At 42.4% G+C, this 288358-nt stretch overlaps 1 protein-coding gene across 1 annotated transcript; it reads left to right on the top strand.

Moving 5' to 3' along the window:
• Positions 1 to 58470: 58470 nt before the first annotated feature.
• Positions 58471 to 222501, top strand: LOC124805681 (lipase 3-like). The gene is made up of 9 exons (XM_047266249.1): positions 58471 to 58572; positions 82161 to 82252; positions 82337 to 82437; positions 103333 to 103453; positions 122230 to 122476; positions 142408 to 142566; positions 176046 to 176130; positions 195511 to 195650; positions 222352 to 222501. Exons 1-9 carry the CDS (start codon positions 58471 to 58473, stop codon positions 222499 to 222501), a joined length of 1197 nt encoding a protein of 398 aa, XP_047122205.1.
• The last annotated feature ends 65857 nt before the right edge of the window (positions 222502 to 288358 follow it).

Genomic DNA, 288358 nt, shown 5'->3' with positions numbered 1-288358 from the left:
CACTCAAAATGGTTCAAATGGCTCTGAGCACTATGGAACTTAACATCTGAGGTCATCAGACCCCTAGAACTTAGAACTACTTAAACCTAACTAAGCTGAGGACATCACACACATCCATGCCCGAGGCAGGATTCGAACCTGCGACCGTAGCGGTTGCGCGGTTCCAGACTGAAGCTCCTAGAACCGCTCGGTCACAAGGACGGCTAACTAGCACTCCTCGAAGAAAGGATATTGCGGAGATATGGCTTAACCACAGCCTTGGGGATGTTTCCAGAATTAGATTTACACTCTGCAATATCTCCGCAACATCCTTTCTTGCAGGGGTGCTAGTTGTGCAAGGTTCGCAGAAGAGCTTCTGTGAAGTTTGGAAGGTAGGAGACGAGGTACTGGCAGAATTGAAGCTGTGAGGACGAGTCGTAAGTCGTGGTTGGGTAGCTCAGTTGGTAGAGCACTTGGCCGCGAAAGGCAAAGATCCCGAGTTCGAGTCTCGGTCCGGCATACAGTTTTAATCTGCCAGGAAGTTTCATGTGTATGAATGTCTTGGAGGAATGGCAGCTTATTCTTCCTCAAGGACGAAACCAGAGAAGGCAGTGATGTTCGACTCTAGGGTCTGAAACGAAGTCGGCATTCTTAATCATTCCATTGGCTTCCCTTTGATTTCAGGCCGGGACTCTGGACAGCTCAGACCATTTCAGGACTGTTATTATCTACAAACCATGACCTCACATTTTCTGGTTTATGACAGGGTGGATTGTCATGCTGATAGAAGCAAGCATCATATCCTAACTATTTATTTAAGTTACGCTGTACAGAATTCTGTAAAGACTTGCACAGTACTTCCCGCCTCCGTTTATATTGGCGGCTCCTCTCCTCGTGACATCTAGTGGTCGATTCCGCATTACATAGGCGAGTCCGAATACTTTTGATCATAGAGCGTGTACTGAATTGCGTGCTTTTTCTACTACACCCAGCTTAAGAGTTACACTGATCACTGTGCGACGATTATTGTGAGTGTGTTGTGGTGATAGTGCTCGCACTACGCAGTAGTGGTGGTAGTTAAGCGTAATTATTACTACTGTATTGTACTATCTTCATCGAATCATTAACAGCTATATGACGAATTGGACTTCAGGGTTCTGATACAAGTGCAACGCTATTTAGGAAGATGAAAGTTATTTTATTTGCTCGCCATATGGCGTCCCGTAAAGATTCTCAATAAAGCAAACCATTCTGTATGCCATGAGGTATCACGTAATCTTTTAATACTGAAATTGTGGATCGGGTGTCTGGTCTCGAAGTTGGCTCATGCTTTGTTCAGAATATAATTAAATACATTATTCTACTGCTACACAATTAAATACTAGAAACGCAGACAGCTGTAACATTAGTTGACTGTAACCCATTACTGGCGGCAGGGGTTTTACTTTTCTTGTTCCTTTCTGAAGGTTTTTGACTGGCGTGTAGCCTTACATGCAAGTGTTACGTGGACAATAAAGAGCTCAGAGAAGTGAATAGAAGCTTTTGAAATGCGACACATCCTGAGTATGCTGAAGATCCGTTATGTTGATCGAACAAGTTTTAATGATGTATTGAACCAGATTACGGATCTTTGTGGCACAACGGTGTGACAGGGATCAGTTGACAGGATATATCTTGAAACATCAAGTAACCGTGAATTTGGTAATGGTGGGAAGCGTGTGGGTGGTGAGAAGGGGGGGGGGGGGAGGGGGGTAACAGTTGTGGAGGAAGGCAAAGGATAGAATGCAATAGAATGCAATAAAAATGTCGAAATCGATGTAGGTTGCAACAGGTATGCAAAGATGAACTGATATGCTCAGGATGAACTAGCATTAAGAAGCATCAACCTATTCCTCGAAACGAAATCACAACAGCAGCAACAACAACAACATTCTTTCAACAGCTGGATATTATCTGAATTGCTGTCGTGCACATACCATCGACTGCCACCGAATCTTCATATAAAAGAATAAGAAATCTAAAATAAATAAATAGGAATATTACTTGTAACGGTACGAACTTCTTACAATAAATCTAAATAATTATTATAAATTCGCTGTTAAGTATCAGAGAATAATATCTATAATATAACTAAATGCTCTTCTTCACCAACACTCCGTAAGCCATCTTACAGTGTGTGGCGTAGGGTATTTCTAGTTGCACCATTACATCTCTTGAATTTGAGAAGAGTGTCGGGCAGCCTCACATTATACCACCGTGGTCGTTTAGCGAGATGTGCGTGGGAGGAAATAAAACGTTGCCTTACTCTTCTCGCAGCGTACGCTCTCGTAATTTTAACAGTAATCCTGTCCGTGGTGATGCCTTTTCTTATTTAACGTTGATACTTGTCATTCTGTTAACAGGCATATTTAAACTTTGATTTTAGATAATTTGTTGAATGAGTGACTAATAAGATACACGATTTAAATAATGAAACACTGCACCAGTTACGTATTTTTCTATGCTTAGCACGATGCGTTTCGAGAATTTATTCTCATTGTCAGGTGCAAATATTTACGGAAGTATTTTGTGCGATTTTTGCATGTGTATTTCTATCTCTCTTGCACTTCTGAGGTCATAATGCAGTCGAAAAATAGGATACAATAATCTTGTGACGTTTTTTATATGAAAATGTTAGAAGGAATATTTGTGTCTGTCTACTTACGGGTACGATATTGCAGTGCCTGTGTTATTCCGAATTACGATGCAATGTTCCTTTGGACATGCATCCACGCTTGCATGTTATAATGCACGCATTTGCAAATAAACATTGCACTCTGATTCGGAATAACACAGCCACTGCAATATCGTATTTATCTGTCGACAACGGGCAAGCGACTTTCAAGAAAATATCTCGCCTTTACGGGAATATACATAGGTTGTAGACACATGGTTAACAACATATGGCAGCTTGGGTCTGGGCGTGAGTCGTGCTCGAATAGCTTAATGGTAAGGCGACTGCTCAGATAAGCGGGAAATCTGGGCTCGAGACCCGGTCCGGCAATAAGTTGCATTGTTGTCGTTCCATTATACAGCTGATGGCTGCCCATATTCGCAATTGTGAATACATCTCATGGCTTACAGGTGCTGTGCGTCCTCCACTACGCAGAATACCACACAAACGCAAGCCCTCACTCACACTGCTTTTAAATTATCGATTATGCTCTATTCTGTCAATAATAGTCGTTAGAAGTAAAATAATATTTGAAAGTTGCATGTTTACGTCAATACTGTTATCTACAGAAAATGTAACACCTCGGACAGTATCCAAACGCTTTGTGAAATCATTCTGTCATAATATCTTCATAACATACTTTGACTGCAAAGCCAAACATTGTGACTGACGGTTTGCTTATGTGTGGTATTCTGCGTTATGGAAGAGGTACAATACCTATAAGTAAACAGACAAAAATAATACTTCTAACAATAGCATGTAACAAACATCCTAAGACTTATTTTGTCCGTTTTTCTCATACCTATATAACCTCAAAAAGACTATTATATTGCAAGAGAGGCAGAAACATACACATGCAAACGTCACACAAAGTACTTATGTTCATAGATGCATTTGGTAATCGAGAATAAATTCTCGAAACGCATCCTGAGAAGCATAAACAAATACATAACTGGTACAGTGTTTCATCATTTAAATCATGAATAATACGACTGCAGGCTTTCCACAAACATCGACTATGAAAAAAGGAATTACTTAATAAGATACAATACAATTCTAATTTTCTTTCGACTTTGGAGAAGTTTATATTTACTTCCTTTATGTTTATCAAGAACCTTCCACTAGGGTAGTGCCCTACTCCGGGCTCCAGGCAAAGAGTCATGGTACACGTGTAAATCATTGTACATTGTTCTTAGAAATCACTTTTCATCAGAAATACATTTTTGATATCTCTAATTAATATCATTAATGACTTTTACTGGCACTGTATATTGTGTGCATATATACTTTACATCACATTCTTGTTACGTTTTTTTTTTATGAATATGTGCATTTTTCCTTTACTGGTTATTGTTCCGCAAGATAATTCCCTAAGGTTGGCGTAAATTCGCTGAAGTTCTTTCTCTCCTGGTTTAACCAGTATACTGTTCGTTACTCACATGTGCAGTAAGAGCGAGTTTTATTACGTGGCCGGCCGGTGTGGCCGTGCGGTTCTAGGCGCTTCGGTCTGGAACCGCGTGACCGCTACGGTCGCAGGTTCGAATCCTGCCTCGGGCATGGATGTGTGTGATGTCCTTAGGTTAGTTAGGTTTAAGTAGTTCTAAGTTCTAGGGGACTGATGACCTCAGATGTTAAGTCCTATAGTGCTCAGAGCCACTTGAACCTTTTTTTTTTTTTTATTTCGTGTCTGTTTAAAAGTTTCTGCCATAATAATGGTGTAAGTGACTAAGGCTGACACGAGCGCTAGAGGCTCATGTCTTTTTCATTCCTTTTACTGATGACTCCTGCTGTGCTTACAGCACCTTTTGCCCACTTGAAAATGATAAAAAACTTGAAATGTTAACATTGCAACTCTAATAAACGTAAGTCAATGATGAAGTCTTTCAAAGAATTTTTTTTCGACTGTGAACCCACAGCAAATGCAGTTTTGTATTAAAACACAGTTTCTTGATTAAGTACACAGGACAAACGATTTGCCCTCCTGCTCCCTCTCCTCAAGAGACATAACACTACTGTGTATACTGCTCTGTATACATTTAGTATTCGTATGTTTGATTTTAAAGTCCTGTGTCATATATTTTTACTCATGGCATGCATTACACATTTTAAGTAATGACTAATGCAATATGGTGGCTTAAAACATTTTAAGCCTTGTAAGTATTCATGTTATTTTGCACTTCTTTGTAAAGAACAGTTAACGCAATCTGTATGTTACATATAATTATTTGTGTCTTTGGATAGCATCCGTGAAGATGGTCCAAGATCTAAACCGATAGATATGCGAGTATAAAATAAAGATAGCTGATGGTTCAAACACGCATTTTTTACGTAACACTAATGCCGTGTAGCACCGACTCCGGTCCTGAAAAAACCGTGATCCGACCGGTTAGAGCGTCCACTAATTTTTTGAGATGTGCCACATACAGCTAAATCATTGACGATAACAGAGGAACCAAACCGTGGCGTTATTGGCTGCTATGTTTCACCCCTACTCCAAACTCTCTGAGACTTTTTATATGGTCAGGTGATTAAGTGGGTCAGTTCGCTGCGAGATGCCACCAGACTTCTTACATCATTTCAAGAGAGGGATAGTCTCGAAGCGTCGGATCACATTGTACGCTTCCAGTCAGTTACCGCCCAATTTCTGTGTTATTTGGACAGTTGAAGACGTGCTGCTTTATGTATTGCTGTCAACAATGACGTTTTGCAAAGTGAATGACTCGAAATGTCCACTGTGCGCAGTCCCCTTGCGAATGCTCCTCCCGAAAATACACTCCTGGAAATTGAAATAAGAACACCGTGAATTCATAGTCCCAGGAAGGGGAAACTTTATTGACACATTCCTGGGGTCAGATACATCACATGATCACACTGACAGAACCACAGGCACATAGACACAGGCAACAGAGCATGCACAATGTCGGCACTAGTACAGTGTATATCCACCTTTCGCAGCAATGCAGGCTGCTATTCTCCCATGGAGACGATCGTAGAGATGCTGGATGTAGTCCTGTGGAACGGCTTGCCATGCCATTTCCACCTGGCGCCTCAGTTGGACCAGCGTTCGTGCTGGACGTGCAGACCGCGTGAGACGACGCTTCATCCAGTCCCAAACATGCTCAATGGGGGACAGATCCGGAGATCTTGCTGGCCAGGGTAGTTGACTTACACCTTCTAGAGCACGTTGGGTCGCACAGGATACATGCGGACGTGCATTGTCCTGTTGGAACAGCAAGTTCCCTTGCCGGTCTAGGAATGGTAGAACGATGGGTTCGATGACGGTTTGGATGTACCGTGCACTATTCAGTGTCCCCTCGACGATCACCAGTGGTGTACGGCCAGTGTAGGAGATCGCTCCCCACACCATGATGCTGGGTGTTGGCCCTATGTGCCTCGGTCGTATGCAGTCCTGATTGTGGCGCTCACCTGCACGGCGCCAAACACGCATACGACCATCATTGGCACCAAGGCAGAAGCGACTCTCATCGCTGAAGACGACACGTCTCCATTCGTCCCTCCATTAACGCCTGTCGCGACACCACTGGAGGCGGGCTGTACGATGTTGGGGCGTGAGCAGAAGACGGCCTAACGGTGTGCAGGACCGTAGCCCAGCTTCATGGAAACGGTTGCGAATGGTCCTCGCCGGTACCCCAGGAGCAACAGTGTCCCTAATTTGCTGGGAAGTGGCGGTGCGGTCCCCTACGGCACTGCGTAGGATCCTACGGTCTTGGCGTGCATCCGTGCGTCGCTGCGGTCCGGTCCCAGGTCGACGGGCACGTGCACCTTCCGCCGACCACTGGCGACAACATCGATGTACTGTGGAGACCTCACGCCCCACGTGTTGAGCAATTCGGCGGTACGTCTACCCGGCCTCCCGCATGCCCACTATACGCCCTCGCTCAAAGTCCGTCAACTGCACATACGGTTCACGTCCACGCTGTCGCGGCATGCTACCAGAGTTAAAGACTGCGATGGAGCTCCGTATGCCACGGCAAACTGGCTGACACTGACGGCGGCGGTGCACAAATGCTGCGCAGCTAGCGCCATTCGACGGCCAACACCGCGGTTCCTGGTGTGTCCGCTGTGCCGTGCGTGTGATCATTGCTTGTACAGCCCTCTCGCAGTGTCCGGAGCAAGTATGGTGGGTCTGACACACCGGTGTCAATGTGTTCTTTTTTCCATTTCCAGGAGTGTAGTTGAGATGTTACATGGCTGCGCGTGGCGCACTGCTGCCTTGTAGACAGGATGCTTAGTCCACTTTGATGCAACAATAAATTTAGGAACCTCTTTCACGTTGTGGCCGTGGGCGACAACACGTATTTGCCATGCTGTCACGTCTGTACTTCGATCCGTCTTACTGCACTGTTTCCGTACCACCGACAGGAACACACGTACCACTTCCTCTGGTGATGAATGAAAACCACCTCAGATGCATAATTACACATTCTTGTGCTACGACCGGTAGTTCTCAAAACATCTACAGATTGCCTGCAGTTCAACAAAACAGGAAATTAGGGTAAAGATACGGTATCTTAACAAATAACATAGCCACTCGCACTGACAGACCTGTACCAGGTCCTCACCGAGTCGTGTTTAAGTCACGATCTAAATGGTCTTGTTGCCGAATGTAATGTTAAAGACCAAATCCAGAAACAATTACCACAAACGTATTGCCAACAATCCGGCGAAAGTATGGCGAGTAGATACAGCATGCTGCGTACAGTAACATGCCAAGACGGGGCTGCTCCACGAGAGAGGTAAACACGTAGGCATAGCACCTGGTCTGTGTCGAGTGCGATAGTCGGCTGTGCGATCATAATTGTTACAATCAGTGACAAAACCACAAGCACAGAATTGATATTAGAGAATAAAAAACCACTACACAGTTAATCAAATCAATTGAAAAAGATCTTGGGTATTAATAAACCGCTACAGCGGTATTTAGTCCAATATTACTGAATGACTACCGGTTACGTGGCACTGAAAACCACATCTTCAAATGAACATCTGTGTAACAATAAATCCAAAATGAATAACAATCCTGAGATACACAGTGGTATGGTAAATTATTTAAGATCTTAAATTTTTTTAAAAAATATTAAAAAGTTTTACACGTATCAAAATGTTAATGCTCATGTGACTAAAACATTAGAGCGGAAAAGCTCGGAACCTTTTTACCCAACATTCGTTGTCCGTCAGGACAAAACACCGCTAAAAGGTGGTATGTCATTGAATAAAACAGCCGGATTCTAATATAGTGGATGGGTCACAAACAAATCATACAACGAATGTTGAGCAAAAAGGTTCCGAGCTTTCCCGCTCTAATGTTTTAGTTATCTGAGTACTAACATTTTGATAATCTCTGTAAAAGTTTTCAACATTTTTAAAAATTTCTAAAATCTTAAAATAATTTACCATCCATTGTATAGCTCAGGGTTGTCATTCCTTCTGGATTTACCGTTATATTGATTTTCACCTGAAACAGTGGCTTTTAGTGCCACGAAACCGATACCGATCTCATAATAAAGGACTAAATACAGCTTATAACGGTGTATGAATAACCAAGTTGACTATCCACAGCTGTGGTTGCCCTACGCACAAGGTTGTCTGCAATTAAAAAGAAATGCCACCATAGCTTAAAAACACAGTTATGCACAACAGCAAGGAAACAGTTACCAATCTTACACCAAACTGCGTTGTCATTTGACACGGACGACAGCAGGTAAGCCAATAATTATAAAATACAGTTGCAAAGTAATTGTATGAAATCTGCCAGGAACGGTAATTATGATCTCGTAAGTCATGAATAACGTAATTACAGGAGACGCACTGTCATCGAACATGTAAAAGAGCTAAAGTAACCAATCTGGTGTTTTACGTCATATGTTATTAATAAAATTAGAGGCGAGTTGTGTTATAATTGTTATAATAATTGACAATGGAAGAGCGCACTTGGCAGTGGTTACAAGCCAGTAGGTTGTTATGGGTATACAATTTTTTATACAGTCGATTTTATAGTCATGAAACATTACGAAACGACTAATTATGATCATACAAAATGGTCATGACTACAGAATAAAAGTTGCTACAACAAAGAACGTGTTTTCATTAAGCCGATAAAAGAATTAAAAGACTAAACTGGGTACTCCTCGTGTGTTGCTAACAAATTAAAAGCTAGATGTGGTGAATTTCTTACAGATGTGTTGAATTTCCTTTGAAATAAAAGAAGGGATGCCAAAGGATGTGCAGATGTTAGACAGACGAGAAAGTGAGTGCCTGGTTAAACGAATGATTATAAAGTAACTGCGTACAACATAGAAAAAAAAATGTCTTCACACATTGATCGTGGGCAATGAATAAAAGTGATAATTAAAAATCGTGTTGACACAGAACATGTGGAAGGCTAAAATAACTAAAAAAGTTATTTCAATCGTGTATTGACAACTGAAACCCAGCTGTGTTAAACGCGCTGCTATTACACTCCTGGAAATGGAAAAAAGAACACATTGACACCGGTGTGTCAGACCCACCATACTTGCTCCGGACACTACGAGAGTGCTGTACAAGCAATGATCACACGCACGGCACAGCGGACACACCAGGAACCGCGGTGTTGGCCGTTGAATGGCGCTAGCTGCGCAGCATTTGTGCACCGCCGCCGTCAGTGTCAGCCGGTTTACCGTGGCATACGGAGCTCCATCGTAGTCTTTAACACTGGTAGCATGCCGCGACAGCGTGGACGTGAACCGTATGTGCAGTTGACGGACTTTGAGCGAGGGCGTATAGTGGGCATGCGGGAGGCCGGCTGGACGTACCGCCGAATTGCTCAACACGTGGGGCGTGAGGTCTCCACAGTACATCGATGTTGTCGCCAGTGGTCGGCGGAAGGTGCACGTGCCCGTCGACCTGGGACCGGACCGCAGCGACGCACGGATGCACGCCAAGACCGTAGGATCCTACGCAGTGCCGTAGGGGACCGCACCGCCACTTCCCAGCAAATTAGGGACACTGTTGCTCCTGGGGTATCGGCGAGGACCATTCGCAACCGTCTCCATGAAGCTGGGCTTACGGTCCCGCACACCGTTAGGCCGTCTTCCGCTCACGCCCCAACATCGTGCAGCCCGCCTCCAGTGGTGTCGCGACAGGCGTGAATGGAGGGACGAATGGAGACGTGTCGTCTTCAGCGATGAGAGTCGCTTCTGCCTTGGTGCCAATGATGGTCGTATGCGTGTTTGGCGCCGTGCAGGTGAGCGCCACAATCTGGATTGCATACGACCGAGGCACACAGGGCCAACACCCGGCATCATGGTGTGGGGAGCGATCTCTTACACTGGCCGTACACCACTGGTGATCGTCGAGGGGACACTGAATAGTGCACGGTACATCCAAACCGTCATCGAACCCATCGTTCTACCATTCCTAGACCGGAAAGGGAACTTGCTGTTCCAACAGGACAATGCACGTCCGCATGTATCCCGTGCCACCCAACGTGCTTTAGAAGGTGTAAGTCAACTACCCTGGCCAGCAAGATCTCCGGATCTGTCCCCCATTGAGCATGTTTGGGACTGGATGAAGCGTCGTCTCACGCGGTCTGCACGTCCAGCACGAACGCTGGTCCAACTGAGGCGCCAGGTGGAAATGGCATGGCAAGCCGTTCCACAGGACTACATCCAGCATCTCTACGATCGTCTCCATGGGAGAATAGCAGCCTGCATTGCTGCGAAAGGTGGATATACACTGTACTAGTGCCGACATTGTGCATGCTCTGTTGCCTGTGTCTATGTGCCTGTGGTTCTGTCAGTGTGATCATGTGATGTACCTGACCCCAGGAATGTGTCAATAAAGTTTCCCCTTCCTGGGACAATGAATTCACGGTGTTCTTATTTCAATTTCCAGGAGTGTATGTACAAGTACAGAAATGATAGTAAAGAATAAAAAATCACCACAAAATTAATGAAAGCAATTGAAAAATAGATGCGAACAAATGTTAACAACACTTATGCACAATAACGAGGGAACAGGTAACAATGCTTTCACCAAACTGTATGGACGTTTGATAAATCTGACAGTAAATGAATAATTATAAAATGCACTTACAAATTTAACTATATAAAGTACATCAGGAAAGTTAAACAAGATCTTATAAAACGATCATAAGTAATAAATAACGTAGGTGAAATGTCACTTAAAATGTAAACGAGCTAAAGCAACAAGACTGTGGTTCTCGTCGTATGTTGCTAGTGAGCTAGTGAGCTTTCTTAAACTAGCTACAATTATTTGCAGTCGAAGGGAACAAAGGCCATTGGGTACACAAAGATGCATCGTCATAGGGTGGATAAAGCCATACGAATTATTATACGATCGACTGTGAAATAATTACATACCATGCACTGACCAGCCAGGACATTATGACCATCTGCCTAACAGTTGGTATCACCACTTTTGGCACGGATAACAGCGGCATGGAAGCAATCATGCCTTGGTAGGTCGCTAGAGAGAGTTGGCACCTGGGGAGGAAGGCGATGAGCTCTAACACCACGTTCAATCACGTCCAAGATGTGCTGGACTAGGTTCACAGCTGGCGACTTGAGGGGCCAGCATGTCAATTGGAACTCGCAGCTATGTTCTTAGAACCACTTTATCACACCACTGGCCTTGTGACACGGTGCATTATCTTGTTGAAAAATGCCACTGCCGTCGGGAAACACGATCGCCATCATGGGGCGTGCGTGGTCTGCGAGCAGTGTATGACACTCTTTGGTAGTCAAGGTGCGTATAACGAGCTCCACTGGACCCGTCGATGCCTATGTGAATGTTCCCCAGAGCATAATGTAGCCGTCGCCAGCTTGTCTCCATGCCGCAGCAGAGGTGTCAAGGAGCTGCTCTCCGAGAAGACGACAATTCGCTTCCTCCCTTCGGCGTGGTGAAGAAGGTATCGGGATTCCTCAGATCAAGCAACGCTCTGCCGCTGTGCCAACGTCCAGTACCGATGGTCACGTACCCATTTAAGTCGTACTTGCATGTGTTGGTGTTAACATTGGCACATGCATGGATCGTCGGCTGCGGAGGCCACCGCTGAGGGTGTTCAGTGCACTCTGTGATACAGACACACTTGCACTCTACCCAGCATTACAGTCTGATGTTAGTTCCACCACATTTCGCCGCCTGTCCTGTTTTGCCAGCCTACCCAGCCTATGACGTCCGATATCTGTAATGAGGGGTGGCCACCTACGACGTCTGGAAATGGTTTCACCTTGGTTCACAAAGAGTTGAAATACTCACCACAGCACTCCTTGAACACCCGACAAGCCGTCCAGTTTCCGAAATGCTCGTGCTGAGCCTTCGGGCCATCACAATCCGTCCTCGGTCAAACTCAGACAGATCGCGCGTCTTCCCCATTCTATACATATGCAGCACGCTCACTGATACTAAATGCACCGTCTGTGTGTCTGATTACCAACCATTGCTCGCTAGGCGACGCTGCTATCGCTTGGACGGGTTTATATCGATAGCAGGTCGGTGGTCATAATGTTCTGGCTGATCAGTGTATAACAGAAACAGTAATAGTCATTATACGAAATGATCACGACTACAGAACAAAAGTAATTACAACGGGCAACGTATTGTCACTGAACATACAAAAGAAGAATTAAAAAAACTGAACTTGGCAACTGTTGTCGTGTGTTGCTAAGAAACTAAATGCGAGCCTACTGTAAGTAGGCTGTTTAGGTTTTTACGTTGGTAACGCCACGTAGCGCTCTGTATGAAAATCACTGACTGTGCCGTGTGCAGAGGAGAAGCAGTTGGAGGTGAGCTGCCAGCAGATGTGGATGTGGAGAGAGAGATGCCAGGGTTTTGAGAAGTTACTATAAGCGAACGATCTGGACGAGTGTCCGCCAGAAAAAGGAAATGTGTAAAGATGGATGTCATGAATTGATATATGATGTCTTTTGAACACTATTAAGGTGAATACATTGTTTGTTCTCTATCAAAATCTTTAATTTGCTAACTATGCCTATGAGTAGTTAATGTCTTCAGCAGTTAGAATCTTTTATTTAGCTGGCAGTATTGGCGCTCGCTGTATTTCAGTAGTTCGAGTAACGAAGATTTTTGTGAGGTAAGTGATTCATGAAAGGTATAGGTTATTGTTAGTCAGGGCCATTCCTTTGTAGGGATTATTGAAAGTCAGATTGTGTTGCGCTAAAAATATTGTGTGTCAGTTTAGTGATGATCAGAATATGTAAAGGAAAACTGTTTTAGTATGTTGAATTTTGCTCATCTGTATGAAAATCAAATAACGTAGAAGTTTACCAGCACAGTCATTCTTAATTTTTCTAAGGGGACGTTTCAGTACATATCTGTACATTAAAAGAAAGGATGCGCAATTTTTACAGCTTAATTTGTCAGCTGTGATGACGAACATGATCAAAGTGGTTTACATATCATTTTACTGGCACAACTAATATCACCAGTGAGGGTCATGTGATCGCCTGATACCAGTTCCACATCATCTACAGCGATCTAAAGCGACCGATATCTTTTTTTGAGCATATGACTAATTTCTTTTCCGATGAGCTTAGTTTATCAGTAGAGGGTAAACGATAACTGTTTACACCCTTCGACAGTGGTGTAGAGGGAGCCGATACGAACAATGCGATGTGTCGATACGAGCAATGCGATGTAGAACACTTGTGCTCATCTAAGCCACAGAAATATCACAGGTTCACCTACAGAAGTACCTAAGGTATAGCGAATGCCATCTTCACGCAATGTTTAGTACTCTCGAACGTTGCGTGCAAACTGTTGGCCTTACAGAAAAAATGAATGGGACATATGTGTAGAAAATTTAATGTAGTGTAAGAGAATGAGGACGTTGGCAAGTGTCGTTCACCCTCCAGAACGGAAAGCATATTTCCTTTCCCACTAGGTCTGCACTGCCGGGTCGTCGCCCGCGCGCGTCAGCTATCCACGCGGAATAAAAGTGTGTCTTTTACCGGCCGGGCCGTACCTATTGTTATCGTCAGCTTCCGGGTTTCCGCGTCAGGCTTCCGGGTGGCGTACCAGTCAGTAGACTGCAAGGACACTGACCTCTTATGAGCACGTATGAGACATGATTTGAATAAAGTTGAGTAAATCAAGCTGCTGTGTTCGAATGTTATCACCTGCTCGCCCTACGAACCTGACACGCACAGCTTCATCAATTCTGACCAATAAAATACGTTATAAAATATTGTCAGTATTGAGATCCTCTGGAATTCCTTTGCTAGGAAGAGAAGAAAACGCTCAGTCTTCCAAGACGGTGTAGCGGTTGTGGCGTGTGTGTGTATGTGTGTGTGTGTGTGTGTGTGTGTGTGTGTGTGTGTGTGCATGTGTGTGTGTGTGTGTGTGTGTGTGTGTCGGCTCGATGGGGATGGTGGTTCAAGTCTGGTGGACACAGGTCGGCGTCCGTCGATCGCGACGACTCCGATCTGTAACTGCTGAAACAAACTCCTCGCTTGGTTTGATTAGTTTCAGATTCTGTCTCCTAACAGATATCCGCGTATCGATGGAGCAGCACGCCGGAATGTATAAGCGGCCCTTCGCTTATAATTGAAGCAATGGTGTTCGAAGGATGTCAGTCTTCTTTACTGCCACACACAGCGACTGCACCACTCGGTACCGCAACAACTCTCTTTATCTGAAACAATAAACCAAATATCCTTCGCGTGTCAGCGACGGGCTTATAAGCTTACGCGAAACTTGATAACTGTAGTTCTTTATGCCTGGTTTGCAAATGAATGTTCGAACGTAGATAATATCATATCTCGAATTGTAAGTTCCATCGTTCAAGCCGATGCAACATTATAGTCTTGCGAGGACGCTGATTTGTGAAGTATTATAGCGTCGTTAAGGCGTCGCTACGGTGCTAATTCAACAACTCCTACGTCGTAAATCCAGAGATAAGGTATTCTCTAACAACGTACAGAAGGCGTCATATTTCGATGTAAACTTACTGTTTCCTGTTAATAATGTCACTAAATCACCTTTAATTATTGCACAGCTATACAGTAAAGTTCTATTAAATGACGTAGCCGACACGGAGCATTAAAGTTATGTCTGAGTTTATTGAACTTCTGAATTATCTAACCACTGCACTGGAAAGCACACCTATCTGTCATTCAGGAAATTGAAGCTATTTGCAACAGCAGTTCTAACATTGAATACAGCTTCCGACACGGCGTACCTGTGAATTCTTCATCATCGTGTGTAGATGTTTCCTACTCAAGGCTATTTGTAGAGTTTATGTCGGCGGTTGGTATGTTGCTGTATACATCAATGTTTGTGACTATCACAGACCACGACGATTAAGTCCCAGAATCGATTAAGTATCACAACACTTATTTTTCCTTCACGTGTAATAACTGTTCCGCTGTCTGGCTAAACGGTAACTGTTATCCTACATCTGTTCATAATTCTGACTATTACGGCAAGACGATACTGGAAAAGCTTTAAAACTCTAGATCGGTCTGAACTAATCTAGTAGCTGTCAATAGGCGTACTGTTATCGCAACTTCTACAAGAGAGCGAATTAACATCTCCACTGAAGTTTTACATTGTAGTCGCAGCGAACTTACAGCTCGATGCGGCTACAACTCTCTTCTTGGATAAATGTTATCTCTGATCACTTTATCTTGTCTTGGTGTTAATCTTCGTAAGGCATATATTTTGAATTCTTTATTTAGAGTTTCATGCTTCGTATCATCTGATAGTCTTTCATTTAGTTCTTTACTCGTAATAAACGTTGTTAGTTACGTAGTATTTTTGTTAGTCAGACTTTTAATAGCGTTGCCAGTAGCTCCCGTCAAGGTCAGAATAACTAATTTTTTTAAATCATTTGCTACTAAAGGGATGTCATTAGGGGCTCTAGATATTTGGGGTGTTATACGGTGACTGGCATTATTCGAGAATGTTCGTATTTCGTTTCCGCACTTGGAACCAGCACAAGCCAGACATAATTCTTCCTTCGGAGAACAGGCAAGATAAATACACCATTCTTCCGGCGCAGTGCATCTCTTCGGGCGATGCAGCGGAACGAGACACAGCGCTGAAGGTAGGACTGCAGCAGATACTTTTTGTATGCCCATCATTTTGACTGGAGGTCTTGGGGACCACGGACGTTCACTAGTGAAAAAAAAAAATAAATAAACGCCTGCAGCCGTCCTTATGATGTTATTTATTGTGTAGCTACCAGTTTCGGCGCTTCAATGTGCCATCTTCAGGTCTTACTTGATGCTGAAGGGGTTATCACGATTCTTATATGTTGCATCAGTGGCCAGCATAGCTGATTTACTGTGATGTCAGCACTCCAACCATCAATGGCACTGACATTACAGATAGTTTGCGTAAACCACTTATGTGGTACACTGATGCAGCGAATATATGGATCGTAATGACTCCTTCAGCATCAACTAAGACCTGAAGATGGCGCACTGAAGCGCCGAAATCCTTAGCTACACAATAAACAAGTTCATAAGGAGCTGTAGGTTTTTCATTTTCTTACGGCAGCAAATACTGGCTTTGCTTGGAGTGCATACGCACGGGAATGATGGCTATTTTTAATATATTATTTAATACATAATTATATATTTTATATTTTTATATAAATAGCGCCATCAGGTTGATCAGTTATGGCTGATGTGCAATAAGTTACGGGTTTGCAGACTGTTATAGCACAATTACGCTCAGAAATACATTAGTTAAAAACATATGCAGAAGGTACGTAGACAACAGTATTCCATTTGAGTCCACAGACGTACCACGGCACTGCGCGGAACAGATATATGAATGTTACGCGCAGGCAGTTTAATTTAGTGAAACTAAACTTCTAATTGTTGTTGTTTATAGGTCCGCTAACTCTGACTTCAGAGCATGTCTGCTAGTGAGGGTTCTTGGTTCACTTTGTAGGAAGTACCAGAAAGTAGTTATAAGTGGTGACTTTAATATTAATTTTGTATATGATTGTGCAAGAAAACGGATGTTGTTAGATCTCCTAAAGTCATACGATCTGATGGAGAATGCGTTTTCTCCAACTAGGGTGCAAGGGAACAGTAGCACAGCCATAGACAATATTTTTATTCCTCCTTCATTACTAGATGGGCATTCTGTTAGTAAAAGGGTGAATGGCCTTTCAGACCATGATGCAAAAATTCTAACACTGAAAGGTTTTTGTACTCAAATAAATGTCACATATAATTACAAACTATGTGGGAGAGCTAATCCAACGGCAACAGAGAGTTTTTTTAAACCTTGTTAAGGAACAAGAGTGGTAACATGTTTATGGTGCCAAGAACATAGGTGACAAATATAATGCTTTCGTTAACACATTTCACGTGCTGTTTGAGTCGCTTTTTAGAACGTTCTAAACGAGGTTCTAGCAGTAAAAGGGAGCCTGGGTGTCTGACTAGTGGGATAAAGATATCATGTAGAACAAAGAGGGAATTATATCAAGATGTTGGAAGTAGTCACAATCAAGCTACAGTAGTCTATTACAAACAGTATTACAATGTGCTTAAAAATGTTACTAGGAAGGCAAAAAGTTTGTGGTACACAAATAGACAAGCTAATTCACAGGATAAACTGAAAACCATATAGTCAGTTGTGAAGGAAGTGTCTGGTCAGCAGCACAGAGTCGACGATAAAATTTCTGTTACTGATAAGTCAGCTATATGTACAGTATTTAACAATCATTTTCTGAGCGTTGCTGGTGAATTAAATAAAAACTTTCTACAGGGAATTATATACCGCTCTTGGAAAATGGCTTGCCGAGATTGATGTCTGAAATACTCCTCTGTGATAGTGACAAGGGTGAGAGTGAGTCAATAATTAAATCACTGATGACTAAGGACTCTCATGGACATGATGGAGAGCCTAACAGAATATTAAGTACTGTGCTGCACATTTAGCCCTGTACTTAACCATATTTATAATTTTTCCTTTAAGAATGGCCTGTTTCCTGAACGATTAAAGTACTCAGTAGTAAACCGCTTTATAAAAAGTGAGAAAGGGATAATGTAGACAATTTTAGACCTATTTCTATGCCATCAGTGTTTCCTAAAGTTATTGAAAAGGCTGTGTATATAAGGATAACTGATCATTTTATATCACATAGTTTGCTATAAAATGTACAGTTCGGCTTTAGAAGTCGTTTAACAACGAAAAATGCTATATTCTCTTTTCTCTGTGAGGTACTGGATGGATTAAACAAAAGATTTCGAAAGCTAGGCATATTTCTTGATTTAACTAAGGGGTTTGATTGCGTTGATCACAAAATATTTCTTCAGAAGTTGGACCATTACGGGATACGAGGGCTAGCTCACAATTGGTTCACTTCTTACTTTAACAACAGACAGCAAAAGCTGCTAAGAATGGCTGCGATGTGAGGTCTGAGTGGGATACAGTCAAACGAGGGGTGCCCCAGGGATCAGTGTTGGTTCCACTCCTGTTCCTTATTTATATAAATGATATGCCATCTAGTGTTATGGGTAATTCTAAAATATTTCTGTTTGCTCATGACATTACTAGCTTGGTAGTAAAGGATGTTGTGTGCAACATTGGCTCTGTTTCAAATAGTGTAGTTCATAAGTTCATAGCTTGTAGAAAATAAACTAACGCTAAATCACAGTAACACTCTGTTTTTACAGTTTCTAACACACAATTCAACAAAACCGTCATTTTAATTTCACAGAATGAGAATATGATTAGTGAAACTGGACAGTTCAAATTTCTAGGTGTTCATATAGACAGTAAACTGTCCTGAAAAAGCCACGTTCAGAATATTGTTCAAGGACTTATTGTTGCCATTTTCTCTGTTCGAACGGTATCTGAAGTAAATGATCGTTAGACACGAAAAGTAGTCTATTTCGCTTAAAAGGATATTTTTGGCTCAGAAACGGGCAGTTCGGGCAATAAGTGGTGTAAGTTCGCGAACCTCTTGTTGACTTCTGCTTACTGGTTTGGATATTTTGACATTGGCCTCTCAATGCATATATGCTTTACTTTCGTTTCCTGTTAACAATATCAGCTTATTCCGAAGAATTAGCAGCTTTCACTCAGTTAACACTTGGCAGAAATCCAATCTACATTTGGATCACACTTCCTTAACTCTTGTGCAGAAAGCTGTGTAGTATACTGCTACATCTATGTTCAATAAGCTGTCACAAAAATGCCTAAATCTTAGCAGTAATCCACGCGCTTTCAAATCGAAACTGAAGAGTATCCTCGTGGGTCACTACTTCTATTCTGTTGAGGATTTCCTTGAAAAATTAAGTAGATTCTTATGTTATATTGCTGATTGCGTTTACTTAATCTTATAGCATGACGTTTTTGGGTTCATAAACATTTTATTTTGTCTGTTATTACGTTTATGTTGTAATTTTATGTGCTACTGACACATTCCATGACCTTTGAGACTTGCTTCTCAATTTGGTCCTACGGAACTAGACGTGTAAATAAATAAATAAATAAATAAGTTGCAAAACGTGTAGCAAATACAGTCAGTGAAAGCACAACGGATTCAGGGGCACTTAAGAATTTTTATTTGATCCCTACAGTTCCAGTCTTTCGTGAGAAATCTGGTGAGGATGTTCAAGTGTTTATTAGTAAACTCGAAAATGCAGCAACTTTAGAACCCTGGCGTGATTCGGATAAAGTAACCATGGGAAAATTGCGAATCCAAGATGAAGTACTCGATTTTGTTATGTATGATACCACGTACAGTCAAGCTGCTACCTGCGACGATTTTAAGCAGACGTTGGTGCAACGGTACCAGAGGAAGAACACGCAAGTATACATTGGGCGGAGAATCTATTGACCACTTGCTGACAGCATTATGAACGTTAATTCTAACACGTATGAGCTCTGTGAAAACGATTCGCACAACGAAGTAAAATTATTTGAACGAGGACAAAGGACATTAAACTCTGTTTTGAACGAGCTTCAGGGTGAAGTCAGATTTTCACGTTGTGAGACATTGGAAGAAGTCATAAGAACTGCAGTTCGATTTGTGGAAGTGCTACGGAGACCTCAAATGGATCGCAAACCAGATCGTCGTGTGTTCGAAGATTGCTTAGGAACCAGTTATCATAGGAACGTGCAACAGGCTACAAGCACTCGCAGGAAGGACATACGATCTTTGTTTGTGGAAGGAAAGCCCAAGTAGAGCGGAATTGTAGAGAATTATGTCAAGCGACAGAGGAGGCGCAAGGGCCACCACCACTTCCGCTCCTAAGAAACAGTAGTTACTTCGAGCTCCACGAAGGGCTGCTTGTTAACGCAGTTTAACGTGATCAAACTGTCCGTTTTCTAGTTGGTACAGGGGCTCAAATTTCTCTAATGTGGTGCCATGTAGTTAAGGAAATAAACTGGAATCGAGTAAGGTGGCGCAGTGGTTAGCACACAGGAATCGCATTCGAGAGGACGACGGTTCAATCCCGCATCCGGCCATCCTGATTTAGGTTTTCCGTGGTTTCCCTAAATGGCTTCAGGCAAATGCCGGGATGGTTCCTTTGAACGGGCAAGGCCGACTTCCTTCCCTGTCCTTCCATAATACGATGAGACCGATGACCTCACTGTTTGGTCTCTTCCCCCAAACAACCCAACATAATAATCTGGAAGCATCCGAGCTGTACCATTAAAAGGTTAAATGGCATCCGGGTGCACAGTTACGGAGTAGTTGTGATTAACTTCGTGATACGCCAAGATGAATATGAGGTCGAAATGCAACTGATAAGGAGCAGAAAGGAACGCTACGAAAGTATACTAGAACTGCATTTCTTGTCAGCTAAGAACGCTCGCATGGGTGTGTGTGTTTGTCCTTAGGATAATTTAGGTTAAGTAGTGTGTAAGCTTAGGGACTGATGACCTTAGCAGTCAAGTACCATAAGATTTCACACACATTTGAACATTTTTTTGAAGAACGCTCAGACCGATGTAACAAAAAGAGAAATCCGATTCCGTCACAATGATTATGACTGTAATGGGAAATCTAAGGGTAAGACTCAGAAGAATGTCAGCGCCGCTGTGGTAATGCAAAAACCGGTTAGCGACGCAAGTATACGATTCCGAGTTGATATACATTGACTGAAAGAGAGCACATACCCTGGGGACAGTAAAAAGCCTGTATATCGACGTGAAGGTACGGTACCGCCAGGGAAGTTATCTGTTGTTAACAGAAGCATCAGTAAACGACGACTTGCTAGACCAGAGGCATTGGTATGTAGCAAGAACTGTCAGAGTCATTAAGGACAAACCAAGTAGAAAATTACGTATTCCAGTAAACATTGCTAACATGTGTAACATAGATGCAGAATTAACATGCGGAACTATTGTGGTAACAGTATGGAACACAGATCTACAAAATGTGATAAAACTCCCTACCAAGGAGAGAGACGTACAGATTTTTAAGTTATTGTCCCCCGAATGTCAGTATGAAAGAAGCAACTGACGAAGCATGCTGATCAATCAAACGAGAACTGGTTAGTAAATTAAAACACTTATCTCCGAAGGATTCGGAAATAATTTCACCGGTGCTGCCTAGCTACTCTGATCTTCTCGGTGAGCTGCATAATCTTCCAGCAACTTCATTTGCTCAACCCATGATACATGCAGGAGGAGCAGTACCCATCGCTCTATGACCACACAGAATTTCGCATAGCCAACAAGCATTTTTCGTCGAGATGATTAAAGAACAACTGGAATCTGGGTTGAACCTAGAGAACCGTCAGATCCACCCGGGTCGTCGCCCATCGTGCAAAGAAATCGCCTGTGGGAGAACAGGAGTACCGATTTTGTGTTGATTACCGAAAACCGAATGCTGCAACGTTGTCACATATTTATCCATTACCGGACCTTGTAAACTCACTGGATTATCTTGGTTAGTGCAGAATCTTCTCTGTTTGTGACCTAACCAGGAGGTACGGATCCATACGATCGGGCTAAAACATCACATATTATGCCTACGTGTGTGTACAAGTATAGCTGTTTTTCTTTCGGTCTTCGGAATGCACCAGTAACGTTCCAGTGTCTGATGGATACCATCTTCAAAGGACTGAACTCCACTCAGTATCTAAGTTACCTCGACGATGTTATCATTTTCAGCCGAGACATGGAAAAACGTGACAAAGTATTACAAGCTGTATTTGAGAGACTGTGGAGAGTAAATCTTTCCTTCTCCACGTTAAAATGTTATTTTGCTGTACCTGAAGTAAAGTACTTGGACACAGTGTGTCCGCAGAACAAGTTAGACTTAACTCAAAATTGATGGAAGCCGTGAAGAACTATCCGGGACCAACAAATGTGAAAGAACTATTTCCTAGGCACTGCGAATTTCTACCGGCGATGCATTCAGGGGTATGCCCACATATCATCACCGATGACTCAATAATTCAAAAAAAGAGCAGTTTTTTACTGTAGTTCCGGAAGTTTACAAGCGATGGAAGCAATGGCACGAAATTTGACATTAGCTCCCGTGTTTTATCCAGATTTCTCAAAACGCTTCATCTTAGCAACTAACGTTAGCAGTTTCGCTGTTGGGGCTGTTCTTTCACTGGAAATTAACGGGGAACAGCATCCAATTTCATTCGCTTCTGGTCTTTTGAACCGGGCAGATTGCAATTATTCGCCAACAAAAAAGAAGTCACGTGCACTTGTCTCTGACATAAATTACAATCGATGCTTTTTAGTGGGCCGAGAATTCACTGCAGCGAAAGATCATACTGCACTGAAATGGCTACTAAACCCAAAAGACGCCGGTATTAGATTAACTAGATGGGATTTGCCGTTAAGTGAGTATCAGTTCAAGGTAGTCCCCAGAGCCGGGCAGTTGCACAGCAGTGCGATCGGACTAAATGGGAAGATCAGAACTTGTTTCACAGTCGACCTGAAAGAGGCATTAATAAATGCACAAGAGGCCGAAATGCAGAGTCAGTCTTGGAAACACGATCCTAAATTCAAATTCGTTGATTTGATTCTGTGTAAGATTACTGTTAAAGGATATCACATTGTCTACCTGAAGTACTACGGGAACAAGTGTTGAAAGAATGTCATGACATAGTGGCAAAAAGACAACTAATCTACGAATAGCAAAGCTCTATTAGTGACCGAACCGGTAAGCTGACAACTGCAGTTGCGTTTCATATTATGACTCAAGCAATAAACGAAATGATGTGGGCAAAACCAAAGCACCTCCGCAAGAACTCGCAGAAACTGGTATCCTTTTTGAACAAATAGGACTTGATATTGTGGGATGGAAATTTGTGTACTTGATTTTGAATCATTCTTAGAGATATTTATTAATAGGCACTAATCCTTGACCAAAGTGCTAATATTGTGGTACGAGTATTTGTTAAGAAGTGGATTTTGGAATATGGTTCACCTTCTTCTATAATCAAAAATCAAGGTACCAATTTCACTTCCAATTTACTATAGGAAATGTGCAAGTTGCTGAACAGTGATAAGCTAAGGACAACGCCAGTTCATCCAGAGGGGAGTGGTCGAGTGGAATGAGTTCACCGAACTCCTGTGGAAATGGTAAGTCACTACGTGGGCAGCAAGCACGATTAGTGGGAGACCTACATTCTATACGTACTCAGCACTTACAACATAATGTTGCACACCAGCATGCAGCGCAGCCCTTACAAAATCGATGTGGCAAGTGAATGACCACTATTTCGACTTCGCAACTTCACCAAGAGGCAGCAGCAATGAACACGTCAGGAACTTAGCCAGCAAACTGGAAACATGTAAAAGCTCGGAACCATCAGTCCTTTCTCCAGCAGGCCGCTCAATTCGACAGCAGAGTTGTCATACGTAAGTATGGCGTTGGAGACTTAGTCCATTACAGTAACCCTGTGCTGAAGAAGGAACACGTTCAAAAGTTCAAATTGCATTGGAAATCACCGTACAAAGTCCTTGAAATCATCTCCCCTGTCACATTAAAAGTCCAATTGCCTTTTCGCTCTATTATAGTGCGCGTAGACTGTGTAAAGCCGTATCTGAGCGGCCCAGTCCCGGAACCAGCCGATGAAACGGAGGTGGATGAGACACCCGTAGAACACCTCAGATCGTAACCAGCAGGTAGTGCTATCGATGACGAGAACGACAGTTCGACACTCACAAACCAAGTCGTCGCCGATTGATCACCGGTGTGACCCCGAGCTCCACGTCATCATGGTATCTACTATGGCGGAGGCAACGCAAAGCGTCTGCTAAGTGGGCATACACCGCTTACAACGGTTCGGGAGTGTCTAAGTGGGCACGTGTAGAAGTGAAATTGTGTTATTCCTTGGACAACCAACTGAGTCAACGTTAACATTGTCCTTATTGCAGAAAGCTAGCTTCTGGACTTCAGTATGTTACGTGTAAGGAACCTATTCTTGTTTTTGCTTTAATCATTTGTTTTTGTTTTAAGTTTTGCTCGTTTCTTAGAAACGTTCCACATTAATCTGGCGTTCTTTTTGAGCCAGAAACAAGTATGGTAGTAGCTAGTAGTAATTTTAAGCTTATTTTGAAGTATAATTTAAGTGAGGTAGAAGAGTAATTTCAGAATATATATGAATTCATGAATTATGTTGAGACAATTCAAGTCACCATACGATATGGAATCCAGGAATGTCATGTTACCATCATTCGGTTATGACTAAAACACACGTTCGATTATTATCAACTGTTGCAGTTTATACCACTAACTCACATGGAAACGGTAAACAGATAAACAGGTAAAAAGAGTAAATGGAAAATATTAAACAGTGAAATGTGAGCGGTAAACGGTAAACAGTGAATGGTAAACGGCGAACGGTAAACGTTGAATGGTAAATGGCGAACGTTAAACGTTGAATGGTAAACGGTAATCGGCAGACGATGAGCGGTACTTAGTGAACGATAAACGGTAAACAGCGCATGGTAAACAGTAACTGGTACGTGGTATAAGGTTAAACGATTGTCATTTACGATCTAGTAAAATCATAAAATGGAATTACAAAATGGAATAATAGCGTTATCTCGTATTTCACATCACTTACCACTGACCACATAAGCCGATAATATCGGGCATACTATTGCACGTCAAATCCAAATCCTTTTGCGACAATACAGGATAACGCACATGGAAAACTGGTTCTGTGGTGTTTCCTCCATAATTTTTGAACTGTAATGTGCACCGGTAAATAAAATTAGATAATGAAGTGAGCCAGATACTGAATGCAGTAAGTAGGTATAAAAAGATATGTACTGGATAGACTAGCGTGAAAAGCAGCGACTAACCGAAGAAGAAATACTTGAACTGTTCTAATACATTGTGCTTGTGTGTGTGTGTGTTTTTGTGTGTGAATGTGAGAGAGAGATAGAGATAGAGAGAGAGAGAGAAAGAGAGATATGATGATGATGATGATGATGATGATGTGGCAGATGTGGAAATATTATGTGCACGAAATTTAATGACGAAGGTGTGCAGTATTTGTGCTGATTTAATATATCGAGTTACATAATTATCTTTCAGTTTCAAGTAATGAAGTTTGGCGCCATTTTTACGCATAATTTTATTGTCATACCAGAGATGTGTGTGTGTGTGAGTGTTTGTGTATGAACATAAATTTATGTAAATATTACATAAATAATGAATATCTTTAACCTTGGCCCCGTTTGTACTCATCATTGTAATGTTACACTAGAATTACGTTAATATCTTTAATTTTCACGGAAATAATGCAACTTAACACCATTTTATGCATAATATTAATACTTCGCTGTGACTGGCTGGAGAGGTCAGGGGCCGGTTTAGAGTACAAAGCACAACAGAGCTAGTTCTGTTTTCTTAGATTTTGTTTGGCTGTTTCATGTTTAATTCGAGGCTATTATTGGCTGGAAAGAGGGAGGGGGAGGGGGAGGAGGAGGGGGGGAGGTGAGGAGGTACAAGCATAATTTTTTTTTTTTTTTATATTCTCACCAGCAAATTCTGCTGGTTCTACCATCCTGGATTTTGATTAACTGATGGCAGGTGAGGGGAAGAGGAAGTGAAGGATGGGGTGGTTGTGGCTTGCCGGCCGGGGTGGCCGAGCGGTTCTAGGCGCTACAGTCTGGAACCGCGGGACCGCTATGGTCGCAGGTTCGAATCCTGCCTCGGGCATGGATGTGTGTGATGTCCTTAGGTTAGTAGTTCTAAGTTCTAGGGGACTGATGACCTCAGAAGTTAAGTCCCATAGTGCTCAGAGCCATTTGAACCATTTTTGGTTGTGGCTTGAGGCATCCTTGCTAAGGTATTTCGGAGCTTGTCACCATCATGGACTTTGACATCAGAGGGGCGTGACCTTCACTTGACCAAGTCTGACAAACAGCTGGCGCGTCGTCCTACTTATTTGCGAGACTGATCAGCTAAATAAACCATCACTAAGTTAAAATAAAAACGTTCGTTGCAGCCTACCATCATTTATCCGAAAGGATACAACCTTTCATCATACTTAATTAATTGATTATCCAGGTTTTATTTTCATTTTATTCGCACACCTGCTGAACTTAGCCGGCCGCGGTGGCCGAGCGGTTCTAGGCACTTCAGTCCGGAACCGCACGACTGCTACGGTCGCAGGTTCGAATCCTGCCTCGGGCGTGGATGTGTGTGATGTCCTTAGGTTACTTAGGTTTAAGTAGTTCTACGTTCTAGGGGACTGATGATCTCAGATGTTAAGTCCCATAGTGCTCAGAGCCATTTGACCCATTTGCTGAACTTACTTAGTTTACACTAGAGGAACATGTAGGCAACAAATATTCTGCAGTGCGTTTAGCTGTGGGAGTAAAGCAGACGATGTGCGACTCCACCCTACGACAACAACGAGCAATAATAATTAAAAAACAGAGTCGTATATGTGCCCAATGACGAGTTATAATTGTGAGAATAAGACCATTCCGTTACAGTTTATGACCGGATTGAAAGCCTTCTTTCAAATAGAACTGAACCGCATCGTTCTTAACGAAACAAAATTCGACAAAAATTATTTCGGGAGAAACCCAGGAGAGTATTATGGGACTGCTACTATTTACAATATATTTTAATGATCTAGTGTTGTAGTTCCCAGCCTTTCTTAGACCATTACTAATGAGTGGAATTAGACGTTGGCTAGTACTTTCGGTCACTCCATCTCCCCCTCCTGCCGTCTGATGTTCCCTCCCCCTCATTAACACCAACTTCAACACGTAACTGAACTGTAGTTTGAAAGAATTTTCTTAGAGCACTTCTATTTTTAAAATTGTGAAATAAGAATGTTTTATAGTTTGTGTGTGTGTGTGTGTGTGTGTGTGTGTGTGTGTGTGTGTGTGTGTGCACGTGCGCGGACGCCCGTGCATGTGTGTTGAAACGAATGACGAAGAGTGGAGGACAGACACTTGTTATAAAACATACTCCGCTGCTTCACTATTCTCCGTAGCGGCACTTGCTTGACCTGTATACTGCAACCCTACCTAAAATCAACCAAGTTAAATTGTGTGCACTATACTTGCTGTTCGTAAATCACTTTATTGATGCACGCTTTACTGCTGAACTGGCAGAAATTGGAAGACTTCAGCTGCTAATGCTTTGTGTCTGACCACAGCCACTAACAGTATTAGTAATAATAATAGTAATAATAATGTGTATAACATTATAGTAGACCTTATGTAGTTACTGCTGCGTCGTGCTGTGAATTAATTCATTTATGCATTTCGAAGTAAGTAATTAAGCAAGTCTGGACTACTGTAGGTACTATCTACAACATGGAGAAGATGTTTTCTTGAGATATTTAGCATTTGTTATGTATATGTCAAACTTTTAACATCAGCGACGTACGGGATAAAGCACAACATGTGTGTAGTGGATGGACTATGTGAAGAACCTGGAACCTCCTACGTATAAGGCTACTAATTGAGAAAAAATAATTATTGATAACTTATATAGTTATTATTAGAAGCTTACAAGATTGTGATAATAGTAATAACCTTTTGAAAATGATTGTTTTGTGACTAAAACAGAACTGAATCGTTTAGATTTTACCCCTCAGAAAATTTCATTTTACCTCTCATGGTGTAATTACCCCTTGGTTGGGAACCACTGATTTAGTGGATAACGTTGACGGTTCATTAAGAATATTCGCGGACGATGCTGTTGTCTACAGTAAGGTTGAAACGTCGAAGACTATAGAGAAAAGCAGAAAGATCTGCAGAGGATAGACGATTGGTGCTGGTACTGGCAGTTGATCCTGAAAGTAAACACGTGCAGGGGGTTGCGCATAAGTAGCTGAAGAAATCAATCACTGTTCCATTACACTATAAGCGGAAAATCACTGGGAAGAATAACTACGGTCAAATAACAAGAAGCGGCCATACGGAGCAACCTGAAGTGAAACAACCGCATAAATCAAATAATAGGAGAAGCAGATGCCAGACTGACATTCGGTTGGGGAATCTTGAGGAACTCTACTTCGTGCACGAAAAACCTCGTTCGATTGATTCTTGAGTACTGCTCATTAGTCTGGGACCGTTAGCAAGTAGGACTAATAGAAGGGAGAGGGAGTATCCAAAGAAGAACGGCGCGTTTCCGCAATGGACAGTTTCCTCGGCGCTAGAGCGTTACGGAGATGCTGAACAAACTCCAGAGGTAGACGTTGCAAGAGAGGCATTGTGCATCCCGGAGATGTTTAGTATTAAATTTCAAGACAGTACTTTCTGGGAAGGGTCGGGCAGTATATTACTTCCTCCCATATTCGTTTCGCGAAATGATCACGAAGAGCTAATCAGAAAAATTAAAGCTGCTACGGAGCTGTACCGACAGCCGTTCCATCCACGCACCACTCTTGAACGGGACGGGGAAGAGACGCTGGTGCCACAAATAACTACACAGGAGGATAAATTACAGAATATACAGTATTGGAAATCGATATAAAGGCAGAGCTGCTACTCAGGAAATAGCACAATGTCTGAAGCAGACATCTATTGAATTTTCTAGAAAAACTGTAGGTATATCCAAGACATGACCGATCATGCTGGAATTACATATATTTAAGTATGACATGGACAATCTTTCATAACACAAGTAACAAAATAAGGCATTTGTATTTTCTGGACGGAAATTGGTATAAATGCACTCACTGTCCAGTTGGTAACACTACTGCATTATTCGTACCTTGTCCAACCTCCGATCCTCCTAGATACCTCAAAAATTCTCTTCGGGGTTTTGGAAGTGTTTGTAATATTTGCAATGTAATTATCATCCACGCTTCTTGTATCGCTGTTTTCAGCACACATAGGCGTCAAATTGCCTTCCATTGCGATAAACACGCCTTGCAGGTATTCCCAAAAGGGGTTCAAGAGGGTGAAATATGGACATCGTGCAGGCCAGGGCAAGACATCGATATTTTTATCTTCAAACGACTTTTTGATTGTTGCAGAAACATACATAGATCCACTACCGTGTTGAAACATTAGACTTACGTCAGCTAGGTCCTCATACCCTCTAATCAATTCTGTCTCTAGCATTTCAGTGTACATATTTAGAGTTCATTCTAGTATTGAGCAAAGCAATGCCTGATTTTGCGCAGAAGATTGCTAAATCATAACACTTCCAACACGAAAAGTTTTGCTTATTCGTACCTGCTGCTCTATTCTCAGATCGTGGCAGTGATACTAAAACCCATCTGGTGCATCCAAATTAAACTTCTTTTCATTAGTGAAAATCACTTTAACACATTCTCAAGACCATGACACCTGTTTCCCAACAAACTCGAATCTATCTTGTTTATCTTTGGGTATTTGAGCATTTTACTGCATTCCTTTCTTGAATGTAAGGCCTTCGTCATGTAACAAAATAGTGTATTTTATAGACGTATGTCAGTTATTGGTAACTTGAAGAATAACGGTTTGTGGCCCTTGCTTTGTGCAAAAGTAAGGCTTTATATGCCTACTTTGCACATATTTTCCGTTCTGTCCATGTCGTTCTCCCAGTCTAACGAAATTATGAAACACTGTACTTGAACGATTCAACATCTAGGTGCTTTGACGATTAGAGAGTCCCTTTCGTCGTGGGCACCAATTTTTGCTTTTTCATCATGTGATAATTGTTTTCTGTGTGGCATTGTCACAATCGTGGATTATGTACACAATATTCACTCTCACTAAAGGTGTCTGTTTTCTATCTGCAATAAACGCTTTACGCACGCACTAATGCCGCACACAGCCCAGTGTCTTAATATCGAGTTCCACCCTCTATCATCTGAATCGTTGATGTCTTGTTATACAGGTGTCTTGTTATATACGTACCGTTGACATCAAAGACGATACCAGTTGACTGCATTTGTCGATACATTGCATATACACTGAGCACAGCTATAACAGCCGACAATGTTAATTTTCCTATACATATACATGCCTTTCTACTGGTTTCCTCTAGTGTAGTTGTACACATATGAGATCAATAAATAATGGTGAATTGAAGAATAGAATGCGACGTCCCGGCATCGATTTCCGGTTTGGTATAAGATTTTCTTTCACCAGGGTCTGGTTACTTGTGTTGTGCTAATCATCACAATTTAGCTCCATCAAAAAGAAGCGCAAGCCGCTGAGTTGAAGTCAGATAGAGATATTTAAACCAGACGGCCGAACCACCACAGACTGTGTTTCCAGGCCAATAATTTGATAAGACCATATCTCTCCGTACTGATTGAATAAGGAAACATGAAGAATGCGAGGCAGATGTGTTTCTGCCAGAAAATGATTTCATAGATAGTAAATGGTTGAGGTATTATCATACGTTATTCCAACTGCATGACTAGGCATAGGAGGACCGTTGCGATCAATTTTACCGCAGTCTGACACACAGTTTTGTTATACACTGCGACACTAGTGTGCCGCCCGGGGTGGCCGAGCGGTTGTAGGCGCTACAGTTTGAAACCGCGAGACCGCTACGATCGCAGGTTCGAATTCTGCCTCGGGCATGGGTGTGTGTGATGTCTTTAGGTTAGTTAGGTTTAAGTAGTCCTAAGTTCTAGTCCCTTAGTGCTCAGAGCCATTTGAATGATTTTGACACTAGTGCTTCAAGCAGACAGAAAGCTACGCTTGTCAGTACGATATCGGATGACTAAGAGTAGTATTTTTTACATCGATTTGTAACTGCTTGTGCAACACGGAGCGTATATAATGCCATAAAAATTGGCACTAACAAACGACGAAACATGTATCTTTCTTTAGTTTCCTAAGGACAGTGGACGATAATGAAACCTTTCATTACAGGACAGTTTATTTACGATTCTCTTGTAAACTACTTTTCTTTAAAGAATAAAAAATGGCTAATAAACAGCAGACGACCTGTCGTTTTGCAGAAAGACATCGTATATCTATTAAAGAAGGTGAGGTATTCTTCACAACACATCCAGTCAGATCAGTGAATGTGGACATTAGGAAACCTCTGTGGAATGCAATACTTACATTATTTAAGGTACCAAGTAAGCCACCGTAACTGTAGCTGAAGCAGTGTGACAAGAAAACGTCAAAAGCAATAACACTATTTACCAACACAGGAGAAACCAATTCCACAATTGCTGCTACATCTGAGGCACAAACGGGCAAGAATCTTCTACCCACCAACTTTTGAAGCAAAAGTAATTACACTTTCAAAAATATTCGTGTATTAGATAGCTGAGTGAAATGTAAGAATGTCTGGATCATTAAGACTCCCTATTTGTTTCAAGATATGAAATGTGTGTTTATATTATGTCTCTAAATCAGCGACATTAGGTTGTATTTACATTTATTTCATTATCATTCAGGTCTCTTGATATTTTAATAACGTTTTTAACGCAAAAATATAATAATCATTTCATTAATAGAGTAGAAAAATAATTAAAAACAATTATTATCGTTACAACTGGTTTTCTCGCCGCTAGGGGCGCTAGCGTAGTTCCTGCTGTCAGGGGGTAACCATTTTCACACCACTGATTTTATCATGCAAACCAAAGATATTATTAATCACGGATGTCATTGCAGAGAGTTCTTGGAGGTGATTCAATTGTTTGCTTAAATTCCACAATACTGTATCATTATGTTGGTGCCAAATTGCAAATACGTTTCAGCTATATGTAATGTTAATTAACAGCTATACAGTAGGGAAATTAACTTCCGGACACAGAATTATGAAGAAATGATCGGCAACGAATGGAACGAAAGAAACATTCGTTTTAAGCGCGGTAAGTGAAGTAATGCGAACATCACACTACCACAGTAATTAATTTTATATCTAAAAGTCGTCGCTTTCGGGAAGGAATGTGAAACATACCTTTGCCATTTGAATTTTCTTTGCATGGCTTGAACATATTGCACAACTGTTTATAATGTATTAAGACTACCGCTGTTTTGAGTCTCTCAAATGTGTTCGTTACATGTTCTGCCGTTATCTTGAATGCGTACTTTTAAATATTATACCGTTACTATTTGACAATATTTTAATTTTTCTGTACTTAATCATTAGTTACAACTAAGTCATTCTTATAGTGCACTTACACAATCGTAGAGCAAAATCGAACCCCCACAAATATAAAGTGTTGCTACTGCCGCTTGCTTCGCTAACAGTTCGCCACCTCGCTGCAGTAGCACAGAACAGTGCGTGCGTAGTTCATGTCTCGCACTCTGTGTGCTAGAAACACATCGTCTGCTTTCAAGCGTCAATGGTTAGCGAAAACTAGCCATTCATTTGAGATCCAAAACTGGCGATCATTACTTTGCTAACACACGCGAACTCGCAGAAATGTAGGGAGCGTTAAAAAACTGTAACCCTTGTGTTGCTTCCTTTCCAGTTGAGTAAAGTGGAAGGTAGCGGACAAGAAATTGTACTGAGACACGAAAATTTGCCTGGTATGACAGTGAGTAGAAATCTGTCTTCTATCCAGAAAAATGTATCGATAGGCTATAGGTATCATCTGAGGTGGCAATTTCCAAGAATGTTTGGTTTTCAAAGCCGCGGGCTCCAGACGATAGATATCTCACGTGTGATTGTTAATCGATCACGCGACTGTGGCGGCGGGCGTTGTGAGTATGATTATAGTTTTCACTACACCAACTACAAAGGAAGAGCGTTACTAAAATACGTGTAATTACAAAGGAAACGACTCACCTCGCTAGCCGTCGACGTTGTCGTTGTGAGAAAGTCCATTTGATGTTTATGCTACGAGAAGCAGTCCCTTTTTGCCGTAACCTGGGTAGACTCTGCCAATGTCACACAAAAATATGTGTACAGTGTCACATGCGTCAAGTTTTCCGCAAATGATGAATGTACAGCCACTGAAACAAGTAGCGCTCGTCTCTTTCTCCTGGACGTCCTTCTCTTTTAATGGAAGATTTGACTGATCCCCACAGCCGCTCGATGTTCTACGTGTGCACTCTGGCTTCTTCGGAAGACACGAACTCTACAGAGTGGTTGACGAACCCGTGGTTGAATCCATCTGCTTTCAATGATTTGTAGGATTGCAAGCCGTCTGTAATCACTTTTTTACCGGGCAGTGCTTTATCAAACTACTAAAGTTACCTTGTCTCTGGACAACAGTCTTACCATAAAGCACTTCCGGGACTCTCGTTCTATACCACCGAATACCCAAATATGTTTGCTTTTATTCTTTAAAGGTCGTGCTCTCTGGTTTTTCTTCCTTGCTATGTGCAATTCGCCGACTTCAAAGCTTTATTTGGTCCATCGATCGGTACACTGTCGTTCGTCTCTATTACATAAAACACTTCTCTGCAAAACACGAAATGGTCGCACACAGTATTAGTAGATAAGTGAGTTTCCGATGCTGTTGCTTGTAGGATGTAGTCCCTAATCCAGCAAGATACAAGAATTATGCTGGTCTGGATCGATAATTTAGAATAGTCGAACCATGGGGTCAATTCTAGTGTCTGATTCCACCGTCGGCTTGACCAGTGACGTAAAGTGTGATGTTTTATTGTTTGTGCCGCAGATTGGTGTCAATGAACGTTCAAAGATTTCTCTGGATTTCCTCGTTACGCGCGTATATTAAAAATTCGATGTACATTGTTTTGTTTTCATATCCTAATTTGTTTTCGGCATCTTTTGTTAATGGAAGAAGTCGTGATTTATAAGATCTTAATTTCTCGCGCAATTTCTTTTCGTTACGGATGAGTCAGTTGTGTTAACAGCGAAAATTCTCCTCCAGAAAATGACTGACAGTGAATCAACTATAAGATTTTTGCGAGCATTGGGCGTTATTGCAGAATTTTGCAGGTGCAGTGTTTGTGGAAATTATATGGTAATGACAAAGGTTCCATTATCACGAACTTCCGACGAATACATGTGGAGGTGCAGAAAAAATAATATATGGAGATCCATACACAGGGGGACGTGGTTCGAAAGATCGAGGCTGAATTTAGATGCAACAGTCATGTTAACCTATTATTTTTCCTATCAATATTCCTGCAAATCTGTCATGCACGAACATGGGTTTCGTGTGGCACTGTAATTTACTGATTTTCATTTTGTTGTAGAGACGCCTGCGGTGAATTTATAAAGTAGAGGGGATCAATGGGGGGGGGGGGGAGGGGATAAGGGGTAACAGTTGAAGTAGATGAGTCACATTTTGGAAAGAGAAAGTAAGAAAGGGGGCATGAGGTTGTTGGGCATGGGTTTTAGGAGTAGTAGTTTCTGGAGGGGATTGTGCTGATGTTGTATTTAGGGCCGTAACAAATGGTACAAAGGAAGTGTTGACATCTTTAATAGAAGAATATGTGGAAGAAGATTCTGTAGTCATGTCGGCTGGCTTTGCTTCGCACAAGGGGTTGGGTGAAAGGGGTTATCATCATTTGGTTGTGAATCACAATATTCAGTTTAAAGATTACAAGACAGAGGCATGTACCACTATCGAGGGGTGTAGGGGGAAAGGGGGGGGGGCTGTAAAATGTGTTGTCGGGCGGGGAAAGAGAAGGATGCTATTACTACTTTTTTGGTTTCTCTGGGGGAAGGTTTTTCTGTAGTTTTAATGTTTTATGGTTACAGTGGTGGGCCGGGGAGGGTTGTTGTGTCTTTGCCGGGGGTGTTTATGTAATTGACTCGTGGTCTCATTTTTTTATTATTTTAAAATTTTGCGTCTGGTTGAGGGCGGGTGGTAGGGAAGAACTGATTTGGGTAGTACCTCTTTCGTGCCTGGCAGTTTGTGTTTCTTATTAATTTTTTCATTAGTTGTTCTGGATTTTGCGTATGTCGTTACAGTTTGACCTCCGAACATTATGATTTCTTGTTGTGTCCTTATTTTGCTCTTCTTGCCAACCTCGATCTTTCACTCCTTTGGAAGTTCATATGTATCCACTGTTATGTTTACCTTTTCGATGTTTCTGCTATACATCTCTCAATTTTATAGTTATCGGTTCCATAGTTTGGTCATTTTTGCGTTTTTTTTTTTGAGTGTGCAGTGATGTGTGCAAAGATTTTTATTTTTTGAAAGTCTAGTCGCATTCTGTAGTTCACCGTCATTTTTAAGCACGTTTCTTATATGTTGTAAGATTTTTGAACTTCTAGTTGCTCTTTGTACTACCGCGAAACAGTAATACTGGAATCGATAACTGGAAATGACCTCCTAAGTAGGTTACTTCTAGTTGCCAATTCCAAATATTCGATGGTTCATCACTTAGATCGTTTTTGCAGTCAGTGTGGAAAATATAATACAATATCTGCACTTGTAATTCCTCTCTGAAGTTTAGCGAAAAAGTTAGTAATTTTGGAATCGGTAACTAGAATTGACCTAGGCCTATATGTGAGGTCAATTCTATTTACCGATTCCATCTACTCGAAAATTCATTACATGGATCTTTATTTTTCCATTAGTTGTCTCAAATGTAATAACATTTTTCCGCTCGTAATTTCTCTCTGAATTTCCGCGAAACAGCTCCAAGCATAGAGGCCATTCTAGTTACCGATTCCAATATTTGTTAATTTTTAATGGATTTCCTTTACCTGAGTTCCTGCTTTGTTTAGGTTTCACGGTGCTCGTTTCTCCATATTTTATGTTAGTAACTCTTATTTCTTATAATTCGCTTTATTTTTCCGTTGTTCTGTTCTAATTTAATTTCTCCCCGCCCAAAACCCCAACTATCCTGCGCTTCTTCCGTTTGAATCAATAATCAATAATAGAATTAACGTAATTTTGCAATAGGACGACTTCATCATGCGTTATACTGTAATACAGTTGGTTCTCTGTTCCCCTCCACTCGCGTAAGTTACGATAATAATTCTAATTAGAGAAAAAATTTTTACTCTCCTGTTCTTATTTATTTGGGTTATCTTCAACTCGTTTACATGTAGTTCGTGCGTAAATAATAATCGCGTTAAATATATTATTTTATCGCATGCTATATTCGTTTGTTTACAAGTATAATCCGTTCCCTTCATAGATTGCCGATATGGAGCATCTTTGGCTTACGTGTGGCGTCATTGGTCAAAGCCGACGGGTGGAATCGGACACTAGAAATTATCCAAACTATGTTCTCTTCCTGACAGTCGTTCGTTTGCCTCAGTTTCCGCAATGAAATTGTAAAGGTGTTTCACTATCACAACTCTTCTTACGAACTTTTATAGACTTCGCCCCACAGCAGTCTACACAGTCCCTCCTTTCGTCGTCTGGTATTAGTCCATATTTCGACAAAAATTCAAATAACTTCTACATTGCATAAGCATGGAATTATTTTCTTTCACGTGAGGCAATAGGCCGAAGAAACGTCTACTATACCACCCATCCCACTCACTACCGACATAAATCGTCTGGGTTTCCCTAGCAACTCACAAATAATTTATCATAACGCCCGCCACCACAGTCGCGTGATACATTCAGAATCGCACGTTCGATCGTTTGGAGTCCGAGTAAAATAGCAAGTAAACAGCGGTTCTGATAGCGCCTGCCGGCCGCGGTGGTCTAGCGGTTCTAGGCGCACAGTCCGGAACCGCGCGACTGCTACGGTCGCGGTTTCGACTCCTGCCTCGGGCAGGATGTCCTTAGGTTAGTTAGGTTTAAGTAGTTCTAAGTTCTATGGGACTGATGACCACAGATGTTAAGTCCCATAGTGCTCAGAGCCATTTGAACGATTTTTTTGATAGCGCCTCTTCCGGACAATTTATGAACTGTTTTCTAATCGTCTCAAATGTGGCGAATCTTGCGGAAAATGTATGAACTAAATGGTATTTGAGACATAGAGTAAAAAATACAATAACTCTGAACTAAAATGAGACGTTTTTACGTACTGTAAGGCCTACCATTCTTTTCAAAAACTGTTGCGACTACCGAGGTGGTAGTTAGGTTGGAACCTAACAACTTCGATTCCTGCGAATGAACGGTCAGCTATGACTTTGCAGCTATCATTGTCCCACAATTTTATTGCTGCTGATTTGCGAGTTGGTGGTCGGGCTGCCACCTAAGAGCACAGCTTGAATTTATTTGCACATGCCGCTCTGCATCATGACGGAATATTTATATTTCATTGTGCCGTCGTTTGTCTTCCTACACGAAACATCACGATGATGTTTATGGAATGCAAGACTGTCACTGCTGCTGTCATTTTATGCAATCAGCCAATACCTCTCGTTGCCAACTACTAATCTGGTAAAATTCCATATCAGAGCCAGTGGCATAAATACGTGTTTCATATAGCAAATGTCAGACCTCGGCGTGAAATACAGGGTGTTACAAAAAGGTACGGCCAAACTTTCAGGAAACGTTCCTCACACACAAATAAAGAAAAGATGTTATGTGGACATGTGTGCGGAAACGCTTAATTTCCATGTTAGAGCTCATTTTCCATGTTCTTCCACCTACGCTCAATGGAGCACGTTATCATGATTTCAGACGGGATACTCTACCTGTGCTGCTAGAACATGTGCCTTTACAAGTACGACACAACATGTGGTTCATGCACTGTGGAGCTCAAAGTGTTCGTACGCTTCTCAACAACAGATTCGGTGACCGATGGATTGGTAGAGGCGGACCAATTCCATGGCCTCCACTCTCTCCTGACCTCAACCCTCTTGACTTTCATTTATGGGGGCATTTGAAAGCTCTTGTCTACGCAACCCTGGTACCAAATGTAGAGACTCTTCGTGCTCGTATTGTGGACGGCTGCGATACAATACGCCATTCTCCAGGGCTGCATCAAGGGCTGCATCAGCGCATCAGGGATTCCATGTGACGGAGGGTGGATGCATGTATCCTCGCTAACGGACGACATTTTGAACATTTCCTGTAACAAAGTGTTTGAAGTCACGCTGGTACGTTCTGTTGCTGTGTGTTTCTATTGCATGATTAATGTGATTTGAAGAGAAGTAATAAAATGAGCTGTAACATGGAAAGTAAGCGTTTCCGGACACATGTCCACATAACATATTTTCTTTCTTTGTGTGTGAGGAACGTTCCTGAAAGTTTGGCCGTACCTTTTTGTAACACCCTGTATAATGGGAACGAAAGGGGACGTATCAGCATATGGTTTTGCGCAGTCCGTGAGAGACCAGACGGCAGACGGCGTGTTTCGGAGTAAAAGACGAAGGAATATTGTTACGTTCTCACTTCAGTCAACAAAAGCCTCTGAACGAAACGCATTCGTAAGAAACATGCAAATATTTTGACAACCAAGCTTATTAATTTATACTGTGTTATTAAGTACCAACCTAAGAACTTGATTCTGAGAAGAAATTATTTTAATTTTATTGTTACTGTTTTACAGACAGCAACATCTGCTATTTATTAGGGCCCAACCTAGTCACAGCCTCGTAATTGGTGACATATTCGGAAAAATACTAAAATATTTGCTCTAATTTGCATAAAAGCACTGTGAAATAAAGCAGCTATTCGATGCACTTAAATACTTTGAGCTGCCTTGACCACAGTTTTATTGTTCCAATATGTCTTACACTTTTCTACATTATGTTATTAATAAAAAATGCAAAGACAAAACTGGTGTCAGTGGAAATATGAGACATGCTACATTTCATCAATTGTGTGGTGTGATGATACAGAAAGTACAAATATGGTTTAAAGGTTACCAAACGCTAAAAGTCATTACTATGAGTCAGTGGAAACTTGTCCAAATGGATGCATAGTATCTAGTCAACACTCTTTCGCAACAAACAAGTACAAATTGACTTCAAGGTTAATACAAACTGGAATAAACCGCTAGGTGGAGGTAAGGCCGTGGCGTAACGAGACAGATGTTAACAAGCAGTCTTGTTTTCATAATACAAATAAACAATTTTGTAGTCAAAGGACGGCAGACAGTTATTTTAAATGTAGGGCAATTTTAATCCTGTCCATATACTTTGCCTTACGTTTCTTCTCCTCTGCCTTCCCCTCTCCCTCCATCCCTCCTCTTTTCATTATGCCACTTAATAATTCATCATACGATAGCTGTAATTCCAACATGTTTTATTATACGTTTAATTTAGTCTTTAACTGCTAGGGTTCCATGAATTTGAAAATTGTAACACGGACATTGTCAACGAATTATCATTCCATTACTGTTGTTTGTTAATTTCACATTAGTTTCATATCAGGTAATCTGGATGGTTACTTGTTAAACGATGTACGCAATTTTTAAAGTCTGGCTCTTCGGGAACAGTTTTAGTTTGAGCCTTCCCTCCCCTGTATGAACTTTTACTCTTAGTAGGAAACATATCAATCGTGAGCGCCATCTGTTCTTTTAATATGATTGCTGGTTGTATTTTAAAAATGCTTTTTGTTAACTGTATTGGAAATTTCATGTATTCTTTTCTCATGTAATTATTCGTATGTTTCTTCTGGTTAAACACTTAGTCTTGTTAACAAACAATTGATTCAGTACAGAACGGCATTAGTGCCACCTAGTGGTTTCTTCCACTTTGAGTCTTGAATTCAGTTTGCACTTGCTTATTGTTAAGGAATGTTGGCTAGATACTATGTACCCATTTGGACAAGTTTCTACCGAGTCTTAATAGTGACATTAAGCATTTAGTAAGCTTTAAATTGTATTGCACTTTGTATATTATGGTTTCAGTAAATTGGTGAACATGTAACGTGCCTCATATTTTCCCTGATACCTGATTTTTCTTAGTATTTTTTATAGCCTTTGACAATGATGTAATGTCAAAATGCGTAAGTCAAATTGGAATATTAAAAATGTGGCCAAGACACCTTAAAGCGTTTGCGTGAAGTGTTTGTGACAACAAAGATTTTCATAGTAATATTCACGAGTAGAATTGTCACATGTCAACCTAACCTAAACCTCTCAGGTCAGTCTGTCACTACAACTACAGGGTTTAACTTTCAGATTCGTTGGCTTCACCAATTCAAAACCAAAGTGTCACATTCCAACCTGCACAGCCTTATAATTAGTTATGTAATCCGAGACAACAGTTAAATATTTGTAGTGACCAATTTTACTAATTTAATTGCTACTCGTGGTAGGCATAAGAACTGCGAATGAAACAAAACAAACAAAAATGAAGTGGAAGAAATTTTACTGATGTGAATTATAAACCAAGGCAGCAGCCCTCAAGGAACAAAATAAACTGGTTTAGTTTTAGTTTTGCTTTCTCCACGAACAAATAACTATGAAAAAATGCTTTCAAACTGCCATGTGCCATGCAGCGATCGTTTGACAACAATCCATGTGCCCTCTGTCTTATTGGGACTGACCTCTGTTATAGCATCCTTAAAGTATGTTTATGGTTCACTGTGAAATGTTGAAACCCTCGCCTTTCAGCCAATTATAGGTATAAAAAAAGTGAAAAACAACTGTTATTTCCAGAAACGTGTTCTCCTTAATAATTTCCAACAGACAGCTTTCGTTTTCCGAGGTAAAAGTCAAAAAAATCTTTTTATAAACCAATTTGTAAGACTCCGAACACCGGTCTAGCTTTTTTCTGTTCCCCATGCCAACTACTACTTCCCAACCTGAGACTCGCCCATTACTACAACGACTCCTTCACCGAGTCTCTCCTTCTTCCTGAGACACACTTCAAAGGAAATTTCACTACAAAATTGCCACCAACCCACAACAGTTTGTTTAGCAATGCCCAGTTCGCGGGATATGAAACCAGACAGTCACTTTTATATGCACAAATACGTGAACTGCAGAATTGTGCGAATTTTTAAAATTTCTTGCAGCAAACCACAAATCCTTATGGATGGAGCACTTTGGAAAGTTGCGGCTTTTTCTGCACTTCCATATATTCCTATCGATTGTAACCTTAGATTCTTTGAGAATCATTTCACCATCACACCGACTACATTTATGTTTTTTCGCTGTTAATCCATGCGACATACCCCATGCACTATCTCGCCCCGGAGAATCAAATCACTCAGAGCGATCCGCGTAAAGGAATTGGCAGTCCATGATCAAAAGAAATATCCGACCCAGGCCACAGATGAACAGCGACCAAGATAATTGTTTCTATTTCTGTGCTAGAAATACATTACCTCTTCTCCCGCCCTTTACGTGGAACTGTCATCCCACTGGTTGCGCGAAACTGATGCTTTACCAACTTAATGAACAGTAGAGAAACACAGCCTTGATTGCTGTTGGCCTTGATCTAGACTAATCTCCATACCGAATATTTCTTCCTAAAATATAGTTTTCAGCGCACCATATATGGCAAGCTTTACGATTTGTAATAGTAGATATATGACTTGTCTGCATTTCATTTTCGTAGATACATACACTGCGTGATAAAAAGTATCCGGACACACCCAAAATCATACGGTTTTCATATTGAGTGCATTGTGCTGTCAACTACTGCCAGGTATCAGCGACCTCAGTAGTCATTAGACATCGTGAGAGAGCAGAATGGGGCGCTTCGCGGAACTCACGGACTTCGAACGTGGTCAGGTGATTGGGTGTCACTTACGTCGTACGTCTGTACGCGAAACTTTCACACTCCGAAACATCCCTAGTTCCACTGTTTCCGATGTGATAGTAAAGTGGACCCATGAAGAGACACGTACAGCACAAAAGCGTAAAGGTCGATCTCGTCTGTTGACTAACAAAGACCGCCGACAGTTGAAGAGGGTCGTAATGTGTAATAGGCAGACATCGAACATCACACAGTAATACCGAAGTGCATCAGGATCCACTGCAAGTACTATGACAGTTAGGCAGGAGGTGAGAAAACTTTGGTTTCATGGACGAGCGGCTGCTCATAAGCCACACATCACGCCGGAAAATACCAAACGATGCCTCGCTTGGTGTAAGGAGCGTCAACATTGGACGATCGAACAGTTGCAAAACGTTATGTGTAGTGACGAATAACGGTACACAATGTGGCCGTCCGATGGCAGGGTGTGGGTATGGTGAATGCCCGGTGAACGCCATCTACCAACGTGTGTAGGGCCAACAGTAAAATTCGGAGGTGGTGGTGTTATCATGTGGTTTTGTTTTTCATGGAGGGGGCTTGCACCCCTTGTTGTTTTGCGGGACCTATCACAGCACAAGCCTACATTGATGTTTTAAGCACCTTGCTTCCAACTGTAGAAAGCCGGCCGAGGTGGCCGAGCGGTTCTAGGCGCTACAGTCTGGAACCGCGCGACCGCTACGGTCGCAGGTTCGAATCCTGCCTCGGCCATGCATGTGTGTGATGTCCTTAGATTAGTTAGGTTTAAGTAGTTCTAAGCTCTATGGGACTGATGACTTCAGAAGTTAAGTTCCATAGTGCTCAGAGCCGTTTGAACCACTGTTGAAGATCAATTCGGGGATGGCGACTGCATCTTTCAACACGATCTTGCATCTGTTTATAACGCACGGCCTGTGGCAGAGTGGTTACATGACAATAACATTCCTGTAATGGACTGGAGCCGGCCGTGGTGGCCGTGCGGTTCTAGGCGCTCCAGTCCGGAACCGCGGGACTGCTACGGTCGCAGGTTCGAATCCTGCCTCGGGCATGGATGTGTGTGATTTCCTTAGGTTAGTTAGGTTTAAGCAGTTCTAAGTTCTAGGGGACTGATGACCTCAGATGTTAAGTCCCATAGTGCTCAGAGCCGTTTGAACCATTTTTTGTAATGGACTAGAACCATTTTTTGTAATGGACTGGCCTGCACGGAGTCCTGACCCGAACCCTATGGAACACCTTTGGCGTGTTTCGGAACGACTTCATGCCAGGCCTCACCGAGTGACATCGATGTCTCTCCTCAGTGCAGCACTCCGTGAAGAATGGGCTGCCATCCCCCAGAAACCTTCCAACACCTGATTGAACATGTGCCTGCGAGAGTGAAAGCTATCATCAAGACCAAGTGTGGGCAACTCCATATTGAATTTCAGCATTAGTGATGGAGGGCGCCACGAACTTGTAAGCCGTTTTCAGCCAGGTGTCCGGATACTTTTGATCACATAGTGTAGCTAATATAAGACTATCGACTCCGAATGTCTGCTAAAGCTTTACTAAATACCATATTGAGGAATGATACCATATTCCTCAATCTGTTGATCACGGGAAAAGGAGAAAAGTCCGATAAATATGAAATTAATTAGGGACGAATGATGATTGCCATTCGATAGTGTATCTCTGACGTGATTAGCAAACAATCCTTAAAAGATTTAAAAGATTCAATTACTACTATTCCATTTCCAATCCATAAACCTTTCATTGGATAAAGCGTACGAAATTTCCTTGTACGATGCTCTCTGGCGACAGTCCCCTCATCGCGGGTAGCACTTACTCCCACCCCTTATGATCGAGAATTACGCCAAGAAAGCAATGTTAATGTGGCGCTATGTTAAGTTGCTTGTTTCTTATTATTTTTAACTTGTTTCTGTTTTGATGGTCTGCGTACCTTCTTTAATACGGTGGCTAAATACGAAATCGTATCACACTTAGACAAGGATAAATAGATACTGGTCATAGTGAAGAAACCATTCTGGCGTTCAGTGAAGCACTGAAGAACTTGTGGTGCTTCTTTATGTAATGGTTTTTGTAATTGAAGTTAATCTAATTGTGCCTGCTTCACAACTGGAAAATTATTTACGTCAGTGACTCAGTTGTGGTACTTCTCGCAGCTAATTTGCCCGGCACGATATTTTTATACCAAAAGACGCCAACACCACCATGCTAGAATGTACGTAACTTGTAGTCCAATGTTTATACATTATTCTAGATAAATTATGGTAATTGTTGAAACTGAGTTGTTATTGATTGCTATTACTTGTGAGAGAATGTAAGGCTAAGGAGAATCAAATTTGTTGAACACAGTTTTCTCAAAATTGATTCAATGTTGGAAGAGTTGATTATTATTATTGTTTCAAAGGAAGTACCGCCAATAAAGAGAAATCTCCTATATTGATATTTATTTTTACTTCCCAAAATTAGCGAATACTGAGATATTTATTACGACTCTGGGTCGTTACCATTTAGAACAATGGTACTGACCTCTGCACCAATGTTCCCCTATAAAATTTTCATAAAGAAATTAATTTTACCACTTTATGAATATACGAACTGGCGCAGCTAAACATTATCAACAATTTTAAGTAATATTTCATTATATTTAGGCTAAATATTACATGAAACTTACAGGTTTTCGTGCCTCGTCTCAAAATGGTATCTTACACAACTAAAAAACAAAAGGGAAGAGAGAGATGTTTTTGCAAAAAAACAGATTGCAGTTATATTCGCAGTCTTTGATTTTTTTCTGAGATAATATTTATATTTCGTTACGACGTTAGTTTTGGTAAATTTGCAAAGTTATTTAATATCGTTTTTATCACGTCATGTGGCGTACCGCCACAAATTTTTTAAAGCAAATTCTGAAGCGACATTTGAAGACGTATCTTAAAAATCACTTGTCAGTACAATTGCTCTCTTGTCCCAGAACTGGTAATTTGCTTACTGTGTATTCCATGGGAAGCTTGGAGGCACCAGTACCTTATAAGATATTCTCAATTTGCAAGCTGAGTGTTGACCATAAATATTAGCATTGAAAAGTTAAATGACGCTGTTTGGGCTGTACTGATCTTATATTTCATTACAAGTTTTTGAATTTTATATTTACATTGTGCCTATGCTGATATAAGAACATCATTTGTTTACGCTCGATTGGCTGTTTTCAGGTGAAGTTTTTTTCAAGTGGACGGAATGATTTACTTTCTGCTCGGATCTGGCTTACTCGTACACTTGAAATCGTCAGCTTGTTGATACATATATTTCCATACAGATGAGGTCTTCCTTCGTTAAGACCGTCAGTGCTGGCACTGATGTGATAATTTTTTTGCGTAATTTGATTACGTGTTTCTACGTGTAGATGTTATTTCTTCTCATTCAGATTTCGTTTGGAAAGAGTATTCTTACAGGATTTTTTCATAGATAAGTTTCATGTTCATCATAGGCATTTTAGCTTTTATTTGCAGTTTGTTACGTATAATTCGGAGTCAGCTTTCTAGAAACTGACTCCTCTCTCGTCAATTAATACATGATTTGCACACACGTACACATGTACACCGCCCGAATATCTAATTACAATGCTAAGCTATTTTTATTTATTGCATATCTAACTTGCCCGTGTGTTCTTTAGTTCAGATACGAAAAATACCTACTCACTCATAATAAATGCTTTATTTTTCTCTCTTTTCGAATTTTTCTATATTTATTCCTACGTTCCCGAGAATCTGTATTTCTGCTGTGGAACATGTCTACATATTTGGTTACTGCTTAGATACTTGTAAATCTATAAACTAAAATCAGTATAAAATAATATTTTCATAGGAAATGAATGATTTTTTTTTATTTCATAAAACCATACCGGTATCCTTTACTTTTGTTTTACTACAGACCGAAGATAACCTGTGTGGGTTACGTATTACCATTTTGACACTTAGGTGCAAATAACCGCCACGTGCAGCTAAAGGTTTTTTGTTTATTATTTTGCAAATAGTTTAAAACTATGGTCATCATCTGGTATGGAAATGGTGGTACACATTACAACAACCAACGACTACATTTCACATTCAGTCATGATGCACCTCACATACAGCATGACATCGTTGAGTATGGCACTGGCTCAGCGCTCTACACTCAGTCTATTTATGAGTCACACAGAGTATCTCAGACTGTCAGTGCATACGGTAAGCAGGACCCTAATCCATATATTCGGTATATTTACTACAAATTATATTGCAGTTTTAATGTACATTCTCTCAAAACAGAAAATAAATGATTATAACGTTGTTAATTAATCATAAAATCTATGTCACAGATACTAAATAGCTTTTCCGGTTGTAAAAATTACTAACTACATGTCTTATAACAACTAATCAAAACATGTACAATGATTATATTGTATAATAGACGTTAATGAAGTGTGCTATAAACATTAGAATGTATTACTGGTTCAAATGGCTCTGAGCACTATGGGACTTAACATCTGAGGTCATCAGTCCCCTAGACTTAAAACTACTTAAACCTAAATAACCTAAGGACAGCACAAACATCCATGCCCCAGGCAGGATTCGAACCTGCGACCGTAGCGGCAGCGCTGTTCCGTACTGAAGCGCCTAGAATCGCTCGGCCACAACGGCCTGCTAATGTATTACTATAAAAGACATAGAATCTAGCACATGGCCAGTGCTTCAGTGTTAACATCTAAATAACCAGACAATAGTGTGTAGTCAAATATGATCGTTATTTAACAATAAAGAATTAACGCCAAAAATATGCTTTATTTTGTATCCCTTATTATGAAGGTTTGCAAGCAATTAGGTGATTATCGAGTGATAATTCCCAGGTTGCATTTAAGTACACTGTTATTACAACATTACAGACAAAGACAAGTTCAACATAAAACAGAGTTTGAGTAACAACTGAAATGATCTCTCTTGGCCAGATAATAGGTAACAGAATCAAAGTCTGTAGTAATGTCGGTAGAATGACCATGCTAGCACAAGTATGCGTTCAACGTTTCAAAATAGCATTACCGGTACCATGGCACTGAGTCTTGGGAAGACCAGGGAAGGAGAGGAAGCGGAGGACTCTGACCAGGATTGCTGGCAGCTCAGTGTGAACTGTCATCCCTACTGATCACGATGTGGTGTAGACTCGGAGGCAACCTGGCTGAAGAGGTGCTTGTTGAAGGTTGAGCCGCTACTATTATACACACCAGATGATGCAAAGTTCACAGCAACTTGACAGACACGTGAACCCCAGATGTAAGCTAGCTTCCTTGATTGCAGCACCGCTTTTGCTTCTGCGCATACTGCCTATGAGCGATGATGATGCCCCTGGTGGTGACTGTTAGCGATCAGTGTGTAAACAGATTGTTTATCGACTATACAGGTTCCTAACAAGCGATGTAGCAGTGAGGCACGTGAACAGCCTCCAAGGCAGGAATGCATGCGGCACTGGAGCAGACTACTTGCTGTTCGTGGTCGCTGTGCTTGAAACAGAAGTAGCCAGAGAATCGCCAGATACTATACCTCCCTTCCCCTTACGGAAAAGATTATCGTGCCAGCTTTACATCAGCGAAAAGGTCCTGTGGCAGGGGCAACCGAACGAGACTGCAATGCCAGCAGATGTCCGCCAGAAGGGGTGTCTCCCCCAGATCAGTGCAGAGAATATTAGGGGGCGAGAGGAGCTCTTGGTGGCTGCGATCCTGCCCCTCAAACCCAGGACTTATAAAGCGACATGTACGGGTTAGGAAGCGACAAGTACAGAAGTGATGCACAGCCTATGCTCGGCTGTGAAGAAAGAGGTGTGTAACAAGCCTAAAACTGAAAAATGAACTGTGGGGCCAGAGGTGCAGACTGATATTGACAGCGGGTGGAACAGTCCTGGAAGGAGCGACGACAGAACCGGAGATGACCAGCGAAGGCCCTCAGAAGCAATCACAGTATGTCGAGCCAGTCGGGGAGGTGTACCTACACTACTGGCCATTAAAATTTCTACACCGAGAATAAATGCAGATGATAAACGGGTATTCATTGGACAAATATATTATACTAGAACTGACATGTAATTACATTTTCACGCAATTTGGGTGCGTAGATCCTGAGAAATTAGTACCCAGAACAACCACCTCTGGCCGTAATAACGGCCTTGATACGCCTAGGCATTGAGTCAAACAGAGCTTGGATGGCGTGTACAGGTACAGCTGCCCATTCTGCTTCAACACGATACCATAGTTCATCAAGAGTAGTGACTGGCGTATTGTGACGAGCCAGTTGCTCGGCCACAATTGCCGGCCGAAGTGGCCGTGCGGTTAAAGGCGCTGCAGTCTGGAACCGCAAGACCGCTACGGTCGCAGGTTCGAATCCTGCCTTGGGCATGGATGTTTGTGATGTCCTTAGGTTAGTTAGGTTTAACTAGTTCTAAGTTCTAGGGGACTAATGACCTCAGCAGTTGAGTCCCATAGTGCTCAGAGCCATAGTGCTCAGAGCCATTTCGGCCACAATTGACCAGGCGTTTTCAATTAGTGAGAGATCTGGAGAATGTGCTGCCCAAGGCAGCAATCGTACATTTTCTGTATCCAGAAAGGCCCTTACAGGACCTGTAACATGCGGTCGTACACTATCTTGCTGAAATGTAGGGTTTCGCAGGGATCGAATGAAGGGTAGAGACACAGGTCGTAACACATCTGAAATGTAACGTCCACTGTTCAAAGTGCCGTCAATGCGAACAAAAGGTGACCGAGATGTGTAACCAACGGCACCCCATACCATGACGCCGGGTGATACGCCAGTATGGCGATGACGAATACACGCTGCCAAAGAGCGTTCACCGCGATGTCGCCAAACACGGATGCGACTATCATGATGCTGTAAACAGAACCGGGATTCATCCGAAAAAATGATGTTTTGCCATTCGTGCACCCAGGTTCGTCGTTGAGTACACCATCGCAGGCGCTCCTGTGTGTGATGCAGCGGCAAGGGTAACAGCAGCCATGGTGTCCCAGCTGCTGCAAACGTCGTCGAACCGTTCGTGCAGATGGTTGTTGTCTTGCAAACGTCCCCATATGCTGACTCAGGGATCGAGACGTGGCTGCACGATCTGTTACAGCCATGCGGATAAGATGCCTGTCATCTCGACTGCTAGTGATACGAGGCCGTTGTGATCCAGCACGGCCTTCCGTATTACCCTCCTGAACCCACCGATTCCATATTCTACTAACTGTCATTGGATCTCGACCAAAGCGAGCAGCAATGTCGCGATACGATAAACCACAGTGCGATAGGCTACAATCCGACCTTTATCAAAGTCGGAAACGTGATGGTACGCATTTCTCCTCGTTACAAGATGCATCACAACAACGTTTCACCAGGCAACGCCGGTCAACTGCTGTTTGTGTATGAGAAATCGGTTGGAAACTTTCCTCATGTCAGCACGTTGTAGGTGTCGCCACCGGCGCCAACCTTGTGTGAGTTCTCTGAAAAGCTAATCGTTTCCATATGACAGCATCTTCTTCCTGTCGGATAAATTTCGCGTCTGTGGCACGTCATCTTCGTGGTGTAGCAATTTTAATGGCCAGTAGTGTACATTGCTGGAAACAGATATGGGAAACCACAGGAGCAACCAAGAGAGCGAAGTAGTCGGTGGGCCAGTGGGTCACAGGTGGGTGCCGACGGCACTGAGACACAGGGCTTGAACAAAGCAGCCGATGGTGCGACTTTGCGACAGCTGAGAAGGTGGCGGCGGCACTACACCGACTTGCTTGGTGTCGTGGACTTAGGGTCTGGTTATCGGTATTTTAGTTGACAACTTCTGGGTAATTAACATGCAACAGTCGATTAGAGGTGTACTATAGTATATTAGAAGACGAGACGTGCAGTTTCGAAATCGATTATGGAATAAAACTTGTAACTCCGTAACTGCAGTCTATTTTATTTATGCCAGACTACATTCCCAGCATATGCTAAGATCGATACTACAAAGAGTAATGAAAATAATAATAATAAACGATGTTTCATTTCACACAACCCTTTCGCACTACTGTTTTTGTGTCAAAAACCTACCAGACCTATGCAATGGAGAATACTAATACTTTACCATATTTTTGAACTCAAAATCTCACTTACTATAGAAGGATGTTTTTGAAGCAAGCGAATGGGAAGTGGTGGTACACAGTATGGAACCATACATCGCCGCTATGGTCCTGAGATCAGCCTATAATGTGGGCAGTTTTACAAGATTAGTGTTTAGTGTGTGAAGTGGCTGGGAGTGAGGAATAACTTCTGTGGAAAACACTATAGTACACTAGAGATAAACTGAATGAGGTAGCATTGTTTTAAACAAACTGACCTCGTATTAGGGAGGATGGAGGTTCCGGTTTTCATCCAGTCTTAGTGATTTAGATTACCCATGATTTCCCTAAACGATTTCAGGCAAATAGTAGGTTTCCCACTATAAGACCATGGCTGAATATCTGCAACATACTTGTCACAATAGACCTATAAGTCTGTAGTTGCTTGTACATATGAATTAAGTAATTTTTGTTGTTTCGAAATCTTAGTATCATGACATGTCCAACAATCGTAAAAGTGAACTGTGGTTGATTAAAACTATTACTACTACTACTACTTGTCATTTCAGAATATAATTATCTCAAAGTAGCTTGATTTAATTCGGTTACAATCCATTACTAATGTTTTACTTTTGTTGATGTTTATCTTAAAACTTCTTTCCAGACAGTATACACTGTGTTCTACTTTGTTGACTCTGCAGAATAACAATATTATCGGCAAAAGTTAAAGTTTCCATTTCTTCCTTACGAGATTTTAATACATTTATAAATTTATTCTTTGTTATCGTACTGCTTCTTCGATGTACAAACTGAATAATACTGAGGATAGATTGCAATCCTGTCTCACATCCATCTGAAATACTGCTTTTCTTTAAAGTCGGTAGACAACTACAGACTGGTTTCTGTACAAGTGATATATAACCTCTCGCTCCCTGTGGTTTATGCCTGATAACGATTTTGTTCCAAAGAGTATATTCCAGTGAACATTGCAAAAAAAATTTAGGGTTTTGAATTGGAATACGAAATTTATCGACTTGACCAGGGTTAAGTACAAATTACGTATACGGAAAACAAAACGAGAATAACAAAAGGTGTTAGGGAGTACCCAATATTTACTTCGTTTGTCGACTCTCGATACACATCTCTCCTTAAAAAATACATACAAATTGTATGAAGCATGATATAAATTAGGCTATATTATTATATTAGGACTGACGAGGAGGTCTTATGGGGTGATCCCCCATCTATTATATTCGCACTTATGGGGTGCTAAAACGATTGTCCGGGCATTAATTTCCTAAAGCAAGACGATGTACTTTCCCAGACCGCCTGGAAAAATCGATTTTAAAAGCTTGCTAAAGTGCGCGTCATATATCTTGGCGGCCGAGTTTAGGTTCGTTCTGCGCATCTGACGTCACAAAACACAGTCAGCCAATGAACAGAGAACGACACTGCCAGATCTCGACAGCAGTGCAGAGCACGGACGATTGTCTTCAGTTTTAGAAACGTTCAGTCATAAATAAAGTAATAGAACAAAAGCAATATCTTGATAGCAGACTTTCTTTTACAGAAAGTTTGGAAAAAGCATTCTTTTCCGCTTCATATTCTATTAATTAATTAAACCAAACAAGCAATAAGACTCCTAATTCAGGCGATAGCAAGGAAAGGTGTTTGTTTCAATCTCACGAACTGCTTTTTCGCAATAAAGAACAGCGGTAATTGTTTATTTCCTATTGTACTTCGACGAAGCGTGAGTATTTCATAGTCATACCAACAGTGTTTATAAGTAGTTGCGTGAGGTGTTAGAATCCTTATGGAGTAACACCGCTCGTTGAGCTGAGGTAGCGGAATGGTTAAGGTGTTGGGCTGGCAAGTGAAAGGTTATGAGTTCAAACCCAACCTTGTGTGGTGCTTAATATTTTCTTTATTAAAAAACAATATTGGAGTGCCTTACTTCACGAATTTTATTCGTTTGAATGAAATTTCTAGTGCTTTGCCTCTTCATTAACTTTTTCGCTGCTGCAGACACGTGCTCCCCGCATTCCGCTCTGTGCGCGATTTTGTCATCACTGCACTTCTCGCCTGTGCAGACACATGGTGTTCCCACTGCTTTGACACACTTATCATTCGATTTCACAAAAACTATTTGGCCAAAAAATTTGATTTTTACACGTCTTCTTGCCTGATACCTTCCCCCCATAAATGACTTAATTTTGTTTTGATGTGCAGCATTAAATGTAGTAAACCATTGCACGAAATTTTGAAGAGTTTGCAGAGGTAAAAGTCCATAGAGTATACTTTCCGTATGGTCGATTTTAGTTGCCACAATGTTGAGAATGAAATGTGGACAAGATATCCAAATTTCATATAATATTTACTGTATAACAATATCTCATTTAATTTAAGTACCACATAGGTGTCGTATGTAATATTGATAAATATTCCGTCTTTCGCGACTGTAATAAAAGTTTTATATACACACGGCGCGTTTGGCTTTATTTTAAAGCACTTCCATTGGTGAAAGGTATGGCACATACACAATGGTATTCATGTTCTATTTCTTGTTTTTGTTCCACAGTCGCAGTTTTACCAATGGTATTGAAATATATCCCTCTTCTGCAACTGTAATAAGCGACTTATTTAGACCATACGCATTTCTCTCTTTTGAAGCATCATAAGAGGACTGTATTTTGCGTCCTCCATTGCCAAGTCACCTTTCGTAGTTTTGTACTGCGGTAGCACAATATTCAACGTTTGTGTTGGCTCATCCGTGTTTTAGCAAATAAATGCTGTTTGTGTGTGCCACACACAAAATTATATTTGACATAGCTCTGAGCACTTCGCTGACAGACGGTATATTCAAGTCCTAACGTTTTTGTAAGTCCACAGTTTTGTTTAATGTATTTTGTCTACTTCCTTTTGATTGATTGAAGTGCTTTAAAATAAAGCCAAACGTGCCCAGTGTAAGTAAAACTTTTGTTACAGTCGCGAAAGGTGGAATATTTCTCAATATTACATACGACACTTATGTGGTACTTAAATTAAATGAAATATATAGGTATCTTGTCCACATCTCATTCTCAACATTGTGGCAACTAAAATCGACCATACGGAAAGTATACTCTATGGACTTTTACCTCTGCAAACTCTTCAAAATTTCGTGCAAAGGTTTACTATATTTAATGCTGCATAATAACTGCGTTGAACATCGAAACAAAATTAAGTCATGTGGGGGGGGGGGGGGGGAAGGTATCAGTCAAGAAGATAGGTAAAAATCTAATTTTTGAACCAAATAGTTTTTGTGGAATCGAATGATAAAGAGTGTCAAAGCAGTCGGAACACAATGTGTCTGCACAGGCGAGCAGTGCAGTGACAAAATCGCCCACAGCGCGGAATGCAGGGAGCACGTCTTTGTAGCAGCGAAAGGATTAATGTGGCCGTGGTGGCTTTACTTCATGAACTGCGCGCTCCCCCCTACACGTAAGCTTGCGAACTATGCTATACTATGGCGCTGCTTCTATTGGCGCGTGCGTCGTGTGCAACTGGCAACGCAGCAATCTCCAGCGTCTGGGCGGGCATGCGCGAGCCGCCAAGATAAAAGAATTGAACTATAGTAGTGTTAAAGATGAAAGATTTCGAGGTCTTTATTAATGAGATACCTGTAACTAAACGTGTAGAGTTTTGGTCTTTCATTCTGAGATTGTTGGTTTCATTTCGCTACACACAAATTTTTTATTGTTATTTGAACTCTATATTTATTATGCAGTTAACAGTATTAATTAACAAATATTACATCATAATCTTCATATTTATAAAAGTTATTGAATGTATGTATGTACGTTTAAGATCTCCTCCTAAACCACTGGATCGGTTTTAGCCAAACGTGATCCACACATCCCTTACTACCTGAAAAAATCAGCGGTGGGGACTGGGGCTTAGAAGCACCTAACTTCCATAGGATTGAGGGTGAAGGTCAAAAGGTGGTGACAAAGTGGATTACAGAAACGTCTGGGGCAATTTGGACCAAATTTTTAATTTTCATTAATTTTGTAACTATTTGTATAAAAGTACTGTGTGGGTAATGTACCTATACCACACACAGGAGAAGGGGTGAGGGTGAGAAGCCACGACATGTAAAAATATTCGATAATGATCGACATTAGTTTCGAACCTCAGTTTCTGCTATCCATAGGTGCATTGATGGCAGTCGTGATGATGTTTCATTTCTAGGGCTGGAGAATGAGGCAAAGACAGAAACACATCAGCATCTCCTTGTAACGAATCAAGTAATTTCTATTATACTTGGCACAACTGTCACTTACTATCTGGAAAAAAAAATTACTGTGACAGTAAAACACGCCCAGAACCTCCAAGGATGAGGATGGGCTGAAAAGGGGTGACATAAAAGCAGAACTCAGAACACCTGCAGCAATTTCGACCGAATATAGTAAGCACCGGCAGATGAACCATTAGTCGTACAAAAATACTGTAGGAGTAAAATACCTCTACTAGCCCTAGGGATGAGTGTGAGGATGAGAAGGGGTGCCGTAAAAAATGTTCGAAAACGACATGTTTGTATTTATTTTCTGTATGTAACTGGCATCGAATTCTTAAAATGAAGCTCCATCTATCTCTTATTTGTGATACTCAGTTCGTCAATCAAGTCAAACATCGAAGTATGAGCACTACAGTGAGCCAATAATTTTGTCAGCGCGTTTAGGGGTCTAAGTCATGCCACAAGAATGGGTACTACAAACGCATTTAAGGTCCCCTCTTAAGTCGCATGGTGTACAACAGCCAAGGCACAGACAGGTGGTAGTGACAGTCATTTTTCTCGAAACGACAATGATTTACTGATGTTTGTGTCTCTCAAAAGACACAGGTGTCTATCTAATACGTGTGACATATGCGTATGTGGACAAAATCACGGGCAAAAAGTTTTCGTTTTAATAAAGGTAAAGTAGTTCTATTTTTAACAAGTAATCACTTCAGAAAGAGAGAATACATAATAAATTAACATTTGGTAAAAAATTGTGAAACTTCTTATTGTTATATGACTGTGTGTTGTCTGTTCTTTCGGACGTTTAAGAAAGAACAGACACAGCGAGGAATACGCAGCTGTGGCGCATATTGAATGTGGTGGAGTGAGAAAGAAAAGGTAAGGGGAAGGAACATTAAGAGCATCGAAACTTTATGCGGAATCAGTGGCAGCGAGTGAAAATGTGTGCCGGACTGGGACTCGAAGTCGGGATCTCCTGCTTACTAAGCGTTAACCACTGGCCAACCGGACAAAGTGTTTATCGCAAATGCACGAACTATCTCGGCACGATTTCCGGCTGACCCACACTCACAACTAATGCTACCTACTCATAGTCGGCGTGCATATCCTCCCTGCTAGCTAGTCTTAGATTCCCACTAGAAGTAGCACGTAAATGTGCATCCGCAGTCATATAATTCATTCGCCTCAATGGGCAATGAATCCACAACTTTCAGTGCCTGGGTGAGCAGTGGTTAACGCAACTCCTCGGTAAACAGGAGATACCGGTTTCGAGTCCTATCCAGCACAAATTTTTACTCGTCGCCGCTGACACTGCATGAAGTCCTGACGCAGCAGATATTACAAGTTTCTTCACTTTTCCTTCCTTTCTCCCCACTCCAGCTTCAATTTACACTATTCTTATCGTGAAATGTAAACACTGTGTACAAGGTTTTTCGAAAACTTTGCATCAAACGTCCAGAGTTGTTAGTTTACGTTAGGGGTATAACTTCTTTTAGACTCCAAATGTTCGTTGGTGGTTTGTGGCGATGATAGGGGTCCTTCAGTATTCGCCTTTCCTGAGATGAAGAGATTTCACTGAACTGGAAGGGTCTGCTAACCAGGAGTCAAAGTAATCTGACAGTGTTTTTCATCAAGAAAAGCTTAAGAATGAGGATCTCAAAGCGGAGAAAGATATTTTAGAAACTTATAGAGAGTACACAAGGATGACATGCTTCACAAAGTGTCTACGGCCTACCATCTCTCAGGGACATAAACCATACAAAAGAATCTCTAGCATCACCAGGGAGCATCAGCAAACAATTTGGCTCTTACAGATGTTGTTCTCCATGTAATCTGTGACCCCTTTATGTTTGATACAAAGACGTTGACACATCCCACAGATATCAATAATATTTGCCAGTTATTCTGTCACATTTTACCCTATATTTTAACCTATTACATAGCTTTTATAAATCACATATGTTGAATGCTGATTCTGGTTCCACACTCTTACACGTTAACAATTATTGAACTACATGAAACCAAATCGTCATAACTTGTGAACGGTTTGCGTTAGGACGTTCAAGGTGCACGGTTAGCCGTGGGGTATGACGGGAATTAGTATGTCCATGCGCACGCGGCTTGTTGTTGTCGGCCATTTGCAAGTGGAAATGTCACGGTACAGCGTGCCTGAGCGTATAGCACTTGTGAAGACCTACTACGCGAGCAATAACAGCCTAAATGACGCTCAAAGGAAATTTGCGACCGAGTTCAAGCTGAAGACAACTGGTCGAAGTGTGCTAACAATCAAGAATTTGATTCGCTAGTTTGAGAGAACGGGTGAAACGTCCCCATTTTGAACAATTATACAAGACTGTGCTTAAACTGACACACAATATTTTTAGCGCAACGCAACCTGACTTTCAAAAATCCCTGCAAAAGAATGGCCCTGACTAACATTAACCTATGCGTTTCACAAATCGCTTACCTAACAAAAATCTTCGTTACTCGAACTACTGCAATACAGCGAGCGCCACTACTGCCAGCTAAATAAAAGATTCCAACTACGGAAGGCACTAACTACTGATAGGCATGGTTAGCAAATGAAAGATTTTAATAGAGAACAAACAATGTATTTACCTCAATAGTCATAACTGACATCCAGTCTTACAAATTTCAAAACTCCGCCATCTCTCTCCCCACATCCACCACTGCTGGCGGCTCACCTCCAACTGCACAGCGCTACGCGCTGTTAACATCCAACTGCCCAACGCTACAATGCCAGACAACAATGCAAACTAGCCACAGACTGCACACAGCACAGCCAGTGATTTTCATACAGAGCGCTACGTGGCGTTACCAACATAAAAACCTAAACAGCCTACTTACACGGGTAGTGTTCGTGATGACAGTGTTGGCAACGTCGGTGTTACAAAAAGGCTGAAAACGCCTGAAAACATCGAGAAGACATGCTCTCTGTTTCAAACCAGCCACAGGAAATCGATCAGACGAGCTGCACAACAGGTGCGAAGCAACCAGGAGACACTGCGACAAATTGTTGTTGAAGACCTGCATCTCTTTCCATACAAAATTCAAACCATCACCCATTAAGCCCCAGGGCCATGGAACAGCGGTTGTATTTCGCCAATACTATTGTCCACAGAATTGATGAACAGGACTTTGATGTGAATATCGTTTTTATTTGGATGGGTTCGGCAATAAGAAAGATGATTTCATCTTCATTATTCAAAGTGACCCTGATTTGGACAAGATGTGGTTCATTCAAGACGGAGCTCAGCCACATCGAAGCAGGAGAGTGTTCTGGAGGAGTACTTTGTGGACCACATTCTGGCTCTGGGTTACCAAGAGGCCACTGGCATGGGCTTCGATTGGCTGCCATAGTCTCCGCATCTGAACACATGCGACGCCATCTGTGGGGCTATGTTACAGACAAGACGTACGGCAATAAACCTAAAACCTTTGCTGAGCAGAAAACAACCATTCCAGAGGTCAACGACAGCATCAATGTTCTGACACTTCAGTGGGCCATGCAGAATTTCGCTATTCGTCTGCGTCACATCATCGCCAATGATGACAGGCATATCGAACATGTCGTAACATAAATACGAATATCTGTAGTGACGTTTACATATTGAATAATGTGTGTGCACGCCGTAGCTTGTAACTAAATTAGGTTTTTTTTGGTACGGTTCAATAACTATGTTAACTGTGGATGAAAGAAAACTGTGAATTAATATATGTCAGTTAACATTTCAATTTTGTAATAAATGTGGAATTAAAAAGCAGAAAATAATTAAAATAGCTGTGTCTATCGGGAATCGAACCAGCGGCCTCGCAATTACAAGGGTACACATTCAAATACAAGGGCCTCTGTGAAAAAACTCGAAATGTTCTTGTTTAACAGCGCTGGGTGATCTTCAAAGTCGATTTTTTAGAGTGTTCCTGAGAAGTTCATCTTATTGCCTTAGAAAACTGATATCTGGACAATGGCCATCAAATCTCATAATTATGATGAATATTGAAGAGAACTTAACGTTCTCTAGTGAGATATTGTCTAAACAATGGTTTACTGTAGCTCGGGATTTCCTATGTAGAGCTTGCACAAGATAACATGGTCCTTGCACAGAAATTCATTTTCAGTCTCAGCACTGATAGAGTTTACCCCTCTGTGCTGAGGGGGCTGCAGTGTCGCCTGCTGAGGTGAGCTCTTCGTTCATTAGCTATGGCCATATGTTTCTTTCACGTGCTGATTTTCTTGTTTGGTTCACCAGTTAGAAATTATTGACTTGTCGAATTATTGGTTGCACTTGCATACAGTCGTTTGCAGACTCGCTAGCTGTTCTGCTTGTGAGCAGCCTTCAGCTGTTGAACTGCATCTCCTCTGCTGTGCAGTGGCCATTAGCAGTGCCTCCCTCCCACCACTAGTGTTATCCCCCCTCTTATTACGCCGTCTGCACAGCCACGAGCCAAGTTATTTAGTGAGTTTTGTGCCGCACAGGATGCCGTCGCTGGCCGCGCGCCTGGCTGCGGCCGTGATGCTGCTGATGGGACAGGTGCGCCGCGTCAACCGCACCCCAGAACCCAGCCCGTGGATCCCCACGGTAAGACACTCCTATGTATCCGTCTCTTATCTGCGTCCTGTCGAACTTCTAAGGTGAATGCGGGGCACTGTATCGAGTCAGCCTTTACTGACCGGTTGCAGGTAGAATGCATATGGCCAGGTACCATGTTAAATTACTTGCTGAGCGTACACAACTAATTTTTACTCTAAGGCGAGTCGTGTACTGCTATTATGAAATTTTCCTCGCCGATAAAGCCTGTATGCTGGTCCTCTACCAGACACATATGTTTAATCTGACAGGAACATTCATATGCCGGGCTCCACTGGATTGCCACCCAGACATTGTATGCTGTTAAAACAGAGCGTTTCAGGAAGGGTATTTCCTTCATAACTTACAAAATAATGATTAAGAAAGGTATACTTGTATAGGTAAATACGAGGGCGGTTCAGAAAGTAACCTCCGATTGGTCACAGTGCGGGTTGTGGGGGGAGTAGCGACGCCACCTGTGCGTTCACGCACTCAACAGGTCAGTCGGCATCAAGCCGTGGTCGAGTGAACGTCGTACCTGCGCTAGTTTAGTTTTTGTGGCAGTTTGAAATGTGTGCTGCAATAGAAAACCCCGCCAAATGTGAAGTGCGTGCTGTCATAAGGTTTTTTTACAGCCAAAGGATATTCTGCAGCAGCTATTCATCGTGAGCTTTGTGCCGTGTACGTACCAAGAGTTATGAGTGAAGGAGTTGTCCGTGAATGGGTACGGTTATTTAAAAGTGGACGAGAAAACGTTCATGATGAAGAGAGTAGTGGTAGACCATCATTGGTGACTGACGAACTCGTTCAGACAGTTGATGCAAAAGTTCGTGAAAATCGACGTTTCTCAATGTCGGAGTTGTCTGCTGGATTTCCACTGATTTCTAAGACTCTCTTGTACGTGATAGTGACAGCAAGATTGGGTTTCCGTAAGTTCTGTGCACGATGGGTGCCCAAAATTCTTACCGACCACCACAAAACTCAAAGAATGGCCTCTGCATTAGACTTTCTGTCACGTTATGAGGACGAAGGAGAACCATTGTTAAACAGAATCGTGACCGGTGACGAAACCTGGATTAAGTGCCTGAACCCTGAGACAAAAGAACAATCAAAGATGTGGGCACATCCAAATTCGCCTACCAAACCAAGAAAAGCCTCGCAAGATTTTTCTGCCAGAAAACTGATGGCAACGGTGTTTTGGGATGCCAAAGGGGTGTTGTTGGTTGAATTCATGGAACGTGGTACGACCATTAATCAAGACGTGTACTGTGAAACAATAAAAAAGTTACGACGGGCTATACAGAACAAACGCCGTGGTATGCTGACTTCCGGTATCGTTTTTTTGCACGATAACGCCCGTCCTCATTCTGCTCGCAGAACAACGGCCCTTCTTGAGTCCTTCAAGTGGGACGTTATCAACCATCCACCTTACAGCCCAGACCTGGCGCCAAGTGATTATCACCTCTTCATGCATTTGAAGAAATGGCTCGGGTCACAGCGGTTTGATGACGACGAAGAGCTCAAAGATGCGGTCACAGGCTGGCTCCAGGCACAAGCGGGTGATTTTTATGCAGAAGGAATTTCAAAGCTTGTGAAGAGATACGATAAGTGCCTCAATCGCTATGGAGACTATGTAGAAAAATAGTGCAAAGATGTAGTTGTAAGATGTATATATTAAAATATTTTTATTTAACTTGGTGTATTTTTTAAATCAACCGGAGGTTACTTTCTGAACGGCCCTCGTATAAAAAACATTAGTCCCTCTATGGAGTTTTGAACAACACAAAAAAATATGGAAACGATCATATGGCGTCAGTGGCCGGGAGTTCCCAGGCGGGAAGTTCGGCCACAAAGTGCAAGTCTTATTGAGTGCGACGCCACATTGGGCCACTTGCGCGTAGACAATTGGGATGAAATGATGATGAGGACAGCACAACACTCTGTCCCTGAGAGGAAAAAATCTCCCATCCCAGCCGGGAATCGAACCCGGGCTGCCGTGCGTGGCGTTCGAACATGCTTATTGTTCAGCTAATGGGGCGGACACAACACCAAAAAATAGTTACTTTAGAATAATGAGGTTTCGGGAATACATTTGTCTAGGTAAAATATGTCAGTTATTAACATTGCAAGACCACAGGTTAACGTAAGCACTACAAAAGCCATTGCAAATGTGAAATGCTGGTATGAAGTTCACTCCAAAAGAAATGCACACTATTTTTGTAAAAATACAGTTTTTATTCTGCATGTGTGAAAGTTTTAGAGTGTGTAGATACATCCTTCCCGCTTGTTTTCAAACTTAGTTCAACCTGTTCCCGTGAGTTGCGCCATCACATCATGTCTTCAAGATGGCTGCTACACTTGACGTTCGTCAGAAGCAATGTGCTGTCATAGAATTCCTGCGCTGTGAAAACGAGACAGTGTGAAACATCCACAAGAGGTTGAAAAATGTGAATGGAGATGCTGCTGCCGATCGCAGTACAGTTAGTCGGTGGGCAAGCACGTTACGTGATGAAAGCGGGCACGGCAATATTGAGGATTGTCCTCGCAGCGGCAGGCCTCGCACTGCACACGCTCCAGACAATATGCAGAGAGTTAACGAACTGGTGACTGCCGACAGACGCATCACAGTGAACGAATTGTCACGCTACGCTGGGATAGGGGAAGGAAGTGTTTGCAGAATACTGAAAGTGTTGGCGTTAAAAACGGTTTGTGTCAGGTGGGTTCCCAGGATGTTGACAGTGGCTCACAAAGAAACAAGAAAAACGGTATGCAGCGAACTTTTGAAACAATACGAGAATGGTGGAGATGAATTTCTTGGAAGAATTGTTACAGGTGATGAAACATGGCTCCATCATTTTTCACCAGAGACGAAAAGGCAATTAATAGAGTGGAATCATGCAAATTCACTCAAGAAAAAAAATTCAAAGCCACACCTTCTGCTGGAAAAGTTATGGCTATGGTGTTTTTCGATTCCGAAGGACTCTTGCTTGTGGACATCATGTCAAGTGGAACCACCATAAATTCTGGTGTATATGTGACGACACCGAAGAAACTTCAAGCTCGACTGAGTCGTGTTCGACCACATGGGCAAAAGCAGGATGTTTTGCTGTTTCATGACAGTGCACGGCCACATGTCAGTCAAAAAACCATGGGAGCGATCACAAAACTCAGATGGACAACACTGAAAAACCTGCCTTACAGTCCTCACCTGGCTCCACATGACTATCATCTCTTTGGGAAACTGAAAAACTCTCTTCGTGGAACATGGTTTGAAGATGCTGTCTCCCTTGTGCACGCTGCCAAACAGTAGCTCCAACAGGTTGGTCCAGAATTTTACCGTGCGGGTATACAGACGCTTGTTCCAAGATGGCGTAAGGCAGTTGAGAGGGAGGGAAATTATGTGGAGAAGTGAAAATATTGTTCCTAAAGGATGTATCTACACACTGTAAAACTTTCTAACACGTAGAATAAAAGATGGATTTAAAAAAAATAGTGTGCATTTCTTTTGGAGAGACCCTCGTACATTAAAAATCCGTGTAACCGCCAGTGTGTTGAGTGCAAATGTGCATGCATTGTGTTGTACAGGTGCCAGATATCAGTTTGAGGGACTGTTACTGGTGTTTGTGGATGACGCTGGAGCTGTCGTCTGATTATGTCCCAGATGTGCTCTGTTGTAGACACAGCTGGTGATTGAGCAGGCCAAGGCACCATGTCGGTACACTCTAGAGCACGTTGGGTTACAAAATCGGTATGGTTATCCTCTTGGAGAACACACCCTGGAATGCTGTTCACGAATGGCAGCACAACAGGTCGAATCACCAGACTGACGCACAATTTTGCATTCGGGGTGTGTGGGATAACCATGATAGTGCTCCTGCTGTCATACGAAATCACACCCCAGACCATAACTGCAGGCGTGGTCCAGTGTGTCTAAAATGCAGATCGGTTGGATGCAGGACCTCAGCTAGCCTCCTTGTTACCAACACAAGGTCATCACTTGCACGGAGACAGAACCAGCTTTCATCAAAAAACGCCCAAGTCCTCCTCTCTTCCCTCTAATGAGCTCTAGCTTGACATCAGTGACGTGGCAGATAGCGGTGGTTTGGTCAGTGGAATGCACGCCTTAGGGCGTCTGGGTGGGAGGTGTCCTTGAAGTAATCGATTTGTAACAGTTCGTTGTGTCACTGTGGTGCCAACTGCTGCTCACATTGCTGCTGCAGATGCAGTACAATGCGCCAGAGCCACACTCCGAACACGACGACTTCTCTTGTGGTAGTGCCACGTGGCCGTCTGGAGTCTGGTCTTCTTGTGACCCTACATGCTCGTGACCACGGCTGCCAGCAATTATATACAGAGGCTGCAGTCCTGCCAAGTGCTTCTGCAATATCGCAGCGGGAACTTCCAGTTTGTCGTAACCCTGTTGCACGACCCCATTCAGACTCACAAGGAGAGGCCACGTCGTTGGGATCACGGATTTACTTCGAACTTTGTACACCTATAGTAGGCTATTAAAACAACATGATGCGAAAGTAGTAAGGTTCACTAGTCTGGCAATTCGGAGAAAATAGCAAGAGAAGTTTTACACGACCGTTATGTAAGTTACATACTTGCGAGAAAGGAGATGCAACAAGAATTCGTTGTGCTCGTGCGGTCAGCGTGCGCGCCTGGCAAGAGGGTCGTGGTCGAGGCGACAGTTGAATCCACCTCCATTTATTTGTTAATCATTTTTCCATAACTGGTCTCATTATTTTATTTATATGACATTTAAGAGGCACTATTATGTAAAACACCCACATATACTCTCATGAAGTTGTAGTGAATTTCATATGTTTTTTGACTGTTTACAAACTCTAATTAAATTTTCAAGGACGAGAGACAGGCTTGGATAGCCCAAATCAAACATCGATAAATAATGATGCGAATGACGTTATTCAAAATCAGTAATATAGTAAGTCGCAGTGTGCCAGACCAAAAGGGCAATAGAATTACTTGTCGGATGTGCTCTCGACATGAAACGTCGCAGGATGTTATTTGTCATACACACATGTAAAACATAAATTGAAACTCCATGCAAGTACTTCATGCAAATACAGGTATTTTTCATTATATTACCACTCAAATGTCATGTAAATTAAATAATAAGGCCAGTGATGAAAAAATTGTAGATTAAAAAGTAAGTTTTCGTGGGATCCGAACAGTCGTCTCGAACTCGACCCTCTTGCGAAGCGCGAACGATAATCACATTACCACACTAAATCCTCCATTACTTTTCCTTTGCACAGGAATATGATTTACGTAATAGACGCATAAAACGTCTCTTGCGATTTTCTCGGAATTGCCAAAGTAGTGCACCTTACTACTTTCAAATTACATTGTTTTGTTGGCCTACTAAAAGTGTACAAAGTTTGAAGTAAATTCATGATCCCAACGTCGGGGCCTCTCCTTGTCATTAGGATGTTGATAATGGCGTCTTTGTCGCCATAGAGGTATTCTTGTCTAACATCAGCTCACCAAGGTAGCTCTCAAAGGTAATTAACGCTTACGACTGTTACAACATGTATTAAAAGCAAACCTGATTTGCATTCTCATAGTGGCTTTGTTAGCGCCACTCTTATGCGACTGGCACGAAATCATATTAGACATGATCTTTCAGGTGTAGAAAGACGTCTACCAACTTTCGTTTATGTAGCACAGCTCATTCTTGGTGTTGCGATTTTTTCCGTCCTTAAAGTTTACTTAGTTATTTTCCAGAGAGAGACAGTAACGAGTTATAGTTTTTTAAATAGAACAATACGTTTCTTCACGTAGCTGATGTTTTCAAACCAACTGTGCATAAAAAAATTAAATTTCTGACAATTTCAGATAGGGGACCAGAAACGTTCAATGTGTTAGAGGAAGATGCAACATGCTGAAGATAACTGTATTCAGATGGACGTTCTGGTGGCGGAGTGTGCATTTAAGTGGGGTTCTCAAAGACGTGCCAATTTTTCTGCGCACACAACTCAGTGCGCCTTCTAAACGACACGCAGACGGAGTGTTCGTGCCACGAAGTGAGAACCTTCCTCGATGCGCTCTTTAAATTCATCTGGGTGTTGTAACATAAATACTATTCTTTAGATATCCCCACAAAATGAAATCTACTGGCCTTAAATTGGGCAAACGTATGTGCCACTCCTGAGGACCACAGGGTCCAAAACAGCTTGTAGGAAATCCAGTTCTTGCACAAGATCACATGCAGACTGGACCGGACAAGCATCGTGCTCCATTCAACAAGGCCTATAATATGTAGACTGATATTTTCAAGGAGAGAACGTAAATTTCAGATGAAAAAAGCTCGATACACCTCACTTGCCAGAGTACTGGACACGCAGCTTGGTCCGACGATTTCATCTCCATGGATTTCACACTGTTACATGCAGCAGGGCCCTTAGGATTAGAGGGCGGAATTGATTCAGTTCGGGTTAAGAAGCACACCATTTATATATTTACTGACCACTGGAAGAGAAAATAGATTTATTTGAACAATCAACCTTTCCAAATAACTGAATTCATAATTTAGCACATCAATGTACTATTAATTAAACCCAAATCCAAAAAACTTCAATGAAGTTAATACAACAGTACACTACTGGCCATTAAAATTGCTACACCAAGAAGAAATGCAGATGATAAACGGGTATTCATTGGACCAATATACTAGAACTGGCATGTGATTACATTTTCACGTAATTTAGGCGTATAGACCTTGAGAAATCAGTACCCAGAACAATCACCTCTGGTCGTAATAACGGCCTTCATACGCCTGGGCATTGAGTCAAACAGAGCTTGGATGACGTGTACAGGTACAGCTGCCCATGCAGCTCCAGCACGATACCACAGTTCATCAAGAGTAGTGACTGGCGTATTGTGACGAGCCAGTTGTTAGGCCACCATTGACCATGCGTTTGCAATTGGTGAGAGATCTGGAGAATGTGCTGGCCAGGGCAGCAGTCGAACATTTTCTGTATCCAGAAAGGCCCGTACAGGACCTGCAACATGCGGTCGTGCATTATCCTGCTGAAATGTAGGGTTTCACAGGAATCGAATGAAGGGTAGAGCCACGGGTCGTAACACATCTGAAATGTAACGTCCACTGGTAAAAATGGCCATCAATGCGAACAAGAGGTGACCGAGACGTGTAATCAATGGCACCCCATACCATTACGCCGGGTGATATGCCAGTATGGCGATGACGAATACACGCTTCCAATGTGCGTTCACCGCGATGTCGCCAAACACGGATGCGACCATCGTAATGCTGTAAACAGAACCTGGATTCATCCGAAAAAATGACGTTTTGCCATTCGTGCACCCAGGTTCGTCGTTGAGTACATCATCGCAGGCGTTCCTGTCTGTGATGCAGCGTCAAGGGTAACCGCAGCCATGGTCTCCGAGCTGATTGTCCATGCTGCTGCATTCGGCATCGAACTGTTCGTGCAGATGATTGTTGTCTTGCAAACGCCCCCATCTGTTGACTCAGGGATCGAGACGTGGCTGCACGATCCGTTACAGACATGCGGATAAGATGCCTGTCATCTCGACTGCTAGTGATACGAGGCCGTTGGGATCCAGCACGGCGTTCCGTATTACCATCCTGAACCCACCGATCCCATATTCTGCAAATAGTCATTGGATCTCGACCAACGCGAGCAGCAATGTCGCGATACGATAAACCGCAATCGCGATAGGCTACAATCCGACCTTTATCAAAGTCGGAAACGTGATGGTACGCATTACTCCTCCTTACACGAGGCATCACAACAATGTTTCACCAGGCAACGCTGGTCAACTGCTGTTTTTTTATGAGAAATCGTTTGGAAACTTTCCTCATGTCAGCACGTTGTAGGTGTCGCCACCGGCGCCAGCCTTGTGTGAATGCTTTGAAAAGCTAATCATTTGCATATCACAGCATCTTCTTCCTGTCGGTTAAATTTCGCGTCTGTAGCACGTCATCTTCGTCGTGTAGAAATTTTAATGGTCAGTAGTGTAGTATAACCACAATCGAGTTAAACCAGGACAGTTTAAATTATTAGTGACTTAAAAAATAAAACATTAAAAGGTACTGTAACCGAATCAATTGAAATAGCAATCCGTTATTTACCGAAGACTCAAGTTAATTACGAGGGGCATTCAGTAACTAATGTAACATATCTTTTGGTTTTATTCGGAACTTAAATACAGCATATTGTTTCCCACTCTTGTAGCTACAAAACGGCTATTGTTCAACATAATTTCCATGCCGTGCGACGGTCTTACACCACTTTACTGGGAGGACCTGTATGACCGCATGGTACCAATCTGCTGGTAGATGTCGGAGCCAACGTCCTGCTGCATCAATAACATCCCCATCATCTACCTACTGCTTCCCGCGGAATGTATCTTTAACTGGGACAGTGTGATGGAAGTCAGAGGGTGTGAGGTCCGAGGTCTACGGTGAATGAGGAAGAAGAGTCCAATGAAGTTTTGTGAGCTCCTCTCGTGTGAGGCCTTGCGTTGTCATAGAGAAGAAGAAGTTGGTTTGTATTTTTGTGACGACGAACACTCTCAACTCATTTCTTCAAATTCCTGAGGGTAACACTATACATTTCTGAGTTAATCGTTGCACCACGAGGGAGGACATCAAGCAGAATATTTTCAAAAGATCGTTGCCATGACGTTACCGGCTGAGGGTGTAGCTTTGAACTTTTAATTCGGAGGAGAGGTGGTGTGGCGTCACTTCATGGATTGCCGTTTTGTTTTCGGTTCGAAGTGACGAACCCATGTTTCATCGCCTGTGACGAAGTTCGACAAAAATTGTCACGACCAACCTCCTGACGTGCGACCAGTTCCGCACAGATGATTCCTCGTTGCTTTTTATGGTGTTGTGTTATGTGGCGAGAACTCAACAGGCACGCGCCTTTGACTACACCAGCTGGTGAGCGAGTGTGCCAGCACTACCAGCAGAGACATCCAGTTACGCAGCGAAGTGTTTGATTGTGATCCGTCGATCACCTCAAATGAGCGTGTCCGCACGTATCAACATTGTAGGTGTCACTACCAATCGTGCAGCCGGTCGACACGTGGGTGATCGATGGGGTTTGCATGACCTTGTGGGGATGATGACAGACATCTCGCAAAAAGACTGACCGTACTTCTGTTCACTGCCAGGTCTCCGTAGACATTCTGCAAGCCCCTATGAATATCTACGACGCTCTGGTTCTCCGTAAAAAGAAACTCAGTGACAGGTCTGTCTTGGAACGCACCTACGTTACCGACACCATTTTGAAGGCTATATATAGCGTTTTCACCTATCGGAACTTTATGATACCGTAAGGCGTGAAACGGGAATATTCCACGACATACCACAACAAATTCCGCAATTTTTTCAACCGAAACTGATCGAGAAAAAAATGTGTCCCGTTACTTATTGAATGCCCCTCATATAATTTAAATAAAAATAAATGAACATAGTTAAGAAACACCGTAAAGAAACGAGTCGTTCAAAGCAACTTCAGCAACAATTGAATTCAGATAAAGTAGAACGACCGAGAAACTGTAACTTCACTGGTGCATTCCGTAGCCCACAAGCACTGCAAATCGTATGGTGGCATTAATCACAATGTAGAAAAACGTCTAGGCAACCGATTATTCACTTGATCACACACCAAAGCAACTAAATCTGCATTGTATACAGCAACATAATACACTACGGACAGCCAACTTAATATGCTCAGTTCAGAAACAGTTTGGCAATGCAGAGTTTACGGATGTCAGTCGGAAAAAAAATTGGAAATTTGTGGTAAGTTCCCATGGGACCAAACTGCTGAGGTCATCGGTCCCTAGGTTTACACACTAGTTAATCTAACTTAAACTAGCTTACGCTAAGGACAAAACATACACCCACGCCCGAGGAAAGACTCGAACCTCCGACGAGGAGAGCCGCACGAACCGTATCAGTCGGAGTTTGACGATTTAGCAAGAATCACATTTCAGTAGCTCTTCAGGAGAGAATACTCACTAGCACAACGTATGTCCTGACAAAACTCTACCATCTGGAGAGCAAGATGTATGAGACAGGCGAAATACCCTCAGACTTCGAGAAAAATATGATAATTCCAATCCCAAAGAAAGCAGGTGTTGACAGATGTGAAAATTACCGAACTATCAGTTTAACAAGTCACAGCTGCAAAATACTAACGCGAATTCTTTACAGACGAGTGGAAAAACTGGTAGAAGCCGACCTCGGGGAAGATCAGTTGGGATTCCTTAGGAACGTTGGAACACGTGAGGCAATACTGACCTTACGACTTATCTTAGAAGAAAGGCTAAGGAAAGGCAAACCGACGATTCTAGCATTTGTGGACTTAGAGAAAGATTTTGACAATGTTGACTGGAATACTCTCTTTCAAATTCTGAAGGTGGCAGAGGTAAAATACAGGGAGCGAACGGCTATTTACAATTTGTACAAAAACCAGATGACAGTTATGCGAGTCGAGTGGGATGAAAGGGAAGCAGTGGTTGGGAAGGGAGTGAGACAGGGTTGTAGCCTCTCCCCGATGTCATTCATTCTGTATATTGAGCAAGCAGTGAAAGAAACAAAAGAAAAACTCGGAGAAGTTATTAAAATTCATGGAAAAGAAATAAAAACTTTCGAGGTTCGCCGATGACATTGTAGTTCTGTCAGACACAGCAAAGAATTTGGAAGAGCAGTTGAACGGAATGGACAGTGTCTTGAAAGGAGGATATAAGATGATCATCAACAAAAGCAAAACGAGGATAATGGAATGTAGTCGAATTAAGTCAGGTGATGCTGAGGGAATCAGATTAGGAAATGAGACACTTAAAGTAGTAAAGGAGTTTTGCTATTTGGAGAGCTAAACAACTGATGATGGTCGAAGTAGAGAGGATATAAAATGTAGACTGGCAATGGCAAGGAAAGCGTTTCTGAAGAAGAGAAATTTGTTAACATCGAGTATAGATTTAAGTGTCAGGAATTCGTTTCTGAAAGTATTTATAGGGAGCATAGCCATGTATGGAAGTGAAACATGGACGTTAAATAGTTTAGACAAGAAGAGAATAGAAGCTTTCGAAATGTGGTGCTACAGAAGAATGCTGAAGATTAGATGGGTAGATCACATAACTAATGAGGAGGTATTGAATCGAATTGGGGAGAAGAGGAGTTTGTGGCAAAACTTGACAAGAAGAAGGAACCAGTTAGTAGGAGAATGTTCTGAGGCATCACGGGATCACAAATTTAGCATTGGACGGCAGCGTGGAGGGTAAAAATCGTAGAGGGAGACCAAGAGATGAATACACTAAGCAGATTCAGAAGGATGTAGGTTGTAGTAAATACTGGGAGATGAAGAAGCTTGCACAGGATAGAGTAGCATGGAGAGCTGCATCAAACCAGTCTCAGGACTGAAGACCACAACAACAACAACATGTCCCATATCCTCAGTTTGTTTGACAGAGGAGCGTCGACACACTAAAACAGGTCCCTACCGCCCATTTCTGTTTAGGCGAACCAGCACGCAATCACTTCTGTATGCAGGACGCCCACAGGCAAATAGCCCCACCTCTCGGCTTGCGGCCACGCTTCATCTTCGATCAGTAGCACGCCATCTGCTCGCTCCACTAACCGATTTTGCACTTTGTTGCGCATCTGCCCCGCCAGATGTACACTGTCCCAAGCAGATAGGCAACCGTGCCAATGAGATGCTGTCGTACTTCCTACAGTCAACTGAGCGTGTTTGAAAGGGGACAAATTGTGGTCTTCCGAGGGCTGGGATGGTCCTTTCAGAGAATTGACAGGTAAGTTGTACAAGCTGCGTTTGTTGTGCAACGATACTGGTGTCAGTGTTGAGGCCGACGTTCTCACACATTTAATCAAGTTTCTGCACGCCCACGCAGCACATACACCCACCAGGATTGTCGTATTATTAGAACATCAATAGCAGATCGTACAGGTACCACAGCACAGGTAAGAGGGCTTGTGAGACCAAACGTGTCAACACGAACTGTTGCCAACAGGTTATTAGCAATGGGACTACGGGCACGCACATATCTAGCCCAGCATCCACTCAGGCCAGAACATCTGGGCCGCCAGAGGGTCTCTTGGAAGATAGAATGACGCGTCGTGGCCTTCAGCCATGAAAGGTGATTCTGCCAGCACGTAAGAGTTGGTCGTTTGCCCTTACGACATAGACCTGGTAAGGGCTATCTCTTAAAATACATTCGTCCGAAAAACACTGGCCCCACTCGAGGCCTTATGGTCTCGGGTGAGACAAACTACAACTCTCATTTACCTTTGGCGTGTCTGTGGAGGGTTCTAACCAGCTCTCGGTACGTGTAGAGTTCTGTTAGATCAGTTTTTTTGCCGTTCTTGCAGCAGGAAGGTGATGTGTTGTTCCAGCAGGATAATGCTCGGCCACATACTCTCCGTGAAACTCAAAGTGTTCTGGAAGGCGTGCAGCAACTTCCCTGGCTACCGCGATCTGCGGACTTGTCTCCAAGGCCGGCCGCTGTGGCCGAGCTGTTCTAGGTGCTTCAGTCCGGAACTGCGCTGCTGCTACGGTCGCAGGTTCGAATCCTGCTTCGGACATGGATGTTTGTGATGTCCTTAGGTTAGTTAGGCTTAAGTAGTTCTAAGTCTAGGGGACTGATGACCTCAGATGTTAAGTCCCATAGTGCATAAAGCCATTTGCACTTGTCTCCAGCTGCCACTGCTCTCCGCCAATTCTCTACGCTCGTCTACAGCTCATTGTCTGTGCCATAATATCTCGCACCTGTGGCATAAGATATGACTGCTGCTACCTGTCAACGAACAACTCATCCAGAACTACGTAAACAGATCGACCAGGTATGGTATAACGTGTCCCATGACAATATTCGCTATCTGTACCATCAACTGGATTCCAAAGTCAGCACCTGCATTGGTGTCCTTTGAGGCTACACTGCATATTAATATGGATGTTTGAACAGAGGTCAATAGCTGGTACGGGAGAACTGCTTGTGATATCAATCTGTAAATATAATCATTTCATGTCCTCCATATAGACTGTTGCAACAATAAATCTTGAGTGGATTTGGAAACCTCTAAAAGGGTGTACTAATCCGGGAGTGTATTTAAGGCATCTAGAACGAAATTAATTATGACCCATTCGCAGGAAGAAACTCTCCGATTGTAATTGTACTCATGCTACTCCTGAGTCAGTGATAGGTGGGGTTAAACTTGTGACCGTATACTGTTCGCCACATAGATGCAACACTTACGGTAGTGACTGCAACAAGTTCCGCAAGTGAAGATCGTGGTGTACTGAAGCTAAAACAAACAATTCTACCTTTACTTCTTGGTGGTCTTCGTCTATTGCAGCCATGCCTTTTCTAACTACTTATTTGTCGGAGACATTCTTTAACACACAAGAAATTTGTAGTTGATGGAGAACTTCGACCGGGATATTTCACAGCCTAAGCAACGGCCGCTCTACACACGTCTTGTCGTCATTCAACGAGCATCAGAAACATATCAACGTTCTCGTTTGACGTGCATGCCATGTTTATTCCAAGTCAACATCAATGGCCGATCGATCCTCATTTGTGTGAGTGTTCTAACCAACGTTGTATACGGCACCGTAAGTGTGAAATCTAACAGAACATGACTTCAAAACAGCGCAAGGTGGAACCCTCTTCGCTCCATCTTCTTCTTCCTGACTTTATTCCCTGCCTCCATGAGGTAGGCGTGTTATTTCGGCTTTGGACATGTTGATGGTAATGGGTTGGCCGATGCCCGTTCTGACGGCACTAGTTCTCCTCGAGACGGAATTTGTGTACCTCAGTTGTCCAGTGTTACCTCATATTAAGAATGAGGATGTTTTTCCAAGTGTTTATGTGCGTTTATTTGAGGCGGGACGTGGGTACCACATCGATATTTATCTAGATGGATGTGGGAAACCTCATAAAAAGCCCATCCGGCTATCGTCACTAAGCTGCCGGTTGTATTTGCACCGGGGCCTGCGCGTCTCCCAGTGTGCTAGAAGGTGGCGCTTTAGCCAGACAAACGTGTGGTTCCTGAAGAGGGGCAGCAGCCTTTTCAGTAGTTGCAGGGGCAACAGTCTGGATGAGTGACTGATCGGGCCTTGTAACACTAACCAAAACGGCCTTGCTGTGCTGGTACTGCGAACGTCTGAAAGCAAGGGGAAACTACAGCCGTAATTTTTCCCGAGGGCATGCAGCTTTACTGTATGGTTAAACGATGATGGCGTCCTCTTGGGTAAAATATTTCCGAGGTAAACAGTCCCCCATTCCGATCTCCGGAAGGAGACTACTGAAGAGGACGTCGTTATTAGGAGAAAGAAAACTGGCGTTCTACGGATCGGAGCGTGGAATGTCAGATCCCTTAATCGGGCAGGTAGGTTAGAAAATTTAAAAAGGGAAATGGATAGATTAAAGTTAGATATAGTGGGAATTAGTGAAGTTCGGTGGCAGGAGGAACATAACTTTTGGTCAGGTGAATACAAGGTTATAAATACAAAATCAAATAGGGGTAATGCAGGAGTAGGTTTAATAATGAATAAAAAAATAGGAGCGCGGGTAAGCTACTACAAACAGCATAGTGAACGCATTATTGTGGCCAAGATAGACACGTAGCGCATGGCTACTACAGTAGTACTAGTTTATATGCCAACTAGCTCTGCAGATGATGAAGAAATTGATGAAATGTATTCAGGTAGTGAAGGGAGACAAAAATTTAATAGTCATGGGTGACTGGAATTCGAGAGTAGGAAAAGGGAGAGAAGTAAACATAGTACGTGAATTTGGATCGGGGGTAAGAAATGAAAGAGGAAGCCGTCTGGTAGAAATTTGCACAGAGCATAACTTAATCATAGCTAACACTTGGTTCAAGAATCATAAAAGATGGTTGTATACATGGAAGAATACTGGAGATACTAGAAGGTAGGGGACTGATGACCTTCGCTGTTTAGTCCCCCTTAAACATCCCAACAACCACCACCACCACTAGAAGGTATCAGATAGATTATATAATGGTAAGACAGAAGTTTAGGAACCAGGTTTTAAATTGTAAGACATTTCCAGGGGCAGATGTGGACTCTGACCACAATCTATTGGTTATGAACTGCAGATTAAAACTGAAGAAACTACAAAAAGGTGGGAATTTAAGGAGATGGGACCCGGAAAAACTGACTAAACCAGAGGTTGTACAGAGTTTCAGGGAGAGCATAAGGGAACAATTGACAGGAATGGGGGAAAGAAATACAGTAGAAGGAGAATTGATAGCTTTGAGGGATGAAGTAGTGAAGGCAGCAGAGCACCAAGTACGTAAAAAGATGTAGCTATGTAAAAATCGTAGAGGGAGACCAAGAGATGAATTCACTAAGCAGATTCAGAAGGATGTAGGTTGCAGTAAGTACTGGGAGATGATGAAGCTTGCACAGGATAGAGTAGCATATAGAGCTGCATTAAACGAGTCTCAGGACTGAAGACCACAACAACAGCAACAACATAGACAGGTGGAGCGATACCATAGTGACTGCCATTCGCACAAGACATACAGTGACAAGTCAAGGCTTTTGGTGTGGGATGCTATTGGGCACATTCACAAATTAGAGTTGGTGCATGTCCAGGGCACTGTGACCAGTGTGACCTACGTGAATGACACCCTGTGATCCGCAGCCATACCATCTCTGCCACAACACCCGTGAAGCCATTTTTCAGCAAGATAATGCACGACCACATGTTTTTGCACAGACAGATGCCTTTGTCACAGGACGTCAGACTTTTGCCCTGGCCCGCGAGATCACCATACATGTCGCCAACCGAAAATTTGTGGCATGTGGTGAAATGACAGTTGCGGTGCTGTGATCCAGTGCCATCAATCACAATGAACTTTGAAACCAGGTGAAAGCAGCGTGGATGGCTATAGCATAGGATTCCATAAGCACCTTAGACGTGTAGATGCAATCACGCTTTGGACAAGTTATCACGGCCCAAGGCGGATTCTGTGTTTGTTAGGCAACAGGACACATGATGAACCGAGTTGACTGAAATGCTAATCATTTCTGCAAATCATACTAATGTACCTGTCCTATGAATATGAACGTCCTTTCTGTAATCGTTCAAGGTGTTCTGTTTTTCCTGAACATGAGTGTGCACAGCGTGTCTGACAAAAAAAAAGTAAAGCACCCAGAAGCGGAGGATGAAATGAAACTGCACGTTTTTAGTAGGTATGTCATGTCAGCGATTACAATGTCGAGTCAAATCTACTAAGAACTTGACAGTGTGAACCCAGTTCGTATGACGGTGCACACAGACTGGCCTGATCTATGTGATGATTCGTTCGGAAGCCATTGTAGCCCCTCCTGAGGCTAGGCAGCACGTTGCTGATGTAACTGATCCCTGCTTTCTTGGGTACTGGCACTGGGACAGAATTGACACCAAAACATTGGATGAATGGAACCTCTCCACACGTCACCACCACACTTGCCAACGATAGTCATCAGTGCAGAACCGCGATTCATCGCTGAACACAGTGCGACGTTATTCAACGGGAGTCCATGCTTCCTGGCCCAGTTCCTAATGCAGCCGTTTGTGTGTTAATGTTAACTACTGCTTATGCATGTTATGCTAATTACTTAGGACGGCTGATGCTAGTTTCCAGTCAATGGTACCGGATGACACAGAATGTTGCATGCGTCCATTACTATTTTTTTGGTTGGCATCCGCAGACGTTAATGCATTACGATGCGTTTGGTGGACAATACGGCAGTCCTCCCTTGTGGTGATCGGAAGTTGTCCACCGGAACCTTGTGGACGATTATGCCTGCCATCAGATATCCGTTCTGTCCTACATCGAGCTTTGAAACTTCGCCTCAGACGAGTAGGCCGCGTCTCCATGTCTTTCACGTTGATCACTCAACAACTGACGCTGCTCACGTCCTTTATATTCCCTACTAGACCTGCTGACAACACTAACCGCGAAAAACACTAATGTGTCCTGATGGCCGTTCTATCAGTGACAGAGAATTGCAGCTCTAATCACTTACATACCTGCCAACAGTATATCCGCGTACGTGGTTGAGGCGCCCTGCTTGATCCGCAGGACAGGACAGATAGTTAGATTGTGGAAAGGGGCCAATATAAGGGGCTGTCAATTACACTCGAACATACAACTTTATTATTTGATTAAACATTACAAGATCCCAAAAAAATTTTTTTAAACACACAGCTTTAATCTTTGGGACTTCATTACCGGCTGAAAGCGACTTTAATCTAAAAACGGATGAAGGCCAATAACTTAAAACGCAAGCATAATCAGAAATTTAAAAGTCAAGCCTTCTCTTAAAACAGTTCTTTAGTTAGGATGAAGTAAACAAGTTAAACTGAAATTGGCTGAAGGCCTAACACTTAAAACTTCATAACATTAATTTTTTTAAATACCAAAGGCCTTGCGTGAAACAGTTCTTTAATTTAGGCTGAAGACCTTAAGAGCAAACGATCTCAAAATCGGCTGAAGGCCCATGACTTAAAAATTCAACAACATTAAAATTTTTAAAATGCCAAAGGGCTTACGTGAAACAGTACTTTAAACTAGGCTGAAGGCATTAAGAGCAAAACAACTCTAATTTAAAAAAATCGGCTAGAAGCCATACAAGTACAAACAACAAGAACAAATTTAAAAAAAATAGGGCAGTACGCCCAAGAGCGCTCAGATGTTCGAGGGTCGGCCTGGAATTCAAACACTAACGCTCGCTTAGTTGAGACAGGCAGTCGGGCCAACCATTGACGATCCGACGAGAACCTAACCGACAGACAGTCTACGGACCAAGCCATAGGATAACTTATCTTTCGTGTCCGGTGAGCCACGGACCTCGTAGCAATGGGAACAGCCCCTCACACTCCGACCGCGCGTGGACGCCCCAGGCTCCGGCCAGACACGCGCCACGGGGACTTCCTCGCTGCTCCACGCTAACCGACCAACTACCCAGGCCCGGAAACGCTGAAGGACCAAATATACGTCGGCCAATGAGACGACCAACCAACGGTCGTCCCGCTCCAATCTCCCTCCGTCGGACAGTTCATGTGTGTCGCCAGCGGTCGGCGAGCACTGGCTGTCGGCGCCTCACCGGCGCACCGTCCCTCGACTTCACTGCTGCTGCGTCTCAACTGATCAGCTGGTCCGTCTCCAACTGACTGCCAGACACACGACGACCCGGAAATACTATCTGTCACCCCAGATATGGTACGACAGTGCACTTATCGATACGCGCTGCTGCTGTCGCTCACGTGCAAGTAAGGCAGGAAGTTAGTGACGCCAGCAAATGGAATAAGAAATGAGGCGGCAGTACCTTAATAGAAGATGACAAACAATAAAAGGGATAAACGCGAGGCGTGCACGCCTCAGTAGTTACAGTCATCTGGAGCTTCTCATTTATATTCAATGTATAGCGTAATGCTCCTAAATAGACAGTATGCGAGGTATCAGTTAGCTTTGCGATCTATAATCGGGCACATAGGCCTACACATCTTTACTTCTGGTAGTACTTTATTCCAATTTTCCGAACTCCACAGAAGTTTAACTGCATTGAAGGACTGGCATTGTTGGAAGAAAGGATATTGTGACAAATTTGCCTAGGCACAGGTTAAGGTATGCAACAAGGCGTGCGCCGTTTTCAAATGTCCGGCCGGATTGAAACTGTATCCACAAGATATGCAAGAGAACATCTGTGAAGTTTGCAAAGTTGGAGAATGGTTTTGTCTGAAGTGATGCTGTGAAGACAGGTCTTGAGTTATGCCTAGATAACTCCAGGTTAAATTTCTGCTCTGGTGCACGGTTTCAATCTTCCAGAAACTTTCGATACCAAGGAAGTTAATTCCAACCAAAATTTACAGGGTGATTCCCTTGGGTGCAAGACAAATTTCACAATTGCAAATTCTTCCCCGGATATTCACCATTGGGAATGAAATATTCCTTTCACCCGTGGCTCGCAGTTTCCATCGGGATGCCTGAAACTCCAGTCTCAATTGCTCTCAGTATGCACACACTCTACGCAATGTGCAGCACGCAAGAAAAATTAGCGATGCACTGCTCCACAGATTTAATGGGAAACGCTTATTAGATCGATTCTCTGCACCTCTACACATGTAAAAACAGTTTAAATAACGATCTCCAGCCTCGCTTTGATCTGCGATACAGCGTTCAAATTCTCATTCCTCCAAAGTCAATAATTAAGGGCATGTAGAAATCCAATAAATTTTAGAAAGGTACCGAGATGTGAACATGGGACTGGAAAATGTACACAGTTCATAAACCGCTTCCAGCTGGCTTCTGACAATTCTCGGTCTTAAATTTCAAAACAAAAAAGAGACTGGAGCTAGATGGTATAGATTTTGGTTTTTGCTGTTTCTATTTTTTTGCACGACACTTAGAGAGATTCTGGTATATGCAGCTAATAGCTTAACTTTTTAATTACAAAATCATGTTGTATCCATTATTTAAATACATGTTTAGATAATCCCGAAAACACTTTCCCTCAAACGCCATAACTTACTTTTCAAAGAATAAAGTCTCCAAAAAATAAATTTCGCATGAAGAAATAATAGTTGAACAAAGATAAATTCTCCTAGAATGTATAAACAACAGTATGAGCTCAAATGTATGAACAAACAATGAATTCTTCGTGAAAAATAAATTCTGCTTCTTATTAAAGCTACCTATATTCAAATAGAATCAGTCCATTGTTTTAAATCAGTCACGAATGTAGGAATTGAGCACTCGTTTATTTGAACAGATGGATTCAATTCCGCACACTTTTACTTTGGTCGTATGAAACTGAGTCATCCATGTTTGTCGGTCTACATTTTTCGTTCTTTTTTATCATAATGGATTCTCGAACCTCGTTTTTATTCGTTTTGACAGTCTTTCAAGGTCAATGATTGACAGGATACTTCACAATAATTGTCAATTACATGGTATTAAGGTTGATCAGGAGACCCTAGATATTGTGGGGTCTTGTTTGACGTGACGTATTGGCAACTTTTTGAGGTTCTCCAAGGTTAGCGGGAACTGTCGAATTAGAACTCTTACCATCGTCTTGGCAGAAAGATGAGGGTGAAGTGCACCTTTACACACATTCTCCAAGAGTAAGATGACAGTGTGTTAGCTCTACGGTGGCAGGAAATAGAAGTTGTTTGCCATCTAGCTCCTTATGTCAACTATTCCTCAGAATATTTTCGTTCCGTCGTTACAACTACAAGAAAACGCGTGTTCTTCAACAGATGCGTTTCGCTTTATCAAGATAAAGCATTAGCAGTGGTCTGCAATTAAAGATATTTACAATATGATTTGTTTTTAAGTTCGAAAAACAGTTCATTTGTTGGTTTTTATTTGTGGTGAGTACTGCTTGGTTTCTCTCATACATCAGGAATGCCGCCTGCTAGCACGTCTTTGTTGTCTTCCTTCATTAGAAGCTGATACTTGTAGTCTAATTTTTCGTTGCTCTGCAGAACTACGCGATTTTTGTGTTTTACATAGCGCACTTTTTCTTACACCATTATTTACTGTATATTTTTAGACTACTAATTGTGTATTGTAGTGTTGCCAACATAACAAGGCAACTAGTTTGTCTACGACCTACTCTTTTTTAAAAACAAATTGAATTGTAAATATCTTTAATTACAGACCACTGATGATGCTTTACCTCAATAAAGCGAAACGCATCTGGTGCAAAAGAAACAACGCAATTTCTTGTAGTTGTAACGACGAAACGAAAATACCCTCAGTAATTGTAAAGAAACTACGGACAATGTGGCTACGCAAATGAATTTATGTCAACTAACTACCTCCTTCCCTAAAATTTGGCGTCAGTGAGAAAAAATCACACATAAATACCACACTCAGCTTGCCTAGGAATCGAAGGTAAATGACTCAGCCCGAAATACACTCCCGATTTCGGGAACAGACTTTCGGAATCCCCCAACTTTTCATACTACAAGAAATAATGCGATTAAATAGGGAGGATCACCTTTCCCCGATTTATGAAGTACGCTAAGGTAATACCAAATTCATCTCATAAGCTACACGACACCCACGAAATTATTTAACTTTTTGGATGCCAGGAAATCAGGATAAGGACCAGACTGTAGGTATTTTAGTAGGACATTTCGTCCTCCTACCAAGATGGCTTATGTAAGGTGCAGCTTATGGGCAGGACTTTTATAAGATTCTCTGCAACAGGTGTCAGAAAATACCCGCTATCATGGAGAAATCACTCAACCCTGAACTGGCCACATATGCTCAGACAACTACCGTTTTAGGGAGATTAAGGTAAGACCAGCCCATTACCTCTTTCACTGGCGTGCATAATCTACTTTACAAAGGCACTATCCCGGAAACGGAAACTCAGTTATGCAGGTTGCTACCTAACAGCCTCGAGAGTCAACAAAAATTTGATGTTCAATATTTCGCTAAATACTTGACCGAATTAAGAAAATTAAGAGGCTATCATATTCTACTCATTAAGTGCTATAATTCCATGTTGTAAGGTTAACACAATAAGGCAAGTATTACAGATAGCAATTGTCTGTATGTCTTGACGTTAGCGTAACTGATGGCATGCCAATACCCTGACTTTACTCATCCAGTATCTGAGTTACATATATTTTCAAACCTTTACGAAACTTTTTCTCGCTGACACCCCGAGAGTGCTCACCGCCTTCTACCAAACTTTATATATATTTCCAAACCTTTACGAAGCTTTTCTTGCTGGCAGCCCGTCCCCACACAGAATGATGAAAGGAGGAAAGTTTATCGCTTACTACATTTTCACTGTTCATGCCGTAAAACTTAAGCATCAGGCAAGACGTTTTAGTTATTATTAGTCGCAAAGCTCCTAGGGTGGAAGACGCTAAGTAAAGATGGTTCATTTTCCGGTCTTCTTGTTTTTCTAGTTTTTTTCATTTGCCCACCAGTTTTTCATTGTTTGCGAGAATTTAGCTCTTCTTTCTTCGCTCCATTTTGTTCCGGTTCTTCGGCCTTTTGTTTCTGGTTTTACTTCCCATTTTTCTATTTTTATTCTAAAATTGTTTCTTACGTCTATTTCTTCTTTGGTGATTTTGGCTAACTCCAAGTCTTTCTTAACATTTTGGATCCATTCTCCTCCATTAGCAAGGGCTCCTCCATTAGCAAGGGAATCTACGTATTTTACTATTCTTTTTGCTAGTCTGTGTTCGGAAAGCCTAATTATGTGGCCATAGAATTTGAGGCGTCTTTTCCTCATGCCTGTCTCTGTGGTAGAATATTCTTCTATTTTGGACGTTTTCTGTAGTCTACATCCATTCTCGGTCCATCTTCGTCCCAAAATTCTCCTAATTATTTTTCTTTCTTCTTTCTTTAGATTTTCTATATCAGTTTTCCTGTTTAGTGCCAAGGTTTCGTTGGCATATAACGTAGATGGTTTAATTACCGTTTCGTAATGTCTAATTTTGGCATTTAAAGATAAGCATTTTTTATTATTGACGTTTTGCACTAATCCTAAACCTTTACGAGCTTTTTGTATCCTTTCTTGTTGTGCATATTTTTCAGAGATAATTTGTCCTAGATATTTAAAGTGTGATACTCTGTTAGTCTCTCCATATTTGGTTTGTAATTTGAAAATTTCTAAATTTGTTGTCGTAAACAGTCTTTTCAAATGTTACCTGCAGGCCAATTTTCTTTGCGTACTTTTTTAGAGTTTCTATCTGTTCTATAGCCGTCTCACAAGAATCTGCCATTACTGTGAGATCGTTCACGAAGGATAAGTAGGGGATTCGTAGGTTATTTTATTTGGTTTCTCTTTTAATTTATTATTTCTTTACCACCGATTCTATTCGAAACACAGTTTGCAGACAGCATCCACATATACCACTGAATGTACTTGAAAAATTATATTATTTACGACTCATAGTTCAGGAGATATGACGTCATGGACACGTAGATGCATAAAAAACTAACTTCTGCTTAAAATGGCACCCTGTAAAACTTCAACATCAGGTATGATATTCAATTTATTGCTTCTTTACTACTGACTCTATTTGCTACACACGTTGCAGATAGTGCCGTCATTTATCATTGAATATACCTGTAAAATTATATCATTGTATGACACGTTGTTCAGAAGACATGACATCGTAAAAACTGATATGCACGAAAAACTTGCTTTTTCTTAGAATCAACAGCAGACTATTTTCATAAAGTGTTTCATAATGAAACCACTTACCAACTTCCAAAAAAACTTGAAGCATGATTTGAAACCTTTATGTATCTTCTTCTCGCTTGGATGTTTGACTTCAAATATTTAACACCTTAACATTTGTAAAGTAATCAGACGTCTGAAGCTGTTTTATGCACAGGTGTCCTATCCTTTAAAGAATCTGGGATTGACTAGTAGACACAGAAACGAGCAAATAACCACGATGTTGGCTTGGATCTTGAACACATGGCTCTGTCCTACAGGGCAGAAAATGAGAAGAGTTAAAAGCAACAGTGATGTGTTGGTGATGGCGCTGTGCGTGGCGATTGTTGGTTCCAGCCGCAGCTGGTGGACCAGTATGGCTATGTAGTGGAGGAGTATCACGTGACGACGGAGGACGGGTACGTGCTGACTTTGCATCGTATGCCGCCGCGAGCCCTCTCCCAACAAAAGGAGGAGGAGGAGTCACCGATGTCCTTCTGGCGGCTGTTGGTGCCCTGGGACGACGCCCAAAGCAAGGGCTCCGCCAACGTCAGCCACCCGCCCGTCATGGTGCAACACGGCCTCATGGGTAGCTCCGCCGACTGGACGCTGCCGGGGCCGATGAGGGGTCTGCGTGAGTTACCTCTGCCTAACTACACACACAACCAGCACATTCTGTCTTGTAAAAATACACTGGACTTAACCACGAAATCTACTCTGTGTGTCACTCCAAAGAACGCCCTCTGTGTTACATAAGGTTATTTAAACAGGGAATAGACAAAAAATAAGGATCAGCAAAACCACAACAAAATAGCATTCCTAATACCATGTCGGAAACCCTGACCATTCAAAACAGGTTCAAGTCATCTCGGAATCAATAAATACAGGCCCTTGTGGCTGTCAGGGGAATCTTATTCCATTACTCCTGCAAAATAGTGTTAACTTCAGATATCGATGGAAGTGGACAGTGAACATGCACCCTCTCTCCAAAGTAGACCATAAAGGGTAAATACTGTTGAGATCTGGTGATTGGTGACCAGGTGAGAAGCGCCAATTAATCCTCATGCTCATAAAATCAGTCCTAGATGATGCGAGCTGTCTGAATAGAGGCCCTGTCCTCTTGGAACGTTTTGGAACAAATCATGCGCTTGACCTGATCATCCGAAATAGTCGCATAATCCTTGGCACTAATGTGACCTGCAGATTGTAAAGTGTCAGGCAAATCCAACACCTTCCATGAAAACCCTGACATGATAGCAAATCTGGCAATATGTCACATAGCTCCGAATAAATCCTGACATTAAATTAACCAAAGTAATACGATCAACGAGTGAGCAAATGGAATACCACAGACTAACACAAGAACGTCTAAATGCATGTCATACCTTCCCACTGTGAAACAGACGCAGTTCCGAGGGCACGCATCTCGTGGTCGTGTGGTAGCGTTCTCGCTTCCCTCGCCCGGGTTCCCGGGTTCGATTCCCGGCGGGGTCAGGGATTTTCTCTGCCTCGTGATGGCTGGGTGTTGTGTGATGACCTTAGGTTAGTTAGGTTTAAGTAGTTCTAAGTTCTAGGGGACTGATGACCTAAGATGTTAAGTCCCATAGTGCTCAGAGCCATTTGAACCATTTGAAGCAGTTCCGAGGGGAGAAATGAGAACAGAATCCGAGAGCAGAGCCGTGTAGGCTAGAAGGCCCTACGATAAGAGCGGGACAATGGGACACCCGCATTGCCAACTGACCGCCAAGAGATCCATCCCCCAGTCCATGTTAAGAGGTAGAGCCCTCCAGAAGAACAGTATAGATCTTACGATAACACTAAAAGCGCCACACCAGCTGCAAGTTTTAGCGTGAGACTATACACGTCTCTGTTACGTAGCAAACATTAAAAACATTGCCCCACCACGGAATGTATAACGTTTCTCATTGGGTAGACAGAAATTTTGTAGGCAGAGCTGAAGGTTAACGTTGAGACGCTGACTGGTCAGTTGAAAACACAGCCAGTTTCTTAAACCAACTTCGGTAAACAGTAGTAAGGATAAGTTCGAGAGAGTTGCTACTGAGACGGCGAGGAGTGTGCAGTTGCGCCGTCAGCCGCCCCTGACACTGCCTAACCATCGGCAAGGTAATGAACGCAAACGATGCCGCATAAGAGCGCATAAGGCTTCACTCAGAACTGCAGAAGTCTCACCTGTTACATCCCCTTTTTACGTAATACTGGTGTTGATCGTCAATTAAACTTCGTGGTGTTCACATTTGCTACTTAAAGTTAAAATCTGAAACGCGATGATTTTTCTGTTTTATAATTACTGAGAAGCCACATCAGCCACTGTAATTTACGACAAGTTAAATAAGTAATTAAAGATAATTGAGGGTCAGTGTAGACCATTTTTGATAGTTTTCGCTTTTATGAAACTTAATTTAAACCTAGATTATAGATGTGATATGGCATAGGTCATCCTTCGATCCATTATAGAACTTAGAAACCCATTCAGGGAATATTCGTTCACATTTTTGTTGAACGCAGTTGGTTCTTATCATCCTGTATTAAAATATTTCCTTTTATCAATAGTAAAATTTATAAACAATGTTTTGTGAGTAGAATAAAAATTCCAATGGTAAACTTAACTGCTTTTTCGGCGTTATCTTACCAGCTAACTAAAAATAGGAAAGCCTTGAACCCCTTCCACTAAATTTAGTTAGTACTAAGATTCTTTTACAGGGAGTGCAGTGGAGCTGACGCTGAAATCATTAAGTATTTGATTATATCATCGCTAGTCTCACTGAACTCTTCTGAACTCTACGTGTCATGTGTGATCTGGCGTCTCCTTACCAGCAACAGGTCCCAGGTTCAAACTATTCAATTCCCTAAAAAAACTCGCTCAGAACGTCGTTGAGCGAAAGTGGTAGGGAGACACGACTTAGAACAAACAGACACCACGCAGAATGTTAGAAGATTAACTATGGAGCCCATGGAATTCCACCATATGGCCACCCAAACCATCACTGAATCCCCGCCACGTTTCCTTCTGGGGGCGTAAACTCGGCCAGAAGTTGGAAACGGTGTGGAACAAGACTCATACAACTGAATGACTTTCTTCCATTGCTTCATAGTCCATGTTTTAAGAATTCGGCACCGCGTTTCCCGTTACGGGACTCTGCGTCACTGAGGAGTGGTTTTGGAATTCTTGCTCTCCCTGAAATTCGCGGCTTCTGGCGCTCCCTTTGTGTTGTTTTGGCGCGGACAGAGTTCACAAGTACAACATTCAGTTCCACGGTTACTTATGCAACTTTCGTCCCCTTAATTTTAGTCACAATCATTTTCAATGAGCGTCTGTCATGATCACTCAGCACACATTTTCGTCTACGTTGTGACTTAGCGGATGACGGTTTCCCGCTTTAAATGTATGCAGTATAAATCTTGGATATGGTGCCTCTTGAAACACAAAACATTTCGGCTATCTTGGTTAAGGAAATATCCATCATATGATCACCAACAGTTTGCTCACATTCGATTTCACTCAGCTCCGACATAATGCAACCACAACTACATAGGCAATTGTTGACAATTACTGACACGAGAAATGTATTGAGGTCATTGTGTGCAGATACGGTACATGGCAAAATACGACATCGTAACCTGCAGGATTGGCTGGCAACTGCATTTATGTTCAGGCATGAATAATTCGCAATGTTTCCATTTCTTTGCAACACTTGTGTCTGAGGGCTGTATGGCTACATCAATAGCGTTGCACCGCAGCTACACTGAGGTGACAAAAGTCACGGGATACCTCCTAATATTGTGTCGGACCTACTTTCGCTCGGCGTAGTGCAGCAAGTCGACGTGGCACGGATTCAACAATTCGTTGGAAATCCGCTGCGGAAATATTGAGCCATGCTGCCTCTATAACCGTCCATAACTGCGGAAGTGTTGCCGGTTCCGGATTTTGTGAACAAACTGACCTCTCCATTGTGTCCCATAAAATTCGACGGGATTCATGTTGGGCGATCTGGGTGGCCAAATCATTCGTTCGAATTCCCCAGAATGTTCTTCAAGCCAAGCGCGAACAATTATGGCCTGGTGACGTGGCGCATTGTAATCAGGAAAAGTTCCATCGTTGAATGGCTGCATATGGCCTCCAAGGAGGGGAACATAATTTTTGCAGTAAATGATCGGTTGAGTTGGACCAGAGGATCAAGTCATTCCATATAAACACAACCCACGTCATTATGGAGCGAACACTAGCTGGCACAGGCCGGCCAGTGTGGCCGAGTGGTTCTAGGCGCTTCAGTCTGGAACCACGCGACCGCTACCGTCGCAGGTTCGAATCCTGCCTCGGGCATGGATGTGTGTGATGTCCTTAGGTTAGTTAGGTTTAAGTAGTTCTAAGTTCTAGGGGACTGGTGACCTCAGATGTTAAGTCCGATAGTGCTCAGAGCCATTTTTGAACTAACTGCCACAATGCCTTGTTGACAACCTGGCACCATGCCTTCATGGGCCTGCGATAAACTACAACCCTACCATTAGCTGTTACCAACTGAGATCGGTACTCACCTGACCAGGCCACGCCGGCCGGGTTGGCCGAGCGGTTATAGGCGCTACAGTCTGGAACCGCGCGACCGCTACGGTCGCAGGTTCGAATCCTGCCTCGGGCATGAATGTGTGTGATGTCCTTAGGTTAGTTAGGTTTAAGTAGTTCTAAGTTGTAGGGGACTGATGTCCTCAGAAGTTAAGTCCCATAGTGCTCAGAGCCATTTGAACCGTTTTTTGACCAAGCCACGATTTTCCAGGCGTCTAGGTTCCAATGTATACAGTCGCGAGCGCAGGTGAGGCGCTGCAGGTAATGTCGTGCTGTTGACAAATGCCCTCGTGTCAGACATCTGCTGCCATAGCCTATTAACACCAAATTTCGCCTCACTATCCTAACAGATATGTTCGTCATACGTCCCACATTCATTTCTGAGGTTATTTCACGCAGTGTTGCTTGTTTACAAGCACTGATAACTCTACGCAAATGCCGCTCCTCTCGGTCGTTACGTGAATGCCGTCAGCCACTTCGTTGTCCATGGTGAGAGGTAATGCCTGAAATGTGGTTTTCTTGGCGCACTATTAACACTGTGTATCTCTGAATATTGAATTTCCTAACGATTTCGTAAACGTGATGTCTCATGTGTCTAGCTCCAGCTGCCATTCCGCGTTCACAGTCAATTAATTTTCGCTAATGCACTTCCCTTTTATACCATGTGTACGCGATACCACCGTCATCCGAATGTGTGTACATCGCTATCCCTTGACTTTTGTCATCTCTGCGTATTGATGCTGCTAATTGTGGGTGGAGGAGGTCAGCTGTACATGCAGTCGATGAATGGCCTGGAGACTATGCCGCACGAATGAATGACGCAGAAGGAATGCTGGTACCAACTGAGCTGAGAGGATTTACATTCTCTCCAGCTGGGTGTATCATGATAGGAGATAGGCTCCCTTCACGTAGTCGGCTCAGGAAACTCCGTTTTCTCCTACACCATGTAGCAATCCAGTAAACCATTGATTGCAGAGCGTCGCATTTCAGGGTACTGCGCCACCGATTTTGCAGCAGACAGCCGAAGAAATACGCCAGTGGCTTGTCGAAATATCACTTAGTTGGTTGCGAAGGCGTGAAGCTCACGCCGCGACAATTCCATAGTTATGACTGTTGTTATAATGGCTCCATGGAATGAACTGAATGACTTCAAAGAGAACATGGCTACAATAGCCCAGAAGACAGAGCTGCATTGAAGAGATGTATCACTACTTATGCTAGGGAGACTGGAAAGTTTCTGGCAATTTATAGAAAGAATAGAGTCAAGGGGATAGTTGATAGGACCCATTTATTTAACGTACCGATCTCCATAGTATGCTGCAGTCGTTACAATGTTGGTGAATCCTTTCTTGCCCATTCGAAAGGAAATTATGTCATAGATGGTAAACCCAGGCCTCAGTGCATATTTGACATCTTAAGTGTATATTTGACATTGTAAGTGTCGTCAGAATGACGACCCTTTACGTGTTTCTTCAGGTTAAGAAACAAATCATAGTTCGAAGGGGCCATGTCAACTGGACTGGGGGATGGTCGACCAATCGGAAACCCAGGGCCTTCAATTTAACTGCCACAGCATGGAACGTGAGCAAGGTACATTTTCTGCTACTAGCAAACATCTGCACAGTTGTTCAGTTCCCATTGTTACTGTTGATACGTCCTGTAACATACTCTTTTAAAAAATCGAGTTCCATGTTCATAACAAATAAGTCGTGCATATCATAACATGTGCAGAATCCAGGAGGGGGGAGATATACTGCATATATACAGGGTGTCTCAGCTATGTTGTCCACCCAAAATATCTCTGGAACAATAACAGCTATTGGAAAACGACTTTCACCGGTATCAATGTAGGGCTGGGGCCCATGAATGTACATATTTGGAAACATTCTAAAACGAAAGCATATGTGTTTTTTAACACAAACTTATGTTTCTTTAAATGGACCTCCTATATTTTTTCTTCAGCAATCCATAGCATGACAAAGCACATGCACAATGGCGTTGATTGCATCGCAATATTCCCATTACATCCCGAGATATTGAGCCGCGAAGTTGACGCTTGAAACACCCGACATGCGCTCTAGTGCACGTCCTGAGGCTCAGGCGTGAACCCCATGCTGCCCATAATCGCGATGTGATTGACATGCGTAATCACACTTCCATACTTATCAAGAGGTCCGAAACGAATAATACGGTCTGCTGCCATCCTGCATTAACGTCGTACATTCCAGCAGGTATTTATCCCATAGGCTAGGGGTGATGCGGTTCTGTAACATATCTGTGTACCGCAACGTTAGTCACAAAGTTAACTTCGCTTATCGTTAATCCGTTACTAAAAAACGTAATGCCGTTCAACGTTAAAACTTTACTTTACTGTAGATCTAGGGCAAGTGACAGTTAATCATTCACTCGTAATAGTAAAATTCATGTTGATGGTTTTAGTGAAACGAGCAAGTGGACTAAAAGTTTTACCGTTGTTTAGGTAAAAATGTTTTGATTTGGGAAGTTCAGGTAGGACATAGAAGATGAATGTAAACATGTTTAACCAAATAGTTTTATTATCACATAATTATCAATGTTATGTTTATCTAATGCGTTAAATGACAAATTGTTGCAAACAAATGTTTCTTAACATCACTGGGTAAAACGGCCCTTTGTAGAAACTTCCACTGTGATACCAGCACTACATACTAAACATAGCGTTCACATCTCATGCTCAAAGTGATGCCCATTGGCTTGCATACATAGGGTCACTCTGCGGATGAAGGATGGCCTACTTCGTGCTACTGTTTCCTCTTTGATGGCTGTACAAGCATCAATAATGCGTTGCTTCATGTCCTCTGGTGTTGTTGGTTCATGTTGGTAAACAGTATCCTTCACTGCTCCCCAAAGAAAATAACCCAGCGGTGTAAGGTCCGGAGATCGGGCAGGCCACCTAATTGGGCCACCTCGTCCCATCCACCTACCAGGGAACTTACGCTTCAGAAGTCGTCGTGCTCGTAAGGCGTTATGTGCAGGGCATCCGTCATGCTGATACCACATGACCATTCTCCGGTTCAGAGGTACGGTGTCCAAGAGAACAGGAAGATTGTGTCGTATAAATCTGGAGTACTGTCTGCCATTTTGGATGCCATTTATGAAGAAAGGTCCGATAATGGTATCTCCAAAAATCCCACATCAATCATTAACTTTCCACGGACGTTGATGCTCTACCTGACGGAGCCATTTTGGATTGTCTGCGGACCAATAATGCATATTCCTCATATTGACAATTCCTTTGTTGGAGAATGATGCCTCGTCGGTAAAGAGAACATCTGCAAAAAAATTTGGATTAGTCAGAAGTTTTTGCTGAGCCCACCGACAAAATGTTACCCTATTGCGGAAGTCATTTCCATGAAGATCCTGGTGTAAATGAACATGGTAAGGATGAAATTTATAACGTTTAAGAATACGCTGTGTACTTGATTTCGACACACCAACTTCACGTTCAATTTGACGTATGCTGATTTGAGGATTTACAGATATGGTAGCGAGCACAGCAACTTCAGCACGTTCATCTGTGCGTGTTCTAGGACGATGTCGAGGTCTTGGATTTAAGCTTGCCGTTTCACGTAGACGAGATGTGAGACGACCAAACATCCGGCGCGAAGCGATGGCTTGTTAGGGAATCGTCTTCTGTACAGTCGTTCTGCCTGAACAGCATTTCGTCCACCTACAACAGAGTACAGTACAGGTATGTAGAGTAGGGTAGAAAACAGACATATTAACTTAATAATCATAATGTTCGCTAACAGTACTATCAACAAACAAGCAACCTCATAACGTATTTCCCGTCCACGTACATTCTCCATAGATCAGCAGCATTTCTACCATATCTTCATGTGTGCACATTATACTGTACAATATAAGTTCCACAACACAACGTTTATTCACAATGTGTACTACCTCCGTGCCGTCACTAGATTACTCTGATGCACGACTACACTGGCAAGCGGTGTACTGCACGCCAAAGCAACAACAAATGGGATGCTCGGAGGGTGGTGGAGTTCAGGAGTTTGCATGGGTCGCAAATCATAAACAAGGCGAAGTGGTAAATGTGGCAGTACTGGGAACTACGTTGGACACTTGACTAGGTAGAGCCAGGCCCTGCGCGACAGGCACAATGGGTCATATAACGCATTAGATAAACCTTATTTTGGGTGTGCATGATAAATAAGACCATCTGACGGGTGTACACCGATCGGTACTGGTTCATATTGTGTACGTAGATACGTAAAACGTGCAAGAGGGAAACCATTATGTGCTTATGAAAGTTGATGGCAGCAGACCGTATTATTCGTTGCGGACCTCTTGATAAGTATGGAGGTGTGATTACACGTGTCAATCACATCGCGATTACGGGCAGCATGGGGTTCACGCCTGAGCCTCAGGACGTGCGCTAGCAGCGCATGTCGGGTGTTTCAAGCTTCAATTTCGCGTGTCAATATCTCGGGATGTAATGGGAATATTGCGATGCAATCAACGCCATTGTGTATGTGCTTTGTCATGCTATGGATTGCTGAAGGAAAAATATAGGAGGTCTATTTAAAAAAAACATAAGTCTGTATTAAAAAACACATTTGCTTTCGTTTTAGAATGTTCCCAAATATGTACATTCATGGGCCCCAGCCCTACATTGATACCGGTGAAAGTCGTTTTCCAATAGCTGTTATTGTTCCAGAGATATTTTGGGTGGACAAGATAGCTGGGACACCCTGTATATGAAAAGTGTATCTGCATCTGTTCACTGTTAACAATTAACACAGTGATTACATTTAACACAATAACAATGAACTCACAGTATGTGAAACGTTTCTGGATATGACAAATAAAAAACGTTTCTGGTTAGGCTCTTGTATGATTTCTTCTAGTTCTTGCACAGCTTTTGTGCATGCCTTTTAAACTTGCCTGTCATCATCTTCAAATAATTAAGGAATAAGTATGACGGTCTCTGTCAGCAATGACAATAAATTTTAAGTCATCTTGCTTGCAACCTCACATAATATTTCAAATACTGTGAACCGGATTTGAGTATTATTGAGCCTGGTTTTCAGAAAAAAAATTAAGTGTGAGCTCCCTATTAAATAAAACTCTTTTTATAATATCTGTGTCGTTACATGAACATAATGTAAAACAAGATTATACATAAAGAGAACCTGATGACCCTAATCTTGTCAGGATAAATAGATATATAAAAAGGAAAGAAATAACTGGTCTCTTTGGTCAACTTTAAATGTAATTTTAAGTACTCTGGCCTATTTCTGGACGCGGAACTACTTCTGTCGCGGGGACCCAAAGTGGCTCGATTCCTTTACGTGTTCGTTGGTCTCGTGATCCTAAATGTGGGGCCAAGCTCTATTCTTCGTCACTAAAGTTGACTACACACGTTATTACATGTCTGGCGAGCATGGATGCGCCAGCATCAGGACCGTACATGCTGCTTGATGCTTGGTCGAATTTCTGTTATACAGGGTTTTACAAAAAGATACGGTCAAACTTTCAGGAAACATTCCTCACACACAAATAAAGAAAAGATGTTATGTGGACATGTGTCCGGAAACGCTTAATTTTCATGTTAGAGCTCATTTTAGTTTCGTCAATATGCACGCTCAATGGAGCACGAGCTCATTTTAGTTTCGTCAATATGCACGCTCAATGGAGCACGTTATCATGATTTCATACGGGATACTCTACCTGTACTGCTAGAACATGTGCCTTTAGAAGTACCGCACAACATGTGGTTCATGCACGATGGAGCTCCTGCACATTTCAGTCGATGTGTTCGTACGCTTCTCAACAACAGATTCGGTGACCGATGGATTGGTAGAGGCGGACCAATTCCATGGCCTCCACGCTCTCCTGACCTCAACCCTCTTGACTTTCATTTATGGGGGCATTTGAAAGCTCTTGTCTACGCAACCCCGGTACCAAATGTAGAGACTCTTCGTGCTCGTATTGTGGATGGCTGTGATACAATACGCCATTCTCCAGGGCTACATCAGCGCATCAGGGATTCCATGCGACGGAGGGTAGATGCATGTATCCTCGCTAACGGAGGACATTTTGAACATTTCCTGTAACAAAGTGTTTGACGTCACGCTGGTACTCTCTGTTGCTGTGTGTTTCCATTCCATGATTAATGTGGTTTGAAGAGAAGTAATAAAATGAGCTCTAACATGGAAAGTAAGCGTTTCCGGACACATGTCCACATAACATATTTTCTTTCTTTGTGTGTGAGGAATGTTTCCTGAAAGTTTGGCCATACCTTTTTGTAACACCCTGTATAAACTTCTACAAGCATGCAAGCGTGTGCATACTTGAGCGTGTGTACTAACAGCAGGGAGTCTTGTGCAACCACTCCTCGGTTTGCGCTGCCATCATGTCGGGCGATCTGTAAAAGATCAAGCGCGAATTGTTGAAAGACATCAGACGCACTTACGAAAGTAGGCTTTATATCTGGAACGTGAAAACGAAAGGGGTTAATGACAAAGGAAAGAAGAACGCTACAAAGGATCTGCTTCTCGCGGAAAATAAATTACTAGATCCTACAACGAACACAGAAATCAAAAAGATAAATTCGTTACGCACTAACTACCGAAAGTAAACAAAAATGGAAAGTATTTATGTATCATGGCTCGTACAGATCAAATATAGAAACCGGTGTTACGGTACATCCATTTCTTTAGTTTTTGAATAAGCAGGAGACATAATATAGTTTTATTGGTTTTTCATAACACAAGCAAACGGCCTGCCAAAGCCAGTGCATCGTCGGCTGGGTTTGAAAATCTGATGCTTGTACAAGCATGCTTGAGCCGTGCGGAGGCTTAATGAATTTTTGCATGCTTGCGCAGAAAGCTTGCACTTACGTGCTTGTTAAGCATGTAGTTACGTTTGTGGCTACCTTAAGCTAGCCAAAAAGTTCTTTGAAGTATGAAAATATGAAACAAACATCTCTGGGTGTTGACATCTATCAAAGTTTCCCTGTTGTGGCATAAAAGACGAGCCCCCATTAAAATCCATAATGTCCGTGGATATATTTATAATTATCTCGATATGTTTTGCTCGTGAGCGAAGCTGTAAGGTTTCGAAAGTCGGAGGTGAACGGCCTAAACCCAAATAAAAACATGTTTAATGTTGGTTTATTACAATTCAACAAAGAACAACATCATCTTGCTCAAAATCAATCAGTTTTGTCGCTACACTATTTGTTAAATCCAAATCATCTGAAACTGTTGCTCCCATCAGGCTTCTGGTAGTTGGCATAATTCACTGAAAACTCTCTGGAACTACACGCCACTGTTTGTCTTCTTATAGCGGCAACCAAGCAAGATTTCTGTATTATAAAGTCTCTTATGAGACAAATTATTATTCGTAGAATTAAAATGAGACTATAAAACATTTTTAATTATGGTCCAGTGGATCAAAATAGAATTCGGTGACCCTCTAAGATTGCCAGGTCTGTTTGCATTTCAAATCAGACTGCCTAAAATAAAATACGAAGCACCCACAAGAAGAGGAGAATACGAAATGAAACTTTACTAGTTGAGAGGGTAAGTAAAGTTGTTTCAATGATTACAAAATCGAGTCAAATTCAAAAAGAACTTGGCAGTAAGAGTCCACTTATGAATAAGCGGTTGCATACACTCTTGTCTAGATTGTAACTGGTTCTTGATATCCTGGATACAGCCACTGAGACGCAACCCCCTTTCAGACTTGAGGATCTTGCTGACCACATTAACTTCACGCAGACATTTCATAGAGAGGCAACCATGTGTGAAGGACCATTGAGATACTGAAAAATAGCGCCATGGTTTTATCACAAGTGAGGTAACACGTGAGAACGCAGGAAGTCCGTGAAGTACTGTTGGGCCGACAGTGTTCCCTCAATCACTACTAGCCGCAATCTGAAATCATACCCTATGCCCCCCCCCCCCCCCCCCCACACACACACACCATGACGCCAGCAAGTAAATCCACTGTGCCTCTGCCGGCCGCGGTGGTCTAGCGGTTCAGGCGCTCAGTCCGGAACCGCGCGACTACTACGGTCGCAGGTTCGATTCCTGCCTCGGGCATGGATGTGTGTGATGTCCTTAGGTTAGTTAGGTTTAAGTAGTTCAAAGTTCTAGGGGACTGATGACCACAGATGTTACGTCCAATAGTGCTCAGAGCCATTTGAACCACTGTGCCTCTCGGAAACATTGGCAAAATGGACCCTGACTCCTGATCGCCGTTCGCTGTTATAATCGCCGACTATGGTCATCCAGTGTAGTGCTCTACGCATTTCATCGATGAACACACTGGGACGCCATTCATCAGCAGTCCTGGTCACGGCATCACTGAAAATGCAGTATTTTTTTATGTTAAACTCAGCCTGCTGGTTGTCCCCTACCAATGGTGCGGGATAACACAGAATGTTGCAAGAAGTCGACTTCTTGTTCTCGTATGGAAGGTGGAGATGTGAAGTAGTTTCTACGTGCTTAGGCACAGTATGGCGATCTCCCCATCTGACGGCCAGACTTGTTTGACTGGAACCATGACGACGAGTACACCTGCCCTCACGTTCCAAAGCAGTCCACAATCGGCCTGTCACATACGAATACCCAACAGATCCGGATGCTGCACGATTATATCGATCAGCTGGACAAATGGAGACCCACAATGATTCCCTATGAAACACTGTCAGGTGCTGGCGACTGTGTCTCTCATGTGCACATGACATTTCGGTGCCCTTCTCCGTGATTACGCAACATCTGACACTGTTCATGCCCCTTATATACACTACCATATTAGTAACAAAACTGAGCACTCACAACACTAATGCATTGTAATGGCCATTCTACCTATCATGTAGAATTGCAATTCCAGTCATTTATATATCCACCAATGGTGTGTACGCTCATGAAATTACTGTGACAGCCAAAAAAGTCTTCTGGGTGCTTCAGGTCTTTGTCAGGCAATGCATATTGACTAACCAGAGTTGACGTGGGGATGGGAGGACTGAAAACAAACCTGGGTCCGCATTTTTCCAGGGCATAGTATTTCGTAAGTTGTTGTTGTTGTTCTGGTCTTCAGTCTAGAGACTGGTTTGATGCAGCTCTCCATTCTACTCTATCCTGTGCAAGCTGCTTCATGTCCCAGTACCTACTGCAACCTTTATCCTTCTCAATCTGCTTAGTGTTTTCATCTCATGGTCTCACTCTACGATTTTTACTCTCCACGCTGTCCTCCAATTCTAAATTGGTGATCCCTTGATGCCTCAGAACATGTCCTACCAACCGATCCCTTCCTGTAGTCAAGATGTGCCACAAATTCCTCTTCTCAACAGTTCCATTCAATACCACCTCATTAGTTATGTGGTCTACCCATCTAATCTTCAGTATTCTTCTGTAGCACCACATTTCGAAAGCTACTATTCTCTTCTTGTCTAAACTATTTATCCTCCATGTTCCATTTCCATACATGGCTACACACCATACAAATACTTTCAGAAACGACTTCCTGACATTTAAATCTACACTCGATGTTAACAAATTTCTCTTCTTCGGATACGCTTTCCTTGTCATTGCCAGTCTACATTTTATATCCTCTCTACTTCGATCATCATCAGTTATTTTGCTCCCCAAATAGCAAAACTCATCTACTTCTTTCAGCGTCTCTTTTCCTAATCTAATTCCCTCAGCATCACCCGATTTAATTCGACTACATTCCATAATCCTCGTATTGCTTTTGTTGATATTCATCTTACATCCTCCTTTGAAGACACTGTCCACTCCATTCAACTGCTCTTACAGGTACGTTGCTGTCTCTGACAGAGTTACAATGTCATCGGCGAACCTCAAAGTTTTTATTTCTTCTCCATGAATTTTAATTCCTACTCAGAATTTTTCTTTTGTTTCCTTAACTGCTTGCTCAGTATACAGATTGAATAACATCGGGGATAGGCTACAACCCTGTCCCACTCCCTTCCCAACCGCTGCTTCCTTTTCATGTCCCTCGACTGTTATAACTGCCATCTGGTTTCTGCACAAATTGTAAATAGCCTTTCGCTCCCTGTATTTTACCCCTGCCACCTTCAGAATTTGAAAGAGAGTATTCCAGTCAATATCGTCAAAAGCTTTCTCTAAGTCTACAAATGCTAGAAACGTAGGTTTGCCTTTCCTTGATATATCTTCTAAGATAAGTCGTACGGTCAGTATTGCCTCACATGTTCCAAAAATTCTCCGGAATCCATACTGATCTTCCCCGAGGTCGGCTTCTACCAATTTTTCCATTCGTCTGTAAAGATTTCGCGTTAGTATTTTGCATCCGTGACTTATTAAGCTGATTGTTCGGCAAATTTCGCACCTGTCAATACTTTCTTTCTTTGGGATTTTAATTGTTATATTCCTCTTGAAGTCTGAGGGTATTTCGCCTGTCTCATACATCTTGCTCACCAGATGGTAGAGTTTTGTTAGGGCTGGCTCTCCCAAGACTATCAGTAGCTCTAAGGGAATGTTGTCCACACCCGGGGCTTTGTTTCGACTTAGATTTTTTAATGCTCTATCAAACATTTGACGCAGTATCAAATCTCCGATTTCATCTTCATCTACATGCTCTTCCATTTCCATAATATTGTACTCAATTACATCGCTCTTGCATAGACCCTCTTTATACTCCTTCCACCTTTCTGCTTTCCCTTCTTTGCTTAGAACTGGGTTTCCATCTGAGTTCTTGATATTCATACAAGTGGTTTTCTTTTCTCCAAAGGTCTCTTTTATTTTACTGTAGGCAGTATCTATCTTACCCCTAGATATATCTGTCTCTACATCCTTACATTTGTCCTCTAGCCATCCCTGCTTAGCCATTTTGAACTTCCTGTCGACCTCATTTTTGGGCCTTTTGTTTTCATTTTTGCCTGCTTCCTTTAATGAATTTTTATATTTCTCCATTCATCAATTAAATTCAATATTTCTTCTGTTACCCAGGGATTTCTACTAGCCCTCGTCTTTTTACCTACTTGATCCTCTGCTGCCTTCACTATTTCATCCCTCAAAGCTACCCATTCTTCATCTACTGTATTTCTTTCCCCCATTCTTGTCAATAGTTGCCTAACGCTCTCCCGAAACTCTCTACAACCGCTGGTTCTGTCACTTTATCCAGGTCCCATCTGCATAAATTCCCACATTTTTGCAGTTTCTTCGGTTTTAATCTACAGTTAATAACCAATAGATTGTGGCCAGAGTCCACATCTGCCCCTGGAAATGTGTTACAATTTAAAACCTGGTTCCTAAATCTCTGTCTTACCATTATGTAATCTATCTGAAGCCTGTCAGTATCTCCAGGCCTCTTCCATGTATACAACCTTCTTTTATGATACTTGAACCGAGTGTTAGCTATGATTAAGGTATGCTGGGTGCAAAATTCCACCAGGCCGTTTCCTCTTACATTCCTTGCCCCTACTCGATATTCACCTACTACATTTCCTTCTCTTCCTTTTCCTGCTGTCGAATTCCAGTCACCCATGACTATTAAACTTTCGTCTCCCTTCACTATCTGAATAATTTCTTTTATCTCATTATACATTTCATCAATCTCTTCGTCATAGGCGGAGCTAGTTGGCATATTAACTTGTACTGCTGCTGTAGGCGTGAGGTTCGTGCCTATCTTGGTCACAATAATGCGTTCACTATGCTGTTAGTAGTAGCTTATCCGCACTCCTATTTTTTTATTCATTATTAAAGCTATTCCTGCATTGCCCCAATTTGATTTTGTATTTATTACCCTGTAGTCACCAGACCGGAAATCTTGTTGCTCCTGACACCGTACTTCACGAATTCCCACTATATCTTAACTGTAACCTACCCATTTCCGTTTTTAAATTTTCTAACCTACGTGCCTGATTAAGGGTCTGACATTCTACGTTCCGATCTGTAGAATGCCAGTTTTATTTCTCCTGATAACGATATCCTCCTGAGTGGTCCGTGCCCGGATATCTGAATGAGGGACTGTTTAACCTCCGAAATATTTTACCCAAAAGGACGCCATCATAATTTAACCCTACAGTAAAGCTGCATGCCCCTGGGAAAAATTACGGCTGTAGTTTCTCCTTGCTTTCAGCCGTTCGGAGTACCAGCACAGCTATGCCGCTGTTGTTAGTGTTACAAGGCCAGATTAGTCGATCATCCAGACTGTTGCCCCTGCAACTACTGAAAAGGCTGCTGCCCCTCTTCAGGAACCACAAGTTTGTCTGGCCTCTCCACGGATACCCCTCCGTTGTGGTCGCACCTACAGTAAGGCTACCTGTATCGCTGAGGCACGCAAGCATCCCCACCAACGGCAATGGTTATGGTTTATGGTTTCGTAAGTTATGATTTCATATGGTATTAATGCATTTATATCGATGTGTCACTTACACTGAGATGACGAAATCGTGTCGGACCTTCTTTTGCCCGGCGTAGTGCAGCAACTCGACGTGGCATCGACTCAACAAGTCGTTGAAAGTCCCTTCCGGAAATATTGAGCCATGCTGGCTCCACAGCTTTCCATAACTGCAGAAGTGTGGCCGGTTAGGACTTTGTGCACGAACTGACGTCTCGATAATGTCTCATAAATGTACGGTAAGATTCATGTCGAGAGATCTGGGTGATCAGATCCTTCGCTCGAACAGTCCAGAGTCTTCTGCAAACCAGTCACAAGCAGTTGTGCTCCAGTAACATGGAACATTGTCATTCATAAAAGTTTCATCATTGTTTGGGAACATGAATTTCATGACTGGCTGCAAATGGTCTCCAAGTAGTTCAAAAAATGGTTCAAATGGCTCTGAGCACTATGGGAATTAACTTCTGAGGTCATCAGTCCCCTATAACTTAGAACTACTTAAACCTAACTAACCTAAGGACATCACACACATCTATACCCGAGGCGCTTTTCCAGACTGTAGCACCTAGAACCGCTCGGCCACTGCGGCCGGCCCCAAGTAGTCACTGTTCAGTTTTGGACCGGAAGTCGCAGTTCATTTCATGTAAAAACAGCCCACACAATTAGGGAGAACTACCAGCTTGCACAGGGCTTTGTTGACAACTTGATTTCATGGGTTCTTAGTGCCTGTGCCACGCTAAAACCCTACCAGCAGCTCTTACCAACTGAAATCAGAATTCATCTGATCCGGCCACGATTTTCCAGTCTGGGTTCCAACAGGTATAGTCACGAGCCCAGGAAAGGCAGTGCAGCCGATGCCGTGCTGTTAGCAAAAATACCGCGTCGGTCATCTGCTGGCATAGCCCATTAACGTCAGATTTCGCCACCCTGTCCTAACGGATAAGTTCGTCGTACGTTCTGCATTGATTTCTGCTTTTGTTTCACGAGTGTTGCTTGTGTGTTTGCACTGACAACTCTACGCAAACGCGGCTGCTCTCGGTCGTAAAGTGAAAGCTGTCGGCCACTGTGTTGGCCATGGTGAGAGATAATACCTGAAGTGTGGTATTCTTGGCACTCGTGACACTGTGGATCTTGGAATAGTGAATTCCCTAACAATTTCCGGAATGGAAACACCACCTATCAGTCCGCGTTCGAAGTCTGTTAATTCCCATCGTGCTTCAATAATCACGCTGGAAATCATTTAACATGAATCAGTTGAGTGTAAATGACAGCTCTGACTGTGCACTGCCCTTTTACACTTTGCGACCACAACTGCTGAGGTGTGTGCTGATGCATTGGACTTTTTTGCGGTCCAATCGCCGGGGTTTTCTTGCAGCTCGGTTTTCAAACGGTCCAATAACGATGAGTAATATGCACCTGTAATAGTTTTACCCTTTTCCAGATAGTCGATGAGGATTATCCCTTGCGAATCCCAAAAGACAGTCGCCATAACCTTTCCCACCGAAGGACGGATATTCGCCTTTTTTGGTGCAGATTTTCCCTTTGTAACCCATTGTTTAGATTATTGTTTGGTCTCAGTAGTATAGAAATGTATCCATGTTTCATTCACACTGACGAAACGAAGCTTAAAGTCCTGCAGATTCTTCCTGAACAGCTGCAAACATCTTTGCAACACTTCACACGATTCCGTTTTTGGTCAAGCGTGAGCAATCGTGGAACCCATCTTACGGATAGCTTTCTCATGTCCAAATGTTTATGCAAAAATATTATGTACCCGTTCATTCGAGATGCCCACAGCACTAGCAATCACACGCACCTTAACTGTTCTGTCATCCATCACCATATCATAGATTTTATCAATGATTTCTGGAGTTGCAAACTCTACAGGGCGTCCAGAACGATGAACATCACTTGTACCCATTTGCCCACCCCGAAAATTTTGAAACCATTTATAAACTGCTTTAATCAAAGGTGCACATTCACCGTAATGTTCATCAAGCTTCTGTTTAGTCTCCTGAGGCGTCTTCCCTTTCATGAAGTAATGTTTAGTCACCACATGGAATTCTTCTTCGTCCATTTTTTGACAATCACTCGACTTCCTTGATTCATACGAACCACAAACACAAAGAAATAGACCAATATGGCTGAAACTTCGTGTGCGTTTTTTCCAAAGATGCTACTAACTAAAGATGATCTCGATATGCGCAGGTGGTGCCATCTCTCGGACTCTGCACGGACTTTTCAAATGCCCCTCGTACGTGCTACAATACGTCTTCTCAACGTGTATCAAACGTGTTCTATGGGATTTAAGTAGGAGGAACGGACAGGCCAGCCCATTCGCCGATTATATTCTTATTCCAAGAGTTCCACCACTTGCGTGGCTCAATGCGGTCACTCATTGTGATCCTTAAAATTAAGTCAGGAACGAATGAACCCCTGAAAATACGCACATGGTGAACGAGTACAGTGTCACAATACCGTTAAGCGGTGAGTATGAACCATGGACCTTGCCGTTGGTGGGGAGGCTTGCGTGCCTCAGCGATACAGGTAGCCGTACCGTAGGTGCAACCACAACGGAGGGGTATCTGTTGAGAGGCCAGACAAACTTGTGGTTCCTGAAGAGGGGCAACAGCCTTTTCAGTAGTTGCAAGGGCAATAGTCTGGATGATTGACTGATCTAGCCTTGTAACACTAACCAAAACGGCCTTGTTGTGCTGGTACTGCGAACGGCTGAAAGCAAGGGGAAACTACAGCCGTAATTTTTCCCGAGGGCATGCAGCTCTACTGTATGATTAGTAGCATGGAGAGCTGCATCAAACCAGTCTCAGGACTGAAGACCACAACAACAACAACAACAACAACAACAACATGACGTACTGAAAGATTTTCGAGGTAAGTATGCAGATGTAGGATTATGCCACCCCACACCATAACATCGGGACCACCAAAACAATCCTGTTCGATAATGTTCCTGAGTGCATTACTTGTACCCATCTCACGCCACATCAGGGTACGTCCATCGTTGCCCAATACGATTTTTTACTGGAGAAACAAAAACATGATTATGCGAAACTTGCTTGCCCTCTTATCTCTTACACCTTACCTGAAATTAAAAATAGTTATAAAAATGAGGAGAATGTGATATTTGCACGTAACATGATGAGGTATCAGGCTATCATACGTGCGGTACCCAATTCCAGTGTGAGGGGCCACAGTAAAAACAGTTTCAGCCCTCCTCCCTACCATTCGATTGTAACAAGTAATGGGCTCCCTGAAGCACTCTGTCATACCATGTCATTGATTGGAGACTAGAAGCAGCCGGTTCTGGAAGTTACGGTCTCATGCGTAAGCTGCCGTTAACACCACAACAAAAATTTGGAGTGGTGATGTAATCGGGAAGCATAGACCGCTAATGAATGACGTCGCATTGTGTTCAGCGAAGAATCACGGTTCGGCACTACGCTGATGACCTTGATCGGCGGGTATGTCGTTGATCTGGGAAGAGTGCCATTCTTACAATATTTTGGAGAGTCTCAGCGGTGTTATTTCTGACGTCATAGTGCGGAGAGGCATCGGATATGACTTCATGTCACGGCTGGTGCTGACTGAGAAAACTCTGACGGCACAACTCTACCACATGGATATCCAGTGTCGTCACGCGCTACTTCTCATTAAACAGTATCATGGTGCCATAGCACGTGTCTCCACAAACTATGTTCGTGATGTTGAGGTACTCCTGCGACCAGCAAGATTCCCATATCTGTCTCCGATTGAACATGTGTGGGTTCAGCTCGGGCGTCAACTCTGCCCCAGTACTAGTGTACAGGATGTCAAGGGTCAGCTTCAACAGTTGAGGGCCAACTTGCTCACAAGCGAATACAACAGATTTATGACACCCTTCCTAACATTATCAGTTCATGTATACAGACCAGCAGGATGTAAAATCATGCTGACAAGTGAATTTATACCGCCAAGTTCTTTGTAAATTTGACTAGATTCTACAATCTCTGAAATAACATCACATACCCTCCGTGTCCGTAAAGTTTCATTTTGTTTCTTCCTCCCTTTTGGGTGCTTCACTTTTTTTGCCAGGCATTGTAGATAAAGGAAGAAGTATGATAGTTGTACAAGTAAAAGGAATTATATGTCATCTTTTAGCGTATTAGAATGATCGTAGGACTACTATGTAAATGGTTTGTACTTACTCGTACTTAAGTAAACAACCTTTGAGGAAACAAGTAGTCTACTGCTTTAATACAATAACAACCCTGGCACTAGAGTCTCAGTTGGCGGCGTTTACACCAACATAGTCAATTGTGGCTGCTTCGCCTTTTAGTTTTAGTACATATCTTGGAAATGTTTGCGGAACGTTTCATTTTCTTACAACATCGACTCGATCTCTTGAACCACCCACGAAATGAAAGTAGTGTTTTACATATAAATTGAGTCTACCGAAAGATTCAAGTAATTATGAATGCTAAAGGGGTTTTACAGTGCATTACGGCTGTGTTCATTATAGCTTTTTCCAGTCGTCAGGTTATTCTCTGTTTGCGGCAGCTTATATTCTGGTGGATGAGGGCTACGACGTGTGGCTAGGCAACACGCGGGGCAACATCTACTCCAGGAACCACACCACGCTGCACCCGGTGCGTGACAAGCAGAAGTTCTGGAATTTCAGGTGCGGAACAGTAAGGACCTGTCCCATTAGTGACTAAATATTGAGAAACAACTGGTATAAATTTACATATTAAAAGGAAAGCTTAGCACCAAGGTTTATTGCTTCATTGTTAATTTGTACAGTCTTCTTTACGTAACTTTAGTGTTGTTCTACTTTCACACATTCTTTCTAAGTCTGTATATATCTTGACAACTTGAGCTAAGGATTAACGAAACATGTGTTGACTCTTCCTTTTAGATACTTCATTCTTGTGGAGATATTGCTTCAATGTGAATGTGCTCCTTTTTCCGTATTCAATTTGTATATAACCCAAACATTATCAAAGTAGCAACTTGAAATCTGGATCAACTCCTCTATGAAATTCTGATTCCAATTGTCGCACGTCTGTAATGTAACTGAGACTCTACGAATTACAACTAGGTGAAAAATGTTAGGATAACAACCAATAAGAGAAGGATTAGACCAGTGGCTTTCTTTGTGGTATGCGGGGTACTATAAAAGCACTGAAAACAATAAATATAGCAAAACAGCCATTATAGAAACAAACACGAAAGTTAAAGAAACGAAATTAGTCAATTAGTGTATAATAAATTATAAATATATTACACTACGGGCAAAAGCTGTCGTGGCAGCCACGTTCTTGCAAAAAAGCCAGTATCAAGCATTGAAAACTTAATTTTTATTGGTTGGGACAGAGAGTACATAGATGTTACGTCGCTGTAGTGGAAGTATGCATTTCTGAGAGGAAAATAAGGAAGCAAATAAAAACTTCTGTCAACAACTGCAACGTCACACTCGTAAGATTAATAAAAGGAATTACCACCTATCATGCTACGGTTTTTTACTTTCAAATGTACAAGGTAATACTTACAAAAATACCTTTACGAGGTAAAGTCCAGTCAGCAAGCCACAATAAAGCATTTTCTAATAAAGAATAACCTAAGAACTTAGTTCATAAGTGTAAAAGCCTTCAGGGGAAATGAAATTTATTCAGATCACTTTATTGTACCTACTAAGTAAGACATGTGGAAAAAGTGAAGGTGTCCAGCAGGAAACACACTGATAGAGTTTTTCTTAGGAGTACTTACAAGAAACTATTTGGTGACGGTGTGGCAGAAAGTTCATCGCTACATACAACAGAGAGCTATAGAAGCCCTTCATCTACATCTACATCTACATCTACATCTACATGGATACTCTAAAAATCACATTTAAGTGCCTGCCAGAAGGATCATCGAATTACCTTCACAATTCTCTATTATTCCAATCTCATATAGCGCGAAGAAAGAACGAACATTTATATCTTTCTGTGCGAGCTCTGATTTCCCTTATTTTATCCTGGTGATCGTTTCTCCCTATGTAGGTCGGCGTCAACAAAGTATTTTCTCATTCGGAGGAGAAAGTTGCTGATCTGAATTTAGTGAGGAGATTCCTCCGCAAAGAAAAACGCTTTTGTTTTAATGATGTCTATCTAAAATCCTGTATTATTTCAGCGACACTCTCTACCCTATTTCGCAACAACACAAAACGTGCTGCCCTTCTTTGAACTTTTTCGATGTACTTCGTTATTCCTGTCTGGCAAGGATCCCACACCACGCAGCAGTATTCTAAAAGAGGACGGAAAAGCGTAGTGTAGACAGTCTCTTTAGTAGAAATGTTACATTTTCTAAGTGTCCTGCCAATAAAGTACAGTCTTTGGTTAGCCTTCCCCACAACGTTTTCTGTGTGTTCCTTCCAATTTAAATTGTTCGTAATTGTAATTTCTAGGTATTTAGTTGAATTTACGGCCTTTAGATTTGACTGATTTATTGTGTAACCGAATTTTAACGGATTTCTTTTAGCACTCACGTGGTTGACCTCATACTTTTCGTTATTTAGGGTCAATTACCAATTTTCGCATCATGTAGATATCTTTTCTAAATCGTTTTGCAATTCGTTTTGATCTTCTGATGACTTTACTAGTCGTTGAACGACAGCGTCATCTGCAAACAACCTAAGACAGCTGCTCAGATTGTCTCCCAAATTGATTATATTGATAAGGAACAGCAAAGGGTCTATAGTGCTACTTTGGGGAAAGCCAGAAATCACTTCTGTTTTGCTAGATGACTTTCCGTCAATTACTGTGTACTGTAATCTCTTTGACAGGAAATCACGAATCCAGTCACACAACTGAGACGGTATTCCATAAGCACGCAATTTAACTACAAGTCGCTTGTGTGGTACAGTATCAAAAGCCTTCCGGAAATCCAGAAACACGTAATCCATTTGAAATCCCTTATCAATAGCACTCAACCCTTCGTGGGAGTAAAGAGCTGGTTGTGTTTCACAAGGGCGATGTTTTCTAAATCCGTGTTGACTGTGTGTCAATAAACCGTTTTCTTCGAGGTAATTCATAATGTTCGAACACAATATATGTTCCAAAATCCTGCTGCATATCGACGTTAATGATATGGGAATATAATTTAGTGTATTACTCCTACTACCTTTCTTGAATATTGGTGCGACTTGTTCAACAGTCTATGGGTACGAATATTTCTTCGATGGAACGGTCGTATGTGATGTTAAGTATGTAGGTATTGCATCAGCATACTCTAAAAGGAACATAATTGGTAGACAGTCTGGACCAGAAGACTTGCTTTTATTAAGTGATTTAAGTTTCTTCACTATTCCGACAATATCTACTTTTACGTTACTCATGTTAGCAACTGTTCTTGATTCGATTTCTGGAATATTTACTTCGTCTTCTTTGGTGAAGGAATTTCGGAAGGCTGTATTTAGTCGCTCTGTTTTGCAGCACTGTCTTCGATAGTATCTCCACTACTACCGCTCAGAGAAGGCATTGATTGTGTCTTGCTGCTAGCATACTTCACATACGACCAGAATTTCTTTGGATTTTCGGTCAGGTTTCGAGACAAAGTTTCATTGTGGAAACTATTTTAAGCATCACGCATTGAATCCCTCGATAAAAAGAAGAAAATGAGAAGCAGATGCAGAAGTCTGCAGATGCCGAATAAGGCAACAAGAGAGAGTGTAAAGAAATCTGCTTACATATATCTACAACAAAAGTTAATAGATAACAAAGAAACAGTGAAAAAAAATTGTGGAAAGGATACCATAACGAGTACCTTGAAACGAATTTCTAATTCAAATGGAACATGGTATTCATGCTGACAGGCTTACGGCTACAAAATTTTAAAAGAATAAACAGGGGAGAGAGAGAGAGAGAGAGAGAGAGAGAGAGAGAGAGAGAGAGAGAATAATATAACAGGTGTGGAAAGTAGAGATCAAAGGATGTAGCACTACAAAGACTACCGTGCCAGTAGAAAATTCTGTCAAAAGTAAGAACACAATCAACTTGAGGAAGTTGACCTCAGTACAATTGAACTGTTTCAAAAATCCTTCATACGAATTGTAAGAAAGCTAATGCAACAAATAAAATAAAATTAGAATTATTAAACTATAGAGCGTGATGCTACACAGTAAGTCTTAACACATAATCAATCTATTTTTCAGAATTATTAAACTATAGAACGTGATGCTACACAGTAAATTTTAACACATAATCAATCTATGTTGTAAAATTTATGAAGCATGAAAAAAACGCAGAATTTGTATACCTCGTTTCAGTAAAGGTAAAAGTAAAAGTTATGCAGCTGTATCTCCTCAACACAGTATTTTCTTTATAGACAAGAACATTAAATAGCAGTCTTAATACAATTTCAGAAATTCTCACTGATGAGGAGGAAAATGGATTTAGACACGGAAGTGAGCTACTATTATCATTTAACAGACGACACTATTCCTTAAATACGTGTTAACTAAGTTCAGTAAGCCGTCTCCATTATCTGTTGGTTAGTGTTGCTGTGTCTCTCGCGGAGAGTCCTTTAACCAAAGGACGTCCTGGAAGTTGCATGACGTTCATTTACTGAATAAACAGTTGACGATTTTCATACAAGCCTGATGTTTCCTCACATATCAGTGCAAGTGAATGAAAATGTTTTTACTGTGTCAGAGAATATTTTACATTTACAAAGTGCCTGTGGGCTTCTGTCTCGGATTCCTAGTTCAACGTTTGTTTGACATTTTTATGACGTTTTGTCAGCCCGAGTGGCTGGAAATGTCAAAGCTTCATCCTCTACTGCTCGTGGTGGATTGAGCTTGCTGCCGCAGACTGTATGTACGCGTCGCGCACACTTCCAAGGGCTTTTCCGTGCTCATTACCACTGCGGTTCTGCTCTTGCTACCTGCAACAGTCGTTCTCAGCAGCACCGCGATCCAGGATCCGTTCACCTACAGGTGTTCTTCTGCCTTTTTCAAGCAGCTGTCATATTTGTGTATTTTTAAGGCTTCCCTGAACAAACAGGTGTGATAGGTCTTCCCTACGACAATAACTTCCGTGTCGACGAGTTTCACTATGTGATCGGTCTCATACAGCCATGGCCAATTTCTCTACCTGCCCCAAGCTGCAATGCCGCTTATGTTTGGTGATCCTGGTGTTGGCTGATCGTCCAGTCATTCCAAAGTAGACTTTTCCACGTGTACTGTATTTTACGGACTATAAGACTCACTTTTCTTTCTTCGAAAAATTGCCTCTATAATTCAGATGGTTCTTATACTCGAAATTAATATAAAAATGTCAAGTGTTTGATTTAAAATTCCCGCCGTCTTAATGGCCATGTATTTGATGCTGCGAGAAACCTCTGATAACGTTGGATTCAACTGGCAGCAGCAGTACACGATGCGACGAACATGAGTTACGGGGAATCCCCTCCAGCCACGCCATCAGAAAACTAAACACTGTCTAGCCTATGATTGGCCACCATTGGGCAAGTTGACTACCCGTGGCGAATAGTAAAATTCACTGACACGGAAGTTCTTGCTGCAGAGAAAAGCTATCACACCCGGTTGTTCAAGGAAGCTATGGAAATACGAAAACATGACAACAACTTGAACAGGAAAGAAGAAAGCCTCAAGCAGAACGGATCGTGGATTCCCGTGCTGCAGAGAACGACTGATGCAGGTTCCAAGGGGAGAACCGCAGCAGTAATGACCACGGAAAACCCCTTGGATGTTGGCGCGCCATGTACGTAGATCCTGCAGCTCCGAGACAGATTCCAGTCCACCACCAGCATGGAAGTGTGAAGCTTTGACAGTGGCAGCCGGTCGTGCTGGTGAAACGCCAGAAAAATTATAAAACAAATGTTGGCCGAAGAAGCCGAGAGAGAAGCCAACAATTTGTCAGCACGTAAGCCTTAATAATTTTGTGTTTTACATTTACCAGAGAGAGAGAGAGAGAGAGAGAGAGAGAGAGAGATAGAGGGAGGGAGTCAGAGACACAGGGGGTAAATAATTAACACAACTGTATTCGTTTCGTGGCGCAGCAGTTACCAACTTCCACAAGAGTACATTCTTCCATCATTATGAATAGCACACCACTCCTAGATTAGGCCTTGAGCCTATGTTAACTGGCCGACGGCCGCCTCAAGATCTATTATCGTGAGACACGTGATCAGCATGCCGCCAATGACTACAGCCGTTATAGCCGCTGCTTCTGTATTCGAGCAGCTCCTAATTTTCATTTCCTCTTATAAATCTCTACAGTATTTATACCCGTATGCCTACCTATAAGTTAGAGGTTAGCACTGTTGCTGGAGTACAGTTATAACATTTTTGTCCATTAATGAAAGTATCCAAATGTATTAAATAATTTTGATTTTATCTCTGTAGTAAAGTGTTTATATTTTATCAGAATGCATTAGCATTTTATACACCCAGTACATACCTCGCCAGTTCGTTTTCATTCATTTTTCCTTGTTCTCTTCTGGCTACAGCTGGTGTCATGCCATAATTGTCTAAATTTAAGATTTTTGGCTGTGTACAGTTGTAATATGACGTAGTTGTGAGTTTCAGCCCGAAGAATGGCTTCATGAAACTCTCCAAGTTAGTCATTCTGTGCAAACGTCTTAATATCTGCATTAACTACTGCAACTCACATCCATTTGAATCTGATTACTGTAATCTACTCTATAATTTTTAATCCCCCTCCTCTTTTTTATTATCATATTTACAATTTCTTCTCGCTTCAGCATATGCCCTGTCAACCAATACCTTCTTTTAGTCAAGTTGTGCCATAATTTCCTCTCGTCAACAATTCCTCTGAATATTTCTTGATTAGTTATACGATTTACCAATCGACCTTCCAGCATTCGTATGTAGCACCACTTTTAGAAAGCTTTTATTCTCTTTTTGTCTGAGGTGTTTCTCGTCCATTTTAAACTCGAAACAAATACCTTCAGCAAGGACTTTCAGACACTTCAGTTTGTTTTCGAAATTAACATATCAGATATGATTTTCATGCTATTGCCACTCTGCTTTTTATATACTGACGGAAAAAGATCACAACACAAAAAAATAAATTATGTAAAGTAATGAATTTTCGGGAAATACATTTGAATCTTGGTATCATATTCAAGTGATTAACATTTCAAGAGTCAACTGTAACATAAGCACGAGAAAAACCATTGGAAATGTGAAATGCTGGTACATTAATAATCGATGTAGCCGCCAGATTATTGAATGCAGGCATGCAAATTTTTATGCATTGTGTTGTACAGAGGCCGAATGTCAGTTTGTAGTATGGAGTTCCATGCCTATTGCACTGGTCGGGCAGTAAAGGGAATGGTTAATACTGCTTCTATATCTACATCTACATTTATACTCCGCAATCCACCCGACGGTGTGTGGTCACTGTCATTACCTCCCGTTCCTGTTCCAGTCGCGTACGGTTTGCGGGAAGAACGACTGCCGGAAAGCCTCCGTGCGCTCTCGAATCTTTCTAATTTTACATTCGTGATCTCCTCGGGGGGTATAAGTAGGGGGAAGCAATATATTCGATACCTCATCCAGAAACGCACCCTCTCGAAACCTGGACAACAAGCTACACCGCGATGCAGAGCGCCTCTCTTGCAGAGTCTGCCACTTGAGTTTGCTAAACATCTCCGTAACACTATCACGCTTACCAAATAACCCTGTGACGAAACGCGCCGCTCTTCTTTGGATCTTCTCTATCTCCTCCGTCAACCCAACCTGGTACGGATCCCACACTGATGAGCAATACTCAAGTATAGGTCGAACGAGTGTTTTGTAAGCCACCTCCTTTGTTGATGGACTACATTTTCTAAGGACTCTCCCAATAAATCTCGCTGCAATGTTTTGATGCTGCAACTTCTCTGTATACTACAGCATCATCCGCGAAAAGTCGCATGGAACTTCCGACACTATCTACTAGGTCATTTATATGTATTGTGAAAAGCAATGGTCCCATAACACTCCCCTGTGGCACGCCAGAGGTTACTTTAACGTCTGTAGACGTCTCTCCATTGATAGTGTTCTGTTTGCTAAAAACTCTTCAATCCAGCCACACAGCTGGTCTGATATTCCGTAGGCTCTTACTTTGTTTATCAGGCGACAGTGCGGAACTGTATCGAACGCCTTCCGGAAGTCAAGGAAAATAGCATCTACCTGGGAGCCTGTATCTAATATTTTCTGGGTCTTATGAACAAATAAAGCGAGTTGGGTCTCACACGATCGCTGTTTCCAGAATCCATGTTGATTCCTACAGAGTAGATTCTGGGTTTCCAAAAACGACATGATACACGAGCAAAAAACATGTTCTAAAATTCTACAACAGATCGATGTCAGAGATATAGGTCTATAGTTTTGCGCATCTGCTCGACGACCCTTCTTGAAGACTGGGACTACCTGTGCTCTTTTCCAATCATTTGGAACCTTCCGTTCCTCTAGAGACTTGCGGTACACGGCTGTTGGAAGGGAGGCAAGTTCTTTCGCGTACTCTGTGTGGAATCGAATTGGTATCCCGTCAGGTCCAGTGGACTTTCCTCTGTTGAGTGACTTCAGTTGCTTTTCTATTCCTTGGACACTTATTTCGATGTCAGCCATCTTTTCGTTTGTGCGAGGATTTAGAGAAGGAACTGCAGTGCGGTCTTCCTCTGTGAAACAGCTTTGGAAAAATGTGTTTAGTATTCCAGCTTTACGGGTGTCATCCTCTGTTTCAATGCCATCATCATCCCGGAGTGTCTGGATATACTGTTTCGATCCACTTACTGATTTAACGTAAGACCAGAACTTCCTAGGATTTTCTGCCAAGCCGGTACATAGAATTTTACTTTCGAATTCACTGAACGCTTCACACATAGCCCTCCTTATGCTAACTTTGACATCGTTTAGCTTCTGTTTGTCTGAGAGGTTTTGGCTACGTTTAAATTTGCAGTGAAGCTCTCTTTGCTTTCGCAGTAGTTTCCTAACTTGGTTGTTGAACCACGGTTGGTTTCTCCAGTCCCTCACAGTTTTACTCGGCACGTACCTGTCTAAAACGCATTTTACGATGGCCTTGCACTTTTTCCATAAACACTCAACATTGTCAGTGTCGGAACAGAAATTTTCGTTTTGATCTGTTAGGTAGTCTGAAATTAGCCTTCTATTACTCTTGCTAAACAGATAAACCTTTCTCCCTTTTTTTATATTCCTATTTACTTCCATATTCAGGAATGCTGCATCGGCCTTATGATCACTGATTCCCTGTTCTGCGCTTACAGAGTCGAAAAGTTCGGGTCTATTTGTTATCAGTAGGTCCAAGATGTTATCTGCACGAGTCGGTTCTCTGTTTAATTGCTCGAGGTAATTTTCGGATAGTGCACTCAGTATAATGCCACTGGATTCTCTGTCCCTACCACCCGTCCTAAACATCTGAGTGTCCTAGTCTATGTATGGTAAATTGAAATCTCCACCTAAGACTATAACATGCTGAAAACATTTATGTCAAATGTATTCCAGATTTTCTCTCAGTTGTTCTGCCACTAATGTTGCTGAGTCGGGAGGTCGGTAAAAGGAGCCAACTATTAACCTAGCTCGGTTGTTGAGTGTAACCTCCACCCATAATAATCCACAGGAACTGTCCACTTCTACTTCACTACAGGAGAAACTATAACTAACAGCGACAAACACGCCACCATCGGTTGCATGCAATCTATTCTTTCTAAACACCGTCTGTGCCTTTGTAATAATTTCGGCAAAATTTATCTCTGGCTTCAGCCGGCTTTCCGTACCTATAGCGATTTCAGCTTCGATGCTTTCTATCAGCGCTTGAAATTCCGGTACTTTACCAATGCAGCTTCGACAGTTTACTATTACAATACCGGTTGCTGCTTGGTCCCCGCATGTCCTGACTTTGCCCCGCATCCTTTGAGGCTGTTGCCCTTTCTGTACATGCCCGAGGCCATCTAACTTAAAAAAACCGCCAGTCCACGCCACACAATCCCTGCTACCCGTGTAGCCGCCTGCTGTGTGAAGTGGGCTCCTGACCTATCCAGCGGAACCCGAAACCCCACCACTCTGTGGCGCAAGTCGAGGAATCTGCAACCAACACGGTGGCAGAACCGTCTCAGCCTCTGATTCAGACCCTGCACTCGGCTCTGTACCAAAGGTCCGCAGTCAGTCCTGTCGACGATACTGCAGATGGTGAGCTCTGCTTTCATCCCGCTAGCGATGTGAATGACGCTGGAGTTGTCGTCCCATGACGTCACATATATGCTCGATTGGAGACAGATCTGATGATCGAGCAGGACAAGGCAACATGTCGAGGCTTTTTAGAGCATGTTGGGTTACAACAGCGGTATGTGGGCGAGCTTTACCCTGTAGGAAAACACACTCTGGAATGCTGTTCATGAATGGCAATACAACAGGTCCAATCAAAAGACTGACGTACAAATTTGCACTCATTGTTCTTGGGATAAGCACGAGAGTGCACCTGCCGTCACGTGAAATCACACCCCAGACCATAACTCCAGGTGTGGGTCCAATGCGTGTAGCAGGCAGACAGGTTGGTTGCAGGCCCTCAACTGGCCTCCTAAGCAACACAAGCCCATCACTTTCATTGAGGCAGAGCCAGCTATTGTTCAGAAAACACAACAGACCTCCACCCTGCTCTCAGATGAGCTGTCGCTTGACACTACTGAAGTCGCAAATGGCGGTTTTTTAGGGTCAGTAGAATGCGCGCTACAGGGCTCGGAGCTATCTTTGAAATAACTGATTTACAACAGATGGTTGCGTTACTGTGGTGACAACTACTGCTCAGTTTGCTGTTGCAGATGCAGTACGATCCGCCAGAGTCACACGCCGAACACTATGTTCTTCGCTCTTGATAGTGCCATATGGCCATCCGGAGCGCGGTGTTCTTGCGACTGTACACTCCCGTGATCACCGCTGCCAGCAGTCATCTACAGTGGTTACATTCGTGAGACGTCTTTCTACAGTACTGCAAAAGGAGCATTTAGTTTCTCGTTACCATGTTACACGACTTCGTTCAAGCTCAGTGGGTGTTGATAATGACGTTTTTGTTGCAATAAAGGCATTCTTGACTGACATCAATTCACCAGGTTCAATTTCGTACAACACACCAGTTACAGTGTGTATTTAAAACAAAGCTGGTTTGCATCCTGATAGTGTTGCTGCTAGAGTCACTATTAAGCGACTGACGCGAAATTTGAATAAACGTCATCTTTCAGATGAAGAAACACGCCTATAAACTCTCTTTTATGACACACAACTCCTTCTTGGTGTTTCGATTTTTTTCCGTCAGTGTGTACTTCTACGTCAGTAATTTTGGTGACGATATGGAAAAAGTTGGGTGCTACTTAGGCGTCTCAGTTTCTAAGTATCTCCTGACTACATTCCATTAATCATGTTTTATTAACACCGAATTTATAAATCTTCATAAAACACTACCATTCCTTTGAATTACTCTTCCACGCCCTTCGACGTTTCTGACAGAATTACAGCGTCATCAGCATTCCTCGAAGTTTTTATTTCTGCTCTCTGAAATTTCCAAATTTCCAATCTTCTGCTTAGTTTTCTCCCTATGCAGAGATAGCGTAGTAACCCTATCTCATTTCATTCTAATTACTGTTCGAGTTGCATGTCCGTCGATCCTTATGACTGCAGTCTGCCTTCCTTACAAGTTGTGGCTACTATCCATTCGCCCCTATATTTTACTGCTGCTGCCCTTAAAATCACTACATAATGTTAAATTACAGCGCAGAATCCATTTATTGTCATATTTATGCGTAGATGTATTTATGATTACACTAACGAGGATAACGCGGCAAGTGCCATAACATGATGTTCCAGCAGAAACTTCACTCATTGGAAGAGAGATCGAATAAGCGAACAGGTGTCTCGGATTATCAGCAGATTCTCGACCGTTTCTAAGAAAATGGTGATCAAAGTTCTCCACGTACATCAGATGCCTTTTAGCGCGCAGTCAGTTTAACCGACGTTCTGTCACAGCGGTTAGCATCACGCTTTGACACTTTCTCGCGCTGTGTTCAAAACCCAATTATTGTTTCTACTTTATTTTTATTTTATTCATTTTTCTACGTACATCCGTAGGTTATTACATGAATGTTTCTTATAATGTCAGAGGATACAAGGGCGTTATGTTAATTGTAAAATTATAACTAAGTTTCACAATAAGTGTCATAAGTTTCACAATAAGTGTCACGCATTTGCTGTATAGTAGTGTAGGTATGACATTAACAAAGGTAATCTTCTTCAATTCTCATACCTTGTATTTCATTGTATATCAAATCTTATATTAATTCCTACATTTTATTCTTATGTTTATTCTCAGGATGATTTGGAGCATTCCCTTGAACGATAACGATCGTAGAAATATTCTGAACACAGAAATTCCCCCCCCCCCCCCCCCCATGAACCATGGACCTTGCCACTGGTGGGAAGGCTTGCGTGCCTCAGCGATACAGATAGCCGTACCGTAGGTGCAACCACAATGGAGGGGTATCTGTTGAGAGGCCAGACAAACGTGTGGTTCCTGAAGAGGGGCAGCAGCCTTTTCAGTAGTTGCAAGGGCAACAGTCTGGATGGATGGCCTTGTAACACTAGCCAAAACGGCCTTGCTGTTCTGGTACTGCGAACGGCTGAAAGCAAGGGGAAAGTACAGCCGTAATTTTTCCCGAGGGTATGCAGCTTTACTGTATGATTAAATGATGATGGTGTCCTCTTGGGTAAAATATTCCAGAGGTAAAATAGTCCCTCATTCGGGCCTCCGGGCGGAGACTACTCAAGAGGACGTCGTTATCAAGAGAAAGAAAACTGGCGTTCTTTGGATCGGAGCGTGGAATGTCAGATCCCTTAATCGGGCAGGTAGGTTAGAAAACTTAAAAATGGAAATGGATAGGTTAAAGTTAGATGTAGTGGGAATTACTGAAGTTCGTTGGCAGGAGGAACAAGACTTTTGGTCAGGCGAATACAGGGCTATAAATACAAAAAGGGGTAATGCAGGAGTAGGTTTAATAATAAATAAAAAATAGGAGTGCGGGTAAGCTATTACAAACAGCATAGTGATCGCATTATTGTGGCCACGATAGACACGAAGCCCATGCCTAACACTGTAGTACTAGTTTATATGCCAACTAGCTCTGCAGATGACGAAGAAATTGAAGAAACGTATGATGAAATTATTCAGATAGTGAAGGGAGACGAAAATTTAATAGTCATGAGTGACTGGAATTCGGTAGTAGGAAAAGGGAGAGAAGGAAACGTAGTAGGTGAATACGGATTTGGGATAAGGAATCAAAGAGGAAGCCGCCTGGTAGAATTTTGCACAGAGCACAACTTAATCATAGCTACCACTTGGTTCAAGAATCATGAAAGAAGGTTGTATACATGGAAGAAGCCTGGAGATACTGACAGGTTTCAGATAGATTATCTAATGGTAAGACAGAGATTTAGGAACCAGGTTTTAAATTGTAAGACATTTCCAGGGGCAGATGTGGACTCTGACCACAATCTATTGGTTATGAACTGTAGAGTAAAACCGAAGAAACTGCAAAAAGGTGGGAATTTAAGGAGATGGGACCTGGATAAACTGAAAGAACCAGAGGTTGTAGAGAGTTTCAGGGAGAGCATAAGGGAACAATTGACAGGAATGGGAGAAAGAAGAATGGGTAGTTTTGAGCGATGAAATAGTAAAGGCAGCAGAGGATCAAGTAGGTAAAAAGACAAGGGCTAGTAGAAATCCTTGGGTAACAGAAGAAATATTGAATTTAATTGATGAAAGAAGAAAATACAAAAATGCAGTAAATGATGCAGGGAAAAAGAACTACAAACGTCTCAAAAATGAGATCGACAGGAAGTGCAAAATGGCTAAGCAGGGATAGCTAGCGGACAAATGTAAGGATGTAGAGGCTTATCTCACTAGGGGTAAGATAGATACTGCCTACAGGAAAATTAAAGAGACCTTTGGAGAAAAGAGAACCACTTGTATGAATATCAAGAGCTCAGATGGAAACCCAGTTCTAAGCAAAAAAGGGAAAGCAGAAAGATGGAAGAAGTATATAGAGGGTCTATACAAGGGCGATGTTCTTGAGGACAATATTATGGAAATGGAAGAGAATGTAGATGAAGATGAAATGGGAGATACGATAGTGCGTGAAGAGTTGGACAGAGCACTGAAATACCTAAGTCGAAACAAGGCCCCAGGAGTAGACAACATTCCATTAAAACTGCTGATAGCCTTGGTAGAGCCAGCCCTGACAAAACTCTACCATCTGGTGAGCAAGATGTATGAGACAGGCGAAATACCCTCAGACTTCAAGAAGAATATAATAATTCCAATCCCAAAGAAAGCAGGTGTTGACAGATGTGAAAATTACCGAACTATCAGTTAAATAAGCCACGGCTACAAAATACTAACACAGGGAAGGGAGCTAGACAGGGTTGTAGCCTCTACTCGATGTTATTCAATCTGTATATTGAGCAAGCAGTGAAAGAAACAAAAGAAAAATTCGGAGTAGGTATTAAAATCCATGGAGAAGAAATAAAAACTTTGAGGTTCGCCGATGACATAATTTTGTCAGAGACAGCAAAGGACTTGCAAGAGCAGTTAAACGGAATGGAGAGTGTCTTGAAAGGAGGATATAAGATGAACATCAACAGAAGCAAAACGAGGATAATGGAATGTAGTCGAATTAAGTCAGGTGATGCTGAGGGAATTAGATTAGGAAATGAGACACTTAAAGCAGTAAAGGAGTTTTGCTATTTGGGGAGCAAAATACCTGATGATGGTCGAAGTAGAGAGGATATAAAATGCAGACTGTCAATGGCAAGGAAAGCGTTTCTGAAGAAGAGCAATTTTTTAACATCTAGTATAGATTGAGTGTCAGGAAGTCGTTTCTGAAAGTATTTTTATGGAGTGTAGCTATGTATGGAAGTGAAACATGGACGATAAATAGTTTAGACAAGTAGAGAATAGAAGCTTTCGAAATGTGGTGCTACAGAAGAATGCTGAAGATTAGATGGGTAGATCAGATAACTAATGAGGAGGTATTGAATAGGATTGGGGAGAAGAGAAGTTCGTGGCACAGCTTGACTGGAAGAAGGGATCGGTTGGTAGGACATGTTCTGAGGCTTCAAGGGATCACCAATTTAGTATTGGAGGGCAGCGTGGAGGGTAAAAATCGTAGAGGGAGACCAAGAGATGAATACAGCAAGCAGATTCAGAAGGATGTAGGTTGCAGTAGATGAAGAAGTTTGCACAGGATAGAGTATCATGGAGAGCTGCATCAAACCAGTCTCAGAACTGAAGACCACAACACAACAACAACACACAGAAATTCTGTACACGTTGAGCATCGCACGGTCGCATTTCATCGAATGAATCTCACTCCGGAAAGAAACGTCGTTGAAATTTCTGAAGATTTCTCGCGTTGGCAATGATTTCGCGGAAAACCAACCATAACAGAACATTTTTTTAGAAAATTGGCGCTCGCAATTGATTATGAATCTACGCATGTATCTTTATTGGGTAGATTCTAGTTGATATGCCTTTGTTGTGCAATGAGGGTAGAGCAATTCTGCAGTTTCCAGATGAAATGTTGTATTTACAAGTAAAGGTATACGTCACAGGGTTGACAGAGGGGCTTATACTTCGGAGGAAGTACTTTCAACTAATAGGTTGGTATTCCATCTTCATCCAAGAATTTCTCGTCATATAACAAAGGATCGCTCTGTCCACCCCATGAATCAATCATGAACAAGATTGCCTCTGTTTTAACTCATGGTGCCATAACTTTATTCAAGAACTAATTGTGTGTTTCTTTTGTCAGCTTCTGGGATTTGCGGCGTTTACGTACACGTTCGGATGTTGTTCCATTAGTTGGTTCGCCTATTGTTGCAACGTTTTGAAGACAGATGAAGACTTTTGGCGGACGTTTTCCGGCAGTGTTATATCTTATTGGGCGACATATGAATGTGTCAAGTCATGTAATTGCTTGACAGCAAGTTTCGTGACTTTTTTACCTCAATGCGACAATGTTCGTTTAGTGGTGATGTGATAATCGCATCCAGTTCGATCCACATTAATCACAAAATCATGGTCGAAGTGCGGAATTTAGCAGACGTGAGATGTCGAAAAGTCTTCGAACGTACATTTTACCTTTGTGCTAACATATATGGTAAATTGTCCGCGCCGAACACTACGCTTTGCCTTGGAGGTACCACCACGTTTGTGAATGTTTCAATCCAAAATTTTCGAATTGTTGCCGCCATCGCACATTGCCGCAACGTTCCGGCTGTAACCAGCTGCCCGTTCTTTATGGCTTCTTCCAAATGATCGTAGGCCCACGAATCGTTTATTTTATATTTTTGGTAGTTTCTTCCACCCTTCTTCACTTGATTTTTCCATCGCCATACCTGTTTATTATTTTCTAGTTTGCATCCGCTTTTCGACGTGATCGATTTCAATGTAATTTTGGATGACGTTCAGCAATGTTATTGCCTTTACCCGTAAGCAAAAATTAAAGACTGTTCTTGTATCTCATAAGTCGCTGCCAAAAATTTTGACATTGCATGTGTCTCGTGAATACATTTAAATAATTGTATATTTCAATTTACCTTCGATTCTAGTGGAACTTTGTCGATTTCTGACTTATCTTCAATTTTTTCTCGTGAACTGAAAGGCTTTTCTTCGACAACAGCACTTGGAGTGCGCTCCTCACCTACTTCATCCGTAGTCAAGAGTTCATCTTACTGTTGATAAGATCGATGATTTTCTCCGCCGTTTATTTACCCAAGATTTTAGATAGGCTGGATGTCATTGTTTGTGTTTTATTATTTTCATCCAATTTCTCTAACAGTTCAATACAGTAGTAAACTGCATTGGTGATTTCTCATGTTGTTTCAGGACTCGCATTGTCATACTCGTTTGAATAACCACAGATTTTTCCGTAATACTCTCGTCCTGAAGATCGCTTTGGGTGATCCCTGCTATTGGCTCGGCTTCGTTATTTTCTTGTCTGAATTTTGCTGGAGGCTCCATTGCTGTCTGTTCTCTTTGAGAACTAATTCGAAAATGAAATGTTTGTCTCACTGATTCCCTCAAGTAGACAAAACCAGGTGAATAGGTTAGAAATTGTTGAAAACAACATCACCCTTGCAGGCTGCAGGAATAAGTGGATCTACTTGTTGGCCGACCGAACCCTGTTTCTCGGGAACAGATATGCAGTACCACCAATATTACTATCGATACACACTACAGAAATTTCACCGATACCAATTTCAGATATGTTTCGCTTTCATTTATAGTTTTACACATTCGTTTAGTAATCTTCTACGGACATGGACAGGTAAATGAAAATAAATAAATAAATAAATACACTAATGCTCATAAATTAAGGATAATTACAGAATGTGGTGCCACACAACTTGGCACTACACATAACTGGCGCTAATAGCATAGGCACATAGGGAACACACACGACACAGATCTGTAAGTCCACGGTATTGGTGATAAGTTGAGAGAACCGTCCCGAAACACATGTACTACATAACGCCACTATTTCCTGCGAATGTACCCGACATCAATATGGGATATGATCACCATGCACACGTACACAGGCTGCACAACGGGTTGGCATACTCTGGATCAGGTGGTCGAGCAGCTGCTGGGGTATAGCCTTCCTTTCTTGCACCAGTGCCTGTCGGAGCTCCTGAAGTGTCGTAGGGGTTTGAAGACGTGCAGCGATACGTCGACCGAGAGCATCCCAGACGTGCTCGTTGGGGTTTAGGTCTGGAGAACAGGCGGGCCACTCCATTCGCCTGATATCTTCTGTTTCAAGGACTCCTCCACAATGGCAGCTCGGTGGGGCCGTGCGTTATAATCCATCAGGAGAAAGTTGGGACCCACTGCAACCCTGAAAAGGCGGACATACTGGTGCAAAATGACGTCCCAATACACCTGACCTCTTGCAGTTCCTCTGTCAAAGACTTGCAGGGGAGTACGTGCACCAATCATAACCCCACACCATCAAATCACAACTTCCATACAGGTCCCTTTCAAGGACATTAAGGGGTTGGTATCTGGTTCCTGGTTCACACCAGATGGAAACCCGGCGAGAATCACTATTCAGACTATACCTGGACTCGTCCTTGAGCATAACCTGGGACCATTGTTCCAATGACCATGTACTGTGTTCTTGACACCAGGCTGTACGGGCTGTCCTGTGACCAGGGATCAGTGGAATGCACCTTGCAGGTCTACAGGCAAATAAACCATGTCTGTTCAGTCGTCTGTAGACTGTGTGTCTGGCGACAACTGTTCCGGTGGCTGCGGTAAGGTCCCGAGCAAGGCTACCTACAGTACTCCGTGGCCGTCTGCGGGCACTGATGGTGAGATATCGGTATTTCTTGTGGCGTTGTACACTGTGGACGTCCCGTACTGTAGCGCCTGGACACGTTTCTTGTCTGCTGGAATCGTTACCATAATCTTGAGATCACACTTTGTGGCACACGGAGGGCTCGTGCTACGACCTGCTGTGTTTGAGCAGCCTCCAGTCGCCCTAGTATTCTACCCCTCATAACGTCATCAATATGTGTTCTTTGAGCCATTTTCAAGACACAGTCACCATTAGCACGTCTGAAAATGTCTGCACACTTACTCGCTGCACCTTACTGTGACATGCACCAACACACCTCTGCGTATGTGGACTGCTGCCATCGCCACCGTGCGACGACCACAGGTCAAATGCACCGCATGGTCATACCCCGAGATGATTTAAACCCGCAAACCGCCCACCAGAGCGTTGTTTCACCATGTATCAGCATTATTCTTAATTTATGAGCATGAGTGTAGGTAAAAACAATAATCGGGTTTCGAAATTGTGAAGCAGCTGTGTCACCACTTCGACTGAAATGGTTATGCGCTAAAACACATAAAGTATACTGCAAACTTTAAACGTCGTTTCCAGAAACGGTCGAGTATTTACAGCAGCGTTTCCCAATCTGAGTTCCGTGTAACAGTAGTGCTCCATGGTGAAAAACTGTTAAGAACATGGCATTATTTTTTGACATGTTGATGGTTCTATATATTTTTTAAAATTTTTCTTGTGATTTCTGTGTCATTAGTTATGATAGCTATGATTTAACTTTTTCTTGTTTTTCAAAATTCTATTAACCTTCCAAATAAACAAGGTGTTCCATCAAAATGTTCTATTGAGGAGAAGTTTGGGAACCCCAGATCTGCGGATAAAGCTAGACACGTGTTCGCTTATTTTGAGCCCTTTTCCGCTGAGCGAAGTCTCTAGGAAATGGGGTTATGGCACTTACCGTGTTCTCCTCCTAAGCTAATGGTTGTAAGATCAGTAAATCCAAACCCGCTGAAATAAGTATCTGTGTTGGGCCAGCTGGCACGAGATGGGCGTGTACGACCTGCCGACGTGCATCGAGCACATCCTGCGGGTGACGGGCCAGAAGCGGCTGTTCTACATCGGCTACTCGCAGGGCACCACCGCCTTCTTCGTCATGGGCTCCGAGCGGCCAGACATGTGCCCCAAGGTGCGCGCCATGCTCGCCATGGCGCCCATCGCCTTCATGAGCCACGTGCGCAGCCCGCTCATCCGCATGGCCGCCAGGTTCGACGGCATGCTCACTGTATGTGCACCGTTTCACTCACTCAATTATCTCAACTTCTGTCCTTCCTAGACTGCCGGAAAAAAACAGTGCATCTGGAAATACGACGTTGTATTTGAGCCGATAACGTATATTCCGCCTGGGGGGAACAGCAGATGTACTGATAAAGGTTTCGACGTCGTCCACCAGCAGATAGAGTACTGGCGTAGCTACCAGAGAGCGGTGTCTTACCCTTAATAGGAAATGCTCACAGTAGGAAGGCTCTGTGTGGTGGAAACGTCAGGAGCAAGCAGGCAATCGTGCAATGGAGACGCGTTCGTGCTTCCTACAGTCAAATGAGCGAGTTTGAAAGGGGTCAAAATGTGGCTTTCTGAGTGGCGGGATGGTCCTTTCGGAGGATCGTAACACATTGTGAGAAAATGGAACGGCTACAGCCGTCCTTAAGATTTTATTTATTAAGTGGCAACAAGTTTCGGAGGTTCAATGCGCCATCTTCAGGCTGTAGTTTATGTGGAAGGAGTAGACGCAATCCCTATATATATTGCATCAGTGCCGAGGATAACTGGTTACACAGACTATCTGAAAACCTAGGAGAGCTGACACCAACATTTTCAGGTAGTCTGCATAGCCACTTATGCTGGTCACTGATGCGATATACACTCCTGGAAATTGAAATAAGAACACCGTGAATTCATTGTCCCAGGAAGGGGAAACTTTATTGACACATTTCTGGGGTCAGATACATCACATGATCACACTGACAGAACCACAGGCACATAGACACAGGCAACAGAGCATGCACAGTGTCGGCACCAGTACAGTGTATATCCACCTTTCGCAGCAATGCAGGCTGCTATTCTCCCATGGAGACGATCGTAGAGATGCTGGATGTAGTCCTGTGGAACGGCTTGCCATGCCATTTCCACCTGGCGCCTCAGTTGGACCAGCGTTCGTGCTGGACGTGCAGACCGCGTGAGACGACGCTTCATCCAGTCCCAAACATGCTCAATGGGGGACAGATCCGGAGATCTTGCTGACCAGGGTAGTTGACTTACACCTTCTAGAGCACGTTAGGTGGCACGGGATACATGCGGACGTGCATTGTCCTGTTGGAACAGCAAGTTCCCTTGCCGGTCTAGGAATGGTAGAACGATGGGTTCGATGACGGTTTGGATGTACCGTGCACTATTCAGTGTCCCCTCGACGATCACCAGTGGTGTACGGCCAGTGTAGGAGATCGCTCCCCACACAATGATGTCGGGTGTTGGCCCTGTGTGCCTCGGTCGTATGCAGTCCTGATTGTGGCGCTCACCTGCACGGCGCCAAACACGCATACGACCATCATTGGCACCAAGGCAGAAGCAACTCTCATCGCTGAAGACGACACGTCTCCATTCGTCCCTCCATTCACGCCTGTCGCGACACCACTGGAGGCGGGCTGCACGATGTTGGGGCGTGAGCGGAAGACGGCCTAACGGTGTGCGGGACCGTAGCCCAGCTTCATGGAGACGGTTGCGAATGGTCCTCGCCGATACCCCAGGAGCAACAGTGTCCCTAATTTGCTGGGAAGTGGCGGTGCGGTCCCCTACGGCACTGCGTAGGATCCTACGGTCTTGGCGTGCATCCGTGCGTCGTTGCGGTCCGGTCCCAGGTCGACGGGCACGTGCACCTTCCGCCGATCACTGGCGACAACATCGATGTACTGTGGAGACCTCACGCCCCACGTGTTGAGCAATTCTGCGGTACGTCCACCCGGCCTCCCGCATGCCCACTATACGCCCTCGCTCAAAGTCCGTCAACTGCACATACGGTTCACGTCCACGCTGTCGCGGCATGCTACCAGTGTTAAAGACTGCGATGGAGCTCCGTATGCCACGGCAAACTGGCTGACACTGACGGCGGCGGTGCACAAATGCTGCGCAGCTAGCGCCATTCGACGGCCAACACCGCGGTTCCTGGTGTGTCCGCTGTGCCGTGCGTGTGATCATTGCTTGTACAGCCCTCTCGCAGTGTCCGGAGCAAGTATGGTGGGTCTGACACACCGGTGTCAATGTGTTCTTTTTTCCATTTCCAGGAGTGTATATAGGGATTGTGTCAAAACCTTTCTCGTCAACTACAGCCTGAGGAAGGCGCATTGAAGCGCCGAAACTGGTTGCGACTTAATAATTAAAACCATAACGATAGCTGTAGGTGCTTCATTTTCTCACAAGACCTCCTGTAAAAAGGATGGACGCACAAAAAGAGTTGTCACACGAGTTGGACGCGCTAATCCAGTTGTGGTACGGTGCTGATATAGTGATCACGTGAATATTTTCAAACGCATAGACTATATTCTGGATGTCCACGCAGCATACGAGATGTGACAACAAAGTAATGAGACTGATTTTCTTTGCAAGATGTGGCAAGCCTGCAGGTTTGCGTAGGCACAATATCTTTGACCTTGGTCTATAAGCTGCTTCTAGTCCAAGCAGCACATCGATGTAACTGCTCAGTCGTGAGTTGTGCTGTACAAGTTAATAATTCATGTTTGTGTCTCTCTCGTCAAGGAAATGGAACCGCATAATATTGCGCAATGGTTTGCCATTTCTTTTTGTGTTAACTTGGGTGAAAACGCGATGCCGGCTGAAGTGGCCGTGCGGTTAAAGGCGCTGTAGTCTGGAACCGCAAGACCGCTACGCTCGCAGGTTCGAATCCTGCCTCGGGCATGGATGTTTGTGATGTCCTTAGGTTAGTTAGGTTTAACTAGTTCTAAGTTCTAGGGGACTAATGACCTCAGCAGTTGAGTCCCATAGTGCTCAGAGCCATTTTTGAAAACGCGACGGCAACTTATTGTAAGCTTCAGAAGTCTTTTGGAGAGGAGGTTATGTCAAGGGCTCAAGTTTTTCGCTGACATAAAATGTTTAGTGAAGGCGGAACGAATGCTGAAGATGAAGACCGCTGTGGACGACCATCTACCTCACGGACGGATGCAAACTAGGCCAGGGTGCGTGAACTCGTACGATCTGATCGAAGATTATCTATGAAAATGATTGTAGAAGAACTGAACATCAATCGAGAAAGGTTTCGTCTAATAATAATTGAAGATCTTGGTACGAGAAAGCTTTGTGCAAAAATGGTCCCCAAAAATCTCACACCATAACAGCGAGAAATACGGAAAAATGTGACAGCCGATCTGTTAAAGCAAACGGAAATCAATCCAGAATTGTTGACCCGTGTTATCACTGTTGTTTTTTCCACTAAGATCCAAAGACTAAACGCCAAAGTTCGCAATGGTGCTCAAAGACATCACCGAGACCAAAAAAAGCTCGCATGTCAAAGTCAAAAGTGAAATGCATGCTTGTGTGCTTCTTTGATTCCAAGGGAATTGTTCATAAAGAGTGGGTGCCTCCTGGAAAACAGCTAACCAATATTACTAGAAAGAAATTTTAGAAATACTTCATAAAAGAGTTCTTCGTGTCCCTGCCAACATTGCTGATAATTGGATTCTGCATCACGACAATGCGCCATCCCATACTGCTCTATCAGTATAGCAATTTTTAACCTCAAAACAAATTTCAGCACTACCACAGCCACCTTATTCATCAGATATCGCTCCGTGCGACTTTTTTATATTTCAAAGAGTCAAAACAGCGGTCATGGGACACCATTTTCAAACAACACAAGATGTCCAAAAAGCCGTGACGAGGGTCTTGGAGGATGTTACAGAAGATGAGTTCCATAAATGTTACCATCAATGGTAGAAGCGCTGGAAAAAGTGTGTGCAATCAGAAGGGAACTACACTCCTGGAAATTGAAATAAGAACACCGTGAATTCATTGTCCCAGGAAGGGGAAACTTTATTGACACATTCCTGGGGTCAGATACATCACATGATCACACTGACAGAACCACAGGCACATAGACACAGGCAACAGAGCATGCACAATGTCGGCACTAGTACAGTGTATATCCACCTTTCGCAGCAATGCAGGCTGCTATTCTCTCATGGAGACGATCGTAGAGATGCTGGATGTAGTCCTGTGGAACGGCTTGCCATGCCATTTCCACCTGGCGCCTCAGTTGGACCAGCGTTCGTGCTGGACGTGCAGACCGCGTGAGACGACGCTTCATCCAGTCCCAAACATGCTCAATGGGGGACAGATCCGGAGATCTTGCTGGCCAGGGTAGTTGACTTACACCTTCTAGAGCACGTTGCGTGGCACGGGATACATGCGGACGTGCATTGTCCTGTTGGAACAGCAAGTTCCCTTGCCGGTCTAGGAATGGTAGAACGATGGGTTCGATGACGGTTTGGATGTACCGTGCACTATTCAGTGTCCCCTCGACGATCACCAGTGGTGTACGGCCAGTGTAGGAGATCGCTCCCCACACCATGATGTCGGGTGTTGGCCCTGTGTGCCTCGGTCGTATGCAGTCCTGATTGTGGCGCTCACCTGCACGGCGCCAAACACGCATACGACCATCATTGGCACCAAGGCAGAAGCGACTCTCATCGCTGAAGACGACACGTCTCCATTCGTCCCTCCATTCACGCCTGTCGCGACACCACTGGAGGCGGGCTGCACGATGTTGGGGCGTGAGCGGAAGACGGCCTAACGGTGTGCGGGACCGTAGCCCAGCTTCATGGAGACGGTTGCGAATAGTCCTCGCCGATACCCCAGGAGCAACAGTGTCCCTAATTTGCTGGGAAGTGGCGGTGCGGTCCCCTACGGCACTGCGTAGGATCCTACGGTCTTGGCGTGCATCCGTGCGTCGCTGCGGTCCGGTCCCAGGTCGACGGGCACGTGCACCTTCCGCCGACCACTGGCGACAACATCGATGTACTGTGGAGACCTCACGCCCCACGTGTTGAGCAATTCGGCGGTACGTCCACCCGGCCTCCCGCATGCCCACTATACGCCCTCGCTCAAAGTCCGTCAACTGCACATACGGTTCACGTCCACGCTGTCGCGGCATGCTACCAGTGTTAAAGACTGCGACGGAGCTCCGTATGCCACGGCAAACTGGCTGACACTGACGGCGGCGGTGCACAAATGCTGCGCAGCTAGCGCCATTCGACGGCCAACACCGCGGTTCCTAGTGTGTCCGCTGTGCCGTGCGTGTGATCATTGCTTGTACAGCCCTCTCGCAGTGTCCGGAGCAAGTATGGTGGGTCTGACACACCGGTGTCAATGTGTTCTTTTTTCCATTTCCAGGAGTGTACTTTGAAGAAGACGACACTAAACTTGACTAAAACGGTAAGTAACATTTTTTTCACATCAGTCTCATTACCTTATTGTCGCACCTCGTAGATGCCCGCCAGCATCGACAATTTGCAAGGGCAGTGTGGCAGATCGTAAAGCTACCGCAGCACAGATAAGACAGCTTGTCAGGCCAGACGTGTCAACACGAACTGTTGGGAACCGGTTATTACCAGCCGTGAGACTAGCGACATGCACAGCTCTAGCTCGTCCTCGCCACAAAACCGACATGCACGGCTCGACTGCCGCCGCCAGAAGATCACTTGGAAGGTAAAATGAAGCCTCGTGGCCTGCAGCGATGAGAGCAGATTCTACCTGCACGCAATGACGGTCGTTTACTCGTACGACGTAAGCCTGGCGAGCACTGTCTTGTAGACTGCACTCGTCCGAGACATACTGGCTCCACCGCAGGCCTTTTGGTCTGGGGTGCGATAAGCTACAACTCTCGTTCACCTTTGGGGTTTCTGGAGGGGACGCTAACCAGCGATGGGTCGTGCAGAACGTTGTTCGACCCATTCTTTTGCCGGTCTTGCAACAGAAAGATTATGTGTCTCCAATCGATCACATGTTGAATATGATGGGGTGGGAGGTGACTCGTACACTGAGCGAGGTAGTGCAGTGGGAAGCAGACTAGACTCACATTCAGGAGGATGACGCTTGAAACCCGCGTCCGCGCATCCTGATTTTGGTTTTCCGTGATTTCCCTAAATCGCTTCAGACAAATGTCACGACGGTTGCTTTGAAAGGCACAGCCGGTTTCCTTCCCCATCCTTCCCTACTCCGTTTCTAATTACCTCTTTGCCGACAGGACGTTAAACACTAGTCTCCTCCACTCTTCTCCCTCCAAGTGACTCGTGCGACTCGTCAGCTAACAACTCACACAGAACTACTTGAACAGATCGAGCAGGCGTGGCATAACGTATCCGAGGACAGTATTTGCCATCTCTACGATTGAATGGCTGCCAGAAGCAGAGCCTTAATTGCCGCCCGTGGAGGCTACATCACGTAGTAATATGGGTGTTGCAAGAGCAGTAGATACTTTGTACCTTAAAACCGCTTGTGCTGCTTATCTGTAAATGTAATCAGTGAACATTCTCCATATGCACTGTTGCAACATTTGCACGCATTTATTTTCCGGCAGTGTATATATACTGGCCAAAACTGTACCAACAATCATTGGAGATTACCTGATGAAATCTGCGGATAGTGTTCTGTCTAGAGTATTGTAATAATTCAAAAAGACTAGAGCCGGAGGCTGGTAAATGAAAACTACTCAACGCATCGCAATGTCATTGCCTACGGAAGAAGCTTTGATCCATGTAAGAGTGCTGAGGGCCCCAGATACGCCACTAGAGGGACATGGAGATGGACCGTCCACGGCAATCAGTAGAGCTGGTAGCAGAAAATGGGGACTTCAGAAGAACAGCAAAGGGATGTAATATGTTACCTGAGAGACGGAGCTTTATCAAACAATGCCACAAATGTACGAAGACTACTTCATGTTCGTTGCAAGAGTCAAGGCGTGGCACAGGCGATTCATGGAAAGACGGATGCCTTTGGTCCACGACTCACGAACTGGAACGCCAGACCTTATTGCTGACACCATTGTCCGTAGGTGGAGTGCAGGGATGGGAAAAACCGACCGTATAAAATCGATACCAGTGTTTTAGTTCGGAAAACCGGTATTTTTAGGTATTTGTTGGTCTCGGTTATAGCATGTGTTTCTATCTTTTACTAATAACTGGGCAAAATACCGAGATATTAATTAGCTGTAGCAGCAGAGATAAACTTTCTCGTTTCCAAACTTCATTTTACAAATTTTTCATTAGTAAAATCTGCATTACTTGAAACTATTGCGTCATTACACTATAGAAAATGGGAGAAGCTATCAGTGTTGTTTTAATGACAATGCCGACAGAAACGAGCAACAAACACATAGCATAAGAATTGGTGCAGCTTTGCTGAGACAATAATTTACCTTTTACCATGTGGCGTGGCCTATTAGATGGTGCGCATGTACTGGCAGTGTGCAATACTTGTCCCATTTGATCTAAATGGTAATTTCTCACTGTCGTTGTAGGAAATCTGTTGTATATGAGAATGGCACCAATCCTAGTATGGAAATATTATCCTAGTTGATTTAGCAATGAAGTACAATGTTTCATTTGCTTTAAAAAATTTAAAACAGAAGAGGCCACCAGAAAATGTCACCTAATATAACGAGAAAACTTAAAACTTGACAGGTCGTTCAACGAGTACAATTAAATAGAAAGCAGCTGATTTGTTGCCTGTGTCTAGATAATATACCTTTACCTGCTTCTAGCCTTTGAAAATGGACAAATTAACACGAAAAACAGAGTTCTTCAAGCTCAGTTTCCATCCTTTAGCACTGATGCTCAATTAGTAGTATGATCCCCGATTACAAAACGATTTTTGAACATACTTTGAAAAAATTAGAATCAGTAGAAGAGTACTGACGATTTTTTGTACTAGTCAACCACTTATAACTTTTCTAGAAAAGCAGTGAACAGTGGACCGATAAGTTTTCTTATATTTTCCTATTTAATTCATTATTTTGAATCTATATTTCTTGAAATTGAAGTAATCAAATTTTTTTAATCTGTTCGCTTTTTACGTTTATCATACGAAATAACAGGAACAAAAACCTAAAATATATTATTTCAGAAACTGGTTATTTTGAGTGGTTGCAACACTCCGGTTGAAATGGTGTTGAAGCAAACCAATATAACCGAAAACAGGTTGTTTCAGTAATAACCGCCATCCCTAGTGGAACCCCTCATTTTTGAAGACCAGCGAGTTATGGGAGTAGCCATTGTCCCAGAGGTCGGATTGAGCGTCAGAATTCCAACAGATGTTCAATGCTATCTGTTCACTTGTGACATTCTTCGATGAATTTCCATTCCCCGTACTCGTTCCGCTGTAAGAAGACGCAATACACTCCTTTGCTCTTCTTCTGAAGCCTCTGTCTCTCTGTATTCAGCATTAGCGAATGTGCGAAATGCTGGCAGGAACTCCGTGTCCACTCTGTAGTCACGTGGGTGTGCGCCCTTGTCCCTCTTAAACGCAAGTTCGGGGCCACAGTATCTTCATAGGTTCCACACCTTCTTCTGTAGACAAAGGTATTACTATCCCTTCAGCGGTTCACATTTTACAGCATGTGACTCATTTCTTTATGAATGACCCTAATATTTTAGATTACAGTATTACTACTGGAAAAGAAGAAAGTATTTTCACTTTTCTAAACATGCCCTCCATTTATTGCTTTAACTGACGACTCACCCTCACGATGTTCTATAGTGGTCAAAAAAATGTGGTAGTAGTAACTTGCGAAATACAAAACTTGAATTTAGAATGAAATAATTTTAGGTAAAGTAAGAAAATTAAGAAGAAAAAGAAATAATACAAAAGAATCGTTATAAATATTTTAGTATACAACCAATAATGTTGGGATGTCTCCTGGCTGTCTAAGTTTATCCTACGTAACATGCAGATCAAAAGCACTGACTGTAAAAATATAAAAACAAATGGAGTGGTTTTTCTGATGTATTGTGTTTCTACAGTGACTGTTTTGTTTCACACCACACCGCACCTTAAAGCAGATAAATTGTTTAAGCCAAAATTACAATTTGAACATTGTTATGGCTATGCCTCAAATTAATTAATTCTATGTGTGTGTGTGTGTGTGTGTGTGTGTGTGTGTGTGTGTGTGTGTGTGTGTGTGTGTGTGTGTGTGTCTATTTACATTATGTTTCACTTACGTTTTCTTTTTGCTCATCTTCATCATTGTCAAACACTGTATACTGAGTTGTCATTTATATTGTTTTTGTAGAATTTGATTTTCAGCTGAGCTTATTCCTTGTAAATTTAAGTAGAAAATTCAGAAAGAGGGTCCGACCTTCTTAGCCAGGCAGTTCTTTGAATTTCCGTTTGTTGAAACCGTGCGGTAAATGTGATGTGAATGTCAGGAGATATTAATGATTATATGTCAGCGGCTGTGTTAGTCCTTTAAGCGTTATCGAGGGTGCACACGTAGTATTCTACTCTGTATACGTGAAGTAGTATTACTAGAGACTGAATTTAGCAACAAATTGAGCATCTCAGAACATTTATTTAACAGAAGAGGTATTTTTATAAACAAAAGATTTTACTTGATCGTGAAAAGAAAAAGAAAGATTTTCTCAAATGAACAAGGTAGCTCTTAAACAAGAGGTGGAAGTTTTAAGCAAACCATAACAGGTAACTACATTATGTGTGAAATAAGCCAAATGGAATACGTCGAAAGACATAAACGGTCAACAATATTAGTATCAAGGAAACCTTAAAAAACTTCTGATGGTTGGGTACCACATTTTTCTCAGTTATGATGGCACGATAACTAAGAAACGAGAGAAATTTGTGCAATTATTCCAAGACTTCTTTAAATGTTTGTACTGTTCAAGATAATGACATTTTGGAAGTAATGTCAGAGGAAGTGTATACCGCAATTGGACATATGAAAGAAGAAACAGAAATCTTTATTATACCTTAATAAAAATTAATACAAGAAGTGCTTCGAAAAATTTTTACCGATTGTTATCCAAATCACGAATAGTGATGTAGCCACCAACTTCTGTTAACCGACTGTTATCCAAATCGAACAATAATGTAATCACACATTTCACAAGCTTGGGGACAGAAAAGACGTTAAAAATTAAAGATCAATCAGTATTCTTTCAGTAATCTTCATCATATTCGGTAAAGTTATCGGCAGAAACATAAAAAATCAAATCAGATTTTTATCAGGCGGAGGAAAGCTAGTTTCAGAAGTGAATGTAGCACAAAGGATTACTTGTAAGTCTGAAACTAAATTGCATGCAATAATTGTAAATTACCACTTTGCTTACAGTTCATAGATTTCGGGAAGTTTTTGACTCACTTTCAACAAAACGTTTACAAACAAGCGTTGAGAAACAAGACAGTAATCCAACGGCTGTAAGAATGTCTACACCAATGGTACAGTCGCACTGATGTTATCGTCATATATTAAAAAGTGATAGATGAATCAGGTAAGAACAATCAACATCACGAAAGCTTATTCAGTTCAGTCAAGGGAGATTCCGGCAACGTTTGTACTATCTCAACAAGATCACATCTTTTTCACGTGAATGCGGCAGTTTCTACGGCTGCCACAGAAGGTATCAAGAATTACGAAACTAATTGTGTCTGAAAATGCTTTACAGCAAACATTAGAACTCCTTTAGCAGCAAAAGACACGAAAGTGTATAGCTGTATACGAGTTGATAACTGAGGATTAAATAAGAATATGAGAAAAGAGAATTTTTTTGCTCTAAAACATAGTAATATCATAATATCCTTAGATCATTGACGTAAGTTCAATTTCATTGGATGTAACATATAATTGTAGCATTTTATGGTTCTGAGGCTAGCTGTATGGGTGATGCCGTAAAGCCGCTAATTAATTTAAAAAAGTTCAAACAGGATCAGAGAAATTTTTTCGATTTGCTGAGAACACTACACGTTTTACTGCTAGTGCAGATGAACTTCAGAAACAGCTGCAAGGCATTAATTGATAAGTTTTGAAACCAAGGTAGAAAACTGATTGCAGTAAGACTAAAATAACATACAAAAGAATGAATGTACAGGAAATGAAATGAACAGTATACTTAAAATGTCCTGTAGTGTCTTCTACAAGCCAAAGACCACTTTCACAAATATGTTTCAGACATATCCGAAATGGAAGGTTTACCGGCAATATACATTGCCCGTTCTTACTTAATAAATATCGACCTGTTCGCCATACAGGAGAAATACTGAATCTCAAGGGACATGGTGTTTGGTTTTGATTTGCTGGGTATCACATACGACCTATACTATGGCGCAGCGACGTATTTAAAATAAAATGCTGAAAATATGTCTTTCATTGTCACTTCTACTGACAGCAGTGTTCATGAAGTAATTGTGAAACTCGGCGAGATCGCAGTCGATAATGTCTACAAGCCTCCACATGCACTGGGCCAAAACATGTGTTGAACACACATCTCCACCCATAAAAAAAATATATACACACATCAAAAAGTTTTGCATCACCATGGTTCCCAGAACTCCTGAAGATGGACGTTGACTGTGGATATTGTATCAAAAACACAGTCCCTTTGACTGTTCAGAGATGCCACTAAACCCGCCCAAAGATGTAAACAACCATGCGTGGGCAGCACCTCTTAGACGGAGGGGGGCCGACAGCCGATCAGTTCCAGTCATTCCACCAGAAAGGAGGTACACGGTTCGCATTGTCTGTAGTTAAACCATGCCTAGACAGTCAATGCCGAGGTTCGATAGCGCCTATTGTTACTTTGTGCCAAGAAGGGCTCTCAACAAGGGAAGTGTCTAGGCATCTCGGAGTGAACCAAAGCGATGTTGTTCGGACACGGAGGAGATACAGAGACAGGAACTGTCGATGACATGCCTCGCTCAGGTCGCCCAAGGGCTACTACTGGAGTGGATGACCGGAACCTAAGGATTATGGCTCGGAGGAACCTGACAGCAACGCCAACATGTTGAATAATGCTTTTCGTGCAGCAACAGGACGCCATGTTACCACTCAAACTGTGCGTAATAGGCTACAAGATGCGCAACTTCACTCCTGACGTCCATGGCGAGGTCCATCTTTGCAACCACGAAACCATACATCTCGGTACATATGGGCCCAACAACATGTCGAATGGACCGCTCGGAGTTGGCATCACGTTTTCTTCGCCGATGAGTATCGGATATGCCTTCAACCAGACAATCGTCGGAGACGTGTTTGGAGGCAACCCGGTCAGGCTGAACGCCTTAGACACACTGTCCACCGCGTGCAGCAAGGTGGAGGTTCCCTTCCGTTTTGGGGTGGCATTATGTGGGGCCGACGTACGCCGCTGTTGGTCATGGAAGGTGCCGCAATGGCTGTGCGATGCATGAATGCTATCGTCCAACTGATAGTGCAACCATATTGGCAGCATATTGGCGAGGCAGTCATCTTCGTGGACGACAATTCGCACCCACATCGTGCACATGTTGTGAATGACTTTCTTCAGGATAACGACATCGCTGGACTAGAGTGGCCAGCATGTTCTCCAGACATGAACCCTATTGAACATGCCTGGAATGGATTGAAAAGGGCTGTTTATGGACGACGTGACCACCAACCACTCTGAGGGATCTACGCCGAATCACTGTTGAGGAGTGAGACAATTTGGACCAAAAGTGCTTCGATGAACTTGTGGATAGTACGCGACGACGAATACAGGCAGGTATCAATGCAAGTGGACGTGCTACTGGGTGTTAGAGGTACCGGAGTGTACACCAGTCTGTACCAGCACCTCTGATGGTCTTGCTGTATGGCGGTACAAAATGCAATGTGTGGTTTTCATGAGCAATAAAAATGGCGGAAATGAGGTTTATGTCGATCTCTATTCCAATTTTCTGTACAGGTTCCGGATGCAAAACTTTTTTGATATATATATGTATGATGCTGGTTGTAACAGAAAACACGTACAACTGACACAAGACTCTAATATTTGACGCGTTGTTTTTATAGGCGTCTGCTGGAGACTTTTCGATGTTTTTGTCCGTTTGTTGCCAAATTTGTAGCTCTCCCTTCAAAGCAACAAAACAAGGGAGATCGTCTTTGTATGGTTCAGTACTTTACAAAACATGTTCTGTATCTTTATCACTAAAATTTTGCGACAGCAATTTTTGTAGATGTGCGTTTCCTTCTAGTTGAGTTGTAGGGAGTCTTGATTACATTTCGTTTAATAAATGATAGAGAAAAGGTATGGTCAGTGCAGACATTAATACTCTTCTACAGATTGTGCCTGGAAACTGGATCTGTTGGTCTGTTCAAAGCATAGCTCTACACTGTACGCTGATGCGTAAGGAGAGTGCCTCCTTTAAGCATTTTCGACAGTTCTCCATTGATTAATAATAGTGTGTATTTATTTATATATTCAATTAACATTCACCTGTGGCTTGTTTCGCACATCAATGATATTGTTGTGAATAGTAAGTATCGGTGAAACACAGTTCGCGATGTGCGCCGGCTCTTCCTCTGCCCCATCGCACGAAATCAGGTGTTACACGTCTTGCCATCACAGCACCGATCGAAAGCATCGATTTAGGGCAGTTTTTTGTTTATTTGAAGCCTAATGTAAAGAGAATTGCTGTGCTTTGTGAAAGTCTGTTCATCTATGTAAAATAAAGAATTTTCCGGCAGCAACACGCTGCATAATCAGTAAATGATACATAATTTGATTTGGTACTGTAACATAGATCTCAAAAATCTCTATAAAAGATTCTGCAAGAACACTGGTTAACTTCTATGGCTCACCCACAATCACTCTTTCTGTGATGTCTTTCGGATTCGCTGCGCCAGGTGCAATCAAAAGACAAAAATTATTATGAGTGAATTGTGAAGCTCTCGTGGACTATTGTTTAGATTTTTTCATATCTACAGTTTCACAGTTTTCAATTTGAAGTAACTTTTATCGCCTGCGCAGCGTATTGTAAAAAAGTGCGTTGCCGACAAAGATTTTGCTGCCTTGATTCACTGTTATCGAGGAAAATGGAGAGTGTTAGCCCATTGGAGCGTGTATGCGATTCTGTATCACCAAGTTAAGTCGTCACTCACATTTTGTCAACCTCAAGAGCTCCACATGATCGAGGGTATGCAACCAAGGTGGAAAAAGAGCTCAAAACACTCAGAACAGCCTGCATCCCAGAAACTAATCACTCAACCTCCTTACAGCGTTGAAGAACTCAGAGTAGCTCTTCAGGAAATGGAATCAGGAAAAGCCCCTGGTTTAGATGCTATCCGTGAAGAATTTTTCTTACGTTTCGGTAACTGTACAAGAAAGTGGCTTGCCAGATTTTTACACGGATACCTTGCAGATGGACTACGTCCCCCATCAACTCAAGAGAGCTAAGATCATCGTCACCATAAAACTATGAAAAACAAATGATCCATCACAAAACTATACATTAGTTGTGCTGCTCACCATGATTTACAAACTTTTGGAAAGATAACTCTGTAACTGGACAAGCCCCGATACACTTAAACTACCCATATTGAACAGGAAGGATTTCGCTCTGGCTGAAGCTGCTCGGATCAAGTTCTCTCATTAAATAAGTTCATCAAAGCAGGGTACTGAAAACAACTGGAAGTTTCAGCCTTGTTTTTCGAACTCATAATAGCCTACGGCATAGTCTGGAGACAGGTCATGATATTAGAACTCATGACAACGATCCCCTGCAAAACTGCTATCAACATGGCCAGTGCTACGCTTCTAATAGACGCTTCGAAATGATCATGAGTGATATGAAGTTAGCAATGGTCTTCCTCAGGGATCTGTTCTCGCTCCCCTGTTATTCAGCCTTTATATTGCTGATAGACCGGAAACGACCTCACAGTAGTTTGGATATGCCGATGATACGGCCCTGGCAGTATATAGTCCACTGAGGACATATCGACGAAGGACCTAAAAATATTGGGAAACAGTTTCGCCATTCGAAACTGAAACACAGTGCCACAAAGAGAAAAGTTTCTACATTTCATCCCAACAAGAAGTCAGCCAATAGAGAACTCAGTATTTACTTTGAGGACAAACTTCTGTCCCACAATCGACATCCAAAATATTTTTCGCCCGGGATGGATCACTGAGTTTCACGAATCATCTGTGAAACACAGCCGCCAGACTTAGAGCTCGCAGTAACATTTTCCGGCACTTTACGTGGGTCTTCAGGAGCCGCGCCATGGATTTCAGCTTTAGGTCTAATCTATTTGATAGTAGAATATGGTGCATCGGATCAGCTTAACAGTACTCGCACAAGACACATCGACGTCCAACTAAATCAAAATACACTACTGGCCATTAAAATTGCTATACCAGGAAGAAATGCAGATGATAAACGGGTATTCATTAGACAAATATATTATACTGGAACTGACATGTGATTACATTTTCACGCAATTTGGGTGCATAGGTCCTGAGAAATCAGTACCCAGAACAACCACGTCTGGCCATAATAACGGCTTTGATACGCCTGGGCATTGAGTCAAACAAAGCTTGGATGGCGTGTACAGGTACAACTGCCCATGCAGCCTCAACACGATACTACAGTTCATCAAGAGTAGTGACTGGCGTATTGTGACGAGCCAGTTGCTCGGCGATCATTGACCAGACGTTTTCAATTGGTGAGAGATCTAGAGAATGTGGTGGCCAGGGCAGCAGTCGAACATTTTCTGTATCCAGAAAGGCCTGTACAAGACCTGCAACATGCGGTCGTGCATTATCCTGCTGAAATGTAGGGTTTCGCAGAGATCGAATGAAGGGTAGAGCCACGCTTCGTAACACATCTGAAATGTAACGTCCACTGTCCAAAGTGCCGTCGACGCGAAAAAGAGGTGACCGAGACGTGTAACCAATGACACCCCCATACCATCACGCCGGGTGATACGCCAGTATGGCGATGACGAATACACGCTTCCAATGTGCGTTCACCGCGATGTCGCCAAACACGGATGCGACCATCATTATGTTGTAAACAGAACCTGGATTCATCTGAAAAAATGCCGTTTTGCCATTCGTGCACCCAGGTTCTTCGTTGAGTACACTATCGCAGGCTCTCCTGTCTGTGATGCAGCGTCAAGGGTAACCGCAGCCATGGTCTCCGAGCTTATAGTCCATGCTGCTGCAAAACTCGTCGAACTGTTCGTGCAGATGGTTGTTGTCTTGCAAACGTCCCCATCTGTTGACTCATGGGTCGAGACGTGGCTGCACGATCCGTTACAGCCATGCGGATAGGGTGCCTGTCATCTCGACTGCTAGTGATACGAGACCGTTGGAATCCAGCACGGCGTTCCGTATTACCCTCCTGAACCCACCGGTTCCATATTCTGCTAACAGTAATTGGATCTCGACCAACACGAGCAGCAATGTCGCGATACGATAAACCGCTATCGCGATAGGCTGCAATCCGGCCTTTATCATAGTCGGAAACGTGATGGTACGCATTTCTCCACCTTACACGAGGCATCACAACAACGTTTCACCAGGCAACGCCGGTCATCTACTGTATGTGAATGAGAAATCAGTTGGAAACTTTCCTCGTGTCAGCACGTTGTAGGTGTCGCCACCGGCGCCAACCTTGTGTGTATGCTCTGGAAGCTAATCATTTGCATCTCACAGCATCTTCCTCCTGTCGGTGAAATTTCGCGTCTCTAGCACATCCTCTTCGTCGTGTATCAATTTTATTGGCCAGTGATGTATGCGCATTACAATAAAAGAGACCCCACCTACTGAGTACCCGCACTACAAACTAAGCAGTATTGCTCTTCTCCAACTGCGACGAGAGAAATCACTCATTACAGAACTCACAAAGATCGAGAACAACTCTCTTCCGCAAGACATCCCGACTGTAAGAAAACCCAGCTGCACTCTCAACATCCACCCCAAAGAGTGTAACAATTCTGAATGAAAATGGATTCAGCCTAATTGATCGCTGGAAAGAGGAGCGGAACAGACGAACCTCCCTTGCCTTCAAGAATATATCATGCCTCACCAACATACTACCCAGATTCAAAAAGCCGTGTCTACCCTAAATAGAATTCGAACGAAATATGGCAGATTGACTGACTCGCTACGAAGACGGAAGAAAATAGCGTCCCCCAAGTGCGATTGTGGGGCTCGTAGGCAAATCGTTAAACATGTAGTTGAAGATTACCCGCTGACAGTGTTCATTGATGACCACTCGGAACCTACATGCTGTAGAAAAGACGGTGAAATATATCTACATCCACATAATTTCTCTACAAATCACAGTTAAGTGCTGACAGAGGTTTCGTAAAATCAACTTTAAGCTATTTCTCTACAATTCCACTCACCAACAGCGCCCGGGAAAAACGAACAATTAAACATTCCGTGCGAGCTTTGATTTTTCTTATATTATTTTGATGATTTTTTCTCCCTATGTAGAAATTTGCCAAAAAATATTTTCACTTTTTGAAGAGAAAGTTGGTGATTTAAATTTCATGAGAAGACCCCACCGCATGGAAAAACGCATTTGTTTTAATGACTGCCACCTCAGTTCGCATATCATATCCGTGGCACTCTCGTCCTACAAAACGAGTTGCAATTCTTTGAACTTTTTCAGTGTCCTCCATCAATCTTATCTCATGCTGACTCCACATCGCACAGCAGTACTCCAAGTGAGGGCGGACAAGCGTAGTGTAAGCAGTCTCTTTTGTAGACCTGTTACATTTTCTAAGTGTTCTCCCAATAAACAGCAGTCTTTGCTTTGCTTTACCAAGAACATAATATACATTCTTGCGCCATTTTAAGTTATTCGTAATTATAATCCCTTAGTATTTAGTTGAATTTACAGCCTTTGTATTTGAGTGTTTTGTCGTGTAACCAAAAAATTTAACGGATTCCTTCTAGTACTCATGTGGATGACATCGCGATTTTCATTATTTAATCAACTGCCACTTCTCGTATCATAGAGATATCTTTTCTAAATCATTTTTCAGTTGATTTTGATCGTCTAACAACTTTGTAAGACGGATAAATGACAGTATCGTCTGCGACACGCTCAGGAAGCTGTTCAGATTGTCTCCTAAGTCCTGTATGTAGATCAGGAACAGCAGAGGGCCTATAACACTTCCTTGGGGAACGCCAGATATTACTTGTCTTACGACATCCCGTCAGTCACTTCGAATTGAAATCTTTCCGACAGAAAATCACGAACCCAGTCGCACATCTGAGACGATACTCCATAGGCACGTAATTTTACTAGAAATCGCTTGTGAGGTACAGTGTTAAATGCCTTCTGGTAATCTAAATATATGGAATCACTCTGACATCATCTGTCGAAAGCACTCATTACTTCGTGAGAATAAAGAGCTAGTTGTGTTTCAGAAGAACGATATTTTCTGAATCCTTGTTGGTTGTTTGTTTGTCAATAAATCGTTTTCTTCGAGGTATTTCATACCGTTCGGAAACAATATATGTTCCAAAATCCCACTGCAAATCAACGAGAGTTATATGGGTCTGTAATTCAGTAGTTTACTCCTATTTCCCTTCTTCGGTACTGGTGTGACTTATGAAACTTTCCAGTCTTTAGGTACGTATCCTTCGGCGAGCTAACGGTCCTATAGATTTCTAAGTATGGAGTAATTTGTTTCAGCATACTCTCATAGGATCCCGACTGATATACAGTCTGCACCGGAGGCATTGCCTTTATTAACCGATTTAAGCTGCTTCTCTACACCTAGGATATCTGGTTCTGAGCTACTTATGTTGGCAGTTGTGCTTATTCAACAGTAGTTGTATTTCCTCACATCTTGTGGTTTTACATATTTCATGTATTTTTGTACCAAATAGTATTTGTCTTTTTTACAGCCTGTATGTTTTACATGAATACTTAATTTTGTGTTGCAGACTGCTTATCTTCAATTAATTCATGTGATGTACTACACTATACGCTAAATTAATCTCGCATATTTTTAAATATATTCTCATCCTCTACCTATATAGCTTTCTGTGAGGAGAGGATGCTTTTTTATAGCTTCTTATTATTTTTGCTTTGCATTTTAGAAACTCTATGAATATACGCAATCTGAAAGCGTTTTAGGAACGTTCTGTAAATTTTTTCTGTACTTGTTAAATTCAGTAAATACTATATTTGGGTCCATTTCATCCATAGTACACATATATTTAATTGATTACATCTAGAGTAAATTGTTAAGGACAAATTTTACTTAAACATGGAGTGTGTCATTTCTGGGAAAATACCAAATGCCTCTCTTCGAGGAAAAATTTTTTTCATTTTAGTCCTACTTTTCAGTAAAATCTTCCAGTATCACATAGTAGTGTGTTTTGTTGTTACTTACCAATTTCTGTATGTCTTCCTAAAGGTATTCTACCTCCTCATAAGATTGCGAGCACTTTGGTGCAAAGACTTGAATGACGCCATGGAATACCATTTGCTAATTTTTATGAGTCCCGCTCATCTGTCTAAGTTATCTTCAACATATCTAATATTTAAACGTCCTGATACAAAGAATGGGACTCGAACCTGGGAATTTTACCTTTCGCAAATTGGAAGGCAAGAGGAAAGGTATATATGGAAGTGAAGATATGAGGTCAGATCGTGAGTTGTATTTGGATAGCTTCATCGATAGAACACTTGGCCGCAGAAGAAAAAGGCTCTACATTCGAATCCCTGTCCAGAACAGAGTTTTTATCTGCCAGGAAGTGAAAACTGATTCTGCATCTACACTGTTTTCAGTTTTCATGTTTACAATAATCTCTTCGTCGGAATATTTTCCTTCCTCATGTCCTCTACAATAAAACACGTACAAATTTTAATTCTATTTCGGCTTATATGACAAAAAAAGCTGTTCGATTTGATGCCACTTTGACGGCTTGTTTATTTATTCAAGAGTTCTCATCTGGCTCCTCGAGGATGAGTAGACCCCGTTATAGACTTTTCCATAGTCTTACGTCGACAGAGTGAGAGGGGTGGGGGGCGAAGAGATGAAAGTCAGGATTGGTGTATACCGGCAATCGCCTGTGGTGTGACACGGAAGCTATGGGGGACGCACATACGAACGGCTGGGCGGAGACCTGAGGACAAGGTTGTTGCGTCTGCTGGCAGGCGGTGGTGAACCAGCTGGGGATGCACGAGCTGGTGCCGCACAACGAGTTCCTGGAGGGCCTCGGAGCGACCATCTGCCGGTCGAAGGCTGTCTACAAGGACGTCTGCACCAACCTGCTCTTCCTCATGGCCGGCTACTCCTCCAAGCATCTCAACTCGGTAAGGAAAAGCATAGGGTGCGGGATTCTACAATTTCAATGCTCAATAAAAATTTGTATTACTTTCATGCCTTGTATAGTGATAGGCCTGTGTTCTATATACAGGGTGAAAAGAATTTAAACCGACAAACTCTGGGAGGTTGTAGGGTACATCAAATCAAATATTTTTCCCTTATGTCATTGTTTCCTAGGAGGATTATTTAAACCGGTGGAGGCCGTATTACGTTCTTCAGTTGTTAGAGGTCGTATTACGATCTTCAGTTGTAGGCAACTGCTGTCCGCCAATGCAGTAGAGCATTATCTCAGTTTAATAGTGGAGCGATACACCTGGAGTGAGTACACTGATATGGTTGGTGCGTACTACGTAGCGTACCATAACGGACGAGCTGCACAGCGGGTTTATCAACAACAATATCGTAATCGCCGTATCCCGCATCATACGACCTTTGCTGCTGTGTACCAACGTCTGCGTGAAACCGGGTCATTTAGCAGATTACCTGGACAGAGACGCCGTCGCACGGTAAGAACGCTGCAATTTGAGGAAGCTGTCTTGCAGCATGTGGAGCGGGATCCTTCAATCAGCATTCGTAAAATTGCACGTAACATGGGGACAAATCAGACGAATGTAAGAACAGCCCTTCGAGAGCAATTGGTACGTACATTTCACTCACAGCGTGCCCACAACCTGGAACCAGTTGATTATCCACCCAGAGCACAGTTTTCGTAGTGGTACCTGGAACAATGTGAAATGCATCCTACATTTCCATTCTCTGTTTTGTTTACCGATGAAGCAACGTTCGGGCGTGATGGAGTCTTCAACATGCACAATTCGCATGTTTGGAGTGAGGATAACCCATATGCCACAGTTACTAGCGCACATGAAGTGCGGTTGTTCTTTAATGTGTGGATCGGTGTTGATGGGGACTGTTTAGTTGGGCCGTATCTGCTACCTAGGCCATTAAATGGCAGGCACTATTACAATTTTCTCGCCAGAGCATTGCCAGAATTGCTGGAAGACGTCCCGCTCCCTACAAGACAACGCATGTGGATCCAACATGACGGGGCCACATTTCAGCTGTCGTTTGCGTTGGTTCCTGGACCGACAGTTCCCCGAAACGTGAACTGGCAGAGGTGGTCCTGTACCATGTCCTGCTCGATCCCCAGATATTTCCCCTCTGGACTTTTTTGTGTGGGGAGAGATGCGCAACCTTGTTTACGCAACTCCTGTTGCATCAGAAGAGGATCTGGTTGCCTGGATAGTAGCAGCAGCAAGAACAATTCAGGTTACTCCTGGGGTTTATGCCCGTGTCAGACAGAACATGATCCGACGGTGTAACCTTTGTTTACGTGTCAATGGAGGCATTTTTGAAAATCTACTGTAATTGAAACTGGGTTGTGTTAATCTTTTGTCTCTTGGTCATAAAAAAAATGGAAAAGTGTTTGTTGGTTTAATTAATTTGCCGCCAGAGAAATCTTCCTCTACTGGTTTAAGTACTCCTCATAGGAAAAAGTGACAGTAGGGGAAAATATTTGTTTTGATGTCCCCTACAACCTCCCAGAGTTTGTCGGTTTAAATACTTTTCACCCTGTATACATGAATATGTTACATAGATTCTTTGATCACGTTTCCCCTTCACATACACTGCTATCCTGACTGTATACAGAGATTGTAAACACTCTGTCTCCTCTTGTCGCGTAGTCCCCACCGCACACCCTTTTTACTTTATATGCGGTTTATATGGCATAATATTTTAATTAATTTTATATTGCTTATTGTTGTGAGCACGACAGATAAAATACGATTTTCACTATTAGTTTCTGCAGTTGAAAATATTTTAACTTTATGCACTTTGACCTATTATGTGGGGACACGCACAACACTGAAAGATTTCGTCCTGTGGATGTACGATCTTTAATTTGCAAACTATTTTTATATAACACTGATCTGGCTTGTTAGATATGGAACATCCTATCATAACTGTAACTAATTATAAGAAAAAATGCCCTTCGCTACTTTCATCTCTTCAATGCACAGAAAATTACCCTTACTGTACGGAAGTTACAGTATGTTATGTTCACTAAACGTAAACGCTGCAGTGGATTTTTTTTAATATGTGAAGACTATTAACTACCACGACTAACATGAGAGCATGAAACAAACACAAAAAGAAATTTAATTATTATGTTATTAGCCACAACAGGTTTTGCACAGTAGTCTTTGATCACACACAAGTAAAACTTTATCACTCATGACTTACATACCAAACTGATAACATAATAGGAGCTGCCCACGTCCACCTGAAAATGACATAATAAAATCCACAATTTGCCTCTGAAGTCTCCAGAAAGCTGAAAGAGATAATTTTAATGACGGCTCTGCGTCATGAAAAATTCCTAATATGCTGAAAACGGCTAAGAATGTGGAATGAAATCTTGGGCAAGCTAGCAATAAATTATTACAGGTAATAATTTTAACAATTTCTATATTCAAAAAATCAACATAATTTCAAAGTACACACCTTTTACAAATACCAACCTCCAATGGCGTCTTTCTCGATCAAAGGACAAACGAAGGCTACCTATGCATTCCAGCGAGCGTCACAGGCTCTTACAACTTAAACGGCTACAAGAAGACAGAGAGAGTAATGTTTTAACCTCCACTATTTATAGACAATTTAATAAACATATTTGCAATTATTTTTCATTATCTGCTTTGATACATACATTTGCCGCCGACCAAAGACATTATTTATGAAATATAGATACATAAATATTGCACAAAAAAAGAATAATTATTTCCTTTTACACATAATCTACAAACCATACAGTAATGAAATAAAACCAAACCGATAAATGTTTATTTTTATTATTTTTTTATATTCCACCAATTTTGTAAATATCTTGTCAGGAGATGTCACACTCTACTATCTTATCAAAGTACGCTGTCCCTTATATCTCTCCTCGACCTTAACGCTCTCGTCTGAACAACATTGCAGAAACGCCCCTTCCCATCTGAGCTAAATCCTTTCGGTCACACTCCATTACTCAGACCAGTTTCTCGAAGACGTTCCCAGTAACAGAAATCCGACTCTGGAACAACCTCCCTCATTACATCAGAGAAGTGAATAACATCTGCGCCGGCCGGTGTGGCCGAGCGGTTCTAGGCGCTACAGTCTGGAACCGAGCGACCGCTACGGTCGCAGGTTCGAATCCTGCCTCGGGCATGGGTGTGTGTGATGTCCTTACGTTAGTTAGGTTTACGTAGTTCTAAGTTCTAGGGGACTGATGACCTCAGAAGTTAAGTCCCATAGTGCTCAGAGCCAAAACATCTGCAGCTTCAGAAGACAGTCAATGACGTCTGCTACAGCAGCAATAAGGTTTAATATTGTCCCTGCACACACTCGGTACCCCTATGCATCCTTCTATCCAACTAGATTTTCCTCATTTCCCAGTATTCTTAGCTGGTGCAGTCACCTTAAATTTCCCTTCCCCAGAACTCACTATAACATAAAGTATCTATTTTGTACATCTATAAATACTTTTTCTATTGTCATTAGTGCTGTTATTAGACACGTAGTAGACCCGTTGTGGATCACGTGAAGCGTCTATAGTTCTTCCCGCGGTTTTTCCATGAGGCCTTCATTTTCTCGTTCATGGCCTTCTTTCTTTCGTCCGTTCACATTGTACTGGTCTTTTTGGCTCTTGTCTCTGTCTAGACTTCCCGCTTGTCTATTTTGCTTCTGCAGATGTTACAGTCTGAAGTGTCCTGAATGGTGAGTTGAGCATCAGTAAGGTGTCTTCGTACTTGTTCGGCCCATGCCATACCTTTAAGGTTTTCAGTAGCTGTGAGTTTATACTCATGGAGTCTAGTCTGTGTATGAGTCCATTGAATGTAAGGTGTTTTTTTTATAATGTCAGCAGCAATATTTGAAATTTCCTCTGTAGTTTTGTTGGTTTGCAGTCTATGTCCGCTTCTGTTTTTTGTGGTCCATCCTAACGATCTTTCGTTCTTCTTCTGGTAGATTTTATAGTACCATCTTGTTATGGAGTAACAAGGTTTCTGCTGTGTATAGCACCTCGGGTTCAATGACAGTGCTGTAGTGCCTGATTTTTGCATGCATGGACATGCAACTTTTGTTGTAAAGTTGGTGTGTTCGACCGTAGGCTCTCTTTATTTTCTGTGCTCGAGCTTCTTGAGTTTTTTTTTTCTAGTCCAGTGGGTTCCAAAATTTCCCCCAGGTATTTAAAATGTGGAACTCTGTTTATCCATCCATATTTTATGGTGAGATGCTGTATGTTCAAGAGTGGACACATAAATTCCGTTTTCTCAAAAGAAATGTGCAAGCGAACGTTCTCGGCTCATTACTTGAGTATTTCTATTTGATGTATTGCATTTTGTTCACTGTCTGTAAAAATTGCAATGGCATCGGCAAAGGCTAGGCAGGTGACTTCAGTTTTCCTGGTTTCCATAGACCACGTTTTATTAGCTTACTCTTCCATTCCCTTATGACCTTGTCCAAAATGATATTGAACAGAGTTAGAGATAGTCCGTCTTTCAGTTCTGATCTCAAGACATTCCGAGATTTCCCCAAGAATTTTACTTTAGAGATTGTGATGGAGAGTGTCTGTTCAATGAGCTTACGTTTTCGTCCGATTTCTATAAGAATGTTGACAAGGAATTTACGGTCGACTGAGTCATACGCCTTCTTGAAGTCGACGAATGTACATATAGTGGGCTTATGTCTAATAGCTCTGTATTTCAACGTTGTTTTTAGGTTACAAATTTTTTCAGGGCAGGAACGTCCGGGTCGGACACCCGCTTGATACTCCCCAATCTTTTGTTCAATTTGCTCCTGTGTTCTCTGCAATAGGCATGAAGAGAATATCTTGTAGGTGACTGGTAACAGTGAAATGCCTCGGTAACTGTTGACATCCGTTATGTCGCCTTTTTTGTCCAGGGGGTGGATACGCGCACACTTCCAGTCGTCAGGTAATTCTTCTGTTGTCCAAATTTCTTTGATAATTTCCATGAGCTCCTCAAGTGGGCCTAAATTTATCAGTAGTTCTGCTACTATGTTATCATCACCAGCCGCTTTGTTGTTTTTGAGATGGTGGATGTGCTTGAGGATTTCTTCTTTTGAGGGTGATTTTGAGTCTTGGTTGGTGTGTGTGGGTTCAATAAGTGGGAATCTTTCTGTAGGTTTTGGACAATTTAGTAAATTGGCGAAGTAAATTGCGAGTTCTTTGCAGTTTTCTTCATTAGTAAGTGCTAATTCTCCATTTTGTTTTTAAAGCAGAGTTTTTGTGGTGTGAATATTCGTATCCTATTTGCAAATGTCCTGTTACATTGTGATTCCGAAAGTCACTCTCCAGTTATTCCAGTTGTACGTTTAGGTCTCTTCTCTTGGTTTGTCTGATGGTTCTGGCTGTTTCTTTCCGTACTTTGAAGAAATTTTGTTGTGTTTCTGTCGTTTTCCAGCTGCTTCCTGTGCTTTACGTATAATCTTGGTTTTGAACTCTTCCATGGTGTTTGCTTCTTCTTTCTCCCATTCGTCCTTTATGTTTGTATGTGGAGACTATTTACGTCGAATATCTGCAGGTGCTATTTCTTGGAATTGTACTTTCCTGGAGTGAATTTTACTTTGACTCCTGTAAGGTAGTGGTCTGAGTCAATATTGGCAGCCGGCCGAAGTGGCCGTGCGGTTAAAGGCGCTGCAGTCTGGAACCGCAAGACCGCTACGGTCGCAGGTTCGAATCCTGCCTCGGGCATGGATGTTTGTGATGTCCTTAGGTTAGGTAGGTTTAACTAGTTCTAAGTTCTAGGGGACTAATGACCTCAGCAGTTGAGTCCCATAGTGCTCAGAGCCATTTGAACCATTTTTCAATATTGGCACCTCTTCGGACTTGTACATCATGAATTTCTCGTTGCTGTTTGCGGGTGATTGTTATATGGTTAATCTGGAATTCTCTAAGTTCTCGAATATGAGAGCACCAAGTTTTTGCTTTCTATGGTGCATTCGTAAAGATATCGACATTATCTTCTGGTTGAATTGTTAACAGAGATCAACTAGACGCCTTCCATTTCTGTTGGTAAATTTGTCCGCAGGATATCTGTCTATAATCTTCTTGTGTTCTTTTTCTCTGCCCAGTTGCGCATTAAAGTCACCAATGAGTAAGATGGTGTCCTTCTTGGGGATCTTCGCCACAGTCTTCTCCAATTGGTTCCAGAAATTCTTCACTTCGGTAGGGTTTTTCTTGTTATCTATGTTGGTTGGGGCATGAGCGTTGACAAGTCTATAATTTCCGTTGGCGCACTGTATACGTGCCGTCATGAGTCTGTTGTTGATGGGAGTGAATTCCTTGACGGAGTTTATGATACTTTTGTGTGTAAGTATAGCCATTCCGAGCAAAGGGGCACCTTTGACAATTTGTCTATCAGTTTTGCTCTTGAATATGCAGTAGCTACCATAATATGTGGTATCATCGTCAGTATATCGTGTTTCCCGAAGTGCTAGTAATATGATTATTTTTCTGCCGAGTTCTGTAGTAAGATTGACTAGCTTTACAGTTGTATCGGGGTATTGATATTTGGTGTGCCAATGAATGTTGGTGTTTCATCCAGTAGTTTGCCAGAGGACTCCGACTTTCTCTGAGTTTGTGGTTGCTTGGGCCCCCCAGAATCCGAATGCTCGTTTGCCGCCTGTCAACGGGTGGATTGGTTACCACCTGGGGTAATGTTGTTGTTGCTCTCACGAACGATAGTGCTTGTTATTAAATTTTGCCCAGCTAGGCTGATTGTGTAGAACCAGGGATTGTTAGTTCGTGGAGAAGTTGCTACAGCTGCACCCACTGGATGAATAGTCGCTGCCCAAGTTGACGGTGGTTTCCATAACAGACGTCGCTTGGGTTTTAAGAAGAGAATTCTCCCACCTTCTCTGCCGGTGAGACCTTCATCTTCATTCGCCATCCGAACCACTGATCCTCTTCGCCTGTACCCTGGTGAGGAGCCGCTACGAGGTACTACCAGCCGGGCCAGCTGGACCAAGGTTTTTTTATGAGGTGTTACTCCTCCTCCTTTCTATTGTCGTTATTATATTTATTATTATTAACATTAGTTAATGAACCATGGACCTTGCCGTTGGTGGGGAGGCTTGCGTGCTTCAGCGATACAGATGGCCGTACCGTAGGTGCAACCACAATGGAGGGGTATCTGTTGAGAGGCCAGACAAACGTGTGGTTCCTGAAGAGGGGCAGCAGCCTTTTCAGTAGTTGCAGGGCAACAGTCTGGAAGAGTGACTGATCTGGCCCTGTAACATTAATCAAAATGGCCTTGCTGTGCTGGTACTGCGAACGCCTGAAAGCAAGGGGAAACTACAGCCGTAATTTTTCCCGAGGGCATGCAGCTTTACTGTATGATTAAATGATGATGGCGTCCTCTTGGGTAAAATATTCTGGAGGTAAAATAGTCCCCCATTCGGATCGCCAGGCGGGGACTACTCAAGAGGACGTCGTTATCAGGAGAAAGAAAACTGGCGTTCTACGGATCGGAGCGTGGAATGTCAGATACCTTAATCGGGCAGGTAGGTTAGAAAATTTAAAAAGGGAAATGGATAGATTAAAGTTAGATATAGTGGGAATTAGTGAAGTTCGGTGGCAGGAAGAACAAGACTTTTGGTCAGGTGAATACAGGGTTATAAATACAAAATCAAATAGGGGTAATGCAGGAGTAGGTTTAATAATGAATAAAAAAATAGGAGTGCGGGTAAGCTACTACAAACAGCATAGTGAACGCATTATTGTGGCCAAGATAGACACAAAGCCCACGCCTACTACAGTGGTACAAGTTTATATGCCACCTAGCTCTGTAGATGATGAAGAAATTGATGAAATGTACGATGAGATAAAAGAAATTATTCAGGTAGTGAAGGGACACGAAAATTTAACAGTCATGGGTGACTGGAATTCGCAAGTAGGAAAAGGGAGAGAAGGAAACATATTAGATGAATTTGGATTGGGGGGAAGAAAAGAAAGAGGAAGCCGTCTGGTAGAATTTTGCACAGAGCATAACTTAATCATAGCAAACACTTGGTTCAAGAATCATAAAAGAAGGTTGTATACGTGGAAGAATCCTGGAGATACTAAAGGGTATCAGATAGATTATATAATGGTAAGACAAAGATTTAGTAATCAGGTTTTAAATTGTAAGACATTTCCAGGGGAAGATGTGGACTCCGTCCACAATCTATTGGTTATGAACTGTAGATTAAAACTGAAGAAACTACAAAAAGGTGGGAATTTAAGGAGATGGGACCTGGAAAAACTGACTAAACCAGAGGTTGTACAGAGTTTCAGGGAGAGTATAAGGGAACAATTGACAGGAATGGGGGAAAGAAATTCAGTAGAAGAAGAATGGGTAGCTCTGAGGGATGAAGTAGTGAAGGCAGCAGACAATCAAGTAGGTAAAAAGACGAGGGCTAATAGAAATTCTTGGGTAACAGAAGAAATATTGAATTTAATTGATGAAAGGAGAAAATATAAAAATGCAGTAAATGAAGCAGGCAAAAAGGAATACAAACGTCTCAAAAATGAGATCGACAGGAAGTGCAAAATGGCTAAGCAGGGATGGCTAGAGGACAAATATAAGGATGTAGAGGCTTATCTCACTAGGGGTAAGATAGATACTGTCTACAGGAAAATTAAAGAGACCTTTAGAGAGAAGAGAACCACTTTTATGAATATCAAGAGCTCAGATGGAAACCCAGTTCTAAGCAAAGAAGGAAGGCGGAAAAGTAAAAGGAGTATATAGAGGGTTTATACAAGGGCGATGTACTTGAGGACAATATTATGGAAACGAAGAGGATGTAGATGAAGACGAAATGGGAGATACGATACTGCGTGAATAGTTTGACAGAGTACTGAAAGACCTGAGTCGAAACAAGGCCCTGGGAGTAAACAGCATTCCATTGGAACTACTGACGGCCATGGTAGAGCCAGTCCTGACAAAACTCTACCAGCTGGTGGGCAAGATGTACGAGACAGGCAAAATACCCTCAGACTTCAAGAAGAATATAATAATTCCAATCGCAAAGAAAACAAGTGTTGACAGATGTGAAAATTACCGAACTATCAGTTTAATAAGCCACAGCTGCAAAATACAAACACGAATTCTTTACAGACGAATGGAAAAATTGGTAGAAGCCGACCTCGGGGAAGATCAGTTTGGATTCCGTAGAAATGCTGAAACACGTGAGGCAATACTGACCCTACGTCTTATCTTAGAAGAAAGATTAAGGAGAGCCAAACCTACGTTTCTAGCATTTGTAGACTTGGAGAAAGCTTTTGACAATGTTAAGTGGAATACTCTCTTTCAAATTCTGAAGGAGGCAGGGGTAAAATACAGGGAGCGTAAGGCTATTTACGATTTGTAAAGAAATTAGATGGCAGTTATAAGAGTCGAGGGACATGAAAGGGAAGCAGTGGTTGGGAAGGGAGTGAGACAGGGTTGTAGCCTCTCCCCGATGTTATTCAGTCTGTATATTGAGCAAGCAGTAAAGGAAACAAAAGAAAAATTCGGAATAGGTATTAAAATTCATGGAGAAGAAATAAAAACTTTGAGGTTCGCCGATGACATTGTAATTCTGTCAGAGACAGCAAAGGACTTGCAAGAGCAGTTGAACGGAATGGAAAGTGTCTTGAAAGGAGTGTATAAGATGAACATCAACAAAAGCAGAACGAGGATAATGTAATGTAGTCGAATTAAGTCGGGTGATGCTGAGGGGATTAGATTAGGAAATGAGACGCTTAAAGTAGTAAAGGAGTTTTGCTATTTGGGGAGCAAAATAACTGATGATGGTCGAAGTAGAGAGGATATAAAATTTAGACTGGCGATGGCAAGGAAAGCGTTTCTGAAGAAGAGAAATTTGTTAACATCGAGTATAGATTTAAGTGTCAGGAAGTGGTTTCTGAAAGTATTTGTATAGAGTGTAGCCATGTATGGAAGTGAAATATGGACGATAAATAGTTTGGACAAGAAGAGAATAGAAGCTTTTGAAATGTGGTGTTACAGAAGAATGCTCAAGATTAGATGGGTAGATCACATAACTAATGAGGAGGTATTGAATAGAATTGGAAGGAAGAGGAGTTTGTGGCACAACTTGACAAAAAGAAGGGACCGGTTGGTAGGACATGTTTTGAGGCATCAAGGGATCACAAATTTAGTACTGGAGGGCAGCGTGGAGGGTAAAAATCGTAGAGGGAGACCAAGAGATGAATACACTAAGCAGATTCAGAAGGATGTAGCTTGCAGTAGGTACTGGGAGATGAAGAAGCTTGCACAGAATAGAGTAGCATGGAGAGCCGCATCAAACCAGTCTCAGGACTGAAGACCACAACAACAACATTGTTATTATTATAATTATTAACATCATTGGTGGTGGTAGCATCAGAGTAGTAGGAATATTGCCAGTATTAACTTTATTAGTCTTAATCAATACATTTACTCATATTGTCTCTATAGGCACTCAAATCATTTTAATACTATTTCTCATACAAATATTATTGTCAGTTTTTAGTTAACTATAATGTAAGGAAGATACTACTTGTGTGAAATTTTGGGTACATAAGAGGGGACCTTACGGTCCTAATCTGTCAGTATAAATAAATTAATCAGTAAATAAATAAATGTCCTGAGTGGTAAGGCTGCACGCTAATAAATGAGTGTGGGGGCCGCTAACGTCGGATGATCGAAGGCTCCGAAAGCAACGACTGGCGGACGGAACGGCGCAGCTGATGTGAGATCCGGTTGATGGGCCTTTTCTATCTTTCATTACCTGTCGGGGGGAGATGGTGGGCTGCAGAATGCAGGAGAGCATACCCCTTTTGAACCGAGAGTATTAGCTTAATTTAGTGGTATCCTGGTTTGACACTCTTTATTGTTGTTGTTGTTGTTGTGGTCTTCAGTCCAGAGACTGGTTTGATGCAGCTCTCCATGCTACTCTATCCTGTGCAAGCTTCTTCATCTCCCAGTACCTACTGCAACCTACATCTTTCTGAATCTGTTTAGTGTATTCATACCTCGGTCTCCTTCTATGATTTTTACCCTCCGGGCTTCCCTCCAACACTAAAGTGATGGCTGGGCATCTCGGACATATTCTGAGTCGTGGTCACCTTTGTGCTCATACGGCAAAGACTACCAAATCCATCGGTTAGTCCCTCAGCCGTTAGGAGTAAAACCCAATGGGACTCGGGGCAAGTAAGGCTAGCAACCTGCTTCCCTGGTACTTTAAATATGATGCTGGCAACAATCAGAGCAAAATGCCTCGGACCTTTGCAGGTGACAGAGTCCCACCTCTAACTGACAAACCAGGGACTCCTAAGATACGACTTGGCAAACAAATGGTAATGAGATGGGGAGCTATTAATATCAATGGGGGCTACTCTGGGAAGAAGGTAGAGCTGGCAGAGGCTGCAAGTAAGATGGGGCTGGACGTTTTAGCTGTTAGTGACATTCGGGTAAGGGGTGAGAAAGAAGAGGAAGTGGGAGAATACAAGGGCTACCTGTCAGGAGTCAAAGCAGGAATAGCACAATGGGGTGTAGGGCTTTACATCAGGAAAGAAATGGAACCCAGCGTAGTTGCAATAAGGTATTAAACAAACGACTGATGTGGATAGATTTGACAGTGTCTAGCAAGAAAATTAGGATTGTGTCAGTATATTCGGATTGTGAAGGGACAGATCAAGATAAGATGGATAGTTTTTATGAGGCACTCAGTGATGTTGTTTGAGTAAAGGACAAGGACAGTGTTCTGCTCATGGGTGATTTTAACGCTAGGATTGGAAATCGAACAGAAGGGTATGAAAAGGTTATGGGTAAATTTGGAGAGGATATGGAGGCCAACAGGAACGGGAAACAACTCTTGGATTTCTGTGCCAGTATGGGCTTAGTAATCACAAACTCCTTTTTTAAACATAAGAACATTCACCGGTATACATGGGAAGGCAGGGGAACCAGATCTGTCATTGGCTATATAATAATAGATCAGGAATTCAGGAAGGCTGTGAGATACACACGTGTATTCAGGGGATTCTTTGATGACACTGATCATTATTTAATCTGCAGTGGAATTGGGATTGTGAGGCCGAAAGTGCAGGAGGTCAGGTCCATATGTAGGAGGATAAGGGTGGAGGAACTTCAGGATAAGGAAATCAGGCACAAGTACATAACAGCGATCTCAGAAAGGTACCAGTTAGTTGAATGTAATCAATTACAGTCATTGGAAAAGGAATGCACAAGGTACAGGGACACAGTACTAGAAGTGGCTAAAGAATGTCTTGGAACAGTAGTGTGTAAATGTAGGATGAAGCAAACAGCTTGGTGGAATGATACAGTCAAGGCAGCCTGTAAAAGGAAATAGAAGGCGTATCAAAAATGGCTACATACCAGAACCCAGGTAGACAGAGAAAGTTATGTTGAAGAAAGAAACAAAGCCAAACAGATAACTGCAGCATCCAAGAAGAAATCGTGGGAAGACTTTGGAAACAGGTTGGAGACTATGGGTCAAGCTGCTGGAAAACCATTCGGGAGTGTAATTAGCAGTCTTCGAAAGGGAGGTAAGAAGGAAATGACAAGTATTTTGGACAGGTCAGGAAAACTGCTGGTGAATCCCGTGGATGCCTTGGGCAGATGTAGGGGAAATTTTGAAGAGTTGCTCAATGTAGGTGAAAATGCGATTAGTAATGTTTCAGATTTCGAGGTAGAATGGGATAGGAATGATGACGGAAATAGGATCACATTTGAGGAAGTGGAAAAATGGTCAATAGATTGCAGTGCAATAAAACGGCTGGGATGGATGAAATTAAGTCGGAACTTATCAAATACAGTGGAATGTCAGGTCTTAAATGGCTACACAGGATAATTGAAATGGCCTGGGAGTTGGGACAGGTTCCATCAGACTGGACAAAAGCAGTAATCACACCAATCTTTAAACATGGAAACAGAAGAGATTGTAACAACTACAGAGGTATCTCTTTAATCAGCGTTGTGGGTAAAATCTTCTCAGATATTGTTGAAAGGAAAGTGCGAGTATTAGTTGAGGACCAATTGGATGAAAATCAGTGTGGGTTTAGGCCTCTTAGAGGTTGTCAGGACCAGATCTTTAGCTTACGGCAAATAATGGAGAAGTGTTATGAGTGGAACAGGGAATTGTATCTATGCTTTATAGATCTAGAAAAGGCATATGACCGGGTTCCTAGGAGGAAGTTATTGTCTGTTCTACAAGATTATGGAATAGGAGGCAAACTTTTGAAAGCAATTAAAGGTCTTTACATGGATAGTCAGGCAGCAGTTAGAGTTGACGGTAAATTGAGTTCATGGTTCAGAGTAGTTTCAGGGGGTAAGACAAGGCTGCAACCTGTCTCCACTGTTGTTCATATTATTTATGGATCATATGTTGAAAACAATAGACTGGCTGGGTGAGATTAGGATATGTGAACACAAAATAAGCAGTCTTGCATATGCGGATGACTTAGTTGTGATGGCAGATTCGATTGAAAGTTTGCAAAGTAATATTTCAGAGCTAGATCAGAAATGTAAGGACTATGGTATGAAGATTAGCATCTCCAAAACGAAAGTAATGTCAGTGGGAAAGAAATAAAAACGGATTGAGTGCCAAATAGGAGGAACAAAGTTAGAACAGGTGGACGGTTTCAAGTACTTAGGATGCATATTCTCACAGGATGGCAACATAGTGAAAGAACTGGAAGCGAGGTGTAGCAAAGCTAATGCAGTGAGCGCTCAGCTACGATCTACTTTCTTCTGCAAGAAGGAAGTCAGTACCAAGACTAAGTTATCTGTGCACCGTTCAATTTTTCGACCAACTTTGTTGTATGGGGGCGAAAGCTGGGTGGATTCAGGTTACCTTATCAACAAGGTTGAGGTTACGGATATGAAAGTAGCTAAGATGATTGCAAGTACTAGTAGATGGGAACAATGGCAGGAGGGTGTCCACAATGAGGAAATCAAAGAAAAACTGGGAATGAACTCTATAGATGTAGCAGTCAGGGCGAACAGGCTTAGATGGTGGGGTCATGTTACACGCATGGGAGAAGCAAGGTTACCCAAGAGACTCATGGATTCAGCAGTAGAGGGTAGGAGGAGTCGGGGCAGACCGAGGAGAAGGTACCTGGATTCGGTTAAGAATGATTTTGAAGTAATAGGTTTAACATCAGAAGAGGCACCAATATTAGCACTGAATAGGGGATCATGGAGGAACTGTATAAGGGGGGCTATGCTCCAGACTGAACGCTGAAAGGCATAATCAGTCTTAAATGATGATGATGATGATGAACCGATCCCTTCTTCTACTCAAGTTGTGCCACAAATTCCACTTCTCCCTATTCCATTCAGTACCTTCTCATTAGTTTAGTAATCTACCCATCTAATCTTCAGCATTCATCTGTAACACCACATTTCAAAAGCTTCTATTTTCTTCTTGTCTAAACTATTTATCGTTCATGTTCGACTTCCATACATAGCTACATTCCACTTAGATCTATACTCGATGTTAACAAATTTCTCTTCTTCAGAAACACTTTCTTTGCCATTGCCAGTCTACATTTTATATCCTCCCTACTTCGACCATCATCAGTTATTTTGCTCCCCAAATAGCAAAACTCATCTACCACTTTCAACTGTTGTAACAGGTCCTTTGCTGTCTCTGACAGAATTACAATGTCGTTTTTATGTCTTCTCCATGAATTTTAATTCCTACTCCAAATTTTTCTTTTGTTTGCTTTACTGCTTGCTCAATTTACATATTGAATAACATTGGAGATAGGCCACAACCCTGTCTCAACCACTGCTTCCCTTTCATATAACTCTTATAACTGCCATCTGGTTTCTGCACAAATTGTAAGTAGGCGTTCGCTCCCTGTATTTGACCCCTACCGCCTTCAGAATTTGAAAGCGTGAATTCCAGTCAACATTGTCAAACGCTTTCTCTAACTCTACAACTGCTAGAAACGTAGGTTTGTCTTTCCTTGATCTATCTTCTAAGATAAGACGTAGGGTCAGTATTGCCTCACGTGTTTCAGCATTTCTACGGAATCCAAACTGATCTTCCCCGAGGTCGGCTTCTACCAATTTTTCCATTCGTCTGTAAAGAATTCGTGTTAGTATTTTGCAGCAGTGGCTTATTAAACTGATAGTTCGGTAATTTTCACACCTGTCAACACTTGCTTACTTTGAGATTGGAATTGTTATGTTCTTTTTGAAGTCTGAGGGTATTTCGCCTGTCTCATACGTCTTGCTAATCAGATGGTAGAGTTTTGTCAGGGCTATCAGTAGCTCTAATGGAATGTTGTCTACTCCCGGGGCATTGTCCCGACTTAGGTCTTTCACGCAGTATCATATCTCCCATTTCATCTTCATCTACGTCGTCTTCCGTTTCCATAATATTCCCCTCAACTACATCGCCCTTGTATAGACCCTCTATATAGTCGTTCCACCTTTCTGCCTTCCCTTTTTTGCTTAGAACTGATTTTCCATCTGAGCTCTTGATGTTCATGCAAGTAGTTCTCTTCTCCCCAAATGTCTCCTTTAATTTTATTGAAGGCAGTATCTATCTTACCCCTAGTGATATATGCCTCTACATCCTTACATTTGTCTTGCAACCATCCCTGCTTAGCCATTTTGCTCTTCTTGTCGATCTCATTTTTGTGACGTTTGTATTCCTTTTTTTCCTACTTCATTTACTGCATTTTTATATTTTCTCCTTTCATCAATTAAATTCAATATCGCTTCTGTTACACAAGGTTTTCTACGAGATCTCGTCTTTTTACCTTCTTGATCCTCTGCTGCCTTCACCATTCTTCTTCTACTGTATTTCTTTACTCCGTTCCTGTCAATCGTTGTTGCCCAATGCTCTCTCTGAAACTCTCTAAATCCTCTGGTTCTTTCAGTCTATCCAGGTCCCTCCTCCTTTAATTCCCACCTTTTTCAAGTTTCTTCAGTTTTAATTTACAGTTCACAACCAATAGATTGTGGTCAGAGACCACATCTGCCCCTGGAAATGTCATACAATTTAAAATCTGGTTCCTAAATCTCTGTCTTACCATTATATAATCACTTGAAATCTTCCAGTGTCTCCTGGCCTCTTCCAGGTATACAACCTTCTTTCGTGATTTGTAAACCAAGTGTTAACTATGATTAAGCTATGGTCTGTGTAAAATTCTATCAGCCGGCTTCCTCTTTCATCCCTTACCCTCACCCCATATTCACCCAACACTTTTCCTTCTCTTCCTTTTCATACTATTGAATTCCAATCATCCATGACTACTAAATTTTCATCTCCCTTCACTATGTGAATAATTTCTTTTATGTCACATTTATTGTAATTGGACTGAAAGTAGCGTTCAGTGGGTGATGGGGCGGGGGGGGGGGGGGGGGGACAGCTCTGGCTTTCACCCTTCGAAAAAACCCTGGCTAGGGCTACTGATGGTACCAACATACACTACTGGCCATTAAAATTCCTACACCAAGAAGAAATGCAGATGATAAACGGGTATTCATTGGACAAATATATTATACTAGAACTGACATGTGATTACATTTTCACGAAATTTGGGTGCATAGATCCTGAGAAATCAGTACCCAGAACAACCGCCTCTGAGCGTAATAAAGGCTTTGGTACGCCTGGGCATTGGTTCAAGCAGAGCTTGGATGACGTGTACAGGTACAGCTGCCCATGCAGCTTCAACATGGTACCACAGTTCATCAAGAGTAGTGACTGGCGTATTGTGACGAGCCAGTTGCTCGGCCACCATTGACCAGATGTTTTCAGTTGGTGAGAGATCTGGAGAATGTGCTGCCCAGGGCAGCACTCGAACATTTTCTATAACCAGAAAGGCCCGTAAACGACCTGCAACATGCAGTCGCGCGTTATCCTGCTGAAATGTAGGGTTTCGCAGGGATCGAATGAAGGGTAGAGCCACAGGTCGTAACACATCTGAAATGTAACGTCCGCAGTTCAAAGTGCCGTCAGTGCGAACAAGAGATGACCGAGACGTATAACCAATGGCACCCCATACCATCACGCCGGGTGAAACGCCAGTATGGCGATGACGAATACACGCTTCCAATGTGCGTTCACCGCGATTTCGCCAAACAAGGATGCGACCATCATGATGCTGTAAACAGAACGTGGATTCATCCGAAAAAAAAAACGTTTAGCCATTCGTGAACTCAGGTTCGTCGTTGAGTACACCATCACAGGCGCTCCTGTCTGTGATGCAGCGTCAACGGTAACCGCAGCCATGGTCTCCGAACTGTTAGTCCATGCTGCTGCAAACGTCGAACTGTTTGTGCAGATGGTTGTTGTCGTGCAAACGTCCCCATCCGTTGACTCAGGGATCGAGACGTGGCTGCACGATGCATTACAGCCATGCGGATAAGATGCCTGTCATCTCGACTGTTAGTGATACGAGGCCGTTGGGATCGAGGACGGCGTTCCGTATTACCCTCCTGAAACCACCGATTCCATATTCTGCTAACAGTCATTGGATTTCGACCAACGCGAGCAGAAATGTCGCGATACGATAAACCGCAATCGCTATAGGCTTCAACCCGACCTTTATCAACGTTGGAAACGTGGTGGTACGCATTTCTCCTCCTTACACGAGGCATCACAACAACGTTTCACCAGGCAGCTGGTCAGCTGCTGTTTGTGTATGAGAAATCGGTTGGAAACTTTCCTCATGTTAGCACGTTGTAGGTGTCGCCACCGGCGCTAACCTTTTGTGAATGCTCTGAAAAGCTAATCATATGCCTATCACAGCATCTTCTTCCTGTCGGTTAAATTTCGCGTCTGTAGCACGCCATCTTCGTGGTGTAGCAATTTTAATGGCCAGTAGTGTATTTGCTGCATTGAGTGTGACTGTTAGCTAGAGGTAGGCTACAAGTAGGCATCTCTTATGGCGGCGACTAGGCTGGTGGTGACCATTTTGATTGCATCTTGGAACAGTGAGGCTTCATACTAGATTGTAGTCGGTTGTGGCTGCTGGAGGTTGAGCCGTGACTTAAAGACGCAGCAGGGGGAGTGTCCTTGGAGCGCTTGCCGGGTACGTGACCTGTGGGTGCAAACTAATCCCGTCAATAGCAGTGTGGCCGTTGCTGGTGCACGTGCTGCATGCAAGTGACGATGGCGTTCCTGGTGGCGCCACTAGCGATCAGTTTGGGGACATATTTAGCAACAGTACAATGTGCTTAACACGCAATGCACTAGAGAAGCTTGTAAACCAGGGAAGGGCAAGAACACAGCTCGTGAGCCGTGCTTTGCCACGAGTGCCATTGTGCGCATCCTGACAGCGCACTGCCCCCCCCCTCCCAACCCCTCCTTCCACACGTCAAGATTTCCGTGCGTCAGGAGGGGAAAGAGAGGGAGACTGCAAACGTGCTGCATCAAAATGGTAATACATTTACACTATATACGACTTTGTTTTATATTTCACATTTTGCAACAATATAGATCACAAACAAAACAAATTTTCAGTATTATTTAACTACCTTTCTGGCGCTCTGAAGATCTAATTTAATTTATATATACGCGACTTGGTTGTATATTTCAGATTTTTCATAAACGTAAATCACAAACAAAACTAATTTTCAGTGTTATTTAATTACTTTTTGGAGCACTGAAGATACAATATAATTTATATCTGGCGCAAACTCTTGGCACTGGTACAGATGCAGGCAGTTTCACGGATTGTCGTGCTTAGGTTGCCACTTAATTCTGACTTACTTAGTATCATATTCACGGAAAGCCTTTGTCATATTTAGATTGAGCGAAATATTTTATGACGTTTACAACCTCATTATCAAACACGTGGAAACAGTCTTGAGGAAAACAGTGTAGATCTTCTGGACGGGTTTGACGCAAAAGAATTTGTCTAATAAACGGGAATCGTTCATTTCCATCGAAAACTGTTGCAACTGACAGGGGGATAATATGTATGACTTCAGAAAGTTGGTATTCGTACTACCAGTTACATTATGGACTCCATCCCTGCAAATGTAGCACAAAATGCTTCTTGATGTACAGAACAACGCATCCCGTTGTTGTAATTTTCTACTCTTTCATCGTCAACTAGATCTTTAAATTTTTTCTGCATATTGTACTTCCATAGCAAATATGTAGCACACATCGAGTATGCAACTGCATATCGCGCAACAGATACTGATAATTCTTATCCTTCTCTCCTGTCATTTCCATTCATATTGGAGGCTTTTGTCGACAGATCACTAGACTGTCTCTTTTTATGCAAACAGCTACTTGTCCGGTGAACTTCTTTTATACCACGAACAAGCAGCGAAGGGTAACGCTGAGTCAGATGTCACACTGTGCCGAGTATATCCGAGAAGGACTGATTAAAGCCGGAACAGACCGAGCCTTGGCCTGCAAACGGCTCACGCATCGGCCTCGCATGCAGGTTGGCATTCCGTGACCAAACCTGTTGGAAATTGTTGTAACTGCGACCGGGACGGTCGCGGGGTAGCAATGACGGAAAGCGTGGCGGGACCCGGACCCGCGGAGAGGCCCGCGAACAACAACACAACGGGAGAGGACGGACACGACCAAAGAAGGACAGAACGAATACAACAAGATCGAACAACGGAGTCACAAGGAAACAAACACGTCCACTCGTACACAGAACAAGGAAGTAAACTGTCTAACGTGAGGCGAGGTGTCAACCGACGTACGCGTGATTAGACTGGCTGGCTGAGTTTTTTTTTTTTTTTTCTTTATTGTTACTTTTCACCTTATACAAAGGTGGGCTGGCAGCAGATAAATCTATTTCGCTCTTCAGCCACAAGTATTACAGTAAAAGAGAAAATGAAGATAAAAAAGTAACAGATTGGTGGTTAAAAGAACAGTAGATACAAATATTAAAAAACACAAAGCCATTCACACCCAATGAAAAAACACCAAAAACTGTCGGCACTGCGCACAGACACTGATGACTTAGATTGTACAAGTGAACAAAGGAGAGTGGCGGCGAAAAACACTAAATCACAACACAATGGCACACACATGAGAAACTGATGACGATGATCTCCAGCGCGCGAATGTCCACTGAATGTGTGCGAGTCCGGGGACCTGCCAAGAGTGGAAGAAGGGGGTGAGGGAGGGAGAGGGGAGAGCAAAGATGCCAATGGCAGAGGAGATGGTAGGAGGAATGAAGGTATGGGGGTAGGGGTAGCCTGGGGGAGGAGGTGGGAGAAAGGGAGGAGGGAGAGAATGGGGAGAGAAGGGAGAGAGAGTGCCCATAGGAACAAACACAGGAAGAGGGAGGGAGTATCAAAGTTGGTAGGAGGGGTAGATGGAGGGGAGGAGGGTATCATCAGGGAGGGGGAGCTGGCGGAAGCCACCTTGGGAGGGGGTATGGAGAGTGGAGAGATGGAGAGCAGGTGGGACGTGGAAATACAGGCGCGGCAGCGGACGGGGGATTGAGTTTACGGGAGGTGTAGAGGATCCGTATCCGTTCGAGGAAAAGGAGGAGGTGGGGGAATGGAATAAGGTCGTACAGGATCCGCGTGGGGGAGGGGAGACGGATGCGATAGGCGAGGCGATTGGCTGAGCGAGAGGCAGGCGCTTAACTACGCTATCGGAGGCGCCGCTATTGGCCGCTGGAACCACGTGTTCCACTGTGGCGTCCCCACTCTAAAAGCAGGCCAGGAGACGCGTGCTGACACAGCTTATGGCGCGATGGTGCAGAGACGTCTATGGGTCTTCGACGTCCATGACGTCTGGCGCGGATTCAAATTGCGCGGCGTGCAGTACCAGATCCCTCCCCTCCGAAAATCGCGCGTAGGGGCGGAAACGCCCCAGACGGTGCCGAGGTTTGCAGCAGTGGGAAGAGGAACTGGGCGTATCAACCGCAACTGGCGGGGAGGAAGGAACGCCCGAGGTATCCGTGACAGCCGATCCCGAGCCCAGGGTGGGGGAGGGAGGCACCGATCCACTCGGTGGCGGAGAGGGCAGGCGGCAGGCCCACGGGGAGATGGCAACCGGGGACTGGGATGGTGACGTGAGGACCATGTCTGTACCTGAAGGAGGTAGGGAAATAGGCGGCGGCGCGAGTCCCGTGGCAGCACGAGGGCGGAGCTGATTATGATGGCGGCGCTGCAACCCTTTCGACGTCTGCACCGACGTCACACGCCGCCCGTGGGCCGCGACGACCGTGGCGGGTGTCCAAACTGCCTTGCACCCATACTCGCGGGCCCACACGGCCGTGCCAGGGGCGTACCGCTGCGAGGTCCGGGAGTGGGGGCGGGAGGAGGATGGCATCAGCAAATGGAGTAGGGTCCGCGGCTGTCGTCCATGAAGGAGCTCCGCCGGACTGCATCCGTCAATTGGCGTAGTGCGATAGGTGCTCAAAAACAGGGTGAGGGACGCCGTGGTTGGAGATGTGTCGACCGCCTTAGTCAACTTGTGTTTAAAAGTGCGGACAAGCCTCTCTGCCACGCCATTCGATGAAGTACAAAATGTCCTATTTCATACACTATACTGACAATACCAGACTATCGGGAACTACGAATTGGTACCAACTGCAGTCACAAATTTTAGGAAGGTTTAGAGATCTAGAGTTAAGGAAGAGAAGGACAACATTGGTTGCATATAGATTTTGGTTTTTCGCCCGTATACCTCAATCTCAATATTCTCTTCATCACAGAAAATCACTTGATGCAGCCACTCATGTAATCGAGAAGAGCCGGAATGCTACAAGTTGAGCTCAAAGCAGCAGAGCTAATTCAGGAAGTACAACATGCGTGAAATGCAGCTTGCTTGATTCAAACACGACATCTTGCAAAAGATGGATGCATGTAAATAGTTTGGTCTTGGCCCCCGAAAGGCGATCGACGGTGTACCATATCGTCAACTAGCAACCAAGATACGATCACATGGGGTATCGTCGCAAACAATGATTGGCTCGAGGAATATTGGACTAGTAGAAGCCAGTACGTTATAATGGGTGACGAATGTTCTATGGAAACAAAAATTACATCGGGTGTGCCACAAGGAAGCGTACTAGGCCTCCTGATGTTATCAATATACAGGGTGTTACAAATAGGTACGGCCAAACTTTCAGGAAACATTCCTCACACACAAAGAAAGAAAATATGTTATGTGGACATGTGTCCGGAAACCCTTACTTTCCATGTTAGAGCTCATTTTATTACTTCTCTTCAAATCACATTAATCATGGAATGGAAACACACAGCAACAGAATGTACCAGCGTGACTTCAAACACTTTGTTACAGGGAATGTTCAAAATGTCGTTCGTTAGCGAGGATACATGCATCCACCCTCCGTCGCATGGAATCCCTGATGCGTTGATGCAGCCCTGGAGAATGGCGTATTGTATCACAGCCGTCCACAGTACGAGCACGAAGAGTCTCTACATTTGGTACCAGGGTTGCGTAGACAAGAGCTTTCAAATGCCCCCATAAATGAAAGTCAAGAGGGTTGAGGTCAGGAGAGCGTGGAGGCCATGGAATTGGTCCGCCTCTACCAATCCATTGGTCACCGAATCTGTTGTTGAAAAGCGTACGAATACTCCATCTGAAATGTCCAGGAGCTCCATCGTGCATGAACCACATGTTGTGTCGTACTTGCAAAGGCGCATGTTCTAGCAGCACAGGTAGAGTATCCCGTATGAAATCATGATAACGTGCTCCATTGAGCGTAGGTGGAAGAAACTAAAATGAGCTGTAACATGGAAATTAAGCGTTTCCGGACACATGTCTACCTAACATCTTTCCTTTATTTGTGTGTAAGGAATGTTTCCTGAAAGTTTGGCCGTACCTTTTTGTAACACTCTGTATATAAACGATTTATCCACTATAATCAGCATTAGTATGTGATTGTTCTTCGACGATGCTGTTGTGTATAAGAAAGTATTATCATTGAAAGATCGTAAGGAACTGCATATAGTTTTTGACAAAATTTCCAGATGGTGCAATGAATGGTATCCTTATTTAAATATGAGTAAATGTAACATTGCCATGAAAAAACGAAATAACCAACGACGGGATAACATTCTACGAGTCGGAGTACGGAATGTCAGAAGTTTGAACCTAGTACGGAAGCAATAGGAAAGAGAAAATCTGAAAAGTGAAATACAAAGGCTCGTTCTGTATATAGTGGTGTGGGGGATCAATGAAGTGAAATGGAAAATGGAATAAGGATTTCTGGTCAGATGAATGTAGGGTAACACCAAGAGAAGCAGAAAATGGTATAACGGGGTAGGATTCTCTATGAATAGGAAGGTACAATAGAGAGTGACTTCCTGTGAACAGTCCAGAGATAGGATTGTTCTAGGATTGTCAGAACTGACATCGAACCAACACCGACAACAATAGGTCAAATATACACTCCTGGAAATGGAAAAAAGAACACATTGACACCGGTGTGTCAGACCCACCATACTTGCTCCGGACACTGCGAGAGGGCTGTACAAGCAATGATCACACGCACGGCACAGCGGACACACCAGGAACCGCGGTGTTGGCCGTCGAATGACGCTAGCTGCGCAGCATTTGTGCACCGCCGCCGTCAGTGTCAGCCAGTTTGCCGTGGCATACGGAGCTCCATCGCAGTCTTTAACACTGGTAGCATGCCGCGACAGCGTGGACGTGAACCGTATGTGCAGTTGACGGACTTTGAGCGAGGGCGTATAGTGGGCATGCGGGAGGCCGGGTGGACGTACCGCCGAATTGCTCAACACGTGGGGCGTGAGGTCTCCACAGTACATCGACGTTGTCGCCGGTGGTCGGCGGAAGGTGCACGTGCCCGTCGACCTGGGACCGGACCGCAGCGACGCACGGATGCACGCCAAGACCGTAGGATCCTACGCAGTGCCGTAGGGGACCGCACCGCCACTTCCCAGCAAATTAGGGACACTGTTGCTCCTGGGGTATCGGCGAGGACCATTCGCAACCGTCTCCATGAAGCTGGGCTACGGTCCCGCACACCGTTAGGCCGTCTTCCGCTCACGCCCCAACATCGTGCAGCCCGCCTCCAGTGGTGTCGCGACAGGCGTGAATGGAGGGACGAATGGAGACGTGTCGTCTTCAGCGATGAGAGTCGCTTCTGCCTTGGTGCCAATGATGGTCGTATGCGTGTTTGGCGCCGTGCAGGTGAGCGCCACAATCAGGACTGCATACGACCGAGGCACACAGGGCCAACACCCGGCATCATGGTGTGGGGAGCGATCTCCTACACTGGCCGTATACCACTGGTGATCGTCGAGGGGACACTGAATAGTGCACGGTACATCCAAACCGTCATCGAACCCATCGTTCTACCATTCCTAGACCGGCAAGGGAACTTGCTGTTCCAACAGGACAATGCACGTCCGCATGTATCCCGTGCCACCCAAAGTGCTCTAGAAGGTGTAAGTCAACTACCCTGGCCCGCAAGATCTCCGGATCTGTCCCCCATTGAGCATGTTTGGGACTGGATGAAGCGTCGTCTCACGCGGTCTGCACGTCCAGCACGAACGCTGGTCCAACTGAGGCGCCAGGTGGAAATGGCATGGCAAGCCGTTCCACAGGACTACATCCAGCATCTCTACGATCGTCTCCATGGGAGAATAGCAGCCTGCATTGCTGTGAAAGGTGGATATTCACTGTACTAGTGCCGACATTGTGCATGCTCTATTGCCTGTGTCTATGTGCCTGTGGTTCTGTCAGTGTGATCATGTGATGTATCTGACCCCAGGAATGTGTCAATAAAGTTTCCCCTTCCTGGGACAATGAATTCACGGTGTTCTTATTTCAATTTCCAGGAGTGTACATGCCGACGTCGTAAGCTGAAGATGAATAGACGGAAAAGATCTGTGAGGATAATGAATGGGTAATTCGACATGTAAAGGCAGATGTAAATCTAATAATCGTGGGGAATGGAATACGGTTGTAGGGGAAGAAGTAGGAGAAAGGTTACGAGACACTATGGGCTTCGCATTAGAAATAAGGGTAGAGAGGAGGAAGTATTCTTGGAAAAGACCAAGAGACACGGGAAGGTTCCAGGTAGATTACATCATGATGAGACAGAGATTCCGAAATAAGATGTTGGATTATAAGACGTACGCAGATGCAGATATAGATTCAGATCACAATTTGGTAATGATGAAGAGTAGACTGAAGTTTAAGAGAATCGACCGAAAGAATGAACACATCTAAAAAGGGCAATGACAGACATTGGACAGACATACATAGATAGAGAGGAGGTAACTGCGAAGAAACCTTGGGTAAGAGACGAAATAGTTAAATTGATCGACGAGAGGAGAAAGTGCAAAAATGTTTATGGAAAGATGGGAATACAGGAATATAACTCTCTTAAGACTGAAATAAATAACAAATGCAGGGTAGCCATGGCGAATGGCTGCAGGAAAGATGTGAAGAAATCGAAACAAAAATACTAGTCTGGAGGATTGACTCAGCAAACTGAAAAGCGAAAACAACCTTTGGTGCAATTAAAAGTAACGGTGGTAACACTGAGAGTGCAACGGGATACGCAGAAGACAGAGTAGATAGGTGAAAAGAGTATGTCGCGGGTCTCTGTGAGCGAGACAACTTATCTGATCATGTGTTACAAGAAGAAATTGGAACTGATAGGAATTGAAAAGGGGATACAGTATTAGAGCCAGAATGTGAAAGAGCCCTGGAGGACTTGAGATCAACTAAGGCAGAAGGGATAGATAACGTTCCATCGGAATTTCCACACTCATTGAGGTAAATGACAACCAAATGACTGTTCAAGTCGGTGTGTGGAATTGATGACACTGGCTATATACTATCAGGCTTTCGTAAAAATATCATCTACACTGTTCCGAAGATAAAAAGCGCAAATAAGTGGGAAATCATCACGCAATCAGCTTCACAGCTCATGCACCCAAGCACTGCTCATGCATCCTAGCTCTGGACAAGAGTAATTTACAGAAGAAGGGAAAAGAAAATTGAGGATCATTAGATGACGATCGGGTTGGCTTGAAGAAACATAAAGGACCAGAAACGCAGTTCTAACTTTGCTATGGATAATGGAAGCAAGACTGAAGAAAAATCGAGACACATTCATAGGATTCGTCGACCTGGAAAAAGCGATCAAAAATCTAAAAAGTAGCAATATGTTCGAAATTCTGAGAAAAATAGGAGTGAGCTTCAGGAAATCCTGGTGAGTGTGATATACACCGACGAAAGTCGTGGTGATAGCAAGTTGCACATATACGGATGGCGGTAGTTTCGCGCACGCAAGATATAAAAGAGCAGTGCATTGTTGCAGCTGTCATTCGTACTCAGGTGTGATTCATGTGAAAAGGTTGTCGACACGATAACGGCCGCACGACGGGGATTAACAGACTTTCAGCGTGGAATTTTAGTTGGAGCTAGACGCATGAGACATTCAGTTTCGGAAATCGTTAGGGAATTCAGTATTCCGAGATCCACAGTGTCAAGACTGTGCCGAGAATATCAAATTTCGGACATTACTTCTCGCTTTGGACGACGAAGTGGCCGACAGCCTTCAATTAACGACCGAGAGCAGCGGCGTTGGCGTAGAATTGTCAGGGCTAATAGACGAGCAACACTGCGTGAAATAACCGCATAAATCAACGTGGGACATAACGACGAACGTATCCGTTAGGACAATGCGGCGAAATATGGCGTTAATGGGTTATGGCAGCAGAAGACTGACGCGAGTGCGTTTGCTAACACTACTATATCAATTACGCCTCTAGAGTTCAATGTATATTTGGAAGAAGCAATGATGGAAATAAAAGGAAGCTTTAAGAGTGTCATTAAAATTCAGGGTGAAGGATATCAATGATTAGATTCGCTGGTGATATTGCTATCCTCGGTGAATGTGAAGAAGAATTACAGGCTCTGTTGGATGAAATGAACAGTCTAGTGAATACGAAATATGGATTGAGAGTTATGGCAAGTAGCTGAATGGTCAGCGTGACGGACTGCTGTCCTAAGAGGGCCGGGTTCGATTCCCGGCTGGGTCGTGGATTTTTCTCCGCTCACGCACTGGGTGTTGTGTTGTCTTCATCATAATTTCATTCACATCCGGCGCGCAGGTCGCCCAATGTGGCGTCGAATGTAATAAGACCTGCACCAAGGCGGCCGGACCTGCCCCGTAAGGGGCCTCCCGGCCAATGACGCCAAACGCTCTTTCCCATTTTTTCAGTAGCAGAAATGAGAACAATTAGAAACTTGAAACTTCCTGGCCTTTCGCGGGCAAGTGCTCTGCCAACTGAGCTACCCAAGCACGAATCACGTCCCTTCCTCACAGCTTTATTTCTGCCAGTATCTCGTCTCCTACCTTCCAAACTCCGCTGCAGAGTGAAAATCTCATTCTGGAAACATCCCCCAGGCTATGGCTAAGCCATGTCTCCGCAATAGCCTTTCTTACAGGAGTGCTACTTCTGCAAGGTTCGCAGGAGAGCTTCTGTACAGTTTGGAAGGTAGGAGACGAGATACTGGCAGAAGTAAAGCTGTGAGGACGGGGCGTGAGTCGTGCTTGGGTAGCTCAGTTGGCAGAGCACTTGCCCGCAAAAGGCAAAGGTCCCGAGTTCGAGTCTCGGTCCAGCACACAGTTTTAATCTTCCAGGAAGTTTCATATCAGCGCACACTCCACTGCAGAGTGAAAATCTCATTCCAAATTAGAAACTTAACACCTGGATTGATGCTCTCGAAGTACGTAGATGAAATTAAGGTACTATGCTACCTAGGCAGCAAAATAACCAATGACAGATGGAACAAGGAGGACATCAAAAACAGACTAGCGGTGGCAAAATGGGCATTCCTGGCCAATAGAAGTCTACTAGCATCGGACACAGGCCTTAATTTGAGGACGAAATTTCTGAGAATGTACGCCTGAAGCTCAAAATTGTATGGTAGTGTGACATGGGATAGAGAAAACCGGAACAGAAGAGAATCGAAGGGTTTGAGATGTGGTGCTACAGAGGAATACTGAGTGTTAGTTGGACTGATAGGTTAATAAATGAGGAGGTTCTTCTCAAAATCGGTGAAAGAAGGAACACACGGAAAACACTGACAAGAAAAAGAGACAGGATGATTGGTCATGTGTTAAGGTATCAGAGAACAGACTTCCTGGCGGCAGAGAGAACTGTGGAGAGTAAAACCTGTAGGAGAAGAAAGAGATCTGAATAGATCCAGCAAGTAATTGGGGACATAGGTTGCAAGTGTTTCTATGAGACAAAGAGGTTGGCGTAGGAGAGGGATTGGTGGCGGGTCGCATCAAACCACTCAGAAGACTGAAGACTCAAAATAAACAAAAGTAAAATAAATGCCTATAACAAACAGAATTAACCCGACAATTTCCATTTATGAGACTACTTTCCTTACCGCATCACTTGGCTGCAAGACCACTAGCTCACACTCAATCTCGAGGTGGGAGGTTGTCAGAATGTAAGTCTATGGCCGATATTTGCTCATAAAATGCCGAGATATTCTGTGCAATCTTACTTTTATTTGTAATTTATGAAGTAAGTAAATAGCCGTAATAACACTCACGTAGTTCAAATAACGGTTGTCGCCGACGTACTACTAGTAATTTCGCAGTCCGCAATACTTACAAATAATTTTCCGAAGTAATTTCTGTCCCAAATAACTACTACAATACGTCGGGAAAATGTATATGTCTTCAGTAAGGTCCAAACTGGCTGAAATTTCCACGGAGTCGCAAACAGGCGATCGATGTCACCATTCAGTAACTACGTACAGCAACCGTCCACAGAGTTCTAGGAAAGTAGCAGTATTCCAAGAGTCGGAACTGACATGCTGCATCGATCGACAGTAAAATTATCGGTTACGCTACTCTTGCAAGTGAAAGACCCTCTCATTTGGAAAAAAAGCTAATCATAGCAAGGACGAAATTACAAATAGGTTGCTCACTTAAATATATTTTTATTAAAAGAAAGAAAGATCTGTATGTATTATATCGACGTGACACTGAATAAGTAACGACCGTTAAAGAGGCACAACAGGTTTCTGACAGTCGAAGGGAAACCATGGGAATACCAGAGCAAGGAGACAGTAAGAAAATGTAATGCTATAGATGATTCTTAACTATTTAGCGGTCGATTTGAAGAAGTACTAAAAAGGAAAGATTAGGAAAGAGCTCATTAGCAGTCAGGCATATGCATGATTTCCGGAAATCGTTTGACTCAGTACCACATCCACGCTTATTGTCAAAAGTACGATGATAGGGAGAACGCGGCAAGCTATCTTTGATGGCAATCATCTTGCTTTAAATCTTAAGAAATCTAAAACATGCCCTTCAGAAAACGAAAAAAACATAGTCTCTTATGACTATAATATTATTGAGTCACAGCTGGAATTGGACAATACATACAGACACCTGAGTGGAATACTTTGTAGGGATATGAAAAGGAAGGATTACGGAGGCTCATTAGTGGGTAAAGCAGTTGGGAAAGAAAAAACTACTCGAACAGGCCGTGAAGGATCAACGGTACCGACCGGTCGCTGTGTCATCCTCAGACCTTAAGCCGTCGGCACACGGGCCGTGCATCCGAACGTTGAGCGTTGAGCGTGCCGAGTTTCTGACGTCATAGCATGGAATAGCACGTTCGGGAGTCTTTCCGAACGTGCAGAGCAATATGTGGCATGTCAGATATTCTGAGCGTGCGTCTGAACGTTGACAATGAGATGGCAAAACGCCACCTACGTCACACGCACGCCGTCTCCCTTCAGTACAGAGTTGTGAGGCGCCATATTGGCATTCATTTCAAGCCTATATGTATATATGCGATTTCTGAGCACCAGAAAATTGAGAATCACTAAAAAAATCCCGTTGTTAACTGTGTGATTCGTTCCAATAAAATAATGAGAAACATCATATTCGTGGCAAAAAAGTCATTGTAACTTGCGTATTATGAGAGTAGGCTATTTGAAGCCAGCGACACACTGAAGATCTACCCAAAATGCATTGTTCTTGGCACAATTTGTTATAATTAAACTTCAATTAGTAACATATCTGCGATTAAGGTTTTCTAAAAGGTAAGATACTACGATTAGACATCTGGTGTATCTTATTGGTGTAGCGTAGTGACTAACGTCTCTGCCCCCTGTAGATCATTTTGATGGGGCGGTGGTTCGTGTCTTGCCACTTCCAAATTTTTTCCTAACATTTACGTTTTTATTGGGTTCTGATACTTTATTATTATTTTAATATAAGTATATACTATAATATTTGATGTTATGTAAATATAAGTTCACCGTTTTTTTGAGGGGTGACTTTGTTCGATTGGCTTAATCTGCAGGACAGCTTGCGCTACTTGTATAAAGATATTTTGCTGCTTTTTCTTGTTGCAAAGATTCTGCTACTGGCTAGGAACACTGAACAAGTAAGACTGGCCTTGGGGTTTTACTAAAATGTGGGAATGATGAAATAATGTTTCTCTTATGTGGAGAAGTATTCCAAATTTGTACGGCACTGTTTGTAACGGAACTTTTATAAACCTGTGTCCTTATTGATTGGACATGGTACGTTCCTTTTCGTGGGCGATGGAGGAAATGTGCGTTTTAATAGAGCTAACGTGGGAATTTTACGCGCTCTCGTTGAGTAAACAGTGTGATTTACAAACTACAAGCATCCCTCAACTGCCGCTGGAGTGCGTTGCGATCGCGTATACCACGTTGGGGCCCACGTACCGTATGCGCGAGTCGCATCGTTTTTGACCGTTCTGCAGCACGTTGAACTTGGCACGCTCAACGTTAACGTTCGACAGCACGGTCCGTGTGCCGACGGCTTTAGGCGTCACCAGATGCGGATACAGAGGAGCATGTGGTCAGCACACCGCTCCCCCAGCCGTTGTTAGTTTTTGTGAACATTGCCACTACTTGTCAATCAAGAAGGTCATCAATTGGCCTCACAAGAGCTGGTGCACCCGGCTTGCCACCAGTACTCGTCATACCCAGACAGTAGCCCATTGAAGTGCTAGCCAAGCCCGACAGCGCTTAATGTCAGTGATCTGACGGGAACCGGTGTTACCACTCACTGCGACAAGGCCGTTGGCAGAACTCGCTGTTACAATAAATGAACAAAAAAGGGAAAAGAATGAAATTAGGGTTCCCAGAGGACGGGAAAAACAGAAAAACCACAAGAAAATACTTGGCGCTAATACTTTTTAGATTCAAACATTTTGACCACCTGCTTAACAGCATGATGGTCTACTTTTGGTGCCCACCACTCAGGTGGTAGGCTTTGATTAATTGATAGAATACTGGGGAAATAGAACCAGTCTACAAAGGAGATAGGTTGCAAATCATTCGTGCGACCCATCCTAGAGTATTGCTCACGTGTGTGGGAACCGTACCAAACAGGAGTAACAGGGGAAGTACTGAGGACAGTACGAAATGTCACAGGCTTGTTTGATCCATGGGAGAGTGTCACAGAGATGCTGCAGACACTGAACTGACAGACTTTGAAAGATAGACGTAAACTACGCCAAGAAAGTCTACCTAAGAAGTTTCAAGAACCGGCTTTAAATTACGGCTCTAGGAATATGCTTCGACTCCCTACGTAGCGCTCTCATACGGACCGGAGGAAGAGATTAGGTTAATTACAGCACGCAAGGCAATTAAACAATCATTCTTCTAACGCTCCGTACGTGAATGGAACGGGAAAAACATTAATAACTAGTACATTGGAACATATCCTCTGTCATACACATCACAGAGGTTTGCAGAGTATAGATGTAGTTGTAGAAGCAGAGTGAATAAGTAGTAAATTTGTTACATCATCTGTTGTTGTTGTGGTCTTCAGTCCAGAGACTGGTTTGATGCAGCTCTCCATGCTACCCTATCCTGTGCAAGCTTCTTCATCTCCCAGTACTTACTGCAACCTTCATCCTTCTTAATCTCCGTAGTGTATTCATTTCTTGGTCTTCCTCTACGATTTTTACCCTCCGCGCTGCCCTCCAATACTAAATTGGTGATCCCTTGATGCCTCAGAACATGTCCTACTAACCGGTCCCTTCTTTTTGTCAAGTTGTGCCACAAACTCCTCTTCTCCCCAATTCTATTCAATACTTCATCATTAGTTATGTGATCTACCCACCTAATCTACAGCATTCTACTGTAGCACCACATTACGAAAGCTTCTATTCTCTTCTTGTCTAAACTATTTATCGTCCGTGTTTTACTTCCATACATGGCTACACTCCATATAAATACTTTCAGAAACGACTTCCTGACACTTAAATCTATACTCGATGTTAACAAACTTCTCTTCTTCAGAAACGCTTTCCTTGCCATTGCCAGTCTACATTTTATATCCTCTCTACTTCGACCATCATCAGTTATTTTGCTCCCCAAATAGCAAAACTCCTTTACTACTTTAAGTGTCTCATTTCCTAATCTAATTGCCTCAGCATCACCCGACTTAATTCGACTACATTCCATTATCCTCGTTCTGCTTTTGTTGATGTTCATCTTATATCCTCCTTTCAAGACACTGTCCATTCCGTTCAACAGCTCTTCCAAGTCCTTTGCTGTCTCTAATAGATTTACAACGTCATCGACGAACCTCAAAGTTTTTATTTCTTCTTCATGGATTTTAATACCTACTCCGAATTTTTCTTTTGTTTCCTTTACTGCTCGCTCAATATACAAATTGAATAACATCGGGGAGAGGTTACAACCCTGTCTCACTCCCTTCCCAACCACTGCTTCCCTTTCATGCCCCTCGACTCTTATAACTGCCATCTGGTTTCTGTAAAAATTGTAAATAGCTTTTCGCTCCCTGTATTTTACCCCCGCCACCTTTAGAATTTGAAATAGAGTATTCCAGTCAACATTGTCAAAAGCTTTCTCTAAGTCTACAAATGCTACAAACGTAGGTTTGCCTTTCCTTAATCTTTCTTCTAAGACAAGTCGTAAGGTCAGTATTGCCTCACGTGTTCCAATATTTCTACGGAATCCAAACTGATCTTCCCCGAGGTCGGCTTCTACCAGTTTTTTCATTCGTCTGTGAAGAATTCGTGTTAGTATTTTGCAGCTGTGACTTATTAAACTGATAGTTCGGTATTTTTCATATCTGTCAACTAGGAACAGTTAATTTCACACTCGAAGGATAAATATAGGGAGTTAATAACAGGAACAGACAACAACTGAAGTACGTATACAGAACAGGTCGTGGAGTATGTCGGGAACGAAAGGTGTGTACGACACAAAGTAGGAAAAGATGGAAGACAGCATCAAACCAGTCAAGATACCGAAAGCGGAAAAGTATAACTAAATTTTAGACGGTTGTTTAGTGAATGAGTACTGTGACTTTAATGACAAGTTTTCATTTAAATATGTCTGGAGAAGCACCGCACTACGCCCATAGCGTCCCGAAACATAAAACAAAAGTGCTTTGTGCTCTTTCGTGTTCCAGACGCTACTGCCGCTCATTATGGGCCACACACCAGCAGGAGCTGCCATGAAGCAGCTGATGCATTACGGCCAGGAAATCAACTCTGGTAGGTCTTACGGGAATAACCGATTGTAAGTCTAAATTCTAATTTAATTTTTCTTCATTTTCATAGTATTACAATAGAATTTCCTTTCAGATATGGATCAGTTCCTTCAAAATATTATCTTTCTTGAAGACTGCATGAATTTTCTATGATCGACTTTGTATAATTTTGTAGAGTAAAACACTTGGTGTTTCACATAAAATCCTACAAGAAAAATTCGATGAGCTAACAGTTGATGGGGCTGGTGGAAGAAAGTACTAATCCTGAATTTAGTAAGGATTAATATCATTACGTTACCTGTTGCATAATATGCGAGTGGGCCACCGTCTGGTGACAAGTAATTCAAGAGATGAAACTTCCTGGCAGATAAAAACTGAGTGCCTGGCCGAGACTCGAACTCGGGACCTTTGCCTTTCGCGGGCAGGTGCGCTACCAACTTTTTTTTTATATTGTTTTTTTTTATTATTTTTATTTTTTTTAATCAGGTAGTGGGCTGGAGGAGGCAAGGCGGGCAGGGGTCGCGACCCGAGGCCTGTCCACGATGTCCCCCCCCTCCCATCCTGGGGATGTGAAGTGGTACAAAGGATGCAGTTGGTGTATTATTGTGATTTTTTTAAATTTTATTTATTCATTTATTTATTTTGAATTTTTTTTTTCATTTTTTTAAAATTTTTTTTTAACAGTAAGGAACTGAAAACTAGTAAGTGCACTCTTTGCGTCGAGTTGGGGACGCACATAACTAAAACCATGCTAATAGTTGTAGAAAAAGGCATAAAGAAAGAGAGCAAAGTGCGGGGCGAAGGAAACCATGAAACAAAACTGAAGGGTGGAATCCATACCACCATTAACCAGTGCTACATCTTGCACCGGATGGGGAAACTAAAACTGCGAAGACCTTTTCGCACCGGGGACAAAAAGAGGAAATGGGGCAAATACTGCTACAGAGTGTGAGGGTTCACAACGAAACTCTCCATCTGCTGTATCATCCAGGTATGACTTCTCATAATGATGAAAGTAGATCCCAAGTCGTACCGTGTAGTGTTCTATCATCGTATTGTAATTTTAGCTTCTCTTACCCGTGATGTTCCAGCTACGTGGAGGGTCGTGGAACGCACTCCACAAAAAATTGGAAAAATATTGTCGATACTTAGGGTTACGGAGGATCTTGCAATGTCGTTCCTGCAAATAGTTCCAAAAGTCTAAAGTGTCCTTAGTGCCGTCTTGAAACAAATAATGCACTGCATGTCCACGAAGCCACGTCATTGCATTAGTTTTAGGGCGTGGGTAATACGTTTCATCCGGGAATAAGATAGTCTTGGGGTCGATATGATTCGGCGTTACCCGAAGGAAGTATGCTGACATTTGCCTCACTAAGTGCCACACTGCCGTAGACTCGCCACAGCTAAGACGGTGTTCATCGTCGTCTTGAACGCCACAGTTCGTGCACGTGGGTGAGTCCACCATGTGGATCGCATGTAGCCTTGATCTGGTCACCTGCTTACCGTTGACAGTGATATACCACATCGCCGTGACGTCAGTGTCCAGTGTTACGTGGTGAATTGTCCTCCACACTATTCGCCAGTTGACGTTCGGGTGCTTACTCTCCACGACGTTATCGGGTCGTCCACGTTGCAGGACCCTATAAACCGTCTTTGCCGTCGCCAGTTGAGTCGCTGGTAAGGCAAGTCGAACGTAACTGAGTTCGAGGTAAAAGACACCGATGTAGAAGAGCGAGGAGGGGACGTGGTGTATTGGCACAGGCGGCAACAGGGAGGGCGGTGCTAGTTCTTCTATTAACAAACTGGTCAGACTGTCCGGACGGCGGTGCCGTAGTTTGACTAATGTGCTCACAAATAGGGCGACCGCTCTGTCATAAACGTGATAAAGGCCAAGCCCTCCCCGATGGGGGGGAAGGGTGAGAGTCTCATATTTGATCTTGAAAAGCATTCCTGAACTCACGAAGGACCCAAAAGCCGCATGTATACGGCGTGCTAACATCACCGGTATAGGTAATATCTGGGCGATGTGCGGAATGCGTGACGCTAAATGTGAGTTAACATACTGGGTCCGTTGGACGATGTCCAGGGCTCGCAGGCGGTTGTTGGCAATTCCAGTCCGAACATTCCGTAAAAGCCGTCGAAAGTTGTGAGCAGCGGTCCGTCGTATATCGTCTGTAAAGTCAATGCCGAGACATTTCAAACTATCTCTGAGCTGTAAGGGGGTGACACTGTTCTCAGACAATCCGACCCCGATGTTCATCGCCACCGATTTTGCGACGTTGATACGACTACCAGCGGCCATGCCATATTTCGTTATCCAATTTAGTGCGCTAGCGGTGTCGTCACCGTGGCGGATGACAATCACCAGGTCGTCAGCGTACGCTTTACACCGGAAAGTGTGGCCTCGTAACGTCATACCCGTTAGTCGTTGGCGCAGGCCGCAGAGGAGAGGTTCCATGGCCACAGCGTAAAGTAAAGTGGACAGAGGGCACCCTTGGCGTATCGATCGAGAAATGGTGAGGGGCTGCGAAGGTCGGCCGTTGACGATCACCTTGGACGTCGCGCCACGGAGTAGTCGCATGACGACAGTGACGAATGGCTGTGGGTACCGCATATGTTGGAGGACCGCTTCCAAATAGTTGTGGTCCACTCGGTCGAAAGCTTGACTAAAATCGATTGCCGCCAGTGCACCCTTCAGACGACATGCCCTCGCCAGTGAGATCAAGTCACGATATTCACTGAGTTCTGTTTGAATATTATTGTCGCCTCCTAATGACGTTTGATCGGGTGAGATAACATTTCGTAGGGTCTGGCGTATCCGCGCCGCCAACGGTCGAGAAAAGATCTTAAAGTCGCAGTTCAATAGCGTCAACGGGCGGTAGTCCTGCAGTCGTGAGCCACCGGACGGTTTGTGAATAGGAATAATCATCCCTTCCACAAGGGCCGCAGGGAGCGGCACGTCCGGGGATAGGAGTTCGCGACAGATGTCCGTCCATCGGGAGGCTAATAAATGTTGAAAAGTCCGGTAAAATTCCAAGGGGAGGCCATCAGGACCCGGAGACTTGTTGACAGCACCTTTTCGAAAGGCGTCGATCACTTCTTCTTCTGTAATTTCTTCCATCAAGGCTGCTTCCATTGCCGGGGTGACGGTGCCGTAAATCGTCTGAGAGACGTCCTCCAGTGCTGTCGGATCAGGGGTCTGAGCGGAATAGAGTTGGGAATAATGATTGTAGAACGCTGTGTTTATGTCTTGTTGCGTGGTGAGGCGATGACCGTCCTCCGTGTCGATGAAGCGTATCAGCGCTCGTTGGCGTCGTTTACGTTCACGAAGGACGTGGAACATTGACGGGCGTTCGCTCGGTATCCGATCCTGCGTCCTCGAGCGGATGACTACCCCCTCTAGGTGGCGTCGCATATGAGCGAGGATCTGAGCCTTAGCACGGTGGACCGCCGTTTGTCGTTCCGGAGACGGCGCCATAGCATCGCAGTCGCGCAGGACCCGGAAGTAAAAGTCGAGTGTATGTCTTCGCCAGGTAGCGTGGTCACGACCGTAGGTTATCAACGTTCGTCTCAGTGCCGGTTTGGCGCAGTCCAACCACCAGCGGATCGTTGTGGGATAGGCACGGAGGCGATTTTCACACGAATGCCACGTATCCTCAACGGCTTGGCGGCAATCCGGGTACGACAGGTGAGCGATGTTTAATTTCCACGGGCTGCGGCTTCTCCACACTTGTTGCCGCCGCAGGGTGACGGCACAAACGTAAGCTGAGTGGTCCGAGAATGCTGCAGGCCACAGTTCCGCATCCTGTGTTCCAGCGGCGAGAGAGCGTGAGACATAAATCCGATCGATACGACTGGAAGAGTGACTTGTGAAGTGCGTGAATCCCGGTCGGTGGCCGTGAAGATGTTCCCAAGTGTCCACCATCTGCAGGTCTCGAATTAGCGTCCCGAGTTCCGGGCACGGATTATGTCGTGGGAGTTGATCTCTGGGCGCCAGTACGCAATTGTAGTCACCTCCAAACACCAGATGGTCGTGGCGGCCTTGGAAGAGCGGGGCGACGTCTTCCGCAAAGAATCGTGAACGTTCGCGACGTTTGTCCGTCCCGGAAGGTGCGTAGATATTGATAAGGCGGACCCCCAGTACTGTGAGTGCCATTCCTCTTGCCCCAGGCAGAAACAGGATATCGTCCGCCACTATCCCTTCCCGAAGAAGTACAGCGACACCGCTGCCTGTTGGGGAAGCTGGAGAGACGCAAGCATCGTAACCATACATGCCTGGGAAGTCGTCGACGTACACTTCCTGGAGAAGGGCTATGTCGATGGAAGCAGAGTTCAACATATCCTGAAGCAAGGATAGCTTAGCGCGCGTCCGTATAGTGTTAATGTTTATAGTTGCAACGCGATAAGTTTGAGGTCTATCCACAGCATCCGTGTTGGCCATCAATACCCTGGTAAGGCTGTCTCGTCACTGTAACTGACGGCGGGAAAGGATCAACACTGGTGGGGTAGATTTCCCCCCGTGTCGTCCGACACGATGGGCAAGGAGTGTTCCTCACAGTCGTCCGCCCAGTCGCCATGAAACACCATCGGCTGTTGGTGGCTGTTAGTGGCTGCTGCGGCACTCGGCGCTGACTCCATCGGCTCTGCTGGCTGGGAATCGGCAGCGGATGTCTGCTTGTGATCCTGCTGTGCTGTGGGGTCTGAGGGGCTGAAGCCGTCACCACGGCGATCTGTTGAGTTTGAAGTTACAGCGGCCTCTGTACCGCCGGTACCGTCGTCGGAATTTCCATAGTCCATGTCAGACGATCGCTGCAAACACTCGTCCGATGGAGCACGCCGCCGTCTCTTGTGTTTTCGCGGGGAACGCTGTTTACGGACGTGTGTTTCAGTATCTGAATGTGGGTGGATTTCGTCAGCTGCTCCGGTATCTGGAAGAAAAGCCGCTGTCGGCACAACCCGTTGGTCAATGTCCATTCTGGCATCCACGCCTTCTTGCAAGGTCGATCGGTGATTATCTTCAGGTGGGGGCGCCGTTGTAGAGGCCGGATCCTGTACTGCAGAAGCCATTTTGGTCTCTCCATCGGGGGCGGCTATCGGACTACTGTCGTCAGCATCGGAAAGAGTTGCTGCCCGTGTAACTTCGACGTAATTGAGAGGAAGGGTCGTCACCGTAGAAGGAGTCATAGATTCACCTGTCGGGATTTGAGTAAGCCGTCGTCGAGGACAATCCGACCGGACGTGCCCTTCTTGGCCACAACCAGAACAAGTGCGTGGCTGACCGTCATACATAATGATCGCCCTACATCCGCCGATGACAAGATATGACGGAACATGTTTGGTCAGTTCAATTTTAATCTGTCGTACCCCGTTAAGAACGGGGTACGTTGTAAAGGTGGTCCATTTTTCGGCCATATGGCTGATCATTCTGCCGTAGGGCTGGAAAGCCGCGGTGACTCCGGTGGTACTTCGAAAGGGAGTTCGAAGACGCGTATCGTACGGAGGCCAAGCCCCTCGTGATCGATAGAGACCGCCCCAATATGGCCATCAGAATGTTTGAATTTAAGATCGTTCGCATGTGCGCTCACGATTCTGTTGCACACCTCGCCACTTACTAGCTTGACGTAGACAACACTGCTCGTGATAGAGAGATGGATACCAATTATGTCTCGCGGGTCAATTTTAACGTCGTCACGTAGAAAACGTTCCACTTCAAAAGCTCGCGGTCGTGCATGATCGGTTTGAAAACTGATCTTGATGGTGGTTTGTCTGTATGAATGTGCCATGTTGCGTCGGTAGTGATGGACTCTAAACTAGCGGCGACGAAGTAGTAAACAACTACGGGCACTCGCGACCGCGCGGACGGGACGTAAACTAGACGTCCTCGCCACAGCGCTGCGGAAAGCAGACGTGTACTGAGCTACCCAAGCACGACTCACGTCCCCTCCTCACAACTTTACTTCTGCCAATTCCTCGTCTCCTACCTTCCAAACTTTACAGAAGCTCTCCTGCGAACCTTGCAGAACTAGCATTCCTGAAAGAAAGGATATTGTGGAGACATGGCTTAGCCACAGCCTGGGGCACACTCCGCTGAAGAGTGAAAATCTCATTCTGGAAACATCCCCCAGGCTGTGGCTAAGCCATATCTCCGCAATATCCTTTCTTTCAGGAGAGCTAGTTCTGCAAGGTTCGCAGGAAAGCTTCTGCAAAGTTTGGAAGGTAGGAGACGAGGTACTGGCAGAAGTAAAGCTGTGAGGACGGGGCGTGAGTCGTGCTTGTGTAGCTCAGCTGGTAGAGCACTTGCCCGCGAAAGGCAAAGGTCCCGAGTTCGAGTCTCGGTCCGGCACACAGTTTTAATCTGCAGGAAGTTGCATATCAGCGCAAACTCCGCTGCAGAGTGAAAATCTCATTCTGAATTCAAGAGATATCGGTAAAAACAGCTGTTTTGTGTGTAAATTGTTGAGCTTTATGGTACTAATGTTTACTGTGTCTGAATGTAGACCGTCTTTACAGCCGAATGGCTAGCTTCGCTGCTTTGTGTGCGGAAGTGCGAGGGTTTCAGTCTGGTAGCTCCTCGGATTTGTCTTATGTGGGGAGGTCTGGAACGAGGTCGACTCAGACCTTGTTAGACCACATGGGGAGCAGCTTGAATAAAGAAGCAGCGCTATCACCAGGATTCGTCTACTGCCAATAACGGTTGGCGGGGATGCTGACATGCTGATCGCAAGTCCAATGGATACAGATCGCTCCTCGTACTGCCTTGTAGGCACCAGTTGGCTAGTCGGGACAGACCAAGACATAATCGGTGAGCGATGTTTAGGTCTTCCTGTTATAACTTGCTGTAACTCTAAATACGCCGATACCTTCATTTCATACTGTACATAAACTGCTGAGCAGTAACATTAACTGCGGGTGCCGTGTTGAAGAAATTAGGGGTTGTGTCACATAATAGTCATCACGACATACACCTCTGCTGCTGTCTACACTTTATTGATTGTCTATCTAACAGTTGCATACAAATTGTGCGAGATACCACACCATGCGGTGAGACAGTCCCTGTGTTTCAGGGAAGTCCAATAATAAAGTTGTGCGAGCAGTAGCAGCTTAATGTGCCACCGTTTGAGTTGTCTATTAGGGTACATCGATCGGACTAAACTGCAACAACTCGTGCAGGAGGAAATTGGTCAAGTCCAACTTGTCTCTTTTACTAGTGAATTATACGATCCACACCACAGTTTATCACTCTCCCGTGTACAATAACTACGCAATTGACACCCTTCATAAAGTCTACAACATGAGAAATTTCTTTTTAATTCGATTGCAACGACAAAGCTTCATACATGGTAAACGTTTTATTTCAATTCATTACGCCATAGAGACGTGAGACGTCGAATGGTGATGTCATGGAATTAGGTTTGAAAATTAGATTTTACAAAAATGTATGTTGTGTTGGATAAAGGGTCCGCCAATTTCGCAAAACACCGTTTTCTCAAGTCCCCAAACATGTGTCAACACCTTTGTGCCATCATCAGTGGGTTTCTGTTTTATTTAATCTATAATGTAAACATTTTACTAAATGATTACAACATTATCTGAGATGAAATATAAGGGCTTGCCACGCGAAAACGTAAGTACAGGCGCGAAACATAACGACAAACTAAATTACGTTTAAAACATAAAATGATAGGTTAACTCCCAACAACATTGCTCATCAACATCGTTTAATTGCAGATGACAAGCTACCTGTATAAATAATACACAAGTGATCCTGAAAAACCATGAAAACCGAGTGTACAGGTATTAACTAAAAGAAACAAATTGTTGTTTGAACTAAATATTACCGTAATTTTGTAATCATTTAGTAAAAAATTTTACAGTACAGATTAAATAAAACAGAAACCCACTGATGATGGCACAGAGATGCTGAAACATGTTTGGGAACTTGAAGAAACGGTGTTTTCCATAACAGGCGCGCCCTACATCCAACAATTTTAACTGCAAACACGGTGAACACAAGGAGCTGAAAATCCAAGTCATGAATATATTTGTTCTTAATCCATGGAGATTAATCTACGCTGTGTATAAATTTTAGCTTTATAACAGAATGGGAAATGCCTTTAAAATATAAAAATTTTTAAGTCTGCATGGTGATGTCATGGAATTAGGTTTGAAAGTTAGATTTTACAAATATGTATTTTTTGCTGGATATAGGGTTGCATCAGCGGTATTTTTGTGAGTGTAAAGGCTCTTTTCACGTGATACAGTTATAAACTTAACTTTGGCTGAAATCTATATCTTTGGTAGGAATTTGTGTCTTTGGATTAATCTTTATCTTACAACTTTAGTGTGTGTGGTTTATTTACGTTTTGTTAATACGAACCCGTATTACTACGGGGGGAATGAATTAACAAATTATTTGCGTGGAAGTGAACAGATAGACACAAAGAGAGGCGCCAAAACTGTGTTTAAGAAATATAGATTTCATGGAATCAATTCAAAGACAATGAGACGTGCTGTGAGGGATAATTTTGTTTTAAACTATCTACTTCCCAAACACCAACGCATAATTTGTGCCGGAAGGAGTATTGGTGTTACTATAACATAAGAAAATATATTTATGCATAAGCACTCAAAGTAAACACGTTATGGATACAGTTTCGCTCACATTCACGTTTCTTGCAATCCCTGATTTACTGAGGTAGGGTCTGCATAGAATACGTAATGAGAATAGAAGTCTACATAATTTAAATGGAATTAGATGCTCAAAGATTACATTTTGTGAACTAAATGTACTAGAAATGGATGTCTATGATGAAGTTTTATATTTGTTGATGGAAATAAAAGCGGAACTGAAATGCCGAAGAGGGCTGGTGTCAATCCAGGTGTGTTGACTGAAAACGCTTTTTATACCATCGACCAGAGCAGGATTACCAAAGTTAACAGCACAGTCTGATCTACAAATATAGGCCAGACACGTTAGAAGGGGAGAGGAGAGAAGCTTGGAGGATGAGCAGTATCAGTCCAAAGGATTTTAAAACACAGATAAGCGTATTACATGTTGAAATATACGAAATAAGACTTTAAATTGCAATACATCGGTTTTATATTTTTAGCGTTATTGGAAGCCTTTTCCGAAAAAGTGTGTGAGCCATTACTATGAAATTTTCAGGACCTGCTCGACATAGCCTATGTTGCTGCCTCTTTGGAACTAAAGGAATATAGTATTCTTCAATTAAATTCTGGTTTCTAGTACTACATGTTAGTAAGCAGTAGTTAATTTTCGTAACACGAAATTCAGAACTTTGTGAGTAACAAAATTTTAAACATAAACTAATCATTATTGTTGAGTGATATTATAATCCTCTTAGGACCTAAGAACGAAATTCACAATATAATTGCATAATTAGAAATTCTGTTATAAAAAGGCAATGAAAAAACTAAAAATCTGTATTTGTGGCAAAATACTAATCCTCGATGTTCGACAATATTTTTCCATTACAACAAAACTATTTTCCTTTGAACCTGCAATATTTCATGTCTCTACCTTAGTAACTACGCCTGCAAAGATTTTTGAAGTAACGTTTTCGTTTTCTGCAACATCCCTCCGCCATCGACACGCTTCATGAAGCCTAATTCAGGTTACATTTACACGTGACTCGGATGCAACAACAAAGCTTCTTCTTATATGGAGAGCTTTCCATTTCATTTAATTGTGATAGAGAAATGATTAAGGCTATAGGGAATGTTATTTACCATTCATTGCTATGTGCATGGAGTGTGAGTGATTTAGTTACGAGGAAGCACTCACGAGAGTCTGTTACTCCTCAGAAAGCTATACTTCAAATATTATATACTTAATAAACATATGTTCAAGCCCTGCTTCCTCTGAATTTGGATATTAGACCACATCGAAACAAAAAAAAAAAAAAAATTCGCTGCATTAAAATGGAGTTCATTTCTGTAGAAAACCGTAAGACGTGTGGTACAAAACGTTAGGGATGTACATTACTACAGCAGGCTCGAATGTTCGGGACGTAGTAAATCCTAGTCCCTGACTCTACCAGTCTCAAATATTCTGCGTATTTCTCTATCAGGGTTGAAATGTAGATACTGAACTCACCCAGACTGCAGCACATCATGTTTGTGCAATTTATTTCCCCTGTGTTAATTTTTATTTCTCTTTCTTTGGTTGGCTTCACTTTCTTCACGTTCCGTATGTGCTGAATGTGAACCGAGCAATATACAGTAATAAGCAGAAGCGAGCTCGCTACATCACCAAACATCATTACCTTTTCATGTTATTTATTTTTTTGTTTTATACTTATGTGAGATCGTTTCTGCATGCTCCAAATCTACGTGCAGTATATTCAGTTTCTTAAAATCTGTCGTTATATGCTGTATGCAACATATTTCTACCGTGACGTTGTGCCCCTGCTCGCATACTGGTGGTCAATGACGAAGCCATTGTCTTGAGTGCTTGTGTTGGTCACAATAATACACCGTTGAGTTTACAGTTCCAATCAAAAGCTTGGTATTGTAGATAACAGAAATGGCGTCTGGCTGCAAGGTGAACATGTATGAGTACATACGTGTCTAATCTTTTGTACTTATGAAATAGTAAGACGCCCGCTGTCTACAGCCCTATTCTTCCTTTTATTCTCCCAAGCCGAGTCAATTGTTCAGAGTGACATCAAAAGTGGAAGTCCTAATTTAAGAACACTATCATTTAGGATAACTGTATTTTATTGACTTATTATTATCCAGTGCCCTATGCGCAGTAAAACACAATGGACTGTGTGCCACAAAGAACCATTAAAAGTTTCGAAAGTGGTCAACAAAATTTGCTTTCAGAAGGCTGAGAGCAAATTGTTCCTTTACTTGTTGAAAGGAACTAGTTGATGCCCCTTTTTCTCTTCAGTTTTGTCGTTTTGTGCGTTATTAGTCACATAGTCTCTGCTAAAGGGAAGTGCATGTGTGTTTATTTATAAATTTTTTGTTTCATGCCACCATTTTCCTGCTTCCCCTTCCCATTGCGTGTATCCAGAGACTTTCGTAGAGTTATAGGCTTGTAGTGTCAACCTAACCTTTCGACGGCATGAGGTGGAACCAGAGATGCTAGTTGGTCACTTAGGGTGGATGCACCAATCTGCTGAGAACAGGTACAAAATTTAACAACAGGCCCCATTTCTTCTACAATCGCTCGGATTTTTATAAATTATTTTGCGCTTCCTGAATTTTCATAACTTCATAGATTTTCGGTCATCAGCCCACCACGTGTGTCTTAACTCAAGCCTATCTTTCCTCTACTATATTTAATGAATATATCTTTCTCCCCTGATTTCAGTGAGCACCCGGATGCATATATTTCAAGATTATTTTGTGAAATCCAAATTTATATAGAATGACTAACTTTTTGGGCACTTGCCCACCACATGTTTGTCAGTTTAGAGACTCCCTTTCGTGGTTCTGTTTGTTGAACAGATGTCTCCATCCAGAGTTCAGTGAATGCTCAAATGTGTGGGTGATCATGGAATAATTTACATCTTTAAAATTTTCGAAAACTAATTGATTGCTTTTGGCCACTGGCCATTGTCGCGTTATGAGTATGCATGCTACTGGCTTGCTATCCAAAAAGTCCATCGAGCTGATTCAGATATGAATAAAATGGTCATATACATTTGTGGAAAGTTTCTGCCAGTAAACGATTTTTACATTTATGTGCCCTTTACAAGTGTTTGTTACTGATTCTGACAACCCACCTAGACGAATCTTTCCAGTACTACCCACTGCTGTCGAGGTTCCAACAAGCAGGTACGATTTCGGTCTTTTAAGAGCCGAAAACGAGCGTTCTGCTGAACAATTTTTAAGTGACATGCATAGAAATATTCTAAGAGAAATGCCAACATTCGGAAACACGGACTGTAATCTCTCTTTTCGTAAAAATTTACTCATTTCGACTGGTATATCACTAATCTCAGACGATTTCAAAAGTGTTGCGAAACGTACACATTCACTAGGGAAGAAAGGCTCTAAATCTGTGTCATATGACGCTCGGAGGTTTTCTGCACGTTCAGCAATATCGTCAGGTGAACTGTTCTTATGGTTACTGAAAACTGTGGAGGATCCCAACAGTGTTCTATAACTTTGCTTCCTCCTCACTAATTCGGCGTACAAGTTGTCGAGTACTTGGAGAAATGTTTCGACTCTAAATTTTCCCCTTCCAATCAGAAAAACTTCTTTAGAGTCCACATCTTCGTCAGCATGAAGTTTACGTTGTCGTGATCTTTTATAGGTGCATTCATAGTCTATATCAGTCACAGTCTCTATGGATTTAGTTCCGTAATAGTCCAACATGCCACGAATAGATGCAATAAATCCTACAAGTGATTCATATAATTCATGTACTATTTTAGTATCAATATTTACACTTCGCAATTTCAGATTTACACTATTAAATCTCTTGCGTATGTCCTTCCAAATTGTCGTTATGAATACTGTTTCTAGTCTGCTGAGTTGATTCAACAAAGCTGAAGCCTTATTTCGCACAAGTGGTATTTCAAACGTATTATTGGCAATATATGTGAGGGCATTGATAATGCCCTCCCAGTTTTCATATAGACTTACACACGCATACTCTCTTGCTGACCAACATGTTTTTGATAAAAGTTTTACCGTTTTGCTTCCTGTTTTCATGAAAGAAACAAGTTTATCCCAGCACTGTGTAGAAGCAGAGAAAAAATTATAAACATTTTGCACTACATTAAAAAATGAACATGCTTCCCGGCAACAGCTTGCAGCACTAGTGTTGACTAAATTCAAAGAATGTGCTGCACAAGGCACATAATGCGCTTTCGGATATCGTTTTTTAATGCGTGTCTGCAAACCAATGTAAGTTCCTGACATATTGCTTGCCTTACCATACAACTGTCCTCTATAGTCAGTAATATCAATGGAATTTGTAGACAGGACTTTTAGTACAGCCTCAGCTAAGTTTTAGGACTTGTGTCCTGGCTTTGGTAAAAACAGAAGGAAACATTCAACAGGTTCACCATTCTTGTTCAAATATCTTAATATGAAAGGTAATTGATCAATATGTGAAATGTCTGCAGTAGAATCTACTATTATAGAGAAATATTTGGCCTGTTTTATTTCACTTGTGATAATTCTTTTTATTCGTTCAGAAAGAAGCTCTATTATTTCATCACAGATTGTTGAAGAAAGATAACTTGTTATGTTCCTGCCCTGGAATTCCATATCGTTCAGTGTGCTCTGTGAGAAAAGGATCAAACTCGGTTATAAGTTCGAAAGACATCATAAACTGACCATTATATAATGAATTGAATCGTTCAACGTGTCCACGTAGGGGAAGTCCACAACTAGTTAGCTTCTTCACTACTGCAAACACCCTTTTCAACACACTGCGTCAGTACATTTTTTCTGTCTCAACATATGACCCGAAATGGTTATCTATTGTTCCAACTGACTTTTTCCTTGTTAAGAGTGATAACTCAAGAATTTTTGGGTTCCAGTGAATTCTCATGAAGAGAGAAAATATTAGAAATATTTTTCCAATCTGCAATAACATTAGTAGCACTTGCCCCTTATCTCTGAACAATTAACATGGTGCACAAGAAACAGCACCGGTGCTATGGGAGTATACTAGAAAACATGCGAAGTTGATTCACCATTTAAAAGTTTATGGTAAAATACGTTTTTGCTCAAATATCTGGTTTTATCACCTACAGATCTTCTTGAATTAGAAAAAAAACACCGTTACAATTTTGATTAATGCCACGTTATAAGAGGATGTCGATTGTTGACTCATTGACACACCATTCTGCAGGGTCATCACTAACATGGTTATTTCTTTTCGTAATGTTGACTCGACACTTAGTTTTTCGTGAAACTCGAAATCAGGAACAACTTACTTTTCTTCACTTTTAACTTTTGTTTCATCTATATTTACTTCTTTTACAACAGCTGCAGTGCCAGAAATATCGTCCGTACTACAACTCAAAGTCGAACCAGAAATATTTTTTACAAAAAATTTATCTATTCTGCCAAACGGTTTTAGAGCATTACCTTCCCGTCCACACCTTTCCTTCGATAATTTCCGAAATGCCACCTCACTTAATTTTGCACATTTGCTTTTTTCACTGTTATTCATGTTAAGGCATTTACAAAATTGTCAACCAACAGTCAAAACAAAAGATAAAAATTTGTAAAAGGAAAGAAAGAAAGACTGTGTCCAGTTCCAATCATAATGCACCGCACATGAGAACAAAGATTTTTACTTTAAACACGGCACACGAGCACAAAGATTTTTCATTTAAGTACGGAGCGATGAACTGACCATGTCAGATTACTCGACGTAACTGTGCTATGAAAGAATGACAATGAAGAATAATTTAATTTCGTTGTAATCTGTTTCTCTGTTGGCAGTGAACAGTAGAAGCGCACCTGCCGGCTGCAATTCGTCTCGTAAAGAAAATGGGACAGTCCCTATTTTGGCTTCTGTTTCCCGCGTCGCCGGAATTTTAGCTGGGACGCAATATGTTCTGAATGTTCTTGAGACTGTGTTTCTAATTTAAAAAAGGAAATAATTTTTGCAGTTTCTTGCAGTGAGGTGTGCTGGAACGACTCTTATCCCACTTATTCTTATAACATTTTAGCGGTTTCTGTGGACAGAGAAGACAGACTACAAAGTTTAAGTAGTCTTGTTGGTAGTTGATGTGGTGTATTGTCATTTGTATGAACACTGCTGTTATGTCTACACGCAACTGCACCTTTTGTTCCAACATAAATTAAAAATAACCTTTCCTCGAAGAAAAAAAAAGGTTAGTTAAGAAGTTTAATATAAAATTCGCAATGTCACGTACTATTCGATTGCAATGAGTGGGAACTTTGATATCTTGCAGGCTGCAGCACAATAAATGAGGCAAACGGAAGTTGGTTTCTTCTTCTTTTTTCGCCAAAAAGTAACTAAGTAAATAAATAAATAATATTTTTAAACTGTTGTGAAGTGTATTTCACAGATTATTAGATATTCTGCTTATGTTCTTTTCGTATAAACAAGGGTTTAAATATGTAAAACATTCCCAGTATCAACATGTTTTGTTAAACGGGTTCCATTAAATCACAGCTCAGATATTGAAGACCACAGAGCTTTCACATTGTTTACAGTAATGGAGAGATAACTTGATACTTCCCCGTAATTTCTACAAGAAATTTAAGTAGAATTGGGTTTTACATACTGAGGCCCCCTCATGTTATAGTATTTAAGAAACTGCAGATTAGTTTATCACAGCTTTTCAGGGGTCCCGGTATTTTCACGGGGAAAATATGGTAGGGTGAAGTAGGGCCGACAACATTGTCGGAATAATAACGTTTCGATCATTGTGTTATGCATTGCCGTCCTGGCAGCTTCCTTCAAAATATTTTGAAACACCACGAGGATGATACCAGACAGAAACCCAATGTTAAATTTCCATTCAGTCGCCAAGTAAACTATGTATATTTCCAAGCTTGTATTGTCGAATTTTCGTTCTTAAGGCTTATTCAAACTAGCAGGTTGTTTAACAATATTAAAAATTTTTGTCGCTTGTAAACGCAGTTATTTTAAAACTTAAAAGGTTAAAATGAGTAGAGAACAAAAAATGCCGCCCCCTTAAGGTGCCGCCCCTAGGCCCATGCCTAGTGGCCCTATACGTAAATCCGCCACTGAGGACGTAATGTCAATATTGCCACGTGTTGACGTGTTTCGCCCACTTCTGGGTCATGTTGTGGATCTGAGCCCGAATGAAGTGAAAAGATTTCGATCACTGTTGCTTATTAGTTCCGATTTCTGCTTTACAAACCAATGTCGGAAAGGCCGTGTGTTTCTCTCAGCTGCAAATCTTTTCATCGCTGCATTTTCTTCCGTGTTAACTGAGATGCTAGATTTGTATTCGATCACTCCTAATGACATCGACTTCTTCTTGTAAGTTGTACGTATATTTAATCTTTAGTTACAGTACGGAACCAATTCACATACAGTTCTTTTACGGACTTTTATCGAGCACTGCTTGTCTATACAATCAGTCTACCTCTGTAGAGATCTGTCAAACTACAGATGCATTTACTTTTCGCGACGTCGCCATGATTGTCATGATATTCGGTATTCCATGGTCACGTTTTTCTGCTTTGCATACACCTCGTCTATCCCCACATGGGCTCATTGTTGTGTACATAGTTCCGCGTAGTCAGAGTGTACACAACTTTCCCAATAGAGCGCACCCCGCTAAGCACAACAGCACACGCGCAGCACTCATCCGTCTCCGCACTACGAGATGGCGCTGTCTTAGAGACGGACCAAATTCTGCTTCCGCCGATCCGCGTATTAATATGTCACGCAGCCAATGAGATTGCTGCTAACGTAGAACCTTTTCTCCTCACGGATCACACTCGCTCAGTGATACATGAACGCTCGAGGTACTATAACGAGTGTACAGACCTCCGATTAGTTGGTCTGCATTAGTCTGCATTTGTCTGTATCAGTCTATAGTCAAGTTTCAGTCTGTGACTAATAAGATTACCATATTCCTGTACATAGCCACGAAGATAAATGACTAGACACTTTGTCAAGTATCAGAGGTATGTGAGAATAAGACTAACGTACCAAGACCAAAGGCACTTCAGATTGTCAATTGTAAATAGCATCCAGAATCAAGTTAGGTAAGGTTTATGATTGTTATTATTTTAATAAATGTGTATGAAAATTAATCAAGTTCTGTTTAAAGTTGGTCACTGTCAATCAGTTACTCTAAGCGTGCAAGTGGCATTTCTATCATCTGACCTAACAGCAGAAGATAAACACGCCACGATAAGACCACGAGACATATTGCTGACACTCGCCCACTTCATTAGAGTGACAAGTCAAATAATCTGATGGTGTGTGTACCGGAGGTCTTACAGTACGCACACCACACTCATGTTCATCAGAAACAAAATCTGCAGACAGTATGCAGTCGAAACTTATCCCTTAACTAACAGGAAAAAAATTGGCTGACGTCCCAACCATCATTCGTCTGGCAGAATGGTAACACATTGCTTTCCCCGTAATGATATGTTGCACCACATCGTGTTACCACATTTTTTCCGGAATCCAAACTGATATTCCCCGAGGTCAGTTTTACCAGTTTTTCTATTCTTCTGTAAGTAATTCATAATTGTTTTGCAACCATAACTTATTAAACTTATGGTTCAGTCTTGCCTTTTCTCTTGGAATTGGAATCGCCACATTCTTCTTGAAGTCGTAGGATATTTCCACTGTCTCAGACATCTTTGAAACGAGATGGAAATTCGGTCTGTCATCTTATATCCTCATACAGTCACTCAACGACGACAGCTTCCCGTGCACCTGAGCATCATAAGCACACAGTCACAGACTGTTGCTCTCCCTGTCAGTAACATCATTTATGTATATAGGGAATAAGAGCGGCTCTGTCACATTTTCCTGGGGCACTCCGAACAATATCATTGTCTCTTATGAACACTCGTAGTCTAGAACAATGAATTTGCTTCTGTTACTTAAGAAGCCTTCGAGACCCGACCGGTGTGGCCGAGCGGTTCTAGGCGCTGAAGTCTGGAACCGCGCGACCGCTACGGTCGTAGGTTCGAATCCTGCCTCGGGCATGGATGTGTGTGATGTCCTCGGGTTAGTTAGGTTTAAGTAGCTCTAAATTCTAGGGGATAGATGACCTCAGATGTTAAGTTCCGTAGTGCTCAGAGCCATTTCAAACATTTTTTTGAAATCTATTTCGTATTAAGCTTATCCATTAGAACTCGTGACTGTTAATTACATGTATGGTATTTTTAGTGAACTAAATCTGTTTGTATGATCATACACTTTATATTGAAAACCAAGAAAGAAGTTCAGATGGCCCGTTGACTTATACAGTAATGTGATCTGAAATATTACTAAAGGTAGATTCTGTTTATTTCAGCTAGAGGGAATATGTATAAAAGTTATACTATTTGTTATGAACTGCAGCTGTTTTTGTGACCATGAGCTTTAAATTTAAAACAAGAAAAAAATTTCAAATGAACTGCTGACTTATTTCTGTTCCTGATAAACTGACTGTATTATAAGCTGATACAAGAATTGAAATAACACATTAGATCACTTGAAATTTGTTCTTATAGCAATTAATTAATTTATTTTATTTTGAGCTCTCATTTTAACGCCAATCTGGTATTTGCCCATATATCAATTTTAATACACGCAAACAAAAACAAATAACATCTCTGGGAAAAATTGGACCAATGTTATATCTTTTCGTCAAGATATTTTAACAAACGACAGTTGTATAGCACATGCTGAATGCTGACAGAGTTTCGTTATCACAGTGTAAATGCATACAGATTGTGTAAAAGAGTGTGAAGTGATGTACCAACTGGCTATCAAAATCGAAGCAGACAGAAGCTATCAGAGAAAAGCCGTCCGTACTGTCGCAGTAACCACAAAACTAAAAAATAAAAAATAAAAAATAAAAAAAAAATAAAAAAATATTGCATCCTTATCGACTGATAAGCAATGCTTATGACGGTACATTAAAGCATGTCTCATCTTCTTGTCACAGAGCCAGCACCCAGCGTTACGCTAGAAATAGCGATGTAACTCTTAGAAAACCATCAGAAGATGAGCCTGAAAAAGGCTCGAAAACCGGTTCATGGAATAGTAAGTAACTATTCAGAAAAGTGACTGGTTACAGTTTTGCGTATTTACATTTTATTCCGTATATTTGTACCTTCATTAATAATCTACAGGGGGGGCACAGTGTAAAACGCTTTCCAGAAATCTATGAATGTGAAATCTGGCTACTGCCTTTCATCCGTGGTTATCAGGATATCACGTGGAAAACGAGCAAACTCAGTTTCGCACGAGCGATGATTTCCACAACGGTGCTGATTGTGGACAGAAACTTTTCCCTCTCACGGAAATGTATTATATTCGAACTGAGAATATGTTCAAGGATTCTGCAGCAGACAAAGGTTAAGGATAGACTTATCCTGTTCTTTAAAAATATTAAAACTGAAACGAGATTCAGGATGCACAAGAATGGTTCAAATGGCTCTGAGCACTATGCGCCTTAACTTCTGAGGTCATCAGTCGCCTAGAACTTAGAACTACTTAAACCTAACTAACCTAAGGATATCACACACATCCATGCCCGAAGCAGGATTCAAACCTGCGACCGTAGCGGTCGCTCGACTCCAGACTGTAGCGCCTAGAACCGCACGGACACTCCGGCCGGCGCACACGAATGGAATCCGTTTATTTACGAAATTCGACACTCTAGTGAACTTCGTTTGGTCCTCCTCAGAGTCGCTGTTTCGGTGTGAGCAGGTCGGTTCCGGAAGTTCGACTACGGCCTGCGGAATCCCGAGGTATACGGCTGCCCCTCTCCTCCCGACTACGTGCTGTCCAGGGTGGAGGTCCCGGTCGCCCTCTTCCACAGCAGGAACGACTGGCTGGCGGCCACGCAGGTGGGTCTACTCTTCTCAGCCTTCCAATACAGGCATAGTGCAGCCTGCGAGAACTTTGTCTTTAAAATACGAACAGTCAAAGTCAAGTTATAGAACATTATAAAGCTGAAGTGAAAAAAGAAATAAGTAAATAAAGTAATTGCCTGAGAAAGTCAACACGGAGAGAGAGATCTGAATGAATGCTGTACCTTTTTTACTTAGATTTTTATTTGACAAGATGAAACTGTAGAAAACAGTGATTACTAGTTTCAACCGCTTTAACGGTCTTCTTCAGATCAGGGTACAAACATGCTGTGTCTATTTAGTGTTGAGCATTATTAAAAAATGTATTGTTATTGAATGGAAGCTGGACACACGCAACAACAAAGAAATGAGATTACGTGTTCACACACATTATACGTCCTGTGTAATTTTTCGCTCAACTACTGAAACCTGAGACACATCTGATTCCAAAGTCCTGTCTGTACAAAATATTTGCCACATGACTCAACATTAATCTCACAACACTAATGCTCTGGAGGTTTTCTCACGTTGAACGGATTGGTCTGAGAAGACGGAAGATTGCGCACGAAGTTCTCAATGGCGAAACAATTTCTTCCAGCGTTAGAATCAATAGCCTCTGCCTCTCGCTTCAGATCTCAAGGGTTGCCTTCAGCGACTCATTGCACCTTGTATTAACCTCTGTACTCTAAACAGACTCTATTCGTTACACCCCTATGGACCGCAACTTGTATAGAGGTCCAGTGCACCCATTTTGTGTGGCAGTACCGATGAGCACTAGGTGGGCGTGCCTCGTCACAGTGACCTTTCTGACAGGCCTCACCGATCACAATAGAAGTTCACTGTCCTTAGTTGAAGTTAGTTGTGCATTGAATGTCATACGGCCCAGTAGGAGAGCAATGGGCGTTCTGGCAAGAAAAAAGCGGACTCAGCAAGGTCAGCATCTGGTGTCAGGTTACAGTTGATGCTATTGTACTTGTTATCTTCAGGGTCTCTGATACTAGATTACATCTGAGGGAGGCAGTTACACAAGTCAGATTCAAGATTACACTCTTCCCCTACAGTGAAGTAACACACTTTTTTATGATTTGTAACATTAATCTTTAGAGATTTTTAGAATAGCTTTATTGTACTTTGAAAATGGTATGCGAATATATATATATATATATATATATATATATATATATATATATGTATATATATTTCCAAATTAATACTTTGTGTGTGGTATATAGATACACCAAAGCTATAATGTAGGCAATCATGCTGATTGATGTCAACCCGTTGGCTAAGGAACATTTGCTTGAAACATTTTGTAATTTTCATCTGGACAAACAGTTATTTACGGTGGTCAAGATAAATGGGACACTCTGCACACACACACACACATACACATATACACACACACACACACACACACACACACACACACACACACACACACACACACACACATATATATATATATATATATATATATATATATATATATATGGTTGCAAAACAATTATGAATTACTTACAGAAGAATAGAAAAACTGGTAAAACTGACCTCGGGGAATATCAGTTTGGATTGCCGCGAAAGGCAAAGGTCCCGAGTTCGAGTCTCGGTCGGGCACACAGTTTTAATCTGCCAGGAAGTTTCATATCAGCGCACACTCCGCTGCAGAGTGAAAATCTCATTCTGGAAACATCCCCCAGGCTGTGGCTAAGCCATGTCTCCGCAGTATCCTTTCTTTCAGGAGTGCTAGTTCTGCAAGGTTCGCAGGAGAGCTTCTGTAAATTTGAAAGGTAGGAGACGAGATACTGGCAGAAGTAAAGCTGTGAGACCGGCCGTGAGTCGTGCTTGGGTAGCTCAGATGGTAGAGCACTTGCCCGCGAAAGGCAAAGGTCCCGAGTTCGAGTCTCGGTCGGGCACACAGATTTAATCTGCCAGGAAGTTTCAGTATTGCAATTACTGTTCTTACATCACCATAGACGAGTAGCATTTCTACCTTCTCTTAGTTTGTGTACATTCTACTCACACAACTCTTCAACTGACGATGGTTGACGGAATGACGGGTGTGCATTCTACTTATGCTTACATTTGTCCTGTCAACGTCAGCACGTGGGTGTGTTCCATTACCCCGAGTACTTGCGCTAAGCGCTGGGAGCGTCAACGTCAATGTTGTGTTATGTAATTAATTACGTTGTGTTTCAGTGAATGGTACACTGTGATACATTTTTGACTAGGTCTTTAGGAGAGGAAATGAATTACCAAATAAAAAATTCAGGATGCCATTTAAAAAAGCCATACCGCTGTACATATCTTTGTAAAAAACAAAGTTACAACGAAGGCAGTCATGCTTATTGATGCAGTCATGCTTATTGATGTCCCCCTGACTGCTATAGAACACTTGCTTGGAACAGTTTGTAATTTGCATCTGGACAAACAGTTATTTAGGGTGGTCAAGATAAATGGGACACCCAGTATATACATAATTCTTAAAGTTCTGTACGCTATAACTAATAAAGCAATAAAGAAATTATATATTACATTTCTCATTGAATCAGTATTGACCGTCTGTATTCTTTACAATTCATTTTTTTTTTTCTGTATACAGTTTTCAATCTTTTGTACGATATTTACTATACATGGGAAACGAGGACTAGCAGCAGCTGGTGAAGAAATACCACACACACAGACACACACACACACACACACACACACACACACACACACACACACACACCGTATGAACTGAAAACTCTCATCTCTGTTTGACATTTACTAATGAGATCGCCCCATGCTGGGAGGAAATAAGGAACTACTACGAACATGCACTGGACTCAAATTTCAATAGGTTATGAGATTAATGGGTTTATATGCGAGTGGAACACATTAATTAGAGGATTAAAACATGAAATATTTGCTTTTATTACAGTACCTTTCACACAGATAGCGAATTTCATTGCTTATTTGACTGGACATTGACGTGACTCAGTTATTAAGGGGAAGGAAGTGGGATGAATAATCTCACCATTATTTATAGTCATTTTTCATGTGGTGATGTTGGTGGCAAACACTGGGTCGGTATGATGCATCTCCTTGAAGCTGTGTGATTGTGAGTCGGCAACTCTCATTGTTGCTATGCCGCTTTTGGGCGAGGACCCGTAAAGGTCTCCACACTGACTGTTCGCCGTGGGTTGTTTAGCAGAAGTAATATTATCGAGGTGTCGGGAGGCAGATGCTAGGCAAGGAAACTATCATTCTCAGACTACTGCTTCATTCCCAAGCACTAGACCGTACGATTTCGTCTACTTAACATGAAACAGGAAATATAAGTACAATATGATGATGGACATTCAGATGGGAGTAAGGAACAGAATCAAAGTCAGTAGACTAGGTAAGTGATGAAATGAAGAGCCTCCACGTCCTCCTGTTTTTGCACTGCCTCAGCAACTATCCCTTCACTTCTAATGACTCTGCATAACTCACAAACTCCTCGAATTTTTGCTCCTCTCCATTTGTCATTGGTGCGCTAAATTTGCAGTGCCACCTAATGACATGTCGCCGTTTGCTGACCACGTCTTGCAGTCAAGGGGAAAATTTTCTATCTTGTGTGGCCTGGAATGACTAGGGAACTGGCGTTTTCCCATGCGTTCCGAGTATTTTTCACAATCAATCCAGCACATTGTTCTGGTGTTTTCCTTAGATGCTGTGAAAGCAGTCTCACAACAAGTATTTGTAACGGCTGTCTCTGCCTGAGGTCTGGACACTCTTACATTTGTGTCTTCTCTAAGAAACTGCCGTCAATCGTTATGTATAAGAAGCCTCCCTATGGTCTGGCAAATATCTTTTTCAAGCAAGCTAAATCTTCTTCCGCAATCCCACAGTTCTCCCACCTCTCCATTTGCATTCTTGTCACATTTATGTATAAGCTATATCTCAGTGCCTGCAGGGATCCGCAAATTAATGGCACGTTCCCCGATGTCCACAAGGCCCTTCACAAAGTTTCTATTCGTACGTGCACCGAAGGCACCCACCAGCCTGCCCGTTGGGTGGGTGAAGATGCTCCTATGTCTCTATCTTTAACAGTCGCTGTATGAGGTGCTACTTCCCCTCCTCCTGAGCTGCTGGAGACGGGAGGCGATTAAAGCCTCCGCCGGCGGAGATGTAAATGCACTTATAGTGTGCAGTCGACTTGGAAGTATACATATTACACAGAATTCAGGTTGTCAAGGCTAGAGGTGTAAACAAACAAGTGCTTATAACGAAAGAACGCGACATTTTGTGTTGTTGTGTAAATATGCTATCGACAGAGCCACTCTCAAAGACGTGTCCTCACTATTTCATGAACAGTACTGAGTCTTGGGGCACATGTGCACGAATGATTACTGTGCAGCAGGCAGAAATACTCCTGACCGTCATTATTTGGACGACACATCGAAAGATGCAGCGTCTGCTATGGCTAGCAAAGTTAAAATCTGTAAAACGTGTTCAGCAGAGTGCAAAAATGGAATGCAACACAGATCATCACTCACGTAAATCTATTTATAAGTGGCACAGAACTCTTTGAGAAACAGGAAGTTTGATTCAGAATGCTGGAAAACATCCTAAAATGCACGCAATTGAAGAGATCGTGGTACGTGTGCGTGGAACATTTGCTAGAAGTCCATGTAACTCCATTATACAAGCTAGAAGGAAACTAACCGTCCCCCATTCGATGGTGTATGACATTGTGCACAAACGTCTCCGGTTGCAAGCTAACAAACTCCAACTTTGGCTTCACGTTAAGCCTGAGGATCATCGCAGACGACGCGATTTTGCTGTTAGAACATTGCATCGTGTAGAAGAAAACAACTTCTAATTCAATGCAGTGCCATTTAGTGATGAATCTATCTTCCACGTCTGTGGAAAAGGTAACTGACGTAACTGTCGGGTACGGGGAAGTTAGATCCCGGGAGAAGTAATAGAATATGAAAGGGACACGCCAGAAGTGAAAGCGATTAGGATTACATTAACATAGCGTAATTGGTCCACTTCTTCTATGGATTCTACAGTGACAGGACACACCATTCTCGCGATGTTGGCGAACTATACAGTTCCACACATGCCTCCAAACATTATTTTCCAGCAGGATGGTGCTCTCCCCCTCCCCCCGCTACTAGCATGGGATCATGGCAATGTTACCACATTTTTCCATGAGACGTACACTGCGTGATTGATCGAAAGAATGGGGTCCCATTGCCTGGGCCGCTCTGTCTCCCAATCTGACTCCATGCATTGAGGATAATTGAGGGCATTGTTTACAGAACAATGGTTTGAGATGTGCTAAATTTGAGACATCGAATCTAGAATACAGTAGAGGCTGTAACATCTGTCATACTTACGAACATGCGACGGATATTGGGATACTGTTTCGATATATGTTGAGCTACAAACAATTCCCGCATTGAACTGTTCCAAAATGCATAAAAATGTTTGAGCTCCTGTGTATAATGTTGGACAACTAAAGCTGTAAACCTTGATAGGTACAGAAATATCAACAAATACTTCTGTCTACCGCTAGCCCAGATGCCATGTGTTTATGCACACATAACGAGGAGTCAATCATGCTTATGCCTACAAACACCTATGAAAAATGGTTCATTCGAATATTGCACATCCTCTCAAGTGTACAGCCACTATTTGCAAATAAATACCATTCACATACTCAGTCAAGTGACTGATGAGAGGGTGAAGGGGTCCTGTTCCCATCATCACAGACGAACCATTTGCCATCCTGACGCAATGAGCCGACTTTCAGCTGTAGTTCAGCATGTACGAGTACCTCACAACTACATGATTAAAAGATTACCGTTTACACCATTTTCAGAGTGCCACCAATGCCCCTGAGCAGACTCTCCTTGTAATCTTTGATCATGAGGGCCTCTGAGGCCACCCAATGCACACCCATAGCCCACCTTTAGGGACACTTGCGTCTATACAGTAAACACACATTTTAGGTCCGAGACCCACAGATTTCACAATATGTCACCCATTCCCTCGTCTTTTAGTAGCCTGATAACCTTCCTGTTTTGAGGTATTACGCCATATGATTATCAGCTGCATGTCCAGAAGTTTTGAATGTGTTGGGACTGTACCTTGCATATGGATCGCCGCCTTTCACCTAGTACACGAAACTGCCTGCATCCAAATAAAGTAACTTGGCACCAATGAATTTTGGTTTTGCAAACTCTTAGTGAAATTGATATATGTGGAATACAGAGAGGTCTAGAATACATATATCGATATAGACATGCTTCATGATTGCACTCCACAACGAATAATTCTTTATTGAAGATTTCAGACACAGCGGTAAGTCACTGTGCACAACATGCAAATCAGTGGGATATTCCATGTCTGCCTTCAGGATGGATCCGTCACCAGTTTACAGTTGTCAAATACGAACGAATCCTTTTTCACGTTGTTTGTCTCGTCTGTTCCCAGCGTCGAAGTGTAATTCGAGACATTTCCTGTTGAACTGGTTTCTTCATCACCAGTGGTTGTCTGGATGTCTCTGGAAGGACTGGGTAGTCGTAAAGTCCCACGAAAAAAAAATAGCGGGAGCTTAACACCCGTATTCCAATCATGTTGAAGTTTCGGATGCTCTTTATTCGAAACAGATATACGGGAAACATTCCCCACCAACGTATACGACACAGTTTTGTTCCTGTCTTCTTGCCTCTCTAGAGCGTATGAGCTATTCAAACCAGTATTAGTTCCTGTTTGGCGTACATATCAATGCACTTATTAACCTCAAAGAACCCCGTTAACGTTCTGAGGGCAATTCACATACACTTAACTGGCTACTTATCGATCTCTCAATGTACCTCCCTATCTATCCTGCATTTGAAAGCATTCAGATGTGAAGTTGGTGTGGAGACATGTAGTCTGAGGATGGATGTAATTCCAAAGTTTCTTATGCACTTGATTCCGATGCTATTAAGTTTGTATCTAATTTCTTGAAACAGAAAGACCAATGCATTACTTGTAGGATGTGATGTCACTGTTGGGGAGGTTCCGTCTTTCTTCTTCATAAATGTTCCTTCAAAATACAGGAAACTGTTGCTCAGAATTATTAAATCACCCTGATGTTGAATGAGAATTATTATCTCATTATTATTATTAAACTTTGCAAAAGCAAAAGTTTTATAGGAAAAATATTCATGATGAATGGTCTGATCATAATATTGAACTGGAGCTGTTACATCGATTGATGTCATTGTGAAGTTACAATCCTATCGATTTAATGAAGCTGTAATTCTCACATATCATCGCGTTCTGCTGCCGTCTGCATCATCCAAATTGACAACCCAACATTTTTCAGATTTTTGCATCGTCTTTGGCAACATATTCTGCATAAACACTCAACGAAATTTTGTTATTTTGAAATTTCTGACGAATTTAATCAGATCTGTATTTGTAAGTAGTCTTTATAATTACTTCATAATACGTCTTTCTCGAACTTTCTGAAATGACAGATATCATTTCATTTGTGTAAACTATATTTCCTGCATCGGCACCAAGATTGGTCATAACCATCCCATTAGGTTTGTTTATAAATAACTCATCTGCTATGAGTCACGATTTTCTTTATTTTATTTTTCGCACGACGCGTTTCGGGAAATGATTCCCATTTTCTTGTGCGTTTTTTGTGTTTGTTATATCATTCCTACGTGATTTTGTCGATGTGTGAGATTCTTCCTCATTCTGTTGACTTTACTGCAATATATAAGAAAACACGCGATTTCTTCTAAATTTCGCCAGTAACTTCACAAAAAGATCGACAACCAACTAAAAATCGATTGTTCTTCTCTCAGTTTCCAGTACCACCGCAGGACCAGTTAGTTACTGTTAGGTCCTTGAGAAGAGGGTGTTCCATCCACTCAGTTACGGTGATGACTGCATATTTACAATAGCATACAGGTAACTTTATAGAGAAATGAGAAACACGCACATGTGGCTCTTGTACTTAATTCTCTATTTATAAATTATTTGAAATAGCAGGGAAAGATACTTAAGTAAGATCATAGTTCTGTGCCTACATGTGGCAGAGTCAGTTCACACATTTCTGCTTGAACTGATGCGCAGCATGAATCAAAAAGTTGAGCGATTATTTCTTTTGAAGGGGGCCGAGTTTGGCACGCTGTCTCCAACAGATTGCCTCACATCCACTCATAGAATCGATAAACAGGAGGTTGCTAGCCTAGTCGACGGTATAGAGCATACTGAACTGCATGACTGGCGTACATTATATTTTCAAAAGTGTGCTCCTGTAGTTGAGTGCACTTCCCCTCTTTAAATCATTGATTATTTGATGACCTACTATCACGGAAGGAGAGTTGTAAGTAGGCTGTTTAGGTTTTCATATTGGTAACGCCACGTAGCGCTCTGTATGAAAATCACTGGCTGTGCTGTTTGCAGTCTGTGGCTGGTTTGCATTGTTGTTGGCTATGGTAGTGTTGGGCAGTTGGCTGTTAACAGCGCGTAGCGTTGCGCAGTTGGAGATGAGCCGCCAGCAGTGGTGGATGTGGGGAGAGAAATGGCAGTGTTTTGTGAGCGGATGATCTGGACGTGTGTCCATCAGAAACAGTACATTTGTAAGAATGGATGTCATGAACTGCTATATATATATATATATATAATGACTTTTGAACACTATTAAGGTAAATACATTGTTTGTTCTCTATCAAAATCTTTCATTTGCTAACTATGCCTATCAGTAGTTAGTGCCTTCAGTAGTTAGAATCTTTTATTTAGCTGGCAGTATTGGCGGCCACTGTATTGCAGTAGTTTGAGTAACGAAGATTTTTGTGAGGTAAGTGATTCATGAAAGGTATAGGTGATTGTTAGTCAGGGCCATTCTTTTGTAGGGATTAATAAAAGCCAGATTGCGTTGCGCTAAAAATATTGTGTGTCAGTTTAAGCACGGTCATGTATAATTTTTCTAAGGGGACGTTTCAGAGTGAGCGTTTTTGTGGAATAAAGAAAAAATCTGCATTGGAGCATCACACAGATGAATCAACTCTTCCAGGGGTAATATTACTTCGATGGCACTATATCTAGGATTTTCGAATGCTACAGCCACTGGAAAGAACTCATGATCCAACATTCCCATGCAGGCACATTTACAGTTGCTGTTCTTTAAACTGCAACTGAAGTTCAACTGCATTATTTGCAAGTCATGCAGCTGCTGCTGAGATGAGTTCACCACACGAGCAAGGAAGAAATAAAGAACTAATTATTAGCTAAGTATACATTTCTTCCAACTACAACTTTATTCATCATCATAGGCACTAATACTCATATGGCAGTTATTATGCAGTGGGGAGTGCTGCTATACACCTCGATGTGTTTGCCCTGTGAGAATTCTCACATGACTGGGTGAATAATTTATAAACAGCTCATAACAGAAGAGGCAGTCTAATGAAAACGAGAGAGGGAGGAAAAAAAATGGCTAGATACAAGCAGGGGTTACTCTCTGAGGGTACTGTACAAACTTAATTATATGTATAGATAGTTAATCCGTTCTGGGATTCGAGAATCTCGATGATTTTTGCTTGTTATCGACAGTGATGCTAGAAAAATATTGGTTCCGGAAGTTCCAGGGCTATTGAAAAAGCCTTAATTTTAAGTTTGGCGTCAGATAACAAAAGGCAAAAGAAACATGTTTTTCGTATGATATAATTACGCATTAACACTTTCCAGATTTTTTTTTCTTTACACGTACTGTGAAACGTTGTGAAACATTGGGTCTTGCCAAATTTCATGATTCTAGACCAACGGGAAGTACCCTATAGGTTTTGGTGAATGAGTTTGCGAGTAGCAAAATATGTAACGTAAATGACCGTATTTTGTTATTGCACTGACTTAGATGCTTAAGTGTTTTATATCGACATGGAATTGTAGACTTTAATATGTAACATAAATTTCAACTTGATATATCTATCTCTTCTGGAGGAAAAGGGTTCTTAACTGTCGGACAGACAGACGGACATACATACAGGCGGGCGGACAACAAAGTGATTCTGTGAGGTTCCGTTTTTACCGATTGAGCTATGGAACCCTAAAAAGTAAGTAAACTGTTTATTATTTCAAAAGTAATCGGCATAATGGTTAATACATTTATCCGAGTGTGAGACAAGACCGTCAATGTCTTTATGGAAAAATGTTTGCAATTGCCTCTGAAATCATGATTGTATCCTCCCTTGCACCTCTTCATCTAAAGTAAATCGGCGGCCATGAATGTCTTTCTCCTGGTCTCTAAAAGTATTTAAATACGAAGGAGAGAGATCAGCACTGGACTGAGGATGGTTAAGGTTTCCCAGTGAAACTTCTGCAGCGTATCCGAAACAAAAGGAACGAAACTTTTTCTTTGAGTGCAAGGGCCTTCTGCTCATTGATTTTTCGGAACATGGCTCCACAATTAATACACCCCAATATGCACACACTTTGCAAAAACTGAAGTGCCTCATCAAGTCAAAATGCCGAGGTATGTTGATGGATGGCATCGTTCTGTTGTAGGATAGGTCCTTCGCACATGTTGATAAAGGGAGGGGAGAAGGGGGGGGGGTTACTCTGAATATAACTCGCAGAACTGCCTCCATGCAATATTATACCAGTTTCCGTGAGGGAAAAGAAAACAATTTTATCAGCTGTAGTCCGACACTGGATGCTGATCTCTCCGACCTTGCATTTTTCTTGCCAGAATTTCCAGTACCGTCCTACTGGCACCTTTCATTCATGAACACATTTCAGTAAGGATTTGGAGGACTTCCTGTGAATCTGTTTTGGTTCACGACAGCTGAGCTTGTTAATCTCACGGCACTGTGTGGAGGGTCTGATGCCAGACAACAAGCATGGTATCTCTATTCTTCTTCCGTTAGATTGCAACTGAATCGTCTCGCACTCAACAAGTGGTGTGGCATGTATGAGACTTGATCACACAGACATCATGGCATCTCAGAATCACAGAAACATATTACTAACCTACAGCAAGAAAATGATCATGTTCGAAGAGTTCCCTCCATACAGCTTCTAAGGCCTTCTTAACTCACTTTCTTGTACCATACTTTTACCATCACACTTCGATTTCCTTGGAGCACACAAAAGACAACAAGCGCAGCGCTTCCTGAGCAACCGGATAAATAACAAAATCTCTCACTTTCTCTTATTCATCATTAGAGGCACGGCACATCTTGCAGCTGGCATTTTTCTCGTTAAAGGGTAGCATATATCTACATGGGCGCCTTATACTCTTCTCTTCTTCCTAATCATCAACAGTGTCTCGTGCAGTTACTAACGATGCCGAACGTTCTGCAAAACACAATGCCCTGTAACAGGTGCTCGTATCGCTCAGCAGCCTTACAGAATTCCACTCTCAAGACGGACTACTCCCGCTCTTTCCTGATGGAGCACTTGCACGTTTCAACCATAATTACGTTAATCTATAAGAATCATAACCGCTTGTACCAAAACAACATGTCATCTGATCAGGAACTGTCAACAGCCTATTCAATGACGATGCACACTTACTCCCAGAAATGACCAAATAATTATGAGTGTTTTTAAATACTAAGCGCCCACCCGATCGGTCTCATGCCGGATGTAGAGATAGGACAGAACTACACACCCAACGTTAGTTACCAATTTGCTCTACAAATATTTTAATGTCTTAAATATGGCCCGCGCCCCTAGATGTTCTTGACTGGAGTGTTTCTATTTAAACAGCATTTTGAAGCAACAACCTCTCAGCATCCAAGAAGGTGCACAGTAGCTGTCGAAAAATTTATTACATAAATACTTCTCTCTGTTGGGTAATCGATGCACGTTCATTAAGACCTTATGTACAACTCACAGTTCCTTTTTGCACAGTGTTACCTTTCACTTGTATAGTCTCTTTTTAGCCTCCTTGCAAATGTTTTCGTAGCAAACCAGACAATCTCCCTATTTCCTGCTAACAATCAGGCAGAAAATGAACACCTCATAAATTCTATTGGAGGTGACTTATTTGTAGCATTAAGATGGGAGCCACACTTGTGGATCAATGAGGTTGCTCATTCATGATGTTTTGGAAATCTTCCAGAAATACATCACAGGTCCTCTGCTACCCAGAGCGATATATTCAGCACTGCTTCTCTATCTCCTACATATTCCTCTCAGACAAAGTGGAGGCAAGATGGTATCATGTGACACACACTGGTTTCATCTTCGCCTCATGGGTGTCGCTTGACACCTGTCGGTGGTGGAATTGTGATCCATTATCTGAGATGACGTTTTCTACATGGACCACTTCTCTCAAGAAATGACTACAGAAGGAGATCATTGTCATCTGTGTGATCGCATTTTGTAGCAGAGTGAAAGTGTTGTGTACATAGTTCCGCGTAGTCAGCATGTACACAAGTTTCCCACTAGAGCGCGCCCCGCTAAGCACAACAGCGCAGGCACAGCGCTCGTCCGTCTCCGCACTACGACATGGCGCTGCCGTAGAGACCGACCAAATTCTGCTTCCGCCGATCCGCGTATTAATATGTAACGCAGCCAGTGAGATTGCTGCTTACGTAGAACCTTTTCTCCTCTTGGATCACACTCACGCAGTGATACATGAACGCGCGAGGTATTATAACGAGTGTACAGACCTCCGATTAATCAGTCTGCATTTGTCTGCACTAGTCTGTACCAGTCTGTATTAGTCTGTACCAGTCTATAGTCAAGTTTCAGTCTGAGCCTAATAAGATTACCATATTCCTGTACATAGCCATGGAGATAAATGTATAGACACTTCTGTCAAGTATCAGAGATATATGTGAGAATAAGATTAACATACCAGTACCAAAGGAACTTCAGATTGTCAATTGTAAATAGCATCCAGAACCAAGCTAAGTAATTTTTATACTTGTTATTATTTTAATAAATGTGTGTGACAATTAATCAAGTTCTGTTTAAAGTTGGTCGCCGTCAATCTGCTACTCTAAGCGTGCAAGTGGCATTTCTATCGTCTGACCTAATGGCAGAAGATAAACAGGCCACGATAAGACCATGAGACATATTGCTGACACTCACCTACTTCGTTAGAGCGACAAGTCAAATAATCTGATGGTGTGTGTACTGAAGGTCTTACAGTACGCACACCACAGAAAGTAACAATTTTCGATGTCACCTCAGCATCCACAGAAACTAATTGGAAACCTCATGTTGTGTGTGTAAATAGACCACACAAGTCGACAGCAACAAACACTGAGATTCTCTCGGGAATGATACAGAACAAGGGTGCTTGGTCACTATCAGTTGATGGGTTTGCGGATTTTTCGAATTGTTAGGACCTTCTTTATATGCCATATTATTTTAAGTATGGATTCTCCTTAAGTTTACTGATGCATTTTCTCGCCCAGTATGCCCGTATCTAAGGTGCATATACCAAATAACCTTGTTTGCAATCTACTCTGGAATGCACTGTGTCTAATGATCACACTGTCGATGGGACGTTAAAATCTAATCTTCATTCCTTCTCAAATGCAGAGAACCCAGTTTGGGCTTCCAAGGTTCGTTTTGGGGAACAGTATATTAATCTTACCAGATGAAACTGATTTCAGCACAGATCCCTATCCTGTGTGGCGCTTATGTGATTCTCAAACTTCACATGCCACTGAAAAGATCAAGAGGTGTAGGACCAAATATGTGCAAGACTGGGTCATGGCAGTGCATAGAGTTCATGAGAACAGGCTGTTGTAGCTCAGCCAACTACATCAAAAAGCTAAAAGAGTTTAATAATGCTCATTTGTCTCAACTGGTAGCATCTCAGTAGTGGCAATGACCAGGTCTCCTCTAGCACGTGGAGAGGCAACGTGCATTGGCAGTGACCTGACGGCTACCATACAGTTATGTAAGTGCCTTGCAGTGGTGACTCTGTTAGCTCATGCAGCAGCACGTGGCCTCGTTACTGGGAGATTGTTATCCACGCTGCTGAAGACTGTCGAGTTTCTTGCAGAGGGTGTCAATCTCTGTGGTGAAACTCGCCCCTGCAAGTGATGGCACAAGGCGCATAGGCACCTGCATCTGCATGGAAGGATGGGCAGTTGAACTGCCTGGATCTTGACCTGCTGCCCTACACGACAGGCGTCTTGTTGTTACTGGAAGTGGTCCAGGTGGCAGCCCACAAGCTAGTACCAAGTACAAGGAGCAGGATATGGCACTTTCAGACAGTGTGAATGTGGAATCCTGAGTTGTAGGGGCTACGTACCTGTCGTCCAGTATGGCCCTTCAATCTCTACAGGTATTACTGGACTGCTGCTCTCTGAGATCGACTTAATGATTATTTATACTCGTACCTGGCATACGTGTTATGCTGACGAACTTTTTCCACCATGCTCGGTACAACAAATCCGTGATCTGACAAGTGGCAATGGCTTGCGCCGCCTTGCCTGGATCCAATTCAAGCGTTACAGTTGCAACATTATGATACCTTGCCCTAGTGTCGCTCTTGCTGTCGAAACAGCCGCCAATGCTGTAGTCGACATGCGTCCTCCAGCTTCCTTCCATGCTGTTGCTGAACTGCTAGTTTCCCTGGTAACGCCCAAAACATAGTAGGTACACAAAATCGTATACATTTCAAAATGAAATTGTTCTCCCTCAGCTCTTTCTTGTCTTCCCAGCCCAAATGAGTGAGGGCTTTAGACAGTGCATCCACTACTACATTTTGAGATCCTGGTACGTATATGTAGAGAGCCCAAAAGGTTAAGTGGCCATGGGTTAACTTAGCCACCGCCAAAAACTGCAGAGCCTTAACGTCGCTGTAAACCATGACTTCTCAACCTAAAAGATAATACCTGAATTTAACGAATCCCCATATTAGTGTGAGTGATTCTAACTCTGTCACAGACAAGTTCTTTCGGATTTTGTTAAGAACTCAGCTCGTAAATACTATGGTGTGTCCACCTATTACTCCACATTTGCTGTACTCCTGGAATAGAGTCACATACAACTTGGTCCAGGAGCTGTCTGATAACTGGATGCATCAGTATCTGAACCAACAACAACATTCCTTTTATTTTGCTGAACTTACGATGAGGTTGTCTGTCTCAGGCTCAAATCGTTCTCTTTCCAGTCAAACTACAGAGATAGGACTTGGTGATACTCTTCATATTAATGAACGTTTTGTAGAAGTTGATTAAACTCAAAAATCTGAGTAATTCTTGCTTGTTGAACAGAACAGGTAAATTTCTGATGTCCCATTGCTTTTGGATCAGTCTGTGTACTCTCCAACGAAATCAAGTGCCCTACAAAGTTCAGCTCTTTCTTGCCTAGTTCCGATTGGACAAGATTAATGGTAACACTATTCATTAAGAACTCATGCACTAAAGCATCCATCCAGCTCTTTCTTGCCAAATTCCTATTTAGCAAGATTTATAGTAACATCCTTTATTTGGAACTCAGGCGCTAAAGTATCCAAGGTCTCATTGTGTGTCACCGACATTTTCTTGGCGATCAACATTGTCGACATAAAGCATGATCCAACTTTTCAGCACTTCTGATATCACAATATCTAATCCATGTATGAAAGCCAATGAAAACACTTTATTCCAAAAGACATTTTCGTGAAAGGTAGCAACGACTATAGCAAAGGAAAGCCCTTCATTTCCTACATGAGGAATGGAGTTTGATCTTCTAGTAGCTGGCACTGTAATCGACAGATGTTAGGACTATAACCCCATGAAAAATTTTGTAATAGTTCATCTAACGTCTCAGGGCAAATCAGTTCCTTTCTCAGTAATGGTTCAAATGTGTGTGAATTCCTAAGGGACCAAACTGCTGAGGTCATTGGTGCCCAGACTTACACACTACTTAAACTAACTGACACCAAGAACAACACACACAGCCATGCCTGAGGGAAGACTTGAACCTCCGGTGGGAGTGGCCATGCAGTCCGTGACATGGCGCCTCTAACTGCACAGCCATTCTGCGTGGCTCAACAATGATATTGATCTGTCAAGAGGCTAACATACGTCACGTCAGTCCATTCATTTTTGGCAAACAGGAGTTGGTTATTGTTGCCTCGATTATGCTTTGGTCCAGCATGTCTCGAATTTCAGCCTCCATCTTTTATCAATATGCCTGTGGTATCAGATACAGCCTTGTAAATATTCTTTACGATTCCTAAAGCTAATTTATAGCCAAAATATTCAGTCCTACCCAACGTGTGCAAACGATATCCTTGTGTAATTCCATTATCACGCCCAGCTAGCTTCTTTTATCCAATGCCTTCACATAACACATTTTTTCACAAATTACCTCAAGTATGCATCTCTCATTAACCCCCTTTACATATGGAATTGATCTGACTGTAATACAATTTAGGGAATAAGGCCAAAGTCAGCCCAGTTTTAATTGTTGCCAAATTTATTCAAGATTATAGCTGTCCCCACCTCCTCTCAATGGGGCATAGAAGTGGCAACGTTGCACGATGTCACCACTCCCATTCCTTCCCACTCCCCCACATCCACTCTCCTATCCCAATTTCCCCCTTTCTACTTTATCTCCCCTCACCCACTTGTACATTGGCGGGAAGAAAACTCAATCTGTGCTGATCTGGTAGAGAAAAAGGACATAAGGTAGTGTTTTATTTATTTATTTTGGCGGGAAATACATTCTTGGTGGTTTTGTCCTGCTGCTATATTGTCTTACAGCTGCCTCAACAGTCTGTCGCCCGCTGCCTCCACTATCTGCCAGCTGCTGCCACCACTAGAAAAAGCGCGTGTTTTATGTTCGCCTCAAAGTCTGAATACTGACTGCTCTAGTCCAAAACACCGCCACAAGAGGGTGCTCGAAAATATCCTACAGCCGCTCCCTGCTAACGCCCCCACTACTGAACTGATGGGGAAAGGCTGGAGTGGAAAGTAATGTCTTTCTTTTTGGCAGGAAATGTGTTCAATTGATGAGATGTTGGTGTCGGACAGAGAGGAGTTTCATAAGTGTATTATCTGTAACCACACATCTCAGGACTGCGTCCGTATTTTTCTACGCGATGATTGGATGGAGGTAATAACGGCCGAGCGTAGGGGGAATACTTTTCAGCACATAATGTTGATGCAATGGGATAGACTGAAGATGCATTTCACAACTCATAGCTACTATTGCCAGTGCTGAAGCTGTTTGTGCTTTTTGAAATAGTTGGTTGCTCTACAGCGCAGCAGACAAATTCGCACCCCCGTTGAAACTCTCAATCGTCTCTTCCTACCGACCAAGTGTGTCCCGCTGTTTGACGCTGAGTTCGCTATAGCCGTTACAAATGGTGCTCTTTTTATTTCTCGGCAACTTCGTCCTATTCCACTACCCCCAAGAGTTCATCGTGGTATAGCCGCTGAAAAACTTGTACATAGGTACGTAGTAAAGAGGGACAGGAGAACAAACTATCATTGAAGTGCAGGAAGAGTTGCCACCTACTGATCTCCAAGTCAAATACTGCTCACGAACTTGTATACAATTATGTGGTAAGAAGGGATTGGACAGCAAACTATCATTGAAGTCTAGGAAGAGTTGCCTCATACCGATGTGCAAGTGCATAGCTGCTGAGGAACTCGTACACAAATACATGGTCAAATGGTCAGAGGAGAAAGGGCAGCAAACTATTAATGACGTGGGGGAGGGCCAGTACACGCTGCCACAACTGCTGGAAAATGCTTTGCTGCTCTAACAACACATCGAAATTGTCGTGAAAAAACCATCACTTATAAACAACGGATCGTAATGCAACACTTACATTGGGAATTGAGAAAAATCGTTGTAATAACACTATTACCGCAAAAAACCTCAAAAGATCTCGCCAGGAGAGAGTGGCGGTAGGTGCACTTGCGTTCACCTCGAGGTGCAGTTACACATTAGCTAGCAGAGAACCAGTCTTACCTCTCCACCTGCCTCCCCTCCTCCTTCCCTCTCCTCTTCTCATAGGTAGGATTACCGTTTTTCCAGGCCTGTTCTATCCTGTCTCTCATGGTACACAAAGAGATCCATCTACTGTTAGTGATATACTGTGTCTGGTCTGCAGAACAGTCTCACATGGACAAAAAACTCAAGAGGAGGACGCTTCCTGCAAGCCGTTAAACGTGTTTCTCGGAAAGACTGACCCCCCAAGAACAATAGCAAAATACCTGCTCATCTGTCACAGAGGAAGGACTTAGCAGTCAACAGTGGCGTGCTTTCAAACACTCTGGAATATGGCGGCACTGCCTGAAAGTGGTCCTTGGCTAAGCCAAATCGGCTCATGTAGGAAAAACATTGAAATAATATATCCCATGTAAATAAGATATACATGGATCTGTATACTAGTCGTCTCACCGTGAGCCAATCCGTCCGCTCTGCATCTCCCATCCCCCTCTCCCCCCTCCCCCGCCAAAATTACATTAGGTGGAGAGCAGTATCCGCCGCTGCATGCTGTCATAACCCGTAGATCATGTAACTAATGAGGAGGTATTGAAGACAGATTTGGGGAGAAGAGGAATTTGTGGCACATCTTGACTAGAAGAAGGGATCGGTTGATACACGCTTTCTGAGGCATCAAGTGATCACCAATGTAGTATTGGAGGGAAGTGTGAAGAGTAAAAATCGTAGAGAGAGACCAAGGGATTGATATACTAAGCAGATTCATAAAGATGTAGGTTGCAGTAGTTATTAGGAGATGATGAAGCTTGCACAGGATAGAGTAGGATGGAAAGCTGCGTCAAACCAGCGTCTGGACTGAAGACCACAACAGCAGCAGCAATTTAAGGGAGTTGTGCTGCCGGGCGACTCCATCTCAGGAGACATCATCCTTAGTCTGAATAAGTTCACTGCAGATAAAAGAAATGATCGTATACTCTTCATAAAAACACACACACCCACACCCACACACCCACACACCCACCCACCCACCCACCCACCCACACACAAACACACACACACACACACACACACACACACACACACTCGACTGATCTAAATGCCAGATATGCACTTGTAACCTACGGGCATTATGCTGCTCTGGTTAGGAGCTAATTTTCACGCAACGGTAGTTACGGTATTGGAAGGAGAATACGGTGCACGTTTTCTTCGGTATCCACGTCGTGGTGTAGGTGTTAGACATGTGCATATTTCGAAAGTATTATGGTGATGCCTTCAGGTTGCTAAGTGTTTATGCCACTACCTATTAGCTCAGAAGTGACGACCAAAGACAGAGTGGTAAGGTGAAATGTGCTCACAGGGTTGGTAGGAAATCCTTCTGGTAAATCATTCCATTTCTCAGCCAACGAGACTGACGACTGATGGTGCACTGTATACTACTTGTCCTTGACGAGACTTAGGTCGCGCTGAATATCCTGTCACAACAAGAGATCCTCTACAATCGGTTATGCATTGTAAACCCTGAGAGACGATATTGCTTTCGTAACCAGGTTCAAATGGTTCAAATGGCTCTGAGCAATATGCGACTTAACTTCTGAGGTCATCAGTCGCCTAGAACTTAGAACTAATTAAACCTAACTAACCTAAGGACATCACACACATCCATGCCCGAGGCAGGATTCGAACCTGCGACCGTAGCGGTCGCTCGGTTCCAGACTGTAGCGCCTAGAACCGCACGGCGGCTCAGGCTGGCCGTAACCAGGTGTGGCTTGATTTTATACAGGTATTATTCACCAACCTACTAGAAAATCCTCTTTCCAATGATATACATGCATGTAATTCAGATAGGACAAGCATGAATGCAATCGACTAGCACACAAAGAGGTAAATTAATGCTTTTGCCACCTGATTGAGGCCACTTTGTGACAAAACTTACCCCTCTTATTGGAAGGGAGTCGGTATCGTGTCTGAGAGCGAAATATAATGTTTTGTTTCAGGCAGAGATACAGAGTTCCTGGAGAGATATTTGGGGGGAACGCTGGTTGTCTGCAGTAAACACGTGCAGGGGCCAGAGAACAAAGCATCCTTTTGCTGGATTCCCTTACGGTGTTTATTAAGTCCTTGGCTAAAGCTATAATATCCCTCATAGACGTAAGATGACGGAGACTGTCTTCAACTAAGTCTAAACTGTGAGCAGTGCAGTGCACATAACGTGCTTTTGGTTGTACATCGAAAACTAACTTTTTTAGTCCTTTGAAGTTACCTCTCATATTCGAGTCACCATTATAGTACTGTCCTCTTAAGTTATCCATTGACAAATCAAGACGAGCAAAAAGTTCGTTTAAAATACTAAACAGATTTTGTGATTCTCATGTAAACCAATAAAGTCTTCATTGATGATTAAGGAATCATCGACAGTACGAATGGAAGAATAACGTGTTTCGTTAACCACAATAGAAAAATGTTCAGTCTTCTTGATTGAAGCCAATATCTTTCTTAGCACAGACTTTCCTAGTAGATCAATGATCTCGTTTTGAATATCGTGGGATGTCCACTCATACCCCGAACGCCCTAACCAATCTTTAAACTCAGGTATGTCATTCTTTCGCAGTTCCAACAATTAAAAAAAAATTGAGTGTACAACTTAATGCCCTCTAACTGCTATTTCTTGTTGGCATAGAAACTGCACAGTAGTAAAAATTGTCTCAAGAGCTAAACGGCCTTTCTTCATATCACTATCTAACTGTTCATTCAATTGGGAGGCCACACTTCGGATAGTGATAGAATTTAGGTTCAAAACAGCTTCTTTATGCGTAAACGTATTTTCATGAAGAATGAACTTTTCCAAAGCCTTTTCCCAGTTAGAAAACCCTACGGAAGTAAATGCACCCCCCCCCTTTTTTTTTTAAGTAAATTGTGATAGATTTTTAGCATATGACTCTTTGCAGGTTTTGCAAAAAACTTTTTCGATAGATGCTTCATGTTCTAGGCATGTATATTTGATCAACCAAGACTTCCGAAATTATCTTCCCTCACTGGATTGTCCAGGTTTCGGCTGTGAACAGTTCTCGCCTGAAGACGACGAAGCAGTTGACGACATAATAATTGTTGGAGGTTGACTTGCAGTATCATCAACTTCCAAGCGCACCTTTTGGTACCAAATTTATCCAATGCAAACTTAATTCACAATACACTAAAAGACTAAAGTAAATGAATAAAATATAGTCATATAAAACAGTCCACTAGACACTAAAGTCGGAACACTAAACACGTTTGCAGCATGCACTAAACGAAACTATCCACACTGAATGACTGCGTCAGCACGGTGGGCTTTATATAGCTGCGGCGTCGTAATGTCTTGAGGCGTCAAGGCGGCGTGAGGCGGAGGGTTCCAGGCGCTTCTGCTCCAGTCCGTTTGATGTCGCCGTGGTCGCAGCGCTGACCCGCCAGCGCCAGACTTTACCCAAAGGTTCGCGCACCGGGACAAATTCAAAGTGTGCCCGCAGCACCGTAACACTGTCATGCTTCAAATGGTTCAAATGGCTCTGAGCACTATGGGACTTAACTTCTGAGGTCATCAGTCCCCTAGAACTTAGAACTACTTAAACTTAACTAACCTAAGAACATCACACACATCCATGCCCGAGGCAGGATTCGAACCTGCGACCGTAGCGGTCGCGCGGTTCCAGACTGTAGCGTCTAGAACCGCTCGGCCACTCCGGCCGGCAACACTGTCATGATTCACACCACTGGTTTTCAGTTAACCTGCATACTACCGTAATTATTATTTGTTTTAACTAATTACTGAATGTATTTTAAAAGGTAACTATTGTCAAACAAGGAAAATAATAAATTCCAAGATAATTTTGTGATTTTACAATGCATGGGATAACTACTAATTTTCTTAAATTATTGGGAGGAGGGGGGAGGGGGGCTCAACAGTATTTGTTTTAAAAGCAAAAGACTACATCCTGTACACGATGTGAAGTGAGATCTGTTGGTGCAATATTCGTTATAGCAGGCATAAGAATCACACCTGGAGAACGAATACACGACGGTAATACGTCATGTAGCAAAGCAGTGTTCATGTTTATTCAGTAACTTTTTTAAATAAATGAGCTGACATTAGAACTGCTGAGCTGTTAAGAACGGCAACACTTTACTGTGTTACTCCACAAGGAGCAAGCGAACTATGTAAAATTCCTCTACTGTCTATTCACCCTTCATCTGTACATCAGGAACGCTGCGACTCCAACTCCAACATACCTCAATGGTTGTGTGAGTGAGTTCTTTCCGGAGCAGGTTTCATCCACCCATGGTTGTATTTAGACCGTTGTTAACAAGCATTTTACTTTGGTTGATGTTCCTTCAGACGACATTCTGTGAGGTGAGCTGAATATCTCATCCTTCTAGAGTATACAGGAACACACAAACACACACACCCAGCTGGTACTCGGTGCAGTGGAGAATCTAAAACCGCTACAAGACAGGCACAACTGTGATGTGTAGTCAAGTATTTTGTTACTTTTGTAGGAGGCCAGTCTTTCCAAGGAATATGTTTAACAGCTTACTGGAAACGCCATGTACTTGAGTCTTTTGGCCATCTGTGACTGATTTCTGCAGACCAGACACAGTATAACACCACCAGTAGATGGATCTCTTTGTGTACCGTCAGCAACGGAATATAACGGGCCCGGAAAACCGGTATCCCTAGCTACGGGAGAAGGAATGGGAAAATGGAGGGGATGTAAGTGGGAAGGTAAGACGGATCTCTGCTGGTTAGTGTGTATCTGCACAGTGAGGCGAACACACCTGCAGCTTCTGCCACTCTCTCCTGGCGAGATCTTTTGCGGTCAGTTTTTATGGTAGTTGTGTTATTACATAACTTTTTCTCAATTCCCAGTGTTTGTATTACGTTATGACGTATTGTTCACAAGTGGTAGTTTCTTCATGACGATTTCGATGTGTAATTAAAGCAATGAAGCATTTTATATGAATTGTGATAGTGTGTATTGGCCTTCCTTAACAGCTTTACACTTGTAGGTCTGTAGGAGGCAACTCTTCCTACACTTCACTGACGGTTTGCTATCCTATACCTTCTTACCATCTATCTGTGTGCAACTTCCTCAGCAGCTATACCAAGGTGAACTCTTGGGTGCAGTGGAATAGGACGAAGTTCCCAAGAAACAGAGAACCGTTTGTTTGAATTTGGAACACCGGGGCTACAGGGTGTTTGTCGAGTAGGGCATACAGCAACGCAGCAGGAAGCACCAGTAGCTAATACCAACGTTAAACAGCGAGACACACGCGGTCGGTAAAAAGACAGTGGTGGGGGTGTGAAGTTTTCTACATGGCAACAGTACCTATGAATTGTGTAATGCAACTTTAGTCTATCCTGCTGGATCACCATTATGTGCTGAAAAGTATTCCCCCTGTGCTCAGCCATTATCACCTCCTTCCATTCCTACCATAGAAGGCTATGGACGCTGTCGTCAGCTGTCTGCTTACATATTATACATGTATGAAACTCATCGCTGTCCATTACCATCATCTTGTCAATTGGACGCACTTCCCACCAAAAAGAAACACATTACTTTCCACTCCAGCCTTTTTCGCGCCAGTACACAAGTAGGGGCCGGGGATGCCTGTATAATAGTTTAGAGCAACCTCTTTTTGTGGACTAGAGCAGACGGTCCACAAACTTCGAGATGAACATACACATGCACGACCGGTAAAAGTGGTTTCGTGGTGTGGCAGGAAGGGGTAGGGGCGGCTGAGTGCAGCTGTAGGACAATCCAGCAGCAGGATAACACCATCAATAGCACGTTTCCTGCCAGCAGCTCGCCAATTCACAAAGGGCGAAGGGAAGGCAATGTTGGAAGGTAGAGGGGAAGGTGGGATGGGAGGGGAGTGACATTGCCACATCTACCCCGCAGGTAGAGGAGTTCGGGGAACAGCTTCCACCTTGAATAAATTTGGCAACAGTGCAAACTGGGCTGACTACGGGTTTATTCCTCTGCTTACACCTTTCTCCCTGAATTTCTTTTTTATGTAACATGTCTAGAGCCCTAGGACCAAATTGAGGAGCAAATCAACATGTTTATGGAATGAGTCAGTACATGAAATAATGGCAGAAAGGTAATGACATATCAAATAAAATGTTTTTGAATCTCATGCAGATGACAAGCTACAAGTTGACATTAGTACGATCAACAATATAACACAGGAATTAGAGCATTTTTTTCCAGAAACTCTGCAACAGAATAGGAGTAAGCCATGAAGGAAATCTTAAGTTTCGACTTGAGAATTCGTGGATTACTGGTAAGATTGTTTAATACTTACAGTAGCCTCTTGGAAGTTGATGCAGTAAAATACTGCAAGCCTTTCTGCACAAGAGTGAAGAAGGAGTGTGTTATATGAAGAGACTGGAAACCAGTGATGCAATTGCTGAAACGCATGAATTGGACGTCCACCAAGGGCAAAATTCGATCAATAATAATAATTTAGGGCCTACAAATAAGAACTTTGAGGGTTTTCAGACTTTGTAATCTTTTCAGAGACAGCAAAGGTTTAGGAAGAACGGTGGGAGGGATTGTGTTTTGAATACAAACGAAGACCGAAGTAGAGAGGATGCAAAATGCAGAGATGTAATATCATGAAGAGCGTTTTTGAAAAAGAGAACTTTGTTAACGTCAAATATAATTTGAAGTGCTATGAAGTCCTTCCTTTCTGGAATGTAGTCTTGTACTAAAATGGAACTTGGAAGACAGATAGTTCAGAGAAGAAGAGAATAGATGATTTTGGAAGGTTTTGCTGAACAAGGGTGCTGAAGAGTAAATGGATAGATCTGAAAACTAATGAGAAATACCAAATCGATTCGCAGAAAAAAAAGAGTTTGTGACAGATCTTTTCTAAAGGACATAACATGAGGCATCAAGGCATAGTTAATTTGGCAGTGGAGAGAGGTGTAGATGCAAAATTTGTAGAGGGAGATTAGGTTTCGTAATCAAGAAGCAGGATAAAATGTATGTAGGCAGCAATAGTTACGCAAGGGTGGACAGATCTGCAAAGGATTTTTTTAAAAATTTGGTTTATGTTTATTAAACCATACTGGCAAGAGCTTCTTACAGACGTAAAACTTATGTAGAGAAGAATCACGCTGTAAAAGTTGAAAAAGTGGTTGCATAGGCTATACTAGAGTGGAACGCTGGATCAGACAAGTGTTCGACAGAAGAGCGCAACAACATTAAGGAGACTGGGAAACCAAGAAACAGTTGGATTTTCCAAAATAAACTTGCTACTTAGGTTTGGAATGCAAGGGTTGTGTTGAACAGTACTCAGTGGTAAGTGCACCAGGAGAGAACGTGTTATTCAAAGAAACTAGTACTAGAAAATAACTGTCTTGTTTTCCACAGTAAAATGATGGAAAACCTCATTATCGTTGTTAATTCCACACAGGTATCATGATGGATGGACTGGGGATGGATGGTCTCTAAGGTTATGCAGAGGTATCACCTGAGTTGTCTTAAAAAATGGACGGTAAGAGAGGGACATGGGGAGCATTTGTGTGAAATAGTAGTTTTTTGGTATGTATTGGAGAGATCTACGGCTGTCAAACACAGAAATAGTTGGATATCCGAATATCTCTTGATTCTCATTTCCATGCACCAGTAAAAATATAAACTTACTTTATGGTATCCACGAAGCTTTAGCACCCACTACGAAATCGACAAGTTTTCCTGACAAGAAACGTCTCGTTCGCGGAGCAATAAATCTATTTTACATGTGACACTTGGGTTACTTGTGACTTCATTCCATGCGGTGTAGTTCAGTCTCTTCCCTTTGACTGTAGTGACAACTCCAATGAAATAACCGGTGTGACCCATCAAAAGTGCGAAATATGAAGCACATGAGTAACACTTATTGAGTTACAAATGGAGTTTTGAGAATTTTATGTCAATAAAACGAACAGTAAATTATTCATAACAGAATATGTTTGAAATAATTATTTCTGGTGAGCTTCACTGAATTTCATACTACAATTAATACGGAAACTGAAACAAAAGAACTCACTCGCGAAGTATAGTTCATAACTAGATGTGCCATTAGTTAATTGGAAGTGAGTGTGTATCGTTTGCAGAGTATAAGATGTTGCTTGTTATTTTTGGTATGTTTTATATTTTAGTGTTAGGCGTCTTTTACATAATACATTTTTATAAACCATTTAGTCACGAGGAGCTGTAGAAAACAGTAATCGGCGTACATAGGCTAATGCTGTCTAAACAGCTGACGATTTCAGAATTATGACTTCAGATTGTTATTCTGAAACCTTCAACTTAGAGTTCATCTATTAATAGTAGTCTCAATTTATTAAAACTGCTTTGAGTTTATCTGTATAAAGGAGTTTCAATTTTTCAGTTACTGCCAAACAGCATAAAAAATAACAGCCTTTGGGTAATATCAATCGGCGTTTCGGACCATACCATATTAAATTATCCAGACAATTTATTGCTTGGTAACGTGGATAAATGAATTAACAGACGAGTGATAAACTGACACAATTTACCGGTAACGAAATACTAACACAGAACACAGTTCGCATTCCATAGCCATAGGCCAGTCACAGCAAAATACACCTTCCTTTCGTAAACGCTGGAAAAATTTACTAGCAACCAAATAAATATCACATGCTGTATTAAAATAGTTACTGCACGGTGGCAGTTGTACTGTGATTTACTGTGGTCTGTGCCTGTAGAAGACATGGAGGTCTGCATTTGCTAATGTGACTTCTTTCTTTGTGCGGCAGGACGTGATGAAGCTATACGAACATCTTCCGATGCGCATCGGCATGTTCCCGATAGAAGACCCCGAGTTCACGCACCTCGACTTCATGTGGGCCTTGCAGTCACGGGAGCTCGTCTACGACCGCCTCGTCAGAGTCTTGCAACGCTACTGACCGCCGGTCGCGGCTGATGTTCCGGATAACCTCCACGCTAAGTGTCTGGCGTGGACGTATCCTGCAAACAAACTCTTTTACCTTGGTACCACTGCGATGAACTGCAAAGCCGTGGCAAGTAAAAGACAAGGAATAGAAAAGAGAGCATACAGAGCAACCACACTTGAGCTTGCACTTTCGTCTCCAGGAAAAATAATATAATAAATACAATGTCGGGTGTGTTAGAAAGTATACGTAATCGTCACGACGTGCTCGTACACGCAGGGCAGTTATACACTTGCAACTTTGGCTAAGGGCGCATTTTCGTCCAGCTCACTGGAAAAGGAAATTGCCCCGGCTATTCGTAAGTTGCTGATCCTACTTTAACAATTTTAGGCCCTGTCCCTACATTCTGTTGATATATGTAATAGCAGCAACTAGTGTAAAGCCAAATGTGGAGTCAGGAAGATTGCAAGCAGGTTGCTAATGCTCGATCATTATAGAAATCAAGTTTAGTCTCTAGTAAATCAGCAACAATTTTCTTGATAAAAACATGGACTAAACTAATTTTATTACAACTCTATAGTTTTTATTACCCGGAATGAATACGTGGTTAACCACTGCAAAGTGGTGAAAACTTGCTCCAAGTCACTCGATCAGCGAAGCAGAATGTAATATACATTACATCACACTACGTTAAAAATGTGTGCAGTATCACGGCGGAGATCGGACACCTTCAGTCTCGTTTGTAACATTCAGTATTGTTACAAATGTCTTGTAAAATAACATCCTAGTTGTATCAATCACACGCAACCAAGACTGCGGGTCTTCTCGTCCCGAAGACGGATGGTTCGAGTCCTGGCGGTTTCACCTTTTCACCCCTTCCATTCATCTTCCGAAGATTCATAATGACACAGACACAGTACTGTTCTGTTCCGGAAGTCGACACACACTAGTACATAATATGTCTACACACTTAATATACTCTACTGTGGGAAAAGCCTAGCCTTACACCTTTATATATATATCAATATCCTGACTGACTCATCATCGCCAAGCCCAAGCAACTGAGGATATACATCTGAAATTTGGAGAGGATGTTGATCTTATACTGTAGACGTCGTTTAAGGAGGTATTTTTCGAAATTCCATCCCAAAGGGGCTGAAATAGGGGGTTAATGATTTTTAGAAAGTATGTCACTATTAAAGCGATTTTGAAGCTAGAACTACGAAAATTGGTATTTGGATTCTAGGTCAGAAATAATTAAAATAGTGAATGAAAGTTTTTTGTAAATAAATCAGTACTACTACAACATTTTTAAAGCTACATCTGTGGAAACTGGTATTTAACTTCTAGGTTAGAAATTAAAAAAAAAAAAAAACTGTTTCAGTGCTTTTGGAAATTCAACCCCCTAAGGGAATGAATAGTGGATCGAAAGTTTTATGAAATTATTTCATTATGAAGACATTTTGAAACCCAAATCTATAGAAAAAATATTTTTCGGTCCTGAGTTAGAAATAAGAAGTTCGTGTATCACTGTTTCTTAACATTCAACCCCCATAGAGTTAAAATAGCGTATGAAAGGTTTTATGGGAATGTTCCACTATGGGAGCATTTTCGAAGCTGAATCTATGAAAATTTGTCTTTGGTGTTTCGTCAGGAATAAAAAAATACGTTTCACTTTTTATGCAAATTCAATACCTAAAGGGATGAAATAGGGTCCGACTGATTCACTGGCTCATCATAGCCTAGCGCAAACCTCTGACAGAAACTTGAAATTTGTAGAGGATGTAGATTTTTTATAAGGCATCGTTTGAGAAGAGGGACGTAAATAGCAGATGAAAAGGTTTTCGAAAATATGTCACTATTAAGGCAATTTTAAAGCTGCGAATTTATTTGATATATGGTTTCCAAGACAGATTTTTTTTAAAAAAATGTGTATTTGGACATTTGTAGAAATTCGTCTACTAAAGGCGTAAATAGTCGGTGAAATTTTTTTTAATGAATCATTATTAAAGCTCTACTAAAGCACTCTGAAGATACATCTATGAAAACTGTTTTTGACTTCTCGCTTGGAAATAAAAAAGTACGTGTTTCAGTGTTTTTGGAAATTCAACCTCTAAGGGAGTGAAATAGGGGATGAAAAGTTTTATGAAATTACTTCAGCATGAAAGAATTTTCTGAGCTGAATCTATAAGAAATTGTATTAGACTTCTTGATTGGAAACAAAAACAAAGAAAAAGTGTTTCACAGATTTTGGGAATTCAACCTCTGTAAGGGTGCATTTGAGGATGAAAATTTTTATTTAAATATTTCATTATCAAAGCATTTTTGAAGCTAAATATACTAAAATATGTATTTGGCTTCTCCATCAGAAATAAAAAAGTGATTCACTATTTTTGGAAATTCAACCCTTAAAGGGGTGAAACAGGTGATGAATATATTGAAGAAAATATTTTGTTATATTAAACAAATTTATAGCTGACTCTATGAAAATAGGTATTTTACTTCTCGGTTGGATATAAAGAAATATGTGTTATGGGATGAAAGTTTCTGAGAAAAATTCACCACAAGAATGCAGACGGCATGACTAATAAAAACCTTGGACTCAAGCTACTAGGATAGCCTTTTGGTCAGTAGTACATTCTGGAAAGACCATGGTTCTACGCCGTTAATTAGCGTGAAAAGTTTTGAAGTCATTGCAATTTGTGAACAACATAAAAGTTCGATTAAGGGAAAAAGATCTGTGTAGAGGATACAGCCTACACAAGCGAAGCAGCGGGCGATAAGCTAGTATACATATATTGCTCCTCTAATGGTAATGTTGAAATTTGTAAGTTTGCGGTAAGGTCTTATGGGACCAAATTGCTGAAGTCATCGGTCCCTAAGCTTACACACTATTGAATCTAACTCAAACTAACTTACGTTAAGGACGACACACATGCCCATGTCCGAGGGAGGACTCTAAACTTAGACGGAGGGAACAGCGCAGACCACGACGAGACCCCCTAGACCGCGCGGCTACCCCGCGCGGCGGTAATGTTGAATTCGCCTGATTTAGTAATGTTAATTACACCGCATTGTAATGGCGAACATCTGGTAATGACAGATCAGATAACAAAATACTTCTTGTTGATTTCATTGACGAACAGGAACTAACTTCTCTGACATCGTCTCCGATGCCAGAGAAATGAACGAGACGAAGCAATTCTCGTTGATTTCATTGACGAACAGGAACTAACTTCTCTGGTATCGTCTCCGATGCCAGAGAAGAGAACGAGGCGAAACACTGCACAGAGTTTAATCTGAATCTTTGCCCTATTTTATCGTAGGTGGTAAAATCTATTTATTACTTAGATATCGATAAGAAATGTTGTTACGTTGAAGGCACATAAATAACGAAGATACTATACTTCACCCTCTAGTGCCCATTGCAAGATATAACTCACAGGAATAAAGGAACGTATCAAAAATAACGAAATGGGATACGTATACGTTACTCCATATCACTAACGGTTCAACCCATTTCATGAAGGAACTGCGTGCGGGAAAGCGACATCCGCGTAACGAAACGTTTTAAGGAGTACTGAAAGATTGTTTCAAATATTGTTACTCAATAACGAGTACATATAAATACTTGTTTTGTAAATAAAGCTTCCTTTTTCTGTTGCTAGTTACTTTATTTATCCCATAAGCGATTCGTCTTCTCCTGTTATAAGGCATCATCAGTGGGATATATAACGATACAGTTTTGTTAGTTTTAGATTATTTAACAGTTCACTTCGCGATTTTTTGTAGAAAATAGTAATTACTATTTTATTATATTACTATATTAAAGTAATTAAAATAATTTTATTATATTACTATATTAAAGTAATTAATATAATTATATTATATTACTATATTAAAATAGTAATTACTATTTTTTTAGAAAAAAATCGCGAAGTGAACTGTTTAATAATCTAAAACTAACAAAACTGTATCGTTATATATCCCACTGATGATGCCTTAGAACAGGAGAAGGCGAAGCGCCTATGGGAAAAATAAAGTAACTAGCAGCAGGAAAAGGCAGTTTTATTTACAAAACAAGTATTTATATGCTTGCTGCGGAGGATGGCCACACAAACAAACCTGCTGACTACATACAAGTTTGCAACAAGACTAGGTCTAAGCATTACAAAACTCGGCAAAAACTAAAGAATATTTGGAAAACGCTTCCATCCTCTGTTATTCCACCAGGCCTAACTATAAAATTTACGACACTTACTGTAGGCTGCCATTCTGATTTGAAACTAGGACACGCTTGATATGTAATAACACGGTATAAATGTTACGACGGATACGACGTAGAAACCGCCACGCCAGCGTACAAATAGCCTTCTTTCCAATGCAAGGGGTTAAATTTTGCTAGTATAATCATGAACAGAATTAACTAGCATAGCATTAATATATTTTAACCCACTCTATAGAATAAGACTGTATGATCTCCTTTTCTTTGTTAATTTTTAACTTAAGTCATCCATAATCCCTGAAGGAGCTCCTTGGTGCGATCTACGGTACACGATTAACGAGGAAGAGTAAATGCAAACGCGGAAGACTGCCATTGATAAAGCGACAATATTGTACCACGTGACTTGCTTTGAAAAATGCTGGAAACTAGAAATCTTCGTGTGGAAGCAAATATAAGGTGTTCGGAACTTCCCGTAACGAACTTCTAGGACATGTAGAGGGGAGTGAGAGTACATAATGTTTTGAATAGGAACCCATGTCGGGAAATGCACCGTTTTCATTCTACAACGGTTTCAATTCAGACATGTAATGCGTCCATGTCTGCTATACTAGAAACTGAAGTTGCAGGAGGTGGTATGTAGAGAGTGTGCCACGACGTGCTTCTTAGGTACAACGTCTGTATCAACGTTGGTGGTTGTCACATAAAAGCCACTGTTGTAATGCATCAATACTGTTCTGTGCGTATTGCATGCGGGGTTCTTTTTTGTTTTGGAATAATATAAACACGTAATACAAAGAAATGTGCTTAAATAAATAAATGGCTATTTCGTTATGTTCCTTTTCGAATTGTTACCTAATATATGTACTGCTTCACCCCTAATTTAGTTCCTCAACCAGAAGAGAAAGAGTTAAAAATCTGAAATGAAACGGTCTTAGAACGGAAATGGTACGTTTACGCTCATGGGTTCCTATTCAAAATTATATGTACATACTGCCCTGTACAAGTCCTAAAAGTCTGTAACGGGAATCTCGAACATATTTTATAAACAGTTTGTGGTAAGAACTCACAGTAACGTAGGATGTAACACTCTTCTGCTTTGGACGTATCTCTATGCGTCTGTTCCGAGTCTGTGCTAGTTGCTCATGTAGCCAGTTATACGTTGTTTTGTTAACAAACAGACCTTTTGAAACCCTGTGTTTAATTGACTGAGACGCCAGAATCTGAAACCGATTTCCAGCCTCCAACCGACATGGGGAGTCTTCATTAATGCGGGCAATTTATACTATACAACGCATGTCAGAGGACTCATTTGCATACGTATGGTGATACGACATTAGCTAATGGGAAATTGGTTGTGCATCTAGCAACCGACGGGGACGGAATGCTAATGTTTGTCCCGCTGTGGAGCAATCGGATTTGGTTCCAGTAATGAGGTTAGCAGCTTCAAATTTAAAGGTAAATATTCTAGAGTCCACAGGGGGAAATACATTAGTTACGGCAGCGCGGTCATTGGACGGATGAAGTTCGTTCGTGAGAACGAACAAAATGTCGAAATGTGCTTCAGTTGTAGATAACACATGCACCAAAATTTGTTCACAGTTTCACGTAATTAAAAAGAAAAGAAAGAGTATATTCTTCAGACAGCACACTTTTTTGATCTTGATTAAGTCTACAAACAATCTAAAATTTCCGTTTCCGAGAGACGTTATTTGTTCGCTTTTTGGGAAGCGTACCACGTTACAATATATTCCCAATGTCTGTCTGAGCAACAAAGTATAATAAACTTGCAGTTAAGCCTATCGGAAATAATAAATATGTGTGTAGGCTGCATTCTAACAAAAAACCATTGACAGGGCTTACCTCCAGTTGAAGATTTTTCGTCCCACTGCTTGCACACGTTGCCTGTGCTTAACAAACTACGTGACGGGTGCTTATTCATAAATTTCTCCCACACGATCCGACACCATTTACAAAAATACGACTTCGCGAGAAAGTCTTTGTCCAAAACTCTAGCAAGTTCACTGACTCTTTAACGACCCAGTTTTTTGTAAGATTCTATACGTAGAGTTGGAGCCTGTTGCGGAACTTGTCTCTGCATATTCGATCGGCTTCCCGAGCTCCGATGTACATGTAACATGTCTATCAGTTTCTGTAAAGAGAATGCATTCGAAGACGACTTACAAACTGTAAACTCTACCATTTACACCTTACAGACGACTGTGTACTACTCTATGAAGTTTCGGGATTCGGTTTTTGCCACCACGATATTTCATCTTGACACGTGCTGGACATAATGGCAATGGCTGACTACTTCACACAATTTATTTGCACGCTGTATGCGTTTCGCAGATCCCTCAAGATCCAAATTGTACAATCAACATACTGCCAGCAGACAGCGCACTCCATGGTGAAATGTAGAACTTCACTGTCCGGTAGTAAACCGATCGCCATGGCCCTCGATGTACTGTACTCTGTCGTCTTCGGTGGGATCAAATAGTACGGATATTGGAATTATATGCGTTATCCACTTGATAGTTGCTGCGCCGGTTAATATGGTTTCTTGCTGTCCTTATATCCACGTGTCCTTTGATAAAGGAATCTTAAAATGCATTAGCAGTGACCAAAATTGTTGTTTACGTATTCCATTGCATGACCACTGGATATACAATCGAAGACAAAAAAGACGTACAACGAAGGAATTATCAGAATGGGACGGAAATCGGTAGATGCGATGTACATACACAGGCAATCAAACGATTACAATTAAAAAAAATGGAGGATTCATTAAAAAGCAACAGCTTCACAAACTTAGCAAGTCAGTAACGCGTTGGTCCTTCTCCGGCCATCATGGAAGCAGTTAATCGGCTTGTCATTGATTGACAGAGTTGATGGATGTCATCATGAGGGATATCGTGCCAAATTATGTCCAATTGGGGCGTTATATGTCAAAATCCCGGGTTTGGCAAGCACGAAGACAAGCAGAGGAAAAGGTCCGACACCTGGGTGTGATTGACCGGGGTGCCGTTTCTCTTCATAACAAGACCCTTTTGGTTGTCACCCGCGGTCCCCTCACAGCACAGCAATACATCGACGATATTCTACGCCCTTTTTGTTGCCCTTCATGATAAGCAATCCTGGGCTTACATTTCAGCAAGATAATGCCCATCCGCACAAGGCGAGAGTTTTTATTGCTTCTCTTCGTGTTAAAAGTTAAGTCATAGTCACTGTACATAACATTTTTCCGTAAAAAATGGAGCTACATTACCGAATTCAACGAAATAGGTCACTTTCAAATTTAATACATCAGTTGTAGAATATACAGGGTGATTCAAAAAGAACACCACAACTTTAAAAATGTGTATTTAATGAAAGAAACATAATATAACCTTCTGTTATACATCATTACAAAGAGTATTTAAAAAGGTTTTTTTTCACTCAAAAACAAGTTCAGAGATGTTCAATATGGCCCCCTCCAGACACTCGAGCAATATCAACCCGATACTCCAACTCGTTCCACACTCTCTGTAGCATATCAGGTGTAACGGTTTGGATAGCTGCTGTTATTTCTCGTTTCAAATCATCAATGGTGGCTGGGAGAGGTGGCCGAAACACCATATCCTTAACATACCCCCATAAGAAAAAATCGCAGGGGGTAAGATCAGGGCTTCTTGGAGGCCAGTGATGAAGTGCTCTGTCACGGGCTGCCTGGCGGCCGATCCATCGCCTCGGGTAGTTTCATAACTAACCTTTTTCGTAGGACTCTCCATACAGTTGATTGTGGAATTTGCAGCTCTCTGCTAGCTCTGCGAGTCGATTTTCCTGGGCTGCGAACAAATGCTTGCTGGATGCGTGCTACATTTTCATCACTCGTTCTCGGCCGTCCAGAACTTTTCCCTTTGCACAAACACCCATTCTCTGTAAACTGTTTATACCAACGTTTAATACACCACCTATCAGGAGGTTTAACACCATACTTCGTTCGAAATGCACGCTGAACAACTGTCGTCGATTCACTTCTGCCGTACTCAATAACACAAAAAGCTTTCTGTTGAGCGGTCGCCATCTTAGCATCAACTGACGCTGACGCCTAGTCAACAGCGTCTCAAGCGAACAAATGTACAACTAAATGAAACTTTATAGCTCCCTTAATTCGCCGACAGATAGTGCTTAGCTCTGCCTTTTGTCGTTACAGAGTTTTAAATTCCTAAAGTTGTGGTATTCTTTTTGAATCACCCTGTATAATGGGAATTGTGACCATACATCTGACAACAATTTCGAAAAATAATGAGACCATGCAACCGAGGCAATGGTATAACACAATCAAGTCACTACAACTTATGCCCATGCTTACCCAACTGTCCATTCCATGTCCTAATGTAGAATAGATAAAACCACACAGGGTAAAAACTGTCAAGGATTCTTGTAATGTGTCCTGCAATGACATAACGATCATAGGGCTGATATAAATTCAGAAGTGTGAAAATTAAGTACATATATGTAATTTTAATCATTATCATGACGAAAACTTCCACTAGATAAACACATGTAATAACCTCAACGTAAGTGTGTCAAGCACAGCATGCTTCCATATGGAATTCAGCACATAATTTTACTATGTTCCGAAAAAAGAATCTCAAAACACGCTGTACTCTCATGTAGGAATGACACACTACTAAATTTCTAACATAACATTGCTCCATTTACCTGGTAACCAATTGTGTCACAAGAGGGCTTGAACGTAATGTAGAAAAACAAGAAACAAAACAGGATATACATAATGTGCAATAACAGGCGCTAGATTGTGCCACTGTCAAGCTTTAACGAAGCTAGTCTAGTTGAAATATAAGCACAAACCAACGCTGATCTACAAACCAAAACACTGGTGTACATTGTTTACAGCTTTAAAATCAGATAACAAAGCATAGCCGATAAGGTATGATAACAAAGAAACGAAGTTTCGTCTCAGTACAGGGCAGTAACAAGCAAAATTCTGTTTTACACACATTACAAAACGCCAATACTATGCTTCTCATTAAGAAGACATTAGTTACAGTCTTTCACACAGACAATTACAAGATATAATAACTATGTATCCCATCCAAACACTACATATCACAAGCATAAAGGGCTGGAAGTGTTGCGTGTTTGAAGGGATGGGAAAGGGGGAGGGGGAGGGGAGAAACGGGGAAGAATGTAACGGAAAGGTGTGGCGAGTAATCTATACTTATTGTATTGAAAGGGAAGAGGGGGCTTTTCTTGCTTGTATGAAAAACATAAGGGGAGAGGGGAAGGGAGGAAGAGTTACAGAAATGTATATTTTTTTATATTAATACATATCCATTAAAAATTAATATTAAGAAACTGAAAACCTGTACTACTATATATATATGCAATAAAATTGTAAAACAGCTTTTTTAAATGAGCCACCAATGTATGAGAGGGCAGTAACAGTGCATGACAACAACAACAACAACATCATAGTTACAGCAAAACTGAAACTACATTCCAGCAATCTCAAATAATGATAAAAACAACCTATGATAATAGGTACAGAACGTGCACAAGATATTAACTAACACAACAGATACATATAAAAGTAGTTTATCACGTTGTTATTTACATGTAGTAATCAATCACAGCATCTAATACGGTAGGCTATATAACCTGCAAGATCCTTTATCTTATGTAACGGGATAAACAACACAAAAAGAAAAGTATCGAAAGGAAGTCAAAATCCATGCCATTACACGATTGCAAAGTAAATTTTGTATCTATCTGTGCCACAGTGACACAGAAACAACCTGATCCTAAATACACCAGGCAAGAAACCTAAATATTTATTATATTAGCCCGGAACAAGGTGTACATACACTGACCTACAACTATGTAATGTTAAGTATATATAAAGTGGTAAAGTAACCACTGTTTAATTCAGACTATTTATCCTCTTTAATTATGCATTTCTTTAAGTTATAGCAACTTAGTGGTTAGTACATATTGCTATGAAACTTCATGAAAAAATAAAAAATTCTTATATCTGAAATAAACCTATTCATTCTTCTCTTCGTGTTACCTTGCCCAGGCCGGCACGGTCGCCGGATCACTCCCCAATTGAGGACCTTGAAGCGTCCCAGCCAGCTCGGGATTCTGACTATCTAACGCTTCAGTTGGACAGAATTTAGCACGCTCTTCCTCAGGAGGACATCCAACAATTCTATCAATCAATGCGAAGGCGAACAACTGCTTACTTAAGAACCAGAGGTGGACCACCGCATTATTGACTTGCTCAATTTGTGAAGCTCTTTCTTTTGAACAAATTATCCAATTTTTCTGAAATTGTAATAATTTGGTTGTCTGTACATGTACAACACATCTTCTTATTTTCGTCCCATTCGGATAATTCCTTCAGGGTGCATTTTTCTTTTCGTCTTAGAATGCATAATGTGCTGCAGCGGCATATGGTGTATGCAACTGTGATGTTCTTAGCTATCCCTTCCACGGTATATGTGATATGACCTACGTAACTCAAATCACACTGACAAGTAATTTTACATACTCCAGCACCTCACAATAACAAATCATGTTTCACCGTCTCAAAGAGGGTCTAAAATATTAAATGGTGGACGAAAAATAGCTTTAACTTTCCAGAGGAGGCCACCTATCTTTTACGCGACGGTGATAACAATCGGAAGAAAAGCTGCGGAATTCATTATTTGAGCATTAGGCGCCTGTATATTATTGGAAACTAATGAGTGATCTTTTTTAAATAATGGCAGTGGAACTGAATAATTATATTTAATCTTAATATTAAAATTTTGCTCTCTATGTAGTTTGTTCATAGGTTTCTGTGGTGGTTGTGATACCCTCATCCAGGTCTTAGGTTTTCCTTCTATAGGAGGAATACTTGCTTCTTAATAGTTTAAACTGGAGGATTTTCATTAACTGAAGCTGATAAACTGTGTTCAAAATCTAGGCCACATTTCTACATCTCCAAATGAATCTGGTTAAACAGTTAAATCTAGGCCACACTTCTACAACTCCTCCAAATGAATCTGGTTAAGAAGTTGGTAGTTTAATGTTTATATAAGCGAGCTGAAGAGATGTATGTATTTTAGGAGCATTAGTGTTATTCTCATTGCCCGAATACGATCTGAAGCAAAAATCTTTGGCCTTAGAACAGCCCCCCGCATTTGACTGTATACTCTTCACACGTTGTCGAGTTCGTCTCACATTCATCGTCAGCAAAAAAATTCTGAACTGCATAGTTTAAAGAGTTTAATTTCTCCCAGAGTAACCGCAATCGGTTTTGGATTCAAGTAGAGGTATCAAACTTATAAATTGGATTTATAAATCTAGTTGTCTTTGCATGTCATACGACTTGTTTACGTTTTAGCTTTCAAGGAATTGCTGCCATCTCAGCCATACCGTGTAACTGTTACACTTGCCGTGCCTGTATTGTTTGTTGCCGACTAGCTATGTAAATGCGGTATTATTTCCATGAGTCACCTCTGAAACCACATGCCCATATTTGTACGTGTACATATACACGCTGCTTAATACGCGATTATTATACTTGAAGAAGCTGTATAAAGAATATTGCGACATCTATGTTTTCTAATCCTAGTCTGGGTGAAGAGATACTTACTGAAATGGCTGTCAGTGACCAGTACGTTATAATAATAGCTGCTGTGATGTTGCTTCTTGCTACATATAGTGAATTGGACTGTTCTGTTATGTTGTGTATTTTCATATTTTCGCTGGCTTCGATAGAAATTATTTTTTGTTCTTTCTGCACGTAAAAAATACGACTGTGCATCAATATTCTATTCCGTATTTTGTTTCGGCAGTGATTCTAACATTTCGCAGAGTTATCACTTATTTATTGTGAAATGTAGAAGCGGTCGCAGGATCAAGTAGTGCCTATGACACTGCTGATATTTTGAGTTAGTACGTGTCTTGATCATGAAATTCCAGAAATATGTTACAGTATTCAAAAATTATTTACATAGATCAGAAATAAGATGACAAACGTCGTTAAATTGTTAACATATATGATTTGTAGCAATAACTGTGTCAAATTACTCCAGATACATATATTTGTAACTGTGTACCGCATGCTTCACTTCAGCTACATAGGTGAAAATTACCTTACGTTGAGTTATTTTATGACCAATAATTACTTTAGTTACTAATATGTATCGGGTTCTATAATACAACCGTCGGTAAACCTATTTTACGATATTCCATTAATATTCGTTCTGATAATTTCTTTTTGCAGTAACCCTTCGATTTTCTCGTGGTACAAACCAATATTCCTAATTGTGAACCGAACCCTCTAATTGAGTTATATAGCAAATGATTATTTTATGATGCCGAATTAGATAATTTTACTACAAATATGTTTTTCTTTGTTTGTACTGGTGTGCCAGAGTCTCAAGCTGTGGACAATTTTTTATGTTCAATTCGTTCTCTTGTAGCGATTAATGTTGAATGTTACTTAAGTTTCTTCTACCTGGTTCATTGATGAATGAATCGGAAATTTTCATGCTTCACAAAGTTTATTCACATTAATTGACATCCGAACTGCACACTCATCATGTAAACAAAAACCGGACAGACGTCACTGATCTCTTTGCTTCCAAAAGTAACTTCAAAACTGACTTGTTGCAGCATCGCTGCATTGCATTATATAGAATTTTTAACAGTAGCTTTCAACAATAGGCTGTACCATTATACTCTCCACTATGAATGTCTTCTTTTTATTAAGTTGTTGTAACTGGTATTTATTTCCATTCTACCAAATTAGCGTAATGAAAAGTGTTTGTGTCAATTACAGTTCAAAATGTGTCCGAGTGTACGAAGTTTGTTGTTGTTGTTGTGGTCTTCAGTCCTGAGACTGGTTTGATGCAGCTCTCCATGCTACTCTATCCTGTGCAAGCTTTTTCCTATCCCAGTACCTACTGCAGCCTACATCCTTCTGAATTTGCTTAGTGTATTTATCTCTTGGTCTCCCTCTACGATTTTTACCCTCCACGCTGCCCTCCAGTACTAAATTGGTGATCCCTTGATGCCTCAGAACATATCCTACCAACTGTTCCCTTCTTCTAGTCAAGTTGTGCCACAAACTCCTCTTCTCTCCAATTCTATTCAGTACCTCCTCATTAGTTATGTGATCTACCCATCTAATCTTCAGCATTCTTCTGTAGCACCACATTTCGAAAGCTTCTATTCTCTTCTTGTCTAAACTATTTATCGTCCATGTTTGACTTCCATACATGGCTGCATTACATACAAGTGTTTTCAGAAAAGACTTCCTGACACTTAGATCTATACGCGATGTTAACAAATTTCTCTTCCTCAGAAACGGTTTCCTTGCCATTTCCAGTCTACACTTTATATCCTCCCTACTTCGACCATCATCAGTTACTTTGCTCCCCAAATAGCAAAACGCATCAACTACTTTAAGTGTCTCTTTTCCTAATCTAATTCCCTCAGCATCACCCAATTTAATCCGACTACATTCCATTATCCTCGTTTTGCTTTTGTTGTTCATCTTATACCCTCCTTTCAAGACACTGTCCATTTCGTTCAACTGCTCTTCCAAGTCCTTTGCTGTATCTGACAGTGTTACAATGTCATCGGCGAACCTCAAAGTTTATATTCCTTCTCCATTTATTTTAATTCCTACTGCTTACTTATCTTTTGCTTCCTTTACTGCTTGCTCAATATACAGACTGAATAACATCGGGGAGAGGCTACACTCCCTTCCCAACCACTGCTTCCCTTTCATGTCCCTCGACTCTTATACCTGCCATCTACTTTCTATACAAATTATAAATAGCCTTTCGCTCCCTGTATTTTACCCCTGCTACCTTCAGAATTTGAAAGAGAGTATTCCAGTCAACATTGTCAAAAGCTTTCTCTAAGTCTACAAATGCTAGAAACGTAGGTTTGCCTTTCCTTAATCTTTCTTCTAAGATAAGTCGTACGGTCAGTATTGCCTCACGTGTTCCAACCTTTCTACGGAATCCAAACTGACCTTAGCCGAGGTCGGCTTCTACCAGTTTTTCCATTCGTCTGTAAAGAATTCGCGTTAGTATTTTGTAGCTGTAACTTATTAAACTGATAGTTCCGTAATTTTCACATCTGTCAACATCTGCTTTCTTTGGGATTGGAATTATTATATTCTTCTTAAAGTCTGAGGGAATTTCGCCTGTCTCATACATCTTGATCACCAGATGGTAGAGTTTTGTCAGGACTGGCTCTCCCAAGGCCGTCAGTAGTTCTAAGGGAATGTTGGCTATTCCCGGGGCCTTGTTTCGACTCAGGTCTTTCAGTGCTCTGTCAAACTCTTCACGCAGTATCATATCTCCCATTTCATCTTCATCTACATCCTCTTCCATTTCCATTATATTGTCCTCAAGTACATCGCCCTTGTATAGACCCTCTATATACTCCTTCCACCTTTCTGCTTTCCCCTCTTTGCTTAGAACTGGGTTTCCATCTGAGCTCTTTATATTCATGCAAGTGGTTCTCTTTTCTCCAAAGGTCGCTTTAATTTTGCTGTAGGCAGTATCTATCTTACCCCTCGTGAGATAAGCCTCTACATCCTTACATTTGTCCTCTAGCCATCCCTGCTTAGCCATTTTGCACTTCCTGTCGATCTCATTTTTGAGACATTTGTATTCCTTTTTGCCTACTTCATTTCCTGCATTTTTGTATTTTCTCCTTTCATCAATTAAATTCAGTATCTCTTCTGTTACCCAAGGATTTCTACTAGCCCTTGTCTTTTTATCTACTTGATCCTCTGGTGCTGAAACGTCCCCTTAGAACAATTTTTCATGACTGTGCTTAAACTGACACACAATATTTTTTTAGCGCAACGCAATCTGACTTTCAGTAATCCCTACAAAAGAATGGCCCTGACTAACATTAACCTATACCTTTCACAAATCACTTACCACACAAAAATCTTCGTTACTCAAGCTACAGCAATACAGCGAGCGCCACTACTGCCAGCTAAATAAAAGATTCAAACAACCGAAGGCACTAACTACTGATATCCATAGTTAGCAAATGAAAGATTTTGATAGAGAACAAACGATGTATTTACCTTACTAGTGTTCAAAAGTCATAATATATATAGCAGTTCATGACAACCAGTCTTACACATTTCAAAACTCCGCCATCTCTCTCTCCACATCCACCACTGCTGGCGGCTCACCTCCAACTGCACAACGCTACGCGCTGTTCACATCCAGCTGCCCAACACTACAATAGCAGACAACAATGCACACTAGTCACAGACCGCACACAGCACAGCCAGTGATTTTCATACAGAGCGCTACGTAACGTTGCCAATAAGAAAACATGAACAGCCTACTTACATAGCCCCCATGCTCCCCACAAAAAATTATACAAATTGTTTTGGGCACTGGCCAATACAGATTTGAAAAAAATTTTCATAATTACAATAACAAAGAAATCAAATGCACACACTTATTGATACAATGTTGGTCAAAAGCTAAAATTTTCTCACAGTCCATAAAGACAGTCCTGATCATTCATCACAGTAAAATTGCAGTGTTTTTTTTTTGTTTTCTCAAAGTCTGAGCAGTAAAAGAGAATGCACACGGAAGTAGTGGATTTCCATGCAGTCTTGAGGAAGTAGTGTTGTCCTTCCAATGACAGTGCTGACTCTTGACATGCAGACAGGTAATGGACCACAACAGAGGAAACCCACTGCAGAATCAGTCGAAGTTTTGAAGAATATTGGTAGGTAGGTCATCACAGAACAGAGCACTGTAGTCTTGTTAGAGATTACGGTATTGGTTGGCCACCAGAGGTGCAGACCCACTACAGTCCTTGTAGAAATAATGGTATTGATTAATCATCAAAGGTGTAGACCCACTGTAGCCCTTGTAGAGATGGCCAGCAGCCATCTGCTGCGACTGTGCAGGTGCACAATCACCATCGAAGAGTCTTGCGGACAATATAGCAAGTCCATAACCACCACATGTGCACTCACAAAGTTTTTGGAATTGTCCTTAGAGCCAGCAATGCTGTTATCCAGTCCCTTGCTGAATTATTAACACACGTGCAAACACTAACAGTCCCTACTTCTCACATATTGTGCATTACTATGACCAACAGAAACGTGTGCAGTGAAATGTAACTTAATTTGAAGAACTGGTGTCTATACAATTACAACATAAGAATACAATTACAAAGGTACAAAATACATCATTAAAGAACATAATAGTACAGATAAATTTGTAGTAGTACAGGCATTACAAAAGAATAGAAATAAACAGATACATCAGTGTTACAGTAATTATGACATAAGTGAATATATAAAATAATGAGAATAGTTTTCGAAACATTAATTTCACACATGAGCATTAAAACAGAACAGAATAAATAATGTCTAAACATCTTTACAAAGAAAATAACATATTATAAATGCAAATTATATTTGAGAATAACAGTATTCCTCATCAGAGTGAATGTAGCTGAGTATTAGAGAAATTCTACAACATTAATCTTATTAGCTAAACACATTAAGACAGGAAAAACACAAATTCGCATAGTGTAATGACACAAAAATACGGGACAGGATTTGTTTTCAGTGTGGCATTTGGTACTGCAGTCCACCCCAAAACTTCATTCCATATATCTTTCCTCTTATTTCAACATTTGTTTCCACCAAAAATATTCTATCCAAGCATGCTTTCTGTATTTATATGTTCACACATTTATTACCTCATTTATTTTCCATTATCTTACCTTATCATTTGTTTCCAAGAAAATCCTACCTAAACCTGTTGTCCCTAAACCCTACTTTTTTTGGTTCATATCCTCTTTCAAAATACTTTTTTGGCCAAACCATTTTCTTATAGCTTCTCAATGCATTTCTTCCACTTCATCACAACTTGTTCTCTTATATGGCCTACCCCATCTTAAGCTAACTTAAATCTACTGAGCTCAGATGCTAAACTAAGGGACGAGGCAATGGAGCAGCAATGACAAAAAAATGCCAGTTTGCAAAGCAAGCAGCAGTAAATCTAAATCAACAGATAAAATGCAACATTACAACTAATATGAGCCAATGTGCAGGAACAAGAAAAATAAATCAGTAGTAAAACTGGCTTAACAGAGTAATACAAAGTTAAATTTAGTAGCACTATGCCTGTCACACAGCAGCAGCAAATGCAATAACTTATACCTAAACACGACAAAGCTCAAGCAGAAAAAACAGTACACTAAAGACAACAATGCAGATAAGGGAAATGTCTATGTAATTAAAGTGGTGCACCACAAAAACTAATTCTACAAAAAAATTACCAAGTACTTGAAAAGAAAATTATATATGCAGTTACTGTTATTAGTCCATTCTTATTGTTCTTTCCATTCCAAGAGCTCCTTTTTCGAAGAATGTGGATCAGAAAATAATTATTTAATAGATCTGTTGACAGAAAGTGTTCACATTAGCAGATGCATTTAAGTTTATTTTATAAAACCAATGCTGCATCACAGCTGGAGACCAGATATTAAACAAAATGAGCAATCTCTCAACTAGAAAGACAATAGATGTAAAATGTAGCTCATCATTTCATTATGCATTTTAGTAAATATCATAAATTAAGAGTGCCACAGTGTTATCATATGTTTTCAAGTTTAAGCGTGTCCTATTTGCGATGCTTTCGGCAAAGAAATGTCAATAGCGAGGATAATGGCCTCTTTTTTTTTGCACCTAATGGCTTTCTTTTGTCAGACGACTACCTCTCAGCTGGGCGCCCAAAACGCATTACGTCAAGGTCACTTACCTTTCTTACTGAAATATTTACAACAGCAGTTTCCGCTACAGTGGCAGTCTCATATAAAAATATTTCACATGTCAAGATTTTTCGTTACAAATCTGTAGAAACAAAATCCTATTGATATAACAGTGTCCAAAAAATTTTCATCAGCATTGTAATACATTCACGCATTTACATACATTTCATAACTCTTAAAGTACGATTCTTGGTTTCCAACAACCTTTTTCACAAACCAGAGTCCCTAACCACTGTCATTATTCCTTACCTTATTCGTCGACACTTCTTCAATATTTCATCATAACAGATACGTAGCATAATCAAATAACTCATATAGCATCAGCTTATTGATCATAAACATACCGCAACAGCATAATACACATAGCCATCGTAATAATAACATCATAACACCTCAGTCAACTCTCAAAATCGTCGTAGCTTCCTCCAATAATTTCAAAACCTAAAAAAAATTCTCTGCTCATGTCAAAAGTGTCATCTGCCTCAAACATACTTTAAAAATCATGATCCCATACCAAATACATAATTCAAAGCTCTCATAGTATCACAATGGTTCTGAAAAAATATGAACAGTTCACAAAATACAGACGAAATACAATTTCATAAGTGTGAAGTTATCCAACTGTGTAATTGCTGAACATCTGTCACTGACGTAGTAAAAATTGTTTGTTTCTCTGTTTAAATAATCAGATAGCTGTCTATTTTATGTGTTAGAGAAATATGATACCGATGTGTAAAGTTGTATAAGCAAATACCATATTAGCTAGGGCTCCTTGTGCTTGCCAAACACATGGTACACAAAGTAAGCGTATACCCCCCTGAGGATTAATGTAATTATACCCTCAGGTGTTACAGATTACAGCAATGGAATGAAATGTATCATGGAAAACATTCTTTGTAATTCAAAAATCTTTAAAAATAAATGTTTTAGGTATAAAATTAATCACTCAAATACGTGTACTGTAGCGCTAAACTGTGCGTCTTGTTGCAACATAATCTCTGTGGAAGTGTCGTAGTTATCGTCCTCCGAAAGCTAAGTTCTGCAGAAGCCAATGTACTTACCTCATGATAAACAAAAGTGAAATGCTTTGCGTATAGATATCGTAATTATTAAATACAGTACCGTGATCAAGAAAGTACTACACTGTAACGTATTGTTGTGCTAAAAAAAATGGCTGTCTTATTGTAGCTATACCACAAAGTTACTATTAAACATGTTTTACTTTCCAGAAGAATTCAGAAAAACTGTATAGATATAAAGCAGATACAGCACAAAAGCAACAATGTAAATTGTGTCACACATTAGTAGCGTCATGATATAATTGTGTAGCTGTCAAAGAAATCAAGTGCTAAGTCATCTTTAATCCCACAGAAAGTACTTCAAATAAAGAATGTCTTTTCAAGTAAACCAAAATGTTGCATGAAAATCTCATTAGCAGTGCCGGTATATGTTCTAAGTATGTGAGCCTTATAGTCGTTACGTGATCGTGCAACTAACAAGCAAGAATGTACAAATAACAACACTGTGTTGTCTGTTCACTATAACAATCCATTTGTAACACTCGTCTAAATAAGTTGCCCAGTTTCTTGACTGGATAGTTAACTTTAAATCATTGTTGCATGTTAACAGTTTCTGTGTGTGACAAAGCATACTAGTAATGTGAAGTGAAAAATTTTATAGCAAAGACTAAGTTAAAAAGCAGATTATCTCTCTATGAACGGTTTTACATGTGAAATGTGGTGCAACCCTTTACTCTTCCTAGTACGCAGAGGTTCAACTTGAACGGAATTATCATGCGGTATACGTCGGGGAGGAATGCTAAAATTTTTCTCAAGGTTAGCGTCTATGTTATTTTCTCTGAGCCAGCCGGCGCACGCGGCTGCCTGTGGTGCGAGTCATTGTCTGTACCTCTGTTGGCGCGTGTCGTTATTGGGATTAGGAGACCTAACTTCTACAAATTCACCTTGTCGAGAGTGCCCTGCTCTGTTTGAATCTCGCCAGTTCTGATGCAATTCAGGTCTGTCGTTACGATCATATCGTCTGTCGTCATGTCGGTAGATTCCAGAGTTTCTTTCTTGTCGGTCACGTGGTGGAGAATTTCTCCCTGAATCGTAACTGTGCGCTGAACTGTTGCATCTGAAGTTATTCTGTCTCCCTTGATAATAATTGTTTTTGTTCCCATATTGTCTGTTTCTATGGTTGTCTCTGTCACATTCATTACTATGGAAAAGCGATCTTTCTCTGTAACTACTATTCTGCCAACAGTTGTCATACGGATGGTGTCTGTTTTGGTCACAATTTGTGTTGTGAGAATTTATTATTTCTTTCATCGCGGAATTGCGACGGATGTGACCTGTAATTGTTGTGTTCCTGTTTTCGCGTTCCGCGATTGTCAGTGTTAATTTCTAATTCCTGTAAGAGTCCCTGAAAAGCTTCAATGTCGTCTTTGCAACGTCCTGCCAAAATAATATGTCGTAAATGTTCAGGTAATTTGATTAAGCAAATGCGGATGAGTTCTGAGGGGCTGTATGGGTTTGACAGGTACTGATTCATGTGCAACATGTCTTCAAAATATTTCACAAGACTGGAAAATTCAGATTGTTCGAAATGTTTCATCATTATGATGCTATGTTTTACTCGGTCTTGTGTAGCTTGAGACCAATATGCTGAGAGGAAGGCAAGATAAAATTCTCCTTCACTGTGACAATCGTGAATGACCGATCACATTCTTACAGCTGGTTCATTCTCTAAGTAGCCACACATAAATTCTAATCTGTGTTCTAACGACCAGTTGGGAGTAAGACAACGAGAGAATTGATGGAGCCATGCTTGTGGATGAATGTCGTTGCCAGAATTCTTAAATGTTTTGAATTTACGTGTAGTAATGAACAGCTTGTAGTCAAAATCATCATGTCGGCGAGTCGCATGTCGGTCATTGTTACGTCGTTTCGGCGGTTCCATCTCAAAATTCGGTGTGCCTTGCCAATTTCTTTCATAATTTCTGAAGTGTCCTGTGTTATTATTTTGTGGTTGTTCCATATTTCTAAGTCCCTCTTCCCGTGTTGGAGCATGAGTGTCCTCTGAAATATTTAATTTTTGTATTACTTGTGCCAACTGATCTTGTACTTCCCGGATTTCTCTTTTGTGTTGCGTATTAATTTGATTCTCATTTTGTTTGAATTTCTGAATTTGTTCATACTCTTTTGTGTCCGTGATGGCTACAGGTCTTGTGTCATTCAGATCATCATCTACCTTTGTAGATAAGTTAGTGAACTGATCCGAAAGTTCGGCTACTTTCTCCGATAGTGTACTTATTTCCTCAGTGTATTTTTCTGAACTAAGTTTCAGAGTATCTACTGTGTCCTTTAAGTTTTCCTGAGTTTTTGCAAGTTGCGTAACCGAATCGGTAGATGCAACTGAGTCAAATTTAGCTTACAAGGTCTCATGATTTTCATGAACGATAGTTTGCAGTTCTATTATGGCTGCTTCGTGATTCTGTAATGCATTTTCATGCCGCGAAAAAATAGGTTGAAAATGCTCACAAATTTGTGTTTTTACTTCATTACAGACTTTTTGACATTTCGATTCAATGTTATGTAACTCAGTAGTTAAATCTTCACGTGTTTCTTCAAGTGTGATGTCTAACGTTTGAAGCTTTTGCTGTGTTTGTCTCTGATTTTGTTCCATTGTGTCTAACTTTTGAAGCTTTTGCTGTGTTTGTCTCTGATTTTGTTCCATTTGTTGCATTAGCTGTAATAACAATGCGTTAGTGTCTGGAATCTGTTCCTCTACGCTTTTCGGCAGTGCATTTGCACCGGCAACATTCACATTTTGACAAGCAGAAAATGTATCTTGACTTATTTGAGAAAACGGTGAGGACGCAAAACCTGAATCTACAGTATCTGCAAAATTGTGTCCTGTCATTTCGGATTCCTGAGGCGAGCTGTTGCCGAGCGATCGATCGATAATGCTTCCCTGTTCACTAATTGTTTCACTGCCTACGCCATTGTTTGCCGCCCGCTCCATTTCCCTATGCACAATTAACAAATTAATATGTTGAACATTAGTTAATTCATTACACGGTGGCGTTAACACACTGCTTTCGTCTTCACTGTCATTTCTCAGTTTACTTTGGACCCTAGTATTACGTTTTTCACACGCCATAATTGTCACAATATTTCACACGATAACACAGAAAAGCACAATTTGAAGAGCAAAATAAGATAACATAGCAATGGAAACAATGTCTACTTAATTGCAAGCGCAGCTGCGAAATACTTGCTGCAAATCTATATGCATGCCACAACTGTTTTACTGTACAACAATGAAAAACTACAACTACAAAGGAAATTCTCTCTATAATTACGCACTAGCAATAAACAAAAGCTACACTAATTACACAAACTACAAGAAAAAATCAGAATATTCCAGTGAGGTATCCTCGGCTAAGGGTCGACATATGAAACGTCCCCTTTTGAAAAATTTTACATGACTGTGCTTAAACTGACACACAATATTTTTTTAGCGCAACGCAATCTGACTTTCAGTAATCCCTACAAAAGAATGGCCCTGACTAACATTAACCTATACCTTTCACAAATCACTTACCTCACAATAATCTTCGTTACAGAGCGCCACTACTGCCAGCTAAATAAAAGATTCAAACTACCGAAGGCACTAACTACTGATATGCATAGTTAGCAAATGAAAGATTTTGATAGAGAACAAACGATGTATTTACCTTACTAGTGTTCAAAAGTCATAATATATATAGCAGTTCATGACAACCAGTCTTACAAATTTCAAAACTCTGCCATCTCTCTCCCCACATCCACCACTGCTGGCGGCTCACCTCCAACTGCGCAACGCTACGCGCTGTTAACATCCAGCTGCCCAACACTACAATAGCAGACAACAATGCAAACTAGTCACAGACCGCACACAGCACAGCCAGTGATTTTCATACAGAGCGCTACGTAACGTTGCCAATAAGAAAACATAAACAGCCTACTTACAGTGCCTTCACTATTTCATCCCTCAAAGCTACCCATTCTTCTTCTACTGTATATCTTTCCCCCATTCCTGTCAATTGTTCCCTTACGCTCTTCCTGAAACTCGCTACAACCTCTGGTTCTTTCAGTTTATCCAGGTCCCATCTCCTTAAATTCCAATATTTTTGCAGTTTCTTCAGTTTTGATCTACAGTTCATAACCAATAGATTGTTGTCGGAGTCCACATCTGCCCCTGGAAATGTCTTACAATTTAAAACCTGGTTCCTAAATCTCTGTCTTACCATTAAATAATCTGTTTGAAACCTTTTAGTATCTCCAGGGTTCTTCCATATATACAACCTTCTTTCATAATTCCTGAACCAAGTGGTAGCTATGATTAAGTTATGCTCTGTGCAAAATTCTACCAGGCGGCTTCCTCTTTCATTTCTTAGCTCTAATCCATATTTACCTACTACGTTTCCTTCTCTTCCTTTTCCTACTGTTGAAATCCAGTCACCCATGACTATTAAATTTTCGTCTCCCTTCTCTACCTGCATAATTTCATTTATCTCATCATACATTACATCAATTTCTTCATCATCTGCAGAGCTAGTTGGCATATAAACTTGTACTACTGTAGTAGGTTGTGGGTTTCGTGTCTATCTAGGCCACAATCATGCGTTCACTATGCTGTTTGTAGTAGCTTACCCGCACTCCTATTTTTTATTCATTATTAAACCTACACCTGCATTACCCTTATTTGATTTTGTATTTATAACCCTGTATTCACCTAACCAAAAGTCTTGTTCCTCCTGCCACCGAACTTCACTAATTCCCACTATATATAACTTTAACCTATTCACTTCCATTTTCAAATTTTCTAACTTACCTGCCCGGTTAAGGGATCTGACATTCCACGCTCCGATCCGTAGAACGCCAGTTTTCTTTCTCCTGATAACGACGTCCTCTTGAGTAGTGCCCTCCCGGAGATCCGAATGGGGGACTATTTTACCTCCGGAATATTTTACCCAGGAGGACGCCATCATCATTTAATCATACAGTAAAGCTGCATGTCCTCGGGAAAAATTACGGCTGTGGTTTCCCCTGGCTTTCAGCCGTTCGCAGTACCACAACATCAAGGCCGTTTTGGTTAGCGTTACAAGGCCAGATCAGTCAATAATCCAGACTGTTGCCCCTGCAACTACTGAACAGGCTGCTGCCCCTCTTTAGTATGAAGTTATAGTGGCCTTATTCATTATGTAGTACGCTGCATAGTCGTCGTCTTCATTACGTCACTCTTCAAATTAGACACTAGGAAACGTAATCTGCACTTTATCCCGTTGTCTGATGTGGTGATAATTGAGCTTAAAATTTCTCGAAAATCTTCAGCGTAGACTTAAATCATCTTCCCTTGTTCTTTTTTTCCCTGGTTTCTAGTCCACATGTTACGTATTGCAGATTATTACAACCAGTATTATTAATATTAAGAAAGGGTTAACACTTATAGCTTTATTAAATCACAAAATAAATATACATACAAGGATTCCCAGGAAGAATATTCAGTATTTAGGAATACGACAGGAACGATCATTCGAAGCCAAAAAATCAAGTAATCGTGGGTTCTGCAGTACACACAGTGTACTATCAATGTGCGACATGCGACGAACGTGTCCATTAGGACAGTGTGGTGAAATTTCTCATTAATGGGTTATGGCAGCAGCCAACCTACACGAGTGCCGTTGCTAACAGCACCACATTGCCCGCAGTGCCCCTCAATGGTATGTGACCGTATCGGTTGGACCCCAGACCCTGAAAAATCGTGGCCTGATCAGGTTGCGGCGTGGTGGGGTTTTATATTGTTCGCTAGCACTGAGTGAAGCAAGCTGCAAATTGAAATTCACCTACCTCAGAACGGCGTCTGGTCAGTTGCCCTTCACTCGACAACGTAAATACTTACAAGATGATGTGAAAACAGCGTTGATGAAAAACACCATCTAATATCTACAATTAGTGAAGCTGCGCAACTCTAATTATGAAAGAAATTTATGTAGAAATACAGTATTAATAATTTCATCGGGCGGTAAGAAAAGGGATTGACTTCTGGAAAATAGTGTCCCAAATTTCCACACAGAAATGTTTATTTTGTCCTTGATAGTCCGCACTTAAGCTATTGGCTATTTCCTTCCACTTCACAATTCATACACACATTTCACACGCGCAGTAGCCAGAAATCTGTCCAAACCCGACCCGAATTAAAACATTGTTTTCACAGTCATTAATCTCACCACTAATATGAGTTATTACATTCCGTCCTTCTTGTGGATTTCTAAAAAAGAAACTGCTCTCCAAAAAATGCTCAGTGGTTGAATACGGAAACATACCACACGGATAGTATGAAGGCCATTATTTCACACGCGAATATCTATCCAACAGACTTAGTCAAAATTTCTGAAATTTTGCTAAGCAGTCCTCAACAAAAACTGCTATCGACTTAGCTCACCAATAACTCAAACACTAAGTAATTCTTCATCTTACACATTATTTTGACTGACACTAGTAAAATGTCCATCTGTGTTCAAAGCTAGAGATCGACTCCTTTTTTCCAGCCTAACTCCCAGTATAACTAACAGCTAGCGAGTGAGAACCGTCTCAATTCTGATTGGATGGCCATACTCGCTGCCAATCAGAATACTGGCTCATGATCATACTCACACCAAAACTGGCCTGCACCAATCCTTACACACAGACGCATTTGTGTCAATCTGACATACCAATATTCAAATAATGTTTAATAAACGAAAACGAAAAGACAACAATTCTGGGAATATTTTTTAGATACAGATTTTACTGCAGCTGACTTTCTGGCTACTCTGTTACAATAGCAATCACACCTAGACTTACTTCATGAGCAAAGTGAGTAAATCCCCTAGGATCATTTTCCCATGACAGGCTTGTGTAACTCTTGCAGGTTACTCTAGACGGTATATAATGCAACATAAACATTTGAGGAATGTTCCACGTACACACTCTCTTTTACTCACATTTACCTCCACAACAATATTAGACACAAATAATAATTTTAGCTGATTTTTATATTACGAAAACGAAAAATAATTAAAGTTTTAATAATAAAATTATAAACAGCCGACTAGTTGCAATGGATAAAGAAAATCTTTATCTAGGTTTCGACAAATATAAATTTGTCTTCTTCAGAAGGCAACCTAAGGACAATGAACATCATAGCTTACATTAGAAAAGTATGAAACTTATAAGCCTAGAATAAATTTTAAGACAAATTAGAGAACTCTTGCATTACAAAAGTATGATAACGACGACTGGTACTTACAATTTTACATTAGTACCATCGCCGTTTTTACAATTGTCGGCATAGATCCATGTGTCCAAAATAAAATATAGCCCTAGAACTAGGGTTTGTCACGTTAATATAAAATAGCTCATGGATCTTGCAGAGCTCACAACCGACTGAGTGTAGTCGGCGAGCGTAGTTGCCCTGAAGTCAGGGCAGGTGGCGCTCGTGCCGAGAAACATGTGCCAATTGGCGTACAAAGGCAACGTGTAAATTATTAGTATTAATAACGTCCTTAGGTAGAGTAGCAATAAAAAAAGGAAGGAAATTAACACTCGCATTATAACAGTATGGGAGCATTGGTACAAATAATATAGTTATACATCAAAAAAGGCAGGTGGCGCTTACGCCGAGAAACTTACGCCCAGTGGCATATACAGCCAAAATATAAAAAAATTACATTACTGTATTAGTGAAGCCCACAAACGGTATACATGACGGAATTTTAAATTGACAATAATGGCTCTTGTCAAGAAAGAATTACGAACACTGGTACACGATCCTGTTAATACAAATTCGCAGGAAAAAAAAATTTTTAGTGCCAGGCAAAATCACATGAGGGCCGATGTAGTAGCAAACATACATCGTGACAAAACCACCATTACATAAAGGGTAGTGAGCTTAAAGCACTGAAGGTGCATCATAGCTTCCTGAGGAAATAAACCGCGAAGGTTACCAGTATTGATGTTATACCGTAAACAGTACAGGTTTAAAGCCTTCGAAAAATTGTTTACAAGCAAGGTTCAACTGGTCGTTCAGTATATTACCGTCCTTGAGCTCAAGATGTTTGAAAATTTGTAACTCTTCCCACAGATTTAATCTACGCCCTTTGTCTTCTCTGTGTAGGATAACAGTGTCTTCTAAATGTTTTGGCGTATGACTGGCTTGTAAACAATTTTTCTAAGGCTTTAAACCTGTACTGTTTACGGTATAACATTAATGCTGGTAACCTTTGTGGTTTATTTCCTCAGGAAGCTATGATGCACCTTCAGTGCTTTAAGCTCACTACCCTTTTTGTAATGGTGGTTTTGTCACCATGTATGTTTGCTACTACATCGGCCCTCATGTGATTTTACCTGGCTCTAAAATTTTTTTTTCCTGTGAATTTGTATTAACAGGATCATGTACCAGTGTTCGTAATTCTTTCTTGACAAGAGCCATTATTGTCAATTTAAAATTCTGACATGTATACCGTTTGTGTGCTTCACTAATATAGTAGTGTAATTTTTTATTATTTGGCTGTATGTGCCACTGGGCGTACGTTTCTCAGCGTAAGCGCCACCTGCCTTTTTTGATGTATAACTATATTATTTGTACCAATGCTCCCATACTGTTACACTCCTGGAAATTCAAATAAGAACACCGTGAATTCATTGTCCCAGGAAGGGGAAACTTTATTGACACATTCCTGAGGTCAGATACATCACATGATCACACTGACAGAACCACAGGCACATAGACACAGGCAACAGAGCGTGCACAATGTCGGCACTAGTACAGTGTATATCCACCTTTCGCAGCAATGCAGGCTGCTTCTCCCATGGAGACGATCGTAGAGATGCTGGATGCAGTCCTGTGGAACGGCTTGCCATCCCATTTCCACCTGGCGCCTCAGTTGGACCAGCGTTCGTGCTGGACGTGCAGACCGCATGAGACGACGCTTCATCCAGTCCCAAACATGCTCAATGGGGGACAGATCCGGAGATCTTGCTGGCCAGGGCAGTTGACTTACACCTTCTAGAGCACGTTGGGTGGCACGGGATACATGCGGACGTGCATTGTCCTGTTGGAACAGCAAGTTCCCTTGCCGGTCTAGGAATGGTAGAACGATGGGTTCGATGACGGTTTGGATGTACCGTGCACTATTCAGTGTCCCCTCGACGATCACCAGTGGTGTACGGCCAGTGTAGGAGATCGCTCCCCGCACCATGATGCCGGGTGTTGGCCCTGTGTGCCTCGGTCGTATGCAGTCCTGATTGTGGCGCTCACCTGCACGGCGCCAAACACGCATACGACCATCATTGGCACCAAGGCAGAAGCGACTCTCATCGCTGAAGACGACACGTCTCCATTCGTCCCTCCATTCACGCCTATCGCGACACCACTGGAGGCGGGCTGCACGATGTTGGGGCGTGAGCGGAAGACGGCCTAACGGTGTGCGGGACCGTAGCCCAGCTTCATGGAGACGGTTGCGAATGGTCCTCGCCGATACCCCAGGAGCAACAGTGTCCCTAATTTGCTGGGAAGTGGCGGTGCGGTCCCCTACGGCACTGCGTAGGATCGTACGGTCTTGGCGTGCATCCGTGCGTCGCTGCGGTCCGGTCCCAGGTCGACGGGCACGTGCTCCTTCCGCCGACCACTGGCGACAACATCGATGTACTGTGGAGACCTCACGCCCAACCTGTTGAGCAATTCGGCGGTACGTCCACCCGGCCTCCCGCATGCCCACTATACGCCCTCGCTCAAAGTCCGTCAACTGGACATACGGTTCACGTCCACGCTGTCGCGGCATGCTACCAGTGTTAAAGACTGCGATGGAGCTCCGTATGCCACGGCAAACTGGCTGACACTGACGGCGGCGGTGTACAAATGCTGCGCAGCTAGCGCCATTCGACGGCCAACACCGCGGTTCCTGGTGTGTCCGCTGTGCCGTGCGTGTGATCATTGCTTGTACAGCCCTCTCGCAGTGTCCGGAGCAGGTATGGTGGGTCTGACACACCGGTGTCCATGTGTTCTTTTTTCCATTTCCAGGAGTGTATAATGGGAGTGTTAATTTCCTTCCTTTTTTATTGCTACTCTATCTAAGGACGTTATTAATACTGATAATTTACACGTTGCCTTTGTACGCCAATTGGCACATGTTTCTCGGCACGAGCGCCACCTGCCCTGTCTTCAGGGAAACTACGCTCGCCGACTACACTCAGTCGGTTGTGAGCTCTGCAAGATCCATGAGCTATTTTATATTTTATCGTGACAAACCCTAATTCTAGGGTTATATTTTATTTTTGACACATGGATCTATGCCGACAATTGTAAAAACGGCGATGGTACTAATGTAAAATTGTAAGTACCAGTCGTCGTTATCATACTTTTGTAATGCAAGAGTTCTCTGATTTGTCTTAAAATTTATTCTTGGCTTATAAGTTTCATACTTTTCTAATGTAAGCTATGATGTTCATTGTCCTTAGGTTACCTTCTGAAGAAGACAAATTTATATTTTTTGAAACCTAGGTAAAGAATTTCTTTATCCTTGCAACTGGTCGGCTGTTTATAATTTTATTACGTGAAACCGTTGCTGTTGTGCAGCTATGTTTAAAATATTAAAGTTTTAATATGAAAATATCAATTAATTAATCCTGCACACTGTGAGTTCTGTTTATGTTTTTTTAATTGATACCAAAAGATAAACTATTATAGTTCCTAACTGAATTTAATTTCCTAAGTGTCGGTTTTTGACTTTTTAAGTAATCTTTTCGATCCCTGGAACTATGATAGTTACAATGTTGAAATTTTTATACAATCTTCTCCTGAATAACAAAAGGTAGTGTGGCGATATTGAAAATGATTTAATAATATTTAGTATCATTTATTTAGGTTCTTATAGGTGGTGAATGTACGCATTCAGTGAGGGACAATGCATAACTTTCCCACGGCAGGCAGTCCCAGGTGCATGTGTGTCTCCCAGGTAGGCCATTAGAAGTCAGAAGTTACATGCAGCAAGCTATCCTAAAACAAATGTTCGCTCTGAACAACTTGCGATGCTACGAGGTGAGTCGTGATACCAGCTGGTAAGTGCTGATGGTAGGGCTCGAGAGTGGCGCAGATCCCACAGAGCCATGGACCCACGTTGTCAACAAGGCACTGTGCAAGCCAACGGTGGCTCCGTAATGGTCCGGTCGGTGTTTACGTGGAGCTGACTGGGTTCTCTGGTCCAACTGAACTGTTCAGTGACTGGCAATGGTGAAAATGGTAATATTCGGCTACTTGGAGACTATTTCCAGCCATTCATGGACTTGATGATACCATCCAACGATGGAATTGTCACTGGGCCACAATTTTTCGTGATTGGTTTGAAGAACATTCTGGACAATTCGAGCGAATAATTTGGCCACCGACATCGCCCGACATGAATTCTATGGCACATTTATGGGACGTGATTGAGAGGTCAGTTCTTGCACAAAATCCTGTACTGGCAACACTTTCGAAAACATGGAGTGCTATAGAGGGAGCATGCCTCAATATTTCTGCAGGGGACTTCCAACGAGTTGGTGCGGTACACCAGGCAGAAGGAGGTCCGACACGATATTAGATGGTATCTCATGACTTTTGTTACCTCAGTGTACTTTTTTCTTTAAGTTAAATGAATTATCCCGTGTGTGGCTGTTGGATAGTGAAGCGTGGAGTATTGGTCAAACTATCGCGCATGTAATGATTGGCGTGGATAAAAATTTCGAAATATTTAGTAACAGTAATACGGTTAAACTCATCACCGACGGCAGGGCCTCGATATCACCGTACCATAACTGCCAACAGGAAACCACAACAAAATTTTAATCCTGAACAGAAAAAAAACAAAGTAATTCTCCAGTCTAAGAATAACTACTCCGACATCGTAATATAGGGCTAAGTCTCACAAGAAGTCAGTGTAGACATTTATTAGTATCTTCAGTAGTCCATAAATCTCGATATAATGTTTGAATAATTAAGGTGACAATCTTCGAGCCCAATTTTACACCCATCTAATTTCGTCATGAATCGATACAGAGTTCTAAAACAGAGAGAGACAGAGAGAGAGAGAGAGAGAGAGAGAGCAGTATGCATTTGGTGCAACAATATTACTGCACAGGCAAAAGGAAATCTGGTGTAAAGAAACTCATAGCGACAGTCTGATTAAAATTACCTGGTAGTTGACACTTCATATGTTGGAGCTGCTGGAACGCCCACTATGTAACGACCGAACCGTTCGCCGTTGCCAAGCTGCCACAAAATTGGTCAGTCCACTTCCAATTCCTTGTCTGCTATACTTTATTGTGTGTGTGGATCCCGAAACGTGGGTCTGGCACTTTTATTTCTTCATTATTCATGATAACACACCAGTCCGCCCCGATAGCTGAGTCGTCAGCGTGACGGAGTGCCTTCCTACGGGCCCGGGTTCGATTCCCGGCTGGGTCGGAGTTTTCTCCGTTCAGGGACTGGGTGTTGTGTTGTCTTCATCATCATTTCATCCCCTTCCGTCGCGCAGATCGCCCAATGTGGCGTCGAATGTAATAAGACCTGCACCAAGGCCAATGACGCCAAACGCTCATTTCCATTTGCCATAAGCACACCACAAACAACACACACACACACACACACACACACACACACACACACACACACACATATCGATGCTAATGAAATACACATGTTTCATATACAGCACTAACTAAACACTACTGGATACTTCCGCACAAGACGCGATTCAGCGTCACGTATGCGGTTATCACACTCACAAGGATAGGCTTTCATTAAATAAACTTCGCATGAGATTGAGTGAAACTAAATTTTTAAAAGCTGAAATTCATCATTGCGACTCTGTGATCATAGCCGAAAGTTAACAAATTGTCTGTGTCGTATCTTAGCGCAATGGTTTGCGTATTAATCCTCCATGATGGAAGTCATAGGTTCGAAGCGCAGTCGGCTTTCAGCCGTGATACCATGCGGACGGGCTCGGCGCGCCGGGCAGTGCTACGCAGGTGTTGTTTACCTGCTAGCGCGCGGTTACATCGTCGTATTGCCTTAATGTGCCGGTACCGACCCGCCATGGCGTTCTCATATCGATAAGCTACAATCAAACTGACGTTCAACGCGTTGTACTCGAGACCGAAGGCCCATGAAATTGAACGGTTTCTTCGAGACATCGAAGAACTGATAGGCATTCATTTGTCTATTGTATCCAGCACAGTGTACCTCAAACATTGATGAAGCGGCCTGCAACAGACTCCTCCAACGATCTGCAAACGGCTTTCGCTTTTGCAACGCAGATGATAATGTGAGCGTGTTAGCAGTTGACCTTGCTGGTCTGGGGGTGCGTACCGTACGCACCTTTGAACTACCATGCGAAGTTCTCGTCAACCTTGTCGTTGAGGCGCTGCGGCTATGTGGCACAGTTCTGAGACACACAGAGGAGAAATGGAATACATTCGAAATTTACCCTGTCCTTAACGGGGTACGACAAACGCGCATAGTACTTAAGAAGCACGTTCCATCATATGCTTTCGTTGGCGGCTGCCGCCCAATTGTTATATATGATGCCCAACCAAGGACCTGCTCGGGCTGCAGCCAGGAGGGCCATGTTAGAACTGAGTGTCTCCAGAGCCGCCACGTTCAGGTGCCCCGCAATGAACTTCCCCAACGATCCACGATGACCTCTCTCCCGCTAACGTATGTGGAGGTGGCACGACATGATGTGACGGATGATCAGAACCTGCTACCATCTTAAGCCGCTGCGAGCTGCGCTGGAGAGTCAGCGCCGCTGACGACGACGACGACACCACCACAGCCATATGGTGCAGAGGTTCCTGAAGCCTCTGCCCACCGCGGCGTCGTGGGCACCCAGTCGCCGTCACACAGGAACAGGGATTCCCGATGACCGAGACCGTGTCGAGCCCCGCCCTCCAGTTGATGTCGAATCTCGGACCCGCGAGCAAAAATCACCCAAGCGACACAAGAAGAGGTGATTGTCAGCTGAAGAAGGGGACAGGGATATGAGAATGGCGGAAGACATCGACCCCGTTGACGCGCCTACAGTTGTAACGGATTTCAGCGGCCTCGTTCACCAGAAGGCGCCTGACGATAAGGAACACACTCCTACATCTGGTGGCCCTGAAAACGAGGCGCATCTGGTCGACTCCTAAAATGTGAGCTCCGGCGAAAGTGGCCAGCTACCACTGACTTCCCAATCCCCTCTTGGTGATTGGGCAAACGACATGGAGACCGATGATGCACAGCACACATCGATACCTCCTCCAGAGCCCATGGCAGACATTGAGCCTGGAGGGCTCTGCCAGTCAGGAGATCATACATCACAGTAATGAATGTTATGCAGCTGGATGGCTGTGGGGTGTGCGAGCTCACTGTGGCCTTGCACCAGCACACTGCCTCCGCCACTTGATATGTCTCAGTCATACCGTGTGGGAACAGTCAATGTCAACGGTGTCAACTCCACTGTCAAGACCTGCATGTTGCACGACGTGAACAGAGTGACAGACTTGGACATTACCCTTCTCCAGGAGGTCCGTCCCGAGATGAGTTTAGACCTATATGGCTACACCGCCGACGATCTACCCTCTGGTGATGAAGCAGGAGGAACGGCCATCCTTCTCCGAGATGCCATGGAAGCGACGGACGTGACATGCTTGCCGAACGGGCGAGGCTTCGCTCTCACACTTGGCGCAGCCCACCTCGTTAACGTCTACGCCCCCTCCGGTACTTCGCACCGCGGTGACAGACATGTCGGAGGGGGGTAGCCCCACTTTTGCAAGGAAATATGGACCATTACATAGTGGGCGGCGATTTGAACAGTGTTCAGCGGCCCGAGGACCAGATACCGCATTACGTCCCATGCCCGGCTCTACAAGAACTGGTACGTGACCTCGCGCTGCACGACACATGGCTGTTACATCATGGGAACCAGCGTAGATATACGCACTTTACCGGCTACTTTGCTAGTCGTCTGGACCTGATATACGTCTCGCGTGCTGTCCGCACAGCAACCCGTGATGCAGAACTCTGGTCGATGGCCTTCACGGATCATCTCCCGTATATCTGCACTATCACCTTACCCCGACAACTCACAAGACGCAGCAGAGGCCCATGGACGCTGAACGTCAGCCTCTTTCGCGAGGTAGCGTGTCGGCAAGCAGTTACTGACACGTGGCGTCGTTGTTTTAGGCGCCTGCCCATGTATGTTTCCACGTTGCTGTGGTGGCTGGGATGTGTCAAACCTGCATTCCGCAAAACCCTGATGGTCAACGGGCGTGACAGATCGTACTGGCAAAGGAAAACATCGGAATTTTACTATAAAGCGTTGCGTCAGCTGGCGATGCAAACGCCGTCTGCCGAACGTCAGATGTCCGTATAACGTATCAAAGCTCTTCTACTTCGCATAAGGGCAGAGCAGCTAGAAGGTGTCTTCATTCGTGCGCGAGTGCAAGACTGCATCCCCAACGAAACGGCATCAGTCTATCACATTGTGCGCGAGAGGCGCCACCGCAAACGTCAGCTCATAACGGCGGTAAACACGGAGGAGGGCGGCCACGCAGTGACGCAAACGAACATAGCGCACAGGTTCGCTCGACGCTATGGGACCCTGTACATGGAATATCTGCGAAACGTACGAGACTATGACGAACTGTTGCACGACTTTCAAGAACTGATCCATCCTGATTTCACTTTTCCCACGGAAATCATAGACGGCGCCTTGATCCCAGTACCGAAACCAATTTGTGGTTGTAGGTGGCAGAACTTTCGACCATTCACACTCCTCAACAACGACTACACTATCTTCGCCCAGATCCTCCTCGCGCGTCTCCAAACCGCTATCGTGAAAGCCATCCACACCGATCAGACATGTTTAGGTGGTGTCAGCAACATTCATACAGCGTTAGGAGCATACCGTGACGTAATTGCTTTGACGGCGGCCTGCAAAACACGAAGCGCCCTTGTCGCCTTCGATTTTGACCACGCATTCTACCGCATCGACCACGGCTTCCTACGCGCAGTTTTGGAACACATGGTCCTCTTTCCAGAGTCTGCACATGTGGTCCTCCGACTGGTCCACGGAGCGCGCTCCCGCATGATAGTCAACAGTTACCAGTCTCGTCAAATTGTTGTTGGACAGACAGTGCGACAAGGGTGTCTCTTGTTGGGTATATTATTTGCGGCAGCGCTTGAACGAGCTTTACATGGCCTGCGGCAGCGATTAACAGGCATTTCCATGCGGCACGTGACCTTTTGCTGTGGTGCATTCTCCGATGATATGGTGTTCCTGGCTAGATCAGAGGATGAAATCCATATGGCGTTTCAGTGGCTACGCCAGTACGGAGCGGTCGCTGCGAGCGTCATCAACGTGAAGAAGACAAAATACATGGATGTCGGAGGGGGGCTTTCCCACGCAATGGCGGTGCCCTTTGACAAGGTGCCCGTACTGAAATATTTAGGAGTGCATTTCTATAGCAATGTTCGCCGCACAGCGGCGGCTACGTACCGCCGGCTCCTACACCAGACACGTGCTCTGATACAAGAAAACAAATTGCGTCGTATGGATATGTTCCTCAGAACATGTTATGTCAACACCTATCTTGTCTCCAAACTGAACTATTGCCGGTTACGATGGCCGAAAGATTTCAAGCAGTTTATGGACATTTCGTGAGCGCCGGCATTGTTTTTAAAGGCCGAGACGCCACCCTTAACTGCCGCTTGGGTGGGCGGTATCGGTTTAATTCATGTCTATAACCGTGCGCGATCGCTTTATCTCAACACTATGCGTCGCACGTGGACCTCTGCCCACGCCACTCTGACGGGCACCCTGATAGCGGAAGTGGCACCACACTCTCTGCAGCCCCCGGTTTCCGTAGGATACATTTCATCGCTACTCGCCCACATCAGAGAGTTCTTGACTGACCTCAGCCACGTACGGTCAGACCTTCCGACGACACTGATGCCCAGCACGAAAGACTATTATCGCCTCTATCAACAGCAGCAACCTATAAATACGGTCGCCCACAGACATCCTGAAGTTCCCTGGAACACGGTGTGGCAAGCGGTACACACGGCTTTTCTACCTACGACGGTGCATTCACTGTGGTACGTGGTTCGCTACTCGTTAGAGGCTACATTCCATTCATGTGACGGACGACCCCTTGTGTCCGACATGCTCAGTCGTTGATTCGGATGCACACCGCCTGACTTGTACCGCGACCAGCGAGTGCTGGCTACTGAACTATTATTAATATGGCAATACTCTTGCGGCGATTGCCGGAGCCTGTCTCCCCTGATGATATATTGCCCCCCTACGGTGTATAGTTTCCATCGACCAGGACGGACGCCGTTAACTGGCTAAAGGGCGTGGCCCTTTACTACATATTTTGCGATGCTCAAAAAGGCACACTCGACTTTTGGTCCCTACTGATGTCGACACATCCAGGCTTCAGCCGCCACCCGAAATACAGGACTCACCTCGCTGATTATTTAGGTTCATTATTTGCGGATCCTCCCGCTCACTGGGGCGTTCCGGGTATGAGACGCTGAAAATGAAGAAGAATCCTCGAGCATATTTATCCTCTAAGGACGGAATAGGGGGAAACCCTCCAAACAGACGGGAAGACGACTCAGTCGCTCGGCTACGGCAGTTGTAGTAACTTTTTTTTAATGAAAGAAAAATAAATCTTTGAATACAATGATAAATAAAAATTAAAAAATTAAAAAATTATAAAAATCGAGCAAATTAATAAATAACACAACATAGAAAATCCCGCCACATCTCTCCCTGATACTTCGATCCTCGAACACGTTGCTTGGGCAAGGCGGCGGGATGGCCAGGCCTCGGGTGTTGACCCCTGCCCTACCCGTCGTCCTGTTCCTGCACAGGTTCCCTTTAAAAAATAAAAAATTAAAAAAAAAGCTCACCAAACTTCGTGAAACTTTTACATTTCTGAATCTAATCAAAAGAGTTTGATTATGGACTTTATAAGTTTCATTGATGTAAATTTAAATGTTTTAATATTTTGCCACGTCATTTTCATCATCGTATCGACATTTTTATTTGCTCTTTTTTCTACCTGTCATTCTTTTTTCGTCTGGAATCTGCCTGTGGCGTCTGTAATCTGCAACCAAGTTCCAACGAGGACTGCTCATCGGTTGATAACGCGGTACCTCGTGTAGCCAGTGAGAGGATATATTCACGTAACCTGTCATAGCAAAGGATTACAGTTTGCTTTTAGCGCTGAAACTGAACTTCAGTTTGTTCGTAGAGTTACCTTTAATACCCGTGAACAAAGCCATCGTGAGTTTAGTTCTGCCGCAAATTGTTGACCAGCGCTTTCTCGGATACATTTCCAATCACGAGGTGTGGTTAGCTTGGGGCATGAATTTGAATTCAGTGCTACAAAGCGCGTTCCCTGCCACAGTTCAGTCACTGGTCACTTAAACTCAACTGTCGACAGAGCATCTCGCATTTAGGACATTCCTTACGATGGCCACTTCCAACATTGCTCCCAGTTACACATAAACAGCATTTCTGAAGTGATCAGCCGTGTTTGCGTGTCACCTATAAACGAGCGGTAACCGGCAGCCGATGTAGCAACACTGTAGCGGCAAGAGAGAGACGTCAACTAACAAGTAATTTTAAACGGACTAACGTAACACGAAAAGATGTCCTAAAGGTGACAAAGCATGGACCAATAGAACAATCTATAGAATTTCATGTACGTGTCATCACTTTTCTCTGAAGTTGCAGTGTTGCATTTTTTGTTGTCGCTTACCGTTTGATGTCTATCTCGTAGTTCCGTGACGTTTTACGACTCAAACTATGTACGATAAAAAATTTGATTGCACAGGCAAGTTATATACCATACGCACACACACACACACATACACACACACACACACACACACACACACACACACACACACACACACACACATATATATATATATATATATATATATATATATATATATATATATATATATATATACGGGTGATCAAAAAGTCAGAATAAATTTGAAAACTTAATAAGCCACAGAATAATGAGGATACAGAGGTAAAAATTGACACACATGCTTGGAATGACATGGGGTTTTATTAGAACAAAAAAAATATTGCTAGACGCGTGATGAGCTCTTGCTAGCGTCGTTTGGTGATGATCGTGTGCTCAGCCGCCACTTTCGTCATGCTTGGCCTCCCAGGTGCCCAGACCTCAGTCCGTGCGATTATTGGCTTTGGGGTTACCAGAAGTCGCAAGTGTATCGTGATCGACCGACATCTCTAGCGATGCGGAAAGACAACATCCGACGCCAATGCCTCACCATAACTGAGGACATGCTTTACAGTGCTGTTCACAACATTATTCCTCGACTACAACTATTGTTGAGGAATGATGGTGGACATATTGAGCATTTCCTGTATAGAACATCATCTTTGCTTTGTCTTACATTGTTATGCTAATTATTGCTATTCTGATCAGATGAAGCGCCATCTGTTGGAAATTTTTTGAACCTTTGTATTTTTTTGGTTCTAATAAAACCTCATGTCATTCCAGGCATATGTGTCAATTTTATACCTTTCTATCTACATTATTCCAGGATTTATTCAGTTTTCAAATTTATACTGACCTTTTGGTCACCCGGTATATATATATATATATATATATATATATATATATATCACACTTTTATTCTGCGTTGCTTCCAGTGCTGAAGGCAGTTCATTATTGATGAACAATCACGAGACACATAAAATCGGTATTATTATATCACCAATATAGCGTATACATTTTTTCACATGACTTTATTCGTAGTTGTATTATAGAGCGAACTCTCTGAAACACAACTACTTCATTTTTTCACTGATTGTGGAGACACCATTATAACTACATTGCGTACTGCGCCTGATGCCTATAGAGTGGCCTTTCCACTCTAAGGTTGATATCATTATAACTCTGGACTGAACTTCGTGTATCTTCAGAAACCCTCGTGGGTGATCTGTTTCAATGCGATCCCTAGTTATTATCACTAAATTGTATTTATTATGGGTTTATGTAAGTCGTGGTGTCGAGAAGGGAGACCGATAGCCTCTGGCACTGGACCTCTCGGGTTTGAAAGACGGCCTGGGTTATAGTCTCACTACGCCCAAGTACCGTGGCCGACGAAAGCCTCCACTCCAACTGTAGTTGGGCCAGAAGGTCGGTCATGGGTTGAGGCCCACAGACTTTTTCTCTTCTACATTTACATATCACTGTGGCGTTTCTTATGACTACTGTTACTTTCCACAGGTTTTGGTCTTCTAAATTGTTATGATCATATTCACATCGTTAGCTGTTCGGAGGCTGAGGCTACTGCATCAGGGCTTACTTCTCTCAACGTACTACTTCACGCGGTACATCTGTTATCCCAGACACTGCTATAGGAGCTCGTCCTGTGAGCTACTTTATATGAGTCACTTGGTCGAACTGAAAGAGACTTGATTCAGCACAATGACTTTCAATAAAAATGCCCTGGAACGAACGTGTCGTTTGTGATGGAAACGTCCCGAGGTGCACACAGGGAAGCTGACGCGTTGGAGCTGGAGCAGACGGCGGGCAGTGAGGTGTGGTCCCTCTGCCGAACACGGCCGCCTGGAACTGGTCCAGCGCGCCCGTCGCTGCGACAGCAGACAGCACCACCTGCTGAGGTTGGCGGCGCTCGACTAACGGCGGCGTGTCTCAAGCGCCTCGCACTTCCACCGCAAATACAATACTGGCCATTAAAATTGCTACACCACGAAGATGACATGATACAGATGCGAAATTTAACCGACAGGGAGAAGATGCTGTGATATGCAAATGATTAGCATTTCAGAACAATCACACAAGAGGAAAGTTTCCAACCGATTTCTCATACACAAACAGCATTTGACCGGCGTCGCCTGGTGAAACGTTGTTGTGATGCCTCGTATAAGGAGGAGAAATCCGTACCATCACGTTTCCGACTTTGATAAAGGTCGGATTGTAGACTATCGCGATTGCGGTTTATCGTATCGCGACATTGCTGCTCGCGTTTGTCGAGATCCAATGGCTGTTAGCAGAATACGGAATCGGTGGTTTCAGGAGGGTAACACGGAACGCCGTGCTGGATCCCAACGGCCTCGTGTCACTAGCAGTCGAGATGATAGGCATCTTATCCGCATGGCTGTAACGGACCGTGCAGCCACGTCTCGATCCCTGAGTCAACAGATGGGGACGTTTGCAAGACAAAAACCAACTGCACGAACAGTTCGACGACGTTTGCAGCAGCATGGACTATAATCTCGGAGACCATGGCAGCGGTTACCCTTGACGCTGCATCACAGACAGGAGAGCCTGCGATGGTGTACTAAACGACGAACCTGGGTGCACGAATGGCAAAACGTCAATTTTTCGGATGAATCCAGGTTCTGTTTACAGCATCATGATGGTCGCATCCGTGTTTGGCGACATCGCGGTGAACGCACATTGGAAGTTGTATTCGTCATCGTCATACTGGCGTATCACCCGGCGTGATGGTATGGTTACACGTCCCGGTCACCTCTTGTTCGCATTGACGGCACTTTGGGCAGCGGGCGTTACATTTCAGATGTGTTACGACCCTTGGCTCTAACCTTCATTCGATCCCTGCGAAACCCTACATTTCAGCAGTATAACGCACGACCGCATGTTGCAGGTCCTGCACGGGCCCTTCTGGATACAGAAAATGTTTGACTGCTGCCCGGGGCAGCACATTCTCCAAATCTCTCACCAACTGAATACATCTGGTCAATGGTGGCCGAGCAACTGGCTCGTCACAATACGCCAGTCACTACTCTTGATGAACTGTGGTATCATGTTGAAGCTGCATGGGCAGCTGTACCTGTACACGTCATCCAAGCTCTGCTTGACTCAATGCCCAGGCGTATCAAAGCCTTTATTACGGCCAGAGGCCGTTGTTCTGGGTACTGATTTCTCAGGATGTATGCACACAAATTTCGTGAAAATGTAATGACATGTCACTTCTAGTATAATATATTTGTCCAATGAATACCCGTTTATCATCTGCATTTTTTCTTGGTGTAGCAATTTTAATGGCCAGTAGTGTACATTTGGCCTCGTTAAACTTATTTGTAATGTATTTTCACCTACGTTAATAATGGCTAGGAAGTCAGGGAATAAAATAAACATTTATGTGAATGCAAGCTTTCTCGGCGAATTTCGATGATGAAGGCTTCTCGGATTATCAGCCTAGTCAAGGGATCGTTCTGCCGCAACTGCACAACGAATTTTCTTCTACCTTCGTGGTAAACTGTCGTGTATGCTGTTACGATGGTCAAGAAATATCTGCATGTTTTTTTCGCCGTGCTGGGCTCACCACGAATCTGTCATCCGGGTATCAACAGAGCGCCTTTCGTTTCAGACGAGTGGTTTTGAAAGCCGTTTCCTCAAAGTGTATGGGCCAGTCATGCAGACTATGGTAGCCTTGAAGCTTTTCCTGATGCAAGTATTGTGGCATGTAAGTCTTGGAGTATAACAGAGACTACAGGACTACTAGCTAAGATTCCGTATGGTATCTCGGTTGCAGACAAGCAGTTTTCTTTGTCGACTAGAAGAAGGAAGCTCCTTAACTCTGAACAGTATTTGTTTATTTGTGCCAAAGTAGGCAATAACAATTGTAAGATTAAGATTGTAGGTGACAATATGTTGTATTATAGACAATGAATGACCTTGAATGTATACACTGTTTTATTTATGGCCTTGAACCGCAATAAATACTAGACATTGATCTTGCCAAAAGCCGAGAAGCGATTCTTCTTGGTGTTGTAGGCATCAGGGGCACTCTGGGATGCACCCAGTGTCTGGGTGTCTCTAGGAGTCTCAGAGTGAGTTGCCACAGTGTTGGAAACTTGCTTTTTTAGCTTCATTTACTGATGCCGTTCTGGTGATTTGCTTTGCTCAGGCGGATTAATATGCAGAGAGGACTGCTTTCTACGTTTGAAGACTATGGAAGCAATGCCTATGAAAGTAAATTTCTGATGACAGTAAGGACAGTCCACAGTCTATAGGAGTTACACTCCTCAGTACAATACGACCGCCTATCAACTTCGAATATCATCAACAGTTCTTCAGGAGTTAACAAGTATGCAGCCAACTAAATAAGTGTCTATAGCTCATTTGAAGTAGCATTTTGCACAGTGCTCATCAATCAAATGAAGAGATGTCAAATATTGAGGGACAGAATACTGTTGAAGAAACTTGAAAGGTCCCTGTTTGCAGAGCATATTGCATCAAACAAGCATTTACCAAGATCAGAAGATTCTTTGAGAATTGTTAGGTGCTTACAAAACCCTGAAGGTGTTCCAAGTGTGTCAGACTCGGTGACGACAACAAAACCTACCAAACGTGCACTCTATGAGCTGTGTTCAGAAACCAATTACAATAAAACAATCACATTGCATGGAAAATGTAATAAAATTATTTTGAAACTACTTGTGACCTAGTTGTGTCCAAACTGCAATAAACAAGATTAAATATAGAAAAAAATGTTAATGTTTTCAAAAATAATTGTCGTTGATTTTGCTGATATTTGTGTGATTACTTGCATCCAACCTGCAGTCAGTAAAGTAACAAAAAAAGTATGATAGGAAAAATAATGTAAGCTTTCTGAGTTATTGAAAACTGTCTGCTGTTCCAAATTTACCCTGTATGAACAACAGAATAAGAAATTTCATAAATAAATGTCTTTATATATTTATTCTAAGAACTTTTTTAAATAAAGTTCTGAGTATTACTTTTATTATTATTTTTTTCAACAATGTATTGGTATACACCAATGTTGACAATTGGAAGAAAAATGTTTGTTACTAGAAAAATTTTCTACATTTAATGTCGGTTCATATTGAGCCGAACAGTACACTTGTATAGTAAAAGTGAACAAAACAGTAGGGTTAATACTAAGAAATGTTTACAATTCATAGTGCTTTTCACATTTCTGGCATGCTTACATTCGCGATTCTCTCTGTACGCGATATGATATTGAATACTTGAGCACAGGTTTAGATTTCGCTGGTTTACAAAAATTCATTATTATTTACTTTCAACAATACATTTCACATTACGAAAGCTAATCTGAATAGTTTAGCTACAAAGCTTCTACCGAAACTTTTCATAACAAACCACACCACCTGCACATTACAGTTCTTTTTATTGTTAAACTACAGTCAACATTATCCACTTGATGAGGGCACACGTAAGAAAGAAAGGCATTGTTGAATCATATCAAATTGGAAGACACGGCGACACACACATCTAACACAAAACACTGTAGGCAAAGAACAATACTGCAGGCAGCTGTTTGCGATGTTTCAAAGTCAACTTTTATGAATGGGAATGTGATCATTTTTGGAAGAATAGCAGACATGTGTGAGACAAGTTCAGTTTTTCGTTTTTTAGACCTGACTAGAAATTGCGAAGTATTATGTTGAAAATGGGTTTTTTACTCTGTTGCCGACATTGGGAAGAGGCGCTACCCGAAAGTTAACACCAATCTCCACAGAAACTAGCTCCTCTGACGCTCGCGATACGTATCGTTTACACCAGTACTGGCAAAGAGTAGAGAGTTGATTAAAGCTGCGGGCTGTGCGTCATTGAAATGGTCACAAAATCAACAAAAAAATCCTCTTATTAAATGTAATTTTACTATGCAATTTCTGTTTGTATCTCTAAAACAGTTAACTCACTAATTTATCTCATACAGGTCTGTTATTTTATCGCAAAAACAGCATGTTGTTCGGTCTGTGGCAGTAATTTAATGAAGTTGATACAACGTGCTGGTCTTTGTTTCAAGTAAAAAGTGAAAAGTAATTACAAATAAACCTTTGGAAAAAAAAACAGTACACCTGGAAAGACGATGTCGCTTTTGATCCGATGGTGACATACGCCTCTTGGGGGATAGTAGACATACTGATAATGGTTTCAACGTCGTCCCCCAACAGATAGCGTAGTGGCATAGCTACCAGGGCGCCATCTGTGATTACCCTTTATCAGGGAATGCCCACAGCCAGAAGGCTCAGTGTGGTGGAAACATGTGAAGCAAACACGCAACCATGCTTATATTGTCAAATGAGCGAGTTTGAAAGGTATCACATTGTGGCCATCCGAGTGCTGAGATGGTCCTTTCGCAGAATTGCCGTACAAGTTGGACGTGCTGCGTCCAACTATGCTAGTATCAGTGATCACATGAACATTCTCACACTCGTAAACGAGGTTCAGGATGTCCACGTAGCACAAACTCCAATCAGAATCGTCGTATTGTAAGGTCAGCATGGGCAGCTCGTACAGCTACAATAGCACAGATATGAGAGCTTGTGAGTCTAGACGTGTCAACATGGGCACACACACCTCTAGCCTGTCCTCCACTTACTCCACCATACCAAAGTGCACGAACGACTGGTGTCGTCAGAGGATCACTTGGAATATGAAATGGCGCGCCAAGGTCTTCAGCGATGAAGGCAGTTTCCACCTGCATGCAAGTGTTGGTCCTTTGCGGATATGTCGTAGGCCTGGTGGGCGATAGACCTGGTGGGTGCTATCTCGTTGAGTGGATTCGCTCAAGGCACGCTGGTCCCACCCGACCCCTTAGTCTGTAGCGCGTTAAGCTACAACTCTCGTTCACCTTTGGTGTTTCTGGCGGTGGGGGGAGGGGGGGGGGGGAAGGGAGTGGGGACGCTCACCTCGGTATGTGCAGAATGCAGAATGTTGCAGTATTTTGCCGCTGTTGCAATATTAAAGTGGTGTGCCATTCCAACAGAATAATCATCCACACACTGCCCATGAAACACAACGTTCTAACGTTCTCTGTAAGACGTGCAGAAACCTCCCTGGACAGCACGATCTCTGCAGTCGAGCGTGTGTCGGATATGATGGGACCAGAAACGATTGGTGCGACTCATCAACCTACAACTTTATTATTACAAGCCATTAAAACACTTAAAATGTGCATGCAATTCTGAGAGAGGCATAACAGGTCGAGAAGGCATGACATAACGTATCCCAGGACATCATTCGCCATCGACTATATGTCAGAGACAGTGCCTGCGTTGTCGCAGTACACCAGGTACTAATATGGGTATTTCAGCAAGGGTCGATATCTGGTATCTCAGAAACGTTTGTGCTATTGATCTGCAGACGTAATCATTTCATGTACTCCATACGCATTGTGCAGCAATAAATCTTGGATGAACTGGTAACCTCTAAAATGGAGTACTAACTCTTTTTTTCCGGAAGTGTATATTTAAGGAGTTAAAAGTTATTTGTGGCAAAACAGTGATGCATCGCACCCAGAATTATTATTTGGAAATATACCTTTCTTTATAAGACAGTATTTTAAAAGGGGTCAAGGTTTGTTCCAAGTTAACCTTCGATATTCCTGATAAGTCACACTGTGCCTATAATTACCTTTTACAGCAGTAGCCCGCTATTTTCTGAACAGAACTTGATATCATGGCCGTGAAAATGCGACGAATAACCGTAGCTGATGATTTTGGAGGGATGAGAAAGCTGTGGCAAAATTCCTGAAAAACAGCCTTGCACCTTTATGTCATGAAAAAGAACGTAGTGTTGTGACTTACGGCAGTACAATGTTACACACCCACAAGTACTAAAATGAATAATTGTATTGCTCAAATACAAGACGTATTTAAGTATTTACTCTGTTAATACGAGTGAGAGCTTACTAACTTTTTGATAGAGAATGATCTCACACGTGGTTCTTCGTGTATTACTGATCATCTTCGGAAAGAGAGACCGTTATAGGTAGACAAATTGTCTACAAACAACAAAGAGAGTTATTTCCCAGCGGTATTCAGTTCATCGTTCAGTTTCAATGATACAAGGAATGTGACAGGAACTCAACAGCTTTATAACGCCTATTGAAATTAAACTCTCGAGAAAAAATTATAGTGATAATGATGTCAATCATTTTCTTAGTCATAAGTAATCACTTAATCAGTGGGAAATGGTAAATACTATTAGGTGTCCTTTTGAAAGCAAGTATTTTTTTCTCCAAATGCTACGAAGCGTGCTCCGCCGAATGATTACCGCCTATAAGATTTAAGAACATCCTCCAAGCACCCCCTCCTACATTTCGCCGTTCTTCCACCACCTACTTATCAAAATAAATAGATGTTAGCCGCATTTTCTGTGGATATTTGTATATCCTTTTCTGATACATAAAACAAAGTGATGGGGTTCATCTACGTCAAGTAAATAAAATATTAATTTTTTCTAGAACCTGTGTGTCTCAACTTTATTTTCGATAATCGTAGAAGCTGAAGAAGTGAATTAAAACTCGTGGTATAGCTGGGAATTGAACCCGGGTCTCCCATTTTTTAGGAATATAAGGTGGCCATTACACCACCATAGCAGTGTAGGTAACACAGCTATATACACATCCCATTATCTTCGAAGCTGGAGTACTATTCCAATATTGGAGAGCCACAGCAATACTGACGATTTAAGAAGGGGAAAATAGGCTGAAGGTGTGAATTGAAGTTAGTGTTAAGGAGGGCGCTGAATTACAGTAGTCCGTGCAGGTGTGCTAGGTATGCTGCTACGCTGGTGTGATGGCTAGTATATCTACGTAATAACTGGGAGACCTGGGTTCAAGTCCTGGACGGGACACAAGTTTTAATTCATTTCTTCACATTCTATCATTATCGAAGTACATTAACTGTGTTATAGGAAATATAATGTGTCAACTCATGCTCTGAATGACAAAATGTTACGGTTACAATTCGTTATCTTCTTAACGTCAATTAAAATATTAAGTTTTTGAAGTGTTATTTTTTCATGTTATTTATGTTAAGGATTCATACATTAGGGCAGGCGGCAGGTTCATTATTACAAGCAATTAAATCAGGTTAAAGTGTGCATGCAATTCTGAAAGAGGCATAACAAGAATGTTACACAGAAATGTAGGCAATGTAACATTAACGTTGGCATGTACGGGGTGGGAAGCAATATGAAAGGCAAACGGGAATATGGAACGACTCCCTAACTCTATTTAATAGAAAAAGATACATGCAAGAATATAATAACACAGAAACGAATGTTCTTCCATACTTCATACTTATTTCCAACGCACTGTGTATGCTGACCGTTATATTCATTTGATTCTCCTATAAATTTCTTCATTATAATGATGGTTCTCTTTCGCCCAGATGTAAACATTTCGAGACCGGGAGCTAAGACGCACAACACACTCATTTGTCGTCTTAACCTTATGGCCAGTTGCTAATGTTCGAAAAGCTGCAAGTAGTTGTTCGCACGAATCACGTTGCGTATTCATATCATGATCACTTAATGCATTCATTGTAACTTTCTTTCTTCATCCAACGACGCATGAAGGTTCTGGGAATTCTTTCTAGTTTTAAAGATTAGTCTACATTGGAGATTCTTTCATGAAGCGATTAAAAAAGGTTTTCTAATTTCATCATAAACGCTCATTTGCTGCAAAGTCATAACTCGAAAATCACGATTTTTCATACAAGTACGAAATGAGGGAGCCTTGGATCCAACTACTACAATTAACGGCTGCGTTAGACGCGAATTTTCTGTGATGTTTACCGGGTAAAGCTTGACTCCTAAATCAACTATGCTAAAAGTTCCGTTATACCATGATTTTGTTACTATAGTATGATCTCTTGCAGAAGCAACACTGCTGGAAGATAGTCGAAATGTAGTACTGTTAGGTGCAATGTTACTAATAATGAAAGTTAAAGGAGAAATATTATATTTTTGCTGATGTGATGAGAGGATGAGCGAACTTTTATTCCAATAAGTGCAGTATATTAGTAACCGTTAACTAAGACAATGATTAAAAGGAAAAATAAGTAAAAATTTAAACACGTTTCCCCAAGGAACAGTTTCTATAGTGCTTGAACTTCCTGCTTATATTGTTACAATTTTGACAGCGTCGAAGGCATGACTGGCGCACCCTGTCGAAATAATACAACAGTAGCTCATTTGGACAAAACAGCACTGGTAGAAACACCCAAACACTGCCGCTTAGCGGACCAAATTTCGCACACCCATCACTGATTGGCTGCCATCTTAAGATAGTAGCTACACAACGCAGCATTTCCGTCCTTTGGTAATATGGAAAATTTTGGGCGATCGGGCGATCGACGTCCACTACTACATTTCTCTGAACTTATTGTAGGTTCTCAGGTTATTTCTCTCCACCCTGTATATTCATCTTGTTGTGCTCCGTCCGAACAGGTACCCATCGACTGCCGTGTCATCCTCAGACGACAGGTGTCACTATATGCGGATATGGAGGGGTTATCGGTGAAGCAGCTCATCAATTCGCCTTACAAGAGTTGAGCGGACATTACCTGCCAACAGCGCTCGGAAGACCCGGACGGCCACCCATCCAAGCAATAGCCAAGTCCGACAGCGCTTAACTTCGGTGGTCCGATTGGAGCCAGTGTTATCACTACAGCAAGGCCACTGGCATATACTTCATTTTACCCTTAAAAAATAAACTGGATTGAAATGTATTCTTATTAGTGACGAAGAACTTTCCGACGTACGAAAAATTTACTAAGAACGGGAGATCGCAAAGCGGCTAATTCCGCAGCACAATTAACAATAAAATGCATTATAAGGTTTCCCGCTATCCTCCCCTGTCGTAAAAAAATTTTACATGTTATTAATCTTCAGCATAAGTAAAAAAAGTATTCTATTTGGTATACGTACTTTTAGTAATTTACATTAATATGGGGTGTGTCAACCATCCGGCTCTACGACAGCTTGAACTGTACTGGTGACGCTTCCCACAAGGCGTCTGAATGTCTGTGTAAGAAAGGTAGCCCATTCTTCCTCAAGAGCCGAAACTATAGATGTTACTGATGCTGGACGCTGGGGTCTGCAGCGGAGTCGACGTTTTAACTCATCCCAAAATTCAGCTCAAGTTCATACATAAGTAGTGTCTGTTCTTTTGGACATGTTCGAAAAAATAGACACCATTTGCTTCCTACAACCAGCATGACTCAAGACATAAAGGAATTAATAGCTGCCAGTGGATATTGATTTATATCAAAGGGGAAAGCTAAAACTTTACACCATATTGGGATTCTAACTACAGATGCGACGACCAGTACAACATCCGGACACAGTGGTCACCACAACCACACAGGCAACCCTAGCACGCCTCGCGTCAGACCCAAATTCTCAACTTAAAAGACACACTACTAATGTAGTGACCCTCTCATTAGCCTCTATACTCTCGCCATCTCGCCGATTTCCGGAAGAGTTCCAGTGTGGTGTGCGTCTGCACTGAAGGAATCATTGGCCATCGTCGCCTTTATTATATACGTGGTGTCTGTTCTTTCGGATGTCCAGATGCACACCAAGCTCGAACTCTTACAGGAATCGGCGAGATGCTGCGAGTATTAAGGCTTATGAGCAGGCCCATTACATCAGTAGTGTATGGTGTAAGTTGCGAATGTGGGTCTGACGGGAGCCATGCTAGAGTAGACAGTACAGTTGTGGTGAGCACCGTGTTCGGATGGCGTACTGGCAGCGCACCTGCCTTGTAAGCAGGAGACCAGTGTTGAAATCCCAGTCCAGCACAAGTTATCAACTTCTCCATTGATATAAATCAATGACCACCGGTAGCTAACGTGTTTAATTACTTTGTGTACTGCCCATTACAGTAATGTTATTGTTTACAAACCATTGAGCTTAGGGCCTGGATAACAAGAATTTCAGATAGAGCAAATTTTTAAAAAAAATTGTTTTTAGCAAATCAATCCACTATTGCAGTGGATTACCGCTACGTACGGATTATTGCGCGGAGGAACCCTGGCAGCAACGACACCATACTGAATAATGTTTTTCGTGCAGCCACAGGACGCCGTGTTACGACCCAAACTGTGCGCAGTAGGCTGCATGATGCCCAGCTTCACTCCCGACGCCCATGGCGAGGTCCATCTTTGCAACCACGACACCATGCAGCTCGGTACAGATGGGCCCAACAACATGCCGAATGGACCGCTCAGGATTGGCATCACGTTCTTGTCATCGATGAATGTCGCATATGCCTTCAACCAAGCAATCATCGGAGACGTGTTTGGAGGCAACCCGGTCAGGCTGAACGCCTTAGACACATTGTCCAGTGAGAACAGCAATGTGGAGGTTCCCTGCTGTTTTGGAGTGGCATTGTGTGGGGCCGACGTACGCCGATGGTGGCCATGGAAGGCACCGTAACGGCTGCACGATCCGTGAATGCCATCCTCCAACCGATAGTGCAACCATATCGGCAGCGTATTGGTGAGGCATTCGTCTTCATGGACGGCAATTCGCGCCCCCATCGTGGACATGTTCAGAATGACTTCCTTCAGGATAACGGCTTCCCTCGACTAGAGTGGCCATCATGTTCTCCAGACATGAACCCTATCGAACATGCCTGGACTAGATTGAAAAGGACTGTTTATGGACGACGTGACCACCAACCACTCTGAGGGATCTACGCCAAATTGCCGTTGAGGAGTGGGACAATCTGGACCAAAAGTGCCTTGACGAGCCAGCCGGTGTGGCCGAGCGGTTCTAGGCGCTTCAGTCTGGAACCGCGCGGCCGCTACGGTCGCAGGTTCGAATCCTGCCTCGGGCATGGATGTGTATGATGTCCTTAGGTTGGTTAGGTTTAAGTAGTTCTCAGATCTAGGTGACTGATGACCTCCGATGTTAAGTTCCATAGTACTCAGTGCCATTTGAACCATTTGATTTTTATGTTGATCTCTATTGGTTCAAATGGGTCTGAGTACTATGGAACTTAACTTCTGAGGTCATCAGTCTCCTAGAGCTTGGGACGACCTAAACCTAAATAACCTAAGGACATCACACACATCCATGCCCAAGGCAGGATTCGAACCTGCGACCGTAGCGGTCGCGCGGCTCCAGACTGTAGCGCCTAGAACCGCTCTGATCTCTATTCCAATTTTCTGTGCAGCTTCCGGAACTCTCGGAACCGAGGTGATGCAAAACTTTTTTAATGTGTGTTGTTTGAGTGTCTGCTTTTGAACTAAAGGACAGTGTAACTGGCTTGCTTAAAGAATTTCCTGAAGTATTTTCGGAAAGACAGGGAAAAGCTAACTTTGTCTTTCAATGTAACATGCCCTACAATGCACAGCCTAAGTTTTTCCATGCCCGCCCCATTCCCATTGCTTCAAGAGACAAAGTAGCCAGTGAACTGAAAGAACTGCAAGGTAATGGTGCAATAGTTCCCATTCGAGCTAGACAATGGGGAAGTCCTCTCGTTTTATGGCCTTAGCCTCCTGGTGACATTCGCATTTGTGTTGACTTCAAGTCTAAAGTCAACCCACAGACAGTAGTTGACACTTATCTGTTACCTCGCACTGAGGAACTCATGGAACAGGCTTGATACAGGACCTTGATTTTCTAAGATAGACTTTCGTGATGCCAACTTGCAAATTCCATTGGATGAAGACTCATAGAAAGTATTTATTGTAAATAGACACTTAGGATTGTTCAAGTATTTGCGCTTGCCCTTCGGCAGTGCTTCCGCACCCGCCATTTTTCAACGTTACTTGGAACAGATGACTGCAAAAGTACCATTTTGTTCAAACTACCTTGACGATATTGTCGTCTCAGGTTACTGACCAGAGGAATACATTGCGAGTTTGCGCATTCTTTTCGAGTGTTGTCAGAAGCAATACTCAAGTGTCGTCTTGAAAAGTGTGACTTTTTTTCAATCGGAACTACAGTACTTAGGTGATGTGATAAACAGTCAGTGTGTGCACTCCCCGCCAATCTCATTTGCTTGCAATCCGTGGCCTGCCTGTTCCTCGCAGTGTGTCCGAACTGCAGTCAGTACTTGGCAAGGTGACATACTACATTCGGTTCATACCGAATGCCCCTCAGATCATAGCTGCATTGCATCGCTTGCGTCACGAACAAGCCTTTTGTGTGGACTAAAGAGTGTCATGACGCATTTCAGAAACTCAAAAATGCCTTGTTCAGTGACAGATGTTTAAGTCATTTCGACCCTGCCAAGCTAGTAGTTTTCAAGTCGACGCTTCTTCCTACGGAATCGGTGTTGCACTTTCGCATAGAATAGGTGCACAAGACAGACCTATTGCTTTTGCCTCAAGGTTATTAACTCAACCTCAGTGTAATTATTCAGAAATTGAAAAAGAGGCTCCTGCTATTGTGTACGGTGTGAGCAAATTCCATCACCATTTGTATGGTCGCAGTCACAAGCGTTTGCAGTCCTTGTTTCATCCATCAAAGCCGTTTGCTACAAGCACTGCTCAATAATTGCAACATACAGCTTTATTACTTTCGCAGTATCAGTATGAAACTGTGTACAGATCTACAGCTAAGCATGACAATGCAGACGCCCTATGACGCCTTCCGATTGGCCCAGACTCTGATTTTGATGCATCTGACGCATCTTGTTGCCAAATGAATGCGCAGGACTCTGAATTGCTGAAATATTTTCCCTTTCACTACACAAAAATTGCAGATTCATATCTCATGATTCTGTTGCATTACACTCGCACGTCTTGGCCTCGTTCATTGAACAATATCCAGAACTCAGTTGTGCGTCGATATTTTGGACGTGGGCTTAATATTTCAGTTCAACAGGGTGTGATTCTAGTTCAAAATGACAGTAGACTGTCGCGTGAACTTATTCCTAAAGTGTTGCTTAAGTATGTGCTGCATTGCTCCTCCACTAAGGACATTGGGCAGTTGTTGGCACTAAACATTTAGCGCGCCGGTACTGTACTTGGCAGGGCACGGACGCCCATACTGAACAGATGATATCACAGTGTCGCACTTGCGCGGAAAACCAGTCCGCTCCGCCACAGACATTCTCAGCTTGACCCAAGCCCCAATGCCCATGGCAACGAGTGCACATGGACTTTGCAGAACCTTTTTGGAACACTCGTTGGCTTACAGTGGTAGACCCTTTTAGCAAGTTCCCATTTGCGGTTCCTATGGCTTCTGCCATATCACGTAACACCATTCTAGCATTGTCCTCCATATTTTGCATAGAAAGATTGTCAGAAGTACTAGTGTCGGACGACAGACCACAGTTCACTTCACGTTATTTTGTGAACGCTATGGCAGATGGCCAAGCTTTGAAGCACCCACACACAGGAACTGGTACTGCAACTCTTTCTCGTCTCTTATCGCTCCCACCCACGAGACGGACCATCACCAGTGGAACTTTCGCAAGGCCGCCGCTAGCGGACGCTGCTACACTTGCTACACCCACCGCGGCATCCGGGGCCGCCAGAGGTCCGCAAGTATCGCTTTGCGTCTCGCTATCATGTTCTTTTGAGGGTTTATGGCAACCGTGGTCACTGGGAGAGAGGCGTGATTCAGGAACTCATTGGTTCTTTTGTGTACTTGATTACAGATCCCACTGGTTTACAGTGCCGCCACCATAACAGAATTGTTGTCTGTCACTTTCCCCGTGATTCTGCTGCTTTTCTTCCCCAGCTTCAGGGCTTCACGGGACGGCGCGGCCTCCGCAGCCGCCCGCTGGTGCCACCAGTGCACCCCAGGAGGAGGGGTGGACGATGTGCCCTCGCCCCTGCCGTCCCCACTCGCCGACCCGATGGATGTGGACCCGTCGTAGCCATCGTCATCATCGCCCCAGGACACGCTCTCAGGCCTGGACGTGTGCCCTCGCGAGCCAGATGACGGGGTACTGTCGGCAGCACTCTCCACAGTCACGGCTCGCGGCTTATCTCTACGTCCGGCATCCCACCTGCCCCCCCTCTCCCCCCATTGTCGTTCGCATCACGACAACGGTGCAGCATTTGGGGGGAGATAAATGTGCTGGCATAAGCTGTCGCCAGCACACCGATCGGCAAAGCGCCAGCACACCGATCGGCAAAGATGAAGTGCGAAGATCGATTAGTAGGCGCTGGATCAAGCGTGCCTATCGCGAGAGGGGTCAGAGACACATCCACAAGCAACCAGCTGCCAACATCCTCTCGACAGCTTGTATTTAGGCCAACGGGTTTCACTTTGAAACCTCTTTATTTAAATGAGTGTGTCTGTGCTTAAATTGCAGAATGACTGAGAAGATGAAACTTCTATGTTTTTTATCCTGAAACAGCTCAGTAAAACTGAACGTACTGCGCTTACTTTCTCTTTCCTTTTTCTCATCATGTTAACATTGACCCACAATATTCTAGCGCAACGCAATCTGACTGCTCAAAAAATTATAATCTGACTTCAAATAATTAATACAAAATAAGCAATCTTAACAATAACCTATACATTTCATTAAGCACTTACCTCACAAAAATCTTCATTACGCTAACTATTGCAATACAGCGAGCGTCAAAACTGCCAGCTAAATAAAAGATTCTAACTACTAAAGCCACTAACTCTTAATAGGCATATGGTTAGCAAAGGAAAGATTTTGTTGCAAGACATCTAGTACAAAGATATATAATCATGAATAACATTCAATCTCCAAGTCGAACATGTACAGATCGTTAGCCTACGCTAACACTTCAGACCTCTGCCCTCCATCAATGCTAACTTCTCACATTTAACATCCATCACTGCTGGCTGTTCACCTCCAACCGCCCAACAGTATTTACATCACTGCTGGCGACTAACTTCCAACTGCCCAACACTACTGGCGATTAACTTCCAACAACGAGTGCAACCAGCCACAGAGTATGTTACAAAGAAAGCGCAGTCAGAGATCCAGTGCAAAGCGCTACACAGCGCTGCCAACACAGAAGCAGCCCACTTACAACTTACTCATCCAGTATGGTGTCTGTCAGTTTACACGCAGTTCGTCACAGGCTACGACAGTACACAGTGACCAGATTAGTGACTATAACTGGACTAGTTTAATTAAATCAGTCTGCAAGAGGACTATTAGTGATGATCTAGTGCCCCAACACATGGACTCTGTTGAAGTAAAGGTCTCCAGTTCATGAAAGTAAAGAATCGTATTAATCCACGTGTGCATCTATGTTGTAAAAAGAGAATATCGGCCACCCATAACAACATAATCTCTATTGCCTCCTGGAGATAGAAGACACTACAACTAGTCCACGTTCGAGCTCACTGAGCTCTCCTGACCAACCCATTACGCTATTACTGATTCTCGGCTACCAACAAAACGCTCCCCACCTACTTTTACATTGGACACTGTAAGATTGGTCAGAAACTAATACCTGCAGTGACATCTGCAGCTGCCAGACCAAACCACCACCTTGGAAGGTAGGAGACGAGGTACTGGGGGAAGTGAAGCTGTGAGGATGGGTCGTGAGTCGTGTTTGGGCAGCTCAGTCGGTAGAGCACTTGGTTCCGAGTTCGAGTCTCGGTCCGAAACACAGTTTTAAACTGGCAAGAAATTTTCAGTACAGAGCACACTCTGCTGCAGAACGAAAATTTCATTCTGCAAACCACACCCTGCCGTTCCCATCACTCTGCTACTAAGTGTCGGTAGCTCCCAGAAAAATCGTACACCATCAACTGAGACAGTACGTTTGGTGATGGTGACTTCTGACTTTACAGTACATAGTTGGAATTCCACAGTGTTCTGTGAATTAAATTTTGATTAATTCAATTTAAAATTTCAATGAAGGTCAGTGACTGGAAATAGAATTCGCGTAACTGGACAGTGTGCCTGTTGTCTATACTGGGTAACCCTCCCACGGGTCATCAGGCGCATTTTCTCTGGTGTTTCAGTAGATATTTGAAATTTCGTTTTTGCAATGTGTAGCTAAGCCAGTCCAAACAAATACTGCTCATCTCTCGTCTGATGCCCAGTTCTGACGGAAAGCGTCGGTTTGTTTCCCGTTACAAACAAAATGATTTCTAAGTAGGAGTTTCACGTGATCATTCGGTAGAGTGGTCCCAAATTAGTCTAGTGTGATATTCGTTTTATCGATATGTATTAACAGGGATAGTAAAACACGAAGAACAGCCAGCAGTGACTGAACATCGCTTTTGCATGGCGGAGGCAGTCAGCGCTGGCCATGGCGGTGCTGTCACTGCTGCAGTACTCGATACTATTTGTGTTTTATTGTTCTTTCTAACAAATGTCGACAAAAGGAATATCGCACTAGACCAATATGGAATATTTCTGTCAAGTGGGCACGTAAAATTCCTATTTAAAAATCATTTCTTTATAACGAGAAACAAAACACCGGTTCATCTCGACGCTGGGCGTCGCATTAAAGATGTGACGAATAGTGTTTGTTTGTGCTGACTCCATCTATACATCGAAAAAACGAAACAGCAATGATCTGCTGAAACACCATAGAAAAAACGCCTGACGTCTCTTAGAAGAGACACGCTGCAAATGATACTCATGGTTACAATATATTTGTTGAACTGGAAATAGAAATGGGGGTAGAAGGGCTGCAATACCAAAACAAAGAACAGTACAAAATATGCCACGAAAATTGAACAGAAAGCGGTGATATGTGTATTAACTGATTTTATTTGAATAATAGGTTACACATCTTGAACATGATTTTGTCACGGACAATTGTCTTGAGAGTTATCGATGTTTTTATTAATCAATAATTATTACGACATCGTCATTTATATGAAACAATTTACCCGTACCGAGGTAATTTGACCTGGTACTCTGTAATGACACGAAGGTCATAACACAACAGGAAGCATAGGATGCCAGTGAGTATCGATGTCTACATTTGGATAAAACTAACTTCACAGATAAACACTTCTTTAAAGATCAGTTGTTTCATATTCAAATAGTCATATTACACATTTTTAAAATGTTGAAGCTTTTTATTTAAATTTCTGTATATTAATTTGTATTAATTGTTTCAAAGATGTAGAGTTGTAAACGCTTTTATTTTAGATTATATTTTTGTTCTCTTTTGTTGTGTATAGCTTTGGTGGGATATGTTGTGAAACGGACAGTCTTGACGAAAGAGCTATTGAACATGGAACTAATACTGCTGAAGACTGAAGGATCATTTGTTAATGCTTCAGCGTATGCATACATTTGTGAATATAGTTGTTTCAAATTTCACGAACTTTTTTTATATTGATTGGAAGCCACCTCAATAACACAATCATTTCACCATTTAGCATTTCTTCGTATCAGAAATACATCAAAGACCAGCATTATATGCACAGAAGCCAAAGAGTCCACCACCGAAATAAAAAGATAAGTATTATTTTAAAATTCTAGATGTGGATGAGGGATTCGATGAAGCTCACTTAAAATAAATTATCATTTTACATTCCTAAGACAGATAATTGAGCGTTAAGCATCGACGAACGCCATTACACCTTAAACTGAGATGCCTCACTTATTTCGAAATATTGTTTAAAGTAAGTGGAAAAAAGGTGGTTTGCGCTCTCGCATCTGCTTTCATGTAATTAGTTTATGCAAAGGATCCACCACGAAACTTATTACGCTACTGCAAAAAGGAGGTACTTCTGACTTTCAGAAAATAGTTGCAATGTTCGAAAAGACTTCTCATCAGGAAATAGAGAACGAAAACTGGAATTGCACAATGAAGGCTGATACAGTAGTTACAAGTAAAAAGGCTGACATAGAAATGGTCTGATATGTTTCGAGCAGTTTTATGGTGTACCTGAGGTTGCCTTATGTTGGTAAGAGAAACAACATGTATTACGTAAATATTAACTTTGTAATGAATTAACACCCTTCCGTCTGAAGCAACTGGTGAAATGTAGCTCGAGGTCTTCGGTTGATTTTAATGTTTAAGGGTAAAATTAAACGTAGAAAGAAATAATTCGTACCAGACTACCCGTAACAATCGACCGCGTCAGGATTAATACTGGAACAGATTTTCAGTTTAATATAATACGACCTTAAAGTGTTGACTGACTGCTCAGTGAGCCTTAGTAAGAATTTCGTACTCCGGAACTTTTCCTACATTACAAAAAGTGCCGACTATGTAGCATAGTGATGTGCACAAACTAGCACATAACGATCTGGACGCACGGAAGCTCAGAAGAACTGTATTCACTGACTAAACTGTTCACCCACTTGCAGGGAAAAGACGTATGAAATTCTGTTGTCATATAGCACGCATGGCCGGCTCTCGCTTATCTAAGAAAATCTTCCACATCATCAATGGAACCCGACAGCCGAAAATAAGTTAGATGGTAGCCACCCAAAGTGACCTCACAGAAATCGGTCAGAAAATCAATAAACGTAACTTTATACCCAAGAACCAAACAGGAAGGAATCTGCAACTTGAAAACACTTGGACGCAAGGAAGAAGACAGGCCTGAAGGGAAAGGATGATGAAACTTTGGGAAGATAATAAGAACAATAAAGCCAGTGCCAAGTAATGGTTCGACGTCCTCCTTTCAGGGCGAAACGGTATATGAAGTAACATTACGCCAAAGTACAGTGCGTGGTGTAAGGTCTTCGTCCTTCCTCGAAATACTACAGTTCTTAAAATTTGGAGGCAATCTGATCTTTCGAAGAGAGTTAACTTGAAAACAGATCAGGGACAGACCAGGCTTCAAAAATGAAGAAACCGTGTGTCTAATCCCCACAATGCGCCACGTTAAATTAATAATTAGAGATAACCATGGTCTTCTGCAATAAAACATTATGACTTTGTTTATTAATCTTCAAACAACAGAACACGCCTAACTATGTCCTTCTCATTGCAACTGACATAATAATTATTCCAAAGAAGAAACAGTTTGTCGGTATTGATTCACTACGAACCACATCATAAATATAGCAAGCTCGTCTACAATTTATTCCACCAACAATGGGTATTCACATGAACTATGTAAACTGACGTCTGGTCACGTAAATTTACCTCTGCTCAACCCGAATCTCCCTCCAATTTGCATCTTCCTGTTAAACCACGTCAAGTAACATACACCTTATAAAACAGCCTTAATACTTCTCTCTTTAACTCCGATGTGCCCATTTTCCGCAATAATTTCCTCACATATCAACTCGGTTCACCCAAAACCACTACGGACATCAAGTCCTCGTTAATGCAAGCGCTGTCGGCGCGACTCGACAATAGACCAGTCCCCAGAAAAGACGCGTAATAACACTAGAACTAAAGCTCACCGACTAGCGCATTCTATGCATAAGAGTAAAACATCGAAAACACTATATTTTTACAGTAGATATCAGCCGAGTGCTGAGTGCCGACGGTAACTTCATTGCGCCAAAGATTCAACGGCAAGTTCTGCTAATTCTGCAGTGTATTTAAAGACAAATTGACAGGAGTTTCGCTTTGACTGCTGCAATACTGGATGCGAAATACGTGGATACAATGCTGAAATAATGAGATTAAACTGGAGTAAGTACAGGTATTACAGTGTTTGCATGTTGTGCACAAAATAGTCTCAGACATAGGGATTGGTGTTTGTATTCCACGGAAACGACATCGGTTCTGCGAACAGTTTCGAATTGTCGCAACTTCCGCGTGTGGGTCGCTAATGACGGCCGCTCCCTTGCATACGTGGGTTGCCAGAGGGGATATTTCTTGCTGCGCGCCGGGCAGGGAGGAAGCGCCGCTGGCCGCCTGCCGACTGCGCCGCGGGCTGATGATGAATGATGATGATGATGATGACGGCCGCCGCCGCCTGACGAATGCGCCGTCCGCGGCGCATGCGCCGACGCCGCCGGCGCGGTGCTGCGCGGGCAGCATACGTGCGCGGCGCTTCTTGTCGCTGCTGAGAGCCAAGTTGGGGACGGCATTCACGGTCCGCCGGAAACTTGCCCCGCTCCCTTGTCGCCCGACCTCAAATGTCGCCCCGGCAGCACTTCTCAGCACCCACTCGGGTTTCCTGTGGCGCTTCACGGCTGCTCGGGCCCGGTTCTTACCTCTGTTCGCGAGCTGCACAGCGAGAGCGAACTTTCGTGTCAGGACCCTTGCCCGGCATGAGGACCTGTTAACGTAGTTGCAAACCTGCTCAGCTCAGAAACGGAGCAAAATACCACGGAAATGTTGCTGTCTCACTAACGAGTATTAAATTTATTTTGAGTCATATGGTAAAGATCCGCTGGTACTCTGCGCACTTTGACTTTTAAGTCAATGAGTACGCAAAAGGAAACGTCCTCCAAAAGCCAATAGACTTCCTAATGCACTGTAGGAAGTTATGATATGACAAGAACTCAATAAGTAATGCAACACATTTTTTTCTGAAAGCAGGTTGGTTTTATTCAGTATCGAGTACACCTTATTATCCCCCATCCTTTTGGCTACAAAACCCTATTCTTCAAATGATCTCCTTTCAATGCGACGGCCTTACTCCCTCTTACTGGGAGGTTCTGTATGCCGACAAACTGTCGCTCTACTGGTGGCGTCGGAGCCAACGTCGCGCTGCATGAACAACCTTCCCATCATCCACATACTGCTTCCCGCGGAGCAGGTGGAAGTAGGAAGGTGAGAGACACGGGCCGTAACGCGGAGAGGAAACTAGCGGACACACGCATTTGAATACCCCAATTCGTGGACGATTGTGTCAGCACTACCAACACAGGTGTCCATTTGTGCAGCAAGGTGCTTCATTTGATCCGTCGATCACCTCGAATGAGAGTGTCCGCACGTTCCAACATTGCTGCAGTCATAGCTGAGTGCGACCGTCCGACACCCGGGAGATTGGACAGCTTTGCACAACGGTGTTGCGAAGATCACAGACGCTTCGCCCAAAGACTCACCGTGCTTTTCTCAATTGCAGGTCTCCGTAGACATTCTGCAAGCGCTTATAAATATCTGCGACGCTCTGGTTTTTCGCCAACATGAACTTAATTACAGCTAAGTGCTTGGAACGCACCTCCATTGCAGACATCATTTTGAAAGCTTCCTATAGCGCCGTTATCTATCGGAATTTCTTGAAGGTGTAGCAGCTGAAGCGAGAATATTCCATGACGTTCCAGAAAAATTCCAATTTTTTCAACCGAAATTGTCCGATAGGAGAAAAAAAAGTGTTGCTTTACTTACTGAGTACCCCTTGTTGATTAATATTACGCGTGCCAACGTTGATCTCACACCAGTGAAAATGATACATTTGTGATGATGATGTTTGCTTTGTGGGGCGCCCAACTGCGCGGCCATCAGCGCCCGTACAAAGTCCCAATTTTCATACAGTCCAATTTATACACAATCCAATCTTAGCCACTGTCACGAATGATGATGATGATGATGAATTGATGAGGACAACACAAGCACCCACTCCCCGCGCAGACGATACATAGGTGATCCTATGATACGTCACTCTTAAAGGATGAGTACGTAATCCAAGTAAGTCACGAGCCAGACAATAAACAGAATTAGAAGTTTTCTGTTGACTGTATTGTGGGTGACTATCCGGTCTGCTGAGCGCTGTTGGCAAGCGGGGTGCACTCAACCCTTGTGAGGCTAACTGAGGAGCTACTTGACTGAGAAGTAGCGGCTCCAGCCTCGTAAACTGACATACGCCAGTGAGAGCGGTGTGCTGACCACATGCCCTTCCTATCCGCATCCAGTGACGCCTCTGGGCTGAGGATGACACGGCGGTCGGTCGGTACAGTCGGGCCTTCATGGCCTGTTCGGGCGGAGTTTAGTTTATTTACTTTAGTTGGATGTATTGAGTACTGTAATATTTAGTGCGTCGCACTGTAATGTTTAGCTTCAGATATTGGATAGGTTTCTCGGCAGTAGTTTCGTAATAAAGAAATTTAATAAAACCTCCTACCTAGACTGAGTTCCTTTGATTTATTCTCTTAAATAAATTCGGTAACAGGCAAACAGATTTTAATATTTCGACTATTTGATAATGAACTGTCCTATATTGTTAGCTCAACGCATGGCGAAGCTAGTCTAGAAATACTGTCCTTGATCTTACCGTTATTACGAACAGGTTAATCATATTAATATTTTTTCGTTTTTATTAAATACGCATATTAATCGAAAGTGACTGCGTTTATAACCTGAAAAAAGTACGTTCTTCCTCTTTGAATTTTTATTCTTTCTAATGAAAGAGAGTAATTAATGAATTCAAAAAGACTTTATAACTGCCAAAACTGAACACATAGAGGCTAGTTCACTTGAATGCAGACAGAGCAAATATTGAAACTTAAAAATCATGAAAGATGACACTTTCGCTCAAAATATGTAAGAACAATACTGAATGGGAAAACAAAGAGAATCTAAAAGTTAAAGGAGGGATAAGACCATCAACGCGCTTGTTTCATTGAGTAAAAGTGAAGATAATGAATTAGCGATAGGCTTACCGTTTTGAAAGTACACAAATCATTATTTCTTTTTAACACTTGAACATGTTTCACCACAGGAGTCATCCTCCATGAATTTTTCTTTTATTTCTCTGAAATACATACCTACAGACTATATTTAGGTTAGGAAATATGTTACATCGAATTTTGTTGTTATTTAAATTATATATGCAATTTACCTTTTATTTTACACAGAAAAACAAACCAATCACAGCTCAGGACTAGCCAGATAATACAATGGTAATGCCAAAAATGGGCATATTCTACGATCAATACCTGAAAATACTCTTACATTGTACAGATTAGATTATAAACAAAACTTCAGTGCAGACGACATCCTAACATAGCGTACTAATTTAGACACGTGGCTGATTTCAGTTGGCAGCCACAGGATACACACAATGTAAAGGGAGAAAGAGATTGTTGATCAGGAAAGAAAGGAAATACCAACTTCATAATCCCATACTCGGTAAGAGTGTATCTGCCATAGTGTGGCAGAGTGTCTAAGAAAGACAACTGCTTTGTGTATCCAATCATTTGGTTGAAATGGCTCTGAGGTCATCAGTCCCCTAGAACTTAGACCTACTTAAACCTAACTAACCTACAGACATCACACACATCCATGCCCGAGGCAGGATTTGAACCTGCGACCGTAGCGGTCGCGCGGTTCCAGACTGTAGCGCCTAGAACCGCTCGGCCACTCAGGCCGGCTATCCAATCATTCTGCCAAGCAACAGGATATTCGCACTTTCTGAAATAAGGGGGGGGGGGGGGAGTACTGATCACCTCAGGGTGCAGCCGTATGTAGTCTAACATGCCACGCCTGCTTATTTTCTAACCCCAGAATCGTTATTCCACGATCAAAATGCTCTGTTTTGTAAAGTCACATCTTCACATCTGCCAAAAAACCTTTATATTGGAGCAGTTTTCTGAGAGAAACTAAACTTTGAATTCCGTAGCGTCAGCAGCTACTGTAGTCCGTGTAAAGGCTTCGCCACTCATATCGCTCTTGATTTACGATACCTTATCCTTTTTATTCCATTAAGTGGGTAAACCACGTATATTGTTTTCTGAAAATCTGTAGAGTGAATTGATCTGGCCGATTATAACTTGCAAATCTCCACGCATTTAACCAAAACACTTTGTACGCTCACCAGTATCCGATTCAACCCGAGTACACTGACACACTGCTCTTAACTTCCCGTAGCTCTTTAGAATATTTGGTTCCCAGACTTGTACGTTCTTACTCATAGTGCTTCTGGTAGCCGGTTCTCTACAAAGGATTTAGTTCGTACGAACTGCTCCTCTTTCCTTATGTGGCTGCCATTACAACATCGACAATGTTTCTCGTCTGTTCATTAAAATCAGTCTGGATCGATATTCTCTGATCTAGGTAACTTACATCATCAGGTCTCAGATACAAATGAGTATTACCCTTTAATACCGAGCCCAACTCCCATCAAAATCATGGACTACGACGATTTCATATTTTTCGCAAAGTGTAGTAGCAGTCCAACTTCAAAACGTTGTCACTTCCGATTTCGGAAGGATCCATTCCTATTCTCATACAATACAAATATGTTCATATATATATAAAAAGATTTAGCTTTTTACCTTACTTTTACTTTCACAGTCCACTGAACATTTTTGCTCTCCAAGTTACCTATGTTTTTCGTCATCTTCATTCTGCGCCCCGTTAGCAGACGCACGGTTGAAACGCAGTATTCTCTAGCTGAAGAACTTTGTATTTGCTCTGTAGCTACTGGTCTCGAACAGTCCGTGGGGTTTCCCGGAAAATCTCCCGCAGAGAGATAATAGCTTCAGTACAACAACATATAACTCCCAAAGACCACTTAAATAACACACCATACTATTTCATTTAATTGGTCGTTTCTATTAAAGCCGCGACAGAGCGGCATTTGCAATTGTTGTTGTTATAAAAAGTTAACAAAATCTCACACAGTCTTAAAAATGAGTTTAGCAACGAAAACTCCAGAATTGAACTTTAGACTCTACAAAAACTATTTTAACTTCAGGATGAATAGTAGAAGCAAACTAAAACAGAATCCTACCCCACAGAATCTTTATTTTAAAACATTTCTAAAATAATTATACTGTCTCAGAATTACATGGAAGTGAAGATTTTACAACTTCTTTATGCCTACTGCTACAGTACTGGCCATTAAAATTGCCACTCCACGAAGATGACATGCTACCGACGTGAAATTTAACCGACAGGAAGAAGGTGGTGTGATATGCAAATGATTAGCTTTTCAGAGCATTCACACAAGGTTGGCGCCGGTGGCGACACCTACAACGTGCTCACATGGAGAAAGTTTCCAACCGATTTCTCATACACAAACATCAGTTGACGGGCGTTGCCTGGTGAAACGTTGTTGTGATGCCTCGTGTAAGGAGGAGAAATGCGTACCATCACGTTTCCGACTTTGATAAAGGTCGGATCGTAGCCTATCGCGATTGAGGTTTATCGTATCCCGACATTGCTGCTTGCGTTGGTCGAGATCAAATGACTGTTAGCAGGATATAGAATCGGTGGATTCAGGAAGGTAATACGGAACGCCGTGCTGGATTCCAACGCCCTCGTATCACTAGCAGTCGAGATGACAGGCATTGTATCCGCATGGCTGTAACGGATCGTGCAGCCACGCCTCGATCCATGAATCAACAGATGGGGACGTTTGCAAGACAACAACCACCTGCACTAACAGTTGGACGACGTCTGCAGCAGCATGGACTGTCAGCTCGGAGACCATGGCTGCGGTTACCCTTGACGCTGCATCACAGATAGGAGCGCCTGCGATTGTGTACTCAACGACGAACCTGGGCGCACGAATAGCAAAACATTTTTTTCGGATGAATCCAGGTTCTGTTTACCGCATCACGATGTTCGCATCCGTGTTTGGCGACATCGCGGTGAATGCACATTGGAAGCGTGTATTCGTCACCACCATACTGGCGTATCATCCGGCGTGATGGTATGGGGTGCCACTGGTTACACGTCTCGGTCACCTCTTGTTCGCGTTGACGGCACTTTGAACAGATGACGTTACATTTCAGATGTGTTACGACCGGTGGCTCTACCCTTCATTCGATCCCTGCGAAACCCTACATTTCAGCAGGATAATGTACGATCGCATGTTGCAGGTCCTGTACGGGCCTTTCTGGATACAGAAAATTTTCGGCTGCTGCCCTGGCCAGCACATTCTCCAGATCTCTCACCAACTGAAAACGTCTGGTCAATGGTGGCCGAGCAATTGGCTCGTCACAATACGCCAGTCACTACTCTTGATGAACTGTGGTATCGTGTTAAGCTGCATGGGCAGCTGTACCTGTACAAGCCACCCAAGCTCTGTTTGACTCAACGTCCAGGAGTATCAGAATCGTTATTACGACCAGAGGTGGTTGTTCTGGGTA

This window comes from Schistocerca piceifrons, chromosome 7, assembly GCF_021461385.2.
Source record: "Schistocerca piceifrons isolate TAMUIC-IGC-003096 chromosome 7, iqSchPice1.1, whole genome shotgun sequence".
In the NCBI taxonomy this organism is placed as follows: Eukaryota; Metazoa; Arthropoda; class Insecta; order Orthoptera; family Acrididae; genus Schistocerca; species Schistocerca piceifrons.
Note: the sequence above shows the minus strand (reverse complement) of the source record. Positions and strands in the feature narration are given on the sequence as shown.

Bases quoted from the DNA above. Each gene is read 5' to 3' on its own strand.
- LOC124805681 (XM_047266249.1), top strand. From the start codon at position 58,471: ATGCCGTCGCTGGCCGCGCGCCTGGCTGCGGCCGTGATGCTGCTGATG. The intron at 58,573-82,160 runs GTAAGACACTCC...TGTTGGTTCCAG, and splicing joins CCAGCCCGTGGATCCCCACG to CCGCAGCTGGTGGACCAGTA. The intron at 82,253-82,336 runs GCGAGCCCTCTC...CGACGCCCAAAG, and splicing joins ACTTTGCATCGTATGCCGCC to CAAGGGCTCCGCCAACGTCA.